The following is a 236,092-nucleotide window of genomic DNA, read 5'->3' as shown; positions in this document are numbered from 1 at the left end:
TTCTCTTGTCAAGACCTTATTGAGGTCTTCCTTTGCTAGGACCTCAATGAGGTCTTCTTTTGTCAAGACCTTATTGAGGTCTTCTTTTGCTAGGACCTCAGTGAGGTCTTCTTTTGTCAAGACCTTATTGAGGTCTTCCTTTGTCAAGATCTTATTGAGCTCTTCTCTTGTCAAGACCTTATTGAGGTCTTCCTTTACTAGGACCTCAGTGAGGTCTTCTTTTGCTAGGACCTCAGTGAGGTCTTCTTTTGTAAAGACCTTATTGAGGTCTTCTTTTGTCAAGACCTTATTGAGGTCTTCTCTTGTCAAGACCTTATTGAGGTCTTCCTTTGCTAGGACCTCAATGAGGTCTTCTTTTGTCAAGACCTTATTGAGGTCTTCTTTTGCTAGGACCTCAGTGAGGTCTTCTTTTGTCAAGACCTTATTGAGGTCTTCCTTTGTCAAGACCTTATTAAGGTCTTCTCTTGTCAAGACCTTATTGAGGTCTTCCTTTACTAGGACCTCAGTGAGGTCTTCTTTTGTCAAGACCTTATTGAGGTCTTCTTTTGCTAGGACCTCAGTGAGGTCTTCTTTTGTCAAGACCTTATTGAGGTCTTCCTTTGCTAGGACCTCAGTGAGGTCTTCTCTTGTTCCTTTGCTAGGACCTCAGTGAGGTCTTCTTTTGTCAAGACCTTATTGAGGTCTTCTCTTGTCAAGACCTTATTGAGGTCTTCCTTTGCTAGGACCTCAATGAGGTCTTCTTTTGTCAAGACCTTATTGAGGTCTTCTTTTGCTAGGACCTCAGTGAGGTCTTCTTTTGTCAAGACCTTATTGAGGTCTTCTCTTGTCAAGACCTTATTGAGGTCTTCCTTTGCTAGGACCTCAATGAGGTCTTCTTTTGTCAAGACCTTATTGAGGTTTTCTTTTGCTAGGACCTCAGTGAGGTCTTCTTTTACTAGGACCTCAGTGAGGTCTTCTTTTGTCAAGACCTTGTTGAGGTCTTCTTTTGCTATGACCTCAGTGAGGTCTTCTTTTGTCAAGACCTCATTGAGGTCTTCTCTTGGTGAGACCTCAGTGAGGTCTTCTTTTGCTAGGACCTCAGTGAGGTCTTCTTTTGCTAGGACCTCAGTGAGGTCTTCTTTTGTCAAGACCTCGTTGAGGTCTTCTCTTGGTGAGACCTCATTGAGGTCTTCTTTTGCTAAGACCTTATTGAGGTCTTCCTTTGTCAAGACCTTATTGAGGTCTTCTCTTGTCAAGACCTTATTGAGGTCTTCCTTTGCTAGGACCTCAGTGAGGTCTTCTTTTGTCAAGACCTTATTGAGGTCTTCTTTTGCTAGGACCTCAGTGAGGTCTTCTTTTGTCAAGACCTTATTGAGGTCTTCTTTTGTCAAGACCTCAGTGAGGTCTTCTTTTGTCAAGACCTTATTGATGTCTTCCTTTGCTAGGACCTCAGTGAGGTCTTCTTTTACTAGGACCTCAGTGAGGTCTTCTTTTGTCAAGACCTTGTTGAGGTCTTCTTTTGCTAGGACCTCAGTGAGGTCTTCTTTTGCCAGGACCTCAGTGAGGTCTTCTTTTGCTAGGACCTCAGTGAGGTCTTCTTTTGGTGGGACCTCAGTGAGGTCTTCTTTTGTCAAGACCTTGTTGAGGTCTTCTTTTGCTAGGACCTCAGTGAGGTCTTCTTTTACTAGGACCTTAGTGAGGTCTTCTTTTACTAGGACCTCAGTGAGGTCTTCTTTTGTCAAGACCTTGTTGAGGTCTTCTTTTGCTATGACCTCAGTGAGGTCTTCTTTTGTCAAGACCTCATTGAGGTCTTCTCTTGGTGAGACCTCAGTGAGGTCTTCTTTTGCTAGGACCTCAGTGAGGTCTTCTTTTGTCAAGACCTCGTTGAGGTCTTCTCTTGGTGAGACCTCATTGAGGTCTTCTTTTGCTAAGACCTTATTGAGGTCTTCCTTTGTCAAGACCTTATTGAGGTCTTCTCTTGTCAAGACCTTATTGAGGTCTTCCTTTACTAGGACCTCAGTGAGGTCTTCTTTTGTCAAGACCTTATTGAGGTCTTCTTTTGCTAGGACCTCAGTGAGGTCTTCTTTTGTCAAGACCTTATTGAGGTCTTCTTTTGCTAGGACCTCAGTGAGGTCTTCTTTTGTCAAGACCTCGTTGAGGTCTTCTCTTGGTGAGACCTCATTGAGGTCTTCTTTTGCTAAGACCTTATTGAGGTCTTCCTTTGTCAAGACCTTATTGAGGTCTTCTCTTGTCAAGACCTTATTGAGGTCTTCCTTTACTAGGACCTCAGTGAGGTCTTCTTTTGTCAAGACCTTATTGAGGTCTTCTTTTGCTAGGACCTCAGTGAGGTCTTCTTTTGTCAAGACCTTATTGAGGTCTTCTTTTGCTAGGACCTCAGTGAGGTCTTCTTTTGTCAGGAGATCTTGGGGATTTTATACTTCCGGGAGATTTTGGGGATCCCGATCTTTTTGTTTACCCGGGAGATCTTAGGGATCCCGGTCTTTTTTGTTTTCCCGGGAGATCTTGGGGATCCAGGTCTTTTTTGTTTACTCGGGAGATCTTGGGGATCCCGGTCTTCTTTGTTTACCCGGGAGATCTTGGGGATCCCGGTCTTTGTTTTCCCGGGAGATCTTGGGGATCCCGGTCTTTGTTTTCCCGGGAGATCTTGGGGATCCCGGTCTTTTTTGTTTACCCGGGAGATCTTGGGGATCCCGGTCTTTGTTTTCCGGGAGATCTTGGGGATCCCGGTCTTTTTTGTTTTCCCGGGAGATCTTGGGGATCCCGGTCTTTTTTGTTTACCCGGGAGATCTTGGGGATCCCGGTCTTCTTTGTTTACCCGGGAGATCTTGTGGATCCCGGTCTTTGTTTTCCCGGGAGATCTTGGGGATCCCGGTCTTTTTTGTTTTCCCGGGAGATCTTGGGGATCCCGGTCTTTTTTGTTTTCCCGGGAGATCTTGGGGATCCCGGTCTTTTTTGTTTACCCGGGAGATCTTGGGGATCCCGGTCTTTTTTGTTTTCCCGGGAGATCTTGGGGATCCCGGTCTTTTTTGTTTACCCGGGAGATCTTGGGGATCCCGGTCTTCTTTGTTTACCCGGGAGATCTTGGGGATCCCGGTCTTTGTTTTCCCGGGAGATCTTGGGGATCCCGGTCTTTGTTTTCCCGGGAGATCTTGGGGATCCCGGTCTTTTTTGTTTACCCGGGAGATCTTGGGGATCCCGGTCTTTGTTTTCCGGGAGATCTTGGGGATCCCGGTCTTTTTTGTTTTCCCGGGAGATCTTGGGGATCCCGGTCTTTTTTGTTTACCCGGGAGATCTTGGGGATCCCGGTCTTTTTTGTTTTCCCGGGAGATCTTGGGGATCCCGGTCTTTTTTGTTTACCCGGGAGATCTTGGGGATCCCGGTCTTCTTTGTTTACCCGGGAGATCTTGGGGATCCCGGTCTTTGTTTTCCCGGGAGATCTTGGGGATCCCGGTCTTTTTTGTTTACCCGGGAGATCTTGGGGATCCCGGTCTTTGTTTTCCGGGAGATCTTGGGGATCCCGGTCTTTTTTGTTTTCCCGGGAGATCTTGGGGATCCCGGTCTTTTTTGTTTACCCGGGAGATCTTGGGGATCCCGGTCTTTTTTGTTTTCCCGGGAGATCTTGGGGATCCCGGTCTTTTTGTTTACCCGGGAGATCTTGGGGATCCCGGTCTTCTTTGTTTACCCGGGAGATCTTGGGGATCCCGGTCTTTGTTTTCCCGGGAGATCTTGGGGATCCCGGTCTTTTTTGTTTACCCGGGAGATCTTGGGGATCCCGGTCTTTGTTTTCCGGGAGATCTTGGGGATCCCGGTCTTTTTTGTTTTCCCGGGAGATCTTGGGGATCCCGGTCTTTTTTGTTTACCCGGGAGATCTTGGGGATCCCGGTCTTCTTTGTTTACCCGGGAGATCTTGGGGATCCCGGTCTTTGTTTTCCCGGGAGATCTTGGGGATCCCGGTCTTTTTTGTTTTCCCGGGAGATCTTGGGGATCCCGGTCTTTTTTGTTTACCCGGGAGATCTTGGGGATCCCGGTCTTTTTTGTTTACCCGGGAGATCTTGGGGATCCCGGTCTTCATCCGGGAGATCTTGGGGATCCCGGGCTTCATCCGGGAGATCTTGGGGATCCCGGGCTTCATCCGGGAGATCTTGGGGATCCCGGTCTTCTTTGTTTACCCGGGAGATCTTGGGGATCCCGGTCTTTGTTTTCCCGGGAGATCTTGGGGATCCCGGTCTTTTTTGTTTTTCCGGGAGATCTTGGGGATCCCGGTCTTTTTTGTTTTCCCGGGAGATCTTGGGGATCCCGGTCTTTTTTGTTTACCCGGGAGATCTTGGGGATCCCGGTCTTCTTTGTTTACCCGGGAGATCTTGGGGATCCCGGTCTTCATCCGGGAGATCTTGGGGATCCCGGACTTTTGAAAGATTCAGGATTTTTCTGCAAAATAAGAGCTTGCACAGAGCGTATATAACAAGGATGCTCATTGTTAATTCAATAATATCCGTCAATAAATAATATGTCTCACATGTCCCTTGGTTTCATGCAAGTATTTAACTCATGCAATTTTTAGAGATGCAATGAACAATATATTTGCATATGTAAATTTCTCCAAGATTTTTCAATCTATACAATGTGAGCAATTATTAGGATATCTAAACTCATAGAGATATATTTTAATTAAATTTAATCTTACTATTTACATGCGAAGCATGCCATTTGGGTCCTGGAGCATATATATCATGGGCATTTAAAATAATAATTAAAGTTATGCTGTTATTGTTTTATTGATCTATTTATTTACTGAGCAATATATTAATTATTTTACATTTATCTTGTTTTATTTTTATCTAAATATTATTAATTTTAAAAACTAAAATAGTAATTCTTCGTTCTATGGGATCGTACCTCTGTGTCCTCGAGGAACCATGATTGTGGGGTCAGAGCGTGATTGATGTCTGATCCATTCTTCGGAAGTGTTCATGGCTGTAGAGGATTGTTCTCGGTTGGGATTTACTAGCTGGGGCGGTCCCATGATTGTTTGACAGATATTACCACCATTGAATTTGGTGGTCAAATCTTTCAGACCACAAAACAAACCTTAGCCCTTGCGGGACCCAAATTGCTCTTCTCCCAATTTTCGCAGTCAATTCACATGAGTCTGGGTTCTCTGTTCATCGACAGAGATCCGGAGTTGTTTTCTATCCTTCTCTCTCTCGAAAGCCGGGAATCTTCTACAATTTCCCTTCTTCCATGGCCACGACGTCGTTTGGGACCCTGCCCCTAGCTCATGGCAGCAAAATAACTTCTTCCGATTGGGCCTTGCGCAGGAAGTCGACCATCCTTACCCAGTTCACGGCAATCGATTCTCTCTTGGCGATTTCGCCAACTCTTGCAGCCGCGGGAGTCACTGATTTCTCAGGGATGCAAATTTAGAAACATGATTAGAAATAAATAGAGCCGCAACGACAGTGCATCAGATCTAGCCGAGCTCCGACCTCCTGTAACTCTGCAGTAGGTCTTGCCATGCTCGCCGACCTCTTGTAACTCTACAGCAAATCTTGCCGAGCTCTCCGTCCTCCCACAATCTTTGCAACAAATCTCTGAGAAGCTGATCTCCTTTATCGAATGGGAGCACTCCTCCTTCCTTTACTAACACTCTAGCAGGGTTGACGACCTCTTTCATCAGAGAGGAGATGGGTGGTGATGAGGGAGTGGTGCTCCGGACATCCCACCAACACTATCAGGCCGACCGGCGAAGTCCGTAACTCCTCCGAATAATCTTTCATTTCCTCAATAACCAATTGCGCCACTCATGCAATCTGTTCTTCATTCTTTCCTAGAAAAGGAACGTCAGTCACACTAGCCACTGGCACGTCTCTGGCTTCATTCAAATTATCTAACCCATTATCCTCGCATCGCAAGTTCAAGTGTCTTAGTGCTGCCTCTTCCTGCCTTCTAGATAAATAAGAAACTCCTTCGTGTATGCAGTCGTTCATTTCCATGCCGACCCACAGGGTCGCATTATTACATGGTCGCGCCGACCTTCAAGGTCGGATTGCTACCTTGTCATGCCGCGCCGGCCTACGAGGTCGGATTGCTACCTGGTCATGCCGACCTCACTTCTTGGAGCTCGACCAGACTAGCATCTTCCGTCTCAGGTCGGCGCGTTTTTGGCAGCTCCACTCCTCCTCTCTTTCTCTCACCTCCTTCTTCTCTTTCTCCATACCTTTTTCAGTTTTAGTCTTCTTCCAGGATGACTACTCTCACTCAGCAACCACGGCTTGTTAATCTTTTTAGCTTCTCTTGAGATTTTGCAAATTTTGGACATGATTTCAATCAGTACGACCAGATTGTTTGCTGATAATAATTTTTTTTTTTTTTTTTTTTTTTACGGACTCCTCTTCTTTTTCTCTCGCCTTCTTCTTCTCTTTCTCTTTTCTTTTCTTCCCCTTTTCTTTTTTTTTTTACAGCAGACCTCAGAATTCCAACAAATACATATATTCCTCACCCTTTTTTCCTTTTACAGAAAATATTCACCAGACTTCAAAGAAAAAAAAAATCAGCCGTAATAAAATCTAATAAATATTAAAATAAATTATCTGGAGACCATCAAAATATTCTTTAGCACAATGAACCTTTCTTTTCAGCTGGGTTATTTGCTCAAACTTTCGTACCTTATGTGGATCTCAATGGGTGGATCTGAAAACTTTTGAGATAGTAAAATCTCTTTCGTTTCCCACAGACGGCGCCATTTGATAAATATTTTCCTCTTCCTGGTCCATGATAGATCTGGTTTTCTTCTGGGTCCCTTCTTGCTGGGCTCCCTGATGGGTCTCTCCATGTTTTACCTGGTGAAAGGACCTGTAAAATAAGAAAGAATGGTCAGGGGCCTACCGGGTATGCCCCGGCAGAGGCCCTCCGACGCTCAAGTCAGATTTTATGGCTCAGAGTAGTATATTTAGGCAAGGGTTACAGAAAGAATAAAAATGGTGTCCAGGAAGGAAAAGGAAGAAGAAGAGAGAGCCCTCTGCGTGGCCTCTACCGTGATATATATATCTGTCTCTCTGCCATAATGCTAGCTGTCTTCTGTCGCCTAGCTCCGTATGTACGGATGTGTCAGGCGCCTGCTCCATGCGTAACGGCCATTAATTCTCCTCTGATACATATGATTCTCCTCTGATACGCATGCGGAAGGACCTACCAGCGGGGCATCTTGGTCATTTTCCCCTTTCCGGGCTGGGTTGAATGGTAGGGCTGAAGTTGAGCCTGGTGAGGGCCTGATTACTGGGCCGAGAGGTTTGGGCTGGTTTGCTTGAGGAGTCTAGGCGGAGTCCGGCCCTGTGACTGAGCGGGCTGGACCTGGCTCTCGAGGGGAATATTGAAGCCTTCGGATCATGAACTGTTTTCATGGGCCTGGCCTTTATACCGGGGTGAAGAAATCCAGCGATCATCATGAATAATTATAGTATAATTTAATTATGAAAAATCGTTACTTTCGTTTAATAATAGATGAAACTATTAGTAATCTATTTTTAATTTTTATATAATTTGATGATTCCTAGAGAAAAATGCGGATTTGATGTCTGACCGGGAGAAAAATACGGGTTTAAAATTTATCAAACCACAAGTAGGTAGGTCGACCCAAAATTGCGTGACCCAACCCTATGATGAGAGACAGATCAAATTGATTACATGCGCAACCTACTCATGAAAAACTCAACCCGAAAATGTGGCATGAGCGAGAATAACTAACTCAGTCATTTCGCAATCTTAACAGCACGCACGTTAAACGACTGTCTAGAGGAGTGTTCTAACACGTCCGTACGTAAATATTTGAATAAAAACAAAAATCGATTAGACGTCACTAACAGACAAAATGAAAATGAATAAAAAGGAAGAACCGTCTTTTGTCTTCTTAAAAGAAACGTCTTCTTCGCTAATATACAATAATCGGAATATTATACACAAAAAAGCAAAAGCATTTGGGATAATCAGATGATTTGTTCAGATACCGTTGTTAAGAAATTTTAGAATTTAAAACTGGGAGAGAAATTGGCAAACATGAAGATGAGTTTATATGATGATACATGAAAATGGAGACGTTTATAGTGGGCATGCTACATTGTTTTCTTAATCAAAATATTTAAATTATAAAACTGTATCTCAATTGAAATGAGATTTTTTTTTTTTTAAGGAGGAAAAAGCACCTGGGAACATTTGTACAAATTCTCCTGTTGAACAATGTCAGGTAGACAGCAAATGATAAGCCTTAAGCCACCACGTTTATCTTACAATTTACGAATATGCCAACCTCGTGAATTGGAGGGGCCCAAAACAATACCAATTCACAAAACAATGGCCATCTGTCTGCAAGAAATCTCCTCGTTTTTTTCTCCTGCCACCATGAACGTCAGGGTTATCAATGCTCTCATGGCCAAAATTCTTTATGCTCTTCATTTATCAGCTGCTTCATCTTGCAACTCGTGCTCACAAATTTTGCAAGTAGCGTCAGTATAAAGAACATAGAGGTGAGAGTGGGCTGCCAAGCAATCTGCCAGATTTAAGGCAATTCATCTGAAATGCATGATGTGCCTGAATTCAACTTCAGGCCTTTGCCGTATGCAGCAATAAGTAATGCCTCTGCTCTTCCTGCAAATATCAAATACTAATGAAAAATGGATTCTCTTGAATTTGAAGGTAGCATTATTTTTTGGAGCTTGTGCTAGTAATACTCACGTCCCAGCAAAATTTGCAAGTTTTGAGAAAAATGATTCTCATTTATGTAAAGATGGCAGCCAAACTACGGATTAAATTTCAAATGATTTCACCTCATACAGGAATGAAGTGAGGTAACAAGGCAGAGATGGATTTTCTATCACACGAGGGATAGGGATCCACCCTTGTTCCTTGCCATTTTAATTAGTTCATGCCTCATGCCGTTGCATTTCTCTAATCAATGAGAGCAGAGCTCAGGTAAATCAGAAGTTGAAATTACTGAGTGCCCCTAAAATTTTCAAATTAAACAGAGCTAAAAACTAAATCCACACTCTGCAACTCTGCTAATGCTAGCAGACTGATGGTATTGGGTGCCACAAATGGATCATTTCTATTATATGGGTCTATCATGATGTGTGAGAGAGAGAGAATAATTCAAGAATATAGAGAGAAGGTGGCTCCAATTTGTATGATCATATAGAACATATCCCTGATGATGCAATGCACTAGCATGGAATGAGTCTCATATGACAGAAGCCAAAAAAGGACCATGTAAATATCTTAACAAATGTAGTAAAGAGGGATTTAATCTCTTGATAGATTGTAGAATATGTTGGGAAAGAATCCATATAGCTGATCCCAAATAGATCAGGACAAGGCTTATTCAAAGTGCACTGATAATAGAGGATGGGAGTCTGATTAGTTACCTAACATGGAACTTCTAAATTCATATGACAAAAATTATAAGTTATGTTAATTTTGAAACTCAGTCACAAGCAAAACTCTATTATTGGAAATTGAAAGTTCCATTGAAGAGCATGTGTCCAGGCCATCCAAGAGATACTGGCTCATGCATCAAGTCGAGGACCTTATGCTGAGATCATGGAAAAGAAAACTGAAGACTATTGAGGCAAGCATTTGAGGGACTAGTAAGCACATTTCCAACACAATTAAATGATGATACTTTAAGGGGTTAAGGACACATAACAATTACCATGGTCTTTTTTCCTCGTCAGCACTGAACTCAGTGATGGAAATAATGTTGATGCAACCCTTCGACTTTCATCCTGTCAAAATCCAACATCAATTATGAATAAAGTTGATCTTATGAAAATTTATTAAAGATTGTGCAAGAATTTTTGCACCCAGTTGGTAAGAGTAATATCTAGGGCAAATGGTGTGTGCAACTGTGCGTCCAATAACCATGTTTGATGAATCAGAAAAACAAACAACATGAATTAAGAAATACACCAACCTTTGTACAGCTGCTTCCAGAGAGCTCATATTCATTCTTCCATGTTACAGATGGCACTGGAACTACAGAGTATCCAGATGCCACTAATATGCCAATCCATAATCCATAACCAAATCCTCCACTCCACCATCCCTTTATAGAAGCATAGAAAAATACTCAGTATTGAGGCCTCCATTGCCGCACACACCCCCAAAAAAAACAAACAAAAAAAAAATCACACACAGAGAGACACACTTCTTTCTCATATTCACCACAAACTCAAAATAGAAGCCATTTAAAGGTTTAAAAGACATTAAATATAACAAAATTCGCCACCAGAATGGCACAGTTCTTAAGACAATTCAGTAAATTGAAGCAGTCTCTATGAGGAAAAGATGTACAGGACAATTCCTCAGCTGCATGGACAATAGGTTGCCGACCTCTTACCACAGGTACAATCAAAGTACTGCCAGTTTAATCTTTTTTTAAACATTATTATTGCTGAACCACAAAAGGAAGTCAAAATAGAAAAGAATACTATTCTTATTGATATGCCACACTAACCTGTTTCCCGTCTTTTGGAAATGGCATCGATTGCTCAATGTATGCAGTAGTTCCTGAAATGAGAAAAAAACATAATGCTTTGTAGTTTTTCAAGCATAAATAGCAATTGATGACAGAAATCAAGAGATGCAGGTACCATAACCATATATAACCAAAGGTTATAAAATGAACACACACCAAATATATCAACTAATGCGAACTAGAAAATTTCTCAGATACATAGGTGCAGACAAGTAAATGGCAAAGCCTATAGCATAAATGAACCAGAAACACATAATTTAATTCATATACTGGTTACAAGGTTTTACCGCAACGTTAAAGCAAAAGAAGGTGATCTACTACCATGTTTATGCTAATCATTATGACTTTATGTACTTAGACAAAATCATGGCACTGTCATTCTGTGTCTTATCAATGAAGTTTCATTCTAAAAAGACCATCAATTCTAATTATATTTCATCCGTTGTTTCTCAATGAAATCACCTCCACCTCTTACATTTTGGAGGTATCCGAGAGCTACTGATAATCTCCATAACAATCATGAGATGGTGAATTTTAGTCTTGCCTCTCAATGGGCCACGGAAAAACAAACATCTAAGGAGGAACCAATGCACCTTTAACACATTGACAGGCACATGTAAATGCATATTGATAAGCCACTCAAGATGAACCAAAAGGAAGGAAAGAGAGAGAGAGAGATAACAACCACGGACTAACAATAAAGTATTCAGAATCAAATAAATCAGCGTAACAAATAAGTTTGAGAATAACAATAATCTTGCGAAAGATAACCATACCAATTGGAGCATCAAAACTACGAAGCAACTGAACAATAGACTTAGCATCTAAACGCTTCCGAATTCTTTTTCCAACCAAAACGTTCAAGTGAGGTGCATCAAACACCTGCAAGGGAAAAGAATATATCATGTAAATTGACAGGTCAAGCTGTGCCTATTTAGTCGGAGAAAATTATTAACTAATAGATGCCAAAATGTTTCTCTGACTAAATGGAATATCACAAGAGGGAAAATTGCAGCCGCAAAATTTAATTTTCCCCTTTTGTTTGGCGACCCATAATTCAATTCCAAACTATGAATAAATGGTAACATGTTTCACCATTTAACTTGAAAAATAGCAAATGGGTAATTGAATAAGAGCGTCTACCTGAGCAGAACAACCGGACTCATCAATTTTCAAGAGGGCGAGAGCACCGGAAACATCGGGGTCGACACCGATGACCCATTCGGGACCCACATTGTTCGGGACGGGATCAGTTCCACCGCAAGCAGAAAGCTGAGTTTGATTATCAGGACAGGGGCAAGAAAGAGAGTCTAACCAGTCCTCCTTCAATCGTCTTGCAGCTTCAGCTATAGTAGCCCTAGCCTTGACACTGTCCCTTGAAGTACCACCATCACTGCTGCAGCTGCTTCTTCTTAAGCCATGAGGTGAAGTGAGAGAATTTGTAGTGCAAAAGGGTTTTAGGTAAGATATAGATGGGATTAAAGAGAAATTGGCTTTGAGCCTCGGCAAGAGTGAGTTCATGAATTGGGGTTTTGGGGATTGTAGGATTTGTGGTCTGATTTTGAAGGTTTCCATTTCATTCAAAGTTTGTAACTTTGCATTTGCATACATGAAAGAGATGAAAAGGAGAAAGATTTCAACTTCAAAGTTTAGCTCTTTTTTGGAGCCAGGGCATAAAAGGCTAATTAAAAATATACCATCACTCAGTTGGTTGTTTTAAAATGAATTAAATGATTTAGTTGGATTTAATTTGATGAATTTAAATTTTTAATAAATTTTTATTTTTTTATTTTATTTTAATATTTTAAAATTTAATTAAAATATTTTAATTTTAATATAATTTAATCTTTCTATTATTAAAAATAGAAAGATTTATAATTTAATTTTTGAGTATTACTATTATTAATAAATTAATTTTTATATTTTTAAAAATTTATTAAAACGTTACCTTTTTATTTCCGTTAACAATTAATATTTTTATCTATTCTTACCATTAAAAATATAATAAAAAATTAAATGCCCCTTTTATTTTCCTCCTCCTCCTCCTTTTTTTTCTTTATTTTCCTCCTCCTCCTTTTTCTTCTTCATCAATTCTTCCTCCTTCTTATACTTATACTTCTTCTTCTTCTTTTATTTTTATTTTTGCTTCTTCTTCTGCTTCTACTTCTGCTTCATTTTCTTCTACTTCTTCTTCTTATTTTTCTTCTTCTTCTTTTTTTTAGGAAAAACTAAATGGAAAGAAACAATAAGGACATTTTAATAGATGTCAGAAAAGATATATATTATTTTATTGATAAAAATAAATAATAAGAACATTTTAATAGATATAAGAAAATATAAAAACATTTTAATAGATTTTTTAAAATATATAAAGGGACGATTTCATTAATGGAAAGAAACGATAAATGAGAAAATATAGAGATTATTTCATTGATGGAAAGAAACGATAAGTACATTTTAATAAATATAAAAAAAGATGAAAATGTTTTAATAAATTTTTAAAAATGTAGAAACTAACCTGTTAATAATAGCAATATCCAATAACTAAATAAGGAGTTTTATTTGAGGGTAAAATTTTATTTTAAAAATTTTTTCTCTCCTCTTTATCTAATTTTAACAAAAAAAAAAGACGTAATAACTATTTTGTTGACGGAAATAAAAAATAATAATATTTTAATAGATTTATAAAAATAAAGAGACTGACTTGTTAATAATGACATTATCTAGAGACTAAATTATAAATATCACTTAAAAATAATATATTATTATCACTAATCGGTTCGATTCGGTTCGATTTTTTTATTTTTTTAAAATCAAATCTATTGTTTTTAATTTTTTATGATTAAAATTAAATCAAATCGAAATAACTGAAATTTTTAAAATTAAAAATTAAATTGAAATAAATAAAAATTTAAATTAATTTTTTAAATTAATTCGATTCGATTAATTTCTAATTCCTACGATTGAACAGTATCTTTATACTATTAAAAAGTAAAAATACTATTAAATATTTTGTCAAAATTTGAATTTTTAATACTATTAAAAAGTAAAAATAGAGTTAGGAGAACATGCTAAGATTGTATAAAGTTAAACTTCTTACATAGTAAAAAAATATCTTATTTCTCCAACATCATATTATCTTCGATGTAAGACATAAATACAGTTATGTGTTTTATACACTTATGATTGAGTATTTAGTTTACATTATAAGAATTATAGTTCAAAGTTTTAATTAATAATTTTCATATTCCACAAATTTTTTTAAATATAATAAAAAATAGATATAACATCAATAAATGCATTGATTAGTATAGCATGAAGCTAATCCCAAGACAAAATTTACTAGAAAGGTTATTGTCCGGCCATGCTGAAGGTCAACCATCAGGGTGGGTCGGGTCACGGGTTATCGGTTCAATTCTAGGTTCCGCTTAGTTGGGTTATCTTTTGTAATTGGGCCTTATATGTTTATGTAATGCTTGTGATTTGTAGGCCTTGGGCCAATTTTAATTTAATGAATACTATTATGATTAAAAAAAAACAAATTTTATATTTACGAGTTAATAAAAAATAAAATAAAATAAAAAGTTAAACTTGAATTTTCAAATATATAGTCAAAATAAATTATATTTAATAATTTATCTTTTTGACGGAAAAATAGACAAATAACGTCCATCCATCGTAACAGTCAAAGAGAATATAATTTTTTTTCAATTTAAAGAAAGGAGAAAAACATATTTGAAGATGTAATGAGGAGAAAAACATCAAGAAAAGGTATAAAAACGATGCGTTATAGTTGGAAATGGACAAGGGACTTGAAAATCTGATCAAATGGATATGTGGGTGATGAATGGTTTGTTGACTTGGCAATGTTTTGTCTATAGATAGCAACAGACAGTTACCAAGAATCCTTCTTTTTTATATATATCTTCTAAACTTTTGAAGGATAGTTTGGAAGCTAATGTCTAAAGGAGACCCAACTCTTCATATATAACGTTATACTTGAACTGGAGGAGTTGGGTTTCTTGGTTTCTGGGATCAAGATCAACAACAAACACTTCATCGTACCTGCCTTCCCTTTTGTTTTTGTCTGAAAAAGATCGTATCTTTATTATTTATAATCACCATGTCTGCTCAAGTCTCCATTAATCCTTCTTTCTTTGCAAGTGCACCCACAAGTCCTTCTTCTCCGTTTCATCAAAATATGTGTTTCTACAGTGTCCCTAATAGCCCCTCCAAAAGGACGTTGGATTCCACCAGTGTTCTCACAAATACTAATTCTACAACCTCCTCCACCACCACATCCACCACCACAACTCCCAAATCTTGTGATGGTCTTAATTTGGATGATATTGAATTTGAAACGAATCGTCGTTTCAGTGAGAATGATCTCGTTTACCATGACGATGATGATAGTGATTCAGACTCTAGTGACGATACAATCGATTATCAGCAAGAAAGGCTGAGGAAGCATCAAAGGAAACGTCACGAGTCGCTTCCTGCCATGGCATTTGCTGACGAGTTATTCTGTGAAGGAAAGGTGATGCCTCTAAATCCTCCACCTTGTCAAAAATACTCGAATGGTAATGCTACTGGTGGTGATCATAAAGCTGGTAAGTTTTCCTTAAGCCCAAATTCCATTTATAAGATTCCATTCACAAAGAGGAGTTTGTGGAATGATGATTTTGATCCGTTCGTGGAGGCTCTTGAGACTGTTAAAAAAGGACGCCATCATAGACGTGCATGGTCCATGTTGCCTTTACGTGCATTCACCCACTGGAATTCTGATGAGATCATGAAGTACGACCACCAGAACTGTTTACATGCAAGCCCTGTCATTCTCTGCCCAACCAAGCCAATGGAGGCCAACGGATCACCAGCTCCCATATGGATGAGTCCTCAACGACCTGTTAACGAAGGTTCGAAGAGCCCCATAAGGCTGGCTGAGCCCAAGGGAGTTTTATTTGCAAGAAGGGCTAGAATAGTGCAAATGGGTATGAAAATGGGTATCAAATACCCACCCAAGCCCACCACCACGGCTGTTCCTCATGCAGAGCCAATGGTGCAGGGAGGAGATCACGCAGGACTAAGTGCAAGGCCTTGCCATTCAGGAAATAAGTGGCATAGAATCATGAGCTTTAGTTTCAGGAGTTCATCCATGAACAGAGCAAGTAATGAACACAAGCACAGAGGTCACAATGAGGAATTTTCAAGGCCCAAAATATTAAGAAAATTGAGCTTCAGTTCTAAGAAATTAGTTCATGGGAATGAGGAGAAAGCAGCATCTCAAATGACCAAGATGACCCTAGTCAGATACAGACCAAAGTTGCTTTTATGCATGGGTTATGGGGCAAAATATGCAAAGTGAGTGTCCTTTATTGTCTATTTGTACTATGTAGAGTCTGTAGAAAGCCATCCCTACCTGTTTCTGGGATGTTTAATGCTTGGATTTTGCTTTTTTTCTTTTTAACCTTTTGTTTTCGTATATAGGACTTGTGTTGTACCCTTTGATATTGATTTTGAACTTGCAAAGGATTGATTTTTCTCTTGCCATTACGGCTTCAAATATTGTTGCAAAGGATTAATACTTGTTTGGAATAAAAATTTTATAATAATTCAATTCTTTTCTATTAATTTTTTTGTTAGAAAATAAAATTATGCATAATTTTATAAGAATTTATTTGAATTTTTTTTCTTACAAAATGAATATAATGGTAACAAAGACTAAGGGATTATGAGCGTAGAATGAAGGTAAATTCTCTACTTTTAATATATTAAACTCGAACTGAGATTCAAACTCAGTAACTTTTCAGTCCATTTCTCAAAAGGATTTGGTACTATTAACCTGAAAGCTCAGTGGTGGAAATCTCCCATCTGAATGCCTATGACATTGAAGCAGAGTTTCTCTATCTTTCACATTCTTACCACACTGAAAGCTTTTCTTCATTCACAAAAGTTGATTGTTAGCTTTATTGGTATGATTTTGAAATGCCTTAGATACAAAGCAAATTCAGTTTAGCCAAAGTTTTAAGCTTCAATGACAGGCTAGTGAGAAGGGAGGAGGCTATTTGATGATCCTCCATGTGTACATGTATCTTCCTTTGCAATCATGTCAGGTCTTAATGTTGAAGTTCAAGGCCAGTTCTGTGGGATTATGCATGAAATTTGCATCAATGAAAGACATTTTCCAAGCGAAATCATAATATGAAAGTAACGTTTTGATATAAACGAATTCAAATAACTTTTAAATTTAATTTTCACTTAGCTTAAAATCGTTAACCCAAATTACTTAATAGTTTTTTTTTTTTAAACTATTTTATAAATGGCAATTTTATCCTGTATAATGCTGGACGTGGGACTTCACATGAAATCTATTGTAGAACTTTTTCCCAAGTGAAATTTTTACACACATCAATCATGTCTTAGATATTGTACATGAAATTTGCATTAATGGGAGACATTTTACATAGATCAGGATCACATGAAATGGGCATGAAATCCTGCCTCGGAAAAAATATGAAAAAGAAAAACAAGTGGAAAAAAAAGAGAGATGAAGATGTCCTCCACATTTATGCAGCTAAATCAGAAGCCTACTTTTCAACTTTTACAAGTTGCTGTAATACAAGTGTAAATGGAAAAATTTCAATCTTTAGTGGAAGAAGTAGAGGCTTCTGTGATTAAAATCATCATGCTCATTATGTTTAAGCTTTAGCCTGGAAAAACTCCTACTCCAAGATTTCTCTTGGCCAAAGCTGCTTCCACCTGGAAATTTCTTCTTTGCTTTTTAGCTTTCTAATTCCTCCATAGAATCCATCTGCTTCATTTCCCTCCTCCCTATGCTCTTTCCTGTTGATCATTGTACATCTCCACCGCGAGCCACGAGTGTACTGATGAAACTCCAAAACTACAGTGTCTGTCGGCACAAATTTATTGTTAAAAACCCAGAGGATACAATCAACTCAAACTTTCAAACACCACTATTCCGTTTGTGATTGCAAAAAATTCAGTTCTTTTTTTGATTAACATATTCTAACTTGGGGTGTTTATGAGAAAGAATGCTTGTTGGAAATGTTTCAACAAGTTTTATCAACTTCCTTGGCAAGTATGGCACTGATCCAACTTTTGCAAGAAAATGATATGGAAGATATTTATTTATGTTCTTATCTTCGTTCTCAAGTTCCTTCAATATTTATTGTGTGTGTATGTTTGTCCTACTTTTTCCTCTCAGTGCTTGATGACACAAGGTCACCTAATTTAATGTCAACACCAGCAATTATGGTAACTAGAAGGTAATAGAGAAGGAAGAAAAGATGAATTGACATCATTACTCGAATCCGAAAAGTGACAACACTGATAAATAGACCTTTCCTGATATCTAACCAAGATAGACTATGACCATTTGAAGATAAAAATCACAAAGTAGCTGAAGACCAATCATCATCATTTAGCAGGATTTCTGGGTATCAATTTATTTATTCATTTATGTTAATGAGAAAGAACATGAAGTTTCTAGCTAGAGCTAAAACAAGTGGAAAATGACCTCATTTTCAACCATAAGTTCCAAAAGCTAGGGCTATAAGAAATGAAATAGTTTCATCATACAGCACCAGACATGTTGGAATACAAAACATATTCTCTTTTATCAAAGTTGCAAGTAGCAAAGAAGAGAAAGTGTCCTTTTTGATGATGTAACTTGACTAGTGGGTGCAGTTTGCTTAAAAGACAATTGAGGTCCATTAGGTAGGGAAGATAGGAAGACAGAAAATTTAATGAGAGATGTGAAGATTACAATAATTTAAATAAAAAAAAAAAAGATTCCAACTTAGCAAACAAATGAAGATCTATGCGAGGCACTATGTTCTTTCATCAATGTGGTTGCCCATTAATATTCTACTGAGACAAAGGTTATCACAATGTTGGTGGAAGGCATGACATACTGACAGGGATTTGTGCTGGGGACCAATCAAATAAGCATAACTTGTGGTCCAAAAATTGAAAATTGGGATTCAAGAAAAAAAAATTCTGAAAAATGGGTCTAATGTGTGAAAGTAGACTTTACAGTAATCTCATCCACATTTCAAGAGGAAAGTTGTTAATGGCATCTTTTCTTGAACATGAGGAATTACCATTCAGCTATTGCTATTGGTTTTAGACTTGATATATATTAGTTAGACTCCCCAAATTTTTAGTTTGTTTTTCCTTATCTCTTATTTTTATGGGGAATCACATGGAGCATAAAGTGAAACTTGCAAGGAAAAAGGAGAAGATGAAGAGATGAACTTACTGCTATTATGACACAGGCAATAATTTTCATTCCCATCACATGATTCCAAGTGACCAACAACTCCATACCACCAACCTGCAAATGCATATGCCATATTTAATCAAAATATTTAACTACTCCAAATTGTAATTTAATAAATAAATAAATAAATTCTGCATCCACATGTTTGCAAACTTATGTAGGCATTTTTAAGGGCAAATGCAGAAAGAATAACATAAAAAATTTGTTTTCTGCTGTCTCTGCCTCTTGCAGACAAGAAGAGTATTGTCTATGAAAATTTTTCCTTAGATTTCTTCAGTTCATCAATATAAAAATCATTTGTCTCCATCTTTTCTCTTCCTATCAATGATGAGGTGATTAGTATTGAATTGGTCTTCTATCATACAGATTATGTGCAAGTTGAAGAACTATTTTTTGTATTGGTTCCACAAAATCTTGGAAAATATGACATGGAAAATCATTTTCTGGACATTGTGTTCATGTGTTTGTGCAAAATCTTTTCCTGGAAACTGTAACTTTAAGAAGGCAGAAAAGGCTCAATTTTTCAAGCAACCACAAGCTCTGACAGATAAAACTATAAAAGATAAATCTTCAGATTGGACAAAGGCAGTAGCAAGAACAAACCATAAGGGAATTCTTTGTTTCTTCTCCACTGAATCTCAATGTGATCACCAGGGCGTAAATCATTCAAGCAATCAGAGATGTGCAGATCATGTGGAGAAGTATCAACAGGTGGTGCTCTGATCCTGTCCCATTGCACACCAGTTTCTATGGCAATTGCTCTCCTTCCATGTGGTGGATACCTGAAATGGTGACAAACCATGTAAACTTCACTCCATTAGTATTACTGCAACACCAGCATGTTGTCCAAAAAAGGACAGCTTATCCTCCATTACCTGGCTTGAAAAGTATCAGTCTGAGGATCATAGCTAAGTTCAGCATCATAACAAGACAACATGAACCCAACATGCCCATTCTGCAGTAGATAAAGCATCACAAATCATTCCTCTAAATTTTATTGAACTTGAAAAAAATTGATATGTATATATACATGTTTAAATTGAGTACCTCACGGTTGTAGACCTGAGCTGGGAACCAGAACCTGCCAGATTCAATAGCAAGGTACCAGGACATTATAGAATCAACAGACAAAGAACTGCTGTGCTTGAAACTATTATCATTGTTAAGCTTATCATCCTTTGATTTCATCCAAGAAGAAGGCCAAACTATAGATAGAAGCTTCCTCAAGCTTTTCTGCTTGCTCAGTTTGCAACTTCCAAAATCCTTGCTTGAAGCTATATGAAATTGCCACTCTCTGTAAGCAGAAGGACCAATAATCCTCCCCCATTTCTTCTTCATGTGCCTTTCCCACAGGTGATCACTGATGCACCTTTCCCTCAAAGAAGTACAAACACCTGCCATGCTACAAAGCCCAGCAGGTGATAGCCTCTCAAGAATGCAGTCCAAAGCCAATTCTGGCAAGTCCAAAATTGACATCTCTCCAGTCTCATCCACGGGATTTTCTAGCTTTCCATGTGAAGAGAGAGTCATTCTCTTTATGGAGATTTTAGAAGGAATTTTAGAAGCTCTGAAAAGGGTAACTTTTAGGGACTCAAAATAAGGAAACAAAAACAACTCTTTCCAGAACCAAAGAGACAGCAATCTCACCTCAGTAGCCCATGAAGGTAGTGGCTTGTGAGGGAGAGACTTCAAAAAGATGAAGGAGAAACAAGTGATCAAGAAGTAAAGTAGCATTTAGAAAAAGGGGAATTCTTTTTAGGGGTCAAATTCAAGTTTGGCATAAATGGTAGATTGATAAAGTGGAAGAAGATCAAATTTAAGGAACAAGTAGTGGAAAAAAGGAAAGGTGAAAAGAAAAAGAGAAGACCCAATTGTCTCCTTCTCCTCTTCTCCTACCTCAACAACTTTAAAAAACAAGAGAAATAACCAGTGGGATCTTCAAAATATATGTATTTATAATGAAAATAGCTTTCAACATATGGGTTCTAATTGGTTGTGAGAAAGCCCACCAAACCCAACCAGTGGGCCTCCTCTTCAAAAGTCTAATTAAGAATCAAATAAAGATGCTAATCTGCTGAAACTCTTCAAAGAACAAATTCACTTTGGTAAGATTTCACCTCATGACCCAATTAAAGAACCCAAGATTCCAACTAAAACAGCACAATTCTCTCTCTGAGATTAGAGTACAGCCCCGATCAACAGCTGTCGTTTAAAGATCGGATTTTTACAAGACAAAGAACAAATTGAGGGGTGCGTTGGATGAACCCAGTTAAGAATAAGAGGCCAATGAAATGATGGTGGGGTTATTGGGATCTAATATGGGTCTCTGACACTTGGAAATCCCAAGAAAAAGAAGAGTAGATGAGTCTAGATACAGATACCCATATCAACAAAAATCTAAATTTTTTGGTAAAATAAACAAAAAAAAACTGAAATCTTTTATCAAAACAAAGTGGATTGATTATACAGATCTGGGCTAGTTGGGATTTGAAGCACAATTAGGTGCACCCAACAAACTCAAGATCTGTATAAACTATAGAAAAAAGGAAACTCAATATAACAACAAAAACCAAAAGAGACAAAGGAGGTTAAGTTAAGACAGTGGGCGAGAAAGAGAAAGAGATGACGATGAATGAAGGTGATGTCTCTTCACCTCATTCCATCATTTTTCTTTGTCATAAACCTTCTCTCTCTTTCTCTCTGCCTCTGCTGACAGAGGAAAAATAGAGAGATGAGGTAAATTTATAAGCTTTTTAATGGATGGCTATGGTTGAAGTTATGGGTTCTTTCGTGCATATCAAGGAAATTTCTTTCTTTTTTTTTTCGAAAGAAAATAGAGAAAGACCTTTTTTTCCTCTCTCCATGATTTTTCTTTCTGACATGTTTGTTACCCCTAAAAGGAAAAAACAGTTAACTAACGTCCAACTGGAATGAGATATATGAAACAGGTGGTCTAGAGGTTGCCCATGGATTGCCTATGATAAAGCAACACGTGACAAAAAAGAAAATTTTTCTTGTTCAGACTGCCCATAATCCTGGAATTTGTTATTTGCTTATGTTAGATTTGGTTGCGGTGCGATCCATTGTCCATTATACGGCTGTAGATTAGATTCCTATTTTAAGAGATTAACTGTTTTCTAATTTTACTGTTGTTCTTTCATTTTATTTTTCTGGTCTTAGTGGACTAAGAGGTTGTCATAGCTTGTCCTGGTTAATCATGGAAACTTTCAAATTTAAATTAGTATTAAAAAATAAAATTTATTTATTTATAATAACAGCATATATCAATAAAATTTAATCTAAATATTTAACATTTTGCTTATATTAATATATATAAAAATAATTATTTGTAAAACTACTTGTAAAGTTAAAGTATGAAAAATAAATAATATTATATATTAGTACACATGTTTTTTTTTATTTATTTTATATATAATTCCTATTATGCGTATAAAAAAATTCCACTCAGAGGAGAATCTGCCCTCAACAAAGTCCACATGGGTGACTCTGGAAAAGGTAGCTTTCCGGTGGCGGTGGCTGGCGGTGGCTGCTTTGCAAGAGAAATTGTGGTGGGCCATGGACTGTGTGGAGTTGCAATCATGTCATATTCAAGTCTTTTCCAAGCCTTACCTCGTTCATATGTAAATCTAGTCTGTATTTTCTTACGTGCAAAATTCATCTACTTTATAAAATTATAAATATTCATTATAAAAATTTTAGTTCACATTTTTATTTATTTTAAACTAATAAATTTTAAAACATAATTACATATCAACTGAACATTATCCGCTCTATATTATTATTTTAAAAGTATTTTTATATAAATTAATCAAATTATATTCATCACGGTATTTAGCACTCGTAAAAATATTAATTATTTTTTAAATTTTTTTAGTAATATATTATTTTTAAACAGATATATTTATAAATTATTTAATTATGAAGAAATTATTAAAAAATAAAAAATTAAATAAATGGGTGAAGCAAACAAGGATTAATTAAATAGTATTTAATAAGATGGTAAAGTAATTATTAGGAGTGAGCAATTCGTAATTCAATCGAATAAATTAAAAATTAAAATTTTAGTATTTATAAAAATTGAATTAAATTAATTTTGATAAAAAATTAAATCAAATTAAATTAATTTAATTTAGTTTGATTTAATCGATTAAAATTTTTTAATGTTAATATAATCTATTTTTTTATATTATTAAAAATAATATATTATTATCATTAATTGATTTGATTTAATTTTTTTTAATAAAAATCGATTCGAATCGAAATTTTTAAAATTAAAAATAAAATTAAAATAAATAAAAAATTAAATTAAAATTTTAAATTAATTTAATTAATTTTTTTAATTTCAACTCAATATTGCTTACTTCTAATTAATTATTTTGTGGATACTTAGTTTGGATAAAGAAAAGCAAAAATAAAAATTGGTCTATAACCTCATTATGAGTCAGGTTTGTATTGTTGACTTAGCAAGAAAATGGATAAAAAAACAAAAAGAAATTTCTTCTTGTCGTAGAATGTCACCACTGGATAGCCGGTTTTGTTGACCTTTTATTTCAATTCTGATCATAAACTTTAAAGTGAATTATCCGTTCGTCCATGATAATACAATTCTAAATTATTGATGTGTCATCATCTCTTTTTTGCGAGTATGAATTTACAAGTAATTTTAAATAATATTTTTATATTTAAATCAGTATAAAATATATAAAAATTTGAAAGTAAAAAATTAATATAATAAAATAAGAGACATAATATGCAAAAAAATCATTATATAAGCTCTATTTTATAATAATTTTAAAAATAATATCTAAAATTTGAAGTATTTAATAATTAAAAATGTAAATTATAAAAAAATTATTTTTTATAAAATCACACTTCGTTTTTTTATTGTTGCAGATTGGATAATCACAATACACTCATATTTTAAAAACTTCTGTTAATCATTTTAAAAATTAATTAATGTATTTTTAAAATCAATTATAATAAAATAATTTTTTTAAATATTCAATTGTTCAATATGGAAAATTCAAACTTAAAATACGTCATAAATATATTTTTAACTATCTAATAAATTTGACAAAATTAAAAAAAAAAAAAAAAGACAAAAGGTGGGTTGGTGTGTAGAAGTTGGTTGAAGGAGGATGGTAGGGTTAGATTTGGGATTAGGATTAAGAGATTGGGATAAGGTAGACCCACCTGCTCACTAACTATAACTTAAATTCTCACCTTGGTTGGTAGAGTGAAGCAATGTCACTTTCATGACTAAATTTACAAATCATATAAAAAATATTTAATTATTGACATATTAATAATAATTATTTTTATAATTTTTTATTTAAAAAAATATAAATTTTTTAAATATAATCCATTTGCATATGCTTTTTTCAACAAAAGGCCAAGTTTGATTGTGGCCATTCACTACCTCTTTCTTTGTTGTCAATTGTCATGTACTTCAACTTTAAGAGAAGATGCCTTCTTTTATTTTCTTGCTTGCTTTCATTAAGGGTCTCCATAATCTAAGGAGAAAATAACATATGCTGTTTGATTTTTTTTTTTTTTTAAAAAAAAATCATAAAAGTCATCTCTAAAATTTTGAGGAAATTTTATTTTGCACATTTTCACAAATTTAAAAATTTTAAACATTGAAAATCTCAAATTTAGTATAAGAAAAAGGGAAAATTGCATGTAGACAAAAGGGTAAAGGAGATTTAGGCATATTCCCATTTGTTACTTTGAGATTTCCATAAGGTATGCAATCTTTTTGATGCTTTGTCCCCTAAAGTTGAAACATCTTATCTATCAAACACAACAACTATTGAATTTGGTACCCCACCAATTTTGCTAATACAAATGCCTGCCTTCCCTCGTGTGCCCATCGTTTTATCATTATTGTGCATGAGTTTGTCATTTTTTTTATTTATTATGTGAGAATTATTTTTAAAAATAATTATTAAATATTATTTGCATTATAAACGTATTAGTTATTATATTTTCTCCTTAATTAATTATTAATTATTATATTTTTTAATTAATAAAATAACCAGCGTTAAACAATATAAAATGACTTTTACTAATATTTTTCTTATTAGAATTTTCTTCTCCTTTTTTAATTAATCTATACTTACTAAATATTGTAAAATTATTAACTAAAATTTGGTGATCAAATGATTAAAAATGTAATAAGAGATTAAAAGCCAACCCATATACTCAAATATATAGCTTATGATTAGGGTGATTTCAAATTGAAAAAATCATTCCAACTAAATTAATTTGAAAATTCGATTTAATTTTTTTTATTCAGTTCGATTTTTAATTTTAAAAATTTTAGTTATTTTAATTTAGTTTAATTTTAAAAAAAAATTCGAATCGAACTGATTAGTGACAATATTATATTATTTTTAATAATAAAAAGATATTAGATCATATTAATGTTAAAATATTTTAAATAAATTTTAAAATACTAAAATAAAATATAAAAAATAAAAATTTTATTAAAAAATCAAATCGAATCGAATAGAACCGAATCAATTAATTTAATTCTATTTGATTTCTGACTAAAATAAATTCGATTCAATTTTTATAAATATTAAAATTTTAATTTTCAATTTATTCAATTTAATTTAATTTTAAAATTTTTAATTTATTCGATTTAATTTAATTTTGAACCGAATCAACCGAATAACCCACAAATTCCACAACTTACAATAAACTCTACATATCTTTGGGCCATTTGCCACGATAAGGTTTTGCGAGCCTAAGCTCCAACTTCTTATTTATTTTCAAAATTTTTTGACTCTTATTAACAATAATAAATTTTTATACACTAATTTTATTACTACTCTCTTTTTGTTAATGTTACAATTAAATAATAAAAAATTTATTAAAAAATGATTTTATTAAAAATATTTTTACGTAACGATTATAAAATTAAAATAGTTTTATTAATACTCTCTTTTTAAAGCGAAATTGAAAAAAATTTAGTTTATTTTTAAACTAAAAAAATAAATTATCACAAATTATTTGATTTTTACGACAAAAATTAAAAGAAAGAAAAATTGTTTGTGGTTTAAAAAGGTAGAGGCCCTATTAGCAACGTCACAGAAGCATAGGCCAAGAACCTTAAAACAACCCAATCACATAAGCCCAAAATACGCAGAGAAAGATCTATTCACAGAAGCCCAAAATCCTCATAAAAAGTTAATCACAGAAGCCCAAAAGCCCAAAATTATTTGAAACAAATATAAAGAAATTAACAATATTTCTTTGATCTTTTGGTAGATTAATTATTTAAAACTTTTATAGTATTTATGATTATAGAAGAATTTACAAAAATAAAATAAAATTGTTTAGAAGAGTAAGAAGAATGATCTGTCTTACTCAAAAGGAGTAAGAGAAGCCATGAGCTAAGTGGTAAAAAAAAAAAAGAAAAACCTTTAACTCCATCAACTGGGTAAGGGATGAGAATATAAAGTTATTGGAATTAGCATGAAAAAGCTGTAATTGTAGAGAAGAAGATGGGGAAGCAAAAACGAGGCATGACAAAGAAGAGCATATTATAGAACAATCCCAAAGCTATCTTTAACCCATCAAAAATCTTCCTTTATATTTATCTTTTTTCTGCTTATTGGGTGAGCCAATCATAAATATGGTTACTCTTTCTATGCCACTTTTTTTCTTCTTTTCAGAGAAAAAACACAAAGTAAAAGAAAAAAATTCTTAAGATTCCTGCCATCATATTCATATATAATGTCAAAACTCACACCGTTGCATGATTGCCTCCTCTCTCTCCCCCCACCCCACTTACATTCTCTCATTCTCATTTTCCTACCTTTTATTTTCTTCTGTTTTTTTTTCTATAACATATTTTATTTTTTATCTTAATATTACTACCAGCATAAACAAACAGAGCTAAACTTTAAAAAACTCAAACTTAATTCGTTAAAATTCGCTTGAATTTAAATTTTACTTATTTCGAACTCAAGCAGAGTATTAAAAAGTTCAAATTTTACTCATTTAGCAAATGAGTTTAGACGAGTTGAGTTTTTATCTAATTTAGTATCAAATAGTTTACGAGTAGTTAAATTTATTTAAATGTATAATGAGTTTTATTTAAAACTAATAAGTTTAAAACTAAAATAATTTTAGTTAAATAAATATATCTATAAATTAGCTCGTAAACTTATAAAAATAGCTTTTAAATATTAATGATTTGAATATATATGCAAGTTTAAGAGTGTAACTAAACTCTATAAAACTGAATTTTAAAAAATTTAGGTTTGACTCATAAAAATATATGCATAATTTGAATTTATTTCTCTTATAATAATAATCTTAGTTTACTTAACGAGATTATTCACGAGCCCTCAGAAACGAGTCAAGTTTACGAGTTTTAACGAGTCAAATATTATGAAGCTCAAGGTTGACTCGTTTACCAAATGAGCCTAAAAGTTAAACTCTTTCGAGTTTTTATCTAACCGAATCTGGAATAGTTCACGAATAATTCAGTTTATTTATACCCCTAAATATTACCTGAAAAAATTATGTCGGACATAACGATTCATAACTATTGTTTACTTCCAATTTATAGATAATTCATCTGAAATTACCAATAATGGAACTGTTTTCGTAGTTAATTCAATATTTTCTCCTAGCAAATTTTTTTTGAAACAGTGAATGAAAAATCTAGCTAGATTATCAATGGAGAGATCCAACATTTTTTTTTACCGACTCCAAAAGAACATGAGCCACTTATCTACAAAGCTCATCCTGTGAGATAAAATCTTGCCCAAAACAACTTGGAGCCAAACTGATTTTCTCAAAAAAGCTAAATATTAATCAAAAGAAGATCCCACCATGCACTAGTACAATGCTTGTTGATCAATCACTTCTGTGTGTAGCCTCTTCTTCCCACTAAGAGCAACTCCAAAAAGCTTCACTGATCCATTTGCTTCTTCACTTAAACTCACTGAAGACTTACCCAAACCAAAATCTCTAGGGCTTAATTGATCTTGACATGAAGGACCCAATTCTACAATCTTAGGAAATGTTGAAGAACTGTAACCCTTTTGCTCATGAGGGAGTGCTTGTGGAGGCTTTACATGGCTCTGGATGAAGTAGATGATGTCATTGTATAAGCTCTTCATGTGAGAGAGTTCTGATAAAAGCATGTAGTTTTTCCTTCTAAGTCTCTGATTATCTTCAGAGAGAGCTGTTAGGAGATCTGTTGTGGGTTTTGGAGATAATGGAAATATTGGAGGATCAATCCAGCCAAAAGTTTCTTCTTGTTGGAGAATTTGATGAGGAAGTATCACTGGTGGCTGCTGGTTCAGTGGTGTTTTTCTCCTGTGGATCTCAGATAACAAATTCTTTGCTCCTTTTCTAAAGTACTCATTTGCAAACTCCCATCTATCTGCTACTACTTTTTTAAACCCCTGCAATGTTATTACCTAGTTAATTCCACTAACAAGGCCATTGGAAACACATGAAAACTTCAAATTTCAAGTTATACATTCATTTTTAACTCAATGGGTAAGCCTGCAAGTTCATGAAGGAGAATAAGTTCATGAACATACTTAAAATAGATAGCATTTAGTCATGATGAAGAAGTTACTTCAGAGCTAAAACAATGGAGTCATGACTTTGAATAGAGGGAGAGAGAGGGAGAGAGAGAAGCTTACATAGGTGTTGAGCTGCCTAACAAAGCTTGAGAAGTTGTTGTGCTTAAAGTAGTTAGGAAGAAGATCTCTAGCAAACTCAGGAGGTCTCCACACAATAAAGGAAGTTTGATCATCCCCCCAAGAGACTATATGATCAGTGAGAGGATCATCAACAAGCTGATATGTCTTAGTTAAGAAAGGTGCAGGAACTGCCTTCTGTGACTCTACACAGAAAACCATCTCTTCATCACATCTCTCCACTGTAAAAGCCATTTACCATTAATCACCCAGAGCTTCAATCTCTTCTAATGGAGGAATATCACTGTAATAAAATGAAACTTCTGTGTTCAGTACTAATTATATAAGAATACCCAGAAAACAACTTGGACTGAAACATCCACTGGCCTTAGCTAGTCTTCTCTCTGTTTAAAGCAAATTCTTCTCTCTCTCCTCATTATAATTTTCCAGCTTTATGAAGCAGAAACATATGACCATGTCACTCAAATATTAGCTTTTCACTGTTGTTTCTAACTTTAAGAAGAAATTTAAATGGCCATGTCAGTAAAAAAAAAAAAAATTATATTCAGTTGTTTAATTTGTATTTTCTTGAATAATAATAATACCCAATAAGCTATTAATTAGCTATTGATTGTCTCCTTGGCTGCAGCTTGATATTAAATTAAATGCAGTATAATTTTGAAGTAAAGAATAAATATATGCATATTGGAGTTCATCATCTTTTTCTTTGATTAGGGCATGTCCAGCTATAGTATTTGCTTTTGGAATGCCTTTCCATGGAAGGACAAATTTGTCCCCTTTTCATTTTTTCTTTTTCTTAAATTTCTAGACTTTTTTTGCAAAAAGAATATACTATTTATGATTAAGATTTTATTACCTAGAGTATATCAACAAAATATAAAAATTAATTAATAATTATTACAATAAAATTTTAAAAAAGGGTATGGTTCCCTAGGAGAGACATTATATTCTTCTCTAGAACTGAGACTTGGCAGGTTGTGACCATAAAATATATTATTCTTTTTTTTAAAAAAAAAAAAAAAATTTGTATCCATTGCTTAGTTGCTATAATCAAGGAGAAGACTGAATCTCATCAGTTCATTGGACTTTTATTGTTGATCTAGATATAAGTAATTTTTTTATTACAAGAAAAAAAAGGGTTTTTTTTTAAAAAAATTTCTTGTGAACAGAAATCTGATATTAATTAATTTATACACTGATGGGATCAAATAAAAAATATATGTAAATATGTAGCAGTTGGTATATATAGAAATATGGAGAATGGTCTGAAATGTTGCAGGAAAGAGCAGTGCATTGGGTTCATTTACATACAGCTAAATTATTCCTTTTCTTCAATTTTCTCTTTAATTTTCTAGGCAATTCTTGGCATTTTCTCATATCATGTCTACCACTCTATTCTCATCATCTTTTTTTTTTTAAATAAATTAAATATTTTTTAAAAAAATTTTCCTATGGTAAATGAAAATATATCTCTCATAAAAGCAATTCACTTTTTTTTTTAAAAAAAAAGAGAAAATTACTTGTAAATATATTGGTTTTGAAAACCCCACTCAAGATAATAAACTAATAATCTAGATTCCACACTATTTCTAGGGTTTGATTTGAAAATGGGTAGCAATAAAAAGAAATGAGATGATTCCATTTTCAGAGTGGATTTATTTTTTAACTCTCTTGCTTGTGTGTTGAATAATGATTGGTTGGTACTCCAAATAGGAAACCCATTTGGAAGAGACTGCATTTTGGAATCCTTCATGAGTTCAAAAAAATTATACTGTAAATGTATAAATAAATAAAAAAAATTTGAATATTTAATAAGGAAGATTCTATTCCAAAAATGACCCACTTCTTCAATTTCTCAGAAAATTGACAGTGGACAACTTATGTCTTGCATCACATGAACTCTCTCTCCCTCTCGTCCACCATGTGACCCATTTTGCTTTTCTTTTCTTTTCTTTTCTTTTCTTTTTCTCACTCACATAGAAAGAAAGAGAAAGAGAAAGAGATAGAGATGAGCTAGACCTAGGCTTTTGTCTCTTATTAGCACAAATCTAAATGCACCTCATGTGAGGTTAGAGTGCAATGATCTATTGGATTATCAGAACATGGATTTGCTAAAAACTATTAGCCTTTTCATTTTCTAATATTAATAAGACAGACATTCTGAATTTGGTCTGAGTATTTTTTTTTTTTAATATTTAGATGTTTGTGATTTAAAATTTTTTCTATTTTATAAATATTTATTTATTTCTATTTTTATATATAAATAAAAAATATAATTAAGGTAATAATAATAAAATGAGTAGCCAATCTTGGGTACATAATGAAATGCACATGCAAAGGATCTAAGCCAACTTTAGGTCATAATGCATTTACATTCCACAAAAGAAATGGATTTGGTCTTTGGATCTTTGCATCATTACCTCTCATGCACTTGTCTCTCAATAAGATCATAAACAAATAATAATTTTTTTAAATTTATGTTAAAATTTTTTATCACAGATTCAATTAACAATAAATAATTTATATTAAATTAAAAATTAATTAATAAATAATCTTTTTAAAACTATGTAGAACTACTAAGATGAAAAAATAAATTAATTTAAATGAAATAATAAAAATTAATTATGAGGATTAAAGGCAGAAATGAATTTTAAGTGGATCCATTTGAAAAATAGAAGTATATTCAAGGCATATCTGATTGAAATTTTATCCATTGTGTGAAAGTGAGGTATGGAGATGCTTGAGAAAAGGAAGAGTGATGAGAAACAGAAGCAATTATGCCATATTTATTAAGCTTTTCAATTTTATTGAGAAAGAGAAAAGAAAAGAAAAGAAAAGAAAAGAAAAGAAAAGATAGAATTGAAAATGGGGTGGTGAATGGTGGCCTGAAGGACAAAATATGCTTTAGAGGGAAACATCATATTCTTTTAACACTATGAAAGACAAGAATATGGGTCAAGCTCTGTCAAACACTTACAAAATCCATTCATTGTTGTACTCAAAAGTTGATGGAAAGCCCTATTTCATTTACTTTTCTTCTATCCCACTTCTCTTCTCTTCTCTTTTTTTTTTAAAAACAATATTTAGTTTGGGTAATGATTTGAGGGGTGAAAAAAAATAAATAAAAATCGATAGTCTTTTCTTTAAGTAAAATTAAAAATTTTATTTTTATAAATAAAATAAATATTTTATCTCTTAATAAATTAATTAACCGAATGGAAATAAAATAATAACTGTATTATAATAAGAAAAAATTCAGTAAGGCTGATTTAGGCCAATTATAGTAGATAGGTTCAGCTTTTAGATTCTATAGGCCTTTGAAGTCCATGATGGGCTTAGATTGTGGTAGTCATGTTAGCTTGAATCAGAGTCCATTTACTTTAATCATCAAGCTTTTGGGTAAATGAATAAGTTCCTTTTTAATGATATATCATTTTTTTTTGTCAAAAAATATGTTTAAAATTTTAAATTATTAGACTCCTGTTTTATAAAAAAATGCAACAAATTAGTCACCCATTTGAAACTGAAGAGTTATTTTATAGCTAAACAAGAGCTTAATCCTTGTAATTTAATGAAATTTTTTTTTGAAATTTAATTATTTAATCCTTATAATTTTAAAAAATTAAATAAAATTATCTATTTGTGCGTTAAATTTATAATAGTACAAAGCATTATATATACTTTGGAATCAATTAGGGTGTGCATTCTCACAACAGATATTCAGAAGGATACAAGAGAGGGCTAGAGATATGAAATGCGGAGGATTTCTACAGGGGCGACCTGAGATCACATGTGGCCATCCTCAGATAATAATCCCTTATCTAGACTTTTTATTGGTTGTGTTTTTCATGTGTTCCCATGTCGTCGCTGCCGGGATTTCCTCCACTGCTTAATCAGTTGGATGATTATGTAGATTGCTGATTGTGAGTTCTTGGGAGTCTAGCCAATGAAACTCAGCCACTCGATTGAAGAACTGGTAGCTGATTGTTAATTATAATTTAATTATAATGTATATTTCTTTATATTTTCTTTTATAAATGTTAACTATTGATGGTTAATGAATAATTGGTAATTGATTGTTAATTATAATTAAAAAATAATAAATAAATTTATGCCTAAAATGATAAATATGAATGTATATATATTATATAATTTATTTATTATTAAAAAATATATAAAATTAATAATTTATCATATAATATATATAATTTTATTATATAAAAATAAATCAACCGTTATAATTAATATAGTTATTTCTATGATATTTATATTTTATTTTTTAATTATAAATAATTTATTGACATATATTAAAATTTATATTAATATGAAAATTTGATAATTAATGAATATTAAAAAGATAATATAGTGTAAATTAGAGCGGATTGAAAATGGTATTAACTGTTTGGAGGTGATTTTGAATGGAAAGGATAAATCAAATACTCTCTGAATTTTTTTAGATAAAATACATTTAATTGATTAATATATACATTAAAATTCTGCATTTTCAAATTAAAAATTCTAGGGGAAAATAATATGAAAAAAAGGTGATGGTCAATGTTTTAAAAATTGGACACGTTTGTTGACAGCTTCAATTAGCATGATTATTCAAAATTAATGAAAAACAATTTTTTAAAAATTATATTAAGATTAAAAAATTAAAATTAAAATAATAAAAAAAAGCAAATTAAACTAGATCACATCAATAAGCTTGACTTTTATTCTAAGGCAGAGTAGGGATAGGGATCCAAGGGGTCGTTCTTTTGGTACTGATTCAATTGAATTTTATTGGTACGAATTTAAATTTTTAAAAAATATTTATAATAAATTTAAATCATGATCAAATTTTATTTTTAGGGTATTCATCATTCAAATTCATTTATATTAATAATTAATTTAATATAAAAATTTATTTTTATAATAATATTTAATAAAAATTTTATATATTTTTATTTAAAAATTAAAATTTAAATATTTTTTAAAAATATTAAATCTTTAAATGAAAAATATTTTTTTATATAAATTATTAATTAAAATATATGAAACAAAACGGTTCATGATTACACGATCTTCATAAATAAATTGCACAGTTGAATTATAAATAAAGCATTAACTAAACCAAAATCCTTACACTCTCATAGGCAAGTAGCTCTTCCTCCCCAACTTTCTTCCACACACCATTTATCATCAGACAACCTCTAATATCTGCCGGCAACATAACATCTTCATATGATTCACTAGAATCTAAAGTCTCTCTCATCTTCTTAACAATTGACCTATCCAATAAACAAATATCATTACTAGCTTCCCTCTTGCTCCTTGTCTCAGCACCTGGGTTATCACCTTGAATATCGGAACTATGTTCTTCTGCAACACTATGTTTCACTTCTGAGATTTGAGGTCTTTCTGACGAATCCACAGGCTTCTTGCTAACATCATTATGGTCAAGGACAGGAAGACATCCAGAAGACCCAAGATCATGAGGCAACATACCAATTGGACAGGGGTTCCATGATTTCACCACAGACCATCTGCCTACTCTTCCCAAAGCACCATCTGTTGTCTTCACAATTCTGCGGTTAGCTAGGCTATGTTTTACCAACTCTAGTTTATTGGCAGCTTGCTTGATAGACTCATCTTGCTGGACAAGGAGGTTACTAGAACACTTAAGAGAGTAAATTTCTTCAGCTACATCTAAATCTGAAGAACTGGGAAAACTTAGTTTGCTGAGTTTCTCCATCAACCGGCTGTTACCGGTCAACTCAGCAAGATGAAGTGCTGAATCCATAAGTTGCTTGTTGCCACATGATATCACAAGGCATTTTCGTAGCACCTCTATCAGTATTGGATTTGACAGATATGTTTCTGTTGCAGAGACTTCAGTCTTTTTTGTATGTACGTGGCGAAAGGGCTTCAGTAACTTAAGTTGTCCAACAAGCCAAATGAACAAAAAAGAAAGTTGTTCAATTTTGCCAGTTCCTGTGCTAGACTCCATTGATGCCAAATATGTTCCTAAATAAAAATAAAAATTTCAAATGAAAGTCAACAAGAATCCTGCAACAAATTTTGTGAACCTAGAATACATTGCTGCATTTGCAGTTACCTGTTTCGTATTTCGTGGCTTCTTGAGTCTCAATCATATTTAAAATGGCCTTAAGAAGCACTGGAAGTAATTCTGGTTCCTTGTTTGATAATTTTGTTATCACAAGCTTCCAATCATCCAACTGTTTGTGCAACTCTTGGCCAATTAGGTCATCTCTGGGAAGCTGCACCAAATTTGATGAATCCAAAGCCTTGAGCAAGAACTCCAACAGTACAGATAGTACTTCTGAGGAGGAGGAGGAATATAAATGAACCAGATTTTTCAAGGTCTTCACAGTGTGCTTCTTAGAACCTGAACATAGGTACATCATGTCATCATCAGATCAGCATACATAATGCATCTCATATGCTGATAATACTAATATTTTGTTGTTTTCCTTTTTTTTTTTAAAGGAAAAAACCTTTTTCAATAATATATTAATATTTGAGCACAGAAACTAACTACCAAGAATGCTTGCGGAGTGAAATAAAATCATGAATTAAAATCACTACTGCTTTCAGACTGGAGGGAAAGAAAACCACAAATTACAGATACTTTTCACATATATAAGGATTCTCCTACAAGGAAACAGAGCACAATATCTTACCCCCAGATTTGGACAAATTCAGCTTGCTGGCCATAAGAGAAAAAAATTTATTACGGCCACAAAGCTGTTCCCGATGTTTGCCACCTACAAACATGATGCTTATTGCTTAATAAGATTGCAAAACCCTAAACTAGTGACAAGATTTGTAATCACATAACAGAAAACACGAAACCAAATTAAAGCATATAATACCATATGCATGTATTATCCCTGTTAGGATACAGAAAATTTTAAGGTTTACAGTTAAGTCAAGACTGTTTTGGCAGTGGCAGACAGTTAAGCAGTTCCTTTGGTATTCAACAAGACACTAAATGCTAATTGCTTTACTGACCTTGTGACAAAAACTGGGAATAGCATATTATATCAGAATTCAGGCTAAGATGTTCTCATTAAAGGATTAACCCATTCTACATAAAGGATAAAAAAAACTGAGTAAAAGAAATTACACATTCACCTTATCTCAGTGGGTATGACAACCTAAACAGCATTTGTCTTTACAGTGTAGATTCCAAGGAGATTAAACTGAAAGCCCCAAAACCATATCAGCATCTGAAATAATTTTATTTTAAGAGTCTCCTTTCCTTTTAATACTTCAAATGCTATAATGTTATTTTCAATGAACCAAGCACAAACTGATTTTTAAAAGATGGTGGTTTTCAAATGAAAATGCTGCAAGAATAGATATTACTTAATGAAATGACATCTTTAAGAATATTTATTGACAGCAACAGCCACTAAAGTTAGAAAGGCAAAACACTAAACAATATCCTTAAAACCTTTGTGCAAACTCCTCCATAATTTAAGTCAACAACAGGTTACATAAGCTAGAGAATAACACCAATATAAGGCATCATAGTATAAAAGAAACAGAGTTGCAAACTCACATTTTCCTTTGATTAGTGAAGAACCAGGTAGGGAATTCTGCCTAACTTTCAAGCATGATGCCAATTCCCGGAGTTTTGCTTTGATTTCTTTCCTGATTTCAGCAGTTCCATCTCTTTGGAACGGAATCTGTTCTGTCTGAGGCTCCCAATAATAAGATTTCAACCAATGAATTGCCTGAAATTATCAACAGCAGATACGATGAAGTTGCTTGTAGACACTAGATGCCAGGAGGAAAAATAAACTCGCAACATTTTATCAGAATACAATTCAATTAAATGTGGGATCCACATGCAAAAATATGGCGTGAAACAATAAGAGGCAACAGATCTATTGGCCTCTGTGAATAGTCGCAAATGGTTTAGCACTTAAAAGATGGCTAATTCTTCTACTAGAGGTCCGAATATTTACAATTTAAGATTACTTGACTTAGACAGTTGCCCATCAAAATTATTTGAAGACTAATAGAAGATATCCTCAAGCAAGAGCCAGTGAATTAAGAAGATTAGCAATAGCAAACATTAATTTAATGAGTATGCCTCAGCTATTTCCTAGAAAGCAGTTACCAGCGAAAATGAGTGACAAAAACTGGTTTTGGTAGGGCAATTGGCCCAATGGTAGCTGAAAAAGAAACCATTAGCAATTGATATGGCAGTTCCATTAGACAAGCTCTAATAACTAAATTAACCAACAAAGAAGAATCCTATGGAAGACAACCAACTCCAATGATTATAAAAATTATTACACAGACAGCATAGTAGCATACCTTAACTGCTGAATCCCTAACTAGAGTCAGGGCAGGCAGATCACGGTGAGAACCCTCTACAATTAGAGTCAGCAAACAAAGAAATAAGTTCCAAGTTTTCAAGCCAAAATATGTCAAGAATATATTTCATGAATCTAATTAACGGACAACTACAGAACTTGCAGCAACATACATCACTTTGCACATAAAGCAATTAAAGAATTAAATACATTTTGTGTTGTGAACACAATTGTACAACAGTAAAGTTTTTGTTGCGATATTTATGAATTGTGGGAATTGCAAAAGTTACAAATCAAGTCCTGAAAAATGATGATAAGTCATAAAGACAATAAATTTCCAATGGCAAATGTAACACAATACTTAATTTTCTATTCCAATTACTAAATTAGTTAATGCCTAGAATGGACTAGGCAGAGGATTACCATGACGAATGTCAATCAGTGTGCGTGGAATGCCAATTGCACCAGCTGCCTCAGCAATTGAAATTTCAGTTTTTTTCCGTGTCTTCTCAACAACACAGTTCACAAGCCTTCAGGAATAAAACTCAATGTCAGACTAACAACTCTGTATACAAATGGTGTCATACAAAACTGACAACCTTAAGTGTAAATTTTGGCCAACAAAGATTAAACCATGAAAACATGTATAAAATCCATGTTACAAATAAGCTAGACCTTATACTCAATTAGCCGATAAATTCTTCTCTATTATGTTAAGATTTTGAGGCTGCAAAATAAAATCAAAAGGCAAAACAGCATTTAAGGCTGGAAAGCAGCCTATGCTACCATCATCATTTTTCTAGAGATCTATCGAGCAGCATATGTGATTACCATTGTAGAGGCAGAAGAGGAAGAAAAGACACCATTGTGAAGCAAAGAAATGGTACCTCAAGATTGCCATGCAATATAGCATGGCCAGCATTTGCTCTGAATGTATAGCATCGCTTGGTAGGTCATTTCTACAATGAAGGGGAAAACAGAGATATTATTTGCGATATCTAAAAGATAATATCAATAAAAAGAAACAACGACAACCTATAAGAACCCCAACACAACAAAATTGAAGCGTTTCAAATTGCACTTCTCTTCTCATTACTTTTCCTCGAATTTAAGCTCTGAAAGAAAGAAAATCTGCTAAAGAAAATAACCTAGAAAAAGCATACCTGACTTTGCCCACATTCGAATAAAGAAATTACCTGTAGAAAGGATCCTTTTGCTGAATTTCGATGATTGAAGCTGTGACATCAATAACAACTGGTAGGCATCCCCTGCTTCGCCATGTTGATATCTAAACACGAAAATAAGACATTTACAAAGATAATGCAAGAGAAATTTATCCATTTTCAGAGGAAAAAAAACGACCAAATAGAGAGAGAAAATTGGATCTTACTCTTTTAATGGCAGATGCTATATTTTCTGGAGAATCTGAAAAAAGAGAATCTCTAACCCATTCCCACTCATCCCAGTTCAACCATGGCACCAACTTGTAACTACGCGACGATGATGATGATGATTTCACTTGGTCATCAGCATCAACCACTAGAGTTTGCTCCTCGAATCCTAACAATGCATCCATGAGGAAGCTCCCACTACCAGATTATTGTAGCAGATAATTGAGCGTACAACGCTGCAAGGACCAAGATCCCTGATTCTTGTGTTTTTGATATATATATATATATATGAGTATTAGACGTGCTGCTTCCGATTTACACGCCAGTCTCAGAGTAAAACCTCTGTGCTCGTTCTAAAACCCTAAACCCAGTTTAGACATTAGAACTACTGAACTTTAGTTACCGAACCGAACTTAAAATTTAAAAAATCAAATCGAAATAAGGAATAACTTCACTCGAATCAAACCGTTTAGTCGGTTTCAGCTAATAAGATAAAAGGGAGACTAACTAATCGACTAATTCATTTATATTGTAAAATTATTTAATTAAAATTTTCTAATTTTTTGTAAAATTAAATTTATTAATTATTTTATTAAAAAACTAAATTCCATTTTAAGTATATAAATTATTTTAATCTTTATAATTTTACATATTTATATTATTTAAACTTTTTAATTAAAATAAAAATAAAGTAATTAATAATTTTTAACATAATAATTAAACAGTTTAATTATAAAAATATATATATATTCTAATTGGATAATTAAAAAAAAAACAAATTAGTTAAATTTTTCAAAACCTATCACCTAATAATAATTATTAACATTAAGGTTGACTTACAAATGCTATAGAATTCTGTCGTTGTAGCGTAATGACGTGAAGGAATAGTATGATTGGTTATCTCTTTTTCTAAAATAAATAAATAAATAATACAGTGAAACGTGTAATTTCCGTAATCTGTAAAAAGAAAATAGATAAGAACATTAAATTATAATATTTTTTTTTGAATTTATTTGAAAATATTACATCTTAAACAATACAAACAAATTTTAAGAACATAAATTGTCATGTTAAAAAGCTATCCTCTTTTGTTTTTTTAAAATAGGGATCGGGAGAGTCGAACTTTAAACCTTTCAAGACTACTAGATGTATTTTTCACCAGGTTAAACCTTAAAATGCGTTAAAAAGCTATCCTCTCCGTGAACTTTATGAAATATATATATAATTCTGTAGTTTGAAAAAAATATAATTAATATATTTAAAATAATGTATATTATATAGTTTTTATTAGATTATTCTATTAAAAATAAATATTTCATGTTATAAATTAGTTTTTAAACCAATTTTTTATTTTTAAAATATAAAAATAATAATATATTTATTTTAAAAAGTTATATATAATTTGAGATTAAAAAAAAAAGCTTTTGCAGTTTTGTATATTATATAATTCCTGCTATCTGAAATCAATAATATTAAGATGTTAAATTTAATTATTAGTTCAATTTTATTATAATTTAATGAAAATGTAATATATCAATAAGGGTGTTCAATGAAAATTTAACATCATACGAAACCAATTACAAAAAGAAGACTCCATGAAATAAAAGGTAATTTTTTTTATTATAAAAATAAATATTTTAAATAAATAAAAAGATTAAAATTCGAAATTTTACTATTTTTATATTTTAAATATATAGAAAAATTTAATTGGATCATTCAAAATTAATTTTATAAAAATTATATCAAATATTTATATGCAGCAGTACGTATATAATCAATATTTGAATTTAAATATAATATCTAATTTAATAATTATAATTAATCAAAAATTGAATTATTTTATTTAAATAAAGCACTTAATTAGCAAATTCTTGTGCACCTCGCCATCTAATCAATCGATCAAATCGGCTCTAGGGAATAAAATCTCATCCTCCAAATTTTTTTAAAAAAAGTGCTGACCTCATAATTTAATTTTAAAAATATTATATCAAAAAATAAAATTTTAAAAAATGTAAATATTAATGGATTATATGATTTGAAAATGAATATAATGATGCAGGCGCTCGCATTCACTTGCAGGTTGCAGCAGTTGATTGATTACAGCTCCCATGGCTTCGACTTCCACAGCTTTTCTTCTCTATCTCTTGTCGCTCTCACTTCTTCTCTTTCCTTCTCCTTCAGTATCACAATTAAACCAGGTGCTTAGAACTTGCCTTTTCCGGGTTGACATTGACGTTGTTTGGATGCCCGGAACATGAATTAGAATGAATTCGATAGTAATTGAAGCGTTCAAGCCTTGAGAATAAAGGATTTTAATTGGTGCGCTTTTTGTTTAATGGTGATCTTTTGCAGTTCTGTGAAGTTGGGACTGGATATGGTGAAGCTGGATGTGGAATTCCAGTATCATCGTCAAAGCTCTTGATTAAGGGAGGAACTGTTGTGAATGCTCATCATCAAGAGGTTGCTGATGTTTATGTTGAGGATGGGATCATTGTTGCTGTGAAGCCTAATCTCAAGGTCAATTTCTTGGTGTTTGTTTATATATTGAGCTTTTAATATAACTGGAGCTCATGATTTTGACAATCAAATAGAATATAAGAGTTGGTTAGCTATTGCAAAAGATACAGGTGAAAATTGAAGCTATCCAACTAACTTCACTGGAAATTCTTCAAGACTGTAGGAAGATGATTCGTAAGAATTTACGATTAATTCCTTTAACAGACCTTAACAAAAGTAGGTTTGCTTCTGTTAGATTCGTAACTCAGGATCTAGTAGGATTTAGAAAGACACTTTCCTACTTAGTTGGGAAAAATATTACTTAATAATATGGAGGCTTATTTCTTAGATAAAGTAGATTTCCTATGTATTGTGTTAGTCTAAATTTAATGTGATTCATAATTAGACTAAATCTTTAGTACTATAAATATGAATATTATGATAGGTTATTAGCTGTTGCAAAGAGCTTGTTTGGATAGTTGGAAAGTGGGGAGGAAAGACAATAAAGGAGCTAAAATAAATTTGGTGTGATATTTTACCTTGTTTAGATAGAGGAGTAAAATAAGTTTTATTTTCCCTTCAGAAACCATAGACTTTTTTATATCACATATATATATCAATTTTATATGTTACCCCTTCCTTCATACTTTGTTTTTTTCACCTATCCAAACAACAGGAGGGAAAATAAATGAGGAAAATAAATAATATTTTTCTCCTTTTATTTTCCTTGCCCTCTTCAAAATTACCCAAACATGGTATAAGGTGGAGAGAGGGGTATAGAATCCAAGTAGATGGAATTCATGTCTATTGATGAGGGGTATTGAACATATAATCTTGAGGAGAATGAGAAGGACTAACTAACGTATTTTCTATGATAGTTTATTGTTTGGGATATATCAGGTGTATTGGGATAATGCATAGAAAGTTTTAAGCTTGTAATAGTAGTATTTATTGAAAGTAGTGAAAGAAGGCATGTCTATTGATGTAGACCAACATTGAGAGGGTAAACCAAATTGAAATTCTGTGCTATTTTATTATCTGTTGGTGATTGTTACTACAGCTTCATATATTTCCTATTTGAATCGCTGCAGAGGAGTTTCAAACGTTAGAAAAATCATAGTTGAATTAAGATGTACCCACTTTTTTCTGCAACTTCCTGTAAATATGGGTCTGATTTGCACTTCATTTATGCCAATCCCTCTCAGTCTGTAACCATCTTAAGTACAAATGATCTGCCAACCTACCAATAAACAAAAAAGATTATATTACACTGTTCTATTGGTTTTCACTACTAGAAATTGGTTATAGGCTGTTCTCTTCATCCAAATGTGATCTTTTTGATGTCAAGTAGGGGAACATATTACATGACTGTGTTTTAATAGTAGCCAAATCCAAATCTATCTTTTCATTATTTAGTAGAGTTGGCTTTTGTTGTTGGTAAACTTAATTTATCTTGTACTTTGGTTGATCTAGATATATTCCTGGAGAGTTGAAGGATTTCCAATGATTCCAAGCATGAAAAAGAAAGGAAAATTCTTTTTAAAGAGCTTTTTTTTTTTGAGAAAAAGAGAATAGGCTTTCTTTTTCTGGAAAATTAATTTTTTAATCAATCCTGGAATTTCTTCAAAGCAATCAACAATGCTTTCTCATATGTACTGCATTTCTGTGGTGTACCTCAAATGTAAATAATAACTAAGCTTTCCCAACTTGGCATAGAAGTTGCATTAGAAAGTGTGAGTCTTGTACTTTGTAGTTCTGAACTTGTCACTGTTGAAATTTTATCTACTAATGCCCTTATGATTTACGAATGAATCTGTCTTCTCTATATAGAATGTGATACTTTTCTATTACCCTTTTATGGTGCTCAGTTGTCTAGTTTTCTGGCTTATTCTCAGCCTGGTTTTTAATTGTTAATGCTTTCCCTTTTTATTGTGCTCCCTATCTTTCGCATGTGATTTATTTGGTTTCCATTGGCAGGTTGCTGATGATGTTAAGGTTCTTGATGCCACTGGAAAGTTTGTCATGCCAGGTTAATTGCCAATCTACAGATACATACATGATAGATTGCTGCTGCTCTTTTTAACCCTTTTATGAATGGAAGGAAAATCTTTGTGCTTCTTTCTTATCAGTGGGAACTATAAGTAATTCAATCTAGGGCATCTAACTGAAAATGCAGTTAAAATGTTTTCCTACAGAACAGGTAATTAGTTACTAAGTTCCCATTTTATGACTGATTTTCCTGGAAACATTAACAGGAGGAATTGATCCCCACACTCATCTAGCTATATCATTTATGAATACGGAGGCTATTGATGACTTCTTCAGTGGTCAGGCTGCTGCTTTAGCAGGTGGAACAACGATGCATATTGATTTTGTTATGCCAGTCAATGGCAATTTAACGGCAGGTCTTCAAGCCTATGAAAAGAAGGCAAAGAACTCTTGCATGGATTATGGTTTCCATGTGGCAATCACCAAATGGGATGAAGAAGTTTCAAAGGAAATGGAAATTATGGTGAAGGAAAGAGGTTGGTACCATTAACTTTTATTTTTCATAAACTGGATTTTGGCGAATTTGGTTCATTTTCTGCTATTTGTATATTTTTAATAAATTGTATATACATTTGGAATTCACAGGTATAAACTCTTTCAAGTTTTTTATGGCATACAAGGGGTTCGTTATGGTCAATGATGAGCTTCTGTTACAAGGATTCAAACGGTGCAAGTCTCTTGGTGCCTTAGCCATGGTCCATGCAGAAAATGGAGATGCTGTTTTTGAAGGGCAGAATAGAATGATAGAACTTGGTATTACTGGTCCTGAGGGGCATGCTCTTTCAAGGCCACCAGTGGTAAATCTCAAATCATATCATCCAGCTTTTTGAACTTTGCTTTAAAGATTTATTTCTCGACACATTGATATGCACTGTTAGCATCACCTTTTATTCTTGATAGTTCTTTTGATTTCTTTAGTGATAGTAAGCGTACATACGCACTAACTTTTAAAGAGAGCCAAGAGTGCCATGATTGTAACTACCAGAGCAGGTGTTCTGTTTTGTTGGGGTTGGAATGCTAATGTATTTTGTAAATCACTACTCATGTATATAAACTAGCCTTTAGATGTGTTAACTCTTTTATGCATCTAACTTTTTATATTTTTTTTTTCATGTGTTTTTTCTTGTAAATCAAATTTTCACTTGTCTTGGATTTTTGTGTAACTAAAATGAGAATAGTGATCAATCTGTTGGCTATTTATTGACTAAATGTGTTGTTCATATCTTTGACCAAACTAGTAGTTTCTTAGTTTTATACATATATGTGTGCGTGCCTGTGTGTATATATATGGCGAGTGTGGTATGGGCTTTAAATGTTCTTTAGATTTCCAGGATCATGAACTTTATTTGGCATTATGCTTATAATGTTGCAGACTTGCAGAGATAGTTGTTTCTGTATTTGTTTTCAGTGCACTAGTCTGTATGAGGTCAATCTTGTGATACAACTGTTTAATGGTTTTAGTCAATTGAAGCGCTGGGAAGGTCTTGTATCTGATCTTGCATTGGTGCAATTTGTTGTGGTCACATAGTTCTTTAAGAATGGATTGTTTATGATGAATGATTTGCATAGTTTAGCAATTTGTATATATTTCTAGTTGGAGCTCTGATTTATAACCATTCATATAGAGCAAAAAATTGTTTATATTTCACTTGTGTGTTTTTTTCAACTTCCTTTATGAGTATTTCAAGTATGCTTGGGTTTCATGTATAACTTAGATTTTGATGCTGCAGCTGGAAGGTGAGGCAACTGCTCGTGCTATTCGTTTAGCAAGTTTTGTGAATACACCTCTTTATGTTGTTCATGTGATGAGTATTGATGCAATGGAAGAAATAGCTAGAGCTCGGAAGTCAGGTGCGAATTCTTGACATATCAAATTTTGTTGTGTGATGTTGTTTGAAGTGATGGTGCTAGTAAACATGGATAACCTGTAGACTTAAGTTGAGAAACCCTTTACTAGAAAGATTCCTTTCAAAGAGGTAGCAAACTGTAGATTTATATCATCCATATGTTTGTTCAATTTTCTTGAATACCTGAGTCTTAAATAGCAAGGTGCTGTAATATGTTAAATGTTGTCTGTATGACAGAATTAACCATCACTTGTGCTGTCTGGAGAGTGCTGGAGAGTGAAGTAAAGGATAAACAGTGTGCAATACACAGTACCAAATTTAGAAATCCATGACAGTTTTAGAGGGTGTCTAATGCCTATTTAGATACTAGTCACTTATGCTCTAATGCAACACTTCATACTCTGGATTCCTCAACCTTGAAATTTTACGGTTGATGTCACCTTTGCATCTGTAGGTACATGTGTTTATTTGATTGTGATGCTATGGTGAACTTGTCATTTTAGGGCTCCAAAGAATTATAAAAAGAAAAAGAAAGTGTTTAATTGTTGGATGCATCATGTTGTTAGTCAATAAGTTAAACAAGCTACATGAATTGAATAAATATGTTTTGTTAACTTTTGAATTTTAAATTTTATGTGCAACTTTTGTGAACACAAGCCATTAGCCAGAAGTCACTCTTATGGCTTAGTAGAATTCTATATTTGAAGCCCAACATGCCATGATTTTAAGATTCTGAAATTGAGTAAACCAAGTGGCATCATTGAAAGAGGTTATTGAAACTTCAAAAGCTTACTGGCTGTTGTTTGTGGGGAAGCCTATAGTCCCCATAATGTAGGATTCTACACCCCTCAATTGGAGGATGTTAGGTCTGTGGGATGCAGCATCTCCCAATTGGGCGATGTTAGTTGTTCTCCAGATAACTATACTATATCCAATTATCCATGGATAAGACAAATACAGAATAGGATTTGTCTAATCACATATTACTCAGGTGCACCAAAGGCACCCCACTTCGTTGCAATATGGTTGTTAGCTATTTCGTTAGCTAAAAATGTATTTGGATTCCCAGTAGTGAGTAGACCTGTACTTATGTTTTAGAAATATAGGTTTCTAACTTATACTTCTACTGCCACCTGTTGCTGTATTGATTTCAATTTTCACAAGACATGAAGGCATTGTCGCTTTCTTCCAACTGCAGGACAGAGGGTGATCGGAGAACCAATCATTTCTGGTTTAGTTCTTGATGATTCTAAGCTCTGGGATCCTGACTTCACCACTGCATCAAAGTACGCCAACACTATTTATCATTAGTTTATTTATCTTTCTATTTTGAACCAGTTCAGTCTGTTTATTCTGTAATCTAAGCATTTAGATTTATCATGTTTCAGGTACGTCATGAGTCCCCCTATTAGAGCATCAGGACATGACAAGGCCCTACAAGCTGCCCTTTCAACTGGAGTTCTGCAGGTTTCTCTCTTTTCATTATGCACATGGTGTTAACTTTTAAATGTGATGCACAAATTTGAACAAATTAGCAGTTCAAAAATTGTGCTTCCCAGTCACCTTGTTGGACACAAAACAAGAAGACTTGATATTAATTTACTGCCATCTAAAATACACGTCATAGACAACTTAATGTCATATCTTGTTAAAACTTCTGATGTTTCATCTTCTGATTTCCTATTACATCTTCGTTAATATCATAATTGAACAGATCTGACAGTTCTATTCCCATGGTAATCTTTTTTGTGCAGCTTGTGGGAACTGATCATTGCACGTTTAATTCTACACAAAAAGCCCTTGGGATTGATGATTTCCGCAAAATTCCAAATGGTGTCAATGGTAATTGGTTTTTCAGTTAAACATACATGCTTACTATGCGGATTCAATTTAAGCCATTTTACTTATTCACTATGTTTTGTAATTGGTAATATAGGAATTGAGGAGAGGATGCATCTGGTTTGGGATACAATGGTGGTAAGCTATTCTGGACTCTTCACTAACCCTTCTCTCAACCTGTATAAGTTGATGTCACTATTCTCCTTGTCTTCAGGAATCTGGCCAAATTTCTGTTACTGATTTTGTTCGGGTGACAAGCACAGAATGGTATGTTTTGTTCTTAAGTTGAGGGTTAAACAGAAAAATGCATGGTCACATGTTCTGCAGTCTATGTGGGTTTACTTGCCTGAAGTATGTAAAACTTGTTTTGATCCATCAAAAATTTTTCCAGTGCTAAGATCTTCAATATATATCCAAGAAAAGGAGCAATTCTTCCTGGATCTGATGCAGATATCATTATATTCAATCCAAACTCAAGCTTTGAAATTAGTGCAAGGTCTCACCACTCTCGATCAGATACAAATGTCTATGAAGGCAAGAAAGGGAAGGTAATATTTTCATTGTAATCTACTAGTTTTCTTGAAAATGAAATATAAGAACATGAATGCCCTGGTTTTCTTCAATGAGTGTTAAAAATGATTGAAGCGTCAATATCCTATGCTCCTGATTGCTTCTTATTTTTCTTGTGATGCTCTCAGTTCATTTAACAAAATTAATTCAAATTCATGATTTTAGATCATAAGTCCTCATCTTTTGTGCAAGTTTCCAGTACTGTTATATTTATGATTCATCTTCAGTTAAAAATTAACGTATGCTGCATCCTTCTAGTTATGAAAGGATAGCTGGACTTTTCATCGGTATATTTCCACTTAAAGGCTCTCACATTGTAAACTAGTGAATTTTCCCAAGTTGAATTGGAAAAGCGGTAATGTGCCCTTGTAAAGTCTTTGGCGCTCCCAATCTTGAGCTATCTTTTGGGCATGAGTTATATTCAGTCCATTTTCTTAAGATAGTATAGGAGTCTCCTTAGCCAATGTTGGCATTCCACAAGTGTTTGATTCTGCTAGGTGTGTTAAATTCCCACATTGATTTGGGATAAGCGATGGTGTGCCCCTTGTAAAATCTGTAGACTCTCCTCCATTCTCTAGAGTTAGCTTTTGGAGGTTAGTTAGGTCTGACCTTTTTTTTTTTTTTTTAAATAAATGAAGGATCCCGGGGCAAAATTATGGGCTTTTTATTTTCTTGCAAACAAAAGTATTTATATAGAAAACATGTGGCCTCATAAATATGATAGTACCTTTCCTTATTCTAAGTTTAGGCAGTAGGCACCATCTGCTGTTTCATGGTTGTTATTTACCATATGCTATATTATTTTCTTGCTTCTTAAACAGGTCCCTTGGCCTGATCCAGCTTGACTAAGGTCGGCTCCATAAATGAGTTGGGCCTATTCTCGCCTGGTCCACGAAACCATTTTTGGTTTTTATATTTTAGAATGCATCTATTCAATTGGGCATCTAAGGAGCTGATAATCTGGGCTTGGTCATGTCTGCATTAAGGACTAAAAGATCTGGAACTGATTAGTCCTGGCCCAATTTCTTTCTCTCCATGTGTTGTCTTCTACATTCATGTACTTATCTTTTGTGTGCATATGTATTCATGTTAGCATTCTGACCTAGTTATTCAATATTATGTTTGGAAGTTAATAATCATCTCTTCTCAGGGAAAGGTTGAGGTGACTATTGCTGGAGGAAGAGTTGTATGGGAAAATGGTGAACTGAAGGTTGTCCCTGGTTCTGGAAAGTACATAAAAATGCCCCCTTTCAGTTACCTTTTCAATGGAATTAACAAGGCGGATGAATCATACCTCTCTTCCCTCAATGCTCCTGTTCATCGTTCTAAATCTACAACTTAAGCGCAGGTATTATGCTTCTTCAGTCCATACTGAAAGTGCATATGTGAACTGTACACTTACGCTGAAACTTGTCTTGAATAAATAAAATGGATTCTATGCTGTGTATCCCTCCTTGCAAATAATATTATTGATAATATAGAAATTCACTGTGTTTATCCAGTTCAACATATCTTTTCCTGCTTTTCCAATATAGAGCAGATGCTGAATTAGAAATTTGTCTGTTTAGACATATATAGCACACAAAAATTTTACAGAAAGTTCCCAGATGAAATATCTATTCATGGACATTTTTCATCTGTAGATTTACTAGCCAAACCTTGTTTCTAATATTGTAAAAATATAGGAGATTTGTAGACAATGCCTTGAAAATTATCTGCAAATCAAGGCTTAATACAGCAATTAATGTAGGTCAAGATCTTCTTTTTCCTCTGCATGACAATAAAAAGGGGAAAGATTAGAAAGCAAAGTCACAAATTATGTTGATGATTTTTTCTGTTTGTCCTCTGCTTTCTCTCTTCTTCATTATTTTCTCTGTTCCAAAGCAGAATTCATATAATTTGCTTTCCTTGCAAGTTTAGAAATTTTCTTGCCTCGGCTAGGTCTACGTTTTCATATGCGACTCAATCCAATGACATTACGCATATTTTTTTATTTCATTCTAAAATTTCTGTTTTTATTTCACTGCAAATTTTTGAATGAAATTCAAAAAGCTGCAATGTCATGAGTCTATCTCTTAATCCACTGTAGACAAGAATTTTCCACATGTTATATAGCATTCGCTTCGTTTGAAGGGAGCATGGTAAACCTAATGAGACTAAGTTGTGCAAGTAGAAAGTTACCATGACTGAATCATCTTGTTGAGTATGAGCAAATTCCCTTTCATTTCCAAGACTGGGATGTTTGATATCTCTCTTCTGCTGTTTCCTGTTAGCTCGAGCTTGTTGAAAAACCACCGAGTAATCGGTGTTTACTGGTGTTTTGGAGTCCCAGCCTCCAAACTGAGGAACGGATGTCCAGCCATTTTTCTGTAGAACAGAGAATCATCTAACAAAACATCTTAGAAACTTAAAGAGCAAATGATTGCTATTCAAATATAATCAGATGAAAAGGAATTAGGTTTAGATGAATTTCCCATTGCAAAATTACAAAGTTTGTGTCTGCACTCTCAAGAATGAGAAGATTCGATCTCGAGACTTTAAAGTGTGTTGAAGTTAGTGCGAGATATTGATGCACAAACTCTTCGCACACTTATTAGATAGTCGAGAAATGCTTGCTCATTTCTCAATTGAATCGACGTAAAATCCTTGTGAACTTGGCTTGGTTAATATCCCTTTGGTCATCAATGCATATTAACCAAATACAAGTTCATGGATTCATATTTCTGCTACCAATGCTTTGTGAATTTTATGATTCACTATCTTTTTAGGGCAATTAATACATATCATGTAATTTTTGTTAAAATTTTTTATCTTTACGTAAAATGAGTCTATTTAAAAAATTATGTTTGCCCTATTTCACAGAATTGCAAGAATTGTAGTTGAGAAAAATATAATTATATTAGAGATAATTAAAAATAGTTTTATTTAAAAAATAATATATTTTAATTACAAAACATAAAAACATCTCAATATCTAAAAGCTGCATTTTCAAAAAGCTTCAATGTCAAGAAAAAGGCTTTTCACAGATAATTAAATTAAAGATAAGAAAAATCAGAACATTCTTATTGAATTAATAAAAGAAATCAGAATTGAAATTGAAAACAAAATAAAATTAATTTCTTGAAAAAAAAAAACTTATAAAATTAGGAATGCTTACCTCCTGCTTTTCCATGGAGGACAAGGAGAGCAAGGAGAGAAAAGTTGGAATAATGTGATGTGATATAGAAAAAAGAAATCTCAGTATATGTATTAATTTAAAGGGAATCTATCATTCCCTGCTCTGTAAAAAGTTTATATAATAAGGATTACAACTTCTCCATTAGAATTTTTTTTTTTCCCTCTTTTTCTTTGGCCGGTAGTTTTCTGATCCCTAAACAGCCAGCATGATAGACTATAGATAGATCTTTGGCAAAAAAATAAAAAAATAAACTATTGATAGATATCTTTGGCCAAAACTGGTGTTGGGGCTTGAATTAGAGTGGTAGGTGAAAACTTTTGAGATAAATCAGGAGAAGAAATGTCAAATTTAGATCATATTATTGTCTTACCAGGAGTGTCTATAATTAGAGTTTTGGGTGGTTTTCCTTGTTATTATGCCTATAATTCTTATACACACTCATTTAATCTAAACCTAACGCATCATTTAAAATTTAAAAAAAAAAATCTTATCTAAATTTGATAAATTCATTTATTAATATGAAATTCTAAATTCTAAGTGCATCTCAAACTTTACTATTTTTGTCTTTTTTAATATTAATAGTTTATCCTAAAAAATAAATTATGATGCCATGGATTCTTTTTATTTTTTAATTTAAATTTTAAATATGAAACATTTTTAAAATTTAAGAAAAAGCACCTTACTCTTTTTAGTGGACATACTAGTATGAATCTAGATTAGTTTGGCTAATAGATTTTTTAATTTGTTTAATTTTTTATCTTATATTTGTATGATTCATTTTATAAGAAAAAAAAATTAAATAAATTTTTGAAAAAAATTATGTATAATATTAATTTTATTTAAAATTATTTTTTTGAAATTAAAAATTTTAAATTATTTTCTTAAAAAAATTAATTGAATTGAGTTTTTGTAAAGTTTTTTATTCTAAATGGAGGATTAGGATTGAGAATTAGGGTTGGATGTGAAACAGTGGGATATTTTAAGTTAGGTGCAATGTTATAAGGTTGCACAAAAATAAATTTTATAATTAGTAAACTAAATATTTATATTTTATTATAAATATTTTACTTATTTTTATATTAATATTAATATAATATTTCTTAAATATGTTTTATATAGAATTATATTTATATTAAACGTATTCATTTAAATTCAATGTAGTTTTTTTAGTTATAATTGTTGTAAGTTGAAATTTTTTAATTTTATTATTTAAAATTTAAAATTTTAGATATAAATATAAATTAATAAAAATGTTTATAATTTTTTATTTAATAATTTTTTTAAAAATTAATAAACCTATGTGACATGGATTAAACTTTATTTTGTCAAAATTGATTGATATTAATAATTAAAATTAAGATAAATATGAAAAAAATTAATTTTATTGTTTAAAATTTTAAATTTAGGATATAAATGTAAAATATTATAAAATTTTAGTCTTTTTTTTCATATAAACCTTAATTTTAATATAATTTTAGATGGAAAACGTAATTTATGACATTTTCTTTTATTTGGAAAATGAAGAAAAATAAATAAGAGTGGAAAAATAAAATCTATTTTACTTTGGCTTTTTTTTTTTAATTAAAAAGAAAACGGAGGAAAAATACCAAGGGAGATAAAAAATAAAAAATAAAATAAGTTTTATTTTCCCTCATTTTTTTTTACTTCGCAAACAAAGAAAAATGTCATTTCAAAGTTATTTTACTCAAAAGTTATTTTTTCTTTCCTCCAACCTTCCGAAGAGAGGGAAAGAAACGACCAGTATGTTCGTAACGTAATTTTTTCAGCAAAATAATTGGAGAAATCCAATTTGATCATGGAAGATTACTGAGTTAGTGCGTGGAGATTTAGGCATTCGATCGCCATGGATTTTTCACTGGGGAACTCTTTTGCTGCGTTGATGATCAAAAGGCATTGAAACTGGTTGAACCCACCAAGGTTCCTATGACCGACAAGAACAAATCACAATCTTCCAATCTTGCTAATACTAAGAAGTCTGCAAAGAAACCTGAAAGCCAACCTGCGGATCCTGAGATGATGCGAGCGAAGCCTCTAATTCTTCCTGATAAATCTTTCAGGAGGGATTATGTTTTACAGAAGCCTAAAAACAATGATGAAGTCCGATTTCAGGGTACCAATGGTGAGAAGAAGAAGAAGAAACCTCAAGCACAAGCAAATCTTCAAGCAACAATCACCAGTAAATTTTTATTGGTTTGCTACTAATTTGTCAATAATTCAAAAAAAAAATCTCTGTAAGATTGATTATGATATGCAATATTATACAAGATGATAATCACTTGTAAATAATTAATTAAGATACAAAAGAAAATATAAATAAAATGAATTTAAATATAAAACCTCACAGCAACAATAACCATCAAAACAAGCAAAAAATCCCAAATAAAACCAAAATCCCATTCAACTTCAAGCTTATGAACCTCAAATATAACGAAATAGAACCTGACTCCACCTTATCATCATCGCTTACATCTTGAGGATGATCAAAATTGGCAGGTACGATTGTTTCTGGTGCAGAATCAGCACCGTTGACATCAGGACTATTAGGTGCAGGGGCCTGCTCCGACGGACTTTTGAGACTTTCCGGCAAGCCTCGACCATGAGTGACATTGATTTGGAAGTGTTGACCGTTCTTGCATTGGTCGCCGTCATAATCACCGGAGAAGAAATAAGTGGTTCCTTCCTTGAGTAGAGGAACAGCGACGGTGACTCCTTGAGTGTCAGTGTTTGAAGGATCAGTAGCTGACCATTCTATGGTATCATTTTCTAAGGCGTTGTCGTAATCACAGAGCTTGTATGTCGTCAAGTTGTATGTTTGAACTACTGAATGATTGTTGTTGGTGTTGAAAACTGCCATTAACATCAAATTTAAGAAACAAAAAACATTAATTAATTAACCCTAATTGAACTGATCAATTAACCCAAACTGCAGAGAATGTTGGATTTTTGCAAAAATATTTTAATATATTTTTTAAAAATACTAAATAATAATTTTTTTCTTTAAAGAGTTAATTGGAATTATTTTTTTTTATATAATTTATCATTATTTAGCAGAACGGCCAATGATACAGTGCCAGATTAGAAAGAGAATGAAAGTGTTGTCTTAAAAGCTAGTGAAATATATGTGAGTTTGGGTTCTGACTGACAGATGTCAGTGAGCACTTTCATTTTCATTCTTTACTGCCATTGTCCAATTGTACTGCCATGTGACCGCACCGACTCAATCTATTTTTTAATAAATTTATTATTTTATAGGTTTTCATTCTATAAAAATATATATATATATATGTTTCAAAAAATAAACCTGTCCAATAGAATTAAAGAAAAAATGAATTTTCTTTTTTTTTAAAAAAAAAAAAGAAAAGAAATAGTAACATCTTAAATGCTTACTATCCTGTCCTATCCTCTGTGATGAAACTCCATCACTCATCCATTTCATTAATTGAATTCAACCGGAAAGTCAGTAATTCACCCAAAAAAAAGAAAAAAAAAACTTAAGCATCTGATAAAGGGATCAGAAACATGTGGAAGATGTCATCACTGACTCTGAGCTTAGCTTAAATTTTTATTTGATTACCACAGACTGCAGAGAGACAGAAATTCAACAAATCAACGGATTCAGGCAACAATTCAATCAGAGATCAGAAACTTCAGACATGAGAGAGAGACTTAATTAGAAGAATGAATTCATCAAAGATTCAGGAAGAAAACCCATGAATTGAAAAGAAAACATAAAGAAAAGTGAAAAATTTGAGAGCTTACTGAGGAAATCTCCCAAGCTGAAGTTCTTAGAATCAGCCCATTTCTGGTAATTAACAGTAGGCTTTTCAGAATTGTCATACCAACCCAAGGAATCACCAACTGTGTAGTTTTTGTAAGCTTCAACAGATCCTGAAACACACAGAAGAAGAAGAAGAAGAAGAAGAAGACAAGAGAAGGGATGAAGTCTTATGTATGCTCTCTGTTCCATTGTTGGGAGTGTGAGGTATGAAGATGATGGAGAAGTGTGGATTTTTCTTATTCTGAGGAATAAAGGCAATGAGAATACAACTGTTACATGCTTCCACTTTTATAGCTAACATTTTTGGCCATTGTTTCTCTTGGAATTACTAATTTTCTTCTCCTTTTTTTAATTTATTTTAAAACTTTTATTTTAATTTTTGAATATTATTTTTTATTAAATAAATAAAAATTATTATTATTATTATTATTATTATTATTATTATTATTATTATTGCCTTTTTATTTATTGTGTTGTATCCAGTTAAGAGAAGTTGTTACATCACTGAACTCATCATTGAAGCCAATGTCCCATGATTTTTATTTTATTTTATTTTTTATTTTATTTTTGCATGTATATAATGGAAGTATGTTGGAGAAAATAATTACCAATTAATTAAGTGAGTAACCATATAGATGAGAGGCAATAAGATCTTAATTCCTTTATAAATTAAAACTAAACTCAAATTTGGGATTTAAAATGAGATTTTAGATTTAAAAACTTACATATGATTCTCACAAGTAAGAAGGGTTTTAGGGTTATTGCTTGATTGATTAGGGTTAGGTGAACTAAAGAAGCACTCAATAATTGAATTTTGCTAATATATAATCGGATGCTCAGTGGATGAAATTTCAAACTTTTGTTATAAGAAATTATTGAATTGGCCAATTAGGTATTTGGTTGTTGGTTATCTAATATATTATTCACTGAAAATTTATTTGTAATAAAAAAAAATTCAATTAAATTTTTAGAGAATACAAGTTCAAAGAATATTTTTTTTAATTTTTATATATGACAATTTATTAAAAATCAATCAAAATAAGTTTTTATAAAAAAATTTAAATTCTGATGCATAATTTTATTGCAATTTTAATTAAATTCAACTTGTTGAAATAAAAATAATTTAAAATTATTAAATTGATAAATAAATTTATTTTTATTTTAATGATTTAGATTTTAATCTTAATATTAAATAAAATAAATATTTTTCTTCATTTGTGAATCACATTTTTGGTATGAATAATTAAATTGTGAAGAAAATTTTAATATAATAACAAAAAAATCGATAATATCATTACAATTTTTTAATTTTTAAGAAGAAAAAACATCTTTTCTTTTTTAAAAAAAAAAAAAACAAATAGTGGTTAAGTTTATTTATTCAGGAAACGTACTGGCACACGCAATCACTTTGGCCTTTTTGAGAAGAGTGAGAAGAAAGGCAGTGTCGGTGTGGATACATGTCACGTGCTCGTAGCTTTGATTTCACTGCCATTGCACCTTAGACTAACATGCACTTCCCCTTTAATGCCTTTATCCTTCTTTTTCTTCTTTTTTTTCCCCTTAATTTTTATGTTTAAATTTATATATTTATAAATTTTTTAATATATTTTATATAAAGATTATTATCACACTTTTATATTTATTTAGTTTTTTAAAATAATTATTTCAACTATTTCTTATTTCAAATTGTAGAGAAAAAAATAAATTTAAATAAATATATTATCTTACTCGTTTATGTTATTTTCGGTTATAGTCAAATATTTTTATTTTGAATAAAAATAATTAACTTTTGAGATTAAATATAATTTTAGCTATAATCTAAAATTAATTTAGAAATTATTTAAATTGTGTCTATCAAATTAATATTATAATAAAAAATCATATTTTAAATGCAAATTCATAAAAATAAATTGAATGAATTGAATTTTTTTTTTGAATGATGTAATCGTAGTTTCTAAAATAGGCGCTCATTTTAAGTATTATAGTATAAAATCTCTTTAAAGTATTTAGTTACTATAGTAATAAGTTTAGAGTTTTTGCCTATTACATTTTATAATTTAGTATATTCTAATTTTGAATTTAACTATAATAACGGATAAAAAAACTTAAGCGTTATACTTATATATTTAATTTCGTCTTTAAGTGTAGGTAAGTATATTTCAATAAATTTGATAGATTTCAAATTCTACTCTTTTAATCTCCGAACTCTATTTAAAAAAAAATTATTACTTAACCGATGAACGAAACCATTTTTAATATCAAGTCGAGCCATTATAAAACGTGAATCAATAATAATATAAATTCTTGGCAGAGGCTCTTAGGAGTCCAAGAACCTAGTTTGATTCCACTTACTCATAAGATCAATCAAGAAACAAAGACTCGAAATAATAAGAAGATTGTACGGGCCAAACGAAAATTAAAGAGCTGCTTTAGAAATCAAAATCTCCTACCCTCAAACACGTCTTTCGAATGTAAATAACAATCAAGTTAGAACTTAAAACGGTAAAACTACGTACAAAAAAAATAAATTAAACTTATCAAAAAATATTCTAAAATAAATTTATATTTAAATATCAAAACATCAATAACAATCGATTTTAACATCTATTTGAATCTCAAAACATCAATAACAATCAATTTTAAAAGTTTTAGTATGTCATCAAGAATCAATAGGCTTATTAACTTCATTTGCTTATACGAAAAGCAAAGGTAGTTCAAACATTTATATGGAAATGTGATTTGATATCTATTATCTCTAAGTTACAAAAGAAATCAAATTTCTAATTAAAGGTCTTGTTTCTAAATTCCACTAAAATTAAGATAAATTAACTTTAGTTTATTATGTGAGAGTGATTCATCTTACAAAAAGTAAATCAAATGGAATCAAACATATGGTGGGTTGATAAGAAACTAAAAGTCAGAGATCATCTGTAACATACTGAAATATATTTCAATCCCAATGCGAATAACAGACTGAGATTAAGCTAAGGCTCAACTAATAAAAAATTTAAATTAAGTTTTGCAATAAACTAAAGGTGTTTAAATTAGACTTGCATTTAGTGTTTGCTTATAAGTTAGTTGGACCCTGTAATTTAAGTGTTTAGTTATAATATTTATAAATGTTTAATAATAAGTGTATTATAAGCACATTTTATTATTGTAATTACTAAAAATGATATTAGTTAAGATATGTGATAATATTTTAAAAAATAAATAAAGATAATATAGCAAACAAGTTACTAGGGACTGAGGATTGTGGATGTCCTTTGCTTGGGTAAAGCGACAGACTAACTGGTTGCTGATGCTATGGAAAGAGAGGTTTGTTCTCATGCTAGTCATAAGACTTGAATGAGCTGCCTAATGTTCTGATGTTGGATCATTTAGTTGCATCTTAATGAATTTGCTTGATTGAAAAAAAAAATCCAAGCAGATTCTAATGAGAGCTTAATGAATTAGATTACTGACCATATTTCATGCAAAACTGAGGTCCCAACCAGCTAAGCTTGTCAATTTGCAGAATGAAGACAGTTTCATCTCAACGGCCGCACATTTCATTCATCAAGTTAACCTCATTACCTGAATGTCAGAGCGGTGGACTTTAACTTAAGCATCTGTAAAATACAGAGCAATCAAACGGCCACCACCACACAACATTAACAACCATGATAAGTGATAAACAGCTGTCCTGGTCCATCCAAATCACATGAGGTTCCCCAACAACTGCAAGCCCATCAACTCTCTCTCAATTATTGATTCTTGGGTTGACAAAGTAAATGCATAATGTTTCATATTCCTGCTGCATCCAAATCCAAGGCATATGGAGAGGCTTCAAACACAAAACAAAAGAAACTTCATTATCATTAAAGGAATATGAAAATGAGAGCAACACCAGAGAAGGAACCATAAACAAATACTACACAACATCTTTCTTCGTCCTCCCATATTACATTATATTTTGACTACTAGAAAGATTCACCCATACAGGCACTTTTACAACTGAAATGATTCACCCGGTTTCAACAGAAAAGAGCAGATACATTTAGACATCATACGCTGTAAAATACATTTGATAAAGGGACCTCTCACAGTTCATTACATATCGGCAACCCCTTCCTCTTCATCCTCATAGTCGAGCTCCTCTTCAGCTGTGGCATCCTGGTATTGCTGATATTCAGACACAAGATCATTCATATTGCTCTCAGCCTCAGTGAACTCCATTTCATCCATGCCTTCCCCAGTGTACCAGTGCAAGAAAGCCTTTCTCCTGAACATAGCTGTGAATTGCTCACTCACTCGCCTGAACATTTCCTGGATTGAGGTTGAGTTACCAATGAAGGTTGATGCCATAGAAAGTCCCCTAGGTGGAATATCACAGACGCTAGACTTCACATTGTTGGGGATCCACTCAACAAAGTAAGAGGAATTCTTGTTTTGGACATTAATCATCTGTTCGTCCACTTCTTTTGTGCTCATCTTACCCCGGAACATGGCTGAAGCAGTCAGGTAACGCCCATGGCGTGGGTCTGCAGCACACATCATGTTCTTGGCATCCCACATTTGCTGGGTAAGTTCTGGGACAGTTAGTGCACGGTATTGCTGGGAACCGCGTGATGTTAGAGGAGCAAATCCAACCATAAAGAAGTGCAGACGGGGGAAGGGGATGAGATTCACAGCAAGTTTCCTAAGGTCAGAGTTAAGCTGACCGGGAAACCTAAGGCAACAGGTGACCCCACTCATAGTTGCAGAGATCAGATGGTTCAGATCGCCAACTGTCACAATCAAGAAGCCAAATTTAACTAGGACCTTCTTAAACGTTAATCCGTTATAGAAAATATGAAAACATCAATGAAGGAGACATAGAACACTTGCATATATGCATCCTCCAGTAGTAAAGTCGCAATACAATATTATAGGCAAGAAGCATAAAACCCAAAAAGGCTTACCACCATTCATGAGATGAGATGCAAATCTACTGTTCTTAAAAGCCAATTGTATAGGAAATTAAATTTGGATCGTCTTTGAAGTTTGAAGAAACAAGCAAACTTCATCAACTATGAAACCTAAGCCATTTGTAATATAAAGTAAAGTAAAATTGCATTAAAATTTTATCTTAAGAATAAAATAAAAACTAGGCAGAGTCATAGAGCAGCAACAAATTTTTAGATGGAAACTAGAGGGAAAAACATCAACCAAAGTAAATGCCTTCCAACTAGAATATACACTGAGAAATTATGAGCTCTGTTAGTGAGGACCCACAAAGATAAAGAAATATTGTAATGACATCAACATTTGATACCATACGCATAGTACACAACTCACAAGTCACAATTAACAAACATTTGTCATTAATGAACAGTCAAAGCAAACATAAAAGAAAGAAGCAACTAGCAAGTACGAATACTAAAAGCAACAGTAACCAATGCCTTCACAAATAAAGGAGAAAGCAACCAAGCAACCAGGCAACCAAGGATGTCAGAGCCACCATGGCACTACCCCGAGACAGGTAAGCAGAGAATACTGATGCAGCCGTAAAAAATGAGAGAGCTTCAATACAATCAAAGTGAATTTTTCATATTTTACACTATTTTTCCCCTTTGTCGGATACTTTCCATAAAATCCTGAATTAGTCATGATCAACATGATCCATTCTTTGAATATGTTTATATACCATCCAAAAATAACCAAAGTCTGATCCCAAAAAAGAAAAACATCTATCCAAAATATTTACTAAAGTCATCATTCGTTAATCAGCTAAACATTCCTTAAGATTTTCATTAATGGCAATCACTTGACCAGAATCTACAACTTTTAATGGAACACAAAGCTAAGATGCACTTACAGCTGGGAGTAGTTAACTTGAGAGTCCTGAAACAGATGTCATATAAGGCCTCATTGTCCAGCACCATACACTCATCAGCATTCTCAACTAATTGATGTACAGAAAGGGTGGCGTTGTATGGCTCAACAACAGTATCTGAAACTTTGGGTGACGGGAACACAGAGAAAGTAAGCATCATCCTGTCAGGGTATTCCTCCCTGATCTTAGAAATCAGAAGAGTTCCCATTCCCGAACCAGTTCCACCACCGAGCGAGTGGCAAACTTGAAAACCTATACAAACAGAAGAAAAATAAAACTGAATAAATTATAAATTAAATAACAAACAAGGCTCAATTACTAAAGAGTTAGTAAAAAATAGAAAACCCAATTTATTCCAAGGGAACGTAACTAGAAATCACAATTCATGAGTTCAGTGCTTTTGTAAAAGCACTTCATAGAGCTTACTCAAAGGAAATATATTGTAGGAAATGAATAACCTTTGAAACGCTATACTTGGATATTATAAATGAAATTAAATGCAGTCAAGAAGTAGATTCTACATCAATCAAATGGATTAAATAATAACTGAGAACACAAACCAAACAAGAATATACACCTTGAAGACAGTCACAGTTCTCAGCCTCCTTGCGTACAACATCCAAAACCGCATCAATCAGCTCGGCTCCCTCAGTGTAATGCCCCTTGGCCCAGTTATTTCCAGCACCAGACTGACCAAACACAAAGTTATCAGGCCTGAAGATTTGACCATATGGACCAGTCCTCACACTGTCCATGGTACCAGGCTCAAGATCCATAAGCACGGCACGAGGGACAAATCGCCCGCATGAGGCCTCATTGTAGTACACATTAACGCGCTCTAACTGCAGATCAGAGGATCCAGCGTATCGTCCAGTAGGGTCGATGCCATGCTCGTCACAAACGACCTCCCAAAACTTGGATCCAATCTGGTTACCACATTGTCCACCTTGAACGTGAAGGATTTCTCTCATTTTTGTTTATCTGAAAATAAACGACATCGAAATAATTTCAGGACCTCAAACATCTATTTAAACCGTTGGAAATGCGGCAAAAATTCAACAAATATAAACAAATTGGATCAGTAAAATTTTTAAATAACAAGTACTTCGACAAAAATGAAATGGAAGAAACTTAATTACGTCAATAGAAAATTTCAGAAAATTTGAAAAAATTTAATCGAATTTGAAAAAATTTCATCGAATTCAATGAACTGAAGAACAGTCATCTAACTGCAATTATAAACATAGAATTAAGATCTAAAATTATTTTATATCACAAAAAATTGAAACTAAAAAGAAACAGAAACTGGAGGAAGCAATTATCAATAAAGACGGAAAATCTAAACAATCAAGTTGAGTAAAACAAACAAGTAAGCTTCAATTAGAAGATAAACAAACAAGTAGACAAGCAGGCACAGATCTTGCCGGTTTGGCTGCCAGAGAAATGCAGGAAGGGAGAATAGAAAATCAAGTAAGTAAACATAAGCAATCACTCAACAAAATTTAAATAGAAGCTCAATGCAAAAGGTTTAACTTATTTCACTTCGTTTCCTCTGTTTTCTCAGAATCCAAACTGAATTCAGAATATGAATAGATATCAGATCTGAGAAAAGAAACTAACCTTCGGTGAAAATGAGATGTTTTGATGATCGGGCCCGAGTGAGGCTCGATTGAGTGAGCAGAAGAAGAAGAAGAAGTGATAATTGTGCTTGTGTGGGGTGCTAGGCGTACGCTGATATTTTGTTATATAACCCATGGATTGGGCAAGGGAAGTGAGATCTGACGGCTAATATTATTTCCCTCCTTTTTCTTTTTTTGGGTCTGTTGGATGCCGTTGGATGAGGATGTTTGAAGGGTGTGGACGTTGGTCTGATTTGATTGAGGAAATGATATTTGATTTTTGAAAAAATTATTAATTTTTTTTGACGGCAATGGGCTTGCTTGAATGACGATATTGCCCTTCCATTGTAGAAACAGACCGGACGGCTAAAATTTCCTGACGCCACGTGGACGGATAAAAATCATAGTCGTCCGGCATGAAGGAGGAAGTGGGCTCCACGATGGGGCCCATTGACGTTGAGGTCCACTTATTTTGTATTGATCCACTGTAAAAATTATAATTCCGAGATCTAATAATAATAGATAAATTCAAGACGATTAGATCAAAACCTAACTTTTTTTTGAATTATTTTGTAATTAATATTCAAATGACATTCATATCGCCGCATTGGCGCCCTTTTTTCACATGTTTATTTGAATTCTGAAGACTCCTTTCACTCGAAAAAAATAGGTTGCAATGATAAAAATATTTTTCATGAAAAAAGGTTATTTTTTAAAATTAACTTATTTATATTATTTAATTGTAATGTTAAAAATAAAAAATAGTAATAAATTTATATATAAATATATTAATAAGATTTCAAATTACATAAAATTTTCATTTGAGCAAATGTAATGTTAAAAAATACATTTTGAATTATTTTAAAGTGAAATTTAATTGTTGATTTGACCAAATAAAATAATTATTTCCATTGTATAAATCATTGCATTTTCAGTTTATTTAACAAATTTATAAATTAAGATAAAAAGGGAGTTTCAATAGATAAAACTATACATTCCAAAACACACATATAGTCAAATTGTGAAGAGAAATGATTGTGATTAGGTTAGATTTTGGGTGAGGCATTGCTTCAAATGAGGAAGATAATTTGGTCCAAAAAAGAAAAGTGTGATGGATGATCTAAATAGAGACTTTTTCATAGTTGACAAGTAATTCTCTATACCTTAGATTCTGAATTTTTTAGGTTTTAATGGTGGTTGGGTAGGTAGGATAAATTGAACAACAAGCAATTACACAAACCCAAAAAAAAAAAAAAAAAAAAAAAAGAGGGAGAGAGTTTCAGTGTGGTCATTTGCCAATTGGCTCATTTCAAAGCAAGAGGATCAAAATCAGGTCAACATTACACTTCTATTAGTGGATTATGATTATAGAGAAATTAAATTATTATTATTAAATTTTCTGATAGATGCAAACATTTTCCCCTTGTTTTCTAAATTTTCATGTTGTGATTGAATGATAGCAATTGAATTCAAGAGTCAATAATAAATAGTATTATCAAAATTAAAATTAATTAAATTTTTAAAATTTTTACTAAATTAGAATTAAGTAAGTGTTTATGATTAATTTAGCCTTTTATGATCCTAATTGAATCATCTTAAAATAAAAAAAATGAATTCAAGATCTTGACCTTCATAGATCTATATGCCATGTGTGTGTGTGTTCTTGTTTATCATAGCAAGAGGCTGTGTGGGATTTGGACCACCTAGTTTTTCATATCACATGCTATTATATATTTTCTACATTTATAGATCCAAGCAGCAGAGGATTGTATTTTTTTTTTCTCCCTATTTTATTGTACAATAGATGCATATAATACACATCAATCTTATATAAGATGAAATTAATAATTATTAAATAATTATTTAAATCAAATTTTATACAAATTTATTAAATGTATATAATAAAAATATTATTTTATATGAAAATATTTTATTTAATAATTATTGAATTCATCACATCACATGAGTTTGAGTTTTCTAAAAGTACTGGCAAGATTTTGAGATTGACGTAGGGATCTGTTCGCTTTATATACGACCCTTGCCATGGGGCTGGGTTCTAATCCGGTTTTAGACTCGAATTGATCTTGGTTAAAATATGACTGCAAAAATGATGTTGATCTGATTTCAGTTTGATGTTGATTCGTTTTTTAACTATAATAATAATATTATATATATTAAAATACATAAATTTATAAAATTTAGATTTTATACTAGTTATTTTAATTTATTTCTATAATAAAAATTTAAGTATTTCAATCAATATAATTTTTAAAAAAATAATAATATTTTTTAAATCGGACCAATTTCAATTATGATTCAATGAAGAAAAGCCCGTGCATTTACAGTCTGATTTGGTTCACAGTAGCTACGAGAATTAAAATCCAAATATTCTTATCTATTATATTATGAGTATGCCTATAAATCAGAGTAGAAAATTTGTTTTCATAATCAGTGAAAACCATGAATTTAATTAATAATTCAGTTATATCATAAAAAATTAAAATTTCGATAAAGGCATCTTTTTTATAAATCATTTTATCATAAAACTCACCGAGGTTTATTATCATGGCAATTATAACAATTACCGAAGTTATTGAACTTTTGTTGTAAAAAGTTCTTATCCTGTAATAGAATGGCAAATACCCAAAATATTGGAGGCTCAGGGACATAAGCTTTAACAAATAACATAAATTTCTTAACCATTAGTCCATTTGCCTCAAAAACTAATTTCTATCTCTAATTTAACTAATAAGCTAATTTTTTTTTAAGATCATAAATTTTTTAGTTTAAATTTTAATTGAAATTAAATAAACAAAAAACTTCAATGTGTTATTTTTTTAATTTTAACATCAACTTGAATTTTCTTGTACGTTAATTTAAATATGTAGTAATTGTTTAAAAAAGGAAAAAAAAAAAAAGAAGAACCGTCTGATTTGAAATTTAAAAACCAACTAAAAAAGAAAAAGAAGTGGAGAACTGTGATCAGTTATGTCTCATTTTAAGTAATCTTATGATGCTTTACCTATTCAAGCGGTCACAGTGAAAGATAAAGTGAAGAAGATGACATCGACAAAAGAAATGAACTGGTCGCAGTAGGACTCTTGTGGGCAAGTGAGAATGGGAAATAGAAATAAACTGGATAACAAATTAAAACATGCTGTACATGTAGCAGCAGTATTGGCTATGAATGAAAGGTTTCAACTTGACCTAACGAAAATTCAATGTAAGAGCTGGGAAGTGGAACTGGTGCCAAAGTTGGAAAATCCCATACAGAACAATGAAGACCACGCATTTAAATTTCTTGGTTGACGTAGAAATGGATCGGCATAGTACTGATAATGACACGCAAGAGTCAACTCAGTTGATGAGGTCTCGGTCTTCGTCATCGCATTCCAAACAGCCAAATAAGAGGCGTGTCGATGAAGGTATGGTGGGAACTGATTACAGTTGCTACAAACACCAAGAAGAATAGATATCTATGCACTAACAGAATTAAGATGCAGCTTCCAAATTTCAAATTTATGTTTAGAAATGCCTTTGCACAAGGCCACAATACTTTGGTTCCGCATCTCTTGCTCGTACGCTGCTCAGCATTCGCGAAGAAAAGGGGACTCACGCACTTGACTTGAGGGATTTTTTATGCTTAAAGATAATTTGTCCAGACGAGTTTACCAATTTTCCTCTTTGGCCAAATTATCAAATTTGTTAACCTGCAGTATCTATACACCTTGTTAATTTCTGTTTCCAATTGGGTGATGCTAGTTCATCAATTCATCACATTATTGCCATCTCTCTACCAAACAGCCATTTCAAATTTTCATTAGTTTAAAAGGCTAGAGTCGAACAACTTTCATTTTGATACTCGTGAAATTGCCAAGCACGCATTCACAGGAATCTATCATAGTTTAATAATGATAATAATAATTACATGTAAATTCCACCGAGTTGGAAAGATCCATCAAACATGAAACAAACGGATAGGAGGGTTAGCAAAAGCATCTCTCTAGATATGTGAATGCAGATCCATCAATTGCTGAAAAAAAATGGTCCAAGCCAAAAACAATTAAGTGCTTCAGTTACTACCAAAAGGAAATATTCATAATAAAATCATACAAGAAGAATCTAAAGTTTAGATTAATACAGATGTTATAGAAAGAAAAATACTAACAAGGCCAGAATTATCAATCAAAACCTCACTACCAAAAGCAGATTTTACACATCCAAAAATTGCAGAAATAAAAACGGGAAACAAAAATAACAAGGATGATACAGGAAACCTGATTTCTAATAACTAGTCAGGAGAGTCTCGACAGCTTCAAAGAATAGGGGTGCCATGTCGGGGTTTGGAGTCTTGATTGCACATTTGACCCCTGGGGATCCAACAGCTGTGGTGAGTTCAATTAAAAAGGGAATTCCACGAGGAATTTTAGCGGAGAAGTAGAACACATCTTGGTTGGCATGCTTCCGCTTTGCAATAAAGAACATGTTCGATGCAGCCAAACGGTCTAAAGTAGCTTCAACACCATTCACTACAATGCCAGGAAACTCCTTTGAGACCTCATTTGAATCAGGAAGAGACCTCCACGTCTGTAAGGTCAACAGCATGCAATATCAGATTTCAATAACAACAACAAAGAGCTTTAATCAAAAGACATCTTCACTCAACTCTGAATTTTTTTTTTACTTGCAGACAAATGACACAAGTAGTTCCTGAACTGAAGTTCCTAACCTAAACTCAAATTGGAAAAAACACAAGTATTTGCTTTGCCTAGAAATTATGATCTATTTTAGCCCTAATTAAGAAGAAAGGGAAAATATCATGAAAAGGAAAGCACAAATAGCCGATAGTCAGATGGATGGATGATTTTAGATGCTTTAATGCTAAATGAAAATGAAGCTTTAAAATAAATGCAGAACTGTGATTTATTAACCTAGTAGCTATTATTGCATCAATGATGTAGGTCCAAACCCTACATGAGATATTTAAATGTCTAATCAACTTCTAATGAATACTCAAAGAAGCTGTCCAAAATCATGCCCCCCCCCCCTCTCTCCTTCCTTTCTGTTTCCCCCTCATACAATTCTTATAGACAGTTCTGCTAGTATAGAAGCATCATATGAAAACACTGGCTCCGTTTAGCATATCACAAAACTAATAATAAAAATAATATCACAGATGAAAGAGCTTACACATTAGGTTCACCATTTAGTGCACATAAAGATCGAAATCAAAGGAGCAGAACTTTTCCATACTCCAGAGAAGATCAATTAATGGGTTTCACAATCATTCCCATTAAGCACTTAATATCATCACATTTACTGTGTTTTATCAACTTGGATACATGATGGTCCAATGAAAGAAAATACAAATTTTTTCTCCCTCTTACCTCTAGGAAGCTTCCACGTTCCATCCTCCCATCCTCAGTGAAGAACACATGCAATGAAATTTTATCACTGAAGTATAATACTGGCTGTTGATTGTTCTTCACAGCAACTTGCAAAAGTGAGTTTGGAGGAGCAGTAGACATGTTCTGGAACAATACCATAGGCAGCAGAGTTGCCGCTGATGTCCCAGGTTGCAATTGTGGAACCTAACAGTCAATATTAACATGGGAACTTATACTCAATATGAGGGAAAAGTATAAACTTACTGTTTCAAAACAATGGAAGTTAAAACTACCTGCAGAGGTCCAACAGCAGCAAGACCAAATGTATTCTTATTAAATTGAATCATAAACCCATCAAGGGGAATCTGTGAGTTGTTCTCAAACAATATGCTATAAAAGATTTGACCATCTCTTCGCGTTAACTGTCCACTGATTTGTAAGCCATGACCAGCTGATGCTGGCAGTAAAACTGGCAAAGGCGGACTGCAACAAGTTCAACCATCTGCTTAGTATATTTTAGGCCTCCAAATAAGGCTTGCAAATTATGCTGGGTTCAATGCATGATAAAGTTAAAATAGGCTTTGCTAACATTACGCAACAAAGTGATTACAAAAGAGAGTTGCATGCTCCCTGTCCCACAAATTTCAGCAGAAAATTATCATATACGTGCCAGCATACTTACCCAGCAGGAGTAGATGCCTGGTCAACAGGGACAATAGCACTATTATCCAGGCCCATTAAGTCACCAAGTAAATCTGGAACAGGAGCTGCAGGTATAGGAGAAGCTGGTGCAGGGGCCGGTTGCTTTGCTCCAGCAGATGGTACATTACTTGAACTGGTTGGTGGCGAGGCAGCACTATCGGCAGGATGAGCAGGTGACTCCGAATTCCCTGTTTCACTCCCGTCTGGATAGTCATCATCTTCAGCCTTCTGTGCTGCTGTCTTCACGCGGGTTACAAATGCTTCTGGAGGCTTGTGATACACAGAGGACAATGTAGCAATATTGGAAAGAAGCTCATCGAGAAGAGATGGATCAAGCTGGTTAGAATCATCACTGATCACAGGCTTCTCTGCCAGCACAACATCCTTAGCAGCCTGAAAGATTAAAATTCACTAAATAGAATACATGCTGACAACAATGTTATTTTTTTCGTAAAACACAGCATGCATGTGTTTATAAAGGGAATTTCATAAAATTTGAAATTCCAAATTTAACGAGTGTAGAATACTGAATAGGGTTCAAAATTGTCAAGAAGTTGTCCTTCCACTGAAAGGGATTAAAATAGCTTGATTAACAATTCAGAAATTAAAAGAAGCCCAAAGCAAGCAGATAAAGATACTGCAATGCAGCCAACTGAATGAACTTGCACATATTGTGGTGGCATAAATACCAGGGCTCTCATCACAAGCTATTATAGTTATCCTCATCTCCATTCCATACCCCCCAACCCCAAAACAGAAGAGAAAAAAGAATACAGCAAACAGTAATCTGCATGCCTCCAGCAGACAAATGCAAATGCAATTGCAACGGATTGAAACACATAGTATGAATTTCAAAAGCAAAACCACTAACCTCAGGATCAGTAGATAGCAGTCGCCAATATATGTATGCCCGATCCCGTAAATCAGGATTGTCTGTTTCCACAGTTGCATTATTCAAAACAACCTGTGAAAAGAAAGTATTATAATGAGAATCGACTTAAAGATGTCAAGTCCACGGGTAACTAAAGAACAAACCACGAAATAAAGAACGGCGATTAAAAAGTTGTACTTATGATGAGGGAAAGTTAACAAAGTACCAATGAAGAAATGCTAGACAATAACGAATTGCGACATAACTGAAATGTCACTTAGTTGCCTGCCTGACCCCAACCTGCGGCTAGCCACCGGGGGTTGGGGGAGAGAGATTTCTATAGAAAATATAATACAATATTGCAACATTGCAATTTAGACTTCACACTGCTAAAATTTCATCAATCTATGTTTGAATATCTGATGAGCTAATTTCCAGCTCAGGATAGAATTCAAAAATTGAAAAGGTAAAATATGGAGAAACAGAAAAGAAGAGGCAATAACTGCAAATTGCAACTTCCCCTGCTTTTTGAACGGAAAAAAAAAAAAAAGGTTCCATATCAAGCTGAAAACCTTTACTCCATATAGCATACATAAGATCAAATATCATGACATTTGAGATGATATGCCAAGTGGAGGAGTCGAAAGACTAAGGAGCCAAAAGGTCAAAGTAAAGGAAAAAGTAAACAGAGCATAACTTGCTGAAGCACAATCATGTAGGTATAAAGAAAAACCTGAATCATCTGCTGAGGGCCTTCAGTCGGCTTTTTCAGGAAGAGTTTGACGGTTGCAGTCAACAATTGCAGCTGAACTTGTGCAGGCTCTTCAGGGAAACTCTCCAAGAAGCTTTCTAGGAGCTCATCTGCATTGTCAATTCTTTCCGCATACTCCCCAATTATCCAGATCATGGAAGCCTTAAAAGAGAAGAAGGAAGATGGTAAAGCATAATAAAATCTAGAATCATAATCTATAATGGAAAAACATGAAGAACAACACATTACCTTAGCTTCTGGTTCATCTAAAGTATCTAAGCTCTCACAAAGTGTGGCAATGATTGACTCGTAACTGCAAAGGAAGAGGAAGTACGAAATTTAAGAAGGAAATCAGAACAATCATAACCATTGGGGTGACAGAAACTACAACTTACGTATTAGGGTATCTTCTAAAGATATCTTTGATAACTATAATAGCCTCTTGAACCACATAATTTACTTTAATTTTAATCAGCTCTAGGAGGACACTAATGCAGCGTTCAGCTGCTCTCTCCAACTTGATGGCACAGCGTCCAATGGCACGAACAGCCTTCCTGACAAAATCCACATCTACTTCTGTGGCATACTCTTTGAATTCCAGCAGAACCTGCAAAAGAGTTCATCAAAGCAAACTAAAAGTTAAACTTTGGACAAAAAAGACAAACTATAAATGCACCAGGTCTTCCCCAAAAAGAGAAAGGAAAAGGAAAAAGAGCATACTTGGTCTATATTTCGGTCTGAAGCAAGTTTTATCATGATTTCTAGTTTCTCCATCTTCACATAAATTGGGTCATTGTACTTGCAGAAAAAAACCTGAAAATAGAAGAAAAAGTTTTTGGAGCAGGACCTCCCAAATACAACATGATCAAACGTGAAGCACGAGTGGGAATTTTAAATGAATTTATATATTTCAACTAGTGGACATAATTATGTCCATTTACCTTAATTTCATGTGCAAGGATTGTAGGCCTTCTCTGTACAATTAGGTTGATGTTCCGCAATGCAACATACTGTATCTCAGGTTCTGCAGAGAGTAACGTCACAAGAGGAGGAGCCATCTTCTTGCAAAGATTGCGAACAACGTCAGTGCTGGTGATAAGTTCCATTTGTTGGAGGATCATCTATAAGGATGAAAAATGAAGAAAAGAAAGTACGAAATTAAGTTTAGACAAGTTGAATACAATCAAAGTTGCAAACAACAATCAAGCAGTACAGCAACAAAACGCTGAAAGCATGTCACCTTAACAGCTGAAAGTACAACTGCACAATTAGCGTGTTGTAGCCTTGGAGTAACTCGCTCCACTATATTTTCAGCTTCACGGGCATCAGCCGCCTTGTATCTAGAAAGAGCATCTAATATAAAAACTTGGCCCCACCTGAAAAAGGTAAAAGTTAAAAAAAACTTAGACATACACCAACAAGAGGTTGCCCAAGCAAAAAATCTACAGGAGATTCCAGAAAAATTCATTTAATGATTAAAATAATTCAAAGCATAGAATCACTCATTTGCTGGTGAAATTGAGTCATGTATGCTTCATAATTAGGAAATAGCACACACAAGTATGCACATTGGGCACTGCACAAAATACAACACAATGTCAAGAGGGACAAAGAACAGATTGTACCTAATATTGCAAGTTTATTGAACCCACAAAAAGCATTTCTATCTTCGAGAAAAAAAAAAAGCATTTCTGTTACTCCGAGAAAAAGGTGAATTAGGAGAAGAAAAGGAGGTAGGGGCTGAGAAGAAAGCAAAAAAGCACATCATACACGTTTAACACAGCTACATGTGCATATAACCAGATTTTGAACACCTTTAGCTCACTCCATTCATTTGGCATGCCCAAATAAAAAGCAATATGCACCAGTCCAATTGAACCATATCAGGCTCAGAGCCAGCAAGGATCAAAACATCAGTTTCCTCATAGTCATAGGTGATGGGTCTCTCCACATCAAACCAAGAAAAGATTTGCTACATGTCATTGTAAAAACTTACTCTGTGCACTCATTTAGAGCAGTAAGCAGCTTGGCGAGTGTGGTACTAGTGATCTCAAAGATGGGTCTGCTACTATTCTCTTGAATCTCCGCAAGGCTTGCCACAGCATTTGCTACAACCATTGGATTATTGTCAGATATCAAGTCCTTGAGAGATTCCAGAAAACCCCTATCTTCAACTAACTCAGCATTTATGTCAAAAAGTTTTGCCACACAAATGGCTGCTGTCTTGCGAACATAAGGATCATCATCCTGTTAAAATACATGAAAAATGCATGAAAGAAGGTAAATGGGAGGCATCAGACAGGAGAAGCAAATTCAAAAAAACAAATCATCAATACAAAGCAAGATAAGCATGCAAAATCCAAGCATAGCAACCTACTGAACATATAAATTCCAACAGACTGCATAAACACAAATTTATATCAAATCTTAAACCCAACCTTTAGACACCTCTGAAGGGGATCACATAAATACTCTGTAATTTTGTCAACGCGAATGCAACCCATTGTCCGTACAGCCAAAGCTCGAATAAGAGGATTTGGATCTTGTGAATCCTGCAAAAATGAAAATAAAAAGTCCTTTAAAGGTGACAGAAGCATGTTATACCAATGCCAAAAACATGACAGAAAACAACATCAAGAAAGAGAGAGAGAAAGGGCAACTCCCTTTTGCAAAACATTTTAAATTTAGTCTAAAGTCCTCTATGGTAGGCACAAAAGTAAATCCAGATGAATTAAAAAACAACACTTTGAAGCTGTTCTCCGCAATAACGAATATGGTGCCATGTAGATGAGAAAATTTTGTAGTAGATTGTTACAAGTTGTACCAGATGCAGAAAACTCTAATAGATAAGCCGTCAACAGCACTTGGATGCATTAAGAAGCTCTAAAATGATTTGAAAATTTGAAGTAATATAAACAAAATTTAGTCTTGTTCATGGTAATGCTCGCCAATTTAAGACGTTTTGGAAAAACAAGCAATTAATGCATTATATGACTTCTTGTTTTTTCAGCAAATCATTCATTTTTTTACCATAAAAGACATCTTTGAAATGAACGTTACTAAAATGATCAGATAACTAAACAAAAAATAGTTTTAATCAATTTCAAAGCAATGATAACTATATATACTAAAATGATGATTCTTGAAGATATTAAACAGATAAAATGAAATGTCAAATAATTTCAAAGCCAGGGTATATAAGACAGAAATAATACTATGAAAATCCGTTAGTGATTAGCTGTTTTGCTTTAGTCTTACCTTAACAAATGTATTTACAGCAAGTATTGCTAGATCAGGCTGGCTCTTAGCATAATTTATAAGATATAAATAGACCAGCTTTTTAAGCTCCAAATTTTCCGTTTGCATGCAATTCACTACATCAGTGAAGAGCGAGGACACATCCTTCCCAACAGTCATCGCAGCAATCACCTTCTTAACAGCATCTTTTCTCTTATCCTGCACAAGGAGATATTAGTGCAGCAATACAGCTTCACATGCATTCTACTGTAAGATTTCAAAAAAAAGTTCCATTATAATTTAAAAAAAAAAAAAAAAAAAACTACAAAATATAAATCCTGAAAACGTTCGAATGAAATATAAATTGTATGTGGGTACAGAGTCAGAGGAAAACAGACCTTGTACTGAGAATTGAGTTCTTCCTTGAGTTCAGGAATTTCACCCTTCTTGGTGGTCGAGAAGTACTTCGAATCGTGGCCACTCATGGCTGGGCTCTGAACCAATGAACTCCAAATGCAGAGAGAAAGATATTTGATTCCAGTTACTCTAACAACAGTTCTTTCTCATGTGCAAAGCACGCACATCTTCCACGATGCAAAACAATCATAAAACAAGAAGAATAGCAATCAGCGATTAGATGCCACTCGGGAGGATAAGTTAACGGATCCTTAAGATCCGTACTCAGGGCCTTTGTTCCTCTATAATACGAGAAAATAAGAATTCCAAAGAAACTCAAAAACCGTATCAAATAATCTCATATGTATTTAGCTGAGCAAAAGCGAACTGAAATTGAACTAGATCATAACAATCGCCAATCTGCTCACAAAACCTAGCACAAATTCAAGCGTATTATCCACGACACGATCCAGTTCGAACAAATCACAAGAAACTCCTAGATCTAATCTGATGCAAGTTGAGAAATAGTAAGAGGAGGACAGTCCACTTACGAATCACTGAATCAGGCAGTAGCGTAAGGCAGCGGTCGACGACGACGACGGCCGCGGAGTCTCAGTGGTGGTGGTTTCCGGCAGCGCAGGAGGAGTGAGTTGATAGCTGGAATCCTTACAGATCTATAAATGATAAATCTGTGCAAACGGAGAAAAGTATGAGAACCAAGTCGAGTCGAACCGTCGTGGAGTTTTAGAAAAAAATAAAATTGACCAACGCTAAACATAATAAAATAATAGGACTGCTTCTAAAAAAAATAATAGAAATTTGGATTAATCTTTAATTTCACTCATGTGTGTATTAGAAATTTTAAATTTTACTTTATTTTTAATCTTCATTTAAACTGACACATAAATTTTGATCAATTTAAATAAAAATAATAATTGAGCTTTTCAATTTTCTGGCTAAATCACAATATAAAAAAAAAATCCATTCATAATCATCAAATTAAATTTCTTAATTTTTAATCTAAATAATTAAGTCATGAAATTTAGTGTACAAATGTAAAATTCACATTTACCCATATAAATTTCTATCAAAAATTTGTTTTTATAAACTAATTGTTTGATTATTAATTATTTTGCAACAATATAATTAACAATAGAAAACAAAATAAAGATAGTAAACTCAAGTAAATAAATTATAAAATAAATATTAAAAAATAATATGAATTTATTTCTCAATATATATATATATATAAACATTTCAATTAGATTATAAATTTTCAATATTTTCTATTATGTAAACACTATCTAATTGAGTTCAAAAAAAACTATCAAATTAAAAATTACAAATATCATTATACTATTAAAATTAAATTTTCTAAATAAAAGTACAGTACTAATCTATATTTTACTAAAATATTATTTAAAAAATTTGTAAAACTTATTTGCAAATACGTCATTTTAATAAAAAGGTATGAATTGAAATTTGAGTAATTAATTTTTAAAAAGTTTTCAAATATAATAAACATATGAAAGTACAAATAGATTGTTCATATTTCTATTATCTAAGTTGTCGAGCCATAACACACATAATACATATTATTTTTTATTAAAACTTAATAAATAAATTTAATTACATTAAAATATACCAAATATTACCTAAATAAAATTATCATGTGAAATATAAATATTTTGAAGTTATTTATTTAGAAAGAAAATAATATACGAGGCTTTTGCTCTCAATAAGTTAATTGTAATGAATAAAAATAAAACATTGACTAAAATCGTAACTTAATTTAAATGAACAGTTTTTATAAATTTACTTATTTATTATATTTAGTTGTCTTATAATGTAATTTTTTACATATTAAAAAAAAAGTGATATTATATAATAATTATTCAAAACCATAGAGTGATTTTTTATTTTTGATATTATATAATAATTTTTTACATATCAGTTACACCATAGTATATTTAAGAATAAATCATGGAGCGATGTTTTATTTACAAAATTCCCTTTAGATAATGAGAAACTATAACAAAATTTTTATATTTTATTAATTATTGATAATTATTTTATTTATCCGTTTTCTAATTATTGACTAAGACCCTTTAAATAAATTGATATTTATCGAAAGAAAAATATTATCCATTGTTACTCTAAGTGATTGTCTAATACTAAAAAATATTTATTATATTTTATATTTTATTAAATAATAATTGATTATTATTATAGAATAATAATTAAATATTATATTTTTTCTCAACACCATATAGTTTGACATTGCAAGTAGGCATTGATGAATTGTGGATGGAGAATATGCCCTCTTTTATCATGCATTAGCTCTAGATGGTGTACTTTGCTTTGCCTTGATTCAACGGAAATTCTATAGGCTTTTTTAAAAGAAGATTTACTTTGATTCACACTTGTTCTTTTTGCAAGACGGTGATTTTAATAGCCAGCCATACGCGAGAGACTTGCATAAATTTTTACCCTTCAAATTTTCAAGCATGAAAATTGATAAAAAAAAATAATTAAAAAATCAAAAATCAAATTATTATAAAACTCTAGTTTCTATACAAGTGTTATTCAAAATTCCAATAATCTAAAATTTATCAACTTTTTTGTTTGGATTCAACCTTCAAAATAGATAATATACATTTTTCCTTAAAAAAAGACATTTTTAAATAAAATAAATATTTCACTGAATGATGTAAGGCCAAATTTCATAAAATTAAATTTCTAATGCAAACTTACCTCATTCTCTTAGCGGTATTAAAATCAAATGGCATATTCAATTAATATGATTAATTTATAAAAAAATAATAATTTATTTAATTAATTTAAATTTAATAACAGATATATATATATATATAACATATATAAAAATTATTTTTAAAATCATAAAATTAATATATAAGCTAAATCTCTCATCTCATTTGGCCTTAATTATTTAATAGATAAATCTCATATTGAACCCAATACTAAATAAAAAATTCATATTTTAAATAGCACTTAGTCTGGTGAAAAGTGCATCCTTGTAGCTTTGAGAGGTCTGAGGTTCAATTCCCCCAACCCCTATTTAAAAAAAAAAAATAGCACTCACTAATATCCACGGTGTAAAAGAAACACATAAAATTTATATCAATTACAAAATTATTATCTCTCAACTCCAAATTATTATTTTTCTCATAAAATATTTTCTAAATTATAAAAAATAGGAGAGGTTTACAACACCATTCCCATAGGAGTATATCTCATATCGGTGTTAAATATATTAAGCACTGCGCTTTGCACATAAAATATCATTCTTTTTTTCAAAGGTAAGAGTCTAGGATTTAATTCAAAAAATTACAATTGGACCCAAATAACACAAAGAGGCAAACCCATCTAGCTAGTAGCTTAGTTCACAAACAAAACTCTTCCCATAAACCCTATGGCAAGGCAAGAGAACTAGGTAGGGATTCAAAAAATGATTCAAAAACCAAAGGCAACCCAACATTGCAAACAACAATAACGCTGCTATTAGATCTTCGTGGGGAGACACCGTGGATAAAGCCATAGATAAACTAACCCAATAAATCCAAGAAGAAAGGACATCGTATGAGAGTTAAAAAAGACAAATACATATTTAGGGAATGGAGGATCTGAACTAAGGGAAACCATGAATGACTTTAACTCATTTGGTCTTTTAGAGATCGGGTAGTTGACAAACGCATAAAGTAAAGACCCATAAATTCTACACATGGCTATCCTCAACAGAGAATACGCACTAATGGATTCAAATTTGCATGCAAGCTTCGCTGCACCAAATAGCACATTATAAAGAAATACAACAATACCATAAACCATAGATCCTTTAATTCGCTCACCGTGAAGCTCCAATCTGCAAACAATCAAAATAAATATTTACATATATTAGGGATATGTCTTAAAGCATGATTGTAATTTATTATTAACTACATTCTTTATTTATTAGTATTTATAATTAATTTTATTTATTTGATTAAATATTTTTAATTAATAACAAAATTCTTTATATTTCAAAATACGGTGTATATAAAATTATGAAAAAGTTAATAACGTGAAATTTTTATTATATGTAGATATATTAATACTTAAATTATCTCTCGTCATAATATTATGATATATTATATTTTTTGAGATTATAAACAATTACGCTTGTAAATTAAAAATATAAGATATTTAGAGTTAACATATACATGTTTATTTGAGAAATAAATAAATTGAAGATTCAAATTTAATATAAATAAATATATCATATCATATTAGTTACATAAATATATTTAATTTTGAGAAATACTTTTATATAAATACTACATTTTGATTAAAATGCTTATATTTTAGTTTAAAAGTATTGAAAATCAAGAGATTGAATATAATATATAATATTTTAAGGTATTTAAATGATCAATATCTCAAATAATAATAATGGTAAGATATAGTTTTATCATTTTGAATCAAATCTCTAAATAGAGTAATATATCACTTAATAGATAATATTCATGAAAATATAATTTGAACAAAATTTATAAATCTATCAAGAAATATATGAAATAAATATTACATTTAATATAGATTAATGTAATATCGTGAAATAAGTTTATTTCCTGACAACTGAATATGGAAGGTTATGATTAAATACTTTTGACCTCATAGCAATTGGATAATTATGATATATAGCTGAATGTCTTTCATAATAATAATATATAATATAAATAAAATAAATTAATTATAATTTAAAAAATTTTAATTATAAATACATTATTAATTAATATTATGTACAATTAAAATATTTTATAAATCTAATGAATCACATATATAAAATTTAAAATTAAAGGTAAAATAATAATTTAAATATCGGTATAAAATGTTTAATTAAGAGAGAAAATTAAATGATTTAGTATACTATACCAAATATTAATTAAAAAGTTTAAAATTAAAATTTTAAATTAATGAGTACAATGAACTCAATTAATTAACTGAACTCAATGAATTGATTAATTAAAAGACCATTACTAATAAAAAAATTTATTAGAATTAAATTAGAAGAAGATTTTTATTAAAATCAAATAACAAGAAAAAGAATAAAATAAATGAGATTATAAAATAATCCATTAGCCAAAATATTGATCCACCCAAAAATATAATAGAAAATTTACTCTTATCTACTTCCTTCTCTCGGTGATTATTGAAAATTTTCAAAAAGGTAAAAATTTTATATTTTAATAAAAAATTTAAATTTTTACTAATTTCTTATTATGATCGAAGTTTTTAAATTTTCATTTTCAATTATTAGCATTTTATTTATAATTTTGAAAAATCAACAATATCCGGAACAAGTTGTTTCTTTTTGCCTATCATAGATGTTAATCTAGAGATAACGGATTAATAATTTAAATATATAGGTGTTACTACCGACCAATGCCAGACCGTTGAAGTTTTTAGTTCTAACTGTAATTCACTATAATGAATAAATATAATTTGGATTGATTCAATTTACATATTTTGTTGTAAGCATGTATGCTGATGTCTGCAACAGAGTCAGCATTTTTTAATTTTACTTTTTTAATATACAAATACACATAGGAGTTGCCCGGCGATAGAATCCAAATCGTTTGGTGTTTCTTGGAAATTTTTAAAAAATAATAAATAAAAGAAACAATCGAGTTATAAGGGCGGCTTTTATTTCCTCTCTTTTTATTATATCTACTTCCTTTTTAAAAAGCAAGCCACCCCACTTTTTCATACTCTCTCCTTTTTTTCTCTTCTTCACCTTCTTAAATTGTTTCAAGGAAATTATTATTCTGTCTCTGAATAAATCAGGATTTTCCATTTCTTCGCTACCTTGCATCTGATCCTAGAATCTTCAAATCCCCATTGCTTATTTTTCTTTTTTAGTTACATCCCTTTATGTATTTACATGATCTGTAAGTTTAAGCTTCCCTTTTTGTCTCCATTTTTGCGTTGCTTTTTCCCACCCGAACAAATTAGACTTACTTGAGGGTTTCGTTTTCGTTCTTATCTGTTTGTTTCTTCGATTTCTTAGCTGAGCTGGGTTTGGACTTATTTTCTTTTTATGTGAGTTTTCTCTTGTTAAATGTGATTATTTTCTTTTTTTTTTTTACTTATTTAATTATATTTTATGGGTTTTTTTTCGCTGGAGCTAATTTCAGTTAGTATGATCAGTGTTATGGCTGTTCTTTCAAGGTTTGCTTCTTTTAAATTGATGGATGATATCTGCCTGTTCATTTTTTCGGTTGGCTCTAAATTTCTATAAGCTTGCGTAGGAATCTGAGACAATGGAGCAGAAAATGAAATGTCTTGTAGTGAAAAAATTTTCCCAGAAAATGAAATATCTTGTGGTGAAAAATTTCCCCGCTGATTAAGATCTAAAAATTCAGAAATTTAAGTTAATTTGTTCCATTGTAATTTGTTAACAAGCAAAAAGGTTACTTTCTTTTGTCTTCCTCGATCAATTACTTAGTTGAGTTAATTTCGGTTGGTAGACACTGACCCACATCTTGCTTGTAAGTTGAGAAGTCCTTTTACAATGATCATGAGCTTAACTCCTTATTGTTAATCTTATTCTTTCTGATTGTCAAACAGGGTAGTTAGTTTGGAATAATGACGAGGGTAAGCCGTGATTTTGGAGGTACTATGCAGAAAGATGCTGTCCCAGCTGTATCAGCTGACGTTGTGTTTGCTTCAAGTCGCTTTCCTAATTACAGACTTGGAGCAAACAGTCAGATTCTGGAAGCAAAGGATGACCCAAAAGTACTTTCCATGAAGGAGGTTGTTGCTCGTGAGACTGCAATGCTTTTGGAGCAGCAGAAACGCCTCTCTGTCCGAGATCTTGCCAGTAAATTTGAGAAGGGGTTGGCTGCTGCTGCTAAATTGTCTGAAGAGGTGGAGTTGTTTGTTTGTTTGTTTTTTGAATTTTGTATTACTGTATTACTTCTGGATGCTTGATTCCATTTTTGAGTTTTACATGAATTGTTGAAGAACTTGGTTGTAGTTGTTTGGCAAGTTGACTTACCTGTGAAAATTGAATTCAGTTTGTGAAGTATCTGTCTAATTTATGCTTTCCTTGGTCTTTTTATTGTATGACAAAAAATTGAAAAAATTGTTAAACTGTACCTAATTACCAATTAATTTTAAATTGGGCTGTGATAATATGACTTCCTACAATTGTGCTTGTCTAGCAATTGATTAGGTGGAGCATGAATGAAATTTGAAAATAAGTTGGAAGTCTCAAGCTAGTCATCTGTGGATTACAGGCCCGACTCAGAGAGGCAGCTTCATTGGAAAAACATGTTCTTTTGAAGAAGCTTAGAGATGCACTAGAATCCTTAAGAGGGCGTGTGGCAGGCAGAAACAAGGATGATGTAGAAGAAGCTATTGCAATGGTTGGTTTTGTATAATTGCTTCTCGTATCAATATTCCTCATTTTTTTTAAAGGTTGTATAGATGATTAAAGATTCTGCATAGCCACTGTAAACTACAAAGCTATTATATCTTGTTGAATTAAAATTTCAGCTGTACTGTAACAGTGCATAGTGATATAAGGTTCTCTTCATATACATTATGCATGGAAAGTATTTTTGTAAATTGCCTAAAATCTGATTAGCATTTGCAAAGAAAAATATGCTTGGAACAAAACCATTATGTTGAATTTGTGATTTTTGCAAATGCACCTACTTTATGCCTTGTGTTGTACCATTTCTTAGTTCTTGAATGCATTGCTCAAGTGTTTCTATTATTATTGTTATTATTTCAACTGAGTACTGAAAATGTGCCTAAACTGATTCGTAGAAATTGAAATGAGTGAAAAGATTTCCTTTTGGAAAGCAACATTTCTGCTATAAAATGACCTTTGGTTTTTCTAGTTTAATTTGTTTCCATCTAGAGTTTGTTTAGGTTCTGAATTCATATCGGTGCTTCCTCTGGTCTCTTTTGAATGATGCAACTTACACATGCCAAATTGTGGTCACTTCTTCTAGGTGGAAGCTTTAGCTGTTCAACTGACTCAAAGGGAAGGAGAGTTGACTCAAGAAAAAGCAGAGGTCAAGAAGCTAGCTAATTTTCTTAAGCAGGTGATGATTCCTTTGTAGAAGCTATGGATATGTCTTATGCTGTTCTGGTTTTTTATGACCACATTAATTTTTAGGAGATTTGATCCTAGCATCTAGTTTTTGGAACCATGGCAAATAATCAGAGGGGGAAAAAAGTACATATTTCTTGTATTATGTGCTCCATCTACCTCCACCCCCCAATCTCTCTCTCTTTTTGTTGTTGCCTCTCTCTCATTCTTTTAGCTAGTGATGTTACTTTTAGTTTGAAATTAAAAGGAAAGGGAAGGATTCCAGTGTCTGCTTCTGAATTCTTTAGTAGTCTTTATTAAATTTATTTATTAATGTTAGGAATGCTCTTTTTCTCTAGAAAACTTACAATTAACTCATTGTATATCTCAATTCCAGACTTTTTTTTGGTTCCAAACATAAACCTCCCGTATGTATATAAACATAGATGTGCATATTTGTATTTTTCTTCTGGTTGATTTATTCAAAATTTACATTTTTCCATTGAATTCCTCTAATATGTTAAATTTCATTTCTATAATTGGAAGTAGAAATCTCTGTTGCTTGCTCATCTCTGACGTAAGACCTCTTTTTCTTTTTCATTGAGAACTCAAGAAGGGTGGAGATGGAGAACTATGGAATTTAGTTGTACACTCAAGAAGTTCCTCTCACTCTCCCCCTCCTGTTCTTTCCCTTTTTTGTCTAAATTACTTGCCTGTATAATACCATTTTTTAATATCTTTTCTGAATAGAATACAGTTTCTGCCCCTACTCACTCTGCCTTTTGTATACACAGACATATCACTTATCTCTGGGGGATAAGTAGCTTGTAGTTAGTTGCTGAGTGCTTGTATGCATTTGTAGGCTTCAGAAGATGCCAAGAAACTTGTTGATGAGGAAAGAGCTTTTGCGCGTGCAGAGATTGAGAGTGCTAGAGCAGCAGTTCAGAGGGTGGAAGAAGCCCTTCAGGAGCATGAACGGATGTCTCGAGCTTCAGGGAAGCAGGTTTATATTATCTGTTACTTGGTCCAGTAGTGCCACTGCCAATCATCAATCTTCAATTGTCTGTTAGTTGATTTTTCCAGTATTCAGGGAGGGATTCTGTTTTATGTGGCCAATGGCTGATTATGTCCTTGTTGGCATATCCTGTTGCAATTTTGATGCTTACCATTTATTTAGCAATTTTCTGAAATTTTTGAATGGATGAGCATAAATGCACATGCCTTTCATGTTCTCTTTTGGGATCTCTTGTGTTTAGAATTTGTTAATTTAGTGTTTTCTGCATCTATTTGCAGCATGTTGCGCTCTAATTTGTTGTTAACAAATTATCACTTGGGATATTAGGACCTGGAGGAATTAATGAGAGAGGTTCAAGAGGCTAGAAGGATCAAAATGCTGCATCAGCCAAGCAAGGTGCACATCTGAACTTCATTCTTAGTTTTGTTTCTCAGAGAAACATTAGAAGTTGCAAATTAACCTATTCTATTATCATTCATATTTTGCTATTTCATTTATCTAATCATGTTGTAGTTCTTGTAACATAATTGTTTCTTACACATGATCATCAAAGGATTTTATAGGCTTCAGGCTCAACCCCTGAGGTTGCATGCTGTAGTGGTCTTGGGCTAGGTTCTATCTATGTTTAGGGCTATTCTATTAAAAATTACAAATGAGGAAGGGGCTAATTTAAAAGGAGATGGATGCAGACGAAGAAGCAGTGTTTTGTGAGTGTTTTCAGCTATGCATAGTGGTGGTGGTTATGTTTTTGAACTCTTAGCACCTGGCTTCTGTGATAGAAATATGGCTTGAGGTTATGTTGAACTAATTCAGCAATTAGCTTCTTTTAGTTATTCATTTCTTCAGTGAAAAATATTTTTGTATTCAGTTGTTACTACCTAAAAATTGAAAACAGTCTGTAAATATTTTACATACACATCAATTAAATTTGTGCTTTGTATCCTTTGAACGTAGGCCCCAGATACTTCTCATGACAAAGTGCCTTGCACTTTTGAGGCTATGCTCTTACACTTGGCTTTCTTGGTGTTTTAATCTGTTATCCTTCTATCTAAATGTAGTAACTGAACAATATTCATATTTATATAAATATTGCTTACATAGTTTGCTAGCAGGATGTAGTTGTCAGTTTGAGCAACTTTAGATGTTAGATCAAAGTTTGTGGAGGTCAAAATTATTCATTTGCTAGAAGCTTGGTTGGCATCTATTGTATTATGAAATTTATGTATATGAGGCTATGAGCTTTAGTAATGGGACTGAGGTGTGGTATGAAATGTTAAACAATTCCTAACAGTAACTGTAATGGGAGTTCAATTTCAACTTTCAGATGCATTAGCTTTATGTGTTTGGAAACCCTTTCTTGCTGTGTTCATTAGCTTTCTGAAATTTCAAATTTATATTGATCCAAGTTTATTTGTTGATAACGAGTTGGTTGAACTTAATTTGTAGGTTAAGGACATGGAGCGTGAGCTACAAGCGTTGAGGATTCAACTTGCAGAGAAGTCTAAACGTTCTATTCTACTTCAGAAAGAGGTTAGTTTATTTCTTTATGCTTGTACCTTTTGAAAATAATAATAAAAAACTCATAACGTATCCTCTGAAGATCTCATGGCTAATGCTGATCCTGGATATGCTTAGTTTGTTGCTGGTTGCGGTGCTATCCCACATTGAGGTTTTGATTTATATATATATTATCACCATTTTATGGTCATATAAGTAAATGAAAGAAAAGAAGAAAAATGGAAATAAAAACCCCTACATGAAAACATGTCCTCATGCTTTGCTCCTCCATTCAGAACCCTTCTCCTAAAAGCTATAATTGCATAATACATTTCTGAATAAGAGCAATAATCTCAATATGTAAAAACACTCTCTTTTCAAGCTGTTGACACATTTCTGATTTTTCATCTAGATGCACATGTTTTTGTGTTGTAGTTTATGTGAACAGTGTCATACTAATATGGTGATGAAGTGGCTTCCATTACCAACATCTTCAACTTTCTGCTTTTCTTTTCACCTTTTTCAGTTGGCAAGGAGCAAGAGAGCTGAGCAGAATATATCCCAATCATATGAATTAGATGGCTCTGAAGCTTTAGGTTCCTATTTATGGATCAATCCTTGCTCTGATAATGCTCCAGAACTTTCTAAGTGTTCAATTCAGTGGTATCGAGTGTCATCTGAAGGTGGCAAGAAGGAACTTATATCAGGTAACCTTAATCAATCAATGATTACTTTGCTTTACGTGATTCAATAAAGCAGAGAGGGGACACAATAAAAGCTTTGTGTTTGATTCTGCTTTTATAAAATATTGATGTGACAAGAGCTTAATGTTTTTAACTTTCTAGCAGTTTCTGTCCTTTTGAGTTTGGACTGGTTTTTGTTGTGTTTCTTTCTTCTAATTTTGTTCTTTCATAAGCCAAATATTCGCATGGAAAAGGCATGTATTACTTGCATGTTGTAAATTGGTGCTAACATGAAGTAGGAAAGAAAAAATTCATTATGACAAGAAGATGGACTTCATGACTCTTCTGGTCAAGCAAGCAGGCACTACTAGTTTGCATGCTCAGTTACCAAAATTCAACTGCTGTCTGAAGCATTTAGGCCCCTATACTTTCAGTATCCTTTATTCCTTTTAAGCTCTGATGATGGGAGATCTTCTCTTCCCTTAAGTACAGAAGTATCCCTTTTTTCCTGATATCCACAGTCAAGCCCCCCCCCCCAAAATCTCTCTCTCTCTCTCTCTCACACACACACACACACACAAGGGATTTTCAATAATACAGATGAGATAATTGCAAAGTTGAAATTGGCTGCTGGTGATGAGAGATTATACAATTGACATTTAGCCTCCGTTCGTTTCATGGAAAATATTTTTCTCATTTTTTGGCATTTGGGACACTCTAGAAAATTGGTTATCATATTTTCTTGGTTAAAGGAAAATGACTTTTTCGAGGAAGTCATTTCTAAACTTTAAGGAACTTGTTAATACTATAATATATAAATTATTAATATCCTTTATTTTTTAAATAAAAATCAACGAATAGAACATAAGTATTGTATTGGAAAATATTTTCCATTGAAAGCATTTATTTTCCATAAATAAATGGAGCCTTAGCTAATTTCATTAGTTCTACTTCCCTGCAGGAGCAACCAAATCAGTTTATGCTCCAGAACCTTTCGATGTTGGACGAGTACTACAAGTGGAAATTATTGCTGATGGACAGCAAGTCACATTGACTACCACTGGTGCAATTGATCCTGGTCTGCTTTTGTTCTTCTCCTCCTCCAGTTTGTTAAGATATGAGTTAACTATTCCTTATAGTGTTAAACATTTTCGGGTTCATGTTGACTACCACTGTTACCAGCCGCTGGTCTGGGGAGCTATGTGGAGGCACTTGTGCGGAAACATGATGTTGAATTCAATGTAAGTTGTATTGTAACTATTCAAACTGTTTTGCTGATTGCAATTGAGAATATGTTGCTTATTTGGACATTGTACATACTACATAGTGCATCAGTGTGATCATTCTGTTTATGGTACACTCACCCTTTTGTTGTGTTCGTTGGGATATAAGTCATGTTTATGCTGGCCTTACTATTGGTGTTGGTTGCTCAGTCAGTCTTGAACTGGGGCATGACATGATATCTCCCCACATGTTACCTTCAATTATTAAAGCACATGTGCGATTTGCTTTTTCATATTCAAAATAATCGCTATTAGTTTATTCTTTAAAAGATTGTTGACAACCTAGGTTTCTATTGATGTTGCTTGATATCAAATCTAAGTGCCTATCAAAATTTGCATGATTTAGTGCGATAGCATCTGGTATGTTCATTTCTTATGATTCAGATCAGTTCTTGTAGATATGAAATTGCTGGAAGATGTAGTGAGCAATCACGAATCCATCATTTCCTTATTTCCTCTATTTCAGATTCCAGAAGTCTTGCTAATTTGCCAAAAATGTACTATAAGGTTTAGATTATTGCATTGGGGTGAAGATCTGTTAATATTACATTGCTTGTGGATTCTTTTTTGAGAATCTGCATGGGGAAAGAAGCAACAATTTGGGGAGAAGGAAGTGCGGATTAGGGGGAGCATTTGCACCCCAAAAATTAATTTACATTTTTTTATTATGATATAGGTAATGTGAAATATTAGAACCATTTATTTCTTATCACATATCCAGTAAATTTTTATAGCATTGGAGCCCTTCAATAGAAATGAATAAGTGTAGTTAACTATTTTTTTTTTTTAAAATTAATTTTATGCTCAACAGTAGCCTCCTAAAATAAAATATCTGGCTTTGCCTCTGGCGACAATAGTAGTTCATATTAGGCTAAATAGCAATAAACAGTGGTTAATTTGAGCTGAACGTATTGGAGTATTTATTTGATGTTATTTTCTGCATCTACTTCCTTGATCCTTCTAGACCATGTTTACCATATTTATATTGTCACCTCTACAGGTAGTTGTTACCCAGATGAATGGTGTAGATCATGAATCAGAATCAATTCATGTGCTTCATGTGGGAAAGATGAGGATGAAGCTTTGTAGAGGAAAGACAACAGTTGCTAAAGAGTACTACTCCACTTTAATGCAGGTAACGCCATTTGTAAGTTAAATCTTTTTTTCAGAAGATGATTTGATGCTGGAAACTCTTATCCTTGTTTTAATGTTGTTTTTTGGTTAATTTTTTAAATTTTATTAATTAAACAAATTTCCGTTCAATCTATTCAAAGAACTGTTACAAGGACACTGCACAGGGCAAAAAATATATTCATAAGGTCCCCACACCAGCAGTGTGCCTAATGTGCATCGACTCTCTCGTGCTCTCTCTTTTTCTCTTGCTCTCTCTTTCTCTGATGTGTTCACAAACCCTTACATATTAAATCCAAGTGAAAAATAGTGATCTCTTTCTGAGACTTTACTTATATTTTAGCTATGCGGAGTTAGAGGAGGTGGGAATGCTGCAACGCAGGCCTTATATTGGCAAGTGAACAAAGGGCTTTCCTTTGTGTTAGCATTTGAATCAGAGAGGGAAAGAAATGCAGCTATTATGCTTGCAAGGAGGTTTGCCTTTGATTGCAATGTAAGCATTTCTCAAACTCTTAAGATCAATTTTCTATTAGAATCTCTTTTTCTGCTTTTGTCTTTTTGTTTCTTTTCCTTCTAACTTGCAATGGCAAATTCTTGAAATGCCAGATCATGCTTGCGGGGCCGGATGACCGATCTCCCTTAGGAACATAAATGACTCCCTTGGCATTCCATTTTCACTAATTGTAATTATTATGCTGAGTTCCATCTTGGTGTTATATAGGTTTGTAATAGTAGGATTTGGCATGTCCTATTGTGTTATGGGCTTCCACCATTCTTTTCTCCTTTGATTTCTTCCTTTCTTTCTTCTCCAATCCCAACACCAAGGCATGTTTTTTTGTTTGCCCTTTTTGTCTGAGTGTAACATAAATTTCAATTACAAATGGAGATTGATTGATTGATTGATTGATTGTAATACCTGTTAAAAATAACAGCAGATGTTGCAGGATTTATGTATTATGACTAATACATGATTGATGTCTGCTATAAGAGAAGGTTTTGCTTTTCTTTTTTCCCTTAGAATAATCTTTGTGACTTCATTTTTGGTTTTTTCATATTTCAACTCTCTAAACTTGTCAATTGAATGAAGATGGAAATGAAGAAACTGGCATAGGCATCAGTAAGAATGTTGCCTAATTGCTTTAGCACAAATGTTGAGTATTTGGAATTGATAATTCTTTTTTTATTGAATAATGTAAAAAGTTTATTTATGGGGTTTTTGCTTTTATCATAGTTACCATTGCTATAGTCTAATGAAATAAGATTTCGATTATTCTCTTAGGAGATGATAAAGTATTATTTGAGTTTTAACTAATATCGTTTGATTAAGAGAAAAGATAGGTTAAACTATGTAAAATTTTATTGAAATTTTTTAAAAATTAAAAAAATGAGTTTTTAATAGTTAAAGTGAGATTATTTATAATAGAAATAAAAATTTTATTGAAATTTTTTAAAAATTAAAAAAATAAGTTTTTAATAGTTAAAGTGAGATTATTTATAATAGAAATAAAATTTTAATAAGTAAAATTATGAAAATATTTAAAATATTAAAAAAATAATTAAAATGTAAAATTGATTCTTTAAATGATAAAATTTTTATATGTGGCTTACAGTTCTCGTTATATTTTTAAAAGTCATGCGTTTTAAAATTTTCTTTTTAAAAAGTTATTGTGGGTTTTTATTGAATAAAAATTTTAAAAAGTTATTGTGAGTTTCTATCGGACGTTGATGGTAAAAATTAAATTTAGTTCAAATCTGTCATATAATTTAAGGTTAATTACTTCAAGAGATAAGTAGATAATATAAATTATCATATATCATTGAAAAGAGAAAAAAAATTTTATTTTACTTTTAAGAATTTGAAAGATTTATATATTTTTCGATGTATTATTAAAATTTAAAAATCATAATTTATGTTTAAACCTAAAAAAAACAATTAAGAGTGTATATGAATAAAAAACCTATACTTTAAGGGAGTTTGTAAAATTCATCCCCAAAATTAAATGCTAAGATATTAATACAAAGCAAAGGAACAGGCACATGCAATTTTTTTTTCTTATGTCTCTTATTATTAAGGGTCACTTTTAATTGGCACTAGCAGTAGAGCTGTCTTCTTGTAAGTCGTAAGACCAACCTTCTCTTCCATGTTAATATCTTCCTCCTTCGTATTAAAAGGCAACTTCCAATCAAACCAAAATAGAAGGTTTGCAAGTGCAAGCTCCACCATTGTTATTCCCATGGAGATTGCAGGACACCCTCTCCTGCCACCGCCAAATGGCAACAATTCATAATTCTGCCCTCTAAAATCAATGTGATTATCTACAAACCTCTCTGGATAAAACTCTTCAGGGTTTCTCCATATCTTGGGATCCCTTCCTATTGCCCACACATTCACTTGGATTCGAGTCTTGGGCTCTATCTCATACCCATTTATGCTGAACTTTGACATGGTCTCTCTTGGAATTAGTAGTGTGCTTGGTGGGTGTAGTCTCATTGTTTCCTTCACTATCATCTTTAAGTATACAAGCTTGTCAATGTCACTTTCAGAGACTTTTCTTTTCTTTCCTATGCAACCTCTGATTTCTTCTTGTGCTTTTTTCATAATTCTAGGGTGTCTAGCAAGCTCTGCCATGGCCCAAACCATTGTTATTGCTCCGGTGTCGACTCCGGCTAGGAATATGTTCTGATAATCAATAGGATCTTCGTATCAAATGAATGATTCAATAAAGAAAAAGAAAGGGGAAAAAAACCAGTTAACTAATTACCATGAGAATCGCTTTAATATGATCCTGGGACAGTTGAATTGCAGAAGATTCAGTTTGAGGTCTCTCCATCCCAAGCAAAACATCGATAATATCTTCGTTTCCAGGCTCTTTAGTTTGCTTTTGGATGTGATCATCTATCACTTTCTGGTAGAAAACATCAAATTCTTTAAAGTTTTTTTCAAGTCTTGCATGGAGACCTGTGAGTCTATCAACAATCCAACCCACGTAAGGAAAGAAATCAGCTGCAGAGAAGCTCCCAAGCATAGCCAAGCCTTCATGAATAACTTCTTGGAATCTTTCATCGCCGAACTCTTTCTCTTCAAAAATCTTCCCAAAAGCTGCTCTACAAGTTATGTTCGCAGTGAGAGACAGTATCTTCTCACTAAGATCAACAGGGGTGGCAGAGGAAGAAAACTTGGAGATGGAACTGATGAGCAAATCAATCTCTTCTTCCCTAACAAATTGAAACGACTGGACTCTCTTGGCACTGAAGAGCTCAAGAACACAAAGCTTTCGCATATCTCTCCAGTAATCCCCATAGGGAGTGAAAGCTACATCAAGATAGTTGTAGGATAGTTTCCCAGTACCAGCCAGGAGAGGTCTGCTGCAACAATTGAGATCATGGGTTTTCAAGACCTCCTTAGCTGCATCTGCAGAAGAGACGATAACTGTTGGTACACGACCCAGATGGAGAAGCATCACAGGACCATATTTCTTGGAGAATTGCCACAAAGAGCGATGACGCAATTCCCCAAGTTGATGCAAGTTGCCAATGATTGGAATGCCTGGAGGCCCTGGAGGTTGCTGCTTTCTCTGTGATCGCTGAGCTTGAATTTTATTTTTCAAAAGGTAGAATAATACAGGAATCATAAGAAGAAGAGGAGTTAGCCATATTGGAGAAGCCATTTGCCGTTTTTTCATCATTCTAATTGTTCATTCTCTCTTTTGAATGTTAAGAGAAAAAATTTTTTTTTATTTAATTATAATATTAAAGGAATAAAGATATAAATAATTTTAGACATGAAACATTTAATTGTGCAGGTGACTGTCTTGGACCGTACTGAAGTTGAGAAAAGTCCAGATAAGAGACTGCCTTGAAATATGGTCCATTCTTCTGTCGCAATCTCAACACAAAGAAAAGTCCAAATTCGAATCTTATCAACTTAAAATGGCAACTGCAAGTCTATCTAATATAACCACAAATGTTAGTGAAATTTGAGAGTTGGTGTTCAAATTGGATTTGAAGTCTATGGTCCTAAAAGCTTGTAAATTCTTATCGCACCGAGATAATAAGTTGAGGAAATTGCTTAAAGGCCCATGAGAGTTCGGAAAAAATTATTTCTTGATGTTGATGGAACGTGATATTCTGTTGGTAGTTGTTATTTTCAAATATAGGTACCTGTGCTTTTTATTAGGATAACACTCCTTTCATAGACACCATATTTATTATATTATATATAGTAATTATTGGATTGATTGGATGATAATGATGGATATAATGAAGGATAATTATGATGTTGGAATATCATTTTGTAAATGTCATGTTATTATTAAATATTTAATATTATTTTTTAAAATAATTTAAACATAGATATAATATAACTATCACTTAAAATAAATGATGTGTTGTTATTCTAAAATGGAATCATGTGATAAGAGTTTGATAAACCGATATACGGTTTTACTTATGGAAAGAAATTTTCGATTTGTATCAAGACTCGTCCTATTCAGAAAATATTGAATATTCACATAAAATTATTATTAGTAGACATAATCCATTAGATTTCTATTATACCGATGATTACAAGATTTTCAATCAGTTAGGCAATGGGATCCTTTATCAATTAGCCAGCACCCACAAGATTTTTAGAAAATATTGTGATTAACTTCATCTTCCTATAGTATAAAAGTTAATGATCACATAGACCAAAATACACAATTCTTACACAATTATTCTTGAATTCTAAGCAATTTCTTACACTCGTCTTATTCTTCAGTTTACTGACTTGAACGTCAGAGTGGCTGCCGTAGGTGCCAATCATCTCACTTATCTCTCTTGCAGATTGATCAATCATAATACAGTTCTATTCCGACCATATCATTTAATTCCATTGTCAGGAAATCTATTGAATTCTCTATGTTTATTTAGATTAAAACTGGTATCTTATTCTTGTTCTCTTAAAAAGAAATCTTTTTTTTTTTCTCTCTCTCGAAATGACCTGCAACTCACAAGCTGCTGTTAAGGTTGCTACCAATGAGGGCATTATTATTTCTTCTGCTCTTGGCAGTGGATAAAACATGCCCTCTATAGTCAATAAAGCTGATCTCAACAATCTGAACAATGAGTAGATGTTCCAATACATCAAAATGTTGCATGCTACTCTATTGCAATATAAAATTCAGAGGGAGGCGTCATTCATGACTCTCAGGGGAAGAAAGGGAGAAAGTCTCTGTTGATACCCCAAGAACTCAGACAGAGACGATCCAAACACGATCTAAAGGGAAGGTCGAGTTCGAGGAAGAAAAGTCATTAGACGATACCCCGAAGGACGTTGATTGGAAGTTGGTACGAGCTGTTTAAAGGTACCAGAAAGAGCAGGAATAGGGGTGAGCATTCGGTCGGTTCGGTTCAAAATCGAACCGAACCGAATAAACCAAAAACTGAAATTTTAGTGTTTATGAAAACCGAACCGAACCGAACCGATTTTGGTCAGAAACCGAAATGAACCGAACTGGTCTGATTCGGTTCTATTCGGTTCGGTTTGATCGGTTTCGATTTTTAATAATTTTTTTATTTTTTACACTTTATTTTTAATATTTTAAAATTTAATTAAAATATTTTAATTTTAATATAATTTAATTTCTCTATATTATTGAAAAAATATATTATTATCACTAATCGGTTCGGTTCGGTTTTTTCGGTTTTTTTTCTGATCAAAACCGAACCGAACCGAAATTTCTGAAATTAAAAACTGAACCGAACCGAAATGTATAAAAAATCGAACCAAATTTTCAAATCGGTTCGGTTCGATCGGTTTTTTCGGTTTGAACCGAATACTGCTCACCCCTAAGCGGGAAGAGAACTTTGGCCTGGATGATGACTCACCTCTTTCAGAAGAGATCTTGGTAGAGATATTCCTCGCTAAATTCAAACTCTCAAATTTGGATAAATATGACGGGACAACAGATCACATAAGTCACCTAGCGATCTTTAGGACGACCATGCAGCTTCAGGATATCAACGATTTTGTGTTGTGTCAAGTGTTTCCGTCAACCTTCACAGGTTTGGCTCAGAAATGGTACCAACATCTAAGCTCAAATTTAATTCAGAACTTTATGTAGTTTGCCATGTTATTTAAATTCAGGTTTATTACTTGTATACCTCCTAAAAAGCTCTCCTCTAACTTATGGAAGATTCACCAAGGAGAGGGTGAGTCTTTAAAGAGTTTTATCTCACGGTTTAATGCAAAAGCAGGTGGATGAGTTAAATTAAGAGATAGCATGTGAAGCATCAAAGAAAGAAATACGCAACATCAAGTTTATGGATTCCTTAATCAAGAATCCAGCTGCTACATACCAACAATTGATGGACAAAACCTAGAAGCATATCAGGCTGGATGATGAAGTCCAAGTATTGAGAGAGGACAACAGGGCGAGCCAAAAACAAAACCAAAAGCCATAGAGATAAGGATATGAAGGAGACCACAGAAGTTATATCGTCTCTCGAAGGAGGGATGAGCAAAGTAAGTATAAGAATTATACTCCATTGCATGACTCATGAATACGTATTCTAATGTGGATCAGAAAAAATGATAAGGAGGTCAGGTGGCCTCCCAAGCTCCATCCCGAGAGAGTAGAAAGGCGAGATAAGACCAAGTACTGCCTCTTTCACAAAGATCACAGATATATAACATAGGAGTGCCGACAGCTGAAAGACGGGATCGAGAGATTAATAAGGGACGATACACTTTGAAAGTTTGCTATAAAAGACATAAGAAAAGAGCTTAGGACTTGAGGTAAGAACACTAGTCCATCTCGATAAAATGAACCTATAGGGGTTATTCACGTGATTGCAGGAGGACCGAGTAGCAATAAGGGTCTATAGAAGCAGAATGTCACATATATTTAATTCCTAAATCAAAACTCCAAGTTTTGCAATTGGTTAAGTTAGAAGACCGAATATTTTAAATGTTCTTGAAAGTATTTTTGTAATTTATAATAAAACTATGATGCATTCTTGAGTCTTTTTTAACATTGGATAGACAAGAGCGCGGAGATAAAGAATAAACGCCATAAGGTGGGAATCTACTAGGCGAGCCACAAGGTAGAAATCTGCAAGGCACATATCCGGGTGTTAGTCCCGATCAACTAAGGCATTTTATGCCAATACTACAATGTAAGAATCCGCCAGATGAGCCACAAGGCGGGAATCTACCAGTTGCATATTCGGGAATTAGTCCCGAGGCATCTTATGCCAATGCCACAAGGCGAGAATTCTCCAAGCGAGCCATAAGGCGGGAATCCACCAGGCACATATCCAGGTTTTAGTCTCGATCAACAAAGCATTTTATGCCAACGCTACAAGGCGGAAATTCACTAGGCAACCACAAGGCGAGAATCCTCCAGGCACATATCCAGGTGTTAGTCCCGATCAATTAAGGCATTTTATGCCAACGCCATAAGACAAAAATCCGCCAGGCGAGAATCTGCCAGGTGCATATTCAGGTGTTAGTCCCGATCAACAAAGCATTTTATGCCAACGCCACAAGGTGAGAATCAGCCAAGCGAGCTATAAGGTGAGAATCCACCAGGCACATATCCTGGTGTTAGTCCTGATAAATAAAAGTTTCAAAGCTATAAGGCAGGTATCCGCTAGGCGAGCCACAAGGCGGAAATCCGCCAGGCACATGACTGGGTGTTAATCCCGATAAATAAAGTTTCAAGGCCATAAGGTTGAGTATATGCCAAGCGAGCCACAAGGCGAGAATCTTCCAGGTACATGATTGGGTGTTATTCCCGATAAACAAAAGTTTTAAGGCCACAAGATGAGTATCCGCCAGGCGAGTCACAAGGCAGAAATCCGCCAAGCACATGATTAAAAATTAGTTTCAATAAATAAAAGTTTTAAGGCCAGAAGGCGAGTATCCTCCAGGCACATGACCGGGTATTAATCCAAATAAAGAAAATTGGCCAAGTATTTTATATTTAATTTGACCATTAATCAGTGATAATACTAGATGAAGAGTTTCATCTATGGTCAAGTACTGATCCTAATATACTTGGTGAAAATTAAGGTAATCATCATTTATGACTAGACAAAGCAACGCAAGCATGAAGAGTCAATCCAAAAATGCCACGTACCCAAGATCGTGAAGACAAATGTAACCTTCGATTTGAAAAATCGAAGACCAACAGGGAAACTTTTGATTTAACACAACAATAGCCCAAAATAAGTTATAAGCTATCACCCTAAGACGGATCACGTGGCAAGAGTCCGATAAACCGATACCGATACGTAGTTCTACCCGTGGAAAGGAAGATCCAGACACCGTAACTCTCGATTTTTCATCAAGACTCGCCCTATTCAAGAAAGGTCGAGCCTTCACATAAAGTTACCGTTAGCAGGCACAATCCAGCAAATCTCCATTACGCCGGTGATTACGGAAATCCCAGTCAATCAACCGATGAGATCCCTTATCAATTAGCTAGCACCCATCGAATTTTTAGAAAATGTTATAATTAACTTCATATTCTTACAGTATAAAAACTAATGATCACAGAAACCAAAATATGCAATTCTTATATAACTATTCTTGAATTCTAAACTATTCTTTACACCTGTCTTATTCTTCAGTTTACTGATTTAAGTGTCAGAGTGACTGCCGTAAGCGCCAACTATCTTATCTTTTTTCTCTTGCAGATTGATAATCACAGTTTAACTCTATTTCAATCATATCAGATAACTATTTATGAATGAAAATAAATTGTAGTAATTAAATTGCATAAATAAATAAATAAGGATATTTAAATAATTTAATATATTATTTAAAATAATACTATACAAGGCCATAACACCATAGTAAACAGAGAATTTTTACTGTGATATAAATTTGATTCTTCAAATTGAGCCTTAAATTAGAGCATCAAAAGTGCAATCAATCAAGTAACTTGTAGTCCATAATTAAAAATAAGATAAATTCAATTTATTTATATATTAAAATATCAACAAAACTTAATAAATAAGTCAAATAAAAAATATAAATTACAGAAACATTTACAATAAATTTACTTATAGATTATTTTCATAACATAATAAAAGTGCAATGAATTTTGTTTTAAGAATTATTTTTTAATGATTATTAATTACAGTTTAAAAAAAATTACTTTTATTTTGTTATATATATATATATATATATCTTTGGCCCTACTTTTCAATGCTGCGTCCATCCTTATTCATTTTAATAATTCAAAATTTTATTTAGACAGAAAAGTTTAAAGGTTTATATGAACAAACAATCTATATTTTTAAAAGCCAAAATCAGTTTTTTTCATATCAATTTATTCAATAAACAAAGTTTGTAAAATTCATCCTCAAAATTAAATGAATTATTTCTTACTTTTATTCAAAGCAAATGTTATCAATATAAATTAAGCAAAGCAGCGTAAGATCATATAATTTTTCTCGCTCTCTCTCTATTATTATCATGCAGATTGATATTGAATAGGCACTAGGAGTAGAGCTGCTTTCTTATAAGTAGTAATACCAGACGCCTCTTCCATGTTAAGCTCTTCCTCCTTCAAATTAAAAGGCAACTTCCAATCAAAACAAAACAGAAGATTTGCAAGTGCAAGCTCCACAGTAGCTAGTCCCATGGAGATTCCAGGACAGCCTCTCCTTCCACCACCAAATGGTAGCAATTCATAATTCTGCCCTTTAAAATCAATGGGATTGTCTATAAACCTCTCTGGAAAAAACTCTTCTGGGTTTCTCCATATCTTGGGATCCCTTCCTATTGCCCATACATTCACTTGGATTCGAGTCTTGGGCTCTATCTCATACCCATTTATGCTGAAGCTTGACATGGCTTCTCTTGGAACTAGCAGTGGACCTGGTGGGTGCAGTCTCATTGTTTCCTTCACTATCATCTTTAAGTATCCAAGCTTGTCAATGTCACTTTCAGAGACTCTTGTTTTATTTCCGATGCAACTTCTGATTTCTTCTTGTGCTTTTTTCATTACTCTAGGGTGCCTAGCAAGCTCTGCCATGGCCCACACCATGGTTATTGCTCCGGTATCGACTCCGGCCAGGAATAAGTTCTGGAAATCAATAGGATTAATTTTCGTATCAAATGAATTAATCAATAAAGAAAAATAAGGGGAAAAAAACCCAGTTAAGTTACCATGAGAATCGCTTTAATATGATCTTTGGACGATTGAATTGCAGTTTCAGTTTGAGGTCTCTCCATCCCAAGCAACACATCGATAATATCCTCCTTTCCAGGATCTTTGCTTTGCTTTTGGATGTGATCCTCTATCACTTTCTGGTAGAAAACATCAAATTCTTGAAAAATGTTTTCAAGCCTTGCGTGGAGGCCTGTGAGTCTATCAACAACCCAACCCACATAAGGAAAGAAATCAGCTGCAGAGAAGCTCCCAAGCATAGCCAAGCCTTCATGAATAACTTCTTGGAATCTTTCATGGCCGAACCCTCTCTCTTGAAAACTCTTCCCAAATGCTGCTCTACAAGTTATGTTCGCAGTGAGAGACATCATCTTCTCACTGAGATCAACAGGAGTGGCAGAGGAAGAAAACTTGGAGATGGAACTGATGAGCAAATCAGTCTCTTCTTCCCTAACAAACTGAAACGACTGGACTCTCTTGGCACTGAAGAGCTCAAGAACACAAATCTTTCTCATATCTCTCCAGTAATCTCCATAGGGAGTAAAAGCTACGTCAAGATAGTTATAGGATAGCTTCCCAGTACCAGCCAAGAGAGGTCTACTGCAACAATTGAGATCATGGGTGTTCAAGACCTCCTTAGCTGCATCTGCAGAGGAGACGATAACTGTTGGTACGCGACCGAGATGGAGAAGCATCACAGGGCCATATTTCTTGGAGAATTGCCACAAAGTGCGATGCCGCAATTCGCCAAGTTGATGCAAGTTGCCTATGATTGGAATGCCTGGAGGCCCTGGAGGTTGCTGCTTTCTCTGTGATCGCTGAGCTTGAATTTTATTTTTCAAAAGGTAGAATAATACAGGAATCATAAGCAGAAGAGGAGTTAGCCATACTGGAGAAGCCATTTGATGTTTTGGAAGTAGCTCTAGCAGCTTTTTTGGGATAAATTGGAGCCTGAAATTTGCTCAAGATGGGTGCTTTACTTGATGGAGTTCATCATAATCATTTAATTATGAATATAAATTAAATATATTCATCATCACATGATTGTAGAAATTATTATAAAGAATTCTTTTTTTTTTTGAAATGGATTATTATAAAGAATTTGAAATTATTAATACACGTTATTTTAATTTAACATATGCAGCCTCATCTGAGATGGAATTCTCACCAAACTCTATTTTTAATGCATTTTTTTTTTTATGAAAAATGCCTTTTAATACTTTATTTAATGATTAATGATTTTTTTTTTCAATGGATTTTTTTACTACTTCATTAATGATTCATTTTATAAAAAAATTCAAATAAATTTTTATAAAATTTCTTTCAAAATAAAATAATTAAACTATTTTAAATAAATTTTTTTTAAAAAAATCAATGAAATTAAATTTTTAAAATTTTAAATTCGAAATAGTGAATAAGGGATTTCTCTAGCCACTCCATGCGAATTATAAACACTTGTTACTGTACAAATTATCATAAAATTTTTTGATAAATCCTATAAAATATTAAGCTTTAATATCACATGTGAATATAATAATAATAATAAAGAAAAAGTATCTTTTTGAATAAATAAACAAATAAATAAAATCTTCATACAAATCTTCTATGTCCAAGGGGTTGATTAAAAAAACCGCCACCTTTTGTGTTTGCTGTATAAAATTATCATAGTAACCAATGCTGAATACGCACAACGAAGAAAAAGAAATGCCGTTGTTGGCTTAATGGACCCAAGGCACGCGGAGAAATCCCCTGGAAGATTTACAAAAGATAGTTAGGATTATTTTCACGATATATGATAATATATAAAATACAACTCATCTTAAGATTTTGCCACGTATATTTCATTAAAGATGATAGGGATATATGAATATTAGAGATTAATAATAAGTTTATATCTTATGTTTAGCCTCATAATTTTTTTTAAAAAAATTACTTATTTAGTCTTATAAATATTATCATTTATTATATATTTAGTCTCGTATAAGTTTGAAACGATATTGTATTTTTAAATAAATATTAAAATAAATTTAAATAATATTAATTACACATTTATTCTCCTAACAAGTTTGAAAAAATTAAAAAGAAAGGTTCTTGCTTTGATGATATTGACTCTATTCTATAAATTTTTAGAAAATCTTAGTATTACCTTTTATGTTCAAATGTGTGAAATAGATTTAAATATTAATATTGCTTACTTGGTATTACTTGATTGGATAGCTTGCTTGGGTGGTATTATTGCGGATATTATTCAAATTAATTATATAATATTTTATTATATGAGATAAAAAAAAATGAAATAAATAACGTCAAGCTTTATGTAATTAGTTTGCATTATATGTATATATTTTAAAAAAATTAAATTTATTAATCAAGTTTACTATGGATAGTTAAAAAAAATACATGTATATGTGAAATATCAACGTTGATAAATGAAATAAAAATACTATAAATTTTTTTTATTAAAAGTTGAATCACAAAAACCTTGAAATTTAATAATTAACTATTTTTAAAAAAGAATATTAAATATTTAATATAAAATATCATAAAATTAAACTCTCTTGAAAATAATAATATATGGCAACACTAAAAAACACTATTTAAATAAACTATCACGCCTCTACACCAATTTTAAGAAAAAAGATATAGATTTTAAGAAAAAGTTAGCAATTATTAATAATTTATTATATAGTGATATTTTGAAATTTAAAAAATAGAATTTACAAAATATGTTTAAGTTTAGTTTTGAAATATCTAATTTTTTCCTACTTATTTATTTTTCATTTATTTTATAGTGATATATAACCGTCATTTTTTTATAATGTCACCTCGTGTCACGCAGACCCACATGTATGGACACTTATATTTGTCAGACAACCATTTAATTTTTCTTCGATGCACATATTGATAGGGTCACGAGATAGCTGGGCTGCTCTCTTATCTTTTATCATGTCATCGGACTAAACTTTCTTTTGGTGGACTTAAACATAGAGTTAGTCCGGCTTGCTTAGTCAAGAGCTGGAAGACGCGATGTTGGACTGGTCTGCTCGAGTCTATTAGATGTTGTGCCTGTTTTTTTTTTTTTTTTAAGTTTTGACTTCAGTCTAAGTGTGAGAAATCCAACCGTCTATCATATAGTTATAGTTATGATATGAATGTAGTCAAATTAAATTCATCCTCAAAATTAAATGAATTATTTCTTACTTTTATTCAAAGCACATGTTATCAATACAAATTAAGCAATGCAACGTAAGAACATGTAATTTTTCTCGCTCTCTCTCTCTCAATTATTATCATGCAGTTTGATATTGAACAGGCACTAGGAGTAGAGCTGCTTTCTTGTAAGTACTAAGACCAGACGCCTCTTCCATGTTAAGCTCTTCCTCCTTCATATTAAAAGGCAACTTCCAATCAAAACAAAACAGAAGATTTGCAAGTGCAAGCTCCACAGTAGCTAGTCCCATGGAGATTCCAGGACAGCCTCTCCTTCCACCACCAAATGGTAGCAATTCATAATTCTGCCCTTTAAAATCAATGGGATTGTCTATAAACCTCTCTGGAAAAAACTCTTCTGGGTTTCTCCATATCTTGGGATCCCTTCCTATTGCCCACACATTCACTTGGATTCGAGTCTTGGGTTCTATCTCATACTCATTTATGCTGAAGCTTGACATGGCTTCTCTTGGAATTAGCAGTGGACCTGGTGGGTGCAGTCTCATTGTTTCCTTCACTATCATCTTTAAGTATTCAAGCTTGTCAATGTCACTTTCAGAGACTCTTGTTTTATTTCCGATGCAACTTCTGATTTCTTCTTGTGCTTTTTTCATTACTCTAGGGTGTCTAGCAAGCTCTGCCATGGCCCACACTATGGTTATTGCTCCGGTTTCGACTCCGGCCAGGAATATGTTCTGGTAATCAATAGGATTAATTTTCGTATCAAATGAATGAATCAATAAAGAAAAATAAGGGGAAAAAACCCAGTTAAGTTACCATGAGAATCGCTTTAATATGATCTTGGGACGATTGAATTGCAGTTTCAGTTTGAGGTCTCTCCATCCCAAGCAACACATCGATAATATCTTCCTTTCCAGGATCTTTGCTTTGCTTTTGGATGTGATCCTCTATCACTTTCTGGTAGAAAACATCAAATTCTTGAAAATTCTTTTCAAGCCTTGCGTGGAGGCCTGTGAGTCTATCAACAACCCAACCCACATAAGGAAAGAAATCAGCTGCAGAGAAGCTCCCAAGCATAGCAAAGCCTTCATGAATAACTTCTTGGAATCTTTCATGGCCGAACCCTTTCTCTTGAAAACTCTTCCCAAATGCTGCTCTACAAGTTATGTTCGCAGTGAGAGACATCATCTTCTCACTGAGATCAACAGGAGTGGCAGAGGAAGAAAACTTGGAGATGGAACTGATGAGCAAATCAGTCTCTTCTTCCCTAACAAACTGAAACGACTGGACTCTCTTGGCACTGAAGAGCTCAAGAACACAAATCTTTCGCATATCTCTCCAGTAATCGCCATAGGGAGTGAAAGCTACGTCAAGATAGTTATAGGATAGCTTCCCAGTACCAGCCAAGAGAGGTCTACTGCAACAATTGAGATCATGGGTTTTCAAGACCTCCTTAGCTGCATCTGCAGAGGAGACTATAACTGTTGGAACACGACCGAGATGGAGAAGCATCACAGGACCATATTTCTTGGAGAATTGCCACAAAGTGCGATGCCGCAATTCGCCAAGTTGATGCAAGTTGCCTATGATTGGAATGCCTGGAGGCCCTGGAGGTTGCTGCTTTCTCTGAGATCGCTTAGCTTTAAGTTTATTTCTCAACAAGTAGACTAATATGGGAATCATAAGAAGAAGAGGAGGTACCCATATTGGAGAAGCCATTTGCTCTTTTTCATCTTTCTAATGTTTCATCGGCTCTCTTTATATATAAAAATTTTATTGAAAAATATATATGTTTTAAAAATAACTTATTTTTTTAATTGTAATATTAAAAAATATTTAAATAATTTTATACATAAATCATTTAATAGTGTTTGGACATCAACCACGTGATTTCCTCGAACCATGCCGGAGCATAAAAAAAAATAAGTCCCACCATTTATTTGTATTTTAAATCTCTTAGTCTAGATAAAAATTAATTTTTTAGTTAATTGTTATAATAATGTATAAGACAACAATCCCAACTAGCCCAGATCTGCATAATATGTTTTGATAAAAGATTTCAGTTTTTTATTTATTTCTCCCGAATATTCACATTTTCGTTGATATGGTGATCTGTATCTACACTATTTCCCGTTCTTTTTTATTGGGATTTCCAAGTGTCAAGACCAAGATGCGCAAAACAAAGGCATGAGCACAAAAAAAGAAAGAGAAGTCCAAGCCTAATTAAGATAGGGCCAAAAAGTTAGGAAGTATTCTGCCAGACAATGCAAAAACAAACGCAATTGAAAATATTTAATTTTCTAGATAATCAAGCATCCCTTGCACATTCAAATCAAGCATCCCTTGCACACACAGCTTCACAGCTCCATCACCCAATAACACACTAACTACTGCAGATCACAAAAGAAGCGATCTTCCCTATATTCTACTGAAATCAAAGGATTTCATTCACATCTTTACATCTCTCTTTCACCCAAAAGCTATAAACAATAACACTAACTACACATTGATTCTTCTGAGTTCTTCACAGTGATTGTGCCAAAAGACTCTTGGCTGGGGTAAGAAAAGCCACAGCTCCCCGTTCTGCACTTGAGAATTTCTTATGCACAGCCTTGAGCTTGCTTTCGGCAGATGCAGAATGAAATTTAACCAGAAGCTTTGCACAATCCCTGTCAAATTGACCAGTTAACAACTCTGTCACTGTCATGCTCTGCCACCAAATATAATATTGTATGCAAATTTGGTGCATAGGATCATAAATTGAATCAAAGTAAAAGAAAATTACATTAACATATCTTCACTGTATCCAGTGTGATGCTTCAGAGTTTCAGTCCAAAATGGGCTCTTATCAAGGGAACACCGTGCAGCATACACAGCCGATGCAGCAATCAACGAGGGGCAGTACATGATGACCACTGGATATTGCATCAGACCAAGTTCAGCCAGGAAAAACACCATGTTCTCCATCTATATCAGTCAGATAATTAACTAATTTGTAAATATAACTGAAACGGCAGAGTTCAAGCAAATCCTGTGTGTACAAGTTTACCTCCTTATCAGATAGAACTGATGCTTTGATGTATCTAACAAGGAAGACATATGGCGTAGGAACAGTTAAATACCATTCCAACTTTCCCAGGATAGATTTTTCCATTGCCAGAACCTGTTCTCTAGTATAGGCGTTGTCTGATATGCAGATAAAGTCACCAACCTGCAAATTCAGAAGCAAAATTATGCTAAGAAATACATGTCAGTATCCAGAAAATTACTTCAAGGCAGTAGTAGCAGATGGCGTTAGAATACCTCTGGTGCCCATATTTCTTCATACTTGCATGCAATGAGCATTGAACTGATGCCAACCAATTGAAGTTCCTTCCTTGGTACAACCTTTACCGCAAGGAATCGATCCATTATATTAATAGTAAGGTAAAGAGTTTCTGGCATGAGTTCAAATTTGCGATGAACTTCAACCAACCAATCCACGAGAATTGATCTCATCTTTGCATTTATGTCAGGCTGCAAGTGCATGTAGTCATGCACCCTACCATCAGCCTGCAAAGGGAAACCCGTGAGCTTAATTTCCAAAAGAGGGAGCAGGAGAAATGGGGTGATGAAATATATTATTACTTCTGTGAGCTTGTAGAACTTATAGATATCATCGACATATTCAACCGCCGCCAACTCGTTCTCAACATCAGATGCATCTATGTTCACCAGTGACTCCTCTGGCCTTTTGGCAAGTCCACATGCAGCCTTAAGATTAATCAAACCAAGTCAGCACACCAATCACAAACGGAAAACAAAATAGAACAAATTGAAAAAGAAAAAAAAGGAAACCTTGCTCCGAGCAGTCAAGATTGAAGTCAGAGTTTTCACTTGCTTCCTTGACCCTTCTTTTGATAATCTTCTGACAGCAGGTTTACTCTTCTCACTTTCTTCGTCAGAGCTTATCACAATCACCGTCTCAGGTGCATGTTTCTTCTCAACTAGCTTTTCTACAACTGGCCTTGCAGCCACAGGGCCTCTCCCAGCTCCAACCACGTTTCTAACATCTGTGACTGGTTTCTGCAAATTGGCGAAACTCAAGTAATTCAATAGGTGGGATTCTATTCTAGATCTGATTCTCTATCTGGTACATTAAGTACAAAAATGATTTTGTCATCACTTTACCTTTGCTTGTAAAGCACGATCATTCACCAGATTACCAATGTCTTTAAGTACTCTCCTATTCCTTCCATCTGCTACAACGTTCTTCTGCTTTACTTCTCCTGAAACAGCCAAAATAACCGGGGTCAAAAACATTTGCAGTGCAGAAGAGCTCCCAGCAAAGCTTTAAAAATATCCAAAAAAGCGAAGCCATACATCAATAAATGTACCAACTGAAAACATAATTTTGGAAAGAAACTATAGATAAACTTTCCGTTAAGATGAAAACTCTTTAAATCAAGAACCAGCCCACTTGCAGATTTTGCAAAATTTTTGAAAGATGTTCGAAACAGAGACAGCAAACACTTGTAAACCAAAGCCCCTCTCAAAGTCAGATCTTAAATAAGAACAAAAATTTATCAAAGATCATAACCAATTAGTAACAAGAATTGCAAGAAGACCAATCTCAGAGTGAGGGATCAAAAGTAAAAGGTCCAAAAGAAAACTACAGCAAAGATCCAACCTCCACAACAGATCAATTAAAAAGGCCAAGAATTATTAATATCTATAACTATAAGATAAACAAAACCAAACCCAAGTGTCATCAAGTCAAAACGGAATTTAATCTCCAATTATTAAATGAATAAAAACATAGAAGAAATGGAGATCAGAGAAAAAAAGACCCAAAAAAATCAGAAATTGAAGAACAAAGGAAAAGAAAGAAAATAACGATAAAAAATCAAGAGTGATGTTTAGTTAGTAACCTTTTAGCTGTAGATTATGAACATCAGCATTCGAAGCCATTTCAGGTTCTTCTCCCTCCTCTAATTTTTCTTGGTTTTTGCCGAATACTCTTGCCAGGATTGATGACAGAAACTCTTGGAGAAGACTAGTGCGCGTCTCTCCTTCTTCTGCGTGTACAGTCGCCACTCTTCTATCTCTGATTCTCTCTATAAAGAAACCCCTTTTATCACCCTTCTCTTCTACAATCTATTTCTTTCAATCTTTCTCGTTCGTTTTGTCAACTTCTCTGGAATGGGAAGGGAAGGGAGGGTTAAAAATCCTTCCTTTAAAATCTCTCTGCACATCCTTTTGAAGAGACGCGAGTATCTCCAACGGTCTTATTTTCTTTCGTTTACTTTAAACCGTTGGATCTTTTAAGATCTAACGGATATAAAGTAATTAACGCTCCATACTGGATTTCCAGTTTTCGTAATTTTTCTAGCCGTTAGTGGTGGTGAGGGTATTTCTACTGGACCAATCCGGGTCGGATAAATAGCTCAAGCTCACTAATCAGTAGATTTGTGGATATGGGCCATCTTGGAAGCAGATGGGCTTGAATTATTGCGTTTTTAAAAATGTTTTTTAATTCATATATGAAGTAAAAATAATAATTAATTAGTTGATACTATTATATTGAAATCAGCTTTTTTTAAACAATTCTAGAATAACTAATTACTTCTCTTATAATATAATTTTTTTAGCAAAAATATTATTTACAACTATTAATATTAAAAATATGTAATTTGAAAACTCTGGAATAATTCATTTGCAAATAAAAAAATCTAAATAACAAAAAGGAGATTGAGAGCCAACCATTTATTTAATTTTCTTTTTTTAAATAAAGATATTCGATGTGTAAAAATAATAACATTATAGTTTCTCAAAATAAACACTCACACGATTAATTCTAGGAGTAAAATGAGAAATCCAATTCTCAAACCCCATTTCAAAAAAAAAAAAATTCTCAAAACAATTTGCCTGCCTTTCATAATTGTATTGTGGCCATGCCTTTCACACGATTATAACATATTTTGTATTTTTATTAAGAAAAAACTCTTTTTCCCTGTAAAAAAATAAAAATTATTATAACTTGTTAATATTTATAAATTTTCCAATTGAATTAATTAGATCAATGGAAATTCATAAAACATAGAAATATTAAAGTTAAAAAAAAAAAAAATGCCACAAGACAATGTCTAACGATAATCTTGACAAGTATAAACATTTCTTTCTTTAAATAAAAGTTGAAGATTAAAACACATGATGATATCTACAGCAACAGAAGATCCCTACCTTTTTAAGTCCACAGAAGCTCAAAGCTCCACTCTTTCTCAGCAAAAGAGTCCATGTCAGACAGCTGCAATTCTCGCCACTTCTCGTGGCTAATGAAATCTTGCTTCCCCAATCCGCAAGACCCCAGCAAATCTCTCTCGCCAAATCCCATTCACCCCATCGCTATCTCCTCCAACATCACCACCACTCTCTGCTCTCTCCCCGATGACCTCCTCTTAGAATGCCTCTCCAGGGTCCCCTCCAGCTCCCTCCCTGCTCTCTCCCTTGTCTGCCGCCGCTGGTCTTACCTCCTTCGTTCCCCCGCTTTCCTCTCCCTTCGCCGCCTTCATAAACTCCTTCACCCCACTGTCTTCGCCTTCTCTGCTTCCGACTCTGGCCTCTTTGCTGCCTCTCTTCGCTTCCAAGATGATCGAATCAACATCCATGGACTCGGGAAGGTTGCTTCGTCTATTCCCTTTCAAATTGCTTCACTGGATAATATTTCCCATTCCCGATTGTCTGCAATTGGACCCAGAGTCTACATTATTGGGCGGAGTGGATTGCTGTGTTATGATACTTGGAGCGGCACTGTTTCACTCAGGTCTTCCATGATTTTCCCCAGGAAGAAATTCGCCAGTGCTGTGGTTTGTGGGAAAATATACGTTGCCGGAGGTGGATCACGGGTAGCGGCGGTTGAGGAGTATAACCCTGAAAGCGATACATGGGCAGTGGTGGCACACGCTCCCAGGAGGAGATTTGGGTGCATTGGGGCAGCCGTTGATGGTGTGTTCTATGTAATTGGAGGACTGAAAATTGGTGCAGTGACCGGAAATGAATTCTCACGCTTGGCCGCGGCAGGGGCAGAGGCTCATGTGTATGCAAGCTCAATGGACTTGTACGATGTGGAGGCAGGTGTATGGCTGAGGAGCCGAGCGGTTCCCGGCGGTGGGTGTGTGGTGGCAGCATGTGCAGCAGCAGGGCATGTTTACATTCTAGCCAGCCACGCGGTGGAGCTATCGTTTTGGCGATTTGACGCTCGTAGACAAGCAAGCGGCGGCGGTGGATTCGGTGAATGGTGTCGGATGAAAAGCCCTCCACTGCCAGCCCAAGTTAGACTAGACAGTATAGTGAGGTTCAGCTGCGTAGGAGTGGAAGACAAGGTGGTTCTGATTCAAGTTAACGGTTGCATTGACGATTTGTTGAGAAGGAGTGGAAGGAATATCAGGGGATTAAAGGAAGGATTGATTTTGGTTTACGATTCTGGCCGTGGCGAGTGGAGTAGAGGCCCAGATCTGCCGGGAGTGATTCGACGCGCCGCTTGTGTGACTGTGGAATGCTGAGGGAACGCAATTATGACTAACGTGCGCCGAGAATCAGGTGCATGTTAGGGAAAGCTTGCGTTACGCTGGCTAACGTACGCAAGTAGATGTCGTTTCGGTAGCAGACAAAATTATCAATGTAACATGTGTTTGATTGCCATTTACGATAAAGCTAAAGCGACGCCTGGGGGCACATATATTCTGATTTTTTAAAAATCAAATTAAAAATGGTCTTTTTTTTTTTTGATATGAGGAAAGCGTTCTAGTATAATAATAATTATTAATATAATTATGTTGTATGGACAAAATTTTAGTGGGTGGGGATTCATAGATTTGTCCAATGGGATGGAAATGTGAGAAGTATTATAATGTTTAGGGCTTGACCACATCCTCATCTTCATGTGCTCCTTTGATTAATCTAATTCTTATTAAAGTAAAATTAGGGTTTTCTTTTTCGTATAATAATAATAATAATAGTATGAGATCTATAGTCTCCTAAAATGATGGTTCTGTCCTCACCTAAACTTTCTTTATTTTTCAATAATCAAAAGCATAATGAAGCTATTAGGATATTGGAAAGAGCTGTCTTTTTGTGTTTGATGGTGATCTAAATGGAACTTTCTAAAATTAGAATGAATACGAGAACAGAAAATTATTGCCTAAATGAAGGCATGCTAATGTAAACACTCGATTAATTTGGGCAAAAAAAACTTTGTAGATAAAAATTGTTGTATGAATAGTGGGATGCTGAAACATTTGTAAATGAGAATTTGTTACATGTTTTTACCTCTTCATATATAATAGTATATGAATATAATCCATTTATAATATTTTTCCTAGAACTTGATAGATTATTGAGGTTATAATATAATGCCAAAATATATAAGTTTGTTTATTGATATTTTTATAGTTAACTTTTAACATATCATTTTTATAAAAATTTAACTATTTAATTTTGATGTATAAGTACCAATTATATATATTTTAAAATTTTAATATTAAATAAATATATTTTATAAAAGTAAAAAATTTAATAATGATATTTTATAAATAGAAATTAAATAGTTTTTTTTTTTTATAAAGTTTAAGTGTTAAAGTCAAATTTTATATTTTAACCTAATATAATAGTATGGTTGAAACCTTTTTAAAACTCATTGCTTTTAAATTGCGAATAAATTAATCTGTGAATAACTTAAGGATAAAGCGTTTCTCTTTTTGCCCTTTTGACTTTATGCACCTTTAACTTCAAAATAATAATAATCATTGCGTTTTTTAAAATGGAGCAGTGAAAATAAAATCTGGAGATGCAGGGGATCGAACCCTGTACCTCTCGCATGCAAAGCGAGCGCTCTACCATTTGAGCTACATCCCCGCCCGGAAGACTGGGACAGAATAATATTTATAATACCTTCCGATTGATTCAAAGTTTTGATACGAAAGATCCCGCCTTGTAAAAGAGAAAATTTCTTAGAGATGGATTTCCAAGTGGTTCACTTTGCCGATTGCACTTCAAAGAATATGAGCCTTGTGCTTCATTCCAGGATGGAACAGGTATTGAGCTTACTGCAGGCTGTGAGAGTCCTTAGCCAGAAAAAGAGAAATTAATAAATAGGGGTGGCCCTTTGCTGGAAACAGAAATGTCAATTCAAGGATTCACCTCCATTGCGTTTTAGTAGGATGGGCAATTTCTCAGTAACTAATAGTCTGCTACCATTGGATGCTAGATTACAGCTACGACAAAAGTAAGAGAATCCAATGTCAAGATGCGCATCATCCAGCTTTTATCAATTATTGTTGCTTAAGATGTTCTTTTTTTTAGCTGGGGGCCTTGATGCTAGTTTTCTTTGTTGTCTTCCTTGCATTGCTTCCCATGTATGCATATCGACTGAATTACAATAAATTAGGTTCAATTTTGCCTTATCATTGTAGAAGATATTAAATTTTACTGGTGATTTCCTTTTCATCATTCTTTAGAGAATGTTGGTTGTAGTTGCTTGTCTACTGGTCATGATTCTTTCGAACAAATCCGTAATTAATGCCTGGAAAGCTGATATTCTTATGCTCTAACGAATTGATTGACAACCATGGGAGATTAGCAAGTATCTATGTTTTGCATGGTTACGAAAAAAAAAAAAAAAAAAAGGGTTTCCACAATATCTGGTTCAAACAATCTCTGCCATGGAATCTGCAAACTAACTTGAGTGAAGTCGCCTGAAAAAAGCCAGCCACTGGCTTCTGTTCATCGGGGTTGGGCTTGGCTTTATTAAATCTAAAATAATGTACAACCTTGCAGTAGGTTTAAATAATCGATTTACAAATATGTGTAATTGTACAACACGCATTAAAAGGGAGAAAGAAAAACTGGAGAATCTTTAACATAACACAGCAGAAGAAACAAAAAGAAAATTTGTGTGAAGTTGCATGATATCCCTGTATTGAGAGTACCTGATGAGGGAAGAATAAAAGGTTACTCTACTTGAAAGAATTAAAGAAGCTAATGGTGTCATTGAGTGCCTGAATGAAAGCATCAACATCCTCTTTAGTGTTGTAGAAATAGAGACTAGCTCGTGCACTTGCATTTACTCCTAAATGCCGATGAAGAGGTTGAGCACAATGGTGACCTGATCTGATAGCCACTCCATGCTGAAAATTTAGTAATGTTAGTTGCATTCAAGATGAACCCTTTCGCTCAACTCCAGCAACTTTTTCTAATATTATTTAGTGTAATGGCTCATAGATAAAGATGGTCATTAAGAATAGGGCCTTATACCTGTTGGTCCAGAAAGGTTGCAATATCTGTGGGGTGAATATTCTCAACATTGAAAGAACAGAGAGCAGCACGGTGAACGGTTTCTGAAGGTTTTGGGCCATAGATATCCACATTGGGAACAGCGCAGAGGCTTTCATATAAATAATTAGCCAACTCCACCTGTATATCAACCAATTATAGAACAGTGATTTCGATTAGAACAGTCATATTTATTATTTAATGCATGATGCATCATGGATAGGTTTAAACATGTTAAAACGAAACAGCTTGTGAGGTGATCAGATCTGAATTCCTTCAGAATCCAAGAAATGGAAGTTGAGATGAAAAAAGGAGAGGACAAGAGGGAATTCAGAAAGGAGAGAGAGAGAGAGAGAGAGAGAGAGAGAGAGAGAGTTGAGAGGCGAGGGATATTATTGATTCTTCATTGATAATCTGTACAGGTATGGCTCTTTCCACCACCACCTCATCAAATCCAGGACATATCATCTCTGCTTGCACATATTCAAGTTGAAACCAAGATTATATTGCTTATGAAAATTGAAAAAAAAATAAATATAAATGGGATGGCAACAAACAACCAACTTATAAAATAATGGCAATCAACAAATCCTATGCAGAAATTTTGTCTTGGCAAAATAGATGATGGATCACTCCTACACAACCAGCTCAGTGCCTCAAGCCATGGGAGGCATGAACAGCTATGGAAAGAGAGGGGGAGGTCGTCAAGAAAAAGGTGACCTTTTCACTTGCCTCTTCTAAAGATGGAAAAAATAATAAACTACTGACCTTAACATATTTCCTCCTTTTTTCCAGTGATATCTTGCACTGACCTAATACTAGGAATTTTTACAAACAAAAGGATTCTGATTTAGATCATCAAATTGATTAGAGAAAAAAAAAGATGGGTGTTTTTCTGTACTTTCATCATTAAAATGCCACCACTAAAATGCCAATCCCACCATAAAACGTCAGTAAAATGCAGCTGAATTAATAGTCATGTATGTCAGAAACTATTGAATACAGATGTCAAAAAAATGCAGCACACCTCATACTCATGAATCTTTTGCATGCCAATTCCGGACAAATAATCAATTGCTGCTCCTAGCCCAATTGCTTCTCCGATTGCTGGAGTTCCTGCCTCAAATCTAAACCATACAAAGAGGATATTAGACAATAAAGCATTTAATTTAAAAAAACAATTACCAAGTACTTCAACACAAAAATGGTAGGCGTTGCAAGCTAGAGTTCCTTTCAACATACAATTATATATAAGAAATATATAAACCTGAAACTAGGATCTAACAATGAAATTAGTAATAATATCAATCCTAACTTATTTAGGGAGTTGAATAAAGCATCTTTCATCCGTTAAACACACACAATATCATCTAATTCAATTCTAAGCAGCCAGAAAGAAGAATAGACAGAAAGAATACCATTCCCCTTCTTTCGATTTTTTTTTCTTTTATTAATTCTTAGTGTTCCAAGGGATAAAAAAGCAGGATATTGACCGACTCGTTGCCCTTGAGACTTAGGGCTTAGGGTTTCAACTTCAAGAGAGAATTAAATCTCTGAAACTAACTGGTTCCAGGAAATGGAAGGTAATTTGACAAAAGATGAAGGGCACTGACTGTTGAGAATCTATATGAAGTGAGTATGACATCAATCCACTGAACCACCAGACTTTACTCACATTTGATAGTTGAAAACAAAGACTGCATTTTGTTGTCAACAATAACAAATGGAAGAATCACCCATACAATGTCTGATCCTACACTGCTAGCACAAGGATAACCTTTATATCCTACTTCTTTGGGTCACTAATGACACGTGCAGAAAAACATGACAAACCCATCATGAATGAATCATTCTCACCCATAATCTGTTAATGACACAAGGCTCCATTTTGATAAGTGATCAATTGAAAATAAAGTAAATTTGGATTTGTGTTTGGAGAGAAAATTTATAAAACATCAATATCAATATAATGCCAAATTCGAAGGCTCATGCATTTCAAATCCTCATCTCTCTAAACAGAGGAGTCCTAATGAAATTTCCAAATTTATATTTGAAAACAAATATGGAATTGCTTCATGCACTTGTCACCCCTTTCTTTATATTTGAAAAAAAAATGCATTGATGACCTAGAATACAAGATGGAATCATGTACAACCTACAGATTTCATGTAGACAGAAGACTTGGAGGGTACATAAAAATTTATGAAAGCTGGTCAGAATTGTACAATAAATGTTTATGCATCAAGTTCTTTTCTTTCAAACATTTCCATGTGTTTCATAAGAATTTATATACATTTCAGAGTGTATTCATTCTCTGTTGCACATAAATTTAGAAGAACCATCAATTCTAAAAATTCAACTCTATGTTCAAGGTATATACTTGACAATGCTAGACAGTTGGTGGGATTTAGTAAATAATAAATGTCGCATGCAATGGACATGAGCTAAAGCAAGGTAAAGGAAAGAAACAGAAACCGCTAGTATTCTGACAGTGGATCCACTTAGTTCTATGATACTAAATGTCAAGTGTCAACAAGCAAACAAGTTCACCAACCTTGATGGAGGATCTGCATAAGTAGAATGATCTAAAAATACATCAGAGATCATTTCTCCACCACCTACAAAAGCAAAACAAAAATCAAGGCATGTCGATGAATATTCTCACACCACTTCTTCCTGTGATACAGATACATAAACTCTTGAAATGAAGAATTAAACTCTATGGGGGAACATCTGTATAACCCCTTAAAGTAGTAACTTACCTAAAAATGGAGGCATTGTGGACAAGAGATCACTTTTACCATATAAGAATCCTATGCCTGTGGGCCCACACATCTGGAGAATGATTATTCCTTAACTTCATATACTTATCTGAAGTTTATATTTCAGCATACAAGACAACAACCTAACCTTGTGAGAAGATGCAACAAGAAAATCAGCATCAAGTTGCTGGACATCAACCACCATATGCGGAACACTTTGACAAGCATCTATGAGCACTTTAGCCCCAACATCACGTGCCCACTGGATTATGTCTTCAACAGGAAGGAAGGAAGCTACAGAAAAAAAAAAGATAAGATAAAACTTTAAACAATAATTAAATCCTTAAATCTTTTGGTGTTTCTATTACTCTAGTAACAAGTCAATGAAACATGCTTTTGCTGAGCAATAAGTTAACATCAATGTGTTCTATCATTAAGATTGCATGAGAAAGAAATTCTAAACTACCCAAGACATCATTAAATAACGTAAATCATGAAACATGGGGAGATAAGAGAGACAAGAAAAGAGAGTTAAAATAAGAAATCTTCTTCCATGCATCCTCCCAAAGCATCCACAGCATTAGTTTCCCACCATATATTTCACTAATAATGATTGAAGGGTGCGAATAAGTTTAGTTTAGTCTCATCTCAGTATTCTAAGTTACTTGTAGAAATTCTGTTAATTAGGTTAAAAGAATGTCTTATCCACTGATTTGTTAACTTTTTTTGCTCTCTTAAATTCTTAATAAACTCTCTCTTCTTATAAAATGAGAAAAGGAAAATGACCAGATATGGTGAGCATATGCCAGAAAGATGCAAAAGCAGAAAACTCACCAAGAACATTTGAGATGTGATGAACAACTACAAGTTTTGTATTCTTTGAGAATATTTCTTTAAAATTCTGCATATCTGGAACGTCATTTTCATTCAGAGTTACAAATTTCAAGATAGCACCAGTCCTCTGAGCTACAATTTGCCATGGAACAATTGCACTATGATGTTCAGCAACTGTAAGTATAACCTGGAAGAAGAAAAGATATAACACAAGAGTTTCATTGTTCAAGTTATTATTACAATAGAAAGACCAAGGAATTATAACGGCCATCTAGTTAAACATTTTAAAATTGCAGATATCATCTTAAGATGAGGTAGCATAAGTGCATAACAGACAGAATTATTCTCACCCAAGACATCATCAAATTATCCATTCAAGCTTCCAATTCTTCATCTGCATCATGATAGTCTGATGGTTGAGCTAGATTGCTAAGTTTTCATATTACATGCCCTTTATAGGGAAAATTACACAAATAAAGCAAGTTGTATCCCTAGATTGCACAGGGTTCTATGCTTCTATTTGAATAACTTCAAATCTTCCATGGAAATGAATTTTGTTGTTTAAATAGATCACATGTATGTTGCTGTTGCTACAGCAATAAGCTACCCAGCCAAAAAAGCAAATAGGCAATAATAACATATTTTTACTTGATAAAAAAAAGTAGAAAGCAGATTAATAATTGCATGATTCAATTCATGGAAGTCATGCAATTATTCAAAATGTAATTCAGGAATACCATATGCTAGGTTTCCTCTAGACCTCTTAACGTTTTTCTCTGGGTGACTGTGGAGCACACATGGGCATCATCATATTTATGGTTTGGTAGAAGTTGCAACTTCCATATTAATAAGGGCACAGTGACATTAAAATATTAATATTGTACAAAATTTCAACCTCAAACTCTGCTATCATTTGGCTGAACAGCCAGAAGGATTCACACATAATTCAATGTTGTAAAAATGAAGCAATGAGACACAAAGAGGAAGCTGAAGGTTTTTGCTCACATTTTGGAAAGCCAGAAAATATTTAAATAAATAAATAAGAAGGCACATTATTTCCTTTCTTTTCTCTTTCATCTAACATGGAACAGAGGACCAAAAAGTGCATAAGATGGGGAATTGGAACACTGCCTACCCACAATCTGAATGCCCCAAATATTGTAATTGGAAATCAAAATTCACTAAGCAAAAGCTCAAAGCTTTGGCCCCCAACAAATCTCAAAAATTGCTGGATCAGCTTCAAAGTGCCTTTTCGACCACCATAAAAAGCCTTTGAAACTTTCCAGATGACTTCCTATAGCCTCCGATTAAAATACTTTTAACTATATCTGACCCTTGCAGACAAACTTTGACAGGAAGTGAAACTTAACAAAAGTAGTATGTAATTACATTCATTTTCAGAATGTCTACAATGTTGAACGAAGATGATAATAGACAGCACATAACAAGACAAAAGAATAAACGTACCTCATCTCCCAATTTCAAATTTGCAAGGCCCCAGGAGTAAGCTACCAAATTGATAGCTTCAGTAGCATTCCTAGTAAAAACAATCTCTCTGGACTCAGAAGCATTTATAAAGGCTGCGACCTTCTTTCTGGCTAACTCATACTCATCAGTTGCCTTTGCACTGTATTGAAAGATACATGAAGATATGGTTACTACCAAAAGATATCAAAAGTGAAATTCAACCGGCCTCTACGCTAAAACCAGTCTCTTAGCTGAAAATATATGCAAGTCGATATATATAACTTTACAAAAAAGAAGAATTTCCACCTTAAATAGTGAATTCCCCGGTGAACATTTGAATTGTAAGTTTCATAGTAATCCTGCAAAGCCTTCAACACTGAAATAGGCTTTTGGGAAGTTGCAGCATTGTCTAAGTACACAAGTTTGGAGCCATTTATCTCCTGCAACGTCACATAGAGGGACAAATTATAAAGCCTAATCCCCACAAAATGATAAGAGAACTCCTCATCTATGGGATTATAAGAATAAAATTAAAGCCTACTTTATATATCAAGGAGCTCCAGAATAATACATGAACAAAATTTCAACTTTATTCAGAATTTATTGCAGTAAATAACAAATCCAAAATTTTCAAAGGCAGAGATAGAAGAAGAAGCAAAGAGACAAACCTGGTGAAGGATGGGGAAATCAGGTCGAGTGATATGACCGAGGGAGAGGGAACTAAGAGTCTGGTCGCCTTCTCTACCAGTAGTAGCTAATGCGGGGATAGAAGAGAGAGAGAATCTAGGCAAGCTGCACCGTATAATTGCAGGGCTCCGTGCGGCGGCTGAGTTGGGGCTTAGGAACTTAAATGACGGGAGTTTGAACACCATTACATCCATCATCATCTAGCACAGATAAAATTGGAAGCGAACAAAACAGAAGAAATCGAATCTCTCTCCGTGTGTTTGAATGCTACAGTCGAGTGTTTATGGGTTCAGAGTTTCAGTGAACTTCTTGGATCAATTGGACGGTAAAAAGCGAGAGACGAATAAGCCGCCAATACTGAAAAGCAAAACAAATCCATTATTGGTCTGCTAGTTTTTCTTTTATGCAGTCCTTCAGCTATTAACGGCGACGTATTGATGGCTTTGGCTTTTATTGGAGGGGTGTGGCGATTAAAGATATTCCATTGAAATTTATTATAAGCTTTTTGAATTGTTTTATTATTATCTAATATTATATTTAATTTTATACATTAATTAATATTCATATTTAAAAATTAATAATTTTAAAATACATACATTCTATATGTTGAAAATATATTATATGAAACTTATAAATATATATTTTTTTTGAAATGAAAATTAAAAATTAAAACTTGAGACTTTTTAAATTTATTTAGGTGCATGAGATTTTTTAAATTTATTTAAGTACATTTGTCATCACACTATTTGTCATCACGCTAAATATTATGTACTTATAAATGTTATTATAAAAATAAATATATTATTAATTAATACTATTAAAAACTGATTCAAATTTAATATAAACATTATATTTTTAAATTTAAATTCATCTTATATGCTACAATTTGCACCGATAAAATTCATTTAAATTGAATGCTCTCTAAAAGGGTGGTATAAGATTATGAAGAATGATGATTTCGTTTTTAAAATTGATAATTTGGTGTCAATTTTTTGAAGTCACCATAGGCATGGCGTTGCAAGGAAGGAGCAAAAAGCCTCAGGTATTGATAGCTTTTTTTTAAAAAACTTTTTAATAATGTTTCGTGCAATAGGGTTTAATTTTAAAACACATTAGAACTGCTGAAAAGTAGTTGTTAATATTCGATTGCATTACTGATGAAATTCGAAGTGATAATCATAGAATCAGTTGAACATTGTTCATTTAAATTCTGTAGCAATAATAGAGGAAAAATTGAAGAGGTAGCATATGACTATTACAGGAAACAAAACTAGATGGAAGCTTACCAAGAAGCTATTGGGAAAAAAATAAAAAAAAAAAAAAGAAATTTTGAAAATGATTGCACATCGTTGTATGATGTGAATCTCCCCTCCAAATTTTCATTAGGGTAAATCAATGCAAGGTGATAAGATTACAAAAGATTACGAAACGAAAGACCAAAAACTAGAATGCTGAAATTTCTTTAAATCACAAAATGAATTGGTGTAAAAAAGATCAAGTTTACCCCAGAATACAAGCTCACGAATTGTTGATGTGAATAAGTAAAGCAAAATGTCAAAAAAAAAGTGAACTCAAATCTCAAAATCATTACTATTCAAAGCGACCACATGACTTGAGATGCTCCGGGCTGCTTGCAAAATTGAAGCATAAATCAAAATGAAGAGAGGATGTTTCTCCTTTTTCATAATTTTTTTCCAGGATAGATTGCTAGTAGTAACACATGAGATGAAAGAAAAAAAATGCTATTGCTGCTTTAAGGAAGGAAGCAAGCACTCGTAGACACGCTCCATTCGTGATGTCACTACAAGCTTATACGTAGTTTGAAGGCTGGGTTTTCCCAGATCAATAATATCCTGCCTCAAACTGTTTGACACGACAAAAGTCAGCTTCAGAAACAAATGCATATGCCTTACTCTATACAATTCAAATAACAAGTTGAGCTATACTAACCATCGCCATTCACCAGTTGCTTTTGCATGCCTCTCAACAGCATGAAACAGGCGATCCAAGCTGGATAACATCAATCCAAACATGCATTGTGACTCCTTTTCCTGAAAAAGAAAAAACAATTGACGATTTTTGTACTTCCATTAATTTATTTATTACATTTATCCTCTCCTCTTCTCTCTCTATCCCTCCCACCACCCCCCACCCCCCCACCCCCCCAAAAAAAAAAAAACTTTTTGTGAGCACAGTTTCAGGAGAGCCAGGATTTGGCAAGAGTTGATATCAATTTATAGAGGATGCATTATCTATTTAATTTGACTTTTTTTTTCAGCAGCAAAGTCTCAACTGCTTCAAAATTACAGTTATCAAATCACATACAGTTCTTGAAGACCAACTGCTGAGAATTCTTTGTTGCTTATGCACAGATGCATGCAGAAAATCAGATCAAGCACCACAAACTGGTAAATGTCAGTCAAATCAATAGAGATGATCATATTTGCATGTCGAGATGCATGCGCAAGCCACAATCATCCCTTTGTGTGTCAAGTTGGTGAAAAAAAAAACGAAGGCCTAGGGATTTTGGCAATGGGTGGCATAGAAAATGGATAGTCCTCGGCACAAATCCTTCCCCAAGCAAAAGAAATAACCCCAGATTGCTACAGTTTGTATTGGAGAAGGTCATTATACACAAAAGTTGTGTCATCCAATAACTGTGTCAAAAAATATAGCCAACATTATACACAAGTAATAATTTTTCTTTTTCAAGTAAAAAAATCCATAGCCACTACCAAATAAAACATTGTTGAACAAAGAAATTTGTTAAGTGAGGACATGCTGAGGGAGAAGAATAGGGAAAGAACAAAGAGCATCACAAGTAATTCAAATATACAAACTAACAGCCCTGAAATCTCAATAATGATTGAATGTTTAAGAGATGAGAAAATCAAGGAAGAAGTATCAGAACACCAAATCTAGCTTCTTACCAGTCCTTGGTCAACAAATGTTTGGTACTGCAAAATCTTTTTTTCAACTTCCACTAAGATTAGCCTCCTTTGGCGCCGAGCAATCCTTCCTCTTCCTTCTGCTTTAGTATCCTGACTTGTGCAACCAAATTAATAACAAAAGGACAACAATTAAGCATTTTCCAAACTTTGACAACTATAACAGGAAAAACAAGATTGATTAGGTCGAAATCTTTAGCGCAATTGATCAATCCCAGTTACAAAAGCCATAATATACTTTGAGGTGTCAAAGCACTGAAAATATTCATTTATCACAATTCAGTTAAGCCCAAAATTCACGTAATTTTCCATATCTAATTTTCACAAATCTTTTACATAATAAGAGTGCATTTGAATAATTTTATTGGAAGCAAAATATAAACAATCAAATCCTTAAAAGTATCCGATAAGTTGACATTTGAATGGGGACTTTGAAATCCAAATATTTGAAATTGAGTTTAAAAACATGGATTTTAATGAAGAAGAAATCTTATTCTAAATTGAAATCCTGATAAAGGAATAGGAAAAACAACGGGGAGTATGCCTAACCAGACCAAAAACCTGTTAACACTTAAAGGAATATATATCTCATTCAAGCAAAGCAAATGGGGGGTGGGGGGCGCTCTTTACCAAATACCTTTTTTCTAACCTCTGTCCAAACTATCTAAATGAAACCTCATTTTCTAACATGACATTTCCTAAGTTGCAATACATAAATTTGCCATATTCACATCTCTGGGGAATATAATGTTTCTATGATGTTTTACAAGGGTTGTGGAATAATTATCAGTAAGAGTGTTTTACTGTATATGCAGTTTACGCAACCCAACCACAATATGTCATAAAATGAAAGAAACAAAAATGATGATTCCATGAGAAGAGTCAGAAACTCAAGACGGCGTAAATGAGATGAACAGAAGCTTCAGATATATATATTATCTTAGCCAGCATAGGGTACTGCACCAGCCATCATATAACATACAATTCAGTGATAGCCCTGTGAAAATTCATTAAAATTTCCTTACCTGTTTGAACCATGCACGGACTAACATCAGCAGAACAATAGAAATAAAAAATGCTGGCAAGGCAGCTAGAATAGCAAAGTTGATTTCATTTGCCTTGAGAATCTGATCCAGTTCAAGCATTGCCCTGTTTGAAGATTAAATGAGACAAATTAAAGGAAAATAAGATTTGATAACTTTTCCAAGATACGAGTCGCTGAACTTACGTCTCAATGTCTAGTTTTAACTTCTGAACCTGAAACACAGAAAACCCATTTTAGTATGACTAGAATTACAAGCAGAAATTCCATAATAAACTAGCTTTTAGAACCTGGATGAGCAGAGCACGGGCAAGCTCCCCACTTAGAAGATTTTGAATAGGGTGCATAAGTTCTTTTTCATACCTAAATTTTACAAAATCAGAAAAAAAAATAGAAAACATAACCAGTAGTTCAAGGGACATGGCATTACAAATAACAATAATGAGGCAAAAGTTTCAAGATATTTAAGAGTATTGAATGTCCAACTATTGTCCAAAGCATCTACTGCACTTATAGTCATTGAAAACTGAATATCTGCAATTCATATACATTCAAATAGGCCACACAAACAGGACCCTTCACCCTTCCAGAACACATGCCAAGAGTAAAGGCAATTTAAATTATTGAACATGTAATATGCTTTATGGAATTTAAAATATGTTACCATCCAACGAACACAAAGCAACCAGAAATACATGCAACCTACAGGTACATATAGATAAACCACGTATGCATCATAGATATTTATGAACATGTTATACTCAGATTTATCTCATCTTATGCAATGCCTTGAGCAATTTTAAAGAATCTATAAGACTTGAGTTACTTCTGCAATCAACCTCCATATTTAACACAATTATGCAGCTAACATGAAATAAAGAATATTCTTTGAGTCCTTGTTGGAAAAAAAAGGCTGTAAAGACTTCTTTTTGCGGTTATTTTTTTTAAGGTTGATTCATCATTCTTTTAGTTTCACATATAGAGCATAAGTCCTTCACTAGAATAGGAATGCTAGAATCCTGTATATTCATGAGTCTCTTTTAGTTGACTAGAGACAGCTATTCTCAAAGATATTTTCCAACATCTTTTTTTGAATCTTGTGAATTGTGATGCAATTAAAATTTCAAAACTAAGAGCCACATTTACTGGACCCTTGGTAATTCTGCATAATTAAACAAAAGGGTGTATCACGCCCAACTGCCTGGCAATTGTGGTCATTGATTTAGGTACACCTAGTGGCAAATTTGTTGGCACTTGGCAAGTAAAACACATGCAAAACATGCAGCATTAGAAACAATATCTGTTTTTGTTACTGTTTAGAAAAGAAACAGTAAATGTAGTTTCAAAATCACAAATGTTATGAACAAAGGTTTTTTGGGAATGTTACTTTTAAAAGTCACCATCACCAGCATTTGGAAACACCAATGGCGTTCCTTCATTTTCAGGGACCATAGTAGCCATCTCGGTTTTAGGACCTAACGTCCCTCTATTCCTGCCCCAATTCAACAATTCCCTAGTGGTGCTCTATATGCAATCTCTTAGCATCTCATTGCCTCCTTATTTGCAAATACAAATACAATCATATGTAACTACCCATAGGCTTAATACCTTGCCATAACTATTTCAAGCATTTCCTGATCTGATGCATTCTCTGGAAACTTTTGTCCTTTCGTCTGCTCGCTAAAAGTCAATAACATTCTGTGCCAAGCAAACAATCAGATAAAGTTGAATGAAAATTGAGCTCAGCAAAGCCAAATTATCTTGTCAGAAAATTGAAGTTTAAATAATAATATCAACAAAACAAAACAAAGGAACTCCGTACCACATAGACATTCATTTTGTCTCCATAGCAGTGCATGTTAGTTGCAATAATTTTCTAAGTCAGCCATAAAAAATCTACTATTTATGCAATTCCAGAGTTTCTACATCCCTCCATTGACTCAAATTATTGCAAGACAAGAAAAGTTCCTGAATGGCCCCAAAATTTTCTTATTCTTTAATTAATAAATAAAGGTCACAAGGGGGTGCACACCCATGGGGAAAAAGAAAAGGTAATACATCAAGCAAAGTGATCGAGAAAAATTTAAAATCACTGAACCTTTACAATAGTCCTAAACCAAGCAAAAGGGCCAAAAGTATCCATATAGACAATTCAAAGTAAATTGGGATAGAAGCTGAGTTAAATATGCCAACATAATGGCACAAAATCATACACATATAAGGTATCCTTCACAAAAAAAGCATCTCCTTTCCCACTTATCATGGTGAATATCTTATGCATTCCTCGGCATTCTCTCATCTTCTACTTCCATAAGAAAGCTTAAATGTAAATTAAAAACTATACCTAAGGAATGAATTTTGAGTGAGATCATATGCAGATAGTCCAAACAGAAAAGGAAAGAAAACGTCAGTCACATTAACTCACAAGGCATGTGTAGGGTACTTTTGTGAGTAAGGTAAGATATAAATTTTAGCATAATGAGGCATTCCAATGCTATGAGGAAAAAGGGAGAACAACTGGAAAGAAATTTTGACCTGTGCAAAGAATTTGCAGTCAGCTGCACTTCTTCTAACTCCATCACTCCTTTGTCTCTCTTCCTAAATGTCTCAAAAAGTTCATCTCTAATAGACAAAAGCTGATCATAGATCAAGTGAAACATGGTTAATGACTTGAAATTTTCACACATCCCTTAATGTAACACATGGATACAACATTCAAAATAAATAACTAGCAAAACCAATAAGCAAAGGGACTAAGACTGACATAATCTAACTTCATACTATTACATAATTTCAATCGACCAAAAAAAGTGGCATAAAACTACAGCCACCTACATCCACATATGAAGGAAAAATACAACAAACTGCTAACTGGGATTTGGATATCAGAGCATGGGGAAATAGGTATGCTTCATCAAATACTTGATTTAAATGTTCAGAGGAACCCAAAAGTTAATGGCATATCATCAAAAGTAAAGGGCTATTATGCCATTCAAAAATTCCAACATTTAACCCCGATCTCAACAGGTACATTACATATAATTAATATAGTCCACCACTTAGGCAAATCAAAGTTTAAAATAAGGACAAACATAGATCCAGGCTGAATATTTTGAGTTCATTAATGGATCAACAACGAGATTCCACAGAAGAAAAAGTTAAAAACAAAAATTATCAAGGAATTACCAAATTAAGACCACCAGAGGATGTGTTAAGATTGGAATCAGATTTCCAGAACCAAACTATTATGATTAGTAGGGAGAATAAGAGACAGTAATTTTATGAAGACGAGAGACGAGATAGCTGTGAATTAATTAGAGAAGTCAAAATTTAGGTTAAGTGGCAGGACCAGTTATTCCTGTTGATAAGCAGTGTATAAATAATGGCCCATGACTTAGACAGGATCAATCCAAAAAATATAAATATTATAATCATTTTCCTCTCCAATTCTCTTTATTCTCTCTCACCTAAGTCCTGTTTCTCTCTCTATTTCTTCTTCTTCCCTCATCCGGTCTTCCCTTTCTCTATTTCTCCCTAATTTCTACTCTTCTCTACAATCGGAATCCTGCACCATGGCATAAATATCTGTTGAGACTGGGATTGATCCTTAAGCAAGTAAGAGCTGAATATCTTTATTAGCATTTACTTTATTTTTCCAAACAATGAGTTCATCTTCCAAAATTTCTAAGAATAGAAGTAAGTTACTGATCCTTTAAAATGCCAGCACTAACACAAAAACAAGAGTTCATTGGTCAAAGCAACTTAATAATGCGAAAGGAATCTAGTGTATACCGGTTGCTCCACATGTTCATTAAAGAAGCTAACAGTTGAGTCCTTTGCACCACGAATCCAATTGTCAATATCAGGACTTCCCATCAAACGACTATGCCTTAGGAGCCACATGGAACAAACAGATAGGCCGACTGCACCACATGTGTAACGAATCCAGTACTGTGTTACTTTCTTTGGCTTTTGGTGTTTGGCAACCTAAGAAAATATTACTTATGCATAATATTAACTCAAAATCTTAAACTGAAATGGTGAAGACAATCTATCAATTACAAGATGTCCATATAAAGTCAATACACAAATGAAAGGATGATGAAGTATTCTTACTATAATAGATAAGTAGGAGTCCAATTTCTGTATATTTTTATTAACCAAGTTGATGGCATCTGCAATTTCACATTTGGTCCACTGAGAGCCTCCTTGATTAACTTCTGGAAGTGTATCAAATAGTAAAGGGAACGAGTAGCTTCCACCAACAGAAGAATCAGCCTGCATATTCATTGCATATGAATTAAAAAGATATAAAAACAAGCATGCATAACAAGTGTATATAAAAACCTTTAGGATATCACAATGAGCTCAAGAGTAAAATCCAAAAAGACTATCATGAGAAAGAAGGAAAAAAAAATAATCATCTAACATTTTCATACTTACCCCGCGCGCTGCATGTAGATGGCCAATTGATGCCTCCAAATTGGAGAATAAACTGTCAACATTAACTAGCAACGAGGGGAATGACTTTTCTGGATCCTTCACCAACTCTTCTCCACATCTATCAACTTCCATGTAAACCTGTAGATACAAGCAAGATATCCATTGAAAATCAACTAACATGTTTTTGAGAATATGTGGTGCTTATATGTGCATTACGTACATGTATAATGAATTATACTGAATGGGCTAGAAATAAGAAACTTCACACAATTTACTATAATTTAGGAGAAGCTTCCTGGTTGCATAGCAAGAAAAGGAGCTATAATGAAGATTATAAGACAAACAAGATGATGTGAAAAATTACTAAGAGGGAAAAGACAAAGAGAGACACCAAGTGCTAGTATACCTACAAACATTTTCATTAGATAACTGTATCCCTAGAAACTTAACATGCTAACAGACTTAAGAAGATGCACTTAAAAGCCCACACCACCACGGTATACTATGGAACTCCCCTCTTCACAAGAACATTCATGAACCATCCCTCCACGTCAATTGGATCTTAACAGCATTACAAAATAAATAAGGAAAAATGAACAACATAAAATCATTGTCTTCTGTATGTGTATGTAAGCATGCGCCAGATAAAAAGAGCCTACTATAGAGGACTATGGGTTCAAATTGAGAAATGAGAACCAAATCAATCAGTCAACATTGAAATGTTTTGCAAGGGGAAGAAATAGTTTAAGGTTGTTGGTGATAAGGAATTACAAACGCAAACAAATCAAAATAAGTGAAGAAACATTATTAAGACTGAAATACACAATTGAAATGAGACATAAAACAAGATGGAGAATACCTCAGCCAAGAATGTAGCAAGCACACGTCTTAATGTCGTTAAAACAGCCAGCCTCTCAGATATATAAGCAGATGCACATTGGCTCATTGAAGGACCATCAGCAATATATTCTTGCACCAACTGAACTGTTCCATCAATGAAAGCACGAGGCCCTCTCTCGAAGATCATGAAGTATAATTTGCGAGAATTGGAACCCTGCAAATTAATAGAAAAATACCGAGAAGATGTTATTCACATGGAACATAAATAAGAATGCACATACCAGACTAAAGAGCTCACCTCTGCTCTAGATTGCCAAAATCGCAAATTCTTTTCCACATTATGCAAATTTACTAAGATGTGGCCCATTATATCCTCCAACACCTCATATACCACGGAAGCCTCTTTCACGACCCTGAATAAACAGAGAGGGGAAAAAATAATCTTGTATCAGAATTTGATTAGAACACAAAAGGATATGTTAAAAGAAGAGGTCATACAGAGAAGATTCAGGGGAGTATGAGGGCAAGGGGAGAGGGAGGCAAGGCCTGCGTCTGCGAGAAGAAGCACGGGCTGTTCGGCGGCGGAGATTGGAGATTTTCCCGAGAAGATTGGAGTAGAAGGAAGGAAGTATAGTAGAGAATCGGTTCCATAGATAGTGAGAGTAAAATGAGACTAGGGTTTTGACCTCTTTGGATTCGTCTTGAGAAGGATGATCCTCCATGGTTGTTCTGTTTACTCTGCTTCTAAGCTGGCAGTCGGTTTATAAGGAATCGACTGATATTTCATTCTATTCAAACATAGTCGTCTGCATAGATGATTTGCAAATCCGAGAGTGCCCCCTTTCTTCTTCTTTAAATTACGAAAATGCAACTTCTTTTTGTTTACATTTGCTATTATTTTAACTACTTATTGTATCCTTAGAAGAAAACAACTTATTGTATGAATGCGAGGGCCTTTTGTTTTTTTTTTCAATAAAAAATTATTACATTGTTAAGAACAATCTCAAATGGATCTTGATTAAAAGAAATCAAAATTAATTAAAATTGAAATATTCAATTGATTATAACAATCGGAATAAAATAAATAAGTATTTTTTATATTCTTAATTAATCAATTATATAAATAAAAAATAAATTTTTATTTATAATAATAATAAATATAATTTATTTTAATAAATACTTATAATTAATATATTCGAATAAATCTGAAATGTTTTATAGCTAAGCAATGCATTTCAAGATACAAAAGCAAAATTTAGAGAAGCAACCTCCTCAAACTTATAATTACATTAAACAATAACATTCTAAGATCTCAACACCCATTAAAAAATTTTGAGATTTATCAACATACATTTTATTATTTTCTTGAATCAAACAAAATATAAGAGATAAACATAAATCCATGGCTAAATAATTCCAAGACAAACCCATCACACAAAAATTTGAAAATAGAAAAGATGGAAGAGGGAATGAGTAGATCTAGATGCGCAGGAGAGGAGCATGGTGAGAGCAACAGAAAATGGAAAAAATTGCGAGAGCAGCAACGCAAGCAGTGGCAGTGGCGAGATCAGCGGTAGTGCGAGCAGCAGTGGTGGCTCGAGCAGCGGCAGCAACAGAAACTGCTCAGCTTTTATTTTTATTAAAAATTGCACAAATATTTGTATGAAGAAGTGGAAGAGGAGGAGAGAAGTCTGAGATTGAGGGCGAGATCGTGAGTTGAAGGAGAAGAGGAAGAGAGAGAGGAGGAGAAAGGAGAGATCGTGAATCTAGGGAGACATTGTGAGATTGAATGTGAATGGAGGCTAGGTGTTTTGTTTAATTTTGTTTATACAGTCAGTTGGCTCGATTTATTCACTGATTTCGATTTCAGTTAATTAATCGAATTGAATTTAAATAAAAATAAAAATTTTTATAAAACTAAAAATCAATCCAAACCGATAAAAAAACCAAATCAAAGAGTTCATTTAGTTCAATTTTTTGATTTAAACTGAAATATGCTAGATATGCAGACAAGAATTCTCAAAAAAACAGCTCGGGCCACAAGAAAATGATGCTGTAGTCAACTTAAGAATAACAAAATACCACATTGCAATTCATATTGTTTGAACAAGGTTCAACTACCACTTGCTTACATTTCCAAAATGAAATTTTTGATACTGCAATTGCAGTTTTGAACTTCTGGAGAAACAAATACCTGCAGGGTCTTCATGAATTCTTTCAAGCAATATTTAACACGATGGAGAGTTAGAGCTTTATGAAAATTAGCAGAGCCAAAAATAGTGGTTAACATCATCAATTTGGTCAATCAAGCATTGAGGACATATGTTATAAAATTGTTTGGGTTTATGGAATTCCAAATATAATACTTATTATCTGACTTTGCTTTAGATTTTGCATAAAGAATAATAGTTAATCACAATTTTGATTCATAGCTCAAATATGGAACCATTACTCCATTTTACAGCTCTTCTGCAAACTTTTTACAGAATATATATTCCCATTTATATGAAAGAATAGTCATTCCATGAACACAAAAACAACTATTCTATTCCACTAACCAAAGAGGAAACAGAGCCTATTTGTGTAGCTCTGCATCTGAAGTTTCTTACCTTAGCAACACATAATAACTCTTTCACCTCAATATGGTCAAACAAAGCATATACATCAGACAACACTTGACAAAATAATCAAATAAATCTATGCATCTTTAGCCACATTCATCTTCAGAAATACCTACACTCAAAGCAGTCCATACAAGTATACACATCATATTCTGCTCTAAAGATGCAGCACAAAGCAGTAGCTTATAAACCTCAACTGCATAAATCTGCACCCACCTTTTTTCCAAAAAGATTAGCCTAAGCATTTACATACTCACCTTCTGGAACTATATTTTTTGGATTTTTTTGCAAGCATTTTGAGTGGATGATATGTTAAGTTCATTCAACTCGGCACTTACCCAAAAACCAACCACACTTGGTCTTGTAAGATTTTTCTATACTTATTGCAAAAATTGAGCTTTAACAGATGCATGATAAAAAAAAATTGTTGACTTTGACTTGTTGGCTTCAACGATACCTAGATGTAGTAAGAAGAGTAAACTTTTCAAACCTCTAAAGTAAGAGATTGTATAAAGCATGACAGATATCCAAGAAGTTTAGACAGCTGGAATTTACAGGCAGTTCTTTCTTTCCCTCTTCCTTCTTTCCCCAAGGTAATATAACAAACATAGATTAGATACTATCCATCCTAACTGCAATGTCTAATCCAGTGTATTAGAAAGCCACTAATGACCATACACGCAATTATGAATCAATGACTTTAATATTTGCATACACCCTGTCCTAGAGTAAAGAAAATAGAGCAAAGGATTGCAAAGGAAAGAGATTACAAAGAGATACTACATAGAATTAAATGCAATAAGTTAAAATACAATTAGATATATTTGGGTTAATAGCGCAAGAAAAACTTGAAGCTTCATTAGCAATACAGCATGAAAAACTGCACAAATTATAGGCAATAGGCAAAGAGGCAAAGCTAAATAAACTAAAACTTGTTGCCTTCAGGATTGGTTAACTATAGCACAATTTTTGTTGATGAATGAGTAGACATGCCAATAACAACTTGCTAACTCCTATATAACACACAAGTTTGAACAAAATTCAAGTACTAACCGCATCCCCCAAAACTCGGTTTTATGCATCAAAAGAATCGGCCAAGAAGCAATTTATGAAAGAGATAGTATCACATCCATAAAAAGGGACTCTTAAGTAACAATGAAGCAAGTTTATATTGAATAAATTGTCAACCAGCTGCAGCTGACATAAATATGACACTAACCAGCCACGAAAGCCAAAACTGACTTTCTCTAGTAAATTCAGACTTTCACCTCGATACATAATACCAAAATTTGAGGAGTCTCCTCATAAATAATTTTGCTAGGAAACTAAAATATTCCCTTCCCTCTTAAAATATGATCACCATTAATTTCCCCAATTTTTAATCAGAAATCATTAGAAATGTTAAACTAATGCCTAAATATTTCAATCCAACGAAACTACCTCATTTCCATTCCAAGAACTACGTATGCTTATTCTTGATAGTGACCCCAAGTTCCCCTGCAACAATGACTGTAGTTGCCATATCAAGAAACATGCCATGCTCAACAACACCTGCTAGCCTCAGAATTGCATCACTCGCAGCTTTCAAGTCCCCCATATCTCTCTTGAAGTACAAATCCACAATATAATTCCCATTATCAGTAACAAAAGGCTCCCCACCACTCTCCTTGCCATTAGAACCCTTGGTCCTCAGCTTGGCCACACAACCTGCGTATCCAAACAACTCCTGCAACCTCTTGGCAGTGAATTTCCAACAAAATGGCACAATTTCAACAGGCATAGCTAACCCACTACCCCCAATATATTTCACCATTTTAGTCTCATCGACAATTACAACGAACTTCTTGCAAGCACCCTCTATCATTTTCTCTCTCAACAAGGACCCACCTCGGCCTTTCACTAAATTGAGATGGGGATCAACCTCGTCGGCCCCATCAATTGCAAGATCGATATTTGGATAGGAGTCAAGGTCTGACAAAGGGATTCCCAAAGAAAGAGCTTGTTCGTGGGTCTTTTTTGAGGTGGGTATGCCGATAATGTTCTTGAGCTTGCCTTGACGCAAAAGCTCACCAATTCGGTCCACAGCATGCTTAGCGGTGGAGCCAGTGCCGAGGCCAATAACCATGCCGGATTCAACATACTCGACGGCTTTGTAGGCAGCGATTTTCTTGAGTTCATCTTGGGTTAGTATTACTGGGGACGGAGACAGAGGGGACAAGCCTGTCTCCACGGATTCAGAGGCACGAAAATTGAAATGAGGATAAGGAATGGCCATTTCTTGAAAATGGGAACCCCAAAAAAAATTACAATAAATGGGTTAATTCAGTTGAAAAGAATTTGGTTAAAATTAATCAAAATCTAAAGCAGAACCATTTCCAGAGCAGATAAAATCTAGATGAAAAAGGAAAGAGATTTGGAAGAAAGGTGAAGAGGAAGGAGGAACCCAGATGATAAAATCAGGGTTGAAGACTTGAAGGTGGCGGAGGCTGCAGGGAGGGACGAAGAAGTTGGATTCATGGAAGAGAGTATATATAGCGGAGGAGGAAGAAGGGTTGAATTAAAGAGATAATTAAGAAATAGATGTGTGATGGGAAAAAAAGGCGTGTTTAGTGAGACTTTCCTCGAAGAGAGGAAAATCCTATCTTGTGGATTTTCACGAGACGCTGTCTGTCCCTTGTCAGCGCGCTTCCGAGTTTGTGTCTCTGTATATAATAATCATTTTTCTGACACTACTCGGGATTTTTTTTAAAAAAAGTGTAAAAATTATAACTTTTACTGCTTTATAAATACAAATTTATTTTGTACTCAAATTATATATATATATATTTTAAAGTAATTTTGTAATTAATTCAATTGTAATTTGCAAACCATACAGAAGTAGGCGATTCATTTACATCCTTGTTTTTATATTTAATTTTGCGGATCATAAATATATTTAAACTAATTAAATAGGAGAAGCATGAATCGTGCTTGTAAATCTTTAAATAGAATAGACATGAATTTGCTTAATGTATCAAATGAATGGTGGAAAGGGTTACAGTATTATTCAAAATATTTTTAGAAAAATTTACATCATAATAATGAGCTTTCCAATATTCAAGACTAAGTACAGATTATTGGGAAAAATAGCATCAAGTTGATTTCTGTCCCAAAAAAAAAAAAAACTTTACTCATAAAGAAAATTGCATACTGCCAATTCCAATTTCTACAATTAAGGAAGTTAGTGTAAATTTCATTTTTACCTATCTTCTATATTATATTATACAAAAAGTTAAATTAGTTAACTAATAAAATTACATAAAAGTGTGTATTAATTGAACTACAAAACTTTAACTATAAATGTTAAAATTCATAAAATTATATATAGTGAAATAATATCAACAACAAAATAATAAAAAAAAAATCAAATCTTTATGCACATTCTCTTTAATCAATTATTTTCTGAAAAAAAAAAAACATTAATTCTACCAGTAACTTTTGTTTTACAGGACCAAAAAAAATATAAATTAAGGATCGTAAAAAAGGATAGCACAAGCAAGGTATGCCAATAAGGACTACTCACTCCTCCACTCGGTGATTGCATGTGAGCGTGACTCAAAGGTACATCTGAACCAATGAACCCCAAAAGGCGGAACCAATCCTCTTCATTGCATGACGGCTTCTTCAGAATAAATCCAAAACCAGCATTACGGTTGAGGACTAAAAAAGGCATTTTCCATCTTACATATTTACAAAAAGTTTTAGAAATAATTATTTTATTATTTTAATATTTTTATAAAAAATCTAAAATATATTACATATAATTTTTTAAATTAAAATTTTAATTAATATAAATTCAATTAAACTTTTAATATTTTTATTCTCTAGTTTAAAATAGCTAATTAAGCTTTTATATTATTATTTAAAGATTAAATAAGCCATCATCTAATATAATTTTATTTTTTAATAATATAATATTATTTTTTATAATTTAAAATATCATATTTTTTAATTATCATAAAAAATTTTAAAAATATATAAATATGATAAATAATTTTTAAAAATATAAAAATAAAATTTTATTATATAAAAAATATTTTTATTATTAAAAATAAGATTATATTATTTAAAAATAATATTATATTAAATAAAAATTTATTTGACTCTTAAATAAGAGTATAACACTTAATTGGCCCAAAATTTTAAATTAAATTTATTTGACTTTTAAATAAAAATACAAAAATTTAATTAAATTTATATATATATTTTAATTAATATATTTAATATATATATACTTCAATAGCGCTCTGATTACAACAGTGCAAACACCCTTGAGTAGTAAAGTAATCAAAATATAACTATATATATTTTTCATATGTAAAGTAGTCAAGTACTCCTTTCAAGTGAGCCCAAATAGGAAATATCTTTAGAGTCCCAGTTATGAAAATAAAATCCAAAATGATAGATGTGAAAGAATGACATTAAAAGAAAAACACATCGATCCAATGTATTGGATGTGCTTCAGTTTCAAGACTGTCACTACAGCCAATACTTCTCTCACCTAAGAATCACATATCAAAATGTGCAACTCACCTTTACCCTTTGTTTGCCCCTTATATTAATTATGTTTGGAAAGTTTTTTAGGAGGAAAGAAAATAAAGAGGAAAAATAAAAATAAATAAAAAGTTATTTTCTATTTTTTATTTGGATGATAAAAAGGAAATAAAGGTGGAAAGTTATTTATTAAATAGTAAAATATCTATTTTGTCCTTTATTTTATAATTAAAATAAATTATTATAAAAATAAAAATGTAATTTTAGTTATTTACTATTCACTTTCTCACAAAACAGAGGGGATGTTCATGGGTCCCATAATTCACCTTTTCGATTTATTTTTCTCTCCTTATTTTTTTTTTGAAGTGATGGATGGAAAATAAGTTTATTTTCCTCTCTAATTTTATTTTTCTCTCCAATTTTCCTTCCCCTCTTATTTTCCCCTCAATTCAAACATAGTGTTAATTATAAAGGAGAAATGAAAAGAAATTAAAAAAAAGAAGAAATGAAGAGAAAATAATAATAATAATAATATGATTTATTTTCATTTGTCTGGATAGATTATTAGAATAGGAGAAAATACAATTTCTCTAATATAAAAAATAACACTAATATACCCTCACAAATTAAGAAATTGAGGCTTTAAAATAATGATGATATTTAAGTATTTTAAAATAAATAATTCTCATTTCTCTCTGTTTCCTGCTAATTTAGAGAGAAATGCTTTGGACTAAATACAAATAGTTTGAGAAATATGATTTCTTTTTCTTTATTTCCATTTTTTTCTTTTCTTTTCTTCCCCCTTGGTTGATGTCCAAACAAAGAATTTAGGGTAATTAAATTTCTTTTCTTTCCTCTTCTCTCTATTTCCCTCGATCCGAACAAAGCATTAGAGACTAACCTAAGGATTTGGCTTTGTTTTCCTCTACAAACAGGATAATCCACCAGAAGAGGAGGAGGAGGAGGATAAGGGAGAGAGATGCGTTTTAGGAGGGATATAAAACAATGTGTTCCTGTTTGATATAAGCTTTCTATCAAACTCGCATGAATATGTTGATGCATGTAAAAGCAAAAATACATTATGACACTTTACTTCTCTCATGTTGAAATAAGTTAAGTAGGATACCTCAACCAAAAAGAAGAAAAAAGATGGACACTGAAACATCAATGAGAAAACAGAAGAAACACTTTTCAATATTATGACAACCTAGATCCCCTTGTCAGAAAAGAAACACTCACATTAAGAACTTAATTCTATTTCCCTCCGCTTATTGACACATTTACCTTTTCTTTCTATGTTTTGTCGGGACCTTTGCAATTAGAAGTTTTCCTCTTTTTCTTTCTTTTTCATTTTATTTTTAGCTTCACAGATTCTAGTACAACAAAGTGAAAGGTGAGGTGTTCAACTTAAACGTTGCAGCTAAGGCTACTAAGGACATGTGGTACTTAAAGTCATGATATGCAATACAAAGCATTCTCCAAAATGATAAGCCATATATGACTAACCTTGTCTCCGGACGCTGATGCACTCTGTTTTTGTATCTTACTCCAACAAAGCAACCGGAGCGATTGTAAATATATCACACAAAATCACTCATCAGACTTCAAGAAAATCCAGATCTTCATTTTGTGATAGAGGAAAAGAACTCTTTGATTCAATCAAGCTATACCCAGGTACCTTAGAGACGTTCTTTTCTTTCATCAAGTCTCTAATTATCTCAGCCTCGTCATATCTACCAGCTGCTGCATACATGTTGGACAAGAGCACATAATATCCAGCTTTCTCTGGCTTCAACCTAATTAATTTCTTTGCAATTCGTTCTCCAACCTCAACATTATTATGAACTCTACATCCCGCTAATATTGCACCTAGCACTGCTTCATCAGGTTCCATGGGCATATCTTCCATAAACCTCTCTGCCTCTTCCAAAAGCCCAGCTCTCCCTAGACAATCAACCATACTAGCATAATGTTTGAATCCAGCCACCAGTCCATAGTCTTTGATCATTTTGAAGTAGGAACGTGCTTCCTCCACCAAGCCACCATGGGCACACGCTGATAAGACACCAAGAAATGTTACATCATTGGGCTTAATCCCTCCCATATGCATCTGATCAAAAAGCGCCAAAGCAACACTAACATTGCCGCTCAATCCGTAACCCAAAATCAAAGAGCTCCAAGAAAACACGTCTCTTTCACTCATTTCATCGAAAACACTGTGCGCATAAGCTAGTGCTGCACATTTAACATACATATCAACTATAGCGTTCCCTAAGCTTAATTCGAATGCCAAGCAATTTCTAAGACACCACCCATGAACACTTTTTCCGTGTTTTAACCACCCCAATTGACCACACACCAAAAGCAAGCTCACCATAACAACCCCATCAACCTTGACATCCATATCAACCATCTTCCTAAAAACTTGCAATCCAAACATTGGTTCCCCATGTTGAGCATAACCAGCCAGCATTGCTGTCCATAACACCGCATCTCTCTTAGACATTCCATCAAACAACACTCTAGCATAAAACAAATTGCCAAAAGTAACGTACATAAAAACCAACGCCGATGCAACAAACAAACTCACGGCCCAACCCGTTTTCACGCACAACCCATGCACTGAACTCCCTAGTTCCACAGATCCCGAACCAGCACACGCCCGCAAAACAAGAGGAAGCGAGAAGTCATCGGGTCGAACATGGGATTCCCTCCACATATGAAGAAACAAGTCTAAAGATTTCTCGGGAAAACACGACCGAGAAAACTCACCAATAATGATGTTCCAAGAGTAGATATTTCTACATGGCATGTGAAAGAAAACAGAGAGAGAATGAGGAATGAGTTTGTTGTGATGTGAGTACATCAAAACCAGCTTAGAACTGAGGACTACATTGTCGTACAGGAAGGTGCGGATTAAGCGAGCATGGAGGTGGCGCAGATGGGTTAGGTTAGGGGAAGAGTGAAGAAGGGCAAAATAGTGTGAAATGAGAGAACTGTTTTGAGGGTTCGTGGAAGTGGTGGTGGAGAAGAGCTTATTGAAGAGAAGAGCCTTTGTCCTTGCCCAGAATAGCGAAGCTACGTGCATGGCCAAGCCAGAAATTACCGCCGAGGGTGAGCGTAGACTAGTTTTATCTCCATTAATTCACAAAAAGAATGTAGTAAATGAGAAATTAATTTACTATCTCAATTAAATGAAAAAAAGAAAAAGATGGAACTTGTTATATCAATAGAATAAAAGGAAATTTCTTAGTGAGAAGATTTAACGGGGAAATAGTTCAAATTTTGATAAAATATAATTTTCTAATTTCTCCGAACACTTGGTTGCTTTAAAAAAAAAGGCAATTTTGCATATACATCAAATGATAATTTTTTTAACCCATTTTTGCATTTAGCAAAAATAATATTTGTTTTATTAAATTAAAAAAAAATTCTAAAATGACAACTAAAAATTATGGACAGGGATGGTGGGGGAATGGGGGAAGAGCTCTACTAATTAGCTTGATGTGACTATAGTGAAGCCTGGAAAATCATCTCTGCAAGTTCCTGCCAACATCAAACAAAAATCTTCTATTAGATTCTGCCATTACCCTTTCATTATTGTTCATCAATATGTTCAATCTTAATTTTGAATTGATATGAAACGCAAGCCAACCATAAGCTCAATGAAGAAGGATTCCAAAGGGAGAGAATAGAAGAAATCACAATATGAGAATCGGATGTGGTAGATATTTTGTGATTGCTGAAGCATTTGATCCAAATAAAGAAAAAAGAGTGAAATAATTTAATTACCTGCTTAGCAGAAGGAACATTGGGTTCTCCCCATTCAATGGCTTTCTTCTCAAGGAGTTCAAAATTAGCCTCACCAGCCTGTTGAGGACCATTATTTTTTTGCATCAATTCCAAAAGGAAATCAAAACTAAGCAAGAAAAAACAAAGAGAGGAATTAATTGGAAGCATATCCCATACCTCTATTTGCGCTCCAATTTCTGTGTCAAAACTCTCATACCTCCCGCGAACGAGTTCAGCCAAAGCACCCTCCTTCATGGCACAGAAAGAGAATTCATTAGTATCAAATCAAGTAAAGAAGATGAAATTTAATTTAAAAAAAAAAACTGACCTTAATCAGCTTGGCAGCATTTCTTAGTCCACGAGCCAGAGTATCCATTCCAGCAATATGAGCAATGAATAGGTCCTCAACATCAGTACTCTCTCTTCGCCTAAAAATATAATGAAATCATAAGCAGAGAGGCAGTCATATGATTAAATATTGTATGCATCTATACAAGAACAAGAAGCAAACCAATATGCCAGAAACTAACAATTTAGCATCAAAATTGAATCCTCCTGGCGCTAGTCCTCCCTGGATAAGACCAAAAACAAATAATTATAATACCATTCTATCTGAATTAGCCAGTTATTCAAATTTTCATGACCAATTTGAAGTTACATTTCTTATCACACTAAGCATAACCATAGTTGCCTCTGCAACATCCATCAGGAACTGATCTGTATCCCATCCTGTAAAAATGACAATCACCTCATGTTACAACTTCTAAATGTTTCTGCATTTTTTTCATCTGGGTTGCTCTAGGATCCAAAGGCGGCTATTTGTAAAGCACAAATGTTTCTTATTATTCATTACCAATCTGAGGGTCACCAGAGTTTGCATCTATATTTCCCAGCAAACCATCGATTCTTGCAGTTTCAAGCTCATGATGACAGCTGCAGGATGCGTAAGTATTACGAGTTAGCAAATATTGCCTATCAAAATGTGGTTGGCAATTATCTTCTCAAAAAATGGAGCATTGCATAAGGAATGTGTACCTGTGACCAGAAAGAGTGGCATGGTTGCACTCAATGTTGAGCTTGAATTCTCCTACAGAAGTCAATGTTAAGCATTTCTCATCGGGTCCTAATATCAACTTGTACTTGCATACAAAAATCTGTATATAGATGTTTTCTCCCTAAATATTATAAAATCACAAGATTAGGAAAACAAATACTAACCTTGAAGTCCGTATTTTCGGAGGAAATTAGCTGCTGTTGCGGCATCCCAATCATACCTGACAAAATAACAGCATTTGTAAACAGAATGGAACTGTAAGGCACAGAAAGAGAGAGGAATAATGAAATAGAAAAGCTTACTGGTGTTTGGTAGGTTCCTGGGGCTTAGGCTCAATCAGCAGAGTCCCTAAAAGGCAAAGAAGGATTAAAGATAGAATTTTACCAAAGTGAAAGAAGGAAAATCTAGTTAATTAAAAAACCAATTCAATCTACTAGAAAATAATGCTATGTTTATGTAATAAGCATAATTATACCTTTGAATCCAATCTTCTTCTTGTAAGCAACAGCTGCTTCCATAAACCTTGCCTATGGGTACCAATCGCATAAAATTAAATGGAAGAGAAAAATGCTTCATGTTAGAAACTGTGGGAATAACAAGCACTAATAAAAATTACAAGATCTTTAAGTGCATACTCCAAAACAATTTAGGAGTTATACGAATGAGCATACCAAATGATTAAGCTCCCTTTCCATATTTGTGTTCAAGAGACTCTGGTACCCCTCACGACCACCCCAGAAGACATAATTTTCTCCACCTAAGTAATGTGTGACCTATTGACAAATATCAATCGTAAAAAGATGGAAAAAGCAAGTAGGAATTCTGTTATATAATTAGAGGTCATATTCAAACAGCTATATTAAGATTGTAAACACACCTCCATTGCTTTCTTAACTTGAGCTGCAGCATATGCATATACACCTACTTCAGAACTGTGCAGAAAAGGACCAAATGTTCAATGAATATGCATATTATTCCATTTCTACTTCAGCATTCAACTAAAGAAAAGATTCAAATACCTAGTAGCAGCACCATGCATAAATCGAGGATGGACAAACAACTGAGCTGTACCCCACAAAGGATGGATCTTGGTTCCCTGCATGATCACAAAATTGAGGTACTTGAAACTTAAAAGGGCTTACAATTTTTTAATCTCAATATGATAACTTGTAGATCCACAAGGACTGTATGCAAATACCAGGTTGAGTATGTATGGTGTGAGTGGTATTAAATGAGCTTAATAAAAAAGGTGAGCGATGGTTCTGATCTTGAAGTTTTTCAAGTGTTAAAGGTTGTAGAGTAACATAGTAAGTTATGAGGTTGAAGAAGATAAGGTGTAAGTTGCTTTTCCAAATGGAGATTGAGGTTTTTATATACCCCTCTGTACAGGGTTCAACTGAGGGATGTTCCCTGAGAGAGGGCATTTATCTTCCTTACCGACCTTATTCTCCAAACCAGACTTTTAGAGTCCCCTGACCCATCTCATGCAATGGTTCAAGTCTGATCATACCCACAACACTATGGGAGGGCACACGTTGCATGGTCTTCGGTGGGTAACATTTTATATGTTATCACAATATATGCAACTAGAGAAAGAAAGAACACTGTTGCTGTCTGATGGAAGAAGCATCATCAGAAAAGACTTGAGAAACAGGCAATGGCATCAAATATGGATAAATTGTCCAAGTCCCAAGGGTGAACTGCCCCATTGAAAGCAAGACGGGATACATGAGTTGAATGCTAATTCATTCATGAAAACTACCTGAAGTTCTTTAGCAAGGGCCACGATTTCATCCAAGTTTGCATTGCTTTCCTGTAAGGAAAATAAAGAGCACCAGATTACTAGTTTCAGTTCGCAGACTTGTGATCAATGAAAATTACATAATCAGAAGCTAAGAACAATTTTAGAAGGCAAAGATTTGCTTCTCAAATGTTCAAATCATGACAAAGAGAACCTTTTTTTTTCTATTTTCCATAATCTTAAACGACTCACCTCCAGGGTTTTGCCTTCTGGTGCAATATCTCTATCGTGGAAACACCACATATCAACTCCAAGCTTCTCAAGGAACTCAAAATTGGCTCTCACTGAAATGTTGTTCACAGATATATTGCCATTTATACAACGCATTATCCTTGATATATGATGCTTAATGTTTATCAAACTTACTTCTCCTTTTGGCCATGGCCAGTGAATTGGTACCATCCTCCCAGGGCCAATATTTAGTTGGTGCACCAAATGGGTCGCCTCCTGTCCCACGAAATGTATGCCAAAATGCAACACTGAACCTCATCCATTCCTATGGCCATGAATCACTGTCAGAACATCAAACAGTTTAAACAATATACAATACTAAGAATGAAACACCACCTTCATTTTCTTCCCAAGAATAGTTTTTTCTGCTTTGTACCATTTGAATGCAAGTGGATTTTTACTAGAAGGACCCTGTGGATAGAAAACAAAATATGTACATTTAGAACACCGCAGAATTGCAAAGAAAGATGCAGAGCCAACTGCAAATGGAGATACATATACTATATAACAACGCTAAAATAATTTGAGAGATAATAAACAACTTCCGAAATGACTAAAAAAAGGAGTTGAAGAGATATAAAAAATATATATATACTGTAAACCAAAAAATGGCACAGTATTTAGTAGAGTTTCACATGATTGGACATATTACTTATAGAGACAAACTACAAGATAAAACATCTTTACCTCATACTTAATTTTTGGAATGCCAGGGAAAAATTCCCCTTTCCATTCATCTGAATCATCGCATCCACTGCTATGATCAGCGGGGCATGTTGGGGGACTACCAGCAATCTGAGTGCAAACAATGAAGGTAAAAAATTTCAGGGAAGACAACAGAATTTATATATTGTGAGTTTGGTTGTTCATAGTCACGCCTACTAAACCAAACAGATAAATATTCTAATACTAGTAATTAAGGCAGATCTTAAAATTATAGAGTACATGCTCCCAACCAAAATGCAAATGAGAATTTGATTGAGCCTTACCACTCCAGAAGCGATTATATTCAAGAAAAGGAGAAGCAGCAAGACCTTCCCACCCTTCATTTTGCAATTCTTTTGCAAATCAATCAAAATATGATTTATCTACACCAGAAGAAGCTACCAAGTTAGCACTAAAATATACAGAACACATTATATGTGTATACATGAAGAGCAATGAAGAGAATCTACGTTTAGAAAAATGTATATGATGCTCATTCAGGCATATTCACATACAAAGTGTGTATATCTATCAACCCATTATCCAATTTGCGAACTTTATCATGAGAATTTTGTGATCTGGAATACAACAATAAATGGGTATACAACAAAAGATGAGTATGAACCCATCAAGATAAACAAACCACTCAGCTTGATTGAATTTTTTTATGAAAGATCAACCAAATCACTAGAATAATGAGAAAAGGTCTTAATTTCTTTAAGAAGAAATCTTAAAGAAATTAACAGAAACATTTAAAAAAGAGATCAAGAGTAAGGGACCTGGGAAGACTCTGGATTAAACTAGATGCTAACTGGTAGTATGTTTCTAAAGAGTAATATGGAGCTGAGGTTGCAATCTTTATGAAGAACAAAATCTGTAATTTTGTAAACGGATAACGTCAAAAAAAAAAAAAAAAAAATCTGATTTAAATTGGAAACTTAAAAAGCGATTTGACTATAACTAAATGATTTGTTTTGTAACGGTTGTTATCTGTCAATTTTATCCAACTTCAACGATTTTCCCTTTTTAATCCTTCCAATCTGTTGTGTCATATTTAAAACAAATAATATTTAAAATTTATTTATTAATAAATCAATTATCAAACTTATCTTTTTTTAAAAAAAAAATTATCAAACTTTATCTAAAACCTATATTATTATGAATAAAAATAAAATAAATTCATAGATTAGCTAATAGCTTTAATTTTTTAAAAAATTATAATAATTTGTTTAAAGCACTCTGTAAATTTTTTTTTTGCCCATTAATATTAAATATTTTAAAGATTAGTAAGAGTACATATAAAAAATAAAAATTAATATTATTTTGAAATTTTTAAAATGATAAATAATATGAGATAAAAAAATTTTCTCCTACAAATATTGTGGAATACACCGCATTGACTCAATCAAAGATTGTAACAGAAAATAAAAAAACTTAAAATTTCTCTTGAGTTTTTTAATTCTACTAAGATGTGCTTCATCCCAATTTTCTACAATTATTTTTAGGTTTGAAAAGTAATTACTTACTGGAAATTGAAGAGTGTTACATAAGAAAAGTTAAGAGTGATTTATATAAAAAAAATGTTTAAGTATTGAAATTGGAAATTGAAAATTGAAAATTGTTTATTATTGGAAACATAGAAGAAAAAAAAAAAGTTTTATTGTATTGCTGAAACGTGAATTGATTGCACTTAAAAAGTTTTAAAAAATTGTGCAAAAATGTGAATTGAGTGTGATGCTATGAGATCCATATAAAAGTTAGGTCTAGGTGTTTTTTTTTTGTAAGCTTGATCTTATTTTGATTGATTTTTTTTTATTATCTCTATTTTCTTTTCTTTTTTATGTTTTTATCGGTTCTATAATCTGAATTAATTATTATATTCACATAGATAGTCTATTTGTATATGCAAAATGTTACGTTCACATAGATAATCTATTTGTATATGCGAGATTCTGATTTCTAATAAACAATTATTTAATTTCTCTTTACTGTTTTAAAATACAATTTTTATTATTTCAAATTTTACTAACAGATAGACTTTGATGATCGGCCGAAATTAACCATTATCAGCTTGGAATCCTATCCAATCCATGAAACCAGATTCTCGTTGATTTAGCTTTTTTTTTCTAAGCGATATGTTATGATCTATGTTATGTTTGTCCCAAATCTCGTGAGTTGCTGTGCCTATGAATGTTGAAGTTCGTGTGAATCTTAAAAAGCAATGTTAGTGATGCTTTCTATTGAAACAAACATATTGTTGAACAGTAAATAAATGATAATGAATGTGAACTGCTTATTCCATGAAAATCAGATTTTAAATTCCAAAGGGCAATAATTGAGCATATTGAAATGTTAAAAAGAATATTAAATATTAAACACAAAAAGAAAAAAAATATTAACAATTTATTTAATATCAAAAATTTCGTAAAAATTTAATTTAAATAAATTTTTTTAACAATTTTATCGTTTGGAGTGAAAATTTTTAATTTTTTAATTTAAAAATTTTTACTTTAAACAAATTAAAATTTTTAGGGGATAGCGGAGTCAAACTGGATTTAAATTTTTAGGGTTCCGTGGAATATTGGGCATTTTACTTGTTGGCCCATATAAGCCCATTTGTTTCTCGTTGGTGATTTTGTAGCTTGTAATTCTTGGACTTTTCAAGACTAGGAAAAAAAAAAAAAAAGAAGAAAAATCTATTGGCTCCCTTAGCACAATAAAAGAAAAAAGAAAATCTATTGGCGCCTTCACCTTCATTGACGGTGAGGCAATTACCATGTGCTGATTCCTTCATTGACCAATCAAAATTCAGTATCTGCTCAATATTATATTCGATACTTAATAATGAAGGAAGATATATATCTATAAATTATTATATAGCGCAGCACAATCCACTGTAATCATCTTTACGAGTCAACATTAACTATTGAGCACCACCCACGTCACGTTATAACGAGCACATTGATTGATTGGACGCGCTGGCAGTGGTAAGAATAGCAAGCACGTAAACAGTTTGGTCCACATTAATTTTTTATTATTTCCCAAACAATGCATGGACGTTTCCAATCTCCATATCTCAAAACGGCGCCAAATTGAACAACGCGTTTTGTGGGAAATTAAAATGCGAGTCGTTTCCTTTCCATTAATATCTCTGTCTCTCTCTCGGCATCCTATATAAGAATAATAAATTCAGCTTATCTTCACCCGTTACAATTTTCTCATCCAAGAAAAGCGAAGAAAAGGAAAGAAAATCCCAAGGAAATGGCAACTTTAGGAGGTATTAAGGAAGTGGAGGGATCGGCCAACAGTGTTGAGATCGATAACCTAGCTCGTTTCGCCGTCGATGATTACAACAAGAAACAGGTTCTCTATACAGTTTAAGATCTGAATTTCATTCAATTCGACTTGAGAATGACGGTTTTCTCGTTTTATTTTGATATTAAGTCTAGTTTCATTCTAATTTCCTTTTTTCCTCTCTCTGGTTGATTTCAATATGTATTGATTGAACTCAATGTCTCCTTTACTTTTTTTTCATCTATTATTTTTTAAAAAGTAACTTTCGTCGAATTTTAGGAATTTTGATTTGCTTACATGTTTTTCTCAAATGGAATTTCTTTTCTTTTAGCTGAAATTTTTGGCTTTCAATTTATTCGTCTCTGAAAATACATGGTATGAACTACGAACAGAATGCGTTGCTGGAGTTTAAGAGAGTGGTGAGTACAAAGCAGCAGGTGGTGGCTGGGACCATGTACTATATTACTTTGGAGGTAGCTGATGGCGGTCAAACCAAAGTTTATGAGGCCAAGGTCTGGGAAAAGCCATGGTTGAATTTTAAGGAGGTCCAGGAATTCAAGCCAATTGGGGTTGCCCCTTCAGACTCTACCGCTTAGGTGGGTGACGCTATTAAATTTACTTACCTTGCTTTGATTCAAGCACAAGTGCAATGCTCTAACATTTGGAAAGTTAGTGTATTTGATGTTAAAACATGTCAATACTGAAATATCTCTAGACAACTTTAAAGGAAATGACTGCTTAACTATTATCTTCTAATCGAGTACAGTGTGGAGAAATCATTGTCTCAGATGAAAAAGAATGCTGAATTCTGGTTTTTTGATGTTATGCTAGTGTGTAAATGCACAATCTAATTTCTGGTTTACTTGAATAGTACTGAAGAATAAAAATGCAAGAAAATAACTAATTCATATAATTGAAAACGCCTTAGGGATGCAACATTTGGGGTTCGATAAAATGCCTCATTAGCTTTATGTTTTTAGAATTGGTTCGGACATTTATGAATCTTTAGGTAGACTCTGTTTAGCTTCTCTGTCTGCCAGAAAATGATTCCTATTGGTTAAGGGTTAGCCTGGATGCTGCAGAGTTGTGTTTGTAGCTGTAGACATTTACCGTTCACCACGTAGATTTTCTGGCCTCTGTTATATACTGTGGTGGAGATCTGGACATATCCTGTAAATAATCACCAGAAATTTTGTTTACCTGTATAATAATCTTTTCTTAGATAACTCGTTACTATGATGAGTAAGATTTTTACTCATAGGTACTTGAATACTCGCTTTGTTTTGTAAAAAATTCATAATACAGCTGGTCTAATAGTCATTACTTAAGCCAACTGCTTTCGCTATGTGCCGTATTTTAATGTAGGGAAAATTTGACTAATATGTCTTGCATGTGAGCTAGTGTTGGATAAAATCGGGATTAAGGACAAGCTTTCGGTTTTGATTGGCCATTATAATTATGTTGGTATCAACTGCATTATGATGTTACTCTTGTAGGAGGTACTTCTCCCGGATATATCATACCTTCTTCTCTCCCTTGTGCCGTTTTGCATGCTTAGAATAGTTAATAATTTGGTCTTATTGGCTCGCTTTCATTCTTGGTTCTGATGTTATGTTCTCAATTCAGGTGACTGAAGACAATGTATATGCTACTGCGCTTGGAGTTGATGCTCAAAATAAAGAGTAAAGAATAATGTTGACAGTATTTTATTTCCCTTATCTAACTGGAATCGTCTATATGAAATGGGTATTTATGAATGGTTACATCTATCTTCTCTGTGATCTTTATTCTCCTTCAGTTGCTTATCCCATCCCAGTTCTCTATGGCCTTGAACAAATGAGATGTATTTGCCCAAAGAAATTTGCCAATCACATGTCATTTAGCCGAGACGTCAGCTTGAGTACGATTAGGAATATATCAAAAACTATTTAAAAAAAAAAAATCATGTAAAATGTTTGAATCTTATTTGAAGTAAAAAGTTTCTGGGTTTTGTGGGATATGATACTGTGTAAACATGGTAAAAAAAAATATAATGGGTTGATGGAATTAAAACCCACTGGTTAGGGATTCAATTTTGAATCTTCTCCAGCATTTTCAAGGCACAATTAATGGTTCGGGATTGAATTTTGAATCTTCTCCGGCATTTTCAAGGCACAATTAACTATTGAATATCGCTGAAATTTGTTGTTAATAGTGAACTTATGGCAAGCATTTAGTAATAATAGTGAATTTATATCTAGCCCTTCAATGGTTGGACTGTGATTGTCATCATGATGAATAATATCAAAATTATCTTCAATGACATATAAATACATTAATTAAGCTGATAAACCAATTGTTAGAAAATGCAACAGATAAAAGCAGTCCCCCAGCTTAAGTGACAATTGTCCTTTTCAATTTCACGAGAAAACACCAACACGTATCTCTAACAGTTTGGTTTTCATCTAAACTATGTAAACGGATAGGTTAACGGATAGGTTACCACCTGTATAATTGAAAGTATCCAAATTCGAACCCAATTATGTATAAAATTTCCGAATCCGTTTCAAATCCGTTTAGTATTTTAATTTTACTACCCGTATCCGTTCTAAATCCATTTAACACTATCCGCATAATACCCGAACTCAATTTTTTATATCCTTTTTAAATGTAGAAAAATCAATTTTATAATCAACTTTGGATTTGAGAGAGCCACAAAAGAAAATTATCCTTGAACATAGCTAGCTTATGACATTATCCTCCACTCTCAGCTTATTCTTTTCCCACGCTCCCCCCCACAACCCCAAACCTTGTTTTCTTCTTCCTTTAGACAAAGAAAAAAAGGCAGAAAGAAAAAGTAGTAGTAATAGTAACAAAAATAATAAATCACCCCATCATAACCGTTAACAGTATTCAAATAATCAAATTAATAGTCTATAAATTCTATAAATTTTTAATAACAACTAAAAATTCTTTAATAACATGCACATAAAAGATCTTGATTATCAAAAAATTTGATTGCAAACCTGAAGAGAGTTCCAGTCAAAAGAGATGTTGCCGACACCGACGCCGATTGGGGAGAGACAAGGGTTGTCTCCAGCAATCGCCAGTGAAGTGGGGTGAGAAGGTCAATTGGAAAGAGTAGATGTCACCGATTGGGGAGAGAGAAGGAGATGTCGCCGATGCCGACCGGGGAGAGGGAAAAGTTGTCTCCGACTGGGAAGTGGGCGATGTGGCCATTGAAGAGAAAGAAGGAGATATCGGGAGAAAGAAGATTTATTGTTGACTGGAAAGAGAAGGAAATGTCACCAATGCCTGGGCTACCGGCAGTCGTCAGTGAAGCGGGGGAGAGAGGCGCCGACGGAGAGAGAAGTATGAATCGAGTAAAATGAAAAAAGAAAGTGAAGCGGGGAGAGAAGCGGGAGAGAGAAGCGCCGACGGAGAGAGAGACGTATGAATCGAGTAAAATGAAAAAAGAAATTAGGGATTAGGGTTAGTTTTGATATAATATAGCTAATCGGATTCGGGTAACGGGTATCCGATTACCTAATCCCGAACCCTACCCGAATCCAAGACGGATAAAATATTTTAAACTCGAATCCGCCCAAATCCATTTTGTAAAAACCCAAATCCGTCCTAATAAGATTTGGGCGGATCGGGTACCCGTAAAAACCCATCCGCCTGACATCCCTAACTACAATAAATCATCTTTGACCATGAGGGTCGTCTTCAAATTTCCCATGGCAATGGTACGAGAAAGAAGCGGCAAGAAATATACTTTATATGACAGATTAAGAAAGATCCTTTTCACAAAAAGCCAGAAAAGAAATATTCTTTTATTAAGTAAAATAATTCTTAAAAAATATAAAATTTCTCCTTTTAAAATTCTTTAATCCTGAATGGCAATGATGCACTATGCTTAGAATTCCCTAGTTATACAAAAGACTTTATGAAAGGAAAAAATTTCTAATACTGTTGAACCAGCATAGACTTGAACTAGTGAAATACTCGGTCCACTTTTCTCAACCCCTTACAAATTCAAAGCCTATCCTAGTTTGTAGAGGGTGCAAAAGGAAACCAAAGACTCTTTGAGAAAAGACTAATAGAAGCAGACAAAAATTATATAATAAATGATAATGTTTCTTGTTTATATAAGCAAATAGATTTTCTGGCTGAGGTGGGTTTTGTGCCTCCTTCGAGAAACAGGGCACAGGATTTTCCTTTTGGAATCGTATGTGGGGAGACTAATTTTCAGCAGCTCCTACTACTGGACTAGCCATTCTTAAAGAAGCTCTAAGAAGTAGAATTAGCTAGTTGTTGTAACTGCCCCACTATAGGCATAGTTTCTAGAATTTTGATTTTATGGACCCTCCAGGTCCTGAGACAATGATGCTGAGCATTAGAGATGTTAAATTATTTGAGAGCATTTGATTGGATGATCAAGGAAACCTGACAAAGCTGGGCCAAATCACCAGTCATTTTCCCTTTGATCCTCACAAGCAAAGATGCTCATGTATGAAAAATTTTCAATTTTCTCGTACAATAAGAAAAACTCCTAGAATAGCTAAACTATATAACAGCATGATGCAATTCTAGAGGCATTTAGACGTTATGGGATATTCATATGATACACCATATAACATCAAACACTACAAGGATTTTTTTTTCTTTTTAAATAAAGATAAACATTACAAGAAAGTCAATGGTCCCAAAACCAGAGTAAAAAAATCTTGATAAAATTTTAAACGAAAGCTCATCAAGCCCACACTTCTTTATATTGTATAACCAAATCAATTTTCAAAGAAAATGGACACTCCTTATGAGGTCCATGGAACCCTTGTCTCACTCTTTGTCAGAGACATGCTTGTCAAGAAATGCTTTTGCCAGATTACTAAAGTTTATACTTACTGCTTCTGCTGCAGCAAACCTCTTGATACAATCTATAACTTCTGGCTTTAGAATCTCTTCCTTGTTAGATGAGTTGCAAAGATAGTAAAGAGCAGCAATAGCATAATTGACCTACAAGAGTGATACAGGAGGTTAATGGTATAAAATCTGTAAGCTTTTGGTCCCTAACTTCTAAATCAACCTTGGAGGGATGATTCCCTGTACCCTATCTGGAAAGCTAACGAAGTTTAAAGAAAAAAAAATGCATACAATTTTTCTGAAGAAAAGTAGACAGAGAGAACTCTTATGTAAATCACAGCCATAGGCACTTTAGAGATGCCATAATAAAAGAGTAGAGGAAAAAAATAGGGGACGTGGGTGTTTGAATAAAGAGGGAGAATATAAGAGAGGTGCGGGGGGGAAAAAAGGATATTTGACATCATACTCATCATTAGTTATGCACAAGTTAGTCTGAACCTAGCAATGGACAGATAAAACTCAGCCGACAATACCAAAATTTAGCATTTTAGCAGGTAGTCACACTGAAATATAGGTAGCACCAAAAATGGCACTTTAAAGATGGGATAATAGAGAAAAAAGGAAAGGAAAGGAAAGGGAGTGTTACATAGTGAAAGAGAAATACAAGAGGAGTGAGGAAAGAAAAGAATGGATATTTGACATAGTAATCATCATTTATGCATGTTTTAGTCAGAACCAAGCCATGGGCAGATAAACTCAACCTAGCATTTTATCAGACAGTCACAATTATGTGTTATTGTGGTACTATTGAAGTAATTAGAATATCAGGTGCAACAAGCTAAGCAAATATTTTTGTTTCTCTAGTCTCTAGTTACTAATAATCTAAAGAAATGCTCCCAGAAAATCTTATAGGAGCAACTGACAGATGCATGAAGGACGAATATAAACTCAAATATAAGTAAAACCAAAAGCCACCAATTATTTAATTTTAAAGAAAAGAAATTGCCTTTTAAAAGAAAAAAAATGTGTTTTATGCCTGCAACTAAATGTGTATTCTCCTATTTAAGTCCCAAGGTAAATTTCCATGTTTCAATGGAAGTTTTGAGGCAAGCAGGTGAAACCAATCACATACTGTATTTCTGACTGGGCTTGATAAGCATTGGATAACAAGGGGTATACCACCACACTGAGCGACAATTGCACCATTTGCTGGATCTACAATGGACAAAAGATAGTCAGCACTAAGACATGCATAACTTCAAGGGAAGAAAAAAATATCTTGACAGCTTTAATGGGAAAGAAAGTTTAGTGGTCGCTTCAGGTTTTAGCAAAACATTTATGTTGCTGGACTTACCAGCACAAGAATTGCATAGACCCCCTACCCCAAATTCTACAAGCTTCTCATTTGGCTCTGTTATGCAATCTATAAAGAGTTCCAAAACATTGAGCTGCTAAAAAATACATGCAAAAGATGTTTATATGGGAAACATGTGTAAAAGAAACAAAAACATCTTCGGTGACATTCCAAACCAAATAATTCCAACAACATAAAAGCATTGAACCTGGCGTAAGAATGCATAATTGTAAGGATCATAAGCAAAGTTTGCCAAGTTAGCAACAATTCTCTCCTTGGTTTCTGCAACCACAATAACAAAACCTGGTTCAAATATTTCACAAATGACAACAACAACATAAATGAATGAAGTACTTGTCAATGGAATGACCATATCATAATAGGATGCTGTCAGATAACATTTGTAAATTATTCAAATTACAAGAGATATTTGCACACTAACACCATTTTCAGTCACAGTAAAAATAGTTAAAGAATGTAAATAAGACATTATTGTAATCAATACTAAGCTCTCAAATTGTCAAACTTTAGTTAGTATATTTGACAACCACGTATAACTTTGAAGTTGAGACGCCAAAAAGAAGAAAAAAAGAGACACACTGAAAAATCAGGAAATCATAGAATGTTCATGTTCCATAAGCATAGTGCTTCCCCTCTCACAAATATATGGGTCATCATTACTGTGTGGAGATAAGACACCACATAGTTGTGGGATAAGGAATGTAGCAATAATATAATCTCTTTTATAAAGTAAGCAAACCTTCATCAGTTGCACTCTGAAACTGGCTCACTAATTCCTGTAATGAACATAAAGAAAAAGAAAAAAGGTGATTACTGATACCATATGAAAAAGTCACTAATGCACATAATAAATGCCAAGTTTTCTGCATTAGAAAAAAGTAATAATATAGAAAAATACAAATTAAATAGAAACCTGAAGGTATTGGAGCCTTGGAGTTCCATATTTTCCAGTTCGTTCTTCCTGCCTCCGATTATTTGTAAACATTTCTTCTTGCCCAGCAAATTATTTGAGAATCTGAACCTCATACCCTTTTCTTTGTTGAGAAATTATCCTGCTTTGACCGGCGTTAAGTGCATTAATTGAATCTTGTTAGGACTCAATTTCAATACCCAATCCCCCATCCCCTCATCAAAAAAAGAAAAAAAAAAGGCCCAAACACTCGGGTGAATTGTCCAAACAAGTCCACACGATGAGAGACCACCTGATAATACAAATAAGTGTTTCACGTTCGCTTCCTATGTATCTCATTCATATAGAAAATGCACTCAACCATTTCCCGGCACTAATACAAAGTAGGAAAGAAATACAACTGAGGAGCATTTCCCAGTTAGGCAAAGAACAATCAACCCACCACCTCAATACTATTTGAGAATACCAAAGTTAACCACTAAACAGGACTTCACTAACACATCTAATTAAAAAGGAAAATGAACGAACAATGGTCCCCTTGCACGCTTCCCAAACAAAATCATTCGACTAACCTAAAAAAATTGGCTCGGAAGTTCATCAGAAAAATTTCCTAATTCCCAATTATAAATCTGACGCAATTTCAAATGCCAAAGTTAATTCATATAGAATGGGATTTATCAGCATATTTGACAAAATAAAAGAACGTGCACACAGAGAATGAAGGGAGGGAGAGAGAGGCGAACCGGCGGAGAGAGACAGGACACTGCGTGATTGATGGAAGGATCAAGGATTGAAGTCGGCAAGGCGACGAGAGAGATAAACAAAGGTACTTGGAGGCCCATACAGAATTTATAGAAATATAGAATTGGGGTTTTGCGAGAAGGAAAAAGAAAACGTAAACAGTACAATTAAGCTGTCTCCTTTAAATAAGCCAATGTATTTTAAGAGTAAGATAAGTGCTAATTTAATTTAATATTATTCCTTCTGTCTATAATTTTTGTAATTTTATTTTTTATATATATTAAAAAAATATAATTTTTTCATTATTTTTTAATAATATAATATTAAATATATTAAATTTTATTAAGTATTAAAATATATTTTATATATTACTATAATTTAAAAAAAAATAATGAGTTTGAAATAATAAAAAAAAGAAAGATAAATAAAAGAGAGTATTTTTTAATAATGGAGTTTTTTAATAATAAAATTTTATTTTTATAATTTTAAAAATTATTTTTCTATTTTTATATTAATTAAAATATTAAATTTTAATATTTTAAATTAAAAATATTTTATTATTAAAAATAATATTATATTAAATCTGAATTTATTTAACTCTAAATAAAAATAGAATAATTTAATTAGCTAAAAAAATAAATTATTATATAATATTCTGTTTTATGTATATCTGTTTTAAAAATAAATGTATATCTGTATATCTGTTTTAAAAATAATATATGTATATCTGTTTTAAAAATAAAATAATAATTGTATTAATTATTAAAATTTTATATTTAAATTATAATATTATTAAATATGTATGCAAGTATGAAAGAAATAATAAAATAGAAAAGGGGAACATAATTAATATTTTGAAAGAAAAGGAAAAAAGATACAGGGCGAGAGAAGACGAGAGTGGGGCCATACATGTATTGTACATTAGCAGTTACGGATTTATCATATCAAATCTATTTTCCTCTTTTTCTTTTCGCAAAACCCTAATTCTATCGATTCATTTCTGTTTGGGCCTCCAAATACCTGTGTCTATCTCTTATCCTTCCCGACTTCAATCCTGATCCTTCCATCCATCACGCTGTCTCCTGTCTCTCTCCGCAGGTTTGCCTCTGTCTCCCTCCATTTCATTATCTGATTGTACTTTTTTTTTTTCATTTGTCAAATTTGCTTTCATTTTGATTCGCTGATAAATCGCCTTCTTTGGGAATTAACTTTGGGATTTGAATTTGCGTCTGGGATTTAGAATTGGGGAATTGGGAAAATTTTCTGATGGACCTTTGAGCTTTTTTTTTTTTTGGTTAATCGAATGATTTTGTTTGGTTGAGTGTGCGAGGGGACCATTGTTCGTTCATTTTCCTTTTTAATTATACGTGTGAAGTCATGTTTAGGGGTTAAATTTGGTATTCTCAAATGGTGTTGAGGTAGTGGCTTGATTGTCATTTGGCTAATTGGGAAATGCTACTGAATTGTATTTCACTAGTGCCAGAAATGGTTGAGTGCATTTTCTTCATGAATGAGATTTACGGGAAGCAAACTTGATACACTTGTTTGTATTATGAAATGGTCTCTCATCCCGTGGACTTGTTTGGATAATTGACCGGAGTGTTTAGGGATTTTTCCCCTTTGTTTGGATGTTATTACACATTTCTTTTGGTCATTACCTGTGATAATGTGTGTTAGTTTCTGGCCCAAGAACTGAACGGGAAATGCTTAATAAATTTTAACGATTCCCTATAAGCATTGGGATGCCTTTGCTTAAACAATAGCCTGACTGTAGTTTTTAGATTGTGTAACCTTTGAATACATATTTGCTAAAAACTGTTTAAATGTTCATCTGACTTTTCTTGATCTGACAAGTGCTTGACTGATATGTAAACTGAAATTTGTTGCGTACAACAGAGAATATAGTGCAGTGGTCCAAGCTGCAAGCATTAGGGTGCAAGAGAAGCGGGATGGATGTTTATTTACTAAAAATTTGTATACATATTGTGTTCTTATTGTGTTAAAACGAATAATGAGTGTAAAAAATTTTTAAAAAAATTTATAAAGCAGTAATTGACTCTGAAGAAAACTATTAATCCTGGTCAAGTATATACAGGACAACCCCCTGTAAGTTGAGGATGATCTGAAAACAACCCCATGAGATTGCAATTGTGAAAACAAAGTTCTGCTCACAATCCTCTTCTGTGGAACTAGTTATCATCATCATCAGCATCTTTTGCTGTTTTTCCTTGTTAGAGTTGAATATAGTAGTTTGCAACATGTTTATTTTACTTTTATCCTCTGATTTTGAATGTTCCTCCTAAATTTCAGATAAAGATGTTTTTATTGTTTTAAAGAACTTTCTCTTTTTTGGTTCGCTTGCTAAAGTTAAAAAACCAAAAAAAAAAAAAAAAACGAACTGATTTTGCTCCTTAATGCTATTGGCCTTCTGAACCCTAAGTATTTAAAGCTTTATTTCATTCCCTGCTGTCAGCCGACTTCCCTTCCCTTTTCTCTGTTTCTTCTTTCATTCCTCTCCTAAAGGACTGCCAACAGACCAAATACGCCATTGATTCCCTCACGACTCACAAGTGGATCCAGTGATCCACTCAACTTCTTCTTTTGTTCCTTTCCTAAGGAACTGCCAACAGACCCAACACACCAGTGGATTATTTGATCTATGTGACTGTCATCACGACTCACGAATGGATCTAGCAACTGTCGCTGCCCATCACGGCAGCATACTGACTGAGTCCATCAAGGTGATTCACCATTCGACTTACCGATGAAGACTTTGATTTCGTTGACCAAGTTCTTCTTCTCATTTTGTTTGCAGATTTTGATTTCATTTCCATTGTGTAATGAGAATCTCATTTTGTTGTCTTTCATATTACAAAAGTTGACTCTACCAATTCTAGTTTCATAATCATGAATCTATTGTGTTGGTGTTTAGTTTATTCCAACTATCATTTGTAGCTGATCAACATTTGGCTGTTGTCTTGGTGCTTGTGCAAGTTTCTTTAACATTGTGGAATTCTTAATGTTGATTATTATATTGGCACATCTTGAACATTGCAGGAATAGATTGCTTACAAGGAAATGTCTCCAGCATCAAAATACAAGTCCAAGGACAAAAAGGCTGGCAAGGAGGGCCAGAAAGCTTCAAAGTCTACTGGGCTTTCTAATGCAGCTAGTGGTATACCAGCTAGTGCATACAATCCTCTTTCTGGAACATTTCATGCACTGGAAATGGTACCAACATCCTCTGCTTCACCTCTGCATGCTAATGGTCGGTACCAGAACATAGATGAGACAGATGATCACTTTGGTGGTTCACTTGGAGCTGGGGTTGAGTATGATTCTGTTTCAAATAATGGCAGCTGGTCTGGTGAGTCAGAAGATCATAAAGAGAAGAATGCCATTGTTCGGCAGGAAACAATCCCAGGAGCTGACAATGACAAAAGGGAAAAAATCCGTCAAAAGAATGAAAGGAAGCATCAGCGTCAAAAAGAGAGAAGAGCCCAGGAATTGCATGATCGGTGCAGTGGTTATCTCATGTCAAGAAAGCTAGAAGCGCTTGCTCAAAAGCTTGTTGTGATGGGATTTTCGCATGAGCGGGCTACAGTGGCTCTAATATTAAATGAAGGTAAAGTAGAAGAATCTGTTTCATGGCTATTTGAAGGGGGTGAAGATGCAGACAAGCACCAGGATCAAAACATTGGTGGGGCTAATTTGAAAATTGACATATCGGAAGAGCTTGCTCGAATGACTGATATGGAAATAAGATACAAGTGCAACAGGCAGGAGGTTGAAAGGGCTGTGGTTGCCGCTGAAGGTGATCTTGATAAGGCAGCAGAAAGTTTAAGAGAACTGAAGCTAGATCCACCTACTGGTCCCCCAAAGCCAGAAGAAACTGGTGATCCTCCAACAGTCAGTAACGGTAAGCTTTCAGTTTCAGTAAGCCCGAATATGGTGGGACAACAACAGAAACCCAATCCACCTTCTATAATACCACAAAAAAGGGATGACAAAGATTTTAATTACACAAAGACAGTGGTTTCAGTAGCAGGATCTCCAGAATCTGGGAGTAAAAATCTGCAGTCTCTAAAGAGATTGCAACCAAAGTTGGAGTGGGCAAAACCTCAGCAAACTGCAGTGCCTGCTGAGAAACGATGGCCAAGTGCAGCATCAAGTCCGCCTGTTTCTTATCCTTTGGCATCACCTTTGCAAGCCTCAACTTTGCCAGCCAAGACAGAAGCACGTTTTGTGGCTGTTGGAAGTGAATATAAGAAAGTTCACCTAGGGACGGTTAGGGAACCGGTCATCATGATGCAAAGACCTCAATCTCTGAATGCAAAGCAGGTTCCAGCTACAAGCATAAGTTCCCCTTCTGGGACAGCTGCCAGTTGGCATCCTTCTAATAGTGTTGATATTGTGAAATCCAATGGCTTGATGCCTCATATTCCCAGCACAAGAAACCTCAGTCCAAACAATCTGAATTCAAATCAGATGTTCCATCAACTTCATTATCAACAACAGCAACACTTCGTTCCAGGCAGTGGTCCTGGGGATTCTCCTGGAACCAGCCGAGGAAATGGCTTGTGGAATAGATTAGGTGTATCGCCTACACTTGCTGCTGCTTCATCTCTTGGACTCTTCTCTGGGTTGGGTGGCCCTGCTGGTTCATCAGGTGCATCTTCTCCAGTTGACTGGAGTACTGCTGGCTCTATGACCCAGTTAGATTACACCAGCATAGACTGGAGTTTGGATCGAAATATTTCCTTTCCAAGGCCTAGTGGATTGTGTTTGGGGCCATGTTCTTTAAAAAATGGCACCCAGATATATGATTCAAGTGCTACTAGCACGGGTGCTAAGCTGGCAATGAAAACAGCAGCAAATGGGAATGGTGTACGCATTCCAGGATTGCAGGAGGGTGGAGTGGTCACAGAAACATCTGCAGCTAATTCTCATGAATGGACATCCCCATTTGAAGGGAAAGATCTCTTTAGTTTACCTAGACAGTTTGTTTCATCTCCCTCACTCTAGGGTGGGGGGCATGATTTCAATGAATAAAATGAAAAAAAGAAAAAGACTAGAAAAATATGTTGAATTTGATGTTGGTGTTGGTTATTGTCGTGCTTCTGATTTGAAAGTTGGTGAATGTCTTCATAGTTGGTAAAAAAACAAAGAGCATCCTCTGATTGTTTGCCTTTTTCACATTTAGGCTAGGGATGGTCCGATTAAACTTTAGTGTCCTCTTTACTTGGCCAAAATTCTTCCAACACTTTAAACGAGAGTGTTTAAAACGCCTGCATTAGTTATTATCAATTTGCTCGCTGTTGAATTGGATTGATTTGATTAGAAACATTAATAAAGAAAAAGACTTAGAAATCACCTTTCAAGTGATTTTAATGAGAAAATTTATTAAGAAGAATTATGAACGTCTTTGTAGACCAAGAATCTCTTGGCATGCAATTCTGTCTGACATTTTCAGTACCAAGAATCTTTTGGCAAATGCCTCGTTTTTTTTTTCCCCTCCTGAGCCCCTTGAAACCAGGGCTGAAAAAGAATCGGCAGACTCTCATCCACTTCTAAAAGTGAAGCAACTCAATGAGGGAAGCCACATTGTATTTGCGGATCCTTGTCTCCGGCAGCAATAATCCAGTGTAGAGCTTTCAAAGTGTCTAAGGTATTTTATTATTATTATTTTTCTATACTGACAACAAAATTCCAAAAGTCATAACCTTGCCAAGTGAAAAATTAGTCAGAACTATTTTGCCTGTGACACTACAACGAATGCAAGATTTGAGATGAGTTTTTGCTCTTATTTGTTCATGACAACAAACTTTAAAAACTATTCTTAAGATGGAAAAATCAACATTCCCATAACGTATCGTTCGTGGGAGATTAGATATATAAAAACGCTGCATCATTTTTCTCACAAAATATATGTAAGTCACTCAATAGACTCCGAGAAATCAGGTGGCGTGCTACAAGTAGCGGTTGAAGTAGGTTCTTTGTACCACTGATTTGCTTCACGAGTCAAGAACTTAGCCTCTGCAATGACACAATTTCCAGGTTAGCCTAGAACTGAGGCAAACAATACAAATAAGAGGAAGAAAGGAAATTTTAATGTTGTTTTGTGATTTTATTAAATCTTATTGGATGAAAAAAATACAAATGTTTACATTAATTTATTTATATTTATAGCTAACACTTTAAATCTTCAATAATAAATATAAACCTTTTCATATTTTTCAAAAATTCAATGTTTACATTGAATATTTGAGAGAGCTTTTTTTTTATCAATTTAATAAGATAAAAGAAGAACTTAGTTAGTGACTATCAAACCATCAAATAATTTTTATGAGTTATTTAGTGACCAGAAAACCATGTTGTTTGAAGAGTCAAAAGTATCTATTGTTGAGACTTCTCCTTTAGTTGGATAATTTTGAGGAACCGATTCTTGAGAAAGAGGCTAAAGAGAACTGTTAAAAGAACAGTATCTTAGGGAAAGAAGAAAATAAAGCTATGAGGAAGACAATGGAAATTGAAAATTTATCTACTTCTCTTATTTCTAGTGAATTGAAGAGCCTCTCATCTATAGTTGTGATTGACTTTATATGGGCAGATGTTTCTAGGGATGCAAAGGAAAGCATAAAATATTGTGCTCTAATCTTATTGCTACCATCCAAGAAGATGAAGTTGCCTGTCCTCCAAATTCAGTATTTTATTCTCCATATTATAAAACTCAAGCTCATATTTCTTCAACCAAAGGAGAATGATGAAGTTAAGAAAAAAACTCAATCTAAAAATTTACTTTGGTTTAATTTTTATTTGTAAGATTAAGATCTTTGATTCAGATTTTCTAGTACTAATAGGAAATTCAGGATTCTATTATTACTTTGGAATATTTGAGAAGTTCTATTATTGTTTAGTATTTTCCAAGTTTGGTGTTGATATGTTATCTAGGTATTTTTGCTGAGAGTTTAGTGATATGGATAATTGAAAATAATAGAATTTAAGAGTTTATATCTTTGTCCAAGTGGTTTTACACCAGAAGGTGACTGCTTCACATGCATCAGTGGTTTGCTTGAGGCTTCAGAAATAATAGCAAGACAATCAAAAAATAAGCTAGGGATAATTAGTCAAACATTACCTGAAATGAAAACGTCCTTGTAGTCATCATCATCATAAATAAATTGTGGAGGGTCTGGCGAACCAATCCCGACAATGGTACTTCCACTGTATCAAAGAAATTGTTTAAGGACAAATAAGATAATGGTAGATGGCAAGCCTTGATCTAAGCTTCAAATGCTAATAGAAGTTGCATAAATTATTTGACATCTCTCTTTTGGCTTATGATCACTTTTCACATGATCCTCCAACGCTAAGCCTCAGAAATAGGCTTACATGTACTACTTTTAAAAAGATAGCTGAACTCATAAAACTTTCAGTTCTTTATTTTCTAGCACTCCATAACCAATTTTAAAAAGGTTCAGCTTTTTTCTAGACCTATAACAATAAGATAGCCTAAACTAGCCAATGCTACTTTCAGAAGAGAAATATACATGGCTTCTTGTAACTGACTTGGGAAGTATTTATCTCGAGGAAATGATAATAGGAGGCTAAATTTCAGAGCTTGTTACTCATCTATGCAATAGACATACATACAGGAAAAAGCTAGAATTTGTACCTCCCAGACATAAAAACTGCATCATATTGTCCACGGCTTGCTGCAATTATACGTTGCTTTAATCTTTTAAGAGATGGGAGAACTTCAAATGCAGGAAGTTCTGCAGAGAACATATATGAGAATACAATGAATGTTCTTTCACGAAAAGTAAGAAAAATAAAATGTTTGATTGCAATAAGAATGCATTGTGCTATCTGGCACAAGCACAAATCTAGTGTCAGCTGTGATTGATTCCAACTGATTCCAGGATAAGTGTGCCTATTGATTTTGATAGTGCCTCCACTAGAATCAGGGTGTCTCCTGTTGAACAGATTATGGATTAGCTCAAGCAGAAGGGTCCTGTTATAGATCTTTGCAAAAGATCGTGTCACAGGTCTGTTGACAGGAAATTCAATCCTTTGCCCTATGATGAATGTTTAGAACTGAACTCAAAGGAGGGAGCTCACTCCCTCAGACTCCTTGCAGAGAGCCTTAGATCTCATAATATTTAGAATAAATTTCTTGATTGCCTTCTATTGAAATCAGAAACTCCTTATATTGAGATTACATAAGCTGATCACTCTATCGCAAGAAGAGTTGTGCTAAAACATAAATTCTTATTGATCCTAATCTGATAAAATGATAAATCCTAATCTGTTGTAATGATAAACTTTAATCCTAATATGATAAAAAGATAAATCCTAATCTGCTATAACGATTACTTTAATCCATTGAATAATAAATCTAATAATTGCTAACCCCACGTATCTTTTCAACTGCAACCAGCTTCATTATTTCTCTGCTGTCCACGTCTCTTGCATGCTTAACCCACAAATGCATCTCTAACAGGTCCTTTTGGCACAAGATGATTGTAACTAGAGAGCAATTTCTGTTTTCATTATTTTCAGTATTGATGATCTGCCTAATCTGAGAGGTTCTCATCTACTTATATATCTATTTATATTTATTTAATGTTTTTAAACTGTCAACCTGAAGCCAGCTGATTGCCCACATACCTAAAACAGCCAGTAGGTTGGTAATGAATAATGCAAGATGATTGGATAAGAATGAAGGAAAAACCAAGAAAAGTAAAAGGAGATAAAGCAAAATTAAGGAAGATCAGGTATTTTTCTATAATTTATTACCCAAATCATTGATACAAACATCTTGAGATATGCCATTTCTTGAGATCTTCTCCAGTAATGTTAAAGGATCAACCTGACTGGTTTTATCCAATTGAAAGCGCTGAGAAATCAAAGTTTCCTTATTAAAAAAATTGCTGATACTAAATCAGTGAAAGCATTACAGTATATACAAATTGCATTACCTTGTAAACTTCGGCAGTTGAACAAGCCTCCTGGGGCTTTATGAGAACCATTGGAAGGTCTAGAGGAACTGGCGAAGGAATATCTTGAACAATCTGGACAAAAGAGAGAAAAACCTTACTTTGGAACCAAATAGAAGGCTGTTTATGTCTACCTGTTGCTTGGGAAGTGCAGGATCAATAATGTTAATGGCACTGTACGCTTCTAAGATTACTATGAGAAAACAGTTATAAGTGATGTAAGTTGTCTGTGCAAAAAAAGTCAGTCCTTGTTCCCAATGCCTATAACAGTGATATGATGAATTGATCAACGAGAACATGACTGGGGAGTGATTCTCTCAAGGAAACATTTTGCATCTACTAACCAAATATGGTATCTTTAGAGCCATAATTCTCCTCAAGATTTTGCCAAACTAGGGTCACAGATTCACAGTACAAATGGATGATGCAACAGTACAGTTTTCATGGCAGTGACAACAAATTAATAATACAACTGCATTTGAAGACCAAATCAAACCACCCAGAGAACTCCAGAAAGAGAATGATCCATGAATCTGAAGGACTAAGTTTTCCATTTTATTCATTATGAAACCATTGCAATAAGAGGCACTTTAGCTATCTCAATAGACTATGCAAAATCTCAAACAGAGTCCATGATATAAATGACTATATTTTGCAATCTTAGCACAAGGCTGGATTGTAAAACAAAAATAGGAAAATATATCATAACGCTGCATCTTAAACCAAATTAAGAACTTACTTCACCCCGACCCGTACAATAGGCTGCTCCATGAGAAAAAAAGAAAGAGATATCTGAACCAATCTCACTTGACCATTCTAACAGTTCTTTCTCAGTGGCAAGACCACCACTGAACTGATTTGCTGCCCATAGAGCAGTTGCAGCATTACTGCTTCCACCTCCAAGCCCTGCTCCAGTAGGTACCTTTTTATCTAGATGAATCTGTCAACAAATTGCAAAAGTATTCCCATAAATTCTTCGATCGCTATTTTCACATCCTAAAACAGATAATCAAACAAACTCATAGAGATTAATCTGTGATGCTCCTCACCCAAAAAAAGTTATCAGTGCCAGTTTTTTTCCTGTAAAGATTAAGGGCCTTAATAATCTGCAAAAAGAAAAATGATCAACATAAAATCCACAAGGCAATGGTATAAACAATAGGAAAAAAAGAATCAAAAGATACAATAACGTTTGTTCATGCCTTACCAAATTCCTTTCATCAAGGGGTACACCAGACACATTGGTTGATAAACGGTCGTTCGATTTTGAAGGAGATAAAGAGAACTTGATTGTATCTCCTAGACTAATTACCTGAAGACAGAAAAAGGGACCAAATTGTCAAAATTTCTCGGAAAACAAAACGGAATAGAAAAATTATGCATCCTAATGGTTTGTTTATAGTAACTTAAATTTTAGATAAACTTACATGAAAGAGAGATGCCAAATCATGATATCCATCTTCTCTCTTATCGGTTATTCTAAGAAAAATATTAATCTGCATCACATAAGCAATCCACGTTTCACATATATGGGGTCATAAATTAAACATAAAAAAGGAGACCATCAAATTTAAAAGAAAAAAGAAAAACTACCTTGCAAGGCGAGAACAAAGTGAGCCTTGAAAGAGGAGCAATCTTGTCTACTTCATCTGCCCACTTGTTCAACCTTTCATCAGGATCGTAAACTATCTAAATACACCAACCCACCAACAAGCCAAGTTAGAAAAAGAATAATTAACAAAATCTGTAACTTAAATTCAAAGAACAAACAAAAAAGGGAGTGATGGATGGATAGAAGACGACCTCCAGCTGCTTCTTGGAGGCTTTGAGAAAAGGGGTCCTTTGCCTTTGATAAAAGGAGACAGACCCACTTGGCCTCAACGACGGTAGATTGCTTTTGGCGAAGGAATTGGAGGAAGGGTGGACAGCATGGTTGTTACAGAGGAAATGAGCGGAAGCCATGGTTGCTGGCTCTGCAGTTGCAGTCTCAAGCACATGTATTAATTGTTTTGAAATAGTAGACTCTAGGCGCACTATTAGAAGTCCAGTGGCTGGCTGCTTAATTATTTTATATTGCTATTAGTTTATCTATCAAATCTGGAGACAATTTTGAACAGCCAATTGGTATCTTCCATCAACCTGATTTTTCTAGTTTTACTTATTTATTATAAGGCATTACAGTGCACTAAGGGCTTCCTAGTTTTCTGGACTATTATTATTATTATGCCAAAATGTCTAGAAATCTAAAATTTTAACGATTGACCTAATTTTAATAATTTTTTTTCTTGTTAATTTTAATTTAGATTTGAAAAGTTGGTTTTTAAATTTCAGTCCATGAGTAAAAATGAGATTGGGAGTTATGACCAAAGGCTGAAATAATATGGATGTGAATTTTATTTATCTTTATTAATGTAATTACAATTTTATAATATTTTATAGTAAAAATTTTTAACACAAAAAAAGAGAAGTATATTAAAATAGCCAATAATGGTTCAGAGAAAGCGATGACAACAATGATTTTAACAGGTACTTTAGTTTAATGATAAAAACGGGATTACCTAGAATAACGGTCAGGTTCAAACTTCCCTGGTAATAATCCTCATCTCCCAAAGTTGCTTGTAAGAAACAATGCTATTTCCTCATTTTACCTGTAATCTCCAAGGATCCATCTCAAAAATTAGCAGTGTTGATGTCTGAGAGTCATCACTAAGGCCATACTTCTCCCCCATAGCCCTTAATGTTTTATACACCTGAACCATAGTTGGCCTTTCATCAGGCAAAGGCTGCACACAATCACATGCAATTCTCAGTAGCTGAATAATTTCACCATCAAATTCTTTCCAAATTAAGGACTTGTCAACAACTTCATCAAGATCATAACAGACATCAGAAGTCCTCTCAGGATTTCTTGAATCATTCGTTTCACTTGGTTTCTTTCCTGTTATAAGCTCAAGAAGCACAACTCCAAAGCTGTAAACATCCTTCTTCATATGACCCAGTTCACAAGTCTTGCTCTTTGCAACCTTAGTATTGTTAGCATTGAAGAAGATTGCACCTGTAAAATTTGACAGCTTCGGTTCGAACTTAGGATTAAGTAGGATGCATTTTGAGCTTACATTAAGATGAGCGGTTGGCAAGTAGTGGTTATGGTGGAGCCATGCTAGACCTCTCGCCAGGCCGACCGCAATTTTCACCCTTACAGGCCACTCCATGGTCTGAGTCTCACCTTTCATAGAATGCAGCCGCTCATAGAGGCTTCCATTTGGTTCATACTTGTAAACTAAAAGCTTTTCCTTGTCTTTAGAGGAGAAACCTAAGAGTCTCACTATATTAGGGTGCTTCAATCTACCAAGAGCCATTACTTCTGAGAAGAATTCATGATCAAAATTCTGAGAGTTGGGTATTCTTTTAATGGCTAGGAACCAATTGCCATTAGAAACTGTGGCTTTGTACACTGCTCCCATCTTTCCCATCCCTATGATGTTGTTTTTGCTGAAATTGTTTGCTGCTACGCTCAGTTCCTCAAAATTCATTCTTGTAACCAAGCTTTCTAACACTGGAATCTACAAAATTTACAAAATAATAATAATAAATATGTTAATTATGTAGCTTGAATTTTGAATATCTTTTCTTATAGGCTAAATTGTAATCCAATTTGAAAGTTTCCGCTTCAATACGAATTGGATGAAAGGTAGGAATTTGTTTTGGGAGCGGATTACGACGGCCCTAAGGTGAGGGTTATAGATAATTATATTTTTTATTTTCATGGTAGGATGTGAGATTTCGAAAAATACAATAAGTTCAGATCTGCGAGAATTTTGAAAGATTATATTATACTTCTTTCGTTTAAAATTTTATTTTTACTCTAAACTTTATAATCGAACCGTATTAAATTTTTTATATTTTTCTTTATTATTGTGATTGTAATGCATGGGCGTATTCATAATATTGTGCGTTTATCATAAGAAAATAATTGGATAAAAATACTCTTACAACAAGTTCATGAATTTGTTACATTAGATAGAGACAGACAAGTGTACCTTATTGCTTGCTTGCTGTAGGTGCTTGACATTTGTCAGTTTACTATATGCTACATATTCTCTTTCTTTGCTTCCTTTCCTTCCGAAATAAACCAAACCTGCACTGTACGAGAACAAAAAGACCAATACTGAAAGAACAGAAAACTCAAAGCCAACCCCAAACGCATATCTGAATGGACTTTCAGTTTCAGGAAAAATTTTCCAGACTTGCAGCTCTTTGCAGGGTTTCAATGGCTCCCCACAAAGTCCAGTGTTATTTTTATAACAATCACTTGTAACATTGAGATTAACAAAATCAGGGACAGGACCTGATAACAGATTGTGAGCAACACTGAATATCTTAATCCTAGTGAGCCTTCCAAGTTGCCATGGTATTTGACCTGTGAGCTGGTTGTTTTCAAGTCTCAAACCATTTAGATAAACACAATCGGCAATTCCAGGTGGGATTTCACCGCTGAAATTGTTGGAGGATAGATCAAGAAATGTCACGAACTGTAAGATTTCTTCAATATCAGATGGAAGATGACCTGAAAGATTGTTGTTAGAGAGGTCTAATGCTGTTAATCTAGTACAGTTACCTACGCCTCGAGGGAACTTTCCGTTAAGCCCCAAGTAAGAAAGATCGAGACTAAACACATCGTTTTGAAACTCATTCCAGCAAACAACTCCCAGAAAGTTACAAATGCTGCTGCTGCTGAAACTCCATGATTTCAAATTATCATAAGGGTCTTCCAAAGATTCTGATATGGACTTCAAGCAATTGATATCACTGATGTGATCAGCTTGGCCTGAGACAAAAGTACCCAATAATAACATCTGGAGGAAGACCCTAACAGGAGGTCTTGCAATAAGGGACATTTATGAATGAGACTCACTTTTGGAACCTGGAAATTTATGAAGATAATTTGCTTGTGCATAAAGATTTATTGGAATTTGGAAGGGCTAGCCTTATTATATTTAGTCACTCGAATTTTCCAAAGCAGGCATGGAAATCACAAGGCAAATACCACGGTGATAGCAAAGGCTTATGAAGTTTAATTATAATTATTATTAGTGCAAAATCTTAATTGAGTAATAATCTGGGAAAGCTTTTCTTTATTTTTTTTTAAAACTCAATATATTTTATTAAAAATCCAGATCAGCGGGCCTATTCAACACAGATACAATAACTCCATAAAAATATATATATATTGCCAATCAATTTTTTTGAGGTTCCAATGATGAATTGCATAAATGTTACATTGTTTATTTGTTCTGAACCTCCTCTTAAACTTAGGCTTCTACAATTCGGACAATAATATGACATTTTCATTTTTCAATTTTGTAGATTAGTTATACACAAAGAATTTATCCAAAAACAAAGGTTAGAAATGCCATTTTGGTCTTAATTCCTCTTCCTTCTCAGTTAACTCCCGATACTGATACCACTCTGCTCCAGCTTTACCCACTGGCAATGGAGGCCGAACAAAAATCTCAACTGGCTTTGGAACATGAACAGCCAAATGCAATTCTTTAACAGTTTCTTCTAAATTCGATTCAGGCCTTCCAGGTGATCTACTTACTGGTTCAATGGCAATCCATCCAAGACCAGATATAGCCACATCACTTGCAGGTCTGCCCATGCAAAAGAAAAAGATAAGGTTGCATGTTTGTTGATTCTCTTGGCTCATATCAAATCACGCCACAAACACTGGAAGTGGTGTCTTCTATATATATATATATATATGCACAGGAGAAGCTTCTAACATTGACTAAAATTACGCAAATATATATGTATCCAAATTCCAAAGGCCATCAGTTATATGATTACTTTTACAACCTAACCTTCTGGGATCTTCGAATTTTATTTGCAGTTCACGCATGATTTCAAGTCCTTTCCAGTCTTTTGCTTTCTTTTCTCCAGTGGGAGGTGTCAATAGAACTCCGAGTTCTTTCTGCAACATTTACACAGAAACCTCTCCATTAACATTGGGTAATGTAAAATAAATTGAAAAATGACAACACAAAAAAGTTTAGAAGTCACAAGAATCTAATTCCAGATGAAGTGAGTACATAAATACATAAATAAAACACACACATCTTCTCTTTTTCTGATGTTGAATGACCACATGAGAGATAAACAACTTATAATTAGTCTTAACCAGTTTCAATTACCTTGTAAAACTCATCAGCTTTATCAGTGGGTACAATATGAATCTGCAAAGCCTTGGGCCCATAGAAAGTTAGGCTAGTTTCTGGGAGAACCTGAAACTACCAAGAGTTGTGACACATCGAGTACACAAGTACGGGCAGGACAAGCATAACCAGTGTAAAACCATAAGGAATTCAGAGAATCGGAAGAAAGAAACCTTGAGAACATCTATTCGCACAAGACCTCCCCAAAATATCGAAAACCCATTCAATCCATTGGATTCAAATTTGTCTGCAATCCCATTTTCAGAGGCTGCCTTAGCATTCTGGTACAGTAAAATAAAAGCTCAGAAAACCGAGTAGAAAAGCCAAATTACTATAATATAATTCATTTTTTTAATCTAATCGTTTAAACCTTGATACAATTGTCCATAATTTCAAAATTTTTATGAAAATTTTATCCAAAATAAAAAAATCAATTTGGGGAGAATGTTTGCGATCTAAAATGGTTGCCCACCTCTCTCTCTCTCTCTCTCTCTCTCTCTCTCTCTCAGTTTTGCAGAGGAAGACAGAGAGAGATTTTGGTGAAGTTTGCAGAGGGGAGAGAGAGATATAAAAATGGAGGGACTGGATCACTGGAACAGGGGAAGGGCAGAGAGAGAGAGAGAGAGAGAAAGAGAGAGAGAGAAGGAAGGTGTTTATCACAGTTATTTTTTTTCCAGTATGGCATGTGAGTCCCAATATTCTCTATCTTTGCTTCTACAGAGACTTCCTAAGTCATTCGAGAGAGACTTAGGGTTGCAGACGGAGACAGAGAGAGAGATTGGGTGAAGTTTGCAGAGAGGAGAGAGAGATATAAAGAGGGAAGGACTGCGAGAGAATGAAGGGCAGAGAGAGAGAGAGAAGGAAGGTATCATTGTTTTTCCTTTCAGTCTGGCATGTGAGTCCCACTATTTATATAATAACAAATGCTACCTAGATTGCACGTCAGATTGAAGTGAACATACTCTCCACAAATTGATTTAACATTTAGATATAGTTTTCACAAATTTTTAAATTATGGACAATTGTGCCCAGATTTAAATGTTAATATAGAAAACAAAACTAAAATAATACTTGGATTATTATTATAATTTGGCCAAGAAGAAAAAGGTGTAAGCTTAGAGGATAGTTAACATACAGGAAAAGATTGACCCCTCAGACGACTGCGAGGAGCAAGGATAGGTAAATCATCTGAATGAACCACTGCAGGTTGCCTGTGGTGGAGATGAACTCCAGGTGTGTCAAACAATTTCTGTAGAAAGAAAAAGGAAACATCGCATTTTTTTTTTCTCAAAGAAACATCACATGTTTAGAAAAAGCACTCTCCAAACATATACATAAAGAACAAAAAACTTTGCTGACATTAGATTATCCATGTCAAAAACAATGATTAAACAGAAAGTTAATGATGCCAAGAGGGAAACAGCCTCAAGAGTACATAAACATAGTAACAAAAACGACATACCCCTCCTCCAAGGAAGGCATCAATCTGAATAGGACCTAAGGTAGTTCCAGGAACAGCAGATTGTATTGGTTTATATTTTCTAGCAGCTGCAGCAGCTGGATCCCGATGTGCCATCATTTCTGATTTTAAAACCCAACGTTAATCAAAAGGTAAAAAAATGAGAAGTAACTAATTGAAGAAAGAGAAACAAATGGGAAAAATATATCCCTAGCTGTATTCAGAAGAGTAAAGTCCAGAAGACCTAACAATAGTGGAAAACATGCAACAGACTACGAAATATATGTGCCATTTGCAGATATTGTGAATTCTGAAAACCACATTGCAGATATTGTCAATTGTGGGTACCGCTACTTTCTAGAGCAGACAGATACCTATGGTGCATGATTTGAGTGGTACAAGCTCTACTCATTCAATATGTTAAGACACAGGCAGAAAATATCAAGCCAAACCTCTCTTTCTTTCAGATTTATGTCGGTCCATTTGATTGGTAAGATTTACAATCACTTAGCGGTCATATAAAGCTCACAAATCCAACATTTTTGTGTTTAAAAACAATGTGCTTTCATATTACCCTATCAATATTCTTCTCATCTTTTTTCCTTTCTTTGGTTTTCAGACATGGAGTTACTTTCACCTCAACCTTTAATCAAAATGAGGAAAATAAAGTTGACTTACTCAGCAAAGCATTTATAAACGCAGATTTCCCAACGTTAGCTGAACCCTGTGGAAATGATGAAATTGACTATCAAGATCAACATATGCTGACTGATATATTATGCATTTACAATTTGCCAAAAGTAACACCAACTTTTGAATTCAACTATTTAACCATGAAGGATTCACCAAGAGGGGAAACACACTCAGCCTATTATTCTGAAAAATTTTTCACTTGTAAAGAAAGTTGTCAGGGACAAGCAACACAAATAACATTCCTTCAAATTTCAACAAGAAGTAAACGGTCTTGTCCAGCATTGATACCAACCACCCAATAGATTTCCATACAGAAGTTAAAGGCGGAACTCAGAAGGAAGATAACTTTCTTTTTACAAGTCGAACTTCTAACTTTGTCTTTAGAGGTGAGAAGTTTGGCCAATCAGGCAAGTGGAAGAATGTCACAAACAAATAAATCAAGTGCTTGGTATAACCAAAAGATATAAAGAGAAAATGGGGTAGCTCTTTTCACCCTTTTCTCTCCCGTGTGACTGAATGCATAAGAAAATACTAGCAAATGTCTCCAAAACTAAGGACTGTGAGGAGAGTTCTATAAGCTACAGAACAAACAAAAAATTATGCTAGTCAATCATTTTTAAGAATTTGAGCTTAATTATGTGGTGGAAAAGATAAGAATACCCAACAACAGCAACTTTCAACATTTACACTTTTATACTTGTCAACATTGATTCCTGAAGGATACTTAATTCTACCAGCTGTTCGATGGGGCTTTGATTCCTAGAGCACTTTTTATTATATATTCAGTTAAACACATGAAAGAAAAGAAGAGCTAATGTTACATACAAGTAAAGGCACAAGTAATTTCAAAAAGGCATTAGCTTTGAGATCTAAGTTATTGAGGCATTTAATTCATCCAAGTGAGAGGAACACACAATAAAAACATCAATTCCATGACAACTCAGTCTTCCAGTTAAGAGAGTCACCAACCAGAATGTAAACATCGCGGCCCTACAAAAGTGCAAATAATATGACGTCAGTTGATGGAGATGCTATAAATACCATTATAAATACCCAGAATCTGAGCTGATGAAAATGTAACTATATCAGTTCATAACATCTAAGTTTATTTCTATATTAAGTTCTGATTGGCAACAAATAAGAGCTACAACAGACACACAACTGTAGTACTATTGCAACAACTAAAAAATGCAGTCAATAGTAGTAAGACAAATCCAGTAGTTGCACACAACAAAAGACACATTAACTTCTGGCATTAAAATTACACATCAACCTTCTTCTTTCCCTTTTGTCATTTAGTTAATATTTATGAACAGTATATGAATTTCAATTTTTTTTTTCTTTTCCTCCTTTTTTGGGTAGAAAATGCTAAATAGTGCCAAGAGGAACATGACCCAATAAAAAAAGGGAAATTATGTGCATGAGAAGGAACAAAAAAAAAAGTTAATAACATAAAAATGCCCACAAAAACAGTTCAGAAAAATACTTGTATTCTATCATATATTAGTGGAGAAAAACACCTTCTTCTCTTTTTGAATTTCTGAGATAACTCCAGTAATTCCGACTAATGACTTTGAGCTTGTAAGATGAACACTCAGAACACTGCAACAAAGAGCACTCTTCATCAGAAACATTTAAATGGATGCTTATGCGTTTAGAATGAAAATTGCTTGTAACCTTCATGCAGAAAGCTCAAAATCACTGCAGAACAAAGAAAATAGACTAAACTTATTGCAACACCTCAAAACCAAGTAATGTTTCAAATTTAGAATTCAAGGAAGCCAACACTACAGCATTTAAAAGGCAAATACAAGGAGGGAAACTTACTTAAGCTTCTTCTTAGTGGTGGCCTCTACAACCCAATCACCAACACAATTAAGATCAGTGTCCCTAGGAAGGAGATCAACCTGACAGTAGAACATAGGAAGAATCAGAGAAACTTTACCGTAATATTCATATATCTATATCATAATTGATAAGGCCACAAATCACCTTGGTTACAACTAATATTATAGGGTTTGCACCAGCAAGATCACGCACACGAGCCAAAAAGCTGCCATTGAAGTCCACAATATCAACCTAATTTTCCACAAAGATCAATAATACATCAGATTTCATGCCAATTTTATATAGAAAAACTCATCTTTTAATTTTGAACCACAAGCATAAAAAATTTTCAAGGAAGTTTCATAATTTAGCACTCACTAATTTGACAATCAAAACTCTCTCATGACGTAAGTGAGACAGCTTTTCACGAAGTTCATCAGCTGAAACGAACTGCTTCCCCCCAGGATACCCTCCATTCCCACCAACAGCCGTTATCATATGACCATGAGATAACAGCCTACACCTCCCACAAAGAACAGTTCTAAGCTGATGGTGTCTCTTCTTCTGCAACATAAAATTAGAAAGAAAAAAAAATAAAAAAAAAGATAACCACTCTCACCCTACAATAATTGCAAATTTTAACACATGCTCATTTTGGATTACACATAGCAATATCAATTGATACCCAAGATATCATCGAATCATCAGCATTGCAATATAATTTTTCCCCCCCGTTTCCCGAGAGGAAAAGGACTAGTTGAGCAAAAAATTAAGGTGAAACTTAGGTTCCTAAGCAAATTACCTGCTTCGTGAAATGCCAGATAAAGGCCCTAAAATCATTTACTAGCAGATTAAAAACCAAAATGAATCAATTTTAGCTCTTGAAGAGCAACCAATTATCTTTTTTTTTTTTTAAGACCATCAAATTGAAAAAAAAAAAAAAGGAGAACTTTTATCATTTTAAACTAACAAAATCAAGTACAGCATTTTCTACCATATACGTTATCGCCATACCAATTCATATGTATCCGGGTCCACATAACCCGGAGCTTCCTGATCCGAAGTTTGCAACGGAGCCCCGCACCCATAACAACAAACCACTGCGGAGTTCACCTTCAAAGCCTTCTGTTTCTCCCTCCTCTTTTTCTTCTTAGCCTCTTTCATAACCAGTTTCGCAGCTTCAAATGCTTTTTGGCGCTCAAGAAACTGCTCTCCAGGGGTAGGAGCAGCTGCCCCCGCACCACCGGCTTCCGGCATGGAAACTGATAATTGGGTCTCCGAGAGCGGAGTTTTATGTGATTGTGCGGATTTACAGAAGATGCGAGTAGGTTTCGTGTTAATTTTAAGGAATTTGGGGTTAAACTGGGTAAGATGGTGAGGGAGAGATATAGGAGAGAGAAATGCGGAGAGGGTTTTGGGCGCCATTAGAGACCGTTAAAGAAGATAGAGAGCTGGGGTTTTAGCTTTTGGTGGCGAGTGATAGAGTGGAAAGAAAAGAATCAGCGTACAACACACTAGTATACCATTATTGTACACTTACAAATTATATTTTTATAATATAATATCAATAAATTTTAATTATTTTAAGATAATTTTACTGATTTTTATAATTGAATGAAAATTCTAAAAAGTTAAATATATTAATAAAATTTACATTATTTTTATAAAAAAAACTGATATTATACATTTTTATAACTTCTTGTATGTATGAGGTTTTCATTATTCATTATCAAGAGTTGCAATCTTCGCCAAAAATGCTAGCTTTTCCTTCTTTCTTTTTCTCCTCTTGTTACATCACTGCACTAAAAATGCTAAATGGATGATTTTGTTATGCTTTGATGGATAGTTGTTCTACTGCTAAACTATGGACTGACATTCACACTGATGCTTTGATCACCTCTAATTGCTTTCTGGATTTTCATGCTATAAAAATGTGCCTGTTTGAATTTCAGTAATATAATACAAGCAATGAAAACTTCCTACATAGATAAGTAAAGAATTCAACCACTAAACTCTTGATCCAGAAACACTACATCTTCAATATGATCTATGAATTAAGTAGAGGAAATGCAGGAAGAATACAAGAAATTCTATGATGAGACTCAAAAGGATAAACATAATTTTAAGCCATAAAAAGAGTTTATGTTCTTGATAATTAAGAGAGCCCAAAATTCTGCCGTAATTCTGAAAGAATGATGTATCCTGCACCTCCCATCACTAAAGAAAGGGTTATTCTTCCACCAGGAACTAGCTGCGGCAGTTTTACAGTTGATGATGAACTTGAATACCTGTCTGACCAAGCCATTGCGGCCGGAAAAATCCCAAAGAGCACCAAAACTAGGACAACATATGAACCAGTTAACAAGTTAGTTGTGGCTTGACTAAACTTGTATGAACAATCATATATAACATCCTGTAAATCCAAACTTCACTCGGGAAACAGAAGAAAACAGTTTATAGGGCGGAGAGGACTTTGAGTTGAGGACTTATATAAGAGAAAAGCACTTTACTTGCTTACCACCATATGTTCCTGCAAAATCCAAGGCTTTGAAAAATATTTCGGGGTCCAGCAATGCTAATACCAATGGTGGAAACAGAGTCAAGATGTAGGGTAGAGGGCTGCTCTGATTAGCTGGGAGTTTTAACACTGAATACCACAGAAAAAAATATATATATAAAGATCCACTCAAACAACTCATTTGCAGTTGAGAATAATGACAAAATCAAGGAAACAAAAGATACTAGTTATTAAATTCTCTTAAGGAAAAAAAAATGAAATATTGATAAAAAAATGTAAGAAAAAGCCTATAATAGCTAGGTTAAACGCTCACAATCAGCAAGGAAGTCAGCAAGCCCCAAAATGAATCCAATATAAGATGTTGCAATTGCAAGTAGTGAGAATACCTCAACTATTGGCTGCAGAATCAAACCAGGAAAAGAAAAACAAGGCGTTATTTTAATTTCCTCGTTTAACTTGTATATCATCTAGGAGTTTGACGTTTAGAGATTTAGCAATTTGCCGGAACAAACTTACCCCCACAACACCATTGGTAGATTTCAACTGTTGTAGTGGATCAATCATCTTATCAGCCATCTCTGAATTCGGAATTGATCCTAGAATAACACCATTCCATACAAGAAACAAGCCCAGAGGTATAGCAGTGCCCAGAACAATTGCAGCCCTGAAAATAGACATTCTGATGATATATATATATGCATACATTGCAGATGTATTTTCCCAGGAAAAATAATAGTACAAAATAACAATACGAACAAGACATATAAGTGGAGAAAGCATTAAAACTCCCATTATCAAATTATGATAATAAAGTCAGGGCAGTTAACAGCGAGAGAGATGCCATGGAAGGTAATTTAATCAGTCTTCCATGGGCACATCTACACATGGTAGAGGCTACGACGGTAACCTGTCTTGTTTGCACAACCTACAATGTTCTTGTACTGACTATATAATGGCTCGAATAATATGTGACAATAGTTCATTTGCCGAGTTGATGAGAGATTGGGATGTGAATTGCAGCCCAATAGTGGTCAACCTAATCTGAGCTAAGAATCTGAAGCAAGGAAGCTCATCTATCAATAATATATAAGTATACATCATCATGTAAAACTGGGCCTTTACCAAGTTTGCTACAAACTTCAATCACCCTCTTTAGCAAACAAACAAATAGCATTTAAAAGTTCTCATCTGCCGTCTGCTTCTTATGACTGCCAATGCTAATTGACTAAATAACCTCAGTGACAAACTAAAGCAGAAGTATAGCTTGGTTAGCTTGTCCTTTTCAAAACAACCACCGAAACCGCTAAATATGTCCTGAAGCATCGATATGCTTAAGGTTCCAAGTTTTCTATCTCAAAGAGGAGTAACTCCACAGATAAGAATGTTGAGCTAGAGTGAGTCATATTAGGAGACTTGTTATACACCTAAAGAAGGCCCTGGATATGATGGATGTTTTGTGCAAAAGGGATGCAGAGAGAATGGTGAGATTCTGCTACCTAACATTGTCCTTTTAACTTCTTCACAATCTATATTAAGAACCATCCACAAATGGGTTCAAAATATTAGCAGGCAGAGATGCAATCATAGTGATAATGCAAATAAGGTCAATGATAAATATTACAGCCATCGTGCGCTTAATATCAAGCAAAATCGTGATGATAAGATCTATCACCTTACTTTTGAAATGTTTCCTTCAAGGTTCGTGCAAAGAACAGGTACTACATTCTGAACAAAGCAGATAAGGATGTCACAACTACTTCCATATCAAATTTCTTTAGGCTTGTGAAGTTACCTGATAAACAAATGAAAGTGCAATTATGGGTATACTCATAGGAACAGCTTCAAAGTTGGCTTTCAAAAGAGCATCTAGTTGCAGCCCTCCACTGGCCACTGCCTAAGAAACAAAAGTTTAATGTCTATTTAATGTAATATGCAATGAAACACCAGAACATAAAACTAATTGAAAATGAAAAAGGTAATTTTGTTCATTTCTTGATTGCAGTTTTCTTATTTTCTAAATATCCATAGAGGAAACGTGAAGAAGAAGAAGAATTGTTCTAGGCACAACATTCTTGCTTGCATGCAAGCCTTTGCATTGTAGCATAGACTCCGCATAGACTTGCATGTTTAACTATCCAAGAAAACTCTCATTCCCTGCAGAATGGGTTCATGCTAAAGTTGGTACTCCTCATAAGTGGTCTTTCTTAATGTCCTTGACTCCTACTTGGGGGAAGTTTAGTCTGTAAGATTGTTGGAAGGCTTAAAAAGGTCAATTTCTCAAATCCAATGTTTCAGGTGCAATTTGAGTTAACTTTACATTAGCACTTTTATAACAAATGTAGTATCTCCAAAGTCCATAGAGTAACTACTCCACTCTACAGCGGGAATGGGTACAGAATCTGTAAGTAAAAAGAATTCCCAGTTTGAATGTCAAGTATCCTTCTCTTTTCACAAGAGAAACAGTTGGCAAAAATATGTATGGGTTTGGTAGAAGTACTGTAGTCTCTCTCTCTCTCTCTCCCCCCCCCCCCCCAAAAAAAAAAGCAAAAAAAAAAACATAATTCAGTTCAACAGTATTTTCACATGTGAACATCACCCATTGTTCCCAGGAAACTAATGTCATTTGAGTAATTAAGTTCCTAGTAGCATGCTAATTTAAGTTCCCAAGGGGGAACTAAGTGAATGGGGTCTCCAATTCGAAGTCTCAAGTCCAAACCATAATGGTGAATCAGGGGGTTTATGGAATGGGAGGAAAGAATGGGAGGAAACTGTCCTCCTTGGTATAGCTTAGCCACGGGATAAAAAGATTGCAAAATTACTATTTAGTCTTTATGGTACAGAAAAACTCATTAGTTAGCCTCTCAATTTTAAAAAATGCATTAAAATGTTTTGATATTTTAAAAGTTAGTCTCTCCGTTAATTTTAACCATTAAATATTATAAAAAAGTCTTAAATTTTTCTGATACGGAAGAACTAATTAGTAAATTTTTTAAAAATCTAAAGAACCAATTAATAAGTTTTGCAAAACTACAGAGACTAAATAGTAAAATATTTAACAGTAAAATTAATGGAGAAACTAACTAATAAATTTTTTAAAACGTGAATGACATTTTAATATATTTTCAAAATTGAAAAGTTAACTAATGAGTTTTTCCATGTTATAGAGATTAAATAATAATTTTTTCTAAAAAGATTATCGGATAAAACCCAAGTAGAGTTTATAATAATACCAGGATGATTGAAAAATAAAAATGTATTTTTCATCAAGTGAGAGAATTACCACAAGAGCTGTGAAAGAAATAATTATTCCAAGTACTAGAACACCATTAACACCACCAATGAAGCGCTGACTGCAAATTAAGAGAAGTGTAAAGTTAACTTTTCTTCACTTAATTAATGAGAAAGAGAGAGGCGTTCAATTGTGGTACATAATTAAAATTTGATATGTAAAATATACTCGTTCAGATAATGCCTATTGTTCACAGCATAGCTAATACAAATACTACCAAGTCATCGAACAAAGAATATTTCAGAAAGCAACACTAACCTTCCAAAGTAGCATATGCCTCCAAAAACCAAAGAAAACAATGCTGCGCTTTCCCATCTGCAAATTACAATGAGTCATTCCCCAAAATACGATCCACAAGAAATACAGATAAGGCTGCAAATTCAGATTCACAAATATGCATTACTTGGGCACTTAGAATTATTAAAATTATGGTTCGTACAATGGAATGCCAAGAAAGTTTGTCAAAATTTCTGAAGAACGAGCCACATAGGCAACTAGAAGGGCATAATGGATAAAAATGTACGTCCAACTGCAAGACAAATGTACAACAGAATGATTGTCACAATTCAAGGAAAAAAAATGCACAAGAAAATTATGCAACAGCAAGGTCATTTTCCACCAAAATAATTAAGATGGAAATAACTATAAACATTTGAAACTTCGAGATTATGAGACCAATATGCAAAAGTATGTCTGATCCATTTTGTTGAAAACTTGAAATGCAACGGCAATCTTAGTAATGAATCAGCAGTAGCAGATCTGTAAGCAAATTATGTTATTCTAAAGCAGAATTGAAGCTTTCTTGCTAAACATGAATAATTAAATGTATAAATTGTTTTGATGTCTTGAGGACTCAGGAAACTATCATGCAATTGGAAAATTGCATGACTTGTTTTGTCACTGGTCATAACAGAGCCCATTTTCATAGAACTTCTTCCAAAATTATGACAAGTTTCTTGGAAGGAGTAATATGCCTAAAACCGTATTTTCACATTTAATGTTTTTTTTTAATCTGCCATTGGAAGGGACAGGCCAAATGACTTGTCAGCCTACCATGCAATTTGAACCCCAACTGTCCCAAGAGTTCTTCTGGCCATTGACACCTGACATCAATCACAGGGAAAACAGAAGGTATTAGCCACATATAACACACCAGCAAAAACAAAATTAAAAATTAAAAAGTTGTAAATTCACTTCATAAGAAACTAATTCAAAATTAATGAACATCAAGAAAATCTTAACATAATTACCAAGGATACTCCCCCAGAACCCAATTCACACATTGTGTTCACATTTACTTCAGCAATGAGTAGTCCAGTAACAACCTGCACAGTAGTTTAAAAGCTGAACTTACAGTAAAGCAATATAATAATAATAATAATAATAATAAAGCTAAAAGCTGCTCTGAATGCTTAAGAATTCAACACAACGAGCTCAGCTGGCTCTATAAGTAGTCTGGTAATTGACGTCAAATTGACTTCATGTATAAACAATTGCTTTGGTGTATAGTTATTTCCTACATAATAACCTCAGCAATTTCCCCCGTTTAGGTCATAGTAGTTAACCCAATGGTAGACTCCCAACCCCTCGCCAATCAATTATCCAGCTTCAGTGCTTCATTAGCTACTCGCTTTGGAAGCCCTCGAACGGATCATGCAATGTAGCTCTTAACCCATAATTTAGTCTATCTCAAGACATGGCAAATTTTCAAGGATGACGGAAATCAAGATACAAACTTATTAAGAATTAGCATGAAAGGTTAACTCGTAAAAAATTGCCGAAATTTATACCATAAATATCCAACAAACGATGCAAGCCACTGCAGAGGCCAAAAATCCAGATTCTTCAGTAACAGCAGGAATTGCTAGGATCCCAGCACCTACCTGGTGATTCAATTAATCACATTCATTAACAACAACAACAACAATAATACTAATAATAATAAAAGCAGAATGGATACCGTTGTACCCGCGACCAGAAAAATTGCACTAGATAAACTTCCTGGTGAAAGAGAAAACAAGAGAAGAATTTCATAAGATTCTGCAGTAAATAAAGGAGCAAGCATATGTAAATTAATGAGAGCCCATTGGATCAACAATCCATTAGTCTTGTAGAATGTCAAGGTTAATCAGATACAAAAAGCAACTTTTTCCAAAAACCATGCCTAGCCTGATTGAGTAATCAGATATATTTACGTCCATCTGAGATCCCATATAAAAAAAATTTAAAATATATATATTGAAGGTGAGGAAATTGAGTACCAGGCTCTCTCTTAAGAGTGGCTTGGTTAAGGTTGGAAAATAGCCTTTCAACTTGATATTCTTGCTGCTTTTGAGCCTGGCAACGAAAGATTGTTGAAGAGTGGCTCGAGAATGGGCGGTGGCAGAGGTGGAATGAGCTTTTTGATTTTGAGGATTGACGATGAAAGGGAGGAATGTGCAAGAATTTGTACTTTCTACAAGGGATTGAAATGGTAGGAAATTGTAAAGAAGAGAAAGACATAGCCATTGTTTTTCTCTCTGGCAGTCTTGTGGCTGTGCCCTGAGACTCTGTCTATCTGAGAATGGAGAAACCTGAAAAAGTCAGGAAACAGTTGAAAGAATTTGAGGGGTAAAATTAGTTTAAAGTGTCAAGATAACGTGGGCCATCCTTCCATCATTTGTGGACGCAAGTCAGAAGTTGCCTTTGCGCAAAATTATTTCATTTAAGTAAATGAGTCCTTACTTTTTTCTTTTCTAATCTAATCTAATCAAACCAAATCAAATTGATTTTTGGATGAAACTCTTTTTAATTTTTAATTGTATATTATATTGAGAAAATATATATATTTAAACGTATGAAAAAAGTATTTTTTCAATATAATTAAAAAAAATTAATGTTGATAATTAAATTTTTTATATTTTTTAAGTAAAACTACGTATTCTATTAATAAAATTTCACCAAACAATGAGGGATATCATCCAAATAGAAACGATCATTCTTAATAGATTGTCTAACTAAGATATGAACAGTTGGAGTGGTACGACGACAAACACATTTAACAGAAATATCAATTTTAGAATTAACAAAGATTTACAATCATTCAAAATCAAACCCAATTCAGAAATGTCTAAATGTATATATCGAAGAGTTTGAACTACCTGTAAACAGTCCCTAAGAAATGCAGCCATTATAAAGCAAAAATTCCGTCGCAAAGAGCAAACAGTGACAGAGAGTTAAAACTTCAACAATTACCGGCGTACTATTACCTTTCAAGAAACTAGAAACACCACGTTAAAATATACTCTAAAAGTTTTACATAACAAAACCGTAGCCAATAAAATCTTGAACTTGAAACAAAATCCCATCGATAAAGCCAACTGAAATTGTCCAAATTTAAAAATAATGCATGATTTTGGAGAGAAATGGCTTTAGGATTACGAGCAAGGTTAGAGGAATAAAACAAGTTCATGTCTAATATAAAGCAGCAATGGTATTTTCATGCAAAGTACCAGCACATTGAGCAGTTTTCCAATCCAATATATGATGCATGACGTTTTCTATAAAGTGAACTGCTGAATTTTGCACTTGGTTCCATAATAATGAGTTTCTTGCTGATCATAATCTCCATGCACAGATCATTAAAATCTTGCACTTAGTTCTACAAAAATTTTTCGAATCTTGTCTTGAAATTTTAAAATCTGTAGTAAAAAATTAAAAGAATTATCTCCTACTCCCCCTAACCTCCAAACTTCCTTGAACATAGGATAATACAATAAAATATGATCGATACTTTCATCTTCATGGCACCAAAGATATCTAGCATCTATATCCACATTTTTTATATTTTCATAACTCTTAATATATATAATTAAGATATATTATTGTATATCTCCCAATAAAAATATTGATATTTTCTTTTAAATAAAAAAATAGCACGAGTTGTTTTAGATGTCTACTATAGTGGAGTAAGATTTAATTTTATTTTGTTATTAGTTCAAAAAATTTAAAGGGAGATTTACTATTTGATTCCTGAATATTTTCATTACTAATAAGTTAGTCCCTACATTTTCAAAAATCTATTAAAATATTTTTATTTTTTTTCATCAATAAAATAATCTTTCTATCCTCTTTTCCATTAAAAATATTTGAAGAACGAAAGAAAAAAATTTTAAAACCCAATTTTGCTCTTAAATAAAATTTTTTATTTAGTTTTTGACTATTATCATTGGTCTTTATATTTTTAAAAATTTATTAAAACTTTTTTATTTTTTTAAATCTATTAAAATATTCTTATTTTTTCTCTTTATCAATAAAATAGTGCTATCATTAACAAGTCAGTCCCTATATTTTCAAAATTTTATTAAAATTTTTTTATTTTTTTTAAATTTATTAAAATATCTTTATTTTTTCTATCAACAAAATAGTCACTCAAAAAAAAAAGAAAGAAAAGGGTAATTTAATCTTTTACTATATTTTTAATAGGGCGAAAAACTATTTTGTTGATAAAGATAAAAGATAAGAATATTTTAATAAATTTTAAAATATATAGAGATTGGCTTGTTAATAATAATAATATTCAGAGATTAAATAATAAATCTCCCAAGTTTAAAAAAAATGAAAACAACCTAATCATATTAATTTGAGAAAAATTTAAAGAAATACATTAAGAAGCGTTAATTATGAATATCTCTTTATTTTCATCTAAATATATAAGTTAATTTATACGTTCAGTTAATAATTTTTTTTTAAAATAAAAATTAGATAACATGAATTTCATATTGGGATGCGTACAAGAATTTCCGAAAGCCACTCAATATTAATTAATTCCTATCTAATAAAATTTTAAATTCTACAAAGAACATAAATCTGAAAAAAACTTTTCTAGGGGCCTATAACATCAATCAAATAGCCCATAGCTGAATGCAGAAAAATTAAGCAGATTAAAATGACTTGGTTTATGAACCAATTAAGCTGAATGGGAAAAGACATGAAGTAATATGTAATTCTTGATTTTCAGATGTATCCATTCTTGCCTCCATAAGCTTTTAACCCATCTATATCTTTTCACCTGAAAATAAGAGAAGGATACATATTACTTATGATAGAGCTTAATATTAATCCTAAAATTGAATTTCTTTTTTTAATTAATAATCTGTTTAGAATTTAATTTATATAATATTAAGTATTAATATTTAGTGCTTTATAATTGATATTAAGAATTTTTTAATACTATTTTGTTAATTTTTAAAAAATAGTCCATCTTAATTTATATTTTTTAACATAAAAGATTTATGTAAAGTTAAAATTCTAAATATTGTGAAAATATTAATAATAGTGTTAAAAAATTTCAATGTGATAAAAATTATTATTATTTATAAAATATATATAAATAATTTTATTTAGTTTAGAAATAATAAGAATATTGAAGGAAATAAAATAAGTTGAATTTATTATTAAATTGTTTAAAATAAATAAATTCAATTGAATTTTATTATTTTAGGAATTTTTTATGAATTGAATTCTATTAACTTATAAGAAATGTATTCTAATTGAGGGCTAAATTCCAGTACTAAGATGGCGAAAATCAAGTGTTAAAACCTTAAAATTATACCTAAATGGAAGAATAGCTGTAAAGCAAAAGCGGCTGCATGATGAATCCTCATTCAAGTTAGATAATTACCAATCTTCTTCTCCTTCCTTCATCAAGTAAGGCTTGTTTAGATCAATGTTATCTTCTTCTCCTTCCTGCCTCAAGTAACGCTTGTTTAGAGCAGTGTTATCTTCTTCTCCTTCCTGCATCAAGTAACGCTTGTTTAGATCAATGTCGAATATCCCATGACCTGCCTGATTAGCTTCTGCTTCTCCCGATGAAGCTGTTTTAGAGCCAACCTTATTACTTGCTTGTGCTAAAGCTGCTTCATTTAATAGAGGTCTAGCTGGTGCTTTCCGATGGATTCTTTTGTGGCAACCGAGTCCCTGAGCTGTAGAGAATGTTTTGTTACAAATATCACATCGAAAGGAAGTTTCCGTTGATGCTACAGGGTGGTATGAGTCATTGTCTCCAGTCTTTCCTGCTTCTTTATCAGGTTTCGAGGCAGGAATTTCTTTGGCAGTAATGGCATCATCATCTGGCAATGCAGATTCTGCCACCTGGACTTTGCTGTTATTCTTGCAACGACATGGTGATCTACTTCGGAAAGATTTACCACAGTTGCTACATTTGGATTCACAAGGCTTTCTTTCTGCATTTCTTAACTTGCTTATATAGTTCATTTTCTTTCCCTTCTTCGTAGTAATCAATCCACAAGTTTCTTTTGTAATGTCTTCATCTTCTTTAGACCCGTGATCAGGCCCAATCCCAGAACCAGACCCGGATCCAATTTCAGTCCTTATGGACTTTCCCGACGATGTAGTTGCATACCCACTAGTCTCAGGTTCATGTCCATGTCCGTGTCCATATGTTCCTGCGCGAGATAACAACAACAGATTACGAGCTGCCTCAATTTCTGAATTTGTCAAGTTGCTTATATAGTTCATTTCCTTTCCCTTCTTCGCAGTAGTTTCTTTTATAATGTCTTCATCTTCTTTAGAATTGTGATCAGAAATAGACCCGGACTCAATTTCGGTCCTTATGGCCTTTTCCGACGATGTAGTTGCATACCCACTAGTCTTGGGTCCATGTCTTGGTGCGAGAGATAACATCAACAGAGCATCAGCTGCCTCAATTTCCGCAGCTGAATTGATTTGATTCCTTGGAGAGCCTTGAACAGAATAACAAATTGGTTTTCCATCACTATCAATCTCCACATCACCTGCTTTGCTGGTACTACACCGCTTGGAGCCGCCATGTTCTTCTTTCTTGATCTTTATATTAGATTCTTCTTCTTCTTGGGTTCTTTTACTATTATTCCTCATGATCCTGAGATGATGCTTTTTATGCCCACCCAATGCCTGCCCAGAAGAAAACTTCTTGCCACAAAACTCACAGACATGTTTTTCACGTTTGCCAGAGCTGCCGCTGCCTTCTCCTCCTCCTCCTTCTCCTTCTCCACCAGATTCCATGGTGGTGTTATTTGGAAGCTTGAACTTTACAGAAAGCTTGCGAAGTCTTGGAAGCAGAACCCTTCGATGGAGGATGATCTTGAAGCTCATGAGAGATGGGTGAATTAGGGTTAGTGCAAGACAAGAAAGATTGCTACTACTATACTATAGGAGAGAAAGAGAAAAGCAAGGGATCCACATTTCGGGGAAAGAGGGAAGAAGCTCTTGGATTGGATAGACAGAATCATATGCCATAAATCTCAGAAAATTAGGGTTAGTCGTAATTAGAATTCCAAAATAATAATAAATTTGAGGAGGCTATCTTTGATTCAAGTGAGTGAAAGTCCTTCTTGGAAATCATAAGCTATTTAAACTCTTCGTTTCAGACGTTCCCACGTAATTGTTCTTTTCTTTTCTTCTTTTCCAAACACCTATAATATTCTAGTCTTGCTTAGTAATGGAATTTTAAATATTAAAAAAAAATAAAATATTTATTTTTCGAGTGATTTTTTAAACAGTGAAAAAGCATTTATTATATTACTCTCTCCTCAATTAATTATTAATTATTAAAATTTTTAATAAATACAATGAAAAATGACAGTCATTTAGAAGAGTGATTCTAGCCTGCATTCTCTAAACATATTTATTATTAAAATTATTTAAAAAATATATTAAATAAGATATACATTATTTTGATAATTTTTAATTTTTAAAACAATAACTGATATTATTTAATTAACTAATGCCACATAATTTTTCCTCTGATCTGAATAATTACATAGAATCAATAGACATAATCAATTAAAAATACTATAAAAAACTAAAATGATACTCTTTAATTTTACATTATAATAAAAAAAATTAAAACACAAAAATGAGTTTTTAAAAATATGTTTAATAAAAATTATTACATGTCCATCTTGCTCATTAATATATCTATATATTCAAGCAATAGCTCAGTACATATATTGTGAGTTTTAAGCAATAATTTGATAAAAAATACATAAAATATTATCAAACTAAATCGACTCATATAATTATAAATAATTAATAAATATAATAAAAAGTAAAATAACATTTATTTTATATCAAAAAATTTTAAAACTTGTATGTAAGAACCCAAATTCAAAATTATTATTATATTATCTCTTATTTTCTGTCATGTTGATATTGCTTTTCCAAATTGCAAAGATGGTTATAGTTGTGTTTTATTACCAGTGAATTGGTCATTACTGATTTTTCAATAAGTATAGTATTTTTTTTAAAAAAAAAAAATTATATGTTCTTTGTTGGATTCTGGAGTGGTCTTCTACACCACCTTCTTTTGTTATTGTTGATGCTCTTGTTGTTAATGTTTTTGGATAATGCATTATCCAGTTTCAAAAAAATATATTTTATTCAAGGGTGAATTTAATAAAAAGGCAACCACGTAAAAAAAAAAAGAAGCTTAATAAACTGTTGATTAATTTTTTTTTTAACAAAAATTATGCATAATTAATTAAAATTGATCCCACAATATATTACTGCTATTTTTACATGTTCTTTTTTGTTGCTTGTTCAGGGTGTCTAAAGGGAGAAATTAGTGGGTAACTAAACTTTAATATTCTTGCAATCACGGGTCTTTTTTAAAATTATGAAAAGCATATATACACAGCATCAATTTTATTTATTTTAGATATTTAAGAGAGCGAAAAATCTAATCCTAATCACTTAATTTAAATTCATATCTATTCAAAATCGATTCAGATTCAATTCTGTTCAATTTGAACATCGATTCAATTTCACAATTCTGTTCAATTTAAACACTAATTCAATTTTATTTAATTTTGAACCAATTCTGTTTAATTTTGAACTGAACTAACCTAATGCTTATCACTATTCAAAATCAACCCAGACTGAGCACACACATCAGGCAGGCAAAGACTTCAATGATAAGGTAGGAGAAGAAGTTTAGGGTTCTTCAACGCGACTTTCAATTCCCAATTTTGTTTAGCATTAGGATTCTCTCTGATGAAGTCTTCTACCTGGTTGGTAGAAAGTGAAAAAGGACATTAGGGCTAAACGCATTCAGACCTGCCCCATGAGTTAAATCATAAATAGTGTGCTACGGCTGTAACCATAATAATGTGGACATGGATCTTAGGTTACGATCAAGTCCAAGTTGAGTTCAGATATACCTATGAAATTGCCGATTGAAACAATAGAGCTGAAATTCACAATCAGGGTCAGTTTTTTTCAACAACCAACCAGCTCAATTCAGCAATTTTAAAAAGAAGTTCAGCGATTTAGATCCTCGACAGCAATGCATCCCCTAATTGAATGGCATTCACAGCAATGCATTGACCAAGTCTGACATCAAAACTACTCAAGTTTTGCGATTATAGTGCAAAATTTCGATTATTGATTGCCATTACACAAAAGGAGAAAATTAATGTTTCATAAAATCATCCAACCTCTCCACTGCTACGAAAAGAAATGATCAAGAGATATGCAAGCATACTAACATGCAAATTGTCATGTCATAGTTCACAAGATATTGGAAAGAGAACCTCTCAGCAAATCATAATGAAAAGATAATGAGGGTGAATGCAGTTAGAAGGATGAATAAAGCATCAGAGCTAACAAATTGGCAAGTTCTCTCACTTGCAATCTTGATTAAAATTCTGAGCATCCATTTGCTAGCATTCGCTATCAATATCATCACCAAGACATGCTCCTACTTCATCAGTTCGTACAGATTGGTTGTTAACGAACCCACTGCCAAGCCCAAACCAGCCTGAACCGAGTAAAACATCTGGTCTTGTAAAGTCAATCTGCTTGGGAGCTTCTTTCCCTTCAATGTATGGGGTTGAAACCTGATTGGTTGTTTCAGGCTTGAGTTCAAATCCTACAAAAAACACATGTTAAAGTAGACAAAAGAGCAAAGTCCCAGAAAGTTCTTGCAATATAAAATACCATCAACTCCTATATGAAATACAAAAACATTACCAATAAGACATTCCTGGAAGTCCTGCAGTGTAAAATATTCTCACCTGGTTCATCTGATGAGCTTCCGCTGATAGGAGTACATGCACTGAATACTGATGCAGCAGAGTGACCTAAAGGTGAATTTGGGTCATGATGTACTTCCCATTCTGTGTTATAGGTATTGAAGGGGCAATCCTCTACATCACCAGTTGCAACAGAAGTATCTGAAGTCTGATGACCAGAGCATTTCTTTGAGTTCTTCAAAGTCTGTGATTCATATAGTACTGCTTCCAACAGACCACTGCTTCGTGGTGAAAGGCAATCTGATTGAGTCTGTTCAGCTGGAGGAGACAGAATCAAAGTATCAACAGACTCAAGTGAAGGCAATGGGGAATTAGGTGTCCCCCAGCTATCTTGTTGAGTTTCTGGATATTGGAGTGAAGGGAGCTCCAACTTCATAGCCCCACATAAGGGCTCAGAAGAAGAAGAATTGTCATTTAATAGGGCATGACTGCCAGGAAGAACACACAGTGGTGGCTGGCCAAAGGTGTTCGTATGAGAATCATACTGAGAAGATATATCAAAGGATTCTGTGATCTTCTCAGAAAAGTAATCTGTTGATTGATTGAATGCTGAGAGGCCACTGCCAACACCACCATCCAGACTAGGGAATATGGTCTGTGATTCTCGAAGGCGTTTGTGAGGATGCATAGTTGGAAGCATAAAGCTACTGCCATGGGAGGAACATACACCTGATTTCAGCATGCTGCTTGTAGGAATATCAAGAACTGTTGGTGAATAAATAAGTCCTCGATTGAGTTCTAAATTCTTGAATTCCACTTCAGGAATCTCAAAATGGTCAGACTGTATCAGATCCGGACCACATGCATCTGTATTTTGTAGTGTGCCCATGTTTTGACTTTCTTGACTTCCATTTAATACTTGCTGGCATACTTCTGGAGGATAAACTGGTAAACCAGCACGTTGCAATCTCTTTATTCTTGTATTCCAGTAGTTCTTTATCTCATTGTCTGTGCGTCCAGGCAACTGCAAAAGAAATTATGTTAAAAAGTGGATATCACAATTGGAACAGCCATTATTTTTTCTCAACATAGCAAAAATATTCTTGCTGCTGCAAAACTTGAACTACAAAGGTTTTGCAATGATCATTCAAAAATGAAAATGCTCCAAAGCCCAGATGACCCATAGGTGTTATTCTGAAGAAAAATGAAGAAATTGCTCATCCACCCATTTGAAGAGACCTGATACTACTATTTGGATCTGGAACCAGTGGTTTGGAGGAGATTTGGAAAGTATTTAGAGCTCATCTCGGCCAACTCTCCATCTTTCTTAAGCTGAGTGGCATGTATTTCCAGGTGCTACACTTAATTCTAACTGATTAGCCATGTACTACCACAGCTATCAGTTATCCTTTTTTTTTCCTTTTTCAGAGAGAAGCCAACTGGTCATTGAAATGAAAGAGATAAAAACATATATTTCACATTAAAGTACAGCATTCTAGTGATTAGAAATGTAAAGTTTACAGCCACTTATCTCCTTTTCATTCTAGGCTTCTAAGGTTTATCTAAAGGAAGTCAAACTTAGCTTCATAGAAACTTACTCCCTAAAGCTCATTGAAACATCAAAGCAGCTCCCTTTATCAATATCCACCTGAAGGCGTCTTTGCTCATGCCACTTAATGTTGTATACAACATTTTAGAATATCTAAAAGCTAACTGTTAACTTCAAATGTTGAACATTCTGAACAGTATCAATGTCTCAACTCTCAAGCCACATCCCTAATGTCAAAATTCATACAAGAATAAAACACACTACAAGTCCTAGCTTAGAATCTTGGACCTGAATAGAGGATTCAGCCATGACCACCATGCAGAAAAGGATAGCATCTCCCATTCTACAACTTCAACTACGAATACTTGAGACCAGAACATAATTTGTATCATGAAAAGCATTCTAATGGTGACATCAAAATGGTGCTACACTACTAAGCATCAGTATTATGCATAGCAAGAATTTTTCAAAGAATATAGCAATCAGGGGGAAACTAGATGTTGTACTCTTTTTTTTTCATTTGCAGTGTTGCCATGATTTCAGAATCTAACTAGTCTGTCTCACTAGTCCTGATAAACCATTGTTGTTGGAAAAAAATAAAATAAAATAGAAATACTATCAGCAACTAAATTTACATAAACCTAACAGGGGATCATTTGTTATCATACTTTTCACTTAACCAGGAAAATAGGTAATTATTAAATTATTCTAAGAACATATATCATTATTTAAGCTGTAATGAACTATCATGAATAAGATGTATTACATCAATAATTGTCCCTCCTAGCTGCCCCGTGGGCAAGAGGTCTTTCCAATCTAGAAACCTATTGTAGTGCCATCCCTCATGTACTCACACATTTAAACAGACATTTATTTAGATTTGGATTTCCTCTCTCACTTGAAAATACTCTCTTGCAATTTTAAATTGTTACAACATGGATTAGTAAAATGGTAACAGAAACCTGTAGGAGATCATCACCAAGAAGTCAAATGAAATTTATCCAGTGTTATGGTCGAACACTACCCAGGATCTTCTAAAGCTATGTGGTAATGTTCCTCTCGGAAATAGATGCACCCCTTATTTGGGAATTAAGCTGCAGCCTATACCCAGTTTCCAAGGACCTTGGCAGTTGGCTGCCCTTGAGCTTTTAGGTTTAAAACCAGTGGCTATAACCATAAGTCAAAACTGCATTTCCAACAACTGCAATTATTGGCAATTTTTGCCAAACCTAAACTCTAGTGCAGATACTAACTTTTCTAGAAAAACATTCAGATACACAACATTATTGAAGAAATTATTAAGATTCAGAATAAACCGAAAAAAAACTCTATCCTATCTGTCTATATGCCACTTAACATAGAACTTATTGCGAAGGCATGTAGGCTAGAATCTATTGTCCTGGCTCAAGTCCATGATTATAGTTAGTACCCCAGTAATGTACATAACCACCAAAATACCAGAGCTACCAACCTCTGCAGCCATCCTCGCCCATTTGTTTCCCATCTTTGCATGGAGTTCAATTATGCGCCGCTCTTCCTCTGGAGTGAATGCACCCTTCTTTAAATCAGGCCTTAGATGATTTGCCCATCGCAAGCGGCAGCTTTTTCCACAACGAGAGAGCCCTGAATGCTTCTGAACAGCATTCCAATTTCCCTCTCCATGCTTAGTGACATATTCCACCAAAATTGCATCTTCTGCTGCGGTCCATGGGCCTTTCTTCAAGGGACCATTACTGGCTTCTTCAACTGATGGAGAATCTCGACGGTTTTTTGACCTTTTATTGTCCTCACCTCCATTTGTCATTTTGCTCATCTTCTAAATATGCCTGAAAAAAAAAATGAATTAAGGCCATTCGTAGGTTAAGCAATTTATTCAGAATTTTTTTTTTTAAAAAAAAAAAAGAAAAAGATGAATACCGTAAACTGCAATTGGGATAGAGGATGCATTTCAATATAGGAAATGATAAACCAAAGATAAAGTCCCAAACAATAATATATTGTAGAAAGCTTTTACGAATGACCTTGATATAAAACAAATGAATATCCACAAAATTGATGGAAAATCATGCGAAACCAAAAGGCTCACTGGCACAGTAAATTGAAAACGGAAAAGCACTAAACCATCCACTGCAAATTAGAACTAAGAAGACTTTTGGTACGTCTGGTGCAATCATTTGAACATTATTGCTAAAAGAGTAGCAAAGATATACCACTGTGAACCCTTTGTTTTATCATATCTGTGTGCACTCTTGATTCTCGCTATGTTTAAGTTTTGGAAAAGGCCAAATTGTTCAATTGTAGCACTATTCTCAGTCGATTGGAATTGGATGCTTTTCTACATTTGATTCCTTTTATAGAATGTTTCAAACTACACCAAAAATGAACTAAAATTCAAAATAGAATGTAATGCAAGTGGACAGAATTCTTTTACCTGGATAGAATAAGACGTGTGCCGGTTGCCAAATTCAATTGAGTAATGAGGTACCCATGATTCCCAATCCTTCCCACAGACTAAAACCTATGATCTCACTCAATAAAACTACCAGGAAATGAAAACACAAGAATGGGATAATGAAATGGAAGAAATTAAAATACAAAAACCAAAATCAACAAAATTATTGGAGAAAAAAATTGCCAAAACCCTTAAACCCCAATTGAAAACTGAAAAAAAAAATGAGAAAAAATGAACAGATTGAATCAGATTTGCAAAACAATAGCTAGCATACAAATGGAAGCTGGAAATTGAGACCCGATCAAACCCATAAACCCCATAATGAGTGAAATTGGAGCTTCACATTTGAGGAGTTGACGAAAACAAAAGATAACCAATCAAAAAACATGAAAATAATAATACCCAGATCCAGCAAAGTAAAACCCATATCATGAAATTAGATTAAACATTGAAGAGAAGAGGAAAAAGAAGTTTCCAAGAAAAGAGAGCGGTGCTTGACAGTGAGAAAAAGAAAGGAGAGCTGAGTGAAGTAAAGATCTAGAGGAGAGAGAGATGACACTGAGAATTAAATGAAAGGAGAAGAAGAATTAGATTTTGTTTTTGAATAATAATAAGTGAGAGAATGAAAGAGAAAGAAGCCTAACTCAATTGGAGAGGAGACATGGCACCATAAGAGCAAAAGTAGGAGAGACAGAAGAGGAGAGAGAACCAGCTAACTCTCCCCTCTCTTCATTTCTCTTTCCCTTTTAATCTCTTATTTTCCCTTTCCTTTTCTATTTTCATTATATTTCCAATTCGGGGTTGATCAATAAAATTTTGGATTTTATTGTCAAAAATCAAGAGTCCACCTAATTTTTAATTCCATTTATAAGCAATCATCATCATTAAATTCTCTTTATTAGCATCTCTTCTTAGAAAAGGAAAAAAAAACAGAAGGAAATTTGTCTAAATCATCTCAAAATAAATTCAAGTTGCATGAGGATTAAGGCATGGCTGAACAATCTCAGTATTGCTTTCTAAAAAAAAAATTATTATTATTTCCACAACTGAGCTTTACTTCAGTTATATATTTTTAATTTTCATTTGTTACTTGAACTATTAAAAAAAATTTGTAAATATAATTAGTATTCAAATTAGGTAATTTTAATATATATAACATTTTTTTTTTATAAATTACACTATGTTAAATATGTCTTAGTGAAAATTTATGCATCTTTCTGTGTATTGTGCTCAATCAAATCCATAATGGTTAATAGTGGAGAAATCATTGAGTTGCTTCTTTTCGTGAACATGGGCATACCTTGGCCTAGGAGGCAGACACCTAAGCATGGGGAGGCTGTGCACTATATTTGATTTATTAATGGGGATATCAAAAATAAATAAAAAATATTAACATAATATTTTTGATTTATTAATGGGGAAACTTAAAAATAAATTGTTATCAAAAAATATTTTGCTTCAAAAAATATTATGTTGTTATCAAAAATATTAATGGGGAAAGAAAAAGAAAAAGAACAAGCATGGGGAGGCTGTGCACAATGGACAAACCTCATTTGACACATGTTGTGTCTGTATATACTTTATTTTCTTACCTCGGCCTAGGAGGCAGACACCTAAGCTCTGCCTTACAGTTTGAAGCTCTGGTTGAAGATCTTGAGTTGAGGATGCAGTTTACTGCATTGGAGATTGCCAAGCCCAAGCATATGTTCTCAGCAAAGGAGTTTAGCTCTTTTTTCCTTTGCAGCATTTGCATCCAAGGTGGGAAGATTACAACATAATATTTTTGGAATAAGCAGTCCAGCATGAGACTTGGGGCAATTGATGAACTGGTCTCTCACCTATTGCATAAGGAGCGGAATCCCACTTCTCAAAATGGGCTGAAAAGCCTGACTTCATGTGTGCTCTTGTAATCCAGGAGCTACCATATACAAAGCTTGATGATCCACTTCTCTTCAATTCAATATTAAAATTGGGCAAAATTTTTTAATGAATAATTACAAAAACTTGTATTTATATATTAAATCTTATATTATTTCTTAAATATATTTTTTATAAAAATTATTTATATAATAAATTAAAATATTAAAATTTTTGTAATATAATTTAAAGTAGAGGACACTTGTGAAACAATTATTTAATTGAAGAATAATAAATTCAAGTTTATTATAAGTTAATTTATAAATTGGTGATAATAGACAATAAACACTTCAATGAAAACTTTAAAAGTGATATAAATTAAAATTGAGTGAAATTAATCCAAAATTAAATTATTGGATACTGTAAAGGCGTGAATTTTTGTTGTGAAGGCAAGAAGAGAGAAGATGTTTGAGCCGAAGGAAAGAAACAGATGACACAGAGAGCGAGAGATGGGGGCTTCTTCCAAGAACAAGAGCCTAGGAGGAGCCTCGACTGCTCCAAAAATTAACGCAAAAAGCAATGCTGATAACCAAATCAAAGCAGGCTTCACTCTACTCACAACTTCTCTTCAACAGAACCACAATCTTCTCAACATCTGCCTCCTCTTCTTTTGCTCCTGCTGCTTTCTCGAGTCGTCTGAATCTGAATTGCCCAACCCACCAACAATTCTTCGTTCCCTCTTGCTATTCCACTGCTCATAATCCTGTATTTCCAATTCAACAATGCAGCTTCAATCCCATCTTTAATTCCAAGGACATTGTTCAATCCTTTAAGGAACGGTTGCAGCTCGGAAATACCGAATACTTGGATCGGATTTTCGAGATCCTAAGCGCTCAGCATAAGGTGGATGATCTTGCGCTGTCCCAATTGGGTCTCCGCCTCACAGAGTCATTGGTCAGACAGGTGCTTTATTATGGGAATAGCAAGAATGACATCTTCTCTTGCCTTAAGTTCTTCGATTGGGCTGGTCGCCAACATGGGTTTCGCCACACTCGCTCAACCTTCCACGCCATCTTCAAAATCCTCTCCAAGGCCAAGCTTATGCGTCTCCTGATGGATTTCCTTGATAATGATATGGTTTTCGGCTTTCTCAATGAGAAGCTCGGTTCATTTGGATTTTACAGCACTTTGGTAATTGGGTACTCTGTGGCTGGGAAGCCACAACTTGCACTCCAAATGTTCGGTAAAATGCGATTTCAGGGTTTTGACTTGGATTACTTGGGTTATCATGTTCTTCTCAATTCTTTGGTCGAGGAGAATTGTTTTGATGCTGTTGGCTCTATTTCCAGGCAGATTTCTCTTAGGGGGTTCGAGAACCATGTAACGCATTGTATAGTAGTAAAGAGTTTGTGTAAGCAGAAACTACTGGATGAGGCCAAGTCATATTTGCGCCGAGTAAACCTACTCGGCGATGGGTATCTCCATGGGGACGCGGTGGGTGTTCTTGTGACTGCGCTTTGTCAAAATGATCAGTTTGACAAGGCAGGGCAGGTGGTTGAGGAGTTTAGGGAGTTGGGGGTGTTGCCCATAGGCCCTGTTTATAACGTGTGGCTTAGGAATCTTGTTCAGGCTGGTAAGATTGATTCGGCTTTGGAGTTCTTGCAGCGGAAAAAGTCATTAGAATGCTATGTTCCGGAGGTTTTTCGGTATAATGCTTTGCTATGGAGGCTCTTAAAAGAGAACCGTCTCACTGAAGCTTGTGATTTGCTGATGGAGATGATGGAGGGTGGGGTTTCTGCTGATAAAGTCACATTGAACGCTGCATTGTGTTTCTTTTGCAAAGCTGGAATGGTAGATGTTGCAGTTGACTTGTATAATAGCAAATCAGAGTTTGGATTTTCAGCTAGTAGCATGGCTTGTAATTATCTCATAGATTCTCTATGCAAGGAGGGGAAAATTGATGAGGCTTACAATATGTTGAGGGATTGTACTGAGCAAGGTTATTTTCCTGGCAGAAGAACATTTTATATACTTGCAGATGCTTTTTGTAGAGAAAGCAAGCTTGATATAATGACACAGCTGGTTCTCGCTGCTCTAGAGCGGAATTTTATGCCAAGTGATTCCCTGTATAATAAGTTTATATCAGCTCTATGCAGCGCTGGGAGGCCAAAAGATGGTTACTTGATACTCAATGAACTTAATAGAATGAATATAGTTGCTACAAGGACTACTTACTCAAACTTGATTCATGGTTTTATAAAATTAAAGAAGGGGGATATTGCTGTTAGGCTTCTTGTTGAAATGCAAAATAAAGGTCATATGGTTAATCGAACTTTGTTTAGAGCTGTAGTTTGCAGTTTGTATGATATGGAAAACCCAGAAATTCAGTTCTTCAAGCTGTTGGAAATGCAGCTCTCTTGTCATGAACCTGACTGTAAGATTTTTAACTTCTTCATTGATGGAGCTGGGCATGCAAAGAAGCCTGAATTAGCCAGACAAGTGTTTGAGATGATGCAGAGAAGCGGGATTGAGCCTAACCTGAGATCTGACGTTCTTATGTTACAAAGTTATCTAAAGAGTGAGAGAATATCTGATGCTATAAATTTCTTTGATGCTTTGCGTCAGAGAAGAGAGATCGGCAGTAAGCTGTACGAAACCATGGTTGTTGGTCTTTGTGCAGTCAAGAAAGTCAATCTTGGTTTGCATTTTTTCAGGGAATTCCAGAGTAATGGAAGGTTTCCTACCGGGGAATGTTATGAGGAGCTTATAAAGCTGCTGTGCTGGAATAAAGAATACAAAATGGTGGTACATCTTATTATTGACTTGGAGAAAGCTGGGCGCCCAGTTACATCCTTCATTGGTAACACCCTTTTGTTGCATTCCTTGAGAAGTTTAGAGCTCTATGATTCTTGGGTTGAGGTGAGGGAGGTGCAGAAATTTCCCAATCTATCAGTCCTCGGCCAACTGATTGGTGCATTTTCTGGCCGCATTCAAATGAGCCACAATATTAACTGGGAACAAGTGATTGAATTATGCTTCCCACTTAATCTTTACACATACAATATGCTATTGAGGAGACTAGGTATGGATAAAATGGATGATGCATGCGAGTTGTTCAAAAAATTATGCCAGAAAGGTTTTAAGCCTAAAGGATGGACTTATAATATCTTAGTACATGGCCTTCATAAGCATGCAAGGACAGATGAGACTAGGAGATTGGCAGATAATATGTTTAGGAAATGCATTGGACCTAACAACTCTTGTACAGGTTAACAGTTACAGCATCTGAAACATTCAGAACTTCACAATTTTGGCAAGGAAAAAAATGATAGAAAGTTGATTGATTACACAGCATATCAAATTCTTCTCTACATAGCTGTGTTGATCATTTGTAAGATAAGTATAGTGTGTCATTCATAATTTAAAGCAATTTTTTTATTGATAGAAGGGATCTTAAGAATTGAAATGCAAGAGCTAACTCTGAATTCAAGTGCAGGGTTCCTTTCCTTAAACTTACTTTATCTTAAAAACATGAAGCCTGACCTAAAATGATTCTATATACAAATACATATGTACATATATGTATGTGTATAGTCCCTTACTTTGGTGTATATATGTATGTATATCTTCTATGATCATTTTCATGGTTCTGGTGGCATATTGTTTTTATTTTATTAGTCCGTGCCTCCTTTTTGTGGGAGACAAAACTACTTATTCAAGTTGCTGTAGTTAGTTGCTTTGGAGCAAAATCGTGTCATTAAGATGTAGGCTATGGCTGCTCAATTGCTCCTTAGCTGAATGCATGCAATGTCTGGTGGAAAGGCATATCATATGAAGAATCAATCCCAAATGTCATCAGATTCCTCCTCATTCTCGCATCATATGATCAGTCAAATCATGTTAACTAAGGGCAACAACTTGGCAAATGTTTTACATTCTTGAATTTTGTAAGCTTTTATGCCTAATCATTTGTTGCTGCCTGCCTGCATCTTAAGTTTAGCCCCAGACATTTCTATGAATATGAACATATGTTTTTGGCAATTTTATTGTGATGTTCATCAAAATTTGAGCTGAAAGTGCTTGAGAATATATCTGCATGAAGTTTCTTTTAATTGACATGGGTCATCTTGAATTCAGTTTCTGGTTTTACAATTGGCAAGTTAGTTGTCCTGCGACACTTTGCAATTTGTGCTTTGTGCCTAGCTGGTTCATCCCAATTAATGTTTTGATTGTGGCTGCTATAGTGACTTTATAGTTATTTTTTCAGTTGAAAATGTAGTCGGCCAGCGTCCTGGTTATTTCATATGTTATTTTTGCACCTGGCATAAACTCCAAGGGAAGTGTCCTGATGCTGCTATTTGATACTCTGTACTAGAGGTAATTTAATCACACTGTTGATCTTTAAAGCTTTCATCAGATCCTAGTTTTTGTATTCTAATGATACGGACATGAGGTCCCAGAAAATAGGACTGAATGTTTTGAGAAGAGGTTTTCCGTTTGGATTCTTGTTTGATTACAAGATTGGTTTTTTTGCTAGATGATGATATTAGCTCCCTTTCTCTTCAAGTCTTGGACCTTGTTCTTCATCTTCGTAGACAAGCCGATTGTAGTTTAATTAACATGTAGATATAGTTCTGTAGCAAATCCGACTGTTAATCTAAAGCTTATACACTATTCTTTCAAAATTATCCAGCTTTCATCATTAGTCGTGTCATCTCATTAATTAATTTCATCTCGGCTGAGGGGGTCTGTGTTCTCTTCTTTTGTTCTATTTGCTCAAAAATATTAGCTAAATGTATAATTTCGCATTTATATTTTAATATTTTTATTAATTTTAATTATAATTTAATAAATATTTAAAATTTAAAAAAAAATAATTTTTATACATAATTGAATTTATGATTTTAAAGTTGTATTTAAAAGTTTTTTTTTTTAAAATTAAGTGTTTAAATTTAATGTTTATTTAAAATTTAAGTGTTTATTATAGTATGATTTTATTTATGAGTTTAATTAATTTTATTTGATAATCATGTAGGATAATTATTAAAAATTAATATTTTGGTAATACTTAAATTAAAATTTTTTGAGATAAAATTATTAAAATAATAAGTTTAAATATTAATTAAAAATATTAAAACAATTATCATATATCGAATTATTAGATTTACATTTAAATATTAAATAATTATGAAAAATAATATAAAATATAAATTTTATTAATGTTAGATTATTCAATAATAAATGATTTTTCTAATTATTAATAATTATATAAAAAAATGTAATTAAATATTAATTAATTATAAAAAAGAATATTAAAATAATAGTTTGATAACATAAAATTATTGGATAATGTGTTGGTTTTTTAATTATAACAATTTTATTTTATTTTTAAAATAAAAATAACATTTAATTTTGATTAATTTAAAATAGGTTAATAAATATGTAAATTTTAGGATATATATGAACGGTAAAAAATTTAAATTGATATTAGAAATTATAGGATAATAAATGATAATGTAACTCGAATAATGACAAATTAATTTTTAATTAATAATATTAAAATATTAAAATAATTATAATAATATGAAATTATTAGATAATAAATCTAAATTTATAAAATTATAATTATAAAATAATAATTAAATTAATTATAATAATTTTAAGAATTTAATATAATCTTAAATCTTCTTTTTGTAGTTATAAAGGATTAATAATTTTAATTATATAAAAATATCATATAATAAGTTGTTGCTTTAATTATTTATAAGTATATTTAAATTTTAAAGTGGACAATAATTTTTATTATTTTAATTTATTTAAATTAATTAAATAAATATGTAAATTATGAAATATATATATATATATATATATATATATATATATAAATAATCAAAATTTTGATATAAAATTATCAAAACATATTTTAATGATGAATTCTGAAAAATAATAAAAAAAATTAACTCAAAATTATAAAAAAAAATATAAATCATTATAGTAATCGATTATAGTTTTAAGAATAACTTAATTTTAATGTTAACTATTTTAATATTTTTTAAAAATTAATTATATAAATATATTGATAATTATAATACATTAGTAAATTTAATAATATTATATTCTAAGATTATAAGTTGTTATTTATATTATTAACCATTATATTACACAAATACCCTTGGCTAAGAAAAGAAAATTGATTATCCAATGTCATTTGTCTCTACATAAAATTAACAAAGAAAAATTCAGGTGTCGTGCTATGTCCCATCCAGTTGAAATTTAGATAAAATTGCCAAAGGCCTAAAAATTTGAATTTCAGTGTTAAAGAATGAAAGATTTGAATTAAATCGCAAAAACAAAAAGCAAAAGCAATTGCATCTTTGTCAGACTTTCATGACTAAATTATACAGGAAAGTGATCTCAAGCCTTTGCAAAGCAATACGCAGACCAATTTATGGAAAAGAAAGAACAATCAGTCAATCAACAGTCAATACTACCATTTGGGGAGCAATTTCTTTACGATAATCGAAGGCATAAAAAGGATAGTATCAGCGACACTACTATAATTCTTTGGTGAGATATGTAATCTGTGATCATCAAGGCCACTCAGCAAAATATTGCAATCAGCCACAGGAATCCGACGGGCAAGCTGAAGTACCAACACAATAATTTTGAGTGAACAAAAAGTTACTAAATCTGATTGAATTTACCAATCAAACAATTCGCCAACTAGTCAAAATGAAAGAAATGACAATGAACCAAATTGATACAAATATTTTCACAAAATCAAAATCAAACGTTAAGAAATCTAAACGATTTATGATTTGTCATTTTAAAGGTTTCACTAAAACCAAAATAATAAAATAATAAAAAAATAAATAGTATGTCATTTGACAAACTCCGTGCAAATATCACAAAAAATTCTCCATAAACGCCAAGCTGAAGTCTGTCAAGAAAGCAAACAAATGCTTCAAATGACATCGCCAACATGCTGCCCCAGTTTCTCATGTTGAATACTCCCAACTCGTGACAAAAAATCAAGAATTTTCAAGAAGCCGATAAACTGTGATCTCTTGCTGCTTAAAATACCTTCTATCCTCTTCATCAACTAGAACAAGATTCAAGAAATACTTCACACTGAATTTGTTGTTGATGTTACGATATGTGGGTGTCAACTCATATGGACTTAGGAACAGCCTGATTGGAATTGATTCACCTGCTAGGGCATCATAAATTGCATAAGTGGGACGATTCCTATGAACATGCGATTTTCAAGCAGACAGTTAATGAAACACAATCATATTAACTTCAACATTTTCCTAATATAACATGGACTATCAAATATATAAAAAAGTTAAACACTGCTACTGAGACCCTAACAAACATACAGTAAGCATGCATTTTGATGATGGAAAGAGAAAATGTAAGAACCATCAAATTGTGAGACACAAAGACATTGAATTTTCCAAAGCATGAAATCCATTGCAGCCATCTGTTTTGACTGACGTTACAACAAGGTGCATTTGCTTGTTATTCCCACTTCTGTTAAAGACTGATCCAGAAGAAACTATTGATTCAATACTAAATGATTTATTAACTAATTTTCCCTTTATTTTTTAAAAATACACTGAATAATCCCTGTCTTTTAAGATTGTTAGCTATTTAGTCCCTTCTGTTAATTATAAGGACTAAAATAGTTGTTATTTTGAAATTACAGGGACCAAATAGTTATCATTTTGAAATTACAGGACTAAATAATTATTCTTTGAAAATTATATGGACTAAATAGTTATATATGAAATAATATATACTAATTAAAAATAAGGTTTTAAAGTTATTTTACAGCATTACTGACGTTTTACATAGACAGAAAAACTAAGTAGTTGATGGTTTGAAATTAAAGGGACCAAATAGTGAAGAGTTTGAAAAAACAGAGACTATTTAATGTATTTTTGAAAATAGAAGAACTAAGTAGTTAGTTTCACTAAACTACAGGAACTAAATAGTTAATTTCCCTATTAATTAAACTTTTCATTTTACCAACGGCTTAAGCTTTCATCTTATCTTTAAAAAGTGATAGAACTACTGATTAAAGATTTCCTGATAATTTAAGGTGGGAGAAGAAATTTGGGTCTAAACAATTAATTTTTGGATTATCTCAGTGGAAAGAGTTCAGCATATAGTAAAAACCAATCGGACATGACATTGCTTCATCCACCAAGTACAGGAGATAAACAGTTTACAAAAGCTACAGTGAGCTAAGATTCAAAAATAATATACATTGTTTCACAAGCAATGGCTTAGTGACTACTAGGAGAAAGAAATCATAAGTTAATTTTTTGCAATGAGTGCTTAAAGGGACTAACAATTTATAAACCATAATCAAGTGCATTCGGCTGGTTTTTCCGCCAAAATGGCTGGCAAACATTTCATAATTGAACAGAAAAGAGAGATGAGAACAGAGAAGAAAAAGTGGAGAAAATGGCTTTTCAATTTTAAGCTCATGGTATATGTGATTTGCGCTGCCTTTTCATTTCATCCAGAAAAACAGGCCCTAGCATCCACATTAAGTGGACTTGATCCTCAATAGAAATGAACATCTCTGATGTGTTACTCAGATTATCTGAGAGTATCTTGCAAGATATAAATAAATAAAGCCATATATATTTATTCTATGATCTGTCTTGCAAATAAAATTATGTACCTCTAACAGGAGCACCATCCATCAACTCAAATTTTGCTAGGGTCTCCGTCTCAACATATGTATTAGGCCCTGATCCTGTCGACTCACGACGCCTGATCTCAAGCTCCATATTTTTAATCTTAATTCTCACCAGAAGAAAATATATTTTTCCAATGATGACATCTTTCAAATGGTACCTGAATATTAATATCAGTGAGAGGATATAAGACTAAACCTCTCTTTCAACTTAATTCAAATCACATGAAGTCAAATCATCTAATATCAGCCTCATTTAGACCTACTTGCTTTTACTGTATTCAAACTCAATATGAAGGCAATCCTCAATTCCAACTTCCATCTGCAAGAGGAATATTGACAAGCACAAAGGATCAATTTTCGGAATGAAGTCATTAATATTGTTAGAGATCAGGAAACACTAAATTATATTTGAGTGTCAAACAATTAAGATAAATGATTAACTTGGAGTTGCACAAACCTCAACGGAATAGAAGTCAGAAGTCATTTTTCCTATATATTTTCTAGATAAAATTACAGCAGTGCAAGGAAATCCTCTAAATAACAATTAGTGAAACCTCACTAATACACAATATACAGAATTTGTGCCAATAAAGTGGGAGATAGAATGTGACTTAGTAGCGGTTATATCTACCACAAAATCACATGCAGAGGAGTTAAACATTCAAAATGTATGTTTCACATCTTATGGAGTTGATCCTAGCTATTTATAACAAATAAAAGAAATTAGTAAGCAAAAATGGATAAACTACACATCCTGACCTTAATGCTATTATTTATTGATGGAAGTGCGGAGTAGTTGCGAACCTGTAGAGAAATACATAAAGCAATAAATCAGCTATTGTATAATACTATCAAGATTGCAAATTCACATGATTATCCATTGGAGGAACCAAGAAAGGAGTTAGGTTTTAGATTTTTTTTCAAAATGAGTCCAAAGGTCAGTTTGCAAGACTTCTATTTTAGCTAGTCCTTTTTCTTATACCACTTCTTTAACATATACAAATTTCTAAATGCACATTATTTAGCCCCCGTATATCCATACACGTGTCCATGCCTATAGATTTACATGTATTTAATCATCACATGTATTATAAAAAATATATACACATATAGTCCCATAAACTTCAATTCATTTACAAAAGCTTTTGCAGTTACCATTTGCTTTTTCTATTCTCATTTCTCTTTTTAAGTTTTCTAGGCCAGCTTTCATCTCAACTAAACCTTAATCCCAAACTAAATGAGGTCAGCTATATGGATCAATTTTCTCCATTCCAGCTCTTAGGACTACATCTAGAAATAAAAAATGCACAAGAGCAAAAAACACCAGCAACACGATTCAAAGCATTGCTAGCTGATGCCAAAATACATTACCACAAAATCCTGGTACTCCACAATGTTGTTGACATAATTACGACTGATTGTCACTTTCAAAATATATCTGCAAGTCCACAATAACCTCAAGTAGTTGGCATATGCCTTCCAGAAAAGAGTTTTAGTTTCCATTTACAGAAGCGAAGAGGGAAGGGGGATGGGAGTTTTACAGTTTATCAGACAAGATAATAATATAGAAATCAACAGTAAATTCTTAACTTCCAAACAGAACAAGAATTGAAACGATTATATGTCAGAGAAGTTTAGAGCAACAATCAATAAAGTCAGACTAATCTAAACCATGCTTAGCTAGCAGAACTCATCCTTAGGAATAATAAGAAGAGTTTTTTGATAATCAACCACACCCAAAATGATCAGAGTTACTATTGTCTTTGCCAAAGTCACTTGTAGAGTTTAAAAAATGATTTATGAACCAAAAAATGTCTGGAGGAGAGAGAACTTTGCAATTCAACAAAAAATTATTAACAGAAAACATAAATAAATTTTGAGGTACGGGGTTAGAGAAGAAGAAAAACCCTGAAGCTGCAACAATTATTCATAAAACCAGAGAAGTTTGTGCTGTTCACAAATGCATAGCCACCACCAATTGAAAATCATTTATACAGTGCAAATTAGAGAGTACGGATGGTTGGACGACTCAATTAGGTAATGGGACCAGTACAATTTAAAAGGATACCTTACCTAAGCCTCACGTTGACACCATTGTAAGACTCATATGGCATTTCAACTGTAGAAAACTCAAAGGAATATGTTTTTCTTTCATATAATTCACCAGGAATATCAAGTTCACGAACTGCATATGAAACATGAGAGTTAGAGCTTATCATATATATATATATATATATATAAACTTCCCTAAACTGATCCACTGATAATACCCAATCATAGAACCTGTAGAAAGAACAATAAAATTATGGCAGCATGAATAACATAATGATTATCCTGTCAATAATACTTAATAAAACTCATCTAAAATAACTAGAAAACCTTGTTCTAGCAAAGACTTGTATGATAAAGAGCATGCCATTTATCATCAATTTGATGAGAAGTTAATGCTTATCCACTCACCAAGTGATGTAAAATCGTAGAAGTTGCCTCGGTCAAAATACAATTCTGCAAAGAGGAAAACAGGTGTCATGGTCTAAGCATTATCCTTTTACAAAATAAAGCAATGGAATACAGTCATTGTGATTCCTGCAACATCCAGTAAAGTAATTTGGTAGAGCAATTGCTCCTATGCTTCACATAAATGAGTGTAAAACACAAAAAAATTGTGTTCTTTTTTTAATGTAAGATAATATACCTCAAAAAATTCCTTGGTCTAGGCATGACTGATGTTAAAAGAAATTTCCAATTATATTAGTGAAAAATTATCACTGGGCATAACATATTTGAATAAAAACAAATTAAAAATTATATACATAATCTTGAATTGGAACATAATTGTATAATAGTAAATATTTAATTGCATGTTAAGTCTACAAACATAGACAATTTCACCGTGATTCATGATTTTTCCAGGCACAACATGTTATTGATGCTACTCATTGCTTGTGAGGCTCAATAAATAAGCAATTACTATGTCATCAATGTTGTTGTCAAAAGATGAACTGAAAAAGAGTTCTAATTCAGATTAGCTTAGCATTCTTTCCTATTACCGACATAAATATAACCTATTAGAAGGTAAAGAGGGTAAATTTAACAAAAATGGGTTATGGGAAAAAATATGCAGATACTCTGGCCTAAGTACTATGCAGTTGAGGTTTTAATTAGGATAAAAAATAAATACTTAAAATACAACAAAAGAAAACAAAACAACTTAATGAGCTTAAATAGGCATAAATTGCAGCGTAAGATAGCAAGTACTTTGCCATGACTGCAATCTCTATTGGCATGTTCTTCAATATTCAACCAAAAGGGCACCTTCTAAAAAAGAGGTGTTCTGTATGCATACACTTAAGGGCCAAACAATTAAGAGGCTATATTTGAGTGTTTCAAGAATTCAGAGGCCCAGGTATTTCTAGAACTAATGTTATATGAACATTGGGAATGTGATCCTTCTTCCATACGAACTTTATTATGAAGCATACTTCCAATCTCCCATTGCACTTGTATTTTTAACTATGTATGTTGCAAATTCTGTGTGGAACTTGGAGTTCCAAATGTAAGCCTGAAAGTACCCCAATTAACAGAAGCATCACTTAAGCAAGGGAGGGAGAGAGAGAGAGAGAGAGAGAGAGAGAGAGAACAAGATTGGTGGTTCCATGATATATTAATTGGATCATAGTCGCATAAATATAATATTTAAAAAACATCAAATTCCACTGTAGTCACCTAGAGATATAATATTTTAGAAGGATTTCTCTTCAGATATGTGACATGATTGAAAAGTGCCCTTGTGTTCATAGGTTCTCACATAAGATATTTTCTTGCTTTGCATGGAGAAAATTTTTCTTCCTTTTGTGCGTCTTTTTTTCTCTATCAGGAAAGTTCAAACTACACGAAGAGAATAGAATTTGAAGGGAATTCAACATAACATACCTATCTGACCAAGTAGCTCAATCTTAACGCCAGTGTGTTCAACTTTTTTCCCTTGTGCTGGTTCTATAACAACCTGAACATCATAATGAACATTAATTATGAATATTACAGTTCCAAAACAGCACCAACTAGAAAGTATAGATAATCAATTTGATCAGAAGAACAATCCACAACATCACAAATACCTCTCCAACAATGGTTTCTTGACTTTGAAAGAGAGGAACCATGATATTTTGGCCATTTTCCTTTTTAAATGGAACCTATAGGAACACAGAGACATTAAGTAAAGGTTGAACAATATTTTATTTTAAAAAACCTCTAAATAGAAAAGATGCAATTTTATCAATTTCTGTGACATCTATGTAAAACTAATAAAATCCCAGGAGTAAGTTTGCCATTGAATGTGTTAGATCTAACAAAATTACAAAGCCTGGATCACAGATTCTCACCCCAACAGCAGCATGATCAATCAAATGATGGAACACATTAAATGTGATAAACTGACACTTAAAAACCTCCGGCACAATTAGACTCTATTGGTTCAAACTTCCAGTGCAGACATCACTTTATATAATTACATACAATTGAATTGCAAATGAAGATCATTTACAGAAATTTCTGACTTAAATAATAGAATTATTTTTCTCACATAGAACCGAAAGAAAAATAAAAAGATAATTCGAAGTAATTTTACATAAATTAACTAAAAGCTTCCAATTTCATTATCAAGTCCTACATGCCAAAAACAAATGTTGAACATTCTTGAATGCAGTACGATTCATGAGAAGTTCAGAAGCTATTACGAATTATTTCTGCTTTCATTCCCATTTTTTAAAAAGTAATAAATAAATAAGCAAATAATAGATAAAATACAAACTGAGCTAGTTTGATCTCCCTCAAATCACAATACAATTCCTTCGTTATACTGCTCAACAAGAAAATAACAGGTCGCCAACGATTGAGCACAGAAATTTTACAGTTTGTCAACAAAATTAAAAATAACATTATAATAAAAAGGAACGCAAGTAAAAGTTTCTGTAGCCATATGAAACCTGCTTGCGAGTTCTTCCATCAGCAAAAGTGATTGAAACGTTACATGGCGGCTTGAAAGCTCCGATCAGGAAATTCTGAACCAAGAACAAAGGCGCATCCATAGTTTTGTGAAAAAAAATCTCAACGACTGCAGAACGAGCATCGCAGAAAAATCAAAGGAATGGAAGGCTTTACCATGATCCTCAGCTCAAATCCAGTAGAATTACTGCGACTTCGCTAGGCATGAAGAAGCTTGCAAAAGAAAGCAACGAGTTCAATTCCAAGTTAGCAATGTATTGATTAAATTAAAGCATTCTCGAAAGCAAATACCTGGAGAGGCATTGAAATGAGCGGGTTTCAAAGCCTGAATAAGCAATTGCAGGAGGAAGAAGATCAGCTGGTGCCGTTTTAGCCTTTCTCCCTTCTCTTTCTTAGTCGGCTAACGTCAAGTCGTCAACAATTTCTACCCTTCCAAACCATTATTATTTGCAGATTTTATTTTTGGTTAAAAATTTTCATAAATTATTAAAATCGTATTATAATTTCACATAATACTCTTGGCTAAGGAATAAGGTTTTAGATCTACTGAATGTATCACTTGATTTTTTCTTTTTTTCCAAATTTAAATACACGCATACACGAGACTTTTAATATTGGAATTTTTTACTTTTATATAAAATGTTATTTTATTACTATAATCTTTTAAGAGTTAATTTTTAGAAATATAATTATTTAATATTTATAGGAAGTTTTAGAATAATTAGAGAGATCCAGCTTCTTTCACAATCAATTGTGTATAGGGCGTATACGCCAAATTATTAAAGAGTTATAATTATAAATTTTAGAGATTAAATATCGGACACATTGTGTTAATTGACTTTTTTTTGTTATATAAAGATTGGGGACTAAAAGATATTTTTGACTCTCTAAATTTTATTCTTAATTATAATTTTTTTCACATTTTAATACACAACATTTTGAATTAAAATTTCTTGTTTTAATCATATTTTTATTACTTATGAATATTTAGTCTCTCAAAAGTTTTCCTTTTAATTTATGATAATATAAAAAATTTACTAAATCAACGAATATGATATGAATTTTTTACAATATATTTTTATAATTTATATTAAACTTTTAATGTTATTTTATTTTTTTTATTTTCCACGTTTTTATTCAAAATTTGCACAAACACACAAGTAGCTTTTTGTGTAAAATAATATAACTCACCTAATTAAAGGGCTCTTTTTTTATAATAGTTAAATTTAATACACGATGAATATGTAGTTAAAATTGAAAAATTGATTGAATTGAATTAATTTATAAATTTAATTTAATTTTTTATATATTTTAATTCGATTCGATTTTTAATTTTAAAAATATTGATTATTTTAATTTAATTTAATTTTAATAAAAAAAATAAAAAAAATAAAATCGACTCGATTAGTAATAATAGTATATTATTTTTAATAATATTATATCATATTAAGATTAAAATATTTTAATTAAATTTTAAAATACTAAAAATAAAAAATAAAAAATTTATTAAAAATTCAAACCGATTCAAATCAAACTAAATTAAACTAAATCAGATCGATTCAGTTCGATTCAATTGGATTTATATAAATAGTAAAATTTTGATTTTCGATTTATTCAGTTGAGTTCACGAATGATCGCCCTTAAAATTTAAGTCACAACATACAATATAATTTTTGCATTTGCAATAAGATGGTATCAAAGGGCTAAAATAGCTTAATCATTTTTCTCACTTCTCCATGCCACTATTAAAGAAAATTTAAAGTTACAACATTTACAATTCCACACAAGCATAATCAAAGCCAAAAGCAAATATACAACAAAAAGGAAACATATACAAACATCTTTATTTGCCAAATCTCTTGTTCTTGACATCGTCCAGTTGAAGATAAAACCAAACAAAGGCTGTGTGTATTTTCCATGCTTTCCAACAATACTAGCAAGGAAAACAATTGCTGAAGAGATGTCTCTAATTCTACACTGTAGAAGATGGTTCCCAAAAAGTGGGTGCTAAAGAATGAAGATATAGAACAAGTATGACACATTTGGCAAGCTAACACAAAAGCGACACTATTTTCACTTAATTTCTTGCATGTCCTCCTCAGTTTTCCAGACAACATCATCGAGGCAGGTCGAAAGATTTTTATAGAACTGCAGAAACAATATCAAGTAAATGAAAACATAACAAACTTGATCAATATATTCACTAAATGTAACCAAAATGACTTATAAGACTATGTTTTACAGTTGTTTGACAATATTGCCATGAAAGCTCGAACATGTACGAGTTTTGAGCGCCTATTTATCTTTTACTGATATCTATGGATTGATCATGAGTCGAAATATTTTTAGAACCAATTAACAGTCTATTAATAGCAATTCCTAAGGAGTAAACTTGAAGCAAAAAATCATAAAAAATACAGAAAACTCAGTTTTTAACCCTCTAAAAGGAAATTCAGAATTAAGAGAAATGATACCTTATGGAACTCCAAAGTGTCACCTTTTGCTTTTCGGACTTCAACCATGTGTAGAGAAGGTGCTACTTGAAAAATCTGATAGAAAATGTAGAAATAAATAATTAATACAAAATTACTACTGATACTGACTATATAATAATAAGAACTCTTATTATAACTGACCTCGGTGGCGACATTAAGGTTTCCCTTTCTCCCAGCTTTCATATTTTCAAGCTTCATCTGTGAAAGACAATGGCTATATGTCACCCTGGATTCTTGCATGAGCCACATAAAAAAGTAAAAAGTATAGTATTCACATTTTGCTCACCTTGTAGTTTTTCTTCTGCACATCAAAACCCAGAGGCTTTGCAGCTTCTTCAATCTTATGGATTATCTCATTAGCAGCGCATTTAGATGTGAACCTTGTTTCCCTTTTGAATCCCTGTAGCCAACCATTAGTCACAAGATATGAACAGAGAATAATACAAGATTCAAGTCAGTCAATCAATGGAATCCCAGAATTTTGTTGCCACAAGTCAATTACATGTTATGCCACCTAAGAAAGATAACCTTGTCAAAAGACTATATGTATATACCTCCTTTGGAAGCCTATGAAACTTTGAGAATAGTTCGTTAATATTTGATAATGACATGAAAAGAGAATTTCAACAAGTTCTCTCAATCTTATACTTCATAATTTCAGAGGTTGCATGAAGCTATGCAACCTTTCTCCCAGAAATTTAAAACCTGTGCTGGTCTGAAAGCACTTTGAACAAGATCAGAAACACCAAGTCTCTGTTATTGTGCCTTCACGGTTTAACACGAAGATATAGTCTAGTAGCAAAGAGAGATCCTTGATTGTTTCAAGCATCCCCTTGGCATTTACATGCAGGTTTCTCCTATGAATTTTAGTGAGTTGACATACTTGAAATGCTCGAATTACGACAATATCAAGGCAAGGCATACGCATGTGCATGCACACATCCAGTCCCTGCCTGTGAATGCAAAAATTACTTAGCATCAAGCCTTACTTCATCAGAAGCAGGAAGGGGATGTTTGTTGCACTACTATCTTCCCTTTGCTTAAATGCACAAGCTCATGCACATGCACAACCACACAAGGCTCCATCAATTTTGAATATATAGTTTAACATTACAACATAAAGAAGGCCTTCTAACATGCAAACCTGTTCAGAATCAAACAAATTCCCGAGATTTAGTCCTTTCGACATAGAAATCAACTCAAATGCATTCATAGCTGCTGGATGTTCTTCCTTCTTCTCTGTTACAAGGTGATCCTGTGACGATACCAATAAGTTACAGTTCAAAAAACACTTTCATCAAGTATAGCAGAACAAATGTAGCAAGTTCCCAAACAGTATGCAATCATTTTATAATTATAGCACTTACTTTTGAATCCTTAAAAACAGCTTCAACATCATCCAAGTTGGTGTCATCTTTCTCCTCAAAGACAGGAGGCTTATAATCTTTCTTAAACCATTCATCTTCCAAGATTTCAGATATAGTGATGCGCTGCCACAAAAATAGATTGTAAGCCGAAGATTTAAATTTATAAATTGTAATACAGTAGAGATTTCTCTTTGCTTTTTAAAGATCAAAGTTACCAGCCGCCAGTTATTTAATGTAGTAGAAGAACAAGTAATGGAAATTACAGAGAGACAATTACTTACAGTCACAGGGTTAGGATCCAAAATTCTAGTGATTAATTTCATGGCACCAAAAGAAAGCCAAGGAGGGCAAGTGAACTCAGCTGCTGAAATCTGCATGTGGGGAAAGAAAATAAATAGCAGAGGACAGAGAACAACAAAGAATAGTTCTTTGAAAAGCTGTAAAATGCTCACTTTTTTATACAGGTTTATTAGATTATCATCATCAAAAGGCAAGTAACCTGCAAGCAGTACAAATAGTATTACTCCACATGACCATATGTCTGCAGTCGCCCCGTCATAACCTCTATCATTAAGAACCTGAACATCAACAAAACATTATTAAATGCTAAAGGTTCAAAGGTTGATACAAACATTGTCATAAAAACAGTTTTACAAACCTCAGGAGCAACATAATTTGGAGTTCCACAAGCAGTATGAAATAGGCCATCATCCTGCCAAATAAACTTATGAGTAAGAAACAATTCTTGCCCTCCAAGAGCCATCGAAAAGAGCTGGAAGGCAGAGCAAATTTCACTTTTATGAGAAAAGAAGTGTGCTTTTAAGAATGCTTCTTTTTTCTCATTTAACACATGGCATGCATGCATGATTTATTGGCAATTGATTTAATGATCAGTCAAACTTAAATAATCTTTTCTTCATTGTTTTGCAGGTAGTACAACTCTATGATATCGCACGAGGATTTGATAATAAGAAGACTTGTCCAATAGTTCAATGAGGTCAATCAGAAATCCAGATCAAGCAAAAATAAGCAGAGATTGCAGTTATGGTTATGTTCACAAATAATCCTACAAACACTAGTGAAATTGGTCTAATTTATGGTAGGATTTGATTGGGGAAGGGAAAGCGAAGTCCATAATAAATTGAGCTAAGAAATGAAAACTTTATGATAATTACCCTGACTTGTTGTGACAATGCACTCAATCCAAAATCAGAAATTTTGAGGTTCCCACAAGCATCCAACAGCAGATTCTCCGGCTGCAAGAAACACAAGATGATGAGCTTTTTTTGGTAAGCCAAACAGGTTTATAGAATATCATAGGTTGATAAAGGTTAAAGAGTACCTTCAGGTCTCTATGGTAGACACCCCTACTGTGGCAGTAATCAACTGCATTAATAAGCTGCTGGAAATATCTCCGAGCTTCATCTTCTCGCATCCGTCCATGGTTTACCTTCATAACTAACACATGGTCATGCTAAGCCATTCTCAACAAGCAGCTTGAGACTTACAAGAGGGAAAAAAAACATTCAACCAATTTAAACCTTTGCTGCTATCAATGGAGAACTGCATTATTATAAACAACACAACTACGAAAAGGGGACAGTTCTTAACAGATCACATTCAAGATAAAACGACAGATTTGTAAGTAGCTTTAATGATGTTAAACGTGTGCAAGTCCTTAAACCCAACAGGAATATCAAACCAATTAAATGAGAAGGGCAGAAATAAAGAGTTTGAACAACACTACATCAACTTACAATTTTGTCAAAAAGCTCTCCCCCAGTAACAAACTCCAAGACAATAAATATCTTTGTCCTGCTTCCCATCACCTGAAAAAGAAAAGTAACTATTTGATAAATCTTGCACCAAGCCAAAAAAAAACACGAAATTTACATCTTTGCTCAGGATTGAAGTACTAATTTTGCACAGACCTATAGTTAATTTTTCAAGCACATAGCATATACATGCAGAATAGATTAAATGCTAAAGGAAATGAGAGAGGGAGACCTCAAATAATCGAACAACATTAGGATGCTTTATAAGCTTCATTGTTGCTATCTCTCGCTTGATCTGTAAAAGCATGCTGAAACATTAGAAGCACAGCAATTTACACAAAGTGCAGCTAAAAATAATCCATTCTATATGAGAAGTGGAAACAAGACAATTTTAAAAGAAAATAAAGCAAAAGAAAGGCACCTGCTCAGCCATCTTGTGTTTAAGAACCTTCTCTCTGTCAAGAATCTTCAGTGCCACAGGCTCCCCTGTCTCGGAGTTCCTTGCAAACTTCACTTTTGCAAATGTTCCCTCGCCAATTGTTTTTCCCACCTCATATTTACCCACTCTACGCTTGATTTTAGGTTGACTCATGCTCGATTTATTCAACTTTTCCTGTCCTCACAGTTCTGCAACTGTGTAAATACTCTCCCTGAAAAGCATATCAAAGCATAAGCTCTACATAACTGCCACATTATTTTAATAGATATGAAAACTTTTGAGCCATTTCCCAGACCACACTTTATGAACAGAAAAAGATCACCACTTTTTTGGGATCTGATACTGTCTCAGGCATCTATAACAAACATGAAAATTAAAAATAAATAAATACCAACAACCAATTTCATTCTCTCAGGACAAAAACCATTAGAAAGATTGCATGCAGAGTGAATAAAAGGATTTAATGCAGATCATGTACAACAGAAGCATGTTTTAATTTAAGAAAAAGCTAAAAGGAATATCTTTGCGAATACCCATCAATCACTATTCCCAGAAGAAGAAGAAGATAATAAGGGAAGTAAGATGCAGAAAGTTAAGTTCAAGTTTATGATGCTAAAGAAATTTAGAACTAACCAGGAAAATGAACAAGTGAAGAATTTGCAAAATTAGAATACCAAAAGCAGTGAAGAAGATATGGAGGAAGAAGAAGCAGCAGCGAAGAAGAAGGAAGTGGCAAAGAACAGCAAAGCAGTCAAAGACGAAGTTCAAAGCAAAATCAAACAAGTGAATATATAAACGTATAAGTGGATGATGTCGAGTTCAATAATATAAATCTTGAAGATTAAAAAAAGAGGGAGAGAGAAAGAGAGAGGATATAGTTGAGAAAGGTGATGATGGTCGGAAAGATGAGATAAGAAGAAAGGGTAGCTATTGCTTTTGCAGTAATGGCTTTTGAGTTGGCCGAAAAGGCAGACTGAGATCTTGTTAAACACAACACATATTTGAATCATCAACTCTTGTCTCCTCTTTCTTCTATTGCAAACCGACAAATTCTTTTTCCTGCTAATTACCTTTCTACTGCAAAGTTCTGCATTTTCTTCTACTCTCCATGCGTTTTATTAATTCCCAGCTATGATTGCTATATAGAAAAATATTTTTATATATATGATTTTGGTAAGTTTTCTTGCCTTTTTAATCGAGTTAGATTTAATTTTTTCTAAGATTTACTTCAGATACCCAACCTTAACCTCTTATTTCACTGAGATATTCAGTGCTCTGCTCTATCATGCTCAGGCTGATAATTAAATTATTTAATTCATTTTGAGTTATTTTTACTGTAATACACGTAGTATATCAGTCTAATCATGCGTTGGGTATTCAGATTGAATTTATTAAAATTCCACATCTATTTAATATTTGTATTTTAAGCAATTTTTATTCAATAATATATTTTTGAATGAATATTAAGTTTAATTCATTTTATCAACACCATAAATTGCAGGAAATTGCAGGAAATTATACATTACATGAACATCTGGCCTCTCAATTTTTCCCATTCCTATAATCAATGAAAGGACAATAAACTTCCATATTTTCCTTAGTGAACAACCCATACCGGATAAATTTGGCCCCACCTCTATTTTTGTAAAAAAACAAATTAATAAATTTTTATAAAATTATATAATTTTTTTAAATTAAAAAAAAATTAAATTCCTCCCTTAAAAGAATTGTTAAAACGAAATAATTAAATTGAATTCATTCAAAATCATGGATTGTAAAATGAGAGATAAAAGAAAATTTAATGACTTATTATGAAAACTATTTAATATAAATATTTTTCTTATTAGCATATTGAAAATGTGGATATTTAAACTTTGGTCAATCAAATAAGGCTCTTCGATAATAACATTTTAAAATAGTATGAAAAACACTAGTATAAAGAGATTAAATGAGCAAATCTTAAAAAGTTAAATTTTTATCTAACTATTAGAATAGCTATTATTATTAAAACAGTTAGTATTATGAAATAAAATTTGAGTGATAATATGCTATCCACCGAGTTAGTTAAGTTAAATTAATTTTAATTTAATTTCATATAAAAATAAATTTAATTATTATTATAATATTATGCAGAACCTAAGAATATCAAATCCTTAAATTCCGAACACATAAGTGATAAAAAAACAAGAAGAAAATACAGATTTTCAACCTATTGAATCTTCCAAATGACTAATGCAAATGAAAACGTAAGTAATTGATTGATTAAGAACTCAAGAATAGAAATTTAATAGTATGCAATACCTGGATGAAGATCGATTCTTGATGCAATAGAGATTCAAGCCAAAGACAAAAGTTTAAAGAAGAGTTTCAAACTCTACAAATATGTTTTCCATTCAGAAATTAACTCCTCATTTGGTTTTTGGAGAGGGTAGTTATATCTCCTCAAATTCATTGCACCTAGACAACTAGATTAGGCCTTACACCAAAATAAATAACCTCAATACTTAAATAATCTTAAAATAGCCTTAAACTAAACTATTTAAATATGTCAATACAAATAAAGCCCATATATAAAAATACATTTAATGACCTATCCAAAAGTTTACTCTTCCAACTTGAAATAATTGATTAAAGACGAGTTGGATCCTTCTTGCATATTCAGCCCAATTTAATTAGATGAAACTCCATTGACATTCAATGCACATTGAGCTTTCATTCCCTCTAACATTCTGCCGATATAAATTTGAAGTGATTCCTTGAACTTTTTTGGCTCTCAATCTTGTAATTGGTCATTGAGGTAATGCTAGCTCTTTCTTCACTTCTCTTTTCTTACCATCCATCTTTGTGCTCACATTATTTCCTCCCTTCTCAAAAGAATTTGTACATCTTTGTGCTCACATTATTTCCTCCCTTCTCAAAAGAATTCGTCATCGAATCTGAATTAAATTTAAAAGGAGATGTATCAGATATATTAAATGTAGCACTTACATTATACTCATCTGGCAAGTCTATCTTGTATGTATTACCATTGATGCGCTCCAACACTTGGAATGGTCCATCACTCCTTGCATCAAGCTTTGACTTCCTTTCCTGTGGAAACCTCTCCTTTCTCATATGTACCCAAATCCAATCTCCTGATTCAAAGATAACATGCTTTCTACTTTTAAGGTCAGTTTCAGTAAACAAATTTTCCTTAAACCGAATCAAAATCATTGTTCTCTTGCCTAGACATGCACTCGTCATCTCTCTCTCTTTTACATAAAAGTATTGTTGTTTCTTGACCTTTTCACTCCTCTCATTTTCTTTATTTTCACTCATTTTCTTTTCATTACTCACTAATTTGTTCTCTCCTACACATGTCACTTTACTCACTTGTGCAGTTACTCACCTTCGGTCCTTTTTCTTTATTCTTTTCTCTATTGGCCTCTTTTCTCTCTTCATTCTTCTTTTGCTCGCTACTTGAACCCACACAAGGACTTTGTTGTATTTTGACTTGATCCTCATATACTTCTTTAGGTGATAAAGGAGCAAATGTGATTTTAGTGTCATTATACTCAAATGTGTAGTTGTTCCTATATACATCACGTATAATATGCCTATCAAATCTACCTAACAACATGTGACCAACTTGCATAGGTACAACATCACAAATAATATCATTATTATACCTCCGAATTGAAAAAGCTACTACTATCCTTTTAGTAACTCTAACTTCTCCACTATCATTCAACTATTGTAGCCTATATAGAGTAGGGTATTTCTCATATTTCAACCCCAACTTCTCAACCAAAGTGGTACTAGCTATACTTGCTCAACTTTTTTCATCTATTATCATGTTACAAACTTTACCACTTATTAAACATCTAGTGTGAAACATGTTCTTCCTTTACTCTAAACTCTCTACTTTTACATTCAAGTTTAATGCACGCCTAGCAACCAAAGATTCACCTTCAACAACATATTCAACACCTTCATCAATATCAGAACAATCTTCTAAAGAGGGCATACTCAATTCACTATCATCAGAATCACTATCATGTTCAGACTCAGAAACAACCTCATTACCTTTCAAGAACATTATTTTCTTACTGGGGCATTCAGAAGCAATGTGACCCTGCCTTTGACATTTAAAGCATACAATATCTCTATACCTTGGTTTAGGAGGTTTGAAAAAAGAATCATATGTACCTTTATGTGAAGTGTTATTCTTCTCCTTAGCATTGCTTGCATCTTTTCCTTTCTCCTTGAAACCAAATTCTTTTCTTTCTTATCCTCATTCTTATTCCATTTTGAGCTCCATTTGGTGTGAAAATTTGAATAAGACTTGGACTTCCACTTTTGCTTTTGTTGCCTCTCCACCTTTATGGCAGTATTCACCAATTCCTTCATGTCCATATAGTGTTGTAATTTAACCACATCAACAATCTTCTTGTTCAAGCCTCCTAAGAATCTTGCCATTGTCACCTCCTCATCCTCTTCAATGTTTGCTTTGATCAAAAGTATTTTCATCTCTTTATGGTAATCCTCCACTATTGTAGACCCTTGTGTGAGTCTTTGTAATTGTTGATGGACATCTCTATAGTAATAGGATGGTACATATCTCTTCTTCATCAATCTCTTCATCTCCTCCCACGTAGATATAAGAGCCTCCCCATTTATCCTCCTATTCTTGTTTAATTCATCCCACCAAATACTTGCATGGTTTGAGAACTTCACAGTAGCAAGGCTAATCTTTTTTTCTTCAAAATAGTTGTAATACCCGGCTAGACTCCGGTATCGGAATTCCTACCGTCCGGTGGAATCCCGGATGTCGGAAACCTCTAGAAGGGTAAAAGTATGTTTTTATGATATGTTTTCATATTTTTTAATAATTTTAAGTATGTTTTTAAATGAGTTTTTGCATGAAAAGTCTTTAGAGGAAAACTCAGGTTCGGCCGCCGAAAGTCAAGTTCGGCCGCCGAACATGCATGCGTTTTGGAGGCACGTTAGGCCCCCGAAAGCATGAGTGAGGGCAGTCCAGGTTCGGCCGCCGAACCTCAAGTTCGGCCGCCGAACATGGCATGCATGCGGAGGCACATTCGGCCCCCGAACGTGGCCTGGCCAGCCACCTATAAAAGGGTCCCTTAGGTCCGCACGGGCGAGCTTTTTCTCCCCCGTTGTCGGCCAAGGTGAGTCTCCGCCACCTCTCCCTCGATCTTGAGTGTTTTCCTTAGATCTTCCATGGTTTTCACGGGTTTTAACTTCTGTTTTGAAGATCTGTGAGTAAAGAGCAAGTTTTGGGTACTTGGAGGTTCAAAGAGCTCAATCTCTCCATCTCCAAGCTAGGATCGCCTTTCCTCTCGTTTCTTCAAGAGGTAAGCTCAGATCCACCCTTGTTATGTGTTTTAAACAAGCATTAAGTTGTTTTATGGGTAGAGATGCATGTTTAGGCTTGTTGATGAGTTTATGGGTTTTGATGTTTTGATGAACAATGTATGTTGATTTGTGTTGTCCTTGTGTGTTGTAGTTGGGGTTTAAGTTAGTTTGAGGCCCCTAGGAACCATTGTATGTATTTTTGCATGTTTTGGTTGAGTTATGCATGATTTGAGAGTTGGGAGGCAAATGTGCATAGAGGAGCCAAAGTTTCTGCCCTTTGGCAGAAACCAGGTTCGGCAGCCGAAGGAGCTTTCGGCCGCCGAACATGGCTGGTGAGGCAGGCCTTTCGGCTGCCGAAGTTGCCCCCGAAAGGAGACTTTCGTCTCTGTCTGGGACTTTCGGCCGCCGAAGGTGCCGCCGAACATGCATGAGTTTCGTCTCTGTCTGGGAGTTTCGGCCGCCGAAAGTGCCGCCGAACCTGCCTGACTTTCGGCTCTGGAGGGACTTTCGGCCGCCGAACCTGCCGCCGAAAGTGCCCTGTTCAGCCATTTCTTGCATGTTTTTATGTGTTGATTTCATGATGTTATAGGGGGTTTTTGGGGAGTATATTAGAGTTATGTTTATGTATGTTTGGTCCCTCATTGGAGTCCACCTGTGTAGGTTCGGACCCGAGGAACCGAGGACCCCAGCAGTGAGCCAGCTGCTACAGAGTTTGTCAGAGCTAGCCAGAGGTGAGTGGAATAAACCTTAAGTTTTAAAATAAATGAAATATGAAATTTGAGCATGATCCATGCATCATGAATGCCATGAAATATAGTAGGTTGTTTGCATTAGTATTTCACGAATATGTTGCATTGCATTTATGATGTTGATGTGGATTGGTCATTGGATGATCCTTAGTCCTCATATGATATGATGATGCTACGGCATGAGATATGGTATGGAAGTCCAGGTTGTACCCATTCTACGTCCCTGGCACGATGTAAGAGGAAGTCCAGGTTGTACCCATTCTACGTCCCTGGCACAGTTGGACTGCATGATATGTTATGTTAAGGGAAAGACCGGTTGTACCCATTCTACGTCCCGGCACAGTTGGACTATGTAGAGGACTATTGGTGACAATACCATCCGAGATGTGATTTGTTGTGATGTGTTGCATTACATAATGGCATGAAATTTTAATATATGTTTTCTCTATTCTGCTCACTGGGCTTTGTAGCTCACCCCTCTCCCCTAACCCCAGATGTGCAGGTACAGGGTAGACCAGGAGGTTAGCCAGAGATATGAAGTGTTTATGTAATAGTTAGTTGTGGACATGACAGTTGTATTATTATTTAATGTAAGAGATTTCAGTATGTTATAGTTATGTTATGTGTATTGATATTGAGGATTAGATATTGTGCTTGACATTATGTATTGAGGTATCCCTTTTATTACATGATCAAAATGTTTTATAATGTTATGGAAGCCAACTCATCTCATGATGTATTTGCCCTTTGAGGCATTGTTGAGGTCCCACAGAGGGATCCTAATTATGATTATGACTATGTACAGTATATGTTCAGGTTGAGTTGGATGTTTGAAAGAAAAGTTTTAAATTTTATGTATTTTCTTGATCATGTATGGGATTAAACAGGTTTCCAGGATGTATGTTTGGTTTGCTACGGGTCCCGGCGGCCTTAAGTCGACCCGGATCCTAGCGCCGGTAGCGGTCCGATTTTCGGGTCGTTACAATAGTTGTGACATGCAAAAATCAATTCTACATTTCTCTCTCATTCCAAGTAATTTTCTAGTTCGTACCTACCCTTGAATGGTGGTATTTTCATCTTGATAGCATTGATGTTGTTACCCCATCTTTCTGCTCTATCTTCCCTTCTTTCACCCCTTCTCGGCCTTCCTCTAACTGAATGGTCATCTACTTCATCTTTCTCATATCCAGTTATATTTAACTCTCTAGGCCTCACGCCATTGCTCTTATTATTTTCAATAGCAGCTCTTGAAACATCATTAACCCTCTCATTCAACTCATCCATCCTAACATGTAATCTCCTAAACTCCCCCATAAATGTCTTATATAACAGTTTCATGTCAGATATCATCTCATGCTTCTTGTCTTTACCTTCCCTTCTTGACATGATTTATGTAACGACCCCAAAATGGACCGTTACCGGCGCTAGGATTCAGGTCGGCTTAAGGCCGCCAGAACCCGTAGCAAGCTTGCTATACTCTCTGTGTACCTATAAATCTCATACATGATCATACATTTTTTGTGAAAATAAAAACTCTTTTTTGAACCAAGGCTTAACCTGTGCATGCACTATCTCTGTACTCTGTACTCTGTACTCTGTACTCTGTACTCTGTACTCTATACCCCTTACTAGAGCTTGCTCTAGATGGGTTATCTCATACCTGTTAAGCCTGGCTTTTCACATACAGTAAAACATATATACAGATCATGTTCAGAACAAACATCACTAAGTCAAGCACATACTTTATATACAACTATTACATCTCTTTCATAGTACATGTCCACTCTACACTAGTACAATGCTTTTTACTCTTTACTCTTTTGGCACTCTGTTGATCTCCTCTCTACCCTGTACACTGAACCTGCAAAACTGGGGTTAAGGGAGTGGGATGAGCTCTACAGCCCAGTGAGTAAAACAGTAAAACATCTCAGTGACACATGATCTCATGGAATGCGTCATAACACAGTCAATCCACATCAAGAGTAAACCTGTCACCACATAGTCCCAGTAACTCTGTACCAGGGCGTAGCATCGAGCACCTGGTCTTCTTGTCATATATGTATATGTGTATATAACACCTCTGTACTTACCATTGCCAGGGCGTAGTCAAAGGCTCCTGGACTTTACTATATACCTGCCAGGGCGTAGTCAAAGGCTCCTGGTCTTTACTATACCTGCCAGGGCGTAGTCAAAGGCTCCTGGACTTCCTGTCTGAGACTATTGGATCATTCAGCATTCACCCACATCAACAAGTTATTATGCAATGCAACATATTCGTGGAGACTAATGCAATCAACCTATTGCATAATCATGATGCATGAGAGATGCTAAAACATTCCATTGTGCAATTAAAAGAGTTAAGTTTAGTTCCACTCACCTCTGGCTATTTGGACTGACTGACTCTGCAGGCTCTGTAAACTCTGGAGCAGAACTCACTGCTGCTCTCTCTGGTTCCTCTGGTCTGTACCTATACAGATGGACGCAAATGAGGGACCAAACTAGCTTATGAACAACTCTAATAAACTCCCCAAGAAACCCCTTAAACTCACTCAACTATCCATGCAAAGCATGCAAGAGAAGGCTGGACAGAACACTTTCGGCGGCAGGTTTGGCGGCCGAAAGTCCTCTCCAGAGACGAAACTCAAGCACCTTCGGCGGCCGAACTTCCACTTTCGGCTGCCGAACCCTTTCGGGGGCAAGTTTCGGAGGCCAAAAGGCACTCCAGAGACGAAAGTCTCTAACCTTCGGCGGCACCTTCGGCGGCCGAACTTCCCTCCAGAGCCGAAAGTCCAAAAGCTCGGGGGCAAGCTTGGGCAGCCGAAGCCACCTCCTCTCATCTCCTCAGGGGTTCGGCGGCCGAATGTACCTTCGGCTGCCGAACCTGAGTTCATCAGCAGGGCAGAAACTTGCCCTGCCTCACGCCCAAGGCACAAAACTCACTCCACTTCAAACACCTCACTACTTCCACTTGCATACACTCATGTATATGCTCCAAGGGGTCAAAACCTACCTAAAAACCCCAAACACACAACTCAAACAACACAGAAACAAGCTCTATGCACAAAATCAGCAAAACCTCTCTTTTTACCCTATTCATGCAACTCTCTCCATAAACCCCATAAAACCTTCAGAAAACATAAAAATAAGCTCAGGATCTTCACTTACCTTGTGAAAACAAGTAGATGAATGATCCTAATGTGGAGTTTTGAAGCAACTCTTCTTCAAACTCTCCAAACTTCACACCTTTGAGTTTTTAGCTTAAAACCTTCAAAATATCATAAAAACTAATCAAATCTTTGCATGATTTAATGAAAACATGAAAGAATACTCACAAAGGACAGAGTTTCACCTCAGCAAGTGAAAGAAACGGTGCTCTTACCGCTTCAACCGACTGAGGGCCATTTATAGGTGGCTGGCCAGACCACCTTCGGCGGCCACACGTGAAACCGAAAGCCATGCATGTTCGGCGGCCGACCCTCAACTTCGGCGGCCGAACCTGGCTTTTCTGCCTTGGTTCATTTCACTCAAAAACTCAGTTCCTTATGCATAAAACTTGATAAACATAGCAAAACATTTAAGAAAAACATAAATCTAACCCTTCTAGAGACTTCCGACATCCCGGATCCCACCGGAAAGTAGAATTCCGATGCCGGACTCTAGTCGGGTATTACAATTTATATACTGCAAATAACATTAGTATAAAAATATAACCTAACAATTCACTCTCTTACGTGTTTCACTCAAAGATGGGACTTAGCTCCATTTCACACAAATTTTGGCTTTTACCCACTTTTAAGCTTACACACTTAAGCCTTTTACCTCTCAAGTTTGTTGTTCTCAATTGCACTTCATAATTAATCTTCAAACCAAAATACTCACAAACAATAAATTAAAACTAGAAATGTAATGAAAACACTTAACAAGAAAGACAGGCACAAAACTAGAAGCAAGTATACTAAAATGGAGAAAATGAAATGAGCATGCAAGAAATAAAGAATTTGTTGCCCGAAATACAAATTTCAAATTAATAAGTATCAAATTGTTAATTAAAATGTAAATGGAAGCAAAAAGTAAGAGATACTAAAACAACAACTTAGAATTGAATAAAATGATAAATCTATAGCACAAATGCATAAATTAATATTTTCCTATTAAAAAAATAAATTTTGATGCAAGATGCAAAGATACAAACCCAATTCAATGACTTTGTGGAGCCAATGGTATTTGAAACACAAAAATTCAAAAGTTTAAATTTTGACTTGAAATTGAATGTGAGGTCTCAAAACTCACTTTCTACACAGCCTGTAAAATTTCAGAATTGTTTCTGTGCAGGTTTACAATATGATTCAGTAGAAAATCAGTTTGCGGCCAAATTTTGATTTTCTACACAAATGGTTGAATTTTGGTCTTAAATTTAATATGGAGACTTTTGTGACACTATTAAGAGAGCCTATAAAATTTCAGAAAGTTCCAAGCTGGTTGCTATGTGAATAAAGAAAAAGTCTACTTTGCGGCCAAATTTGATTCCCTACTCAAACAATGGAATTCTAGTTTGAAATTTTATGTAGTTTACCCCTGGATACTTTCTAGAAGGTCGGCAAATTTTCAGCAATTTCTAGGTTGGTGTGCTTAGAATTCCAAATTCATCATCAAGGATAATGTTCAATATAGTAGAAGAAAGAACAATACAATAAAGTCAAACTTAACAAAGGAAGCAAAAAGTTTAAAAGAAAATTAGCACTAGCTGAAAAAATTTTACTAATGGACAATTTCGAAAAATTGAGATAATAATTTTTTTATGACAGAAATAAAAACTTAATCTAGGATAAATAAGAATTCACCCTAATTCTAGCTCTGATGCCAAATGATACAGAACTCCAAGAATATCAAATCCCGAAACTCCAAATACACAAGTGATAGAGAACAAGAAAAAGATGCAGATTCCTAACCTATTGAACCCCCAAATGACTAATGCAAATGGAAACACAAGTAATCACTTGATTAAGAAGTCAAGAACAAAAATTCACTAGTATGCAAATACCTGGATGAAGATCAATTCTTGAGTAATAGAGATTCAAGCCAAAGCCAAAACCTTGAAGAAAAGTTTCAAACTCTACAAATCTGTTTTCCATTCAGAAATTAAGTCCTCATTTCGTTTTTGTATAGGGTAGCTATATCACATCAAGTTTATCGTACCTAAACAACTAGATTAGCCCTTAAATTTGGACCTTACACTAAAATTGTAATACCCGGCTAGATTCCGGCATCAGAATCTCTACCTTCCGGCGGAATCTCCGTTGGAATCTAGAATTCTGAATATGCCAGAGGTTTCTAGAGGGGTAAAATGTGTTTTCTAAAAGGTTTTTACTGATTTCATGGTTTTAAATGGAAAAAGAATTGAGTTTTGAAAAGAAAAGACCAAGGAGGCGTTTGCCAGGTTCGGCCGCCGAAAGTGAAGTTCGGCCGCCGAACATGGAAAGGCTTCGGGAGCGCCTTTGGCCTCCGAAAGTCTTGTTTGAACGAGCCAAGGTTCGGCCGCCGAAAGTCAAGTTCGGCCGCCGAACATGCATGAGTTTAGGGGGCACGTTAGGCCGCCGAAGGTCTTCGACCAGGCCGCCTATAAAAGGCTCTCAGATCGGAAATGGGCGAGTTTTCTCCCCATTCTCGAGCTCAGGTGAGTTTTTATCCTCCCTTGGCCGTTTTCATGTTTTTCTTCATCTCCTTCATGTTTTCATGAGTTTTATGGTTATTTTGAAGAGTTTTAAAGCTTGGATCAAGGTTTGGAGAGCTTGGAGCTTTTGGAGCTTGGATTCTCCACACCTCAAGCTTTGGGTCACACCAGCCCTCGATCTTTAAGAGGTAAGTGCGGATCTATGCTTTCTTTTATGTTTCATGAAGTTTTAAGTAAGTTTTAAGAGGTTTTAATGGTTGAGTATGGGTAGATATGCATGTTAGGAGTTATGTGGGTTTTATGCCCATGTATGTTTATGTGATGTTTTGAAGAAGTTTTAAGCTAGTTTATACTTGTGGGAGTGAGTATGCATGATGGGGAGAGAGTATGTGAGATTATGAGTTGTTTTGATGGTTTTGGCCTATGTGGGTCATAAGCTATCTATGTATGTTTTGATGTTGTTTTTGGAGTTTAATATAGTTGTTAAGCTCCTTTGTGCATGGTTAAGGGTTTATGCATGTTTTGGTGAGGTTGGGTGTTTGTTTTGGGGTGTTGGAAGGTTTAGGAGGCTTGAATGCATGAGAAGCTGAGTTCTGCCCTTCTGGGAAGAACTCAGGTTCGGCCGCCGAAGGTGGTTTCGGCCGCCGAACCTGCCTTTGGATGCATGGATTGGCCGCCTAACCTTGCCCCCGAAAGTTGAGTTTTGGCTTGAAAGCAGACTTTCGGCCGCCGAAGGAAGGATTCGGCCGCCGAAAGTGCCTGACTTTCGTCTCTGGAGTGGGACTTTTGGCCGCCGAAGGTGCCGCCGAAAGTACCCGAGTTTCGTCTCTGGAGGGAGGGTTCGGCCGCCGAAGGTGCCGTCGAAAGTGCCCTGTCCAGCCTTTTCAAGGTTGTTTTCTATGCATGTTTAAGTGATGTTCTAGGGGGTTTTTGGGGAGTTGTTTATGAGTTGTTTAGAGTGTGTTGGCACCTCATTCGAGTCCACCTGTGTAGGATCGGATCCGAGGGATCGAGGAGGCCATCAGTGTCAGCAGTTGCAGAGTCGGTCCAGCGTCTGCCAGAGGTGAGTAAAACTAAACTTAATCTTTTATATACAAAATCAAATGCCTAAAGCATGTTCATGCATCATGTTTATATGTAATAGGGTTGATTGCACTAGTTTCACGAATATGGCGCATTGCATTATTTGATGTTGATTCAGGAGGTTTGGACCAAGGCGACTTCAATAGCCCACTTATGTCATTGAGTCTTAGGTAAGTCCTTTGAGAGCCGGACAAGTACATATAGGAAAGTCACTGTGAGCTCTCTGTGGACTAGGTACCCTGTCATGTATGTGAAAGTCCTGTGTGAGCTCCTTTGGGGGAGCCGGGCACCGACAGAGGAAATTTTGAGGTCATGTCCGATCCTTGAGAGTAAAGGATGCTAGCAAAAAGAAACTCTCAAAAAGAGTCCGTGGGGAATATTTATCTGCATGAGCCCCGAGACGGACCAGATACAGTTATGTGATTTCTTTGTGATATGACGCATTTCATGAGAGCATGTAATTAATGAACTGTTTTCTATGTTTCTACTCACTGGGCTTTTTAGCTCACCCCTCTCCCCTAACCCCAGTTTTGCAGGTTAGAAGTAGTCCAGGAGGACGTCAAGGGTAAAGGTTATGGTTATGTAATAGATTAGTAAGCTTTTAGTGTGGACATGTATTAAGATTCGATATCCTTTTTGTAAGATGTTATGTATTGTAAGAGTTATGTTTATGGATTAGAAATGTGCTTGGCCCTAAGATTTGGTTAGTCCCTGTTCAATACATGATGTATGTTATGCTAGATGTTGAGTGGAGTTTGAACTAATCTTGTGGCATGTGTTGTTTACCACGTTATGTTATGGATGAGGACCCTAGTGGAGGTCTTATGTTTGTGGTTTGATGCATGCACAGGTTAGGTTCTAGTTCTTTGGATGTGATTCCGGCTTGATGTATGTTGTGTTGACCCAGCTAGAGTGATGAGGGCTCTAGTAAGGGGTTTCTTTATGTTTTCAGTTATGTTGCATACAGGTCAGGCTCGGTTTGTACATCAGATGTTTCAGTTTTTATGTTAAAGTTTTGTTCATGTATGGGATTTGACCAGGTGATAGGAGGTATGTTTGGCTTGCTACGGGTCCCGGCGGCCTTAAGCCGATCTGGATCCTAGCGCCGGTGGCGGTTCGGACCGTTACAGAGGGATATCGGTTTCCGGGCTGTTACAGTTGGTATCAGAGCTTTGGGCCTCAAGAGTACGGTGTGTTGCACATCGGAAAGAGGTTGGTTTAGAGGTCATAGAAGGGCAAGCACAATAGGAAGAATCATGTCCACTAGGATAGGATGTTGAGTCCTGTCTTGTATGATGATGATGTGGAATGCCATGATTTTATGCATGTGCATTAATGTTATGTATGATATGCTATGTATGTGTTGCAGGTTCATGTGTTTTCATATGAACCGTATGATGATGCTAATGATTGATTGTATGCTTGTGTGTTGTTCTTCAGAGGAGCCAGAATGCGAGGTGCTCGTCGATCTGTGGAATCGACTGGAGTTCCATCTGAGAGGGAAGGTTTGGACACCTTTCCCCCTGCTCTGCCAAGAGCGCAGTCGTGGGGAGTCAGCAGATGGGAAACATCAAGGGACCCTGGAAGGTCTTTTGATGCACGCAGAGAAGGAATGGCTCCAAGAAGGATGTCAGCTAGTATGAGGGAAGTGGAGTTGGAGGTTCAGAGAAGAGATTTCAGTTTGGGAATCAGAGTGCCAGAGGAAGGCATGGGAGATTCTCAGGAGGATGCTCAGACTCAGGATTCTAGGATTTCAGGTTCATGAGGGATTGATCCCTCCACTTTGAGTACAGCCTCCACGAAGAGTAAGAAGTGGGGCAGAGGCCTCAGAAGGTCGAAGAAGAAGTTTTGGCAGAATTTGAAGGCTAGTTTGGGTTTTGGTGGTTCGAGCTCTGGCTCAGGCAGTTCAAGATGCGTGAGGTGCGGAAGGCCGCACAAGGGAGTCTGCCGTTATGGGACTAATCTATGTTACAGGTGCGGACAGGAGGGGCACATAGCACGTGAGTGTCCCACTGCGCCCAGGTTGGCTCCGTCCCAGCCAGCAGCTCCAGGTAGAACAGCTCAGCCAGTAGCTCCAACCATGTTTCAGGTTAGTGGTCGAGGCAGAGGAAGAGGGTCAGCCTTTTCTTCTGAGGGTTTCTGTGGAGAAGGTCCGTCAGCTTCAGCTCGGATCTTCACCCAAACTCAGCAAGGGGCAGACACATCGAACACAGTGGTGCCAGGTATGCTCACTTTTAGATGTTCTGATGTGTGTGTTTTTGTGAACCCTAGTGTTTTTCTCTTTCTTTAGTTGCTCTAGGAACCGTCGAGAGGTTGAGTTGATAGCTTCTGGGCGAGAGTGTTCTCTTTGGGTCGGTAGACCCGAGTGTGATCCATCTGTGGTAGAGTCAGTCTGCCGGTCCAGTTCTGTGTTAGTTGAGGGTAGATGCCTTCCACTCGATTTTGAGGTCCTAGACTTGACTGTCTGAACGTCAATCGAGGGATGGATTGGTTTCTGCTCGTGGCGCTATCTTGGTCTGTAGAGACAAGGTAGTCAAGTTCAGAGGACAGGATGGGTCAAAGGTAGTCTTCTGAGGGAACACAGTAGGGATGCCTAGAGGTCTGATGTCAGCCTATCAGGTTCGTAGGGTACATAGGAGGGGTTGTCAGAGGGTTCTAGCTCTTGTTTGAGAGTTTAGCCGTCAGGTCAGGGAACCAGCCTCAGTGTTAGTTGTTAGAGAGAGTTCTTAGTTGTTTTCTCAGGCTAGTTGTCAGCTTTACCACCTTTCAGGGAGTTAGAGTTTGGAGTAGGAGTGGTGTCTGGAACCAGAACCATTTCTTTCCTTCCCTACAGGATGGCGCCTGCGTAGAGAGAGGTAGTAGTCCGAGTAGAGGCGAGACTTGGTAGACAAGGGGTTTTATCCGACCTAGTACCTCACCCTGGAGTGTTCCAGTGTGGTTGTGGGAAAAGAAGGATGGATCTTTGAGACTTTGTAACAACTGTAAGCAGTTAAACAAGGTCACTACCAAGAGCAGGTATTCCCATGCAGGATGGATGATCTATTGGGACAGCTAGCAGAGGCTGTTTGTTTTCCAAGATAGATCTGAAATCCGGGTACTACCTGTGAGAGTTAGAGTTAGTTTTGGGTTAACAGTGAGAAGGAGCCAGTTAGTGAAGATGAAGAGAAGAGTAAGGATCAGAGTAGCGCAGTGGAAGCGTGTGGAGTTCAGGAGAAGGTTGGGGTACTGTTAAGGTGTTTCTTTTGGGAAAAGCGTGCCTAGAAGAACCGGGAGTTTTTACTCCAGCAGTACCTGTGTCTCTCTTTTAGGAGAGAGGTTTTTTTAAGTTTTGCTTGCTTGTTGCTTGCATGTTATGTATGTTGATGCTATGTTTTGAGATGCCTGTTTGTTTGTGGAACATTCGGGGACGAATGTTCTTAAAGGGGGGAAGAATGTAATACCCGGCTAGATTCCGGCATCGGAATCTCTACCTTCCGGCGGAATCTCCGTTGAAATCTAGAATTCTGAATATGCCAGAGGTTTCTAGAGGGGTAAAATGTGTTTTCTAAAAGGTTTTTACTGATTTCATGGTTTTAAATGGAAAAAGAATTGAGTTTTGAAAAGAAAAGACCAAGGAGGCGTTTGCCAGGTTCGGCCGCCGAAAGTGAAGTTCGGCCGCCGAACATGGAAAGGCTTCGGGAGCGCCTTTGGCCTCCGAAAGTCTTGTTTGAACGAGCCAAGGTTCGGCCGCCGAAAGTCAAGTTCGGCCGCCGAACATGCATGAGTTTAGGGGGCACGTTAGGCCGCCGAAGGTCTTCGACCAGGCCGCCTATAAAAGGCTCTCAGATCGGAAATGGGCGAGTTTTCTCCCCATTCTCGAGCTCAGGTGAGTTTTTGTCCTCCCTTGGCCGTTTTCATGTTTTTCTTCATCTCCTTCATGTTTTCATGAGTTTTATGGTTATTTTGAAGAGTTTTAAAGCTTGGATCAAGGTTTGGAGAGCTTGGAGCTTTTGGAGCTTGGATTCTCCACACCTCAAGCTTTGGGTCACACCAGCCCTCGATCTTTAAGAGGTAAGTGCGGATCTATGCTTTCTTTTATGTTTCATGAAGTTTTAAGTAAGTTTTAAGAGGTTTTAATGGTTGAGTATGGGTAGATATGCATGTTAGGAGTTATGTGGGTTTTATGCCCATGTATGTTTATGTGATGTTTTGAAGAAGTTTTAAGCTAGTTTATACTTGTGGGAGTGAGTATGCATGATGGGGAGAGAGTATGTGAGATTATGAGTTGTTTTGATGGTTTTGGCCTATGTGGGTCATAAGCTATCTATGTATGTTTTGATGTTGTTTTTGGAGTTTAATATAGTTGTTAAGCTCCTTTGTGCATGGTTAAGGGTTTATGCATGTTTTGGTGAGGTTGGGTGTTTGTTTTGGGGTGTTGGAAGGTTTAGGAGGCTTGAATGCATGAGAAGCTGAGTTCTGCCCTTCTGGGAAGAACTCAGGTTCGGCCGCCGAAGGTGGTTTCGGCCGCCGAACCTGCCTTTGGATGCATGGATTGGCCGCCTAACCTTGCCCCCGAAAGTTGAGTTTTGGCTTGAAAGCAGACTTTCGGCCGCCGAAGGAAGGATTCGGCCGCCGAAAGTGCCTGACTTTCGTCTCTGGAGTGGGACTTTTGGCCGCCGAAGGTGCCGCCGAAAGTGCCCGAGTTTCGTCTCTAGAGGGAGGGTTCGGCCGCCGAAGGTGCCGCCGAAAGTGCCCTGTCCAGCCTTTTCAAGGTTGTTTTCTATGCATGTTTAAGTGATGTTCTAGGGGGTTTTTGGGGAGTTGTTTATGAGTTGTTTAGAGTGTGTTGGCACCTCATTCGAGTCCACCTGTGTAGGATCGGACCCGAGGGATCGAGGAGGCCATCAGTGTTAGCAGTTGCAGAGTCGGTCCAGCGTCTGCCAGAGGTGAGTAGAACTAAACTTAATCTTTTATATACAAAATCAAATGCCTAAAGCATGTTCATGCATCATGTTTATATGTAATAGGGTTGATTGCACTAGTTTCACGAATATGGCGCATTGCATTATTTGATGTTGCTTCAGGAGGTTTGGACCAAGGCGACTTCAATAGCCCACTTCTGTCATTGAGTCTTGGGTAAGTCCTTTGAGAGCCGGACAAGTACATATAGGAAAGTCACTGTGAGCTCTCTGTGGACTAGGTACCCTGTCATGTATGTGAAAGTCCTGTGTGAGCTCCTTTGGGGGAGCCGGGCACCGACAGAGGGAATTTTGAGGTCATGTCCGATCCTTGAGAGTAAAGGATGCTAGCAAAAAGAAACTCTCAAAAACAGTCCGTGGGGAATATTTATCTGCATGAGCCCCGAGACGGACCAGATAAAGTTATGTGATTTCTTTGTGATATGACGCATTTCATGAGAGCATGTAATTAATGAACTGTTTTCTATGTTTCTACTCACTGGGCTTTTTAGCTCACCCCTCTCCCCTAACCCCAGTTTTGCAGGTTAGAAGTAGTCCAGGAGGACGTCAAGGGTAAAGGTTATGGTTATGTAATAGATTAGTAAGCTTTTAGTGTGGACATGTATTAAGATTCGATATCCTTTTTGTAAGATGTTATGTATTGTAAGAGTTATGTTTATGGATTAGAAATGTGCTTGGCCCTAAGACTTGGTTAGTCCCTGTTCAATACATGATGTATGTTATGCTAGATGTTGAGTGGAGTTTGAACTAATCTTGTGGCATGTGTTGTTTACCACGTTATGTTATGGATGAGGACCCTAGTGGAGGTCTTATGTTTGTGGTTTGATGCATGCACAGGTTAGGTTCTAGTTCTTTGGATGTGATTCCGGCTTGATGTATGTTGTGTTGACCCAGCTAGAGTGATGAGGGCTCTAGTAAGGGGTTTCTTTATGTTTTCAGTTATGTTGCATACAGGTCAGGCTCGGTTTGTACATCAGATGTTTCAGTTTTTATGTTAAAGTTTTGTTCATGTATGGGATTTGACCAGGTGATAGGAGGTATGTTTGGCTTGCTACGGGTCCCGGCGGCCTTAAGCCGATCTGGATCCTAGCGCCGGTGGCGGTTCTGTAATACCCGGCTAGACTCCGGTATCGGAATTCCTACCGTCCGGTGGAATCTCGGATGTCGGAAGCCTCTAGTAGGGTAAAACCATGTTTTTATGAAAAATTTTAATGTGTTTTATGTTTTAAGCATGAAAGAAAATGAGTTTTTGCATGAAAATAGCATTGGAGGAAAACTCAGGTTCGGCCGCCGAACATGCATGCGTTGCGGGTGTACTTTAGGCCCCCGAAAGCATAAGTGAGGGAAGTCCAGGTTCGGCCGCCGAACCTCAAGTTCGGCCGCCGAACATGGCATGCATGCGGAGGCACATTCGGCCCCCGAACGTGGTCTGGCCAGCCACTATAAAAGGGTCCCTTAGCCGAAAACGGGCGAGCTTTTCCCCATTTTCGGCCAAGGTGAGCTCTCCGCCGTCCCTCACCCATTTTTGATGTTCTTCCTCTAAATCTTTCAAGATTTTCACTTGTTTTAACTTGGTTTTGAAGATTTAAGCTTTTGAGCAAAGTTTTGGAGCTTGGAGGTTCAAGAACCAAATCTCTCCCAACTCCGAGTTTTTGGGTCGTCTCTCTCGATCTTCAAGAGGTAAGAGCCGATCTTAAGCTCGTTTTATGTTTTGAATAAGTTTTATGCAAGATCTATGGGTTAGAATGCATGTTTAGGTTATGGTTGTGTTTATGGGTATAAATGTGTGTTCTTGAACAATGTGGATGCTTGATGTGTTGTAGATGGGGTTTATGATGGTTTGAGACCCCTAGGAACATGTATGCTTGCGTTTGTGTGTTGTAGAATAGGTTTGATGCATGTTTGATAAGTTTGGAGGCGAAATGTGCATTGGGAGCCAAGTTTCTGCCCTTTGGCAGAAACCAGGTTCGGCAGCCGAAGGAACTTTCGGCCGCCGAACATGGCTGGGGAGGCAGCCTTTCGGCTGCCGAAGCTTGCCCCCGAAAGGAGACTTTCGTCTCTGTCTGGCAGTTTCGGCCGCCGAACATGCATGAGTTTCGTCTCTGTCTGGGAGTTTCGGCCGCCGAAGGTGCCGCCGAACCTGCCTGACTTTCGGCTCTGGAGGGACTTTCGGCAGCCGAAAGTGCCCTGTCCAGGCCTTCTTTGCATGTTTTTGTATGGTTGGTTCATGATGTTTTAGGGGATTTTTGGGGAGTAGTTTATAGTTATGTTCAGGTATGTTTGGTCCCTCATTTGAGTCCACCTGTGTAGGTTCGGACCCGAGGAACCGAGGACCCCAGCAGTGAGTTCAGCTGCTTCGGTGTTGTCAGAGTCAGCCAGAGGTGAGTGGAACTAAACTTAATCTTTTAAATTAAATGTTTTATCATGTTTCATGCATCATGATTATGCTATAGGATGATTGCATTAGCTTCACGAATATGCCGCATTGCATCTATTGTTGTTGATGTGGGTGAATGTTGGATGACCCAATTAGTCCATGACAGGAAGACCAGGACCCCATTCTACGGCCTGGCACTATGTAAGGAAAGACCAGGACCCCATTCTACGGCCTGGCACGGTTATGGGACTCGAAGACCAGGAGCCCAGAGGAGGCCCTGGGGAAATGGTAAGTAATGTATGTTATGACAGGAAGACCATGACCCCATGCTACGGCCTGGCACAATGTTAGCTTGGACTAATTGGTGACAAGTTCACCCAACCCTTATGTGAATTGTCTGTGTTATGATGCATTTCATTGGAGCATAGTGTTAATATGTTTTATAGTCCTACTCACTGGGCTTTTAGCTCACCCCTCTCCCTTTATCCCCAGGCTTGCAGGTACAGGATAGAGCAGGAGTCCGGTTAGAGTAAAGAAGTCATGCTTATGTAATAGCTAGTTATGGACATGATCAAATTGTAATGTAAAAGTACAGTATAGTTATGTAAGGATGTTCCATACTCACTCTCACCAGACTATTCCCTTAAAGTGGGAGGTCAAGGGTTCGAGCAGTGGGGGAGGCGACCTAATTTCCTAAGGGAAATTTGGGCCAAATCCACTTGGGGAAGGATGCGTTTGACGAGAACCCAAGGGGACAAATCCTGCCTGGAACCCGTGAGGGTGAAGGGATGTTAAGAGCTGCTCACGACGCCAGTGGAAAGCCCGAGGTGGCAAGAGGCCAGGCGAGGGATAGCCCTGGGCCATGAGCGGTAACAGTGCCGGGGATCACGTCCGGGCTGTTACAAAAATAAATAAGCTCAATATTTAAATAATCTTAAAATAGCCCAAATCCAAGCTATTTAAATATATCAATGTAAATAAAGCCCATATGTAAAAATACACTTAGTAACCTGTCCAAAAATTTAGTCTTCCAACTTGAAATAATTGATTAAATATGAGTTGGATCATTCTTGTATATTCAGCTCAATTTATTTAGATGATACTTGTTTTAATTATATGAAGAACAAGATAAAAACAACCAAAGGAGGACAAAAACCTACCTTTGCCCAAAAAGATAGTGAAACACACTCCAGTTTCGGTCAAAGGGCCTTTTTATAGGTGGCCGGCAAACCTTCTTCGGCTGCCTAAGCAGCTTCCACACCTCCACCACCTTCGGCAGCCGAAGTGGGGATTCGGTGGCAGCAAAAACATGCCACTTTCGGCGACCGAACTTCACTTTCGGCGGCCGAACCTGGCAATTGCCTCTTTGGTCTTTTTCTTTTCAAAACTCAATTTTCTTAATCAAAACCATAAAACATGTAAAAACATTTGGAAAAACCTCTGTTTTCCCCCTTCTAGAAAGCTCCGACATCCAAGAATTCCGGATTCCAACGGAGATTCCGCAGGAAAGTAAGAATTCTGATACTGGGGTCTAGCCGGGTATTACAATACTCCATTGACTTTCAGTGCACCTTAAACTTTTATTCCCTCTAATATTCTGCCAATATAAATTTAGTCATTCCTTGAACTTTTTTTACTCTCAATCTGTAATTAGTTCTTAAGGTAATGCTAACTCTTTCTTCGCTCCTCCTTATCTCTTACCATCCATCCTTATACCCACATCATAATATATATATATACCAATATTTATATATAGTTTATTAAAAATTTATATAAAATTAATTAAAATATTTAACAACTATATAAATATAAATAATATAAATTCATTTTTATATAACAATCTCAAGAGAAAGCCGATGTGCGTGTGTTAAGGTTCTTTTTAGGCATGCTTTATAGATCTTTCAGTATTTCATGTGGATTATGAATAGATATGTATATATTTATATATCTTTTAGAAATCTTGTCAAAATTATTATAATTTTAATTAAAATTTAATAATTATGATTTGTGTCTTTGAGAAAAAAAACTCAATAATCACTACTTTATAACTTTGAACACAACTTTCTTAAACCACAATAAGTCCGTAAATCCTCATATAAACAAATTTCCTTTTTCTGAAAACAAAATGCCAAATCCATAACTAGAATGAGTTTCACTCATTGAACAAGATAGGTATATTTTTCTTATTGAATTCGACATTTCATATTATATTATCGAATACTCTTTAATTACAGAAATAAAAATAAATATTTTTAAATTTCTATTATTCATTTATATTATATGAGCACATTTATATATTCTGTAATAAATTTCACATTTCAATCACATGTATATGTGAATATTTGTATAATCTTTAACATTATTCTTTTATTACTGACATTCATTATCATACTTGAATTCAAATATACCAAGAGATATTAAAACATAAATTTAATAATTTCTTATAAAAGAAAGAAAGAATCGTAAAAATTTAAGTAAATTATTGACTTATATTTAATAGTTGAGATAAATGCAGTGGTTTTCAAATCGTTACCGTTGATTCATAGTTGTAGTAAATTATATAAAATAATAATTTATAATTATTATTTTCAAAAGGTTTATGTGGTTGAAATATGAAAAGAGAAGTTGATTGTGAGAGGAGAACGTGGTCCTAAAAGTTAGTTGAGACTTGAGACCACAACACATCATTTGCTTTATATGTAATAATAATAACAACACAAGCAACCTAACCACTTCCTGTCTTTCTTCCATATTTGTGTGTCCTCTCATTTCTCTGTCTCTCTCTTTTTTTAAAGTATTTTCATAATTCTTCACTTATTTCTATATATTAATTACGGTCTCTTTTTTTTTTTTCCCAGATTCCATCAGATCATGATTCAGCAATTTTTTTTCTTTGACCGCGTATCTTCCATTATTATAAGTAATATTATTTTGAAAAATTTACAATTTAGTCTCTAAATATTATTATTATTAACAAATTAGTTTCTATATTTTTAAAATCTATTAAAACGTCCTTATGTTTTCTTTTCATCAACAAAATAATCATTCCATCCTCTTTTCCGTTAAAATTAGATAAAGGAGGAGAGAGAAAATTTTTAAAATCCAATTTTACTCTCAAATAAAATCTTTTATTTAGTCATTGGATATTGTTATTATTAACAAGTTAGTATTTACATTTTCAAAAATCTATTAAAACATTTTTATCTTTTTTTATATCTATTAAAACGTTCTTATCGTTCTTTTCGCCAATAAAATAGTCCCTATCTTTTCTCATATTTATTAAAACGTCCTTATCATTTCTTTCTGTCAACGAAATAGTCATTCCTCATCGTTTCTTTCCGTCAACGAAATCGTCCCTCCCTATATTTTTAGAAATCTATTAAAACGTCATTATCGTTTCTTTTTGTCAATAAAATAGTTCTTATCTTTTCTCACATCTATTAAAACGTCCTTATCGTTTCTTTTTATCAACGAAATAGTCCCTATCTTTTCTTTCCTCCTCCTCCTCAAAAGAAGAAAAAGAAGAAAAAGAAGAAGAAGAAGAAGAAGAAGGAGAAGGAGAAGGAGAAGAAGAAGAAGAAGAAGGAGAAGGAGAAGGAGAAGGAGAAGAAGAAGAAGAGAAAGAAGAAAAAGAAGAAAAAAAAGAAAAAGAAGAAGGAGAAGAGAAAGAAGAAAAAGAAGAAAAAAAGAAGAAAAAGAAGAAAAAGAAGAAGAAGGAGAAGAAGAAAAAGAAGCAAAAGAAGAAGGAGAAGAAGAAAAAGAAGCAAAAAAAGAAGAAGGAGGAGGAGGAGAAGGAGAAGAAGAAGAAGCAGAAGAAGAAGAAGAAAAAGCAGAAGTAAAAGGAGAAGCAGAAGCAGAAGAAGAAGCAAAAGAAGGAGGAAGAATTGATGAAGAAGAAAATGAAGGAGGAGGAGGAAAATAATGGGAGGTAATTTAGTCTTTTACTATATTTTTAACGGCAAAAATAAACGAAATGACTATTTCGTTGACGGAAAGAAAACATAAGGACGTTTTAATAGGTTTCTAAAAATACAGAGACTAACTTATTAATAATGGCAATACTCATGGACTAAATTATAAATCTTCCTATTTT

General features: G+C 34.1%; 31 protein-coding genes and 1 non-coding gene across 54 annotated transcripts; 6 read left to right on the top strand and 26 right to left on the bottom strand.

The window, feature by feature from the left end:
- Positions 1–7,954: 7,954 nt before the first annotated feature.
- Positions 7,955–12,200, bottom strand: LOC110607898 (Holliday junction resolvase MOC1, chloroplastic). Its single transcript, XM_021747063.2, has 6 exons — positions 11,669–12,200; positions 11,302–11,407; positions 10,505–10,557; positions 9,962–10,093; positions 9,701–9,773; positions 7,955–8,640 (listed from the first exon to the last, which is right to left on the bottom strand). The coding sequence occupies exons 1-6, from the start codon at positions 12,134–12,136 to the stop codon at positions 8,552–8,554; spliced, it is 921 nt and encodes a 306-aa protein (XP_021602755.1). The 5' UTR covers positions 12,137–12,200; the 3' UTR covers positions 7,955–8,551.
- A 4,681-nt stretch (positions 12,201–16,881) lies between these two features.
- Positions 16,882–21,564, bottom strand: LOC110609401 (F-box protein At2g26850). 2 transcript variants are annotated; one of them, XM_021748954.2, is made up of 5 exons: positions 19,875–21,561; positions 19,703–19,782; positions 19,431–19,609; positions 18,807–18,881; positions 16,882–17,435 (listed from the first exon to the last, which is right to left on the bottom strand). In XM_021748954.2, the coding sequence occupies exons 1-5, from the start codon at positions 20,559–20,561 to the stop codon at positions 17,248–17,250; spliced, it is 1,209 nt and encodes a 402-aa protein (XP_021604646.1). In that variant the 5' UTR covers positions 20,562–21,561; the 3' UTR covers positions 16,882–17,247. The 2 variants fall into 2 exon arrangements, with proteins under 2 accessions (XP_021604646.1, XP_043810117.1); XM_043954182.1 differs by lacking the exon at positions 18,807–18,881 and having other exon boundaries at positions 19,875–21,564.
- Positions 21,565–27,520: 5,956 nt separating this feature from the next.
- LOC110609775 (heat stress transcription factor B-4d) lies at positions 27,521–28,982 on the bottom strand. The gene is made up of 2 exons (XM_021749570.2): positions 28,523–28,982; positions 27,521–28,276 (listed from the first exon to the last, which is right to left on the bottom strand). The coding sequence occupies exons 1-2, from the start codon at positions 28,772–28,774 to the stop codon at positions 27,704–27,706; spliced, it is 825 nt and encodes a 274-aa protein (XP_021605262.1). The 5' UTR covers positions 28,775–28,982; the 3' UTR covers positions 27,521–27,703.
- Positions 28,983–33,590: 4,608 nt separating this feature from the next.
- Positions 33,591–38,659, bottom strand: LOC110610138. 2 transcript variants are annotated; one of them, XM_021750008.2, is made up of 9 exons: positions 38,264–38,659; positions 38,070–38,161; positions 37,761–37,832; positions 37,297–37,403; positions 36,875–36,930; positions 36,111–36,285; positions 35,227–35,310; positions 34,641–34,931; positions 33,591–34,549 (listed from the first exon to the last, which is right to left on the bottom strand). In XM_021750008.2, exons 1-9 carry the CDS (start codon positions 38,447–38,449, stop codon positions 33,651–33,653), a joined length of 1,962 nt encoding a protein of 653 aa, XP_021605700.1. In that variant the 5' UTR covers positions 38,450–38,659; the 3' UTR covers positions 33,591–33,650. The 2 variants fall into 2 exon arrangements, with proteins under 2 accessions (XP_021605700.1, XP_021605701.1); XM_021750009.2 differs by lacking the exon at positions 35,227–35,310.
- Positions 38,660–40,304: 1,645 nt separating this feature from the next.
- On the top strand, positions 40,305–48,572 carry LOC110609499 (dihydropyrimidinase). The gene is made up of 13 exons (XM_021749098.2): positions 40,305–40,462; positions 40,617–40,781; positions 42,738–42,789; positions 43,016–43,285; positions 43,395–43,606; positions 44,540–44,660; positions 45,855–45,942; positions 46,045–46,123; positions 46,411–46,498; positions 46,593–46,633; positions 46,710–46,762; positions 46,887–47,043; positions 48,216–48,572. The coding sequence occupies exons 1-13, from the start codon at positions 40,373–40,375 to the stop codon at positions 48,405–48,407; spliced, it is 1,608 nt and encodes a 535-aa protein (XP_021604790.1). The 5' UTR covers positions 40,305–40,372; the 3' UTR covers positions 48,408–48,572.
- A 3,902-nt stretch (positions 48,573–52,474) lies between these two features.
- LOC110609501 (blue copper protein) lies at positions 52,475–54,313 on the bottom strand. The gene is made up of 2 exons (XM_021749100.2): positions 54,024–54,313; positions 52,475–53,111 (listed from the first exon to the last, which is right to left on the bottom strand). The coding sequence occupies exons 1-2, from the start codon at positions 54,229–54,231 to the stop codon at positions 52,621–52,623; spliced, it is 699 nt and encodes a 232-aa protein (XP_021604792.1). The 5' UTR covers positions 54,232–54,313; the 3' UTR covers positions 52,475–52,620.
- A 3,560-nt stretch (positions 54,314–57,873) lies between these two features.
- LOC110609500 (tubulin beta-1 chain) lies at positions 57,874–61,668 on the bottom strand. The gene is made up of 4 exons (XM_021749099.2): positions 61,520–61,668; positions 60,477–60,880; positions 59,882–60,151; positions 57,874–58,811 (listed from the first exon to the last, which is right to left on the bottom strand). Exons 2-4 carry the CDS (start codon positions 60,868–60,870, stop codon positions 58,135–58,137), a joined length of 1,341 nt encoding a protein of 446 aa, XP_021604791.1. The 5' UTR covers positions 60,871–60,880; positions 61,520–61,668; the 3' UTR covers positions 57,874–58,134.
- Positions 61,669–65,594: 3,926 nt separating this feature from the next.
- Positions 65,595–73,614, bottom strand: LOC110608694 (beta-adaptin-like protein B). The gene is made up of 16 exons (XM_021747970.2): positions 73,414–73,614; positions 72,865–73,050; positions 72,488–72,685; positions 71,668–71,781; positions 71,226–71,476; positions 70,470–70,605; positions 70,171–70,350; positions 69,950–70,042; positions 69,625–69,836; positions 69,479–69,542; positions 69,212–69,391; positions 68,479–68,571; positions 67,588–68,000; positions 67,199–67,388; positions 66,906–67,109; positions 65,595–66,105 (listed from the first exon to the last, which is right to left on the bottom strand). Exons 2-16 carry the CDS (start codon positions 72,949–72,951, stop codon positions 65,803–65,805), a joined length of 2,718 nt encoding a protein of 905 aa, XP_021603662.1. The 5' UTR covers positions 72,952–73,050; positions 73,414–73,614; the 3' UTR covers positions 65,595–65,802.
- Positions 73,615–78,586: 4,972 nt separating this feature from the next.
- Positions 78,587–87,575, top strand: LOC110609705 (stomatal closure-related actin-binding protein 1). Of its 2 annotated transcripts, XM_021749479.2 has the most exons (14): positions 78,587–78,810; positions 78,930–78,961; positions 79,490–79,789; positions 80,161–80,289; positions 80,884–80,976; positions 81,826–81,966; positions 82,306–82,374; positions 83,425–83,508; positions 84,002–84,182; positions 85,120–85,236; positions 85,341–85,399; positions 86,442–86,576; positions 86,916–87,065; positions 87,179–87,575. In XM_021749479.2, the coding sequence occupies exons 3-14, from the start codon at positions 79,508–79,510 to the stop codon at positions 87,221–87,223; spliced, it is 1,485 nt and encodes a 494-aa protein (XP_021605171.1). In that variant the 5' UTR covers positions 78,587–78,810; positions 78,930–78,961; positions 79,490–79,507; the 3' UTR covers positions 87,224–87,575. The 2 variants fall into 2 exon arrangements, with proteins under 2 accessions (XP_021605171.1, XP_021605172.1); XM_021749480.2 differs by lacking the exon at positions 78,930–78,961.
- A 922-nt stretch (positions 87,576–88,497) lies between these two features.
- On the bottom strand, positions 88,498–90,316 carry LOC110607571 (cytochrome P450 71B34). Its single transcript, XM_021746709.2, has 2 exons — positions 89,335–90,316; positions 88,498–89,252 (listed from the first exon to the last, which is right to left on the bottom strand). Exons 1-2 carry the CDS (start codon positions 90,256–90,258, stop codon positions 88,641–88,643), a joined length of 1,536 nt encoding a protein of 511 aa, XP_021602401.1. The 5' UTR covers positions 90,259–90,316; the 3' UTR covers positions 88,498–88,640.
- Positions 90,317–95,951: 5,635 nt separating this feature from the next.
- LOC110608774 (cytochrome P450 71B10) lies at positions 95,952–97,745 on the bottom strand. The gene is made up of 2 exons (XM_021748065.2): positions 96,735–97,745; positions 95,952–96,651 (listed from the first exon to the last, which is right to left on the bottom strand). The coding sequence occupies exons 1-2, from the start codon at positions 97,635–97,637 to the stop codon at positions 96,037–96,039; spliced, it is 1,518 nt and encodes a 505-aa protein (XP_021603757.1). The 5' UTR covers positions 97,638–97,745; the 3' UTR covers positions 95,952–96,036.
- Positions 97,746–99,907: 2,162 nt separating this feature from the next.
- Positions 99,908–101,664, bottom strand: LOC110609638 (cytochrome P450 71B34). The gene is made up of 2 exons (XM_021749374.2): positions 100,723–101,664; positions 99,908–100,640 (listed from the first exon to the last, which is right to left on the bottom strand). Exons 1-2 carry the CDS (start codon positions 101,623–101,625, stop codon positions 100,026–100,028), a joined length of 1,518 nt encoding a protein of 505 aa, XP_021605066.1. The 5' UTR covers positions 101,626–101,664; the 3' UTR covers positions 99,908–100,025.
- A 498-nt stretch (positions 101,665–102,162) lies between these two features.
- LOC110609640 (G2/mitotic-specific cyclin S13-7) lies at positions 102,163–105,130 on the bottom strand. Of its 2 annotated transcripts, none has more exons than XR_006350028.1 (8): positions 104,817–105,130; positions 104,077–104,174; positions 103,744–103,971; positions 103,534–103,659; positions 103,210–103,458; positions 102,956–103,117; positions 102,692–102,821; positions 102,163–102,575 (listed from the first exon to the last, which is right to left on the bottom strand). XR_006350028.1 is itself a non-coding variant. In XM_021749377.2 (8 exons), the coding sequence occupies exons 1-8, from the start codon at positions 104,854–104,856 to the stop codon at positions 102,431–102,433; spliced, it is 1,230 nt and encodes a 409-aa protein (XP_021605069.1). In that variant the 5' UTR covers positions 104,857–105,129; the 3' UTR covers positions 102,163–102,430. The 2 variants fall into 2 exon arrangements, 1 of the variants encoding a protein (XP_021605069.1); XM_021749377.2 differs by having other exon boundaries at positions 102,692–102,873; positions 104,817–105,129.
- A 974-nt stretch (positions 105,131–106,104) lies between these two features.
- On the top strand, positions 106,105–107,669 carry LOC110609639 (F-box/kelch-repeat protein At5g26960). The gene has a single exon (XM_021749375.2). It carries the CDS (start codon positions 106,182–106,184, stop codon positions 107,445–107,447), a length of 1,266 nt encoding a protein of 421 aa, XP_021605067.1. The 5' UTR covers positions 106,105–106,181; the 3' UTR covers positions 107,448–107,669.
- A 1,056-nt stretch (positions 107,670–108,725) lies between these two features.
- TRNAA-UGC lies at positions 108,726–108,798 on the bottom strand. The gene has a single exon. It is a non-coding gene; the product is annotated as a tRNA-Ala (tRNA).
- An 825-nt stretch (positions 108,799–109,623) lies between these two features.
- Positions 109,624–116,345, bottom strand: LOC110609548 (cysteine desulfurase 1, chloroplastic). Of its 2 annotated transcripts, XM_021749187.1 has the most exons (11): positions 115,946–116,345; positions 115,584–115,717; positions 115,278–115,437; positions 113,811–113,997; positions 113,125–113,270; positions 112,977–113,049; positions 112,769–112,832; positions 111,242–111,341; positions 110,197–110,355; positions 109,887–110,069; positions 109,624–109,850 (listed from the first exon to the last, which is right to left on the bottom strand). In XM_021749187.1, the coding sequence occupies exons 1-10, from the start codon at positions 116,162–116,164 to the stop codon at positions 109,899–109,901; spliced, it is 1,413 nt and encodes a 470-aa protein (XP_021604879.1). In that variant the 5' UTR covers positions 116,165–116,345; the 3' UTR covers positions 109,624–109,850; positions 109,887–109,898. The 2 variants fall into 2 exon arrangements, with proteins under 2 accessions (XP_021604879.1, XP_021604878.1); XM_021749186.2 differs by having other exon boundaries at positions 109,624–110,069.
- A 1,063-nt stretch (positions 116,346–117,408) lies between these two features.
- LOC110610177 (protein DGS1, mitochondrial) lies at positions 117,409–126,220 on the bottom strand. Of its 4 annotated transcripts, none has more exons than XM_043954179.1 (14): positions 125,736–126,211; positions 125,536–125,650; positions 125,257–125,451; positions 124,398–124,535; positions 124,071–124,232; positions 123,747–123,941; positions 122,490–122,590; positions 121,563–121,652; positions 120,245–120,317; positions 120,141–120,169; positions 119,938–120,061; positions 118,895–119,005; positions 117,915–118,015; positions 117,409–117,827 (listed from the first exon to the last, which is right to left on the bottom strand). In XM_043954179.1, exons 1-14 carry the CDS (start codon positions 125,957–125,959, stop codon positions 117,707–117,709), a joined length of 1,779 nt encoding a protein of 592 aa, XP_043810114.1. In that variant the 5' UTR covers positions 125,960–126,211; the 3' UTR covers positions 117,409–117,706. The 4 variants fall into 4 exon arrangements, 3 of the variants coding, with proteins under 3 accessions (XP_043810114.1, XP_043810116.1, XP_043810115.1); XM_043954181.1 differs by having other exon boundaries at positions 125,924–126,208; XR_006350027.1 differs by lacking the exon at positions 117,409–117,827 and having other exon boundaries at positions 117,977–118,015; positions 118,895–119,009; positions 125,736–126,220.
- A 2,783-nt stretch (positions 126,221–129,003) lies between these two features.
- LOC110609555 (probable ribose-5-phosphate isomerase 2) lies at positions 129,004–130,505 on the bottom strand. Its single transcript, XM_021749207.2, has one exon. The coding sequence runs from the start codon at positions 130,131–130,133 to the stop codon at positions 129,318–129,320; it is 816 nt and encodes a 271-aa protein (XP_021604899.1). The 5' UTR covers positions 130,134–130,505; the 3' UTR covers positions 129,004–129,317.
- Positions 130,506–131,194: 689 nt separating this feature from the next.
- Positions 131,195–135,608, bottom strand: LOC110608487 (pentatricopeptide repeat-containing protein At4g14170). Of its 2 annotated transcripts, none has more exons than XM_043954174.1 (2): positions 133,898–135,608; positions 131,195–131,519 (listed from the first exon to the last, which is right to left on the bottom strand). In XM_043954174.1, the coding sequence occupies exon 1, from the start codon at positions 135,477–135,479 to the stop codon at positions 133,989–133,991; it is 1,491 nt and encodes a 496-aa protein (XP_043810109.1). In that variant the 5' UTR covers positions 135,480–135,608; the 3' UTR covers positions 131,195–131,519; positions 133,898–133,988. The 2 variants fall into 2 exon arrangements, with proteins under 2 accessions (XP_043810109.1, XP_043810110.1); XM_043954175.1 differs by having other exon boundaries at positions 131,195–131,516.
- A 105-nt stretch (positions 135,609–135,713) lies between these two features.
- LOC110609320 (xylose isomerase) lies at positions 135,714–140,893 on the bottom strand. Its single transcript, XM_021748816.2, has 21 exons — positions 140,754–140,893; positions 140,259–140,357; positions 139,957–140,064; positions 139,606–139,680; positions 139,405–139,534; positions 139,231–139,322; positions 139,000–139,050; positions 138,257–138,333; positions 138,115–138,169; positions 137,909–138,010; positions 137,713–137,764; positions 137,540–137,585; positions 137,402–137,457; positions 137,219–137,270; positions 137,037–137,116; positions 136,842–136,912; positions 136,714–136,754; positions 136,512–136,611; positions 136,361–136,432; positions 136,184–136,261; positions 135,714–135,937 (listed from the first exon to the last, which is right to left on the bottom strand). Exons 2-21 carry the CDS (start codon positions 140,316–140,318, stop codon positions 135,902–135,904), a joined length of 1,434 nt encoding a protein of 477 aa, XP_021604508.1. The 5' UTR covers positions 140,319–140,357; positions 140,754–140,893; the 3' UTR covers positions 135,714–135,901.
- Positions 140,894–143,096: 2,203 nt separating this feature from the next.
- Positions 143,097–145,049, top strand: LOC110609322 (cysteine proteinase inhibitor). Its single transcript, XM_021748817.2, has 3 exons — positions 143,097–143,337; positions 143,661–143,864; positions 144,895–145,049. Exons 1-2 carry the CDS (start codon positions 143,236–143,238, stop codon positions 143,862–143,864), a joined length of 306 nt encoding a protein of 101 aa, XP_021604509.1. The 5' UTR covers positions 143,097–143,235; the 3' UTR covers positions 144,895–145,049.
- A 2,835-nt stretch (positions 145,050–147,884) lies between these two features.
- On the bottom strand, positions 147,885–151,296 carry LOC110609714 (armadillo repeat-containing protein 7). Of its 6 annotated transcripts, none has more exons than XM_021749490.2 (7): positions 151,142–151,296; positions 150,402–150,540; positions 150,228–150,264; positions 149,676–149,749; positions 149,468–149,564; positions 149,246–149,328; positions 147,885–148,266 (listed from the first exon to the last, which is right to left on the bottom strand). In XM_021749490.2, exons 2-7 carry the CDS (start codon positions 150,471–150,473, stop codon positions 148,090–148,092), a joined length of 540 nt encoding a protein of 179 aa, XP_021605182.1. In that variant the 5' UTR covers positions 150,474–150,540; positions 151,142–151,296; the 3' UTR covers positions 147,885–148,089. The 6 variants fall into 6 exon arrangements, with proteins under 6 accessions (XP_021605182.1, XP_021605184.1, XP_021605181.1 ...); XM_021749492.2 differs by having other exon boundaries at positions 149,468–149,561; XM_021749489.2 differs by having other exon boundaries at positions 150,402–150,690; positions 151,142–151,293.
- Positions 151,297–152,069: 773 nt separating this feature from the next.
- On the top strand, positions 152,070–156,233 carry LOC110608473. Of its 2 annotated transcripts, none has more exons than XM_021747711.2 (2): positions 152,070–152,237; positions 154,197–156,233. In XM_021747711.2, exon 2 carries the CDS (start codon positions 154,218–154,220, stop codon positions 156,162–156,164), a length of 1,947 nt encoding a protein of 648 aa, XP_021603403.1. In that variant the 5' UTR covers positions 152,070–152,237; positions 154,197–154,217; the 3' UTR covers positions 156,165–156,233. The 2 variants fall into 2 exon arrangements, with proteins under 2 accessions (XP_021603403.1, XP_021603404.1); XM_021747712.2 differs by lacking the exon at positions 152,070–152,237 and adding an exon at positions 152,264–153,880.
- A 620-nt stretch (positions 156,234–156,853) lies between these two features.
- On the bottom strand, positions 156,854–162,254 carry LOC110608474 (4-diphosphocytidyl-2-C-methyl-D-erythritol kinase, chloroplastic/chromoplastic). The gene is made up of 11 exons (XM_021747713.2): positions 161,942–162,254; positions 161,732–161,827; positions 161,566–161,634; positions 161,346–161,450; positions 161,188–161,244; positions 160,878–161,078; positions 160,121–160,213; positions 159,939–160,038; positions 158,815–158,914; positions 158,278–158,363; positions 156,854–157,175 (listed from the first exon to the last, which is right to left on the bottom strand). The coding sequence occupies exons 1-11, from the start codon at positions 162,098–162,100 to the stop codon at positions 157,075–157,077; spliced, it is 1,167 nt and encodes a 388-aa protein (XP_021603405.1). The 5' UTR covers positions 162,101–162,254; the 3' UTR covers positions 156,854–157,074.
- Positions 162,255–162,384: 130 nt separating this feature from the next.
- Positions 162,385–165,214, bottom strand: LOC110609784 (probably inactive leucine-rich repeat receptor-like protein kinase At5g48380). Its single transcript, XM_021749582.2, has 2 exons — positions 164,179–165,214; positions 162,385–163,701 (listed from the first exon to the last, which is right to left on the bottom strand). The coding sequence occupies exons 1-2, from the start codon at positions 165,034–165,036 to the stop codon at positions 162,778–162,780; spliced, it is 1,782 nt and encodes a 593-aa protein (XP_021605274.1). The 5' UTR covers positions 165,037–165,214; the 3' UTR covers positions 162,385–162,777.
- Positions 165,215–165,339: 125 nt separating this feature from the next.
- Positions 165,340–171,855, bottom strand: LOC110609785 (NO-associated protein 1, chloroplastic/mitochondrial). Its single transcript, XM_021749583.2, has 13 exons — positions 171,347–171,855; positions 170,711–170,896; positions 170,498–170,584; positions 170,333–170,412; positions 170,026–170,107; positions 169,475–169,495; positions 168,491–168,536; positions 167,816–167,934; positions 167,489–167,602; positions 166,527–166,634; positions 166,333–166,422; positions 166,003–166,112; positions 165,340–165,792 (listed from the first exon to the last, which is right to left on the bottom strand). Exons 1-13 carry the CDS (start codon positions 171,755–171,757, stop codon positions 165,543–165,545), a joined length of 1,704 nt encoding a protein of 567 aa, XP_021605275.1. The 5' UTR covers positions 171,758–171,855; the 3' UTR covers positions 165,340–165,542.
- Positions 171,856–172,220: 365 nt separating this feature from the next.
- Positions 172,221–178,733, bottom strand: LOC110606210 (tyrosine-specific transport protein). The gene is made up of 14 exons (XM_021744969.2): positions 178,401–178,733; positions 178,100–178,140; positions 177,930–178,022; positions 177,390–177,464; positions 177,193–177,242; positions 176,579–176,668; positions 176,398–176,454; positions 176,131–176,200; positions 174,643–174,744; positions 174,523–174,575; positions 173,367–173,514; positions 173,164–173,248; positions 172,851–172,979; positions 172,221–172,669 (listed from the first exon to the last, which is right to left on the bottom strand). The coding sequence occupies exons 1-14, from the start codon at positions 178,645–178,647 to the stop codon at positions 172,488–172,490; spliced, it is 1,422 nt and encodes a 473-aa protein (XP_021600661.1). The 5' UTR covers positions 178,648–178,733; the 3' UTR covers positions 172,221–172,487.
- A 2,184-nt stretch (positions 178,734–180,917) lies between these two features.
- LOC110604678 lies at positions 180,918–183,273 on the bottom strand. Its single transcript, XM_043953793.1, has 2 exons — positions 181,802–183,273; positions 180,918–181,189 (listed from the first exon to the last, which is right to left on the bottom strand). Exons 1-2 carry the CDS (start codon positions 183,271–183,273, stop codon positions 181,186–181,188), a joined length of 1,476 nt encoding a protein of 491 aa, XP_043809728.1. The 3' UTR covers positions 180,918–181,185.
- A 2,267-nt stretch (positions 183,274–185,540) lies between these two features.
- Positions 185,541–190,931, bottom strand: LOC110604666 (transcription factor GAMYB). 2 transcript variants are annotated; one of them, XM_021742929.2, is made up of 4 exons: positions 190,133–190,931; positions 189,173–189,527; positions 186,195–187,176; positions 185,541–186,049 (listed from the first exon to the last, which is right to left on the bottom strand). In XM_021742929.2, exons 2-4 carry the CDS (start codon positions 189,512–189,514, stop codon positions 185,841–185,843), a joined length of 1,533 nt encoding a protein of 510 aa, XP_021598621.1. In that variant the 5' UTR covers positions 189,515–189,527; positions 190,133–190,931; the 3' UTR covers positions 185,541–185,840. The 2 variants fall into 2 exon arrangements, with proteins under 2 accessions (XP_021598621.1, XP_021598631.1); XM_021742939.2 differs by having other exon boundaries at positions 189,173–189,517.
- A 1,488-nt stretch (positions 190,932–192,419) lies between these two features.
- On the top strand, positions 192,420–196,780 carry LOC110606272 (pentatricopeptide repeat-containing protein At1g71210, mitochondrial). The gene is made up of 2 exons (XM_021745026.2): positions 192,420–196,387; positions 196,548–196,780. Exon 1 carries the CDS (start codon positions 192,590–192,592, stop codon positions 195,281–195,283), a length of 2,694 nt encoding a protein of 897 aa, XP_021600718.1. The 5' UTR covers positions 192,420–192,589; the 3' UTR covers positions 195,284–196,387; positions 196,548–196,780.
- A 1,964-nt stretch (positions 196,781–198,744) lies between these two features.
- On the bottom strand, positions 198,745–206,266 carry LOC110610101 (vacuolar protein sorting-associated protein 26A). 3 transcript variants are annotated; one of them, XM_043954242.1, is made up of 13 exons: positions 206,085–206,266; positions 206,022–206,053; positions 205,887–205,943; positions 205,712–205,786; positions 204,845–204,919; positions 204,660–204,732; positions 203,187–203,231; positions 202,800–202,911; positions 202,098–202,164; positions 201,486–201,530; positions 200,990–201,045; positions 200,709–200,884; positions 198,745–199,220 (listed from the first exon to the last, which is right to left on the bottom strand). In XM_043954242.1, exons 3-13 carry the CDS (start codon positions 205,887–205,889, stop codon positions 199,042–199,044), a joined length of 906 nt encoding a protein of 301 aa, XP_043810177.1. In that variant the 5' UTR covers positions 205,890–205,943; positions 206,022–206,053; positions 206,085–206,266; the 3' UTR covers positions 198,745–199,041. The 3 variants fall into 3 exon arrangements, with proteins under 3 accessions (XP_043810177.1, XP_021605661.1, XP_043810178.1); XM_021749969.2 differs by having other exon boundaries at positions 206,022–206,265; XM_043954243.1 differs by lacking the exons at positions 203,187–203,231; positions 204,660–204,732; positions 204,845–204,919; ... (2 more) ...; positions 206,022–206,053; positions 206,085–206,266 and adding an exon at positions 203,106–203,167 and having other exon boundaries at positions 202,800–203,009.
- A 1,173-nt stretch (positions 206,267–207,439) lies between these two features.
- Positions 207,440–213,004, bottom strand: LOC110609578 (CBL-interacting serine/threonine-protein kinase 3). 5 transcript variants are annotated; one of them, XM_021749255.2, is made up of 15 exons: positions 212,440–212,832; positions 211,789–212,017; positions 211,600–211,662; positions 211,350–211,421; positions 210,935–211,042; positions 210,768–210,848; positions 210,251–210,304; positions 210,045–210,170; positions 209,874–209,963; positions 209,593–209,715; positions 209,370–209,480; positions 208,512–208,625; positions 208,367–208,423; positions 208,205–208,279; positions 207,543–207,878 (listed from the first exon to the last, which is right to left on the bottom strand). In XM_021749255.2, exons 2-15 carry the CDS (start codon positions 211,957–211,959, stop codon positions 207,804–207,806), a joined length of 1,320 nt encoding a protein of 439 aa, XP_021604947.1. In that variant the 5' UTR covers positions 211,960–212,017; positions 212,440–212,832; the 3' UTR covers positions 207,543–207,803. The 5 variants fall into 5 exon arrangements, with proteins under 5 accessions (XP_043810108.1, XP_043810107.1, XP_043810106.1 ...); XM_043954173.1 differs by lacking the exon at positions 212,440–212,832 and adding an exon at positions 212,877–213,004 and having other exon boundaries at positions 207,440–207,878; positions 209,874–210,170; XM_043954172.1 differs by having other exon boundaries at positions 207,440–207,878; positions 209,874–210,170; positions 212,481–212,840.
- Positions 213,005–236,092: the final 23,088 nt, after the last annotated feature.

This window comes from Manihot esculenta, chromosome 2 (assembly GCF_001659605.2).
Source record: "Manihot esculenta cultivar AM560-2 chromosome 2, M.esculenta_v8, whole genome shotgun sequence".
NCBI lineage: Eukaryota > Viridiplantae > Streptophyta > Magnoliopsida > Malpighiales > Euphorbiaceae > Manihot > Manihot esculenta.
This window is presented reverse-complemented; position numbering and strand designations above follow the sequence as displayed.

What these genes read in the sequence shown, in the direction of transcription:
- LOC110609775 (XM_021749570.2), bottom strand. Translation starts at nt 28,774, where the DNA reads ATGGCTTTTACAGTGGAGAGATGTGATGAAGAGATGGTTTTCTGTGTA. An exon ending in TTAGGCAGCTCAACACCTAT is followed by an intron (nt 28,277 to 28,522) that starts GTAAGCTTCTCT and finishes ATAACATTGCAG; the next exon opens with GGGTTTAAAAAAGTAGTAGC.
- LOC110610138 (XM_021750008.2), bottom strand. Translation starts at nt 38,449, where the DNA reads ATGGATGCATTGTTAGGATTCGAGGAGCAAACTCTAGTGGTTGATGCT. An exon ending in TTCACTAATCAAAGGAAAAT is followed by an intron (nt 35,311 to 36,110) that starts GTGAGTTTGCAA and finishes TCATGTTTGTAG; the next exon opens with GTGGCAAACATCGGGAACAG. An exon ending in GAATTTGTCCAAATCTGGGG is followed by an intron (nt 34,932 to 35,226) that starts GTAAGATATTGT and finishes ACCTATGTTCAG; the next exon opens with GTTCTAAGAAGCACACTGTG.
- LOC110608694 (XM_021747970.2), bottom strand. Translation starts at nt 72,951, where the DNA reads ATGAGTGGCCACGATTCGAAGTACTTCTCGACCACCAAGAAGGGTGAA. An exon ending in GCTCTAAATGAGTGCACAGA is followed by an intron (nt 70,606 to 71,225) that starts GTAAGTTTTTAC and finishes TACCTTTTTCAG; the next exon opens with GTGGGGCCAAGTTTTTATAT. An exon ending in TAGATGAACCAGAAGCTAAG is followed by an intron (nt 69,392 to 69,478) that starts GTAATGTGTTGT and finishes TTCTCTTTTAAG; the next exon opens with GCTTCCATGATCTGGATAAT.
- LOC110608774 (XM_021748065.2), bottom strand. Translation starts at nt 97,637, where the DNA reads ATGGCTTCTCCAGTATGGCTAACTCCTCTTCTGCTTATGATTCCTGTA. An exon ending in ATATTAAAGCGATTCTCATG is followed by an intron (nt 96,652 to 96,734) that starts GTAACTTAACTG and finishes ATTGATTTCCAG; the next exon opens with AACTTATTCCTGGCCGGAGT.
- LOC110609714 (XM_021749490.2), bottom strand. Translation starts at nt 150,473, where the DNA reads ATGTTTACAAATAATCGGAGGCAGGAAGAACGAACTGGAAAATATGGA. An exon ending in TCAGAGTGCAACTGATGAAG is followed by an intron (nt 149,750 to 150,227) that starts GTTTGCTTACTT and finishes TTGTGGTTGCAG; the next exon opens with AAACCAAGGAGAGAATTGTT. An exon ending in TCTATGCAATTCTTGTGCTG is followed by an intron (nt 149,329 to 149,467) that starts GTAAGTCCAGCA and finishes TGTCCATTGTAG; the next exon opens with ATCCAGCAAATGGTGCAATT.
- LOC110608487 (XM_043954174.1), bottom strand. Translation starts at nt 135,479, where the DNA reads ATGCACGTAGCTTCGCTATTCTGGGCAAGGACAAAGGCTCTTCTCTTC.
- LOC110609784 (XM_021749582.2), bottom strand. Translation starts at nt 165,036, where the DNA reads ATGTCCCTTATTGCAAGACCTCCTGTTAGGGTCTTCCTCCAGATGTTA. An exon ending in TACAGCAAGCAAGCAATAAG is followed by an intron (nt 163,702 to 164,178) that starts GTACACTTGTCT and finishes TAAATTTTGTAG; the next exon opens with ATTCCAGTGTTAGAAAGCTT.
- LOC110609499 (XM_021749098.2), top strand. Translation starts at nt 40,373, where the DNA reads ATGGCTTCGACTTCCACAGCTTTTCTTCTCTATCTCTTGTCGCTCTCA. An exon ending in CTGTGAAGCCTAATCTCAAG is followed by an intron (nt 40,782 to 42,737) that starts GTCAATTTCTTG and finishes TTCCATTGGCAG; the next exon opens with GTTGCTGATGATGTTAAGGT. An exon ending in AATTCCAAATGGTGTCAATG is followed by an intron (nt 46,499 to 46,592) that starts GTAATTGGTTTT and finishes TTGGTAATATAG; the next exon opens with GAATTGAGGAGAGGATGCAT.
- LOC110604666 (XM_021742929.2), bottom strand. Translation starts at nt 189,514, where the DNA reads ATGAGCAAAATGACAAATGGAGGTGAGGACAATAAAAGGTCAAAAAAC. An exon ending in GGGCGAGGATGGCTGCAGAG is followed by an intron (nt 187,177 to 189,172) that starts GTTGGTAGCTCT and finishes TTTCTTTTGCAG; the next exon opens with TTGCCTGGACGCACAGACAA. An exon ending in AAGCTCATCAGATGAACCAG is followed by an intron (nt 186,050 to 186,194) that starts GTGAGAATATTT and finishes TGTTTTTTGTAG; the next exon opens with GATTTGAACTCAAGCCTGAA.
- LOC110609501 (XM_021749100.2), bottom strand. Translation starts at nt 54,231, where the DNA reads ATGGAACAGAGAGCATACATAAGACTTCATCCCTTCTCTTGTCTTCTT. An exon ending in CAGCTTGGGAGATTTCCTCA is followed by an intron (nt 53,112 to 54,023) that starts GTAAGCTCTCAA and finishes TGTTAATGGCAG; the next exon opens with TTTTCAACACCAACAACAAT.
- LOC110608473 (XM_021747711.2), top strand. Translation starts at nt 154,218, where the DNA reads ATGTCTCCAGCATCAAAATACAAGTCCAAGGACAAAAAGGCTGGCAAG.
- LOC110609320 (XM_021748816.2), bottom strand. Translation starts at nt 140,318, where the DNA reads ATGAAGGGTGGGAAGGTCTTGCTGCTTCTCCTTTTCTTGAATATAATC. An exon ending in GAAGAAGATTGGATTCAAAG is followed by an intron (nt 137,586 to 137,712) that starts GTATAATTATGC and finishes TTTGCCTTTTAG; the next exon opens with GGACTCTGCTGATTGAGCCT. An exon ending in AAATTGGAGCGCAAATAGAG is followed by an intron (nt 136,262 to 136,360) that starts GTATGGGATATG and finishes GGTCCTCAACAG; the next exon opens with GCTGGTGAGGCTAATTTTGA.
- LOC110609639 (XM_021749375.2), top strand. Translation starts at nt 106,182, where the DNA reads ATGTCAGACAGCTGCAATTCTCGCCACTTCTCGTGGCTAATGAAATCT.
- LOC110609548 (XM_021749186.2), bottom strand. Translation starts at nt 116,164, where the DNA reads ATGATGATGGATGTAATGGTGTTCAAACTCCCGTCATTTAAGTTCCTA. An exon ending in CGGGGAATTCACTATTTAAG is followed by an intron (nt 115,438 to 115,583) that starts GTGGAAATTCTT and finishes CTTTCAATACAG; the next exon opens with TGCAAAGGCAACTGATGAGT. An exon ending in TCACATCTCAAATGTTCTTG is followed by an intron (nt 113,271 to 113,810) that starts GTGAGTTTTCTG and finishes TTTTTTCTGTAG; the next exon opens with CTTCCTTCCTTCCTGTTGAA.
- LOC110609322 (XM_021748817.2), top strand. Translation starts at nt 143,236, where the DNA reads ATGGCAACTTTAGGAGGTATTAAGGAAGTGGAGGGATCGGCCAACAGT. An exon ending in ATGATTACAACAAGAAACAG is followed by an intron (nt 143,338 to 143,660) that starts GTTCTCTATACA and finishes AACTACGAACAG; the next exon opens with AATGCGTTGCTGGAGTTTAA.
- LOC110610177 (XM_043954179.1), bottom strand. Translation starts at nt 125,959, where the DNA reads ATGGAGGATCATCCTTCTCAAGACGAATCCAAAGAGGTCAAAACCCTA. An exon ending in ACTCCTACTTATCTATTATA is followed by an intron (nt 123,942 to 124,070) that starts GTAAGAATACTT and finishes ATATTTTCTTAG; the next exon opens with GTTGCCAAACACCAAAAGCC. An exon ending in CTTGAAATAGTTATGGCAAG is followed by an intron (nt 120,318 to 121,562) that starts GTATTAAGCCTA and finishes TGTAAAATTTAG; the next exon opens with GTATGAAAAAGAACTTATGC.
- LOC110610101 (XM_043954242.1), bottom strand. An exon ending in ATGGAAGAACTCGCAAGCAG is followed by an intron (nt 204,920 to 205,711) that starts GTTTCATATGGC and finishes GTGTTCCTATAG; the next exon opens with GTTCCATTTAAAAAGGAAAA. An exon ending in TGAGCTACTTGGTCAGATAG is followed by an intron (nt 203,232 to 204,659) that starts GTATGTTATGTT and finishes TCCTCTTTGCAG; the next exon opens with AATTGTATTTTGACCGAGGC.
- LOC110604678 (XM_043953793.1), bottom strand. Translation starts at nt 183,273, where the DNA reads ATGAGCTTCAAGATCATCCTCCATCGAAGGGTTCTGCTTCCAAGACTT.
- LOC110609638 (XM_021749374.2), bottom strand. Translation starts at nt 101,625, where the DNA reads ATGGCTTCTCCAATATGGGTACCTCCTCTTCTTCTTATGATTCCCATA. An exon ending in ATATTAAAGCGATTCTCATG is followed by an intron (nt 100,641 to 100,722) that starts GTAACTTAACTG and finishes ATTGATTACCAG; the next exon opens with AACATATTCCTGGCCGGAGT.
- LOC110609785 (XM_021749583.2), bottom strand. Translation starts at nt 171,757, where the DNA reads ATGGCGCCCAAAACCCTCTCCGCATTTCTCTCTCCTATATCTCTCCCT. An exon ending in ATGCCTTCCTTGGAGGAGGG is followed by an intron (nt 167,603 to 167,815) that starts GTATGTCGTTTT and finishes TTCTTTCTACAG; the next exon opens with AAATTGTTTGACACACCTGG. An exon ending in TGAGGGGTCAATCTTTTCCT is followed by an intron (nt 166,635 to 167,488) that starts GTATGTTAACTA and finishes TTACTGTACCAG; the next exon opens with AATGCTAAGGCAGCCTCTGA.
- LOC110609640 (XM_021749377.2), bottom strand. Translation starts at nt 104,856, where the DNA reads ATGGCTTCGAATGCTGATGTTCATAATCTACAGCTAAAAG. An exon ending in ATCGTGCTTTACAAGCAAAG is followed by an intron (nt 103,972 to 104,076) that starts GTAAAGTGATGA and finishes GCCAATTTGCAG; the next exon opens with AAACCAGTCACAGATGTTAG. An exon ending in AGTTCTACAAGCTCACAGAA is followed by an intron (nt 103,459 to 103,533) that starts GTAATAATATAT and finishes TTCCCTTTGCAG; the next exon opens with GCTGATGGTAGGGTGCATGA.
- LOC110609401 (XM_021748954.2), bottom strand. Translation starts at nt 20,561, where the DNA reads ATGCTACTTTACTTCTTGATCACTTGTTTCTCCTTCATCTTTTTGAAG. An exon ending in ACTGATACTTTTCAAGCCAG is followed by an intron (nt 19,610 to 19,702) that starts GTAATGGAGGAT and finishes TCACCATTTCAG; the next exon opens with GTATCCACCACATGGAAGGA. An exon ending in TTGCCTGTGTCATAATAGCA is followed by an intron (nt 17,436 to 18,806) that starts GTAAGTTCATCT and finishes TTGTGCCGACAG; the next exon opens with ACACTGTAGTTTTGGAGTTT.
- LOC110609578 (XM_043954173.1), bottom strand. Translation starts at nt 211,959, where the DNA reads ATGAGTCAACCTAAAATCAAGCGTAGAGTGGGTAAATATGAGGTGGGA. An exon ending in ATGTTGTTCGATTATTTGAG is followed by an intron (nt 211,422 to 211,599) that starts GTCTCCCTCTCT and finishes TTTCTTTTTCAG; the next exon opens with GTGATGGGAAGCAGGACAAA. An exon ending in CAAATTATGTTGCTCCTGAG is followed by an intron (nt 210,171 to 210,250) that starts GTTTGTAAAACT and finishes GTTGATGTTCAG; the next exon opens with GTTCTTAATGATAGAGGTTA.
- LOC110606272 (XM_021745026.2), top strand. Translation starts at nt 192,590, where the DNA reads ATGCTGATAACCAAATCAAAGCAGGCTTCACTCTACTCACAACTTCTC.
- LOC110607898 (XM_021747063.2), bottom strand. Translation starts at nt 12,136, where the DNA reads ATGTATGCAAATGCAAAGTTACAAACTTTGAATGAAATGGAAACCTTC. An exon ending in CTGGAAGCAGCTGTACAAAG is followed by an intron (nt 9,774 to 9,961) that starts GTTGGTGTATTT and finishes GGATTTTGACAG; the next exon opens with GATGAAAGTCGAAGGGTTGC. An exon ending in GACGAGGAAAAAAGACCATG is followed by an intron (nt 8,641 to 9,700) that starts GTAATTGTTATG and finishes TGATATTTGCAG; the next exon opens with GAAGAGCAGAGGCATTACTT.
- LOC110608474 (XM_021747713.2), bottom strand. Translation starts at nt 162,100, where the DNA reads ATGGCTTCCGCTCATTTCCTCTGTAACAACCATGCTGTCCACCCTTCC. An exon ending in ATTGTACGGGTCGGGGTGAA is followed by an intron (nt 160,214 to 160,877) that starts GTAAGTTCTTAA and finishes TCTTTTGTCCAG; the next exon opens with ATTGTTCAAGATATTCCTTC. An exon ending in CAACTGCCGAAGTTTACAAG is followed by an intron (nt 160,039 to 160,120) that starts GTAATGCAATTT and finishes TTGATTTCTCAG; the next exon opens with CGCTTTCAATTGGATAAAAC.
- LOC110609555 (XM_021749207.2), bottom strand. Translation starts at nt 130,133, where the DNA reads ATGGCCATTCCTTATCCTCATTTCAATTTTCGTGCCTCTGAATCCGTG.
- LOC110607571 (XM_021746709.2), bottom strand. Translation starts at nt 90,258, where the DNA reads ATGATGAAAAAACGGCAAATGGCTTCTCCAATATGGCTAACTCCTCTT. An exon ending in ATATTAAAGCGATTCTCATG is followed by an intron (nt 89,253 to 89,334) that starts GTAATTAGTTAA and finishes ATTGATTATCAG; the next exon opens with AACATATTCCTAGCCGGAGT.
- LOC110606210 (XM_021744969.2), bottom strand. Translation starts at nt 178,647, where the DNA reads ATGGCTATGTCTTTCTCTTCTTTACAATTTCCTACCATTTCAATCCCT. An exon ending in TTCTGGTCGCGGGTACAACG is followed by an intron (nt 178,023 to 178,099) that starts GTATCCATTCTG and finishes TTGAATCACCAG; the next exon opens with GTAGGTGCTGGGATCCTAGC. An exon ending in TTTTGCAGGAACATATGGTG is followed by an intron (nt 172,670 to 172,850) that starts GTAAGCAAGTAA and finishes ATGTTGTCCTAG; the next exon opens with TTTTGGTGCTCTTTGGGATT.
- LOC110609500 (XM_021749099.2), bottom strand. Translation starts at nt 60,870, where the DNA reads ATGAGAGAAATCCTTCACGTTCAAGGTGGACAATGTGGTAACCAGATT. An exon ending in GAACTGTGACTGTCTTCAAG is followed by an intron (nt 60,152 to 60,476) that starts GTGTATATTCTT and finishes CTGTTTGTATAG; the next exon opens with GTTTTCAAGTTTGCCACTCG. An exon ending in CAAGTTAACTACTCCCAGCT is followed by an intron (nt 58,812 to 59,881) that starts GTAAGTGCATCT and finishes TGATTGTGACAG; the next exon opens with TTGGCGATCTGAACCATCTG.
- LOC110609705 (XM_021749480.2), top strand. Translation starts at nt 79,508, where the DNA reads ATGACGAGGGTAAGCCGTGATTTTGGAGGTACTATGCAGAAAGATGCT. An exon ending in CTCGAGCTTCAGGGAAGCAG is followed by an intron (nt 81,967 to 82,305) that starts GTTTATATTATC and finishes TTGGGATATTAG; the next exon opens with GACCTGGAGGAATTAATGAG. An exon ending in TGCTGCATCAGCCAAGCAAG is followed by an intron (nt 82,375 to 83,424) that starts GTGCACATCTGA and finishes CTTAATTTGTAG; the next exon opens with GTTAAGGACATGGAGCGTGA.